This window comes from Schistocerca serialis, chromosome 7 (genome assembly GCF_023864345.2).
Source record: "Schistocerca serialis cubense isolate TAMUIC-IGC-003099 chromosome 7, iqSchSeri2.2, whole genome shotgun sequence".
Taxonomy (NCBI): Eukaryota; Metazoa; Arthropoda; class Insecta; order Orthoptera; family Acrididae; genus Schistocerca; species Schistocerca serialis.
This window is the reverse complement of record NC_064644.1, coordinates 335109734-335337665: the sequence shown is the minus strand read 5'-3', so window position 1 is coordinate 335337665 and position 227932 is coordinate 335109734. Positions and strand designations below refer to the sequence as shown.

Below are 227932 nucleotides of genomic sequence, written 5' to 3'. Positions count from 1 at the left end.
TATTATTGTAATATTTTTTGTAGTAATATTCTCTCTGTATTTAGGATGGTAATATTTCTATATTAAATATGTAATTGCGAAATGTGTCAATATCTGAGATAACAGAGATGTGAAATTCAGCCAGAGGGAAATAATGTCTTGAAATTACAAAGAAATGTTAATAGTCAGCAATACTATAAAAGCACAATGCACTATGTATTCTTTGGTCTTCCTCGTTTAGAGCTGAAAGCGGTAGGAAGCTGTGTCGATGTATTTGGTGAATGGGTAGACGTCATTTGTCTGTATCTAGATTTAGCCGCCATTGAAGGAGAAATTACGAACTAATGTGAGTTGAATTATTGCTTGATCTAAATATATCAGAATTTATAAAAAGTGTGTATTATTAATGTAAATTAGCTTGCCTATGTCATCTATAATATTTCTTTAAAGAGTTTTCAGCATTTTTTTTAGCGGTGTTGCTGGGCTGTGCCGCGACCGATCGATTTGCAGCGGCGGCACATTTAAAAAATTGTTCCGCTAAAGGAAAAATCAACCAAACCCGTAAATCGGGAACAGATAGATAAACATTAACAGTGAACTAAGAGAATGTTCTTCTTTTACAGCGATCCAGAGACTGACTGAGATTTAAAAAAAAAATAGTTACACATTTGTGCATTCTTAGACGGATAGTTAACATTGAAATTTAACAATTTTGGTTCTTTCAAATAACTTTAATGTATAGCGAAGTAGGTTTTATCAGTGATAATTAAATGTCGGCTTGGTAATAATTAACCATTTTCTGCTAATAGTGATAATCTTGTGTTCAAAAGCTAACGCCGGGAAAGAATTCAGTAAAAATATTTAACAAAAAATCCACTGCATTTAGAAAATGTGTGCCAAGGCCGAATGATGTAAAGAATTTAATTTTCAATCAAATATTCTTAATCAGTTAATATGAGTTCACGTAATTTTTAAATGTACGTAATTCTTTAGAAAGTGAAAATTTTTATTACCACACGTAAATAAGAGAGAGGTTCTACAACAAAGTTCGCACGCAAAGAAAGTAAGGTAAAGAAAATTAACTTAAAAGCAAATTTTATTCTTTAACGAAATTTACACAGCAATTTCGTTAAACCGCAATTCTTTGATCCTGGCTATTTAGCTGGAACAAGTTGCCCTTTTCAGTTCAATTGTTCTCTACCCGAAACGTTGGCTTTTTGATCGTATTTCCCTTGTATTTGCAGCTTTAATGGTTCCCTTCTTCTTTTTTCTGCTGTCAGTTTCTTCTTCCGTTGAACTCATTATGAAGAGTTCAACTTACTCATGAAGCTAATAATTCACGAAACAAACTAACAAAATACGCTACGCACTACTATAGGGTTATGTTTTAGTTCACAACGAACTCAGACTTCTCCAGAGCTACCTGGCCACACCAGCGCTGCCTGGGAAATACTGTTTGCAGCCGAAAGGGAACACGACTAGAACATTTCCCTTCCTGCAGAAAGCAGTTAATGGTGCCTGTTGCTAGAGGCGTTGTGTTGACTGCGGACAAATTATGTTGCCCACCCAATTGAACTCCTTTGATGCAACGAAATGAATTTAGAAAATTTTGGTCGTGTTTCCTTTCTGTACTTAGTGATTCTTTTACTTCACATTGACTAGCCAAAAATCTCGTCTGCAGGAAACAACACGTGTTCCAAAAACAACTGTCATATGAAACCCAGTTCGCTCTGTTCGTCCACGAGACGCTGAAGGTAGTACGAGGGCAGTTCAATAAGTAATGCAACACATTTTTTTTTTCTCGGCCAATTTTGGCTGAAAAAACCGGAAATTTCTTGTGGAATATTTTCAAACATTCCCGCTTCATCTCGTATAGTTTCATTGACTTCCGACAGGTGGCAGCGCTGTACGGAGCTGTTAAAATGGCGTCTGTAACGGATGTGCGTTGCAAACAACGGGCAGTGATCGAGTTTCTTTTGGCGGAAAACCAGGGCATCTCAGATATTCATAGGCGCTTGCAGAATGTTTACGGTGATCTGGCAGTGGACAAAAGCACGGCGAGTCGTTGGGCAAAGCGTGTGTCATCATCGCCGCAAGGTCAAGCAAGACTGTCTGATCTCCCGCGTGCGGGCCGGCCGTGCACAGCTGTGACTCCTGCAATGGCGGAGCGTGCGAACACACTCGTTCGAGATGATCGACGGATCACCATCAAACAACTCAGTGCTCAACTTGACATCTCTGTTGGTAGTGCTGTCACAATTGTTCACCAGTTGGGATATTCAAAGGTTTGTTCCCGCTAGGTCCCTCGTTGTCTAACCGAACACCATAAAGAGCAAAGGAGAACCATCTGTGCGGAATTGCTTGCTCGTCATGTGGCTGAGGGTGACAATTTCTTGTCAAAGATTGTTACAGGCGATGAAACATGGGTTAATCACTTCAAACCTGAAACAAAACGGCAATCAATGGAGTGGCGCCACACCCACTCCCCTACCAAGAAAAAGTTTAAAGCCATACCCTCAGCCGGTAAAGTCATGGTTACAGTCTTCTGGGATGCTGAAGCGGTTATTCTGTTCGATGTCCTTCCCCATGGTCAAACGATCAACTCTGAAGTGTATTGTGCTACTCTTCAGAAATTGAAGAAACGACTTCAGCGTGTTCATAGGCACAAAAATCTGAACGAACTTCTCCTTCTTCATGACAACGCAAGACCTCACACAAGTCTTCGCACCCGAGAGGAGCTCACAAAACTTCAGTGGACTGTTCTTCCTCATGCACCCTACAGCCCCGATCTCGCATCGTTGGATTTCCATATGTTTGGGCCGGCCGCGGTGGTCTAGCGGTTCTGGCGCTGCAGTCCGGAACCGCGGGACTGCTACGGTCGCAGGTTCGAATCCTGCCTCGGGCATGGGTGTGTGTGATGTCCTTAGGTTAGTTAGGTTTAAGTAGTTCTAAGTTCTAGGGGACTTATGACCTAAGATGTTGAGTCCCATAGTGCTCAGAGCCATTTTGAACCATATGTTTGGCCCAATGAAGGAGGCAATCCGTGGGAGGCACTACGCAGATGATGAAGAAGTTATTGATGCAGTACGACGTTGGCTCCGACATCGACCAGTGGAATGGTACCGTGCATACAGGCCCTCATTTCAAGGTGGCGTAAGGCCGTAGCATTGAATGGAGATTACGTTGAAAAATAGTGTTGTGTAGCTAAAAGATTGGGGAATAACCTGGTGTATTTCAATGCTGAATAAAACAACCCCTGTTTCAGAAATAAAATGTGTTGCATTACTTATTGAACTGCCCTCGTAGATGCGGGTGTCCAGGCAGATGCCGTGTTCCTTGGCTTCAGGAAGGCAGTCGATGCCGTTCCGCACTGCCGCCTAAAGCACAAAATACCAGGTCAACTGTACAAGATCTTTTCCAGATTGTTGTTAAACAGTGCTGAACCAGTCTTAGATCAGCACTTGGGCTAATATCAAGCTGGTTTCAGGACATCAAGATCCTGTGCAGAGCAGATCTATAACCTGAAATCTGTTATATCATACGCCAAATCAAGATCAAAAACGTTTGTTGTGGCCTTTGTCGACTTTCAAAAAGCGTATGATTCAATTGATCGGGAAACAATAAAGAATACCCTTGCCGAATTTGGTGTAGATAGGAAAATAATCAATCCGATAAGCGTCACTTTAAGTAACACAGTGTCGAAGGTACCAAGTTCAGAGGCGAACTATCAGAACCATTTGAAATCTGTACAGGAGTGAGACAATGTGACCTGCTCTCTCCATTGCTTTTCAACTGTGTCCTGGGAAAGATAGTCAGAGAGTGGAAAACAATCGTACCACCAGGTTATGAGATTCAAATTGGACACTAAAGAAATGGCCTCAGTGGAAACTATTTGGCTTTAGCTGATGATCTGGCACTCATTGCAAATAATATTGACGAACCTAAGGTTCAAGTGTCCAGGTTACAATCAATTGCTGCTAAGACTGGCCTAAAAATAGCATTTAACAAAACTGAATTCACCACAAACATCAAACACGCTCCTCCTCATATTGAAATACAAGAGAAAATCAAGCAGTCGAACGAATTTAAATATCTTGGAGAAATAATTACACCTGACGGTTCATAAAATGCAGCTGTAGAAAGTAGGTGTTCTAAACTAGAAGGTGCTTTTCATCTGTGCAAAGACATACAAAAGCAAAAGCCTGTCTTTAAACCTAAAACTTTGTCATTATAACACCGTAATTAGACCGTCAGCTTTGTATGCATCAGAATGCTTAAACAAGGCGAATAAAGGACCACTGCGAAAACTTGAAATAAAAGACCGGAAAATTTTGAGGAAAATCCTTGGCCCTGTCAAAGAAAACGGATAATTCCGCCAAAGACACAACTGTGAATTATACGAACATACAGAAGACATTGTTACCAGCATGAGGAAGCGAATAATGATGTTTTTTGGTCATCTGGAAAGAATGAACCCGCAAAGACTTACTCATCGCATACGTTCATCAATTTCAAAAACAAAATCGTATTCAAAATGGGAAAGCCAAGTTAAAAAGGATTTACAGGAAGCTGAAATTTCATTTGAGGACGTTCAGGATCGAGAAGTTTTCAGAGAAAAAGTCAAAATTACTAAAAACCTTATTTCGCTTACTACACCAGTTCCACGTCCTGCCTGCAAATGGTCAAAACAGAGAAAAGAAGCACAGTCAGCTAAAATGAAAATCTAGTGGCAAAAGAGGAAAACACAATCAGGGAAGAGATAAAAATCTTCGTGGTCCAAAGCAGGCCGAAACGATAGGGAAAAAAACAGGTCAACTGTATGACTGGACTGAAGAGCTTATAGATAACAGTCCGCAGCTCGTGGTGTAGTGGATGCCGGCACGGTAGCTCAGCGTGTTCGGTCAGAGGGTTTAGCTGCCCTCTGTAATAAAAACTGAGTGAACGGATCAACGAAGAACCTCAACGGGTGTCATCGGACGTCCGCCCTGAACAAAGTCAACGAACATTGTAGAACAAAATGAGATTTAAAAAAAAAAAGTGGCAAGCGTTGCTGCCTCTGGATCACGGGGTCCCAGGTTCGAATCCCGGCCGGGTTGGGAATTATCTGTGCCTGGGGACTGTGTGTTTGTATTGTCCTCAGCATTTCATCATCATCATTCGTGACAGTGGCTAGATTGAATTGGGTAAAAAATTGGACTGTGTAAAAATTGGGACTTTGTACGGGCGCTGATGAGCGCGTAATTGAGCGCCCCACAAACCAAACATCGTCATCATCCAACTAACAGAACACGGCATGCCATTCTGAACGGAGAGAAAAATACGTTCGGACGTGCCCCAGGGGAGAGTTATAGTTCATTATTTTTCTTGAGGCGTTTCGCAGACGATGCTTTTGAACGCAGAGAAGTCGCGGCGCTAGAAAATTGTAGCGAAGTGCAGGAAGACCTGAAGAGAATTGATACTTGGTGCAGGGGGTTGTATTTGACTCTCAGTATAAACAAATGTAACGTATTGCTAATAAACAGACAGGAAGACCCCTTATTATATGATTACATGATTATAGAACAGTCACTTCCATAAACTATATAGGAGTATGCATACGGAGCGATCTGCAGTGGAATGATCACATAAGTTAATTGCGGGTGAGGCAGATACCAGATTGAGATTCGTTGGCAGAATCCTCAGGAAATGAAGGACAACATGAAAGGAAGTAGCTTACAAAACACTCGTTCGGCCAGTACTTGAATATTGCTCTTCAGTGTGGGATCCGTACCAGATAGGGCTGACAGTGGAAATAGAGAAGATCCAAAGAAGAGCGGCGCGTTTCGTTACAGGTTCATTTAGTAGGCATTAAAGCGTTACAGAGATGGTCAACCAACTCCAGTGGCAGACGCTGCAAGAGAGGTGTACTTCTTCACGGCGTGGTTAACTGTTTAAGTTGCTAGAGTGTAAATTCCTGGAAGAGTCAGCCAATATCTTGCCTCCTTCAACGTATATCTCGGGAAAAGACCACGAAGATAAAATCAGAGAGATTCTAGGCCAGATGGAGGGGTACCAGTAATAGTACTTCCCATGAACCATTCGCGACTGGAACTGGTAAATGGGGAAGTGACTGGTACAGAAAGTGTCCTCCACCACACACCACTAGGTAGCTAGCGGAACATAGTAGAGATTCCTCTAGTTTCACACAGCAAAACACGTTAGGCAGTATGCTCAACCTATGTAAGAACACATGAACTGGCTTTTAAAAGAATTATTACCTGGTGCATTGATTTCACGTTTTACCTATTACTTTTGTTATTTTTGTTCACATTTGACTTGCTACCGTTTCCTTCTACCGACGGTCATCTTCAAAAACAGCAGCAAAGTGTTATCAGTTCTTTTTATACTGTCACTAATGTGCTTGACGTCCTAGTATGTAATATACAGGGTGGTCCATTGATCGTGACCGGGCCAAATATCTCACAAAATAAGCGTCAAACGAAAAAACTACAAAGAACGAAACTTGTCTAGCTTGAAGGGGGAAGCCAGATGGCGCTATCGTTGGCCGGCTAGATGGCGCTGCCATATGTCAAACGGATATCAACTGCGTTTTTTAAAATAGGAACCCTCATATTTTATTACATATTCGTGTAGTACGTAAAGAAATATGAATGTTTTAGTTGGACCACTTTTTTCGCTTTGTGACAGATGGAGCAGTAATACTCATAAACATATGGCTCACAATTTTAGACAAACAGTTGGTAACAGGTAGGTTTTTTAAATTAAAATACAGAACGTAGGTACGTTTGAACATTTTATTTCCGTTGTTCTAATGTTATACATGTACCTTTGTGAACTTATCATTTCTGAGAAAGCATGCTGTTACAGCGTGATTACCTGTAAACACCACATTAATGCAATAAATGCTCAAAACGATGTCCGTCAACCTCAATGCATTTGGCAATACGTGTAACGACATTCCTCTCAACAGCGAGTAGTTCGCCTTCAGTAATGTTCACACATGCATTGACAATGCGCTGACACATGTTGTCAGGCGTTGTCGGTGGATCACGATAGCAAATATCCTTCAATTTTCCCCATAGAAAGAAATCCGGGGACGTCAGATCCGTTGAACGTGCGGGCCATGGTGCTTCGACAACCAATCCACCTGTCATGAAATATGCTATTCAATACCGCTTCAACCGCACGCGAACTATGTGCCGAACATCCATCATGTTGGAAGTACATCGCCATTCTGTCATGCAATGAAACATCTTGTAGTAACATCGGTAGAACATTACGTAGGAAATCAGCATACATTGTACTATTTAGATTGCCATCGATAAAATGGGGGCCAATTATCCTTCCTCCCATAATGCCGCACCATACATTAACCCGCCAAGGTCGCTGATGTTCCACTTGTCGCAGCCTTCGTGGATTCTCCGTTGCCCAATAGTGCATATTATGCTGGTTTACGTTACCGCTGTTGGTGAATGACGCTTCGTCGCTAAATAGAACGCGTGCAAAAAAATCTGTCATCGTCCCGAATTTCTCTTGTTCCCAGTGGCAGAACTGTACAAGACGTTCAAAGTCGTCGCCATGCAATTCCTGATGCATAGAAATGTGGTACGGGTGCAGTCGATGTTGATGTAGCATTCTCAACACCGACGTTTTTGAGATTCCCGATCCTCGCGCAATTTGTCTGCTACTGATGTGCGGATTAGCCGCGACAGCAGCTAAAACACCTACCTAGGCATCATCATTTGTTGTAGATCGTGGTTGACGTTTCACATGTGGCTGAACACTTCCTGTTTCCTTAAATAACGTAACTATCCGGCGAACAGTCCGGACACTTGGATGATGTCGTCTAGGATACCGAGCAGCATCACAATAGCCATACATCAACACGATATCGACCTTTTCCGCAATTGGTAAACGGTCCATTTTAACACGGGTATCGTATCGTGAAGCAAATACCGTACGCACTGGCGGAATGTTACGTGATACCACGTATTTATACGTTTGTGATATTACAGCGTCATCTATCACAAAGCGAAAAAAGTGGTCCAACTAAAACATTCATATTTATTTACGTACTACACGAATATGTAATAATAACTGGGGGTTATTATTTAAAAAAAAAAAACGCAGCGCCATCTAGCGGGTCAACCATAGCGCAGTTTCGTTTCCCCCTTCAAGCTGGACGAGTTTCGTTCTTTGTAGTTTTTTCGTTTGATGCTTATTTCGTGTGATATTTGGCCCAGTCACTATCAATGGACCACCCTGTATACTTCGTCACAATAGTCACGTCCAATTTTGTATATCCGTGACTCATTAAATGAGCCTGTTCACTAGTGGCGTGTCTTATAATATCAATAACATTGTTTCCAAAACGGAACCCAATTCTGATATTTGAATCTTTGAGAGTTTTGGTTCTTTTACTAGAAATCATTCCATAATGGGGCAGAACTACGAATTTAATTTTTTGTTTGGCTTCCTCTTTTCTAGAATAATTTCATTTGCGTCCCAGTTTTTCTTAATCTTCAGTTTCTGTCTAAACATTTCTTTACTTATTTGTGTTTGAATTATCTACTTTGGCTAAATTTTATATTCACATCATTACATTACTATTCTTTGAGATCGTACACTGAAGCGCCAAAGAAACTAGTATAGGCATGCGTATTCAAATACGGAGAAATATAAACAGGTGTAATACGACGCTGCGGTCGGCAACGCCTATATACATTGATGCGCCAAAGAAACTGGTATAGGCATGAGTATTCAAGTACAGAGATATGTAAACACGCAGAATAAGGCGCTGCGGTCGGCAACGCCTATGTGAGACAGGAAGTGTCTGGCGTAGTTGCTACACCGTTACTGCTGCTACAATGGCAGGTTATCAAGATGGTTCAAATGGCTCTGAGCACTATGGGACCTAACATATATGGTCAGCAGTCCCCTAGAACTTAGAACTACTTAAACCTAACTAACCTAAGGACATCACACAACACCCAGTCATCCCGAGGCAGAGAAAATCCCTGATCCCGCCGGGAATCGAACCCGGAACCCGGGCGCGGGGAGCAAGAACGCTACCGCACGACCACGAGCTGCGGTCGGTTATCAAGATTTTAGTGAGTTTGAACGTGGTGTTATAGTCGGCGCACGAGCGATGAGACACAGCGTCTCCGAGGTAGCGATGAAGTGAGGATTTTCCAGTATGATCATTTCACAAGTTTACCTCGAATATCAGGAATCCGGTAAAACACCAAATCTCCGACATTGCTGCGGCCGGAAAAAGATCCCGCAAGAACGGGACCAACGACGACTGAAGAAAATCGTTCAACGTGCCGGAATTGCAACCCTTCCGCATACTGCTGCAGATTTCAGTGCTGGGCCATCAACAAATGTCAGCGTACGAACAATTCAACGATGCATAATCGATATGGGCTTTCGGAGCCGAAGGTGCGCTCGTGTACCCTTGATGACTGCACGACACGAAGCTTTACGCCTCGCTTGGGCCCGTCAACACAGACATTGGACTGCTGATGACTGCAAACATGTGCCTGGTCAGACAAGGCTCGTTTCAAATTGTATCGAGCGAATGGACGTGTACGGGTATGGAGACAACCTCATGAATCCATGGACCCTGCATGTCAGCAGGGGACTATTCAAACTGGTGGAGGTTCTGTAATAGTGTGGGGCGTGCGGAGTTGGTGTGATGTGGGACCCCTGATACGTCTAGACTCGAATCTGACAGGTGATACGCACTTAAGCATCCTTTCTGATCACCTGCGTTCATTCATGTCCATTGTGCATTCCGACGGACTTGGACAAATCCAGCAGGACAATGCGATGCTCACACATCCGAAATTGCTACGGAGTTGCTCCAAGGACACTCTTCTGAGTTTCAACACTTCCGCTGGTCACCAAACTACCCAGACATGAACAGTATTGAGCATATCTGGGATGCCTTTCAACGTGCTGTTCAGAAGAGATCTGCATCCCCTCGTACTCTTAGGCCCTATTCACACGAAGATACACTCCTGGAAATGGAAAAAAGAACACATTGACACCGTTGTGTCAGACCCACCATACTTGCTCCGGACACTGCGAGAGGGCTGTACAAGCAATGATCACACGCACGGCACAGCGGACACACCAAGAACCGCGGTGTTGGCCGTCGAATGGCGCTAGCTGCGCAGCATTTGTGCACCGCCGCCGTCAGTGTCAGCCAGTTTGCCGTGGCATACGGAGCTCCATCGCAGTCTTTAACACTGGTAGCATGCCGCGACAGCGTGGACGTGAACCGTATGTGCAGTTGACGGACTTTGAGCGAGGGCGTATAGTGGGCATGCGGGAGGCCGGGTGGACGTACCACCGAATTGCTCAACACGTGGGGCGTGAGGTCTCCACAGTACATCGATGTTGTCGCCAGTGGTCGGCGGAAGGTGCACGTGCCCGTCGACCTGGGACCGGACCGCAGCGACGCACGGATGCACGCCAAGACCGTAGGATCCTACGCAGTGCCGTAGGGGACCGCACCGCCACTTCCCAGCAAATTAGGGACACTGTTGCTCCTGGGGTATCGGCGAGGACCATTCGCAACCGTCTCCATGAAGCTGGGCTACGGTCCCGCACACCGTTAGGCCGTCTTCCGCTCACGCCCCAACATCGTGCAGCCCGCCTCCAGTGGTGTCGCGACAGGCGTCAATGGAGGGACGAATGGAGACGTGTCGTCTTCAGCGATGAGAGTCGCTTCTGCCTTGGTGCCAATGATGGTCGTATGCGTGTTTGGCGCCGTGCAGGTGAGCGCCACAATCAGGACTGCATACGACCGAGGCACACAGGGCCAACACCCGGCATCATGGTGTGGGGAGCGATCTCCTACACTGGCCGTACACCACTGGTGATCGTCGAGGGGACACTGAATAGTGCACAGCACATCCAAACCGTCATCGAACCCATCGTTCTACCATTCGTAGACCGGCAAGAGAACTTGCTGTTCCAACAGGACAATGCACGTCCGCATGTATCCCGTGCCACACAACGTGCTCTAGAAGGTGTAAGTCAACTACCCTGGCCAGCAAGATCTCCGGATCTGTCCCCCATTGAGCATGTTTGGGACTGGATGAAGCGTCGTCTCACGCGGTCTGCACGTCCAGCACGAACGCTGGTCCAACTGAGGCGCCAGGTGGAAATGGCATGGCAAGCCGTTCCACAGGACTACATCCAGCATCTCTACGATCGTCTCCATGGGAGAATAGCAGCCTGCATTGCTGCGAAAGGTGGATATACACTGTACTAGTGCCGACATTGTGCATGCTCTGTTGCCTGTGTCTATGTGCCTGTGGTTCTGTCAGTGTGATCATGTGATGTATCTAACCCCAGGAATGTGTCAATAAAGTTTCCCCTTCCTGGGACAATGAATTCACGGTGTTCTTATTTCATTTTCCAGGTGTGTATTTAAGTCTCCGAGTGACTGAGATACTCTGCAACCAAGAGACCCGGCATGTGTTATTAGGTGTGATCGTTCAGACGGGGATACTACAGTAGTGGCGTCCCAGAGTCGCCGCGACTTGGATACTATGTGTCCCAATGTGCTTGTCACCGAATCGAGTCTCCCAGTCTCTCAGTTGCATTCCAGCCATTGGGTTGCGCAAAGTGCTGGTAGGCGGCCGTAGCCGAGAGGAACTTGAGCCTAAGGTAGAACAAACAATGACAGTACTTCAGAGATGGTGCCAAGAAACAAAAATGAAAGTTGCACCACATAAATCAACATATTTATTAATGAAAGGTAGTCTAGTCAGGAATCCAACTGTCAGAATTGAGGGAACACCAGTTCTTCGGCGTCGAGAGGCCAGATACCTAGGAGTCATAATAGATGAAAAATGGAGCTACAATACCCTTATAGAAAACATAACACAACGTGCATTAGAAGTTCTAAATAATCTCATAAGTATAGGCCATAGAAAATTCCACCTACCTCCTAACTTAATAAAACTATATCATAACAGCATTTTAACGTCCCTAGTAGGATATGCGAGTGGGGTTTGGGCACGCAGGCTCACGAGGGTGGTGCCTGCAGTGACCGTGAGAAGGGTGCAGCGAAACATGCTGTTGCGCTCTGTTGGGGCATATCGAACAACACCTGGGGGGGGCCTTGCTAATAATAATAGGATTATGTCCTTTAGACATAAAAATAAGAGAGCAGGGAGCGTGGTACTGGGTCTCCAAAGGAAAAATAGATAAAACCAGGGAAACCATGGGGGTACAATTGGGGGATAAGTACGCAATAAAGAGAAGGGGCGAAGAGCTATGGCAACAGCAATGGGAAACTGAGGAAACGGGAAGGAGGGTTTTCCAGCTACTACCAAATGTCAAAGAAAGGCTACAAATGAGCTACTTTGAGCCGAGTAGAGGTCTGCTGCACTTTCTAACGGGTCACGGGCCATATCCGACATATTTATGTCGATTTGGAAAGCGGGCAACACCAGCGTGCGACTGTGGTGCTCCGGATGGAACACCCGAACACGTCGTCTATGACTGTATGTTGTATGACGACGTGGTGCTCGAACTTAGAAATCAACTACCAAACAGAGACACATACACATTACTGCGACGTCCTGAGACCTTCAATGTCCTCAACAATTTGGCAAATGAAATCTCTAAAAAGATTCTGAGGGACTTCATTAGAAATCAATACGACTAAAAAACAACCCGATAAAGACTTAGGTGCACCTGCAGTTGCCGCCGAGCGCGGTACTGGCCGGTTGTCATACAACTGGAATCCGCCGCGTTATCGGATCAGGGAAGCAGGAGCACCATTCCTGGACTTGACTTACGCACTAGATTTTATAGGAAGTAGATACACTAGAAAAATGTAGAATTAGAACACTAAAACAATTAACATAGGTAGGGACTGCAGCGAAATCAAAGTATTGGCCAGCCTAGTGCCAGGGGCACGCTCACTGGGGTTAGCTCAGTGAGCAGGCCTTACAGTAGGTTTATATATATCATCTGGCACACTTGTAACGCTGCAGAGTAGCTAGTAGTAGAATAACCAAAGTAGACACGTAGTTAGATTAACCCTGTCCGTAGCTAGTGCCATCAATCAATAACAGTAATAAATAAGCTGCATGTTTTTCAAGATATATAATATTGGACCCACTAATTATGTAAGGTGGTAGGTTAGTATGTATCACACAATGTTTCGATGTTTTATGAGTCATTTGTATCAAAACTTGTTCAACTGAGTTATAATGTTGTTGTTGTATCAATAAAGAGATTTTTTTTTAAAAAAAAAAAAGTGCGAACAAATCGTTAATTTGAAATTCCTGGGAGAAGTGGAGAAATATCAGGAACTATAAAATTGCAAATTGAAAGGAAGGAGGTGACAGAGCATGACACGAAGAAGCCAAGGAGATTAATCTATCAGGTAAGTTCATTATCAGTAATTAAAATTTTTAACATAAAATAAATACGCCCTACTCAATATGCTTTAAGATCCATTTTATTGAAAAACTAATCAACGATTTATAAATGTAACCTACAATTTATATTATTCTCAGTGTTAGGATGAACCAAGAACTTTCTCACAGTTCTCCTTCTGTACCGGAGGTAATAATAATACTGTATTATAATATCAGCACCACTAATAGTCACTAGACTTCGTACTCCGGGGGCCACAGCACACAAAAAAACGCGCTGTACGTCCTTTGCCCACAGACAATGAAACTGATTTAATTTTCCATTCACACCGCAAGTGATTTCGCATTACAGGAGACTCGTATCGTGCCTGTGTGAATGTGATCGGCTACTCGAGTCGTCCAGTCCCCCAGTCTCTTGGTTTTCAAGTACATGGAGACTTGATTTGAGTATCCCCGTGTGAATAGGGCCTGACAGATTTCAGGACAGCCCTGCAGGATTCATGATGTCACTTCCCTCCAGCACTACTTCAGACATTAGTCGAGTCCATGCCACATCGTGTTGCGACGCTTGTGCGTGCTCGCGGAGGCCCTACACGATATTAGGCAGGTGTACCAGTTTCTTTGACTCTTCAGTATATAATGTTCAAATGGTTCAAATGGCTCTGAGCACTATGGGACTTAACATCTTAGGTCACCAGTCCCCTAGAACTTAGAACTACTTAAACCTAACTAACCCAAGGACATCACACAACACCCAGCCATCACGAGGCAGAGAAAATCCCTGACCCCGCCGGGAATCGAACCCGGGAACCCGGGCGTGGGAAGCGAGAACGCTACCGCACGACCACGAGATGCGGGCAGTATATAATGTGTTCTGTTTATTACAGAACCATAAAATCACTTGAAAGTGGCATAGAAGGCTGAAATTAGTTGTGAACAAATGAAAGTAATATAGCAAAAGTGGAAAATGACACGTTACACTTTGACCTTCATCTAAAATGAAAGGGTACTTACAGAGATACTTTCTTTGTACGTGTCCTGGTGACTTTCCTCTTTTTTTCGGTCCACGTAACCAAAGGCTGAAAGTGGCACATGTACTACACTTGTGGGAATTTTATGTTTAATGACGGTGAGAATTTTTTTTTTCTTGTTTCAGTCGTAATTTGATCTGCGTACATTGCATAGCACAAACACGTTTGCTAATCGTTTAGCAATTGCAAATCCATATCTGTTACACACTTGCTATATGATTTCTACTCGAAAACGTAAGAAATGTACCGCAATGACGGGCAAATTTTGAAAACCTGCCTGCGCGTTGTAATGTATTTCACCCAATGAAACTATTATTAACACCCTTTTCTAAAGAAACTGTGGTGTCACCGCCAGACACCACACTTGCTAGGTGGTAGCTTAAATCGGCCGCGGTCCATTTAGTACATGTCGGACCCGCGTGTCGCCACTGTGTGATCGCAGACCTAGCGCCACCACAAGGCAGGTCTCGAGATACGGACGAGCACTCGCCCCAGTTGTACGGACGACATTGCTAGCGACAATACGGACAAAGCCTTCCTCTCATTTGCCGAGAGTCAGTTAGAATAGCCTTCCGCTAAGTCCATGGCTACGACCTAGCAAGGCGCCATTAGCCTTACCTAGTTTGAGAGTTATCGTATAAATGTCTCACGAAGAACGTTGTAAACAAACCAAGATTAAAAGTTAAGTATAAAGCAGCTACGTACTTTTCTTGCTACCATTCAATACTATCCTGTTCCAGAATTGACGCCAGTCGGCGTGTGTGTACGCGTGCCTTTCTTTCGGCTCTCTTCCCAGTGTGGCGTAGCAGGCTTGTTACACCACAACAGAAACAATTTTCTCCAACTGAGTTTTGCTCCCTTTCAGATTTATGGAAAACAAAAGGAATCCAAGCTGTGACCCGATGAGGAGAGGTGAGGAAATCGGTATGGAAACCGCAATGCTGTAAGTAGAAATTACTGTGCTGGAAATGAAATTATTACAACATGAAAGTATAAACATGATGCCCATTATTTAATCAACAATAACTTGCTTGTCCTTTTTTTTCCTTTATTGTTATTTTAATACCTAAACAACAGGTAGGCTGTCAGCGGCAAGCTACGCTGCTCTTCAGCCAAAGTGTTGACAATAACAGAACATAGAATGGAGAATCAGTATGAACAAAGTGACATGCAAAAAAAGAGTGGTCACAGATACACAAAAAACACGGAGCCGTTCACACTCGACGATAATGACACTGAAAACACGTTGACACGGCGCACAGAACACTGGTGAATCAGACGGCACAGGTGAATGTAGAAGCTCTACGGCGGACACTAAAAAACACAAAACGACGTCACACACAAGAGACAGGACACCGGAAGTTGGGGGTGGGGCAGGGTCAAAGTTGATAGGAGGGGTAGATGGAGGGGAGGAGCACATCATCAGGGAGGGGGAGCTGACGGAAGCCACCTGGGGAGAGGGAAAGGAGGGTGGAGAGATGAAGACCGGGTGGGACGTGCGAATACAGGCGCGGCAGCGGGCGGGGGTGGGAGAGGATCGGGGAGACTAACGGGTGAGGAGGATCGAGTTTACGGGAGGTGTACAGGATCCGTATCCTTTCAAGGAAAAGGAGGAGGTGGGGGAAGGGGATGAGATCGTAACTTGCTTGTCTTCTTGTGAGAGGGAAAAACGTTTTACGTGCAGAGATAAACGTAGAGAGCAAAAACTACATAGATACCGTAATGTAAGAACAATTAGGATTATTGTCTTCACTTGCATATACAGGGTGGTCCATTGATCGTGACCGGGCCAAATATCTCACGAAATAAGCGTCAAACCAAAAAACTACAAAGAACGAAACTTGTCTAGCTTGAAGGGGGAAACAGATGGCGCTATCGTTGGCCCGCTAGATGCGCCGCCATAGGTCAAACGGATACCAACTGCGTTTTTTTAAATAGGAACCCTCATATTTTATTACATATTCGTGTAGTACATAAAGAAAAATGAATGTTTTAGTTGGACCACTTTTTTTGCTTTGTGGTAGATGGCGCTGTAATACTCATAAACATATGGCTCACAATTTTAGACAAACAGTTGGTAACAGGTAGGTTTTTTAAATTAAAATACAGAACGTAGGTACGTTTGAACATTTTATTTCGGTTGTTCCAATGTGATACATGTACCTTTGTGAACTTATCATTTCTGAGAACGCATGCTGTTACAGCGTGATTACCTGTAAATACCACATTAATGCAATAAATACTCAAAATGATGTACGTCAACCTTAATGCATTTGGCAATACGTGTAACGACATTCCTCGCAGTAGTTCGCCTTCAGTAATGTTCGCACATCCATTGACAATGCGCTGACGCATGTTGTCAGGCGTTGTCGGTTATAATTCGCAAGCCACTTTCCAGCGTATTGTAGAGTGTATTTTGGCATCGCTACGATTCCTGTTTCAATCGAGAAAAGTGAGCTGGTAGAGCAACTGTCGATAAGTCTTTGGATAAGCTCGAATTTCTGTTTACATCTGGTTTCAACCAACTTTCTGTCCCTAGTACTATGTGGGCATTGTGACTGCTCTCATTAATAAACGGTCACAATGCCCACACAGTACCAGGGACAGAAAGTTGGCTGAAACCAGATGTAAACAGTAATGAAATTCTAAACTCAGATTGGAATGTATACCGCAGAGACAGGCTGGACAGTGAAGGGGAAGGCGTGTTTATAGCGATAAGAAGTGCAATAGTATCGAAGGAAATTGACGGAGATTCGAAATGTGAAATAATTTGGGTGAAGGTCACGGTTAAAGCAGGCTCAGGCATGGTAATTGGGTGTCTCTATAGGCCCCCTGGCTCAGCAGATGTTGTGGCTGAGCACCTGAAGGATAATTTGGAAAATATTCCGAGTAGATTTCCCCACCATGTCATAGTTCTGGGTGGAGATTTTAATTTGCCGGATATAGACTGGGAGACTCAGACGTTCATAACGGGTGGCAGGGACAAAGAATCCAGTGAAATTTTTTTTTAAGTGCTTTGTCTGAAAACTACCTTGAGCAGTTGAACAGAGAACCGACTCGTGGCGATAACATATTAGACCTTCTTGTGACAAGCAGACCCGAACTATTTGAAACAGTTAACGCAGAACAGGGAATCAGCGATCATAAAGCTGTTACAGCATCCATGATTTCAGCCGTAAATAGAAATATTAAAAAAGGTAGGAACATTTTTCTGTTTAGCAAAAGTGACAAAAAGCATATTTCAGAGTATCTGATGGCTCAACACAGAAGTTTTGTCTCAAGTACAGATAGTGTTGGGGATCGGTGGACAAAGTTCAAAACCATCGTACAATATGTGTTAGATGAGTATGTGCCAAGCAAGATCGTAAAAGATGGAAAAGAGCCACCGTGGTACAACAACCGAGTTAGAAAACTGCTGCGGAAGCAAAGGGAACTTTACAGCAAACATAAACATAGCCAAAGCCTTGCAGACAATCAAAAATTACGCGAAGTGAAATGTAGTGTGCGGAGGGCTATGCGAGAGGCGTTCAATGAATTCGAAAGTAAAGTTCTATGTACTGACTTGGTAGAAAATCCTAAGAAATTTTGGTCTTATGTCAAAGCAGTAAGCGGATCAAAACAAAATGTCCAGACACCCTATGACCAAAATGGTACTGAAACAGAGGATGACAGACTAAAGGTCGAAATACTAAATGTCTTTTTCCAAATCTGTTTTACAGAGGAAGACTGCTCTGTAGTTCCTTCTCTAGATTGTCGAACAGATGACAAAATGGTAGATATCGAAATAGACGACAGAAGGATAGAGAAACAATTAAAATCGCTCAAAAGAGGAAAGGCCGCTGGACCTGATGGGATACCAGTTCGATTTTACAGAGAGTTCGCGAAGGAACTTGCCCCCCTTCTTGCAGCGGTGTACCGTAGGTCTCTAGAAGAGCGTAGCGTTCCAAAGGATTGGAAAAGGGCACAGGTCATCCCCGTTTTCAAGAAGGGACGTCGAACAGATGTGCAGAACTATAGACCTATATCTCTAACGTCTATCAGTTGTAGAATACGTATTATGTTCGAGTATAATGACTTTTCTGGAAACTGGAAATCTACTCTGTAGGAATCAGCATGGGTTTCGAAAAAGACGATCGTGTGAAACCCAGCTCGCGCTATTCGTCCACGACACTCAGAGGGCCATAAACACGGGTTCCCAGGTAGATGCCGTGTTTCTTGACTTTCGCAAGGCGTTCGATACAGTTCCCCGCAGTCGTTTAATGAACAAAGTAAGAGCATATGGACTATCAGACCAATTGTGTGATTGGATTGAAGAGTTCCTGGATAACAGAACGCAGCATGTCATTCTCAATGGAGAGAAGTCTTCCGAAGTAAGAGTGATTTCAGGTCTGCCGCAGGGGAGTGTCGTAGGACCGTTGCTGTTCACAATATACATAAATGAACTTGTGGATGACATCGGAAGTTCACTGAGGCTTTTTGCAGATGATGCTGTGGTATATCGAGAGGTTGTAACAATGGAAAATTGTACTGAAATGCAGGAGGATCTGCAGCGAATTGACGCATGGTGCAGGGAATGGCAATTGAATCTCAATGTAGACAAGTGTAATGTGCTGCGAATACATAGAAAGAAAGATCCCTTATCATTTAGCTACAATATAGCAGGTCAGCAACTGGAAGCAGTTAATTCCATAAATTATCTGGGAGTACGCGTTAGGAGTGATTTAAAATGGAATGATCATATAAAGTTGATCGTCGGTAAAGCAGATGCCAGACTGAGATTCATTGGAAGAATCCTAAGGAAATGCAATCCGAAAACAAAGAAAGTAGGTTACAGTACGCTTGTTCGCCCACTGCTTGAATACTGCTCAGCAGTGTGGGATCCGTACCGTATAGGGTTGATAGAAGAGATAGAGAAGATCCAACGGAGAGCAGAGCGCTTCGTTACAGGATCATTTAGTAATCGCGAAAGCGTTACGGAGATGATAGATCAACTCCAGTGGAAGACTCTGCAGGAGAGACGCTCAGTAGCTCGGTACGGGCTTTTGTTGAAGTTTCGAGAACACACCTTCACCGAGGAGTCAAGTAGTATATTACTCCCTCCTACGCATATCTCGCGAAGAGACCATGAGGATAAAATCAGAGAGATTAGAGCCCACACAGAGGCATACCGACAATCCTTCTTTCCACGAACAATACGAGACTGGAATAGAAGGGAGAACCGATAGAGGTACTCAAGGTACCCTCCGGCACACACCGTCAGATGGCTTGCGGATTATGGATGTAGATTTAGATTTTCCTAGCTACCCCACAAACCGTTTAGGGGGTTAGGAAAATGAATGAATTCAGGTTCTTGCAACGCCTGTCGAGAGGAAAGGAGGCAGAATACGTCTCTTGTTCAATTTTTTTTAACGTTTCTACAAATCGACACGACTACAGAGTTCTACAGTCTTCGCCCATAAAAAGTATCGCCGGCCGCTGTGGCCGAGACGTTCTAGTCGCTTCAATCGGGAACCGCGCTGCTGCTACTGTCGCAGGTTCGAATCCTGCCTCGGGCATGGATGTGTGTGGTGTCCTTAGGTTAGTTAGGTTTAAGTAGTTCTAACAGTCTCGGGGACTGATGACCTCAGATGTTAAGTCCCATATTGCTTAGAGCCATTTGAACCATAAAAAGCATCCCCATGAAGACTAAAGTTAATTTAAAAATTCTGAAAATTACTCCTTGATTTCAGTTTCGTTCATAGACATAGCGGCTTCCCAACAATACAAAGATGAGAAGAGAATGCTGAAGGGGGAACGTGATATTTTTTAGTTGCTCTCACTCGACAAGACAAATTCAGACACCTGGCAGTAAATGTTTTCTTAGCCCAGTTTTCTGCACAACGTAATAGAGCTTCCTGTCAGGGAGATGGCCAAACATCAGCTAAGACTGGTGACGAGTTATTGCGAGGGATACACAGGTACAGCGGTAGTGTGGCAAGAACTGTGACCGCAACGAAACGAATTTGATCCTCAGCTCGTCGCGCTGTTTTTGTCTCGTACCGGTTTCAGCCCAGCCTGCAGCTGATCCGTCAGCGGTGCACCTAGTTGAAAAAAGAAAAAAGAGTGTACCAACCAACATTTCCTTGACTGGGTTGCCTTCTGAGAGGTCCTGTGACCTCGTCTTTAAAAGGAGTTAAGAAGACTAGTGACAGCGTATATGTTTCAAAGGAACTATAGTGTTATTCGCCTTACGCAGTTTTGGGAAGTCACGGGAAACCTCAATCTGGATACCCACACAGGCAATCTAATCTTACTCCTGCTGATTGAAAATCCATTTTCACGAGAGAAAACTGACGTATCTTCAACAATATGTGAATGGCTGACAGAACCTAATACGGTGAACTGTACATACAATATACGCCCGCTGGATTTCATGACCAGTGTCAGTTTAATTAAAATCTTTTTACGGTATTGGGTCGCGTCATTATGAAAAACTATACCAACTACACTCATGCTCATAAATTAAGGAAAATTGCAGAATGTGGTGCCACACGACGTGGCACTACACACAACTAGCGCTAATAGCTTTGGCACATAGGGAACACAGACGACACAGGTCTGTAAGTCCACAGTATTGGTGATAAATTGAGAAAACCCTCCCGAAACACATGTGCTACAAAACGCCACTGTTTCCTGCGCATGTACCCCGACATCAATATGGGATATGATCGCCATGCACACGTACAAGGCCGCACAACGGGTTGGCATACTCTGGATCAGTTGGTCGAGCAGCTAGCTGCGGGGGTATAGCTCACATTCTTGCACCAGTGCCTGTCGGAGCTCCTGAAGTGTCGTAGGGGTTTGAAGACAAGCAGTGATACGTCGACGGAGAGCATCCCAGACGTACTCGACGGGGTTTAGGTCTGGAGAACAGGCAGGCCACTCCATTAGCCTGATATCTTCTGTTTCAAGGTACTCCTCCACGATGGCAGCTCGGTGCGGCCGTGCGTTATCATCCATCAGGAGGAAGGTGGGACCCACTGCACCCCTGAAAAGGCGAACATACTAGTGCAAAATGACGTCCCGATACACCTAACCTGTTACAGTTTCTCTGCCAAAGACATGCAGGGGTGTACGTGCACCAATCATAATCCCACCCCACACCATCAAACAACGACCTCCGTACAGGTCCCTTCCAAGGTCATTAAGGGGTTGGTATCTGGTTCCTGGTTCATGCCAGATGAAAACCTAGCGGGAATCACTGTTCAGACTGCACCTGGACTCGTCCGTGAACATAAGCTAGGACCACTGTTCCAATGACCATCTACTGCGTTCTTGACACCAGGCTTTACTTACGGCCTCTCCTGTGACCAGTGGTCAGTGGAATGCACCTTGCAGGTCTCCCGGCAAATAAACCATGTCTGTTCAGTCGTCTGTAGATTGTGTGTCTGGAGACAACTGTTCCAGTGGCTGCGGTAAGATCCCGAGCAAGGCTACCTGTAGTACTGCGTGGCCGTCTGCGGGCACTGGATGTGAGATATCGGCCTTCTTGTGGTGTTGTACACTGTGGACGTCCCGTACCGTAGCGCCTGGACACGTTTCCTGACTGCTGGAATGGTTGCCATAATCGTGAGATCACACTTTGTGGCACACGGAGGGCCCGTGCTACGACGTGCTGTGTTCGACCAGCCTCAAGTCGCCGTAGTATTCTACTCCTCATAACGTCATCGATATGTGTTCTTTGAGCCATTTTCAACACACAGTCACCATTAGCATGTCTGAAAACGTCTGCACACTTACTCGCTGCACCGTACTCTGACATGCACCAACGCACCTCTACGTATGTGAACTGCTGCCAGTGCCACCGTGCGACGACAGCAGGTCAAATGCACCGCATGGTCACACCCCGAGGTGATTTAAAACCGGAAAACCGCCCACCAGAGCGTTGTTGCACCATGTATCAGCATTATCCTTAATTTATGAGCATGAGTGTATAATGTCGTCGTTTCGACCGTCGCAGTAGTGATTCTCTTCAGGACGAATAAACTGCTGGCTTCCGGGAATGTATACGATTTTGTTAGATGGCAACAGACGTCACGTGGTAACCGAAATAAGAGCTCAAAATTTTAGTCGTCCTGAAGAGAATCGCTACAAAGACGGCCGCAACCTCAGTGTAATAGTTGCTTTCATCATCACCACCATCATCATCGTCATCATCGTCATCATCATCTCCTTCCAAAGAATTAGGCGTCGTAATCGCATGTTCCGGTTTCTATCATCCATCATATTTTGCGAGGTCTCCCTAGTTCTCTCTTTCCATTCGGCCGATAGTTCATTATCTTTTTTGGTAGTTATTTTATGTCATTCTATCACCGACACATTTCCATTCACCGACACATTTCCATTTCATTCTATTCCCTTCTGTCTTGTCATTAACTGAAAAGATTTTTAAACATAACCTTATTCTTTCATTCCTTAATTTATCCATTTTATTGCAGCCTCTTTCATATCTCATGAAATTCATCTCTGCTGCTTGTACACGTGATTATTTTTTGTTTGTTACTGTTCAAGATTCGGAACCATTTCCAAGAGTAGGTACAGCTGTAACTTTATAGAATTTCGTTTGTGCTTCTCTTCTTGTTTTCTTGCCGAAGTTCTTCCAATTATTCTGCAGATAACCTGATATTTATTAACCTTCTTCTCTTTGTCCTAGTAAAACTAATATCATATTCAGACACTCTAAGTAGGATACTTGTTCTGGTATTTTCTCATTTTTTATTATTTTCGATCTGACTGGATTCCTTCCTTTGAAAGCCATTATCTTTGTCTTACTTGCACACATAGCTAAGTTATAATACAATGTGTTTTGGTTCAATTTCTATAATGCTTAATAGCTATTTTGGTGGGTATCAGATCGCATCATTACCAAACACTAAACACCAATAGTTCTTTTAGTGTTTCATAATGGTGCGGCCTGATACCCACAGGATTTTATTAAATAAATCCGAAAAGTGCGAGTAAGACTCGTGCACCGAGCATTCCATACAAACGTAATTATGTATATACACTGAAGCGCAAAAGAAACTGGTACAGGCATGCGTGTTCAAATATAGAGATATGAACAGGCAGAATATGGCGCTGCGGTGGGCAACGCCTATATAACAAAAGTGTCTGGTGTAGTCACTATAATCGATCGATCGATTGTTTAAATAGATTACTGCTGCTACAATGGCAGGTTATCAAGATTTAAGTGAATTTGAACATGGTGTTATAGTCGGCGCACTAGCGATGGGAGACAGAATCTCAGAGGGATCGGTGAAGTGGGGATTTTCCCATACGACCATTTCATGAGTGTACCGTGAATATCTGGAATCCGGTAAAACATCAAATCTCCGACATTGCTGCCGCCGGAAAAAGATCCTGCAAGGATGGGACCAACGACGACTGAAGAAAATCGTTCAACGTGACAGAAGTGCAACCTTTCCGCATATTGCTGCAGATTTCAATGCTGGTCCATCAACAAGTTTCCCACTACTGAGAACCAGGAACTTAACAAAATCACATGCTACAACTGCAATAAGTTCTTCATTGGTCAGACAGGGCGTGATTTCATCACCCCGCTCCCGTGAACCCGTAAGTCAATGAAAACAACAAATCAAGTTTCTATCTACATCTATAAAACGAAAATCACTCACCACAAAACATCTGAACCGCTCTAACAACATTACACAAAACATCAAAACGATTAGAAATGAATATTTAGCAAGAACTTGAGATATATATTCCACAAGAAATATCAGGACATTCTTAATGACCACACATACTTCAAACACACAAATTATTTAGATAACTTTATTGACTTAGTCGATAAAGTTTGAAAGTGAAAGAGCAGATCATGTGAGAGATGCCCAAAGACATCATCATCTCTGGCCAAAGTCTGTTCTTACCCGTGTTGAGCTCACTGGTTCTTACCTAATTATAAAGCATCTGTGGTGTCAACTGTCATAAATTACGCTGTCTTTAGGCTTGAAAAGGCTGCTAGCTTGGATAAAAATGCAGTAGATTTTGAAATCGAATTTGCGAACTTTATCAACTCTGAACCGCACGTACGTACTACATGCCAGTTCTTAACAAGCAATTACATGAACCAAGAGAGGTAGTCACTGTCTGGTGACAAATAATAAAGGACAGTCTTACATTTCTTTTATCATCTGTTTTCTGACCGGTTTGGTGCGCCTCGTCATGAATTCCTCTCCTCTGCCAACCTCTCCGGCTCAGAGTAGAACTTGCATCACACGTCCTCAGTTATTTTTCTGATATATTCTGTCCTCCCCTTCAGTTTTTCCCCTCTACAGATTTCGCCAAGTGGACTACCATGTGTCGTAACACACATGGTATCATGCTGTCCTTTCTTGTTGTCAACGTTTTCCACACTGTTGTCTCCTCGACGATTCGGTAGAGAACCTCATCTTTACTTATCAGTCCATCTAATTTTTAACGTCCTTCTCCTCTGCACATCTGAAACGCTTCGATTCTCGTATTTTCCTGTTTCTCTATAGTCGATGGTTACCTTCCATACAGTGTGCATCAAGCGTAGGTTCTCAGAAATTTCTTCCTCAAAATAAAGCCGATGTCTGATACTAATAGACATATTTTGGACAAAAATTCCGTCTTTGCCTGTGCTAGTCTGCTTTTTATAATCTCTTTGCGTCTAACGTCATGTGATATTTCGGTTCCATGGTAGCAGACTCCCTTCACTTACTCTACTTCGTGGCCCTCAATTTTGATGTTAAGTTTCTCGCTGTTACCATTTCTGCTGCTCCTCGTTACTTTCATCATTCTTCGGTTTGCTTTCAACCAATGGTACGTGCTCATAAGACTGTTAATTTCGTTTAAGAGATCTTGCTGTTCTGTAATTGAGGATAGTAGTGTCATCAGCGAATCTTATCGTTGCTATCCTTTCACTCCGAATTTTAATACTAATCCCGAGCTTTTCTGTTATCTCCGTCACTTCTTGTTCGATGTATGGAGAGAATAGTAGCGGCGAAAGACTGCATAGCTGCCTTATACATTTTCTAATCCTACCAGGTCGTTCTCGATCGTCCATTTTTATTCTTCCCTCTTGGTTCTTTTGCGTAGGCGTATTATATACAGTATTACCCATCTTTCCCTAAGTTTAGACATATTTTCCTGAGATTTTCGAACATCTTCCATCATTTTACATCGTGTGAGGCGTTTACCATGTCGACAAATCCTTGAGCGTGTTTTGATTTTTCTCAAGTCTCGGTTCTACTATCAAGTGCAACTTCAGAGTTGCTCTCGTGGTGCCTTTAAATTTCCTAAAGCCAAAATGATCGTTATCCTACAGGTCCTCGAAGTTCTTTTCCATTTTTCTGTACATTATTTTTGCGGCAGTTCGGATATTTGAGCTGTTAAGCTGATTGTGCGATATTTCTCACTTGCCTGCCCTTGCTATCTTCGGGATTGTGTGGATGATATTTTCTCCAAAGTTTGATGGTCTTTCTCCATACTCATAGCCTCTACAAACTAGTTTGGCTAGTCTTTCAGTTACCACTTCCTCCGATGATTATAGAAAATTACGATGGATTGTTATCTATTCTTTCTGCCTTATTTGATCGAATGTCTTCCGAAGTATAGACTTTGATCTGGATTCTGTATGTCTTCCATATCGTTTCAAAAAACTGACGACACTGAACTGCGTTAACTGGATTTTACTAGCACCATCGGTTTCAGTCGTAAGCTATCATCTGGTAAGAAAATCACTTGAAACATTTCATTTGTCATGAATATTGAAACACAAAACGTTGAACAGTTTAATCCACATGAAACACGCAATAAAAAACTCATTCATAACGTTTACAAGCGCAGCAATCATCTGTTCATATAAAGTGACAACAACATATTTCAGTATTCATGAAAATGAAATGTCTTACGTGATTTTCGTGCCAGATGATGGCCTACGTCCCAAACCGTTAGTACTAATAAAATCCAGTTAATGCAATTCAGTGTTATTAGTTAACTGAAACATGTATCGACTGCTGAAAATTGCCTGAAAAAAAAACTAGGAAAATTCTTCGATATTTACTCCCATTTCTTCTCTAATGTACTCCTGCCACGTGTCCGCTCTCTTCCCTACGTAACCGTCAGTATAAATCGCCAACTGCCTCAGGTGAAACCTGTCACAGAAAGTGCCCTTGAGATAAGATCGTTGCCTCGTCCAGAACAGGATGTGCTATCCTCTTGTTGTACTCCTTTATTTTCCTGCACATTTCTGCACTTCTTTCGTCGATCAGTTGAAATATTTCTTCTGTTACCCAAGGTTTCTTCGCAGTTACCCTCATTGTGCCAATATCCGTTCGTCCAAGTTAGTACACGCTAATGCAAGTGGCAGTTGTAAGATTGAGCGTCTTTCCTTTTACCAATCTGAAAATCCCCTCCCTTTTAAACGCAATAAAGTGCTAAAAGATAAACTACTGGTTTTATGGAAAGTGCGTAGAAGGCTTAGGTAACAAGATTACTCCTTTGGCGGTGGCTGACTGGCGTTTCTGCGTCAACTCTCAATGAACGCCTTGCTAACAACAATTTTCTTCAATTCCAGGCCTCCCTACCTCAGGAAAAAGAATCGAGAAGGTACCGGGAATCGAGTCCCTAAAAAGAATTCTCAGGATCATTATTTTGTGAAAGCACCTATCACAGTGCCAGGAACTGAATCAAAAATGACAAACAGTTGCGCAATGTTGTTATGGATTTTCCTTTGAAGCAGCAGTCTTCCGCTTGCTTCTCTTCCTGTAATAGGTACCGTCGTGGCCACCAGCATCAAACCAGTCATAAGCCTGTGCCCCCTGCCCCCCTCCCCCCCTACTGAATTAGTGAGGGCATGACCGTTTGACCTGCAACACCTATAACACCTATTTGTGAATTGACTTATTTTTAGGAAGGGAGAGACTCGGGGGGGGGGGGGAGGGGGGGAGGAAGCATAGGCTCTCCCCCCCCTCCCCCCGAGTCTCTCCCTTCCCAAAAATAAGTACTGCTAGGTACTACTGTACAAACTCCCATTGAATTCTGCTGTGGATTTATATGTATCGACTGTTGGAGGCCAATGAAAGTACTGTAAACTGACCTAGACCTACCTACATACTCTGCAAATGGCTTAAGTGCATAGCGGAGGGTACTTCCCATTGTAGCAGTTATTACCTTAGTGCTTATTACCGTTCAGTTTAAGTGTGGAGCGCGGGAAGAATGATTGCTTAAACACCTCTGCGAACGCTGTAATTAGTCTAACCTTGTTTTCGCATTCCTTATGGGGGCGATATCTAGGAAGTTGCGGTATATTCCTAATTACATACTTGTCGGTTCTTGATAGCAGGATTTCACGTGATAGTTTGAATCCGTCTTCAAGCGTTTGCAATATATTTGGGCTTTTTATTATAATTTTTTTTTAGCACTATAGGACTTAACATCGGAAGTCATCAGTCCCCTAGAACTTAGAACTACTTAAACCTAACTAACCGAAGGACATCACACACATCCATGCCCGAGGCAGGATTCGAACCTGCGACTGTAGCAGTCGCGCGGTTCCGGACTGAAGCGCCTAGAACCGCTCGGCCACCACGGCCGGCATAAATTTCCACAGTCGGGTAGTGTCTTGTGAATGGGCACGTCAACAAATGCAAACGTCCCGTACGTTCTTTACCGAGGTACCATTTTCCGATAAGTCTACATTCACAAACCATGGTAGCGTTAACCAGCATAACATGCATTACTGGAGTGTAGACAATCCCCACTTGTTACGGCAAGTTGACAATCCACGCCCTTGGACAGTTAACGTACGGTATGGCATCATGGGGAACAAACTCATTGGTCAGTATTTTGTCGACGGCACGTTGAATAGACGCAAATATCGAACATTTTTGGAACAGGAACTACTGGTACTAGTGCAGGATGTAGCTCTGGACGTTCGACAACGTGTGTGGTGTCAGCATGACAGTCACCCATAGCGTTGCGCAACTGATGCACATGATGTTTTAGAGCGTGTTTAGACTGGTCGGTGGATCGGCAGAGGTGCTCATATTAATTGAACCACTATGTCGCCGGGTTTCTTTCTGTTGGGATATGAAAAGATAAAGTGTACCAGCAAGTGCCAACAGCTTTAAAGACAAGGTCGTCCAGATCAGAAACGCCTACATTAAAGTTCCCATAGATATGCTTCTGTCCAGTGTAAGGTCATTTGAAAAGCGGATCACTAAGCGTATTGAAGTAGGTGATACTACGTTTGAACTCTTAACTCTAATTGGAAAACTAGAATAGCTTGCGCCCCGGGCCGCGGCCGCAGAAGCCCGTCGAGTAGTCATCTGTTCGACATGTCGGAGGAATAAAACGTTCCTAATGGGGTTTCCAATTATAAGTTATAAAATTCTGGCCTGTCCTACCCTCACAACATGGAGCTGGGATCCCACGTGCCATTCGATATTCATGTCGTACCCATTTCTGTTCCTCCGATTACAGCGCCATCTGTGGCGAAACGAAGAAAATGCTTAAGATAAAAAAGAAAGAAAAGGGGTTCCCATTGAAGATTTTAAAGTTTCCCTCCGCTACCCACGTACGGGGTGGAGTGTGGGGGAGGGGGGGGGGTCGAATGTGATATCATTGCATGTCCCCCTCCGAGACAAACAGGTGGGAATTATAACTTTTTTGATTCGATGTGTAGTTTTCGAAATATTCAATATTTTCAGTTAAAATGATCACCTTGTATTTGTAGACTGAAGCGACAAATGAAAATTTGTACCCGGGCTGCTCAGAAGGAAGGTGCACTAACCACTACGCCAACCTGGCGTCTCCTGTTCACCAAGCAGACGGCCCATCCACAACGCTACCCTGGCGAAGCGGCTTTGCACAGCTGCATAGACTACCCTAGCATGCCTGCCTCCTCAATCCAAATTTCCATTCACGCCTCAGCCCACTCCGTGGCACTGCAGTTAGCGCATCTGCCTAGTGAGAAGGAGGCCCAGGTTTGAATCCTGGCCTTGGTACAAATTTTCTTTCATCACTTCAGTCTGCGTATGTACATCATAGATGCTTGAGACTTGAAAAGGCCTCTAGAACCATATAGTTTCATTTTATTAAAGCTCTCTGATTTTCCTATTTCCAAGAAACACACAGATCATCACTTAGGACGGGGGACAGGCATGACACTAAATACTGCTGCCACCACAGCTCTGCCTCTGAATATAGGCAACCGGAACGGGCTCTCTCAGGCGCTAGTCACATGGGATGTGTGCCGAGTTCGCCATAGCTATACTATTCCTGTCATACATAAAATAATCTATCTTAGACAACCTCTCCCAGCCATCTCACTAAAATACACAAGACTAACAGTCGATGAAAACCTTATTTGGATTCCCCACTTACCAAACACGAAAGTACGCAATACACAGAAGCTATTAACCAGACGAACCTGGAGACTAAATTCCACAACCGTTATCCATGCATGCATCAACCGTCATCCGTCTCATACCTACTTTGCACGGATCTCCAATCATTTATTTTTTCTTCAAATCTTTTGCAGCATGCACTCCTCTTTACTTTACATTTTGGCTCCCTTCGCCCACGCCTCCCCTGTACCTCCTCAAACAGCAAGAACACAGGAACGCAAAAAACACATTTGCCCGTCCTTCATCTCCAAAAACGCGACTGTGTCCCCATCCTTGTGTCAGCACATTCCATCTTCCTCACATCTCCAAACTCTTCAGCTTTAACCGCCTTCCTCTCCCAGATTGTAAAGTCACCTCTGAAATCTACCCACCCCATCAGCTGTATACCAACCCATCTTCTTTCTGTTCACATAACCATTTTTGGACCTTCACATTCTGTATATTAGAAACCTCCCCAGGCGCCTTCCTCGTCCTTTTCTATATCTTCATTTTTCAATTATTCCCCTTCCAAACCCCTAACCTACAATTACTAGAAGACCTCACCATGCATATCATGAACGCCACAACAGGAACTTCTCTGTCTTATGGTAATTGTGGCCGTGATGGCCTTGTGGGTAGAGCATTACACTCTGTCCCTGGAGGTCCCTCATTCAATCCCGGATAGGGATTTTCATCCTTTCAATCCCTTCAGGACGGCCCCAGGTCAACTCAGCCTGCTATTAAATAAGCACTGGGGTCGTTCCCAGGGTAAAAGGTGCAAGATGGCAGCCCCTCTGGCCTCTTCATACACTTATTAAGACCCGTCAGACCAGCCTATCTTGCATTTCAATAATCTGAATTTGCATACACGCAAATTTCAAAAATGGTTCAAATGGCTCTGAGCACTGTGGGACTTAACATCTGAGGTCATCAGTCCCCTAGAACTTAGAACTACTTAAACCTAACTAACCTAAGGACATCACACACATCCATGCCCGAAGCAGGATTCGAACCTGCGACCGTAGTGGTCGCGCGGTTCCCGACTGCAGCGCCTAGAACCGCTTGGCCACACCGGCCGGCCACGCAAATTTAATGTCATTTGACTACCTTATTACACTGTCATGCAAAGTAGGTAATCGGCTGTATATACCAGCATGGACATGATCGGGTGTAGCATGCATCCATATCGTAATTCTGTTCATTTCATGTGGGAGACGAGCAGGAGCTTTTGGGCTGTGAGGAAGCAACCGCTCACAACAGCAGGAGGTGATTTGACGTCCGACCACTGTGAATTGCGGACGGTGTCCAGACCGATGGCTGGCGGGTTTCTCTTTTGATGTCGGGTCTCAGGCGCCAGAGCGACGGACGCTCGCTATTTTAACACTGGCTGGGGACAACTTCTCGTGAAAGCCTCATGTTTTGGGCTCTTGTCGTCTCGAGAGGCAGCATTTTGCGCTTCTCTACTCCTCCATTCAAACCACTGTTTTGTCGGCAGTAATTGCGGAGATTTAAATTAAAATATCAAGTTAAATAAATCTTTTCCGCCTTACTTCGTTTCATGGCAAGTTTCGCTAGATCCACATTGCCAGTGCTGTAATATAGGTTTAGTATTGCTGCCTTTCGAAAATGAAATCAAAGGAAAAGATAGCAAAAAAATTTTATTACTAAGAGAAACAGCAGAGAAGCAATTCCTACAAACAGAAGATTAGAAAAAAGTACTCTTAAAACGATTTCTAAATTTAATTGCAAAGTCAAAAGACAATGTAGCACAGATCTAAGAAACGTTATTGTGAAGGAAAGTCAAAGGTAACGGAGACATACAGAAAAAAACGAAAGTAAAGTATTATTTCACAAGTAATCGCCATAAGTGTTAATACATTTATCCCACAATCGGACAAGGTGGTCAGTGCCTTCATGAAAAAATGTGTGCGGTTGCCTACAGAACCATGGTTGTACACAGGCGTGCACCTCTTCGAAGCAAATCGACAGCCACGAATTTCTTCCTTCAGGGCTACAGAAATATGCAAATCGCATGGGGAGAGCCCTGGACTGTATGGAGGAAGTGTAAGAGCTTTCTAGCGAAACTTATGCAGCGCAGTCGAAACAACCTTGGCGACGTGTGGGCAGGGCCTGAAGAAAGGCCCCCTTGCCCGTCGACCTGCTTAGTACGAAGAAGTACACGCCAGAGTACAATCATTGTTCCGTAGGCAACAGCAAACATCTTCCATAAAGATAAATGTATTAACAATTACGGCGACTATTTTTCAAATAATAAACAGTTTATTTACTTTTTTTCGACTGCCTCTTTTAATTTGACGCCGGCCGCTGTGGCCGAGCGGTTCTAGGCGCTTCAGTCCGGAACCGCTGCTGCTACGGCTGCAGGTTCGGATCCTGCCTCGGGCGTGGATTTGTGTGATGTCCTTAGGTTAGTTAAGTTTAAGTAGTTCTAAGTCTAGGGGAGTGATGACCTCAGATGTTAAGTCCCATAGTACTTGAGCCATTTGAACCATTTTCTTGTTAGACTGTCCCTTATAGAACAGCTAAAGCATTTGCATTATCAACAGGTGATTCTTATAATAAAATCTAAGATGTGTGAGACTTCGTGAAGTCTATGTCAGAACAACAGGTACAAGGTCATGATCTAGAATTTCAATTCGAAAGTTGCGGAATTGTGAAACGATCGATTGTCAAACTGAGTGCTAAAGCAACACCTTACATTTTCTTGACCGTCACTTTCATATGTGCTAATCGCGATACGATCCGTTTCTTCCGCTTATTGTGAAGGCTTATAACTTTCGCGCAATTCGTAACGAATATTAGCCAAGGTATGCCTTTTGTATTGGTCAATCGAACACCGACCGCAATCCACATGCTTTAGCGCTGTTTACTTTCGTTACCGTTTAATCTGCTGCCACACTTCATGAAACAGGGTCACACAAAGAGAATGACATTAATTCCTATATTTCATAGGCGGAGGCATTGTTCATTTTTACACACAGTTTAACTGTCCGTCACACAAACGCTGCCACCACAAGCTGCATGTAGTTGATGCAAGAGTTAAACATCCACGTGTCATGAATTTTTTTTTTTATCATGTTACTGTTCTATGAAATCAATAAGAGTACACCTGTTGAGTTCAAAAACACAGTTGACATAATTTTCAGTGCAAATTACATTTGTTTCAATTTTTTTGATTTGTAATGGCTGTAATGGTGCGCTTATAGGCCAGTAAAATAAGATTTTTTTCCTTTGGTGAATTGTAATGATGCCAGGATATTGATTACTATTTAGAAACCTATGTTTCATACTTGCGGACAGATTAAAGAATTCCTCTCAATGCTCCGATATCGGGTGGTTTCTGTAATTCCATCTACAGTGCGTATCATAATTAATGGAGTAAATGTATATAGCTGAAAGTAGACGATACCACAAGCAAAAAAGTGTCGGTAGACATGTACTCTAAAACACATACCTTACGAGCTACGGACTCTTGCTCAGTAGAAGAGATGTGTTTCATAGAAGCGAAGACGGAGAAGTGCCCATAACTCTTTAAGTATGCGTTTTAGAGCCCATGTTTGCTGAGACTTTTTTGCCCCTAGTATCGTGTACTTTCAACTGTATGCGTTAATTGTGGTACACCCTGTATATCGGCAGTTCACCAGTGGAACTGATTATTTTCGTAGTAATTTCAATTAGCAGCCACACTAAGAGGAAGCAACAACAATACGAAGGTCTTTTGTACTGTCGCGCGGGATTAGCCGAACGGTCTAAGGCGCTGCAGTCATGGACTGTGCGGTTGGTCACGGCGGAGGTTCGAGTTCTCCCTAGGGCATGCGTGTGTGTGTTTGTCCTTAGGATAATTTAGGTGAAGTAGTGTGTAAGCTTCGGGACTGATGACCTTAGCAGTTAAGTCCCATAACATTTCACACACATGTGAACATTTTTGTCTTTTGTACTCACGCTGATTGTCATTACAATGATATTTTCTAGTTTCTTATTTATTTATTTACACGTCAGCTTCCGTAGGACCAAATTGAGGAGCAAATGTCCAAGGTCATGGAACATGTCAGTACATGAAATTACAACATAAAAGTAATAACGGATAAAATTAAAATGTTTATGAACACAAAAATGTCCATGCATAAGTTTAAGTAAACGCAATCAACAATAAAACAAGAATCAGCTTAATTTTAATAGTCTATCGGCCGTTGTTTGAGACGGGGCTCTACTCTGAGGAGAGAATTCCACACACCAACTCGGCGCTTCGGCGGTCTACGAGCTATCAAGTTACGGCGCTGCGAATGCGATACTTCATGGTTGGCGTGCACGGCTAGAAAATACCGTACCATAATGAGCTGCCTGTGTTGAAGAGCAGTGTATGAAGCCGATTTTTCCTTCCCTTTAGCTGCATTAACTATGCGATACGAGCCCATAATAGGCAGAAAGATATAAAAATCCACATACGACAATTGAAGGGTCATATGCATGGGCGCCAGCAGAAATTTATCGAGGAAAGGGGGCAAGATGCTACAATTTCCATTTCTGATATGAATGAGTTGGTCAATTTCACGACGTGTCAAGCTACAAGAGCTAAGTTTTATAGATGACACGAAAAACTTATCATACCCCAGAGAATAGATGGTTATCCACAGTGTATGAGAATTCTGCGGTGCATAATATAAACACTGCACTCCGCATTCCAGGAGGAGGGGGGGGGGGGGGGAGTTGGAAGCAAGTGTACCCTTTCTGCCCCTTCTCCCTCCCCACCCCCTCCCCATTTGCAGATGCCAATGCATCTTCAAGATTCAGTAAATGAGCCAACTCCTTGTTAATAAATAAATAAATGTGAATTATACTGAACCAAGTGTTGGCTCTCTGTATGCTATTACTGCGCCGTAGGACACTGATCGCTGCCCCGAAGACAACAAACGGTATTTCGTAATAAACAAACAACGTATCTGGTAATTTGAGTCTGACCTTGGATGCAACATATCCAACCTACATTTTTATTTCGTTTAACCCAATATCAAACGCTGTAACAGTGGTGTGAGATTCAGTGCCGAACTCTATCGACTATCTTAGAGAGACTGAGTGGCAGCATTTTGCTCTGCAGATTTGAACGTAAGTACATCGCTAGTAGTGGCAAACCGCGTTCAGAAGTAACGTGGATTTGGTGCACGTTTTTCATACGCATCTTAACCACTTGCTTTAGATATCAGAAATTAACTTGGCTTAAAGCTTTGAAGAAATAAATACTAGCGCACTTGCTTATTAGCTATAAGTCTCACAACTCGTATGTCCCATTTTTTTTGTTACCAGAAAAGAATGGATGACCATCGCTGTTTTTAGAGTTCTATGCCTCAATCGGCAAAAACGCAACCCTTACAGGGTCACTTTGTTGTCTCTCGGCCTGTCTGTCCAACTACTAAGACCCCTTTTTCTCAGGTACGGATAGGGCTATCAACTTGAGATTTATGTCACATACTAAGGTTTACGGTCCCTTCGCAATGTGAACATTTTAAGATTCTAAGTCAATGCAGTCAAAAGATACGGCCATTTATGTCACGTATTTCCATAATTCGCAAATTCACTATATAAGAGATGGGGCCCCTCCACGCCCGCACCAACGTGGTGACCAAACCAAAAGTTCTACTGTCACCTCTGTAAACCTGTTAGTTATCTAGTAAGTGGATCACAGGATGCTGGGCTGTGATGTTGTCCGTGCATCTGGGTAAGGCTACGCATTAACACGGTCCATCAGGTGATAGATAGTGGACGAAACGCGAGTGAGGGTAGCGATTTGAAGAGCAGAGAGAAAAAAGTGCCATGGCTCGTGCCGTGGGAAAAAAACCTCTGCGACAGTGGGATGGGTAGTAAGAGCAGTAGTGGCTTACTAGCTGCGATAGCTCATGCAAGGTTGGATTTGTTAGTATAGGTATCATGCATCATTACCGTGGCAAGCGATGGCGATGTGCCCCAGTTGCTGCAGCTGCTACATTCCTGAAACAATCAAGATAGTTATACAGTAGTGTGAGATCGGCCATAGATCATCTCACTGTGTGGGGGATGTGTGGAGCTTGTTTGCATGCAGTGTACGGTATGGCTTCCCTGTGTGGTGCCAGTTATTCGACAGCGTATTTCAGCTGGATATCCAGTAATGGCGTCTGATTAACAGGGGCTCGCCTGTGCCGTTATGTTTGCGTATGCTTGGCCATAGATGTTATGTCCTTACAAGTACGTCTTTTGGTCTTTTATGTTTCCATCTATGGTTGTGGTCGTAGTTCCCCAGATTCAGAATAAACGGGTTCTGCGAATGTCTGGAGTTTCTGTACAGTCTTGTGGTGAGTTTGTGGATTACCTCCGTGAGAGTCTCAAGTCGGTATTCCCGGTGAAGGTCCGCGATGCGTGTGTATCGTGGAGCATTGCTTATGATTTTGAGTACTTTGTTTTGTATGAGCTGCAGATGGCGCAGGCGTGTAGGCGCAGCGTACCCCCAGACAGGAGCTGCGTACGTCATCAGGGGTCGTATAAGTGTCATTTACATGGACCTCGACACCTTTCTGTTCAGTGTGCTACGCCTGTTGAGCATAGGATAGAGCTGTTTGAGCCTCGCGCTAGCTCGGTTGGTCATGTGTTGTATGTGGTCCCCCCAGAGTAATTTCCGGTCCAGCCAGACACCGAGGTATTTGACTTTCTCGCGGAAACGTATTGGACGTGCATATAGAGTTATTGGTCTGCAGTAGCGGTGATTGCGCAGTTGCTTCGGTCTTCTAGTGAACAGAACGGCTTCGCACTTTTCGACGTTTACTCTAACACGCCATTTCTCCAGCCAAGGCTCGGCCACTCTGAGTGCAGTCTATAGGCGTGACGTAATGTTTGATGGTTTCCAACCTTGCGCAAGAATGGCTGTGTCATCCGCGTAGATTGCCATCATTGTGTTGTGTGTGGTTGGGAGATCGTTTATGTAGAGGTTAAACAGTAGGGGCCCTAGGATGCTTCCCTGGGGTACTCCCGCGTGTATACCGTGTCGTGTTGATTGTTTTCCCTGCACGTCAGTGTTGAAACTCCTGTCTGTGAGGTGTGAGTGTATTAGACGCAGCAGCCCGTCGGGGAATCCCGCGTCGCTGAGTTTGCGGATGAGGCCGTTGTGCCTTCACTCATCAAAACCCATAGGGTACTTCTCGTTGATCTAGAATCATGAAATTTGACAAGGAGTAAGATTGCACAGTACAAGCAAAGAAAAAAATCCGAAAATTGTAAACCTGTTATTATATCACAAAAAAATTGCCATTTGTTGTCTGTCTGTGGCCGGCCGCTGTGGCCGAGCGTTTCTAGGCGCTACAGTCTGGAACCGCGCGACTGATACGGTCGCAGGTTCGAATCCTGCCTCGGGCATGGATGTGTGTGATGTCCTTAGGTTAGTTAGGTTTAAGTAGTCCTAAGTTCTAGGGGACTGATGACCTAAGAAGTTAAGTCCCATAGTGCTCAGAGCCATTTTTTTGTTATTCGGTTATTGCTTAGTGAAGATGTGAAACGTATTGAAATTCAACGACGAATGAAGGTTCAGAACGGTGATGCATGTATGTCACAGCAGCAGGTCTACGAATGGAGCAGGAGGTTCGCAAATGGTGTGACTTCAGTGGAAGTTGCTCCTCGTCCAGGTCAGGCACAACGAGTTGTGACTCCACAGAACACTGCAGGAGTTGAAGCCATAGTGAAGGAAAACTGCTGAGTGACACTGAAAGACATTGCAGCATGTTTACAGATTAGTCATGGGTCAGCACACCACACTGTGCATGATGTGCTCCAGTTTCACAAAGTGTCTACAAGATGGGTGCCACGGCAGCTGACTCCTGAAATGAGAGAACGGCGCGTTGATGCTTGTGAAGAACTTCTTCGGCGCTTTGAACGAGAAGTTGACGGCTTCCTTGCAACAATCATTACTGGGGACGAAACCTGGGTCCCATAGTGCTCACAGCCATTTGAACCATTTTGTCCGTCTGTCTGTGTGTCCGTCCGTCTGTAGACTACTTTTTCGCAGCAACGGGTACTGGTATTAAACTGAAATCTATTCCAGGTACTAAGCTCTACTGCCCTTTAAAACATTTAAGCTTCTAAATCAATGTAATGATACTTCCAAACTCACTAATGAAATGCTGTAGATGAACTACATATATGCATTCTTGTCGCTTGGTTGTTTAGCAATAAAGCGCATGCCAGGAGCAGGAGACGTCGTGGAATCTAATCTCGGTCGGACCTCGAATTTTTCAGCCCCCTTTTTAAGCTGTCTTTCAAATTTCAACGATGTGGGGAGTCGCCAGAAACAACACGTTATTCCATGTTGAAGTGTGAGTGCGCTTTCCCCGGTTGGACAACTGAGCTAGGACAGGGACACGCAAGTCGTCGAAGTGACATTTAATAGAAAGGATTGTATCAGGCCACTGAACAACACGAAATTATTATTGCCTATTTATAAGGGGCGATGAAATAGTTTCCGTTTGAGGCCGTTACTGAAGTGTATATACAAAGTAGCGCGACTCTGATGCAGGTTTATAAGCACCAACATGTAGACAATAGATGAGTGTGACATTCGTGTCTTTCCGACGTGCATGCGGTAAATGCGGAAACTTTATTACCAAATGCCTCCAAATGGGACCAACGTGCTGTTATCGTTTTCTTGGCTGCCGAAGGATAAACACCGGTGCACAATGATCGGAGAATGAAGTATGTGTATGGGGCAGAATATCTGTCGAAAACCACCATTATGGAATGATGCACCGAAAGGTACTGCTGCTTCGTGATAAAACACGGCTCCATATCGCAAAAGTCGTAACGCAGAAGTCTGCAGTGGGAGACACTCCCTATATTCATGATCTCCACCCATGTGAGTATCACGCCTTCGGTTCCTTAAAAAATGTCTTGAAGGATCGATGATTCCATACGGACAGGTACACACTTCTCTGAGCAGCAAAGCACGGAGTTTTACCAGACCAATATCTTCAGTTTGGTGCGTCGGTGGGGTGATTGCCTCGATGCTCACAGTGATTTTGTCTAATTGTCATACCGATTCTCGACGGAACGGATTCGAACTGGAACTTTTTGATCGCCCCTTATACATAGTCCAGTTTGTGCACAACTCTCAGCGTGCCATCCTCGCTCTTGTCCGGTTGTCTTTTAGATTATGTATTGTACTGGATCGTTATCAGGAGAAAGAAAACTGGCGTTCTACGGATCGGAGCGTCGAATGTCAGGTCCCTTAATCGGGCAGGGAGGTTAGAAAATTTAAAAAGGGAAATGGATAGGTTAAAGTTAGATATAGTGGGAATTAGTGAAGTTGGGTGGCAGGAGGAACAAGACTTCTGGTCAGGTGACTACAGGGTTATAAACACAAAATCAAATAGGGGTAATGCAGGAGTTGGTTTAATAATGAATAAAAAAATAAGAGTGCAGGTAAGCTACTACAAACAGCATAGTGAACGCATTATTGTGGCCAAGATAGCCACGAAGCCCACGCCTACTACAGTGGTATAAGTTTATATGCCAACTAGCTCTGCAGATGGCGAAGAAATTGAAGAAATGTATGATGAAATAAAAGAAATTATTCAGATAGTGAAGGGAGACGAAAATTTAGTAGTAATGGGTGACTGGAATTCGATAGTAGGAAAAGGGAGAGAAGGAAACATAGTAGGTGAATATGGACTGGGGGTAAGGAATGAAAGAGGAAGCCGCCTGGTAGAATTTTGCACAGAGCACAACTTAATCATAGCTAACACTTGGTTCAAGAATCATAAAAGAAGGTTGTATACATTGAAGAAGCCTGGAGATACTGACAGGTTTCAGATAGATTATATAATGGTAAGACAGAGATTTAGGAACCAGGTTTTTAATTGTAAGACATTTCCAGGTGCAGATGTGGACTCTGACCACAATCTATTGGTTATGAACTGTAGATTAAAGATGAAGAAACTGCAAAAAGATGGGAATTTAAGGTTGTAGAGAGTTTCAGGGAGAGCATAAGGGAACAATTGACAGGAATGGGGGAAAGAAATACCGTAGAAGAAGAATGGGTTGCTTTGAGAGATGAAGTAGTGAAGGCAGCAGAGGATCTAGTAGGTAAAAAGACAAAGGCTAGTAGAAATCATTGGGTAACAGAAGAAATATTGAATTTAATTGATGAAAGGAGAAAATATAAAAATGCAGTAAATGAAGCAGGCAAAAAGGAATACAAACGTCTCAAAAATGAGATGGACAGGAAGAGCAAAATGGCTAAGCAGGGATGGCTAGAGGACAAATGTAAGGATGTAGAGGCTTATCTCACTAGGGGCAAGATAAATACTGCCTACAAGAAAATTAAAGAGACCTTTGGAGAAAAGAGAACCACTTGTATGAATATCAAGAGCTCAGATGGGAACCCAGTTCTAAGCAAAGAAGGGAAAGCAGAAAGATGGAAGGAGTATACAGAGGGCCTATAGAAGGGCGATGTACTTGAGGACAATATTATGGAAATGGAAGAGGGTGTAGGTGAAGATGAAATGGGAGATACGATACTGCGTGAAGAGTTTGACAGAGCACTGAAAGACCTGAGTCGAAACAAGGCCCCGGGCGTAGACAACACTCCATTAGAACTACTGACGGCCTTGAGAGAGCCAGTCCTGACAAAACTACCATCTGGTGAGCAAAATGTATGAGACAAGAATATAATAATTCCAATCCCAAAGAAAGCAGGTGTTGACAGATGAGAAATTACCGAACAATCAGTTTCAGTCACAGCTGCAAAATACTAACACGAATTCTGTACAGATGAATGGAAAAACTGGTAGAAGCCGACATCGGGGAAGATCAGTTTGGATTCCGTAAAAAATATTGGAACACGTGAGGCAATACTGACCTTACGACTTATCTTAGAAGAAAAATTAAGGAAAGACAAACCTACGTTTTTAGCATTTGTAGACTTAGAGAAAGCTTTTGACAATGTTGACTGGAATACTCTCTTTCAAATTCTGAAGGCTGGAGGGGTAAAATACAGGGAGTGAAAGGCTATTTACAATTTGTACAGAAACCAGATGGCAATTATAAGAGTCGAGGGACATGAAAGGGAAGCAGTTTTTGGGAAGGGAGTGAGACAAGGTTGTAGCCTCTCCCCGATGTTATTCAATCTGTATATTGAGCAAGCAGTCAATGAAACAAAAGAAAAATTCGGAGTAGGTATTAAAATCCATGGACAAGAAATAAAAACTTTGAGGTTCGCCGATGCAATTGTAATTCTGTCAGAGACAGCAAAGGACTTGTTAGAGCAGTTGAATGGAATGGATAGAGACTTGAAAGGAGGATATAAGATGAACATCAACAAAAGCAAAACGAGGATAATGGAATGCAGCCGAATTAAGTCGGGTGATGCTGAGGGAATTAGATTAGGAAATGAGACACTTAGAGTAGTAAAGGAGTTTTGCTACTTGGGGAGCAAAATAACTGATGATGGCCAAAGCAGAGAGGATATAAAATGTAGACTGGCAATGGCAAGGAAATTGTTTCTGAAGAAGAGAAATTTGTTAACATCGAGTATAGATTTAAGTGTCAGGAAGTCGTTTCTGAAAGTATTTGAATGGAGTGTAGCCATGTATGGAAGTGAAACGTGGACGATAAATAGTTTGGACAAGAAGAGAATAGAAGCTTTCGAAATGTGGTGCTACAAAAGAATGCTGAAGATTAGATGGGTAGATCACGTAACTAATGAAGTATTGAATAGGGTTGGGGAGAAGAGAAGTTTGTGGCACAACTTGACTAGAAGAAGGAATCGGTTGGTAGGACATATTCTGAGGCAGCAAGGGATCACCACTTTGGCATTGGAGGGCAGCGTGGAGGGTAAAAATCTTAGAGGGAGACCAAGAGATCAATACAATAAGCAGATTCAGGAAGATGTAGGTTGCGGTAGGTACTGGGAGATAAAGAAGCTTGCACAGGATAGAGTAGCATGGAGAGCTGCGTCAAACCAGTCTCAGGACTGAAGACCACAACAACAACATTGTACTGGATCGCATTGCCGAGTCTGTGTTTGAATAAACTACGCTGCGGCGCCATGGGAAAATTGCTTCCTATTACACAAAAATGAAACTGTCGCCAATAATTTCTAATTCGGAAGAATGACAACACAGCAAACTATCGATTTGCACACAATAAAATATTTTAAGAACTAAATTCTGTTTACTTTCTGATGCCACAATTTATTCTTAGTTCATCCTTAGGTAAAATAAAATCTTAGTGACACATACTCATATCTCTGGTCATATACACTAATGCCACAGTCCCCTGTTGTGAGTGTAATGATAGGGATATGGGTATAATCCAGACTCAGAAACTCGAAGCGTTGTATATCAATTTTATCAGCAGTAACAATTCGTCGAAACGTGTATGCATTCAAAATACTGACTGTTGGAACACGACCATACTATTGAATTTATCTGCCTTTTGTTCATTACACATATGACCAGTACATTACTCTTGCTGATATTCTATGAGTGTGTGGGTTTTATTTCGTCAAGTTGCGCAATGGATTGATCCAACAAATACCCTTTGGCTCTTCCAAGAAACAATTTTCACCTCATACTACTACAGAAGCCAGACAGACGCTCCTAATTTACCAACAAGAACTGCTTGAAAAACATTCATTAGCAATCTTCTGGAGTCGTCTGCTGTAAGGAAAAGACACAAAAACATTCTATATTCTTACGTAACTAGTGGAATACTTGGGTACTGGGGTATTGCTAGTTAGTGTAAGAAAAACATTAAAGGAACGAAAAACGTTATTTATTGCAAAAAATTCAGAGAAATCAAGTGAAACTTTTTCTTATAAAATAATAAATTTCTGGGTTCTTTTCAGAACAGTAGATTGCCTCTTATGGATAGGAATGCTATTATTTTACAAATTATGGAAGGGTTCTCTTCTCCCTTTTCTTTAAGAATGTTATTTATTCCGCAGAATGGCTGAGAGCCGCACCTACACAACTTGAATAACTTTTCTAGGTACAGTCAAGGCTGTCGTATGAGAAATGTAATGGAGTGTACTGTTATGGAGGACAGATGGGGCTCACATACACTGTAGCACACAATACCATGAGCTGCGACGACTGCTGCCTGCGTTGCTCACTGCTGACAAATAACACAACTATCTCTTTCTATCTGGATTGACCTTCGCCTATGCCTTGATGAAGTCAAGGACTCCTATCCGCCCGTAGTCTAACTATTGGTGTGGTACACTGGTCAGATAACCAGTCCGCAGCGATGCCACTCAAGATTCGCTCACAGACGTTTAACTAGTACTCTGTCCATGTTCACACTGCACAATAAGTGTGGCGGCCAACACAGTGAACAACGCTTAATCGCGAGCGACTTGATATAGAGTATCACTCCGATTCACTAATGACAGAGGTGCTCTCCCAGTGAAGTACTGAGGAGTGACTTTGTTCCTCGCTCTTTGCATACACGTACGAGTGCACTCGCTCTCGTTACGTGTTCCCGCTCCAAGAGCGACAACGGAACTGCCCCTTTTTCTGGAAAAGTTGCAAGGGTATATCATTCACTATCTTCCCTCACTCCTCTGGCTCTTTGCATTAGAAATATTCCGCCAATCAGCGCTGCTCTTTTAAACAGGAGAATGACATTTCGTTTAAGTCGACCAATGCGGAAATATGTAGCATCTCTGTTAGGCGTATACTGTGCTCCTGTGAGAACTCCGTAACTAGGCAGTCGGTCCGTCAAAAAATGCGTCTTCTGGGTGCTCCCACACAATGTAGCATAATTTGCTTTTAAGTTGAACGTGGGGGTCATTACCCCTTCGCTCTGGCAAAAGCTGTCCTCTCTCTGGGCGGTCGCTCCGGCTGAAGTAGGTGTGCAGCTACCCCTCTGAAGGGACGGACTTCCCAGTGGGCTGGCTGCCTCCCTAGAACGAAAATTCCTGTGGCCGTCATGTTGTGTACTCCAGCCTCGACTTTTTCAACCTCGGTGCGCACTTGCGATTTACTTATTATATTTGCATATCAGTTACATGAATTCATACAAAATTGGCTCTACCTTATCGAGTTTGGGTTCGAATGAAGCGTCTTGATATGTAGAATACGATTGTGAGGACGGAGTATGTAAGAAATGAAGGTCAGGAGACCACACCACCTTACAATATTTCACAGTAAATTCGTTTAATTCAGTCCTAATAAATAATTTCCTTTACCATGTAGCCTCACTCTCTGCTTCAGGACTTAAAATGTTTTAAGCAGCTAGTTTCGTTGACGACAGAGATCTGAGAAAAGATCATATCTTGATTGATCGAATTCACAAGACACTGAAGACAGTTTCATATTTAACTTTCATTTATTTTATATTTTATCTTTTGCACTAATTCACTGGACTGCGACCCTCAACAACAATTTCTTCAGTTCATTTATATACTGTCCAGTCACAGCTATGCGACCACCTGTCAAAAGCCTGAATAACCGAATTTTGCGGGGCCGAACGCCGCGAGACTTGCAGGAAGAGAGTCTGCGAGGTTCTGGAAGGTACCGACAGTGATGTGGAGCCATGCCGACTCCAGTGCTGTGTCCAGCCGCACTGAATTTCTCGGTCGCGGATCCACAGCGCGAATAGCCCAATCGAAGTGGTCCCACACATTCTTGATTGGATTTAAATCCAGGGCGCTTGGTGACCAAGAGAGTACAGTAAACTCATCCTGGTGCTCTTCGAGCTCGAACCACGCACCTACACTGCGAACTGTGTGAAACGTTGTATTGCCTTGTTGGTAGATGCTAGTGTGCTGAGAAAAAATCAATTTAACAGCCAGTTTCGGTACACAGACCATCATCAGATTCATAAAAACATTTACAACATTATGTTAGGCGTTATCAAATCAGTGGTGTAATAGAATAGAATCTGTGAATTCGTCAATTTTGTCACATTACAATATAAATTACATCGACAATCAAAAAGCCGGCCATTGTGGCCGAGCGGTTCTAAGCGGTTCAGTCTGGAACCGCACTGCTGCTATGGTCGCAGGTTCTAATCCTGCCATTGGCATGGATGTGTGTGATGTCCTTAGGTTAGTTAGGTTTAAGTAGTTCTAAGTCTAGGGGACTGATGACCTCAAATGTTAAGTACCATAGTGCTCAGAGCCATTTGAACCATTTTGACAATCAAAAGCTGTGCCACACAGAGTCCTTATTCACACTATATCGACAATCAGCATTAACACTAGGAACAGAGACATTGTACATGCTCAGTACGTAGTGTGTAAAATGCCACCGTTCCCATCGCTAACGCAGATTGTTGATGTAGCATGAATAAGAACACTGTTCTACCCATCGCTAATGCAGATTGTTGATGTAGCATGAATAAGAACACTGTACTGCACAGTTTATGATTGTCGGTGTAATTTATATTGCTATGTGACAACAGTGATGAATTCACGGATACTATTGTATCACGCCACTGATCTGATAGCGCCTAACGTAATGTTGTAAATGCTTCTATGCACCTGATGATGGTCCGTGTCCTGAAACTGGTTGTTAAATAAAGAAATTTTATCAGCAGCACTTGGCGGTAATAATGACGTTCTTCAAATACATTTACAGCCTGCGAGGTAAGGCCTTCTGAAAATGTAATGAAAGCAGTCCACCTGGCTGCAGCTAATTCGCGTTTCCGCAATTTCCTTTCCTCCAGCGATGTAGTCCCTCAAGATTTCAGGAGAAATTCTGTGTTGTTTGTAAGGTAGGAGATGAGATACTGGTGGAAGTACAACTGTGATTCGTACTCGGATATTTCAGTCGGAAGAGCATTTGCCCGCAAAAGGCAAGGGTTGCAGATTCGAGTCCCAGTCCGCCACATAGTTTTGATTGCCAGAAGTTTAGAAAGGTTTTATTTGCGAATACAACATCGTAATGCAGGCGATGAATTTGGAACGTTGGCATGGGTAACTGCTTATTTCCGACAAATCCATTCATAACGTACTCCGACATAGCTGTTTTTAGGATTTCGTACCACAGTCGGTAAAAATGGAAGCCTTATAGGATCACTTTATTGTCCCTTTGGTAGTCCAGCTGTTAAGACTCCTGCTTCTAAGGAACGGATGGAGGTATTAAGTTGAAATGATTATCAGCTACTAAGATCTACGGTCCCTTGGCAATGTGAACATTTTAAGATTCTAAGTCAATGCAGTCAACAGACGGCCACTTATGCACATATTTCGATACTCACAAACTCATTTGCCAAAACCTAAAGCGAACTTCCCTTTATCATCAAATTTGGCAAGAAGCAAGGTGTCACAGTACAAGTACAGGAAAAAATCCGAATATTGTCTATTTCTTATTACATTACATAATTTTCTTTTCGCCGTTTCTTGTCCGTATCTCTGTCTGCTCGTGATTTTCGCAGGAACAGGTAAGGCTATCAAGCTGAAATTTATGTCAAATACTAAGATCTATTTATTGTCCCTTGACGACGTAATAATTCAAGCTTCTAAGCCAATGCAACCAAAGAAACGACTATATATGTCACATATTTTGATACTCACGTACTCACTCATCAAATCCTGTAGGTGAATTGTCTTCACACTGGTCGGGACTGGTGGTTTGGCGGTAAAGGTGAAGTCTGAAATCCGAAAGACCACCGGATCGAATCTCGGTTAGAACACGAATTTGCAGTCTTCTTTCCAACCTAGCCTTCAAATCCTGACGATTTGAAAAGTCGCCAGAAACAGCACGTCAGTTCCAAGTTAAACTCTAGGTCCTCTTTGCCCATTTGGATAACCGGAGTAGGGAGAGAGTCGCCGAAGTGGTATCCGATAGGAACACTTGCACCTGGACGTCGAGCCACACGAAATTATTGTTAATATTATTATTATTATTTTTATATATACATAATGAAGTTTGCGCGGAACCCTCAGAGCTTGAGTACTACTCACAGTTGTCCAGTTTTTTTTTTTTTAATATCCATATGAACACTGACTAAAAACGACATGGACATTGTGGGGACACATTTTCAATACAATTCTCTGTAAGTGTATGTTACGATCAAAAACTGGGTAAAATAGGTTATTTCGTCTCACTGATTTGTCTTGTGAAATCATGCATGTGTGAGTTGCTATTGTCATTAAAAGAAGTTTCTCTGACTAGAGTACAGCACTATATTTTCAACACTATGAGATCCATTACACATCTTATCTGCGAGATGACACATCAAAACTTTACACAACGATCAACCGCACTAGTCACATTTATCGGTCACCAACGTCGAGGGCTCCAGAATCGACAAAATTTTTATATTTGGGGAAGGATGGAAAGCGACGTGTTCTGCTGCTTGAAGGAGAGCCTCTCAACTTTCGCCGACTGTCTCTGACGGTGCTAAACGCGATAACAGCTCGCCTGTTGCCATTCGAGTCGGAAAATAATCTTATCGTCAGTAGAGTCCTTGACCATGGTTTAAATTCTCTCGATAAAAACTTGACAATTTCCACTAACAGCTGTTGAGATTACGAGCGCTTTTAGTATTCCTGCTAACCGGTTTTAACTGAAGGAGACTTCGAGACAGATGACAGACAGTTGTATCAGCCAATTCAGTTGATATGCGGATGTGGTGATTAAGAGCCCTTTGGAACGTCAGATAGTTGCTACGTTCGAAGTCTAAGAAGTCTCTGGGTAAGAGATCATAGTCCGTGCTGAGCAATAGGAATGCACCACCGGTCAGTAATGCACGCGATAACAGAATATGGCTTTTGTTTATGGTATTGGGAGCATCAAGGGGCCAAGCACAAATAAACCACAGACGCAGCTTAAGCGCCATCCTTTTCCCGGCATGTAGCGATGCATCTAAGAAGAAATATCACAGCAGAAGACACTCTATGAATGCAGGACCATTCTTACATTGATGCTGTTGTGGTCTTCAGTTCGAAGGATGGTTTGGTGCAGTTCTGCGCGCTAATCTATCTTGTGCGAGTCTTTTCATCTCTCCTTATTTGCTGGAACCTAAATGTTTCTGAATTTGCTTACTGTGTTCAAGCCTCGGTCTCCCTCTACAATTTTTATCATCCACTGCGGTGTCTTTAATAAATAATACGTATACTAATTATTTGAATAGAGCTGGACACCAATAAAAAAACCGGACAAGTAGGAAGTGGTCTCCTGCCCTGAGGTTGCGCACAAACATAGTTATGTGTATGGATATAGTTCATCACAACTGCCAAGATGAGAAACATTTAAGTCGATACCCTCGGAGTAACGAAGCAGCTTAAATCACTTAATAAAGGCAAGGCCTCCGGTCCAGATGGTATACCAGTCAGGTTCCTCTCAGAGTAAGCTGATAAAATAGCTCCATATTTAGCAATTATATACAACCACTCGCTCACAGAAAGATCCGTACCTAAAGACTGGAAAATTGCTCGAGTCACACCAATACCCAAAAAGGGAAGTAGGAGTTGTTGTTGTTGTTGTTGTGGTCTTCAGTCCTGAGACTGGTTTGATGCAGCTCTCCATGCTACTCTATCCTGTGCAAGCTTTTTCATCTCCCAGTACCTACTGCAACCTACATCCTTCTGAATCTGCTTAGTGTATTCATCTCTTGGTCTCCCTCTACGATTTTTACCCTCCACGCTGCCCTCCAATACTAAATTGGTGATCCCTTGATGCCTCAGAACATGTCCTACCAACCGATCCCTTCTTCTAGTCAAGTTGTGCCACAAACTTCTCTTCTCCCCAATCCTATTCAATACTTCCTCATTAGTTATGTGATCTACCCATCTAATCTTCAGCATTCTTCTGTAGCACCACATTTCGAAAGCTTCTATTCTCTTCTTGTCCAAACTACGAGGATTTATCGTCCATGTTTCACTTCCATACATGGCTACACTCCATACGAATACTTTCAGAAATGACTTCCTGACACTTAAATCAATACTGGATGTTAACAAATTTCTCTTCTTCAGAAACGCTTTCCTTGTCATTGCCAGCCTACATTTTATACCCTCTCTACTTCGACCATTATCAGTTATTTTGCTCCCCAAATAGCAAAACTCCTTTACTACTTTAAGTGCCTCATTTCCTAATCTAATTCCCTCAGCATCACCCGACTTAATTAGACTACATTCCATTATCCTTGTTTTGCTTTTGTTGATGTTCATCTTATATCCTCCTTTCAAGACACTGTCCATTCCATTCAACTGCTCTTCCAAGTCCTTTGCTGTCTCTGACAGAATTACAATGTCATCGGCGAACCTCAAAGTTTTTATTTCTTCTCCATGAATTTCAATACCTACTCCAAATTTTTCTTTTGTTTCCTTTACTGCTTGCTCAATATACAGATTGAACAACATCCGGGAGAGGCTACAACCCTGTCTTACTCCCTTCCCAACCACTGCTTCCCTTTCATGTCCCTCGACTCTTATAACTGCCATCTGGTTTCTGTACAAATTGTAAATAGCCTTTCGCTCCCTGTATTTTACCCCTGCCACCTTTAGAATTAGAAAGAGAGTATTCCAGTCAACATTGTCAAAAGCTTTCTCTAAGTCTACAAATGCTAGAAACGTAGGTTTGCCTTTCCTTAATCTTTCTTCTAAGATAAGTCGTAAGGTCAGTATTGCCTCACGTGTTCCAGTGTTTCTACGGAATCCAAACTGATCTTCCCCGAGGTTGGCTTCTACTAGTTTTTCCATTCGTCTGTAAAGAATTCGTGTTAGTATTTTGCAGCTGTGACTTATTAAGCTGATAGTTCGGTAATTTTCACATCTGTCAACACCTGCTTTCTTTGGGATTGGAATTATTATATTCTTCTTGAAGTCTGAGGGTATTTCGCCTGTTTCATACATCTTGCTCACAAGATGGTAGAGTTTTGTCAGGACTGGCTCTCCCATGGCCGTCAGTAGTTCCAATGGAATATTGTCTACTCCGGGGGCCTTGTTTCGACTCAGGTCTTTCAGTGCTCTGTCAAACTCTTCACGCAGTATCGTATCTCCCATTTCATCTTCATCTACATCCTCTTCCATTTCCATAATATTGTCCTCAAGGACATCGCCCTTGTATAGACCCTCTATATACTCCTTCCACCTTTCTGCTTTCCCTTCTTTGCTTAGAACTGGGTTTCCATCTGAGCTCTTGATATTCATACCAATCGTTCTCTTATCTCCAAAGGTCTCTTTAATTTTCCTGTAGGCGGTATCTATCTTACCCCTAGTGAGATAGGCCTCTACATCCTTACATTTGTCCTCTAGCCATCCCTGCTTAGCCATTTTGCACTTCCTGTCGATCTCATTTTTGAGACGTTTGTATTCCTTTTTGCCTGTTTCACTTACTGCATTTTTATATTTTCTCCTTTCATCAATTAAATTCAGTATTTCTTCTGTTACCCAAGGATTTCTACTAGCCCTCGTCTTTTTACCTACTTGATCCTCTGCTGCCTTCACTACTTCATCCCTCAAAGCTACCCATTCTTCTTCTACTGTATTTATTTCCCCCATTCCTGTCAATTGCTCCCTTATGCTCTCCCTGAATCTCTGTACAACCTCTGGTTCTTTTAGTTTATCCAGGTCCCATCTCCTTAAATTCCCACCTTTTTGCAGTTTCTTCAGTTTTAATCTACAGGTCATAACCAATAGATTGTGGTCAGAGTCCACATCTGCCCCTGGAAATGTCTTACAATTTAAAACCTGGTTCCTAAATCTCTGTCTTACCATTATATAATCTATCTGATACCTTCTAGTATCTCCAGGGTTCTTCCATGTATACAACCTTCTTTCATGATTCTTAAACCAAGTGTTAGCTATGATTATGTTGTGCTCTGTGCAAAATTCTACCAAGCGGCTTCCTCTTTCATTTCTGTCCCCCAATCCATATTCACCTACTATGTTTCCTTCTCTCCCTTTTCCTACACTCGAATTCCAGTCACCCATGACTATTAAATTTTCGTCTCCCTTCACAATCTGAATAATTTCTTTTATTTCATCATACATTTCTTCAATTTCTTCGTCATCTGCAGAGCTAGTTGGCATATAAACTTGTACTACTGTAGTAGGTGTGGGCTTCGTGTCTATCTTGGAAGTAGGAGTAATCCGCTGAATTACAAGCCTATATCACTAACGTCGATTTGCAGTAGGGTTTTGGAACATATGCTGTATTCGAACATTATGAAGTACCTCGAAGAAAACGATTTATTGACACATAGTCAACACGGTTTCAGAAAATATCGTTCTTGTAAAACACAACTAGCTCTTTATACTCATGAAGTAATAAGTGCTTTCGACACGGGATGTCAAATTGATTCCATATTTTTAGATTTCCAGAAGGCTTTCGACACCATTCCTCACAAGCGTCTTCTAACCAAACTGCTTGCCTACGGAGTATCGCCTCAGTTGTGCGAATGGATTTGTGATGTCCTGTCAGAAAGGTCACATCTACATCTACATCTATACTCCGCGAGCCACCTTACGGTGTGTGGCGGAGGGTACTTATTGTACCACTATCTGATCCCCCCTTCCCTGTTCCATTCACGAATTGTGCGTGGGAAGAACGACTGCTTGTAAGTCTCCGTATTTGCTCTAATTTCTCGGATCTTTTCGTTGTGATCATTACGCGAGATATATGTGGGCGGTAGTAATATGTTGCCCATCTCTTCCCGGAATGTGCTCTCTCGTAATTTCGATAATAAACCTCTCCGTATTGCGTAACGCCTTTCTTGAAGTGTCCGCCACTGGAGCTTGTTCAGCATCTCCGTAACGCTCTCGCGCTGACTAAATGTCCCCATGACGAATCGCGCTGCTTTTCGCTGGATCATGTCTATCTCTTCTATTAATCCAACCTGGTAAGGGTCCCATACTGATGAGCAATACTCAAGAATCGGACGAACAAGCGTTTTGTAAGCTACTTCTTTCGTCGATGAGTCACATTTTCTTAGAATTCTTCCTATGAATCTCAACCTGGCGCCTGCTTTTCCCACTATTTGTTTTATGTGATCATTCCACTTCAGATCGCTCCGGATAGTAACTCCTAAGTATTTTACGGTCGTTACCGCTTCCAATGATTTACCACCTATGGCATAATCGTACTGGAATGGATTTCTGCCCCTATGTATGCGCATTATATTACATTTATCTACGTTTAGGGAAAGCTGCCAGCTGTCGCACCATGCATTAATCCTCTGCAGGTCCTCCTGGAGTACGTACGAGTCTTCTGATGTTGCTACTTTCTTGTAGACAACCGTGTCATCTGCAAATAGCCTCACGGAGCTACCGATGTTGTCAACTAAGTCATTTATGTATATTGTAAACAATAAAGGTCCTATCACGCTTCCCTGCGGTACTCCCGAAATTACCTCTACATCTGCAGATTTTGAACCGTTAAGAATGACATGTTGTGTTCTTTCTTCAAGGAAATCCTGAATCCAATCACAAACCTGGTCCGATATTCCGTAAGCTCGTATTTTTTTCACTAAACGTAAGTGCGGAACCGTATCAAATGCCTTCCTGAAGTCCAGGAATACGGCATCAATCTTCTCGCCAGTGTCTACGGCACTGTGAATTTCTTGGGCAAATAGGGCGAGCTGAGTTTCACATGATCTCTGTTTGCGGAATCCATGTTGGTTATGATGAAGGAGATTTGTATTATCTAAGAACGTCATAATACGAGAACACAAAACATGTTCCATTATTCTACAACAGATTGACGTAAGCGAAATAGGCCTATAATTATTCGCATCTGATTTATGACCCTTCTTGAAAATGGGAACGACCTGCGCTTTCTTCCAGTCGCTAGGTACTTTACGTTCTTCCAGCGATCTACGATAAATTGCTGATAGAAAGGGGGCAAGTTCTTTAGCATAATCACTGTAGAATCTTAAGGGTATCTCGTCTGGTCCGGATGCTTTTCCGCTACTAAGTGATAGCAGTTGTTTTTCAATTCCGATATCGTTTATTTCAATATTTTCCATTTTGGCGTCCGTGCGACGGCTGAAGTCAGGGACCGTGTTACGATTTTCAGCAGTGAAACAGTTTCGGAACACTGAATTCAGTATTTCTGCCTTTCTTCGGTCGTCCTCTGTTTCGGTGCCATCGTGGTCAACGAGTGACTGAATAGGGGATTTAGATCCGCTTACCGATTTTACATATGACCAAAACTTTTTAGGGTTCTTGTTTAGATTGTTTGCCAATGTTTTATGTTCGAATTCGTTGAATGCTTCTCTCATTGCTCTCTTTACGCTCTTTTTCGCTTCGTTCAGCTTTTCCTTATCAGCTATGATTCGACTACTCTTAAACCTATGATGAAGCTTTCTTTGTTTCCGTAGTACCTTTCGTACATGATTGTTATACCACGGTGGATCTTTCCCCTCGCTTTGGACCTTAGTCGGTACGAACTTATCTAAGGCGTACTGGACGATGTTTCTGAATTTTTTTCCATTTTTGTTCCACATCCTCTTCCTCAGAAATGAACGTTTGATGGTGGTCACTCAGATATTCTGCGATTTGTGCCCTATCACTCTTGTTAAGCAAATATATTTTCCTTCCTTTCTTGGCATTTCTTATTACACTTGTAGTCATTGATGCAACCACTGACTTATGATCACTGATACCCTCTTCTACATTCACGGAGTCGAAAAGTTCCGGTCTATTTGTTGCTATGAGGTCTAAAACGTTAGCTTCACGAGTTGGTTCTCTAACTATCTGCTCGAAGTAATTCTCGGAGAAGGCAGTCAGGATAATGTCACAAGAGTCTCTGTCCCTGGCTCCAGTTCTGATTGTGTGACTATCCCATTCTATACCTGGTAGATTGAAGTCTCCCCCTATTACAATAGTATGATCACGAAACTTCTTCACGACGTTCTGCAGGTTCTCTCTGAGGCGCTCAACTACTACGGTTGCTGATGCAGGTGGTCTATAGAAGCATCCGACTATCATATCTGACCCACCTTTGATACTTAACTTAACCCAGATTATTTCACATTCGCATTCGCTAATAACTTCACTGGATATTATTGAATTCTTTACTGCTATAAATACTCCTCCACCATTGGCGTTTATCCTATCCTTGCGGTATATATTCCATTCTGTGTCTAGGATTTCGTTACTGTTCACTTCCGGTTTTAACCAACTTTCCGTTCCTAATACTATATGCGCACTATTTCCTTCAATAAAAGATACTAATTCAGGAACCTTGCCCTGGATACTCCTGCAGTTTACCAATATTACGTTAACTTTTCCTGTTTTTGGTCTCTGAGGACGGACGTTCTTTATCAACGATGATAATGTCCTCTCTGGTAAGCCGTCAGGTATTTTATCGTTTCGCCCAAGGGGGGGTCCCTCTAACCTAAAAAACCCCCGTGTGCACGCCACACGTACTCTGCTACCCTAGTAGCTGCTTCCGGTGTGTAGTGCACGCCTGACCTATCTAGGGGGGCCCTACAGTTCTCCACCCAATAACGGAGGTCGATGAATTTGCAACCATTAAAGTCGCAGAGTCGTCTGAGCCTCTGGTTTAGACCCTCCACACGGCTCCAAACCAGAGGACCGCGATCGACTCTGGGCACTATGCTGCAGATATTAAGCTCAGCTTGCACTCCGCGTGCGATGCTGGTTGTCTTCACCAAATCAGCCAGCCGCCGGAAGGAACCAAGGATGGCCTCAGAACCCAAGCGGCAGGCGTCATTCGTTCCGACATGTGCTACTATCTGCAGCCGGTCACACCCAGTGCGTTCAATAGCTGCCGGAAGGGCCTCCTCCACATTACGGACGAGACCCCCCGGCAAGCACACCGAGTGCACACTGGCATTCTTCCCCGACCTACCCGCTATTTTCCTGAGGGGCTCCATAACCCGCCTAACGTTGGAGCTCCCTATAACTAATAGGCCCGCCCTCTGTGACTGTCGGGACCTTGCCGGAGAATCGGCCACTGGCCCAACAGGCGAGGCATCCTGTGGTGGCTCGGAAACGATGTCATCACCACTAGGAAGCACCCCGTACCTGTTGGAAAGGGGTAAGGCAGCTGCCACGCGGCCAGATCCCACCTTCGCCTTTCGGCCAGGCACGCGCGAGCCCACCACTGTCCGCCATTCACCCTGGAGTGATGGCTGACCGGTAAGATGCTCACTGCCGGAAGACGCAGCGGCATCAGGGGTTCCACGTGATTCCAAGGCCACCGAAGTAGGCATAGGTCTCACCACAGTTGCCCCAACGCCACTACGAGCCGACGCCTGCGCCTCGAGCTCGATGAGCCTAACAGACAACGCCTCCACCTGCCCCCGAAGAGTGGCCAATTCTCCTTGCGTCCGCTCACAACAACCACAGTCCCTACACATGACTATGTTTACCCTACTCTATACGGTGACAAATTCCCAAGATAATCTTCTGATGAGCTACTCTGATAATCAAGAAACACTCACTGAAATACGAGACGCGAAAACTACGCTAGGTTTTCCCAGAAAAACTATTTAAAAGCTAAGCGCAGCAAATAAGTACAAAAACGCTTTATACAAACAGTACTCGCTGCTGCTGGTGCTCTCGCTCTGACTGTCACAAGACAACTGCTGATTCAAGTGACTAGTGGCTAACGGCCGCGAAACAAACAAAAGACGGTTTTAGGGCGCTTTCTGTTCTAAACGATCAAGAAAACACTAAGAAATCTAACACGAAAACTACGTAAAGTTTTATCAAGAACTGTTAGTTACTATGCAGAGCAGATAAACACAAATAGAATCCCTTCCTTAGTGGAAGGTCGTAAACAAAATACAGTTCGTAGTAATACACGGAAAGTCATCGAGTAAAACAGAAGTAATATCCGGCGTTCCCCAAGGAAGTGTTATAGGTCCTCTATTGTTCCTGATCTATATTAACGACATAGGAGACAATCTGAGTAGCCGTCTTAGATTGTTTGCAGATGATGCTGTCATTTACCGTCTTGTAAAGTCATCAGATGATCAAAACGACTTGCAAAATGATTTAGATAAGATATCTGTATGGTGCGAAAAGTGGCAATTGGCCCTGAATAAGGAAAAATGTGAAATTATTCACATGAGTACTAAAAGAAATCAGTTAAATTTCGATTACGCGATAAGTCACACAAATCTGAAGGCTGTAAATTCAATTAAGTACTTAGGGATTACAATTACAAATAACCTAATTTAGAACGATCACTTAGATAATATTGTGGGTAGAGCAAACCAAAGACTGCGATTCATTGGCAGAACACTTAGAAGGTGCAACAGGTCTACGAAAGAGACTGCTTACACCACGCTTGTCCGCCCTATTCTGGAGTATTGTTGTGCGGAGTTGGGATCCGCATCAGGTGGGACTGACGCATGCCATCGAAAAAGTACAAAGAAGGGGAGCTCGTTTTGTATTATCGCGAAATAGGAGAGATACAGACATGATACGTGAATTGGAGTGACAATCATTAAAACAAAGGCGTTCTTCGTTGCGACGGGATCTTCTCATGAAATTTCAATCACAAGTTTTCTCCTCCGATTGCGAAAAGATTCTGTTGGTACCCAACAAATATAGGGAGAAATGATCATCACGATTAAATAAGAGAAATCAGGGCTCGCACAGAAAAATTTAAGTGCTCGTTTTTCCCGTGTGCCGTTCGAGAGTGGAACAGTAGAGAGACAGTTCATTGAACCCTCTGCCAGGCACTTTATTGTGAATAGCAGAGTAATCACGTAGATGTAGCTGTAGATCTATAAGTGTTCATGAGTGAGTTTGTGAGTACCAAAATATGTGATGAAAGTGGCTGTATCTTTTGACTGCATTGACTTAGAATCTTACATTTTTTTACAGCTGAAACGTTTTATTATTTGATCGTTAGGCTAAGTATGAGATGCAAGTGTTGACCGCAGTTGTCAAGCTGGCACATCTACAGGCTTATATAAATGTTGTAACTTTCTTATTTCATTTATATGATCATTTTAAAACTCAATTTATTACACTGCTCTTTCTTCCGTCACCAATTTCATTTCAATTTTGTGGAGTACAAAAACATCTCTGTTCTGGATCGACTGTGACTAATCGGTACTTAAGGCTATGTTCTCATTCTAAATGGTCGAACATTCGATTTTTAATTGCCTTTTTTAAAAGGTTTATTTGTCTGGAATGTTGGCACGAAAAGATTTCTTAATCCGTGAGTTACAATGGTTTATACAGGCAATTGTTCGAAGCAATGACACAGCCGCCGTGGGATGCTCTGAACCGGAGACGTCTGCTGTAGGTAGAAAACCTGTCGTGGAGTGACGCACGTTCACAAAATGATTTATATTGCAGTATGTATGCAAACATATTCGCTGAAAAAGCTGCCGAACAACGTGTACAGGCTGCCGAATGCTGCATATCCATCTCAGCCAGACTGGCTTTTCTCGCTAAGAAGAGCGAGGTAATTGCTCTCCAGGAACGATTCGAGTTAGAGGAAAAATTGATATACGGTCATGAAGTGCAAACTAAACGTAATTAACGAAAACACTTCTTTTTGGTCAAATTTTGGTTAAAATTGGTCAAAACATCATTTCTGGTCCACCACATTGGATTGGCCATTTTGAATTTAACCTGGGAATTGTGTTCAGCAACATAAAAAATATATAATAACAGGTAGTTTTTATGCAAATTGAACTAACAATACACATAAAAGTTTTCGATAAACTTTAAACAGGTTCTCCTCCTATACGATTTTTCAAAACTGCGTGCAGCTCAAAATAAAAACTGAACAACCTATTAAGTTCTACCTTTGACCTCCGAAAAGTGAACACTTATCGTGGGAGCTTACACCTATAATTATTAAATTTGTTAACCCAAAAATCGAACTCAAAGTTCGAGTTAGCACCATATCGTTACATTTAAGGTTATTTCATTGTGATTAGGTACGCTCCCTTAAATTTAATGTAGTGTGGACTGATGTTACCCGTTTCTGGTTTCAGATCATTCCTGAGGGGCTACATTGCACGCAGTCTGCCCGTCTTTTCTCTAAAAAGTCATCAAATACTACGCCATACTGACGTTACACTACAGCAAAGCAATCAATGGTACTTTCAGCTATTTGCAGAGTTTTGTCTGTGCATGCGAAAAGACTTTAGTAAAAATGACTTCTTTCGCTGGAAACAGTCTGTTCGCCACTTGCAATCCACAACTCTTTAGAGTCCTGTTTTGGTGTATTTTAGGACGACCAAGAGACTGCTATCTTGCAGAATGTTCTTTTTGAATAAGTCCTGACGCCTTCCTGCTGCTTCGCCGAAATTCTTTGCAATAGACCTAAAGCTTTCAGGTGCACCTCTCTGAAACAGGACACAGGCCATAAAAAGAACAACTTCCCAGATGGACCCACCTTTTTTACTATGTTTTTCCGCCTTGGCGCGTATTGTTCCGTACTGATTGGCTCTGGGCCACATGCGCCATTGCGCAGGTGTTCGGCCCTCCGTTTTCCTACTGACAGCAGGCGCCGTCCCCCGCATTTTTACCTGAAAAGCCTTCGCCACTTCTCAGAACACTTTGTCCTCTATCCGTAGGGTCCTGCTCGCTTGTATTTCTTCATGATTGTCCAGTCCCCAGTTAGCAAGAGCTTGAAAGTTCTCCCAAAAATTCATTATAACAGATTGTATTAGGTTAATTGTACACTACTGGCCATTAAAATTGCTACACCAAGAAGACATGCAGATGATAAACGGGTATTCATTGGACAAATAAGAAGAAATGCAGATGATAAACGGGTATTCATTGGACAAATATATTATACTAGAACTGACATGTGATTACATTTTCACGCAGTTTGGGTGCATAGATCCTGAGAAATCAGTACCCCCAACAACCACCTCTGGCCGTAATAACGGCCTTGATACGCCTGGGCATGCAGCTTTAACACGATACCACAGTTCCTCAAGAGTAGTGACTGGCGTATTGTGACGAGCCAGTTGCTCGGCCACCATTGACCAGGCGTTTTCAATCGGTGAGAGGTCTGGAGAATGTGCTGGCCAGGGCAGCAGTCGAACATTTTCTGTATCCAGAAAGGCCCGTACAGAACCTACAACATTCGGCCGTGCATTATCCTGCTGAAATGTAGGATTTCACAGGGATCGAATGAAGGGTAGAGCCACGGGTCGTAATACATCTTAAATGTAACGTCCACTGTTCAAAGTGCCGTCAATGCGAACAAGAGGTGACCGAGACGTGTAACCAATGGCACACCATACCATCACGCCGGGTGATACGCCAGTATGGTGATGACGAATACACACTTCCAATGTACGTTCACCGCGATGTCGCCAAACACGGATGCGACCATCATGATGCTGTAAACAGAACCTGGATGCATCCGAAAAAAATGACGTTTTGCCATTCGTGCACCCAGGTTCGTCGTTGAGTACACCATCGCAGGCGCTCCCGTCTGTGATGCAGCGTCGAGGGTAACCGCAGTCATGGTGTCCGAGCTGATAGTCCATGCTGCTGCAAACGTCGTCGAACTGTTCGTGCAGATAGTTGTTGTCTTGCAAACGTCCCCATGTGTTGACTCGGGGATCGAGACGTGGCTGCCCGATTCGTTACAGCCATGCGGATAAGATGCCAGTCATCTCGACTGCTAGTGATACGAGGCCGTTGGGATCCAGCACGGCGTTCCGTATTATCCTCCTGAACCCACTGATTCCATATTCTGCTAACAGTCATTGGATCTCGACCAACGCGAGCAGCAATGTCGCGATACGGTAAACCGCAATCGCGATAGGCTACAATCCGACCTTTATCAAAGTCGGAAACGTGATGGTACGCATTTGTCCTCCTTATACGAGGCTTCACAACAACGTTTCACCAGGCAACGCCGGTCAACTGCTGTTTGTGTATGAAAAATCGATTGGAAACTTTCGTCATGTTAGCACGTTGTAGGCGTCGCCACCGGCGCCAACCTTGTGTGAATGCTCTGAAAAGCTAATCATTTGCATGTCACAGCATCTTCTTCCTATTGGTTAAATTACGCATCTGTAGCACGTCAGCTTCGTGGTGTAGCAATTTTAATGGCAAGTAGTGTAGTACAATAAAGAAAGAAAATCTTACAATCACTGTCACCGTTTTATGCAACATGAAAAAGGCGTTCGCACAATTTGCCTAAATTTACATCTATATCTACATCATACTCCGCAAGCCACCTAATGGTGTGTGGCGGAGGGTACTTTTGGTACGACTATCTGATCCCTCCAACCGTGTTCCACTCGCGAATAGTGCGTGGGGAGAACGATTGTCGGTAAGCCTCTGTATTGGCTCTAATTTCTCGAATTTCCTCCTCGTGGTCACTACGCGAGATGTGTGTGGGGGGGGGGAAGTAATATGTTGTCCGCCTCCTGAAAAGTGCTGTCCCGAAATTTCAATAGTAAATCTCTCTGTGATGCACAACGCCTCTCTTTTTAACGTCTGCCAGTGGAGTTTGTTTAGCAGCTCCGTAAAGCTCTCTCGCCAGCTAAACGATCCCGTGACGAAACGCGCCGCTCTTCGTCGGATCTTCTCTATCTCCTCTATGAGTCCAACCTGATAGTGATCCCAGGTACATGAATTATACTCACGAATCGGGCGAACAAGCGCCTTTTAAGCCACTTCTTTCGTTACATTTCCTTAAGATTCTTCCGATGAATCTGAGTTTGGTGTCTGTTTTTTCCACTATGTGTTTTACATGGTCATTCCATTTAAGGTCGCTCAGGGTAGTTACATCTAGATATTTTACGACATACTCTGTCTCCAGCGGCGCTGATAACCTCGTTGTTGTGCGCCCTAAAACACTAATCATCATCATCATCATCTTCGTCATCCATAGTGTAGCTGTACACTAGTGGATTTCTTTTCCTATGTATGCACACAAAATGTTACATTTATTTACGTTCAGGGTCAACTGCCAGAGCCAGCACCATTGATCAGTTCTCTGCAGGTCGTTCTGCAAATTCTTATTATCTTCTGGCGTTATTATTTTGGTATAGACAACTGCATCATCTGCCAATAGCGTTAAAGAGCATCCGACGGTTTGTTCTAGATCATTTATATATACTGTAAACATCAACGGTCCTATCACACTTCCCTGTGGTACTCCGGATATTACCTTTACATCTGTCGATTTAGTTCCGTTAAGAGCGACGTGTCGAGTTCTATCTGCAAGGAAGTCTTGAATCCAATTGCAAGTCTGCTCCGATACTCCGTAAGCTCGTATTTTTTTCAGGCAATGCGGGACGGTGTAAAAGGCCTTACTGAAATCGAGGAACACTGCATCAGCCTGAACACCGTTGTCCTATGCGCTGTGGATCTCATGGAGGAACAGAGCGAGCTTAGTTTCGCAGGATCTCTGTTTGCGGAATCCATGTTGATTTTTACAGACGAGATGTTCATTTTCCAAAAACGCCATAATTCTTGAGCCTAAAACATGTTCCATAATTCTACAATAGTTTGACGTCAACGATATAGGTCTATAATTGTGTGGATCTGTCTTACAGCCTTTCTTAAAAACGGGAATTACCTGCGCTTTTTTTCCAGTCATTAGGTACCCCCCGTTGCTCAAGCGATCTACAATAAATTACTGCTAGAAGGGGAGCAAGTTCTTTCGCATAGTCTTTATAGAATCTTATAGGTATCTCATCTGGTCCTGAAGTCTTTCCGCTACTAAGCGATTGTAGCTGCTTTTCAGTTCCGCGAGCGGTTATCTCAATATCTGCCATTTCAATGTTCGTACGACGATTGAAAGGATGGACAGTCTTACGATCTTCCGCGGTGAAACAACTTCGGAAGACCGAATTCAGTATTTCGGCCTTCTCTCTGTTACCTTCCGTTTCGGTGCCGGTGTGGTCGCTGAGAGGATGAATAGATGTTTTTGACCCACTTACTGATTTTACATACGAACAAAATCTCTTAGGGTTTTTACTCAGGTCTGTTGACAACGTCTTACTTTCAGAATCATTGAACGTTTCTCTCATTGCTCTTCTTACGCTTATTTTCGCTTCGTTCAGCTTTTGTTTGTCAACTAGGTTTTTACTTCTCTTGAATCTGAGATGAAGTGCTCTTTGTTTACGTAGCCCTTTTCTAACACGGTTATTAAACCATGGTGGATCTTTCCCATCCCTTAAAACCTTACTCGGAACATACTGGTCTAGGGCATATTGAACGATACCTTCAAATTTTTTCCATTTGTTCTCCACATCTTCGTCCTCATCACCGAATATTTGATGCTGACTGCTGAGATATTCTGAAATTTGTATCCTGTCACCGTTGCTGAGCAAATGTATCTTCCTACCTTTCTTAACATTCCTTGTAGTACCTGTCGGCATAGATGCTGTCATAGCCTTATGATCACTGATACCTTCCTCTAAGTTAACTGATTCAGGTCTGTTTGTTGTCAGGAGGTCTAAGACGTTACCCGCACGTGTTGGTTCTCTATCTGCTCAAGGTAAATTTCGGACGAGACATCCAGAATAATGCCACACGATTCCCTGTCCCTGGCACCAGTTTTGATGGCATAACAGTCCCAATCTATACCTGGCAAGTTGAAGTCACCCCCTATTACAACGGCATGATCAGGAAAATTACTAATGATATTCTGCAAGTTCTGTCTGAAGCGCTCTACAACTACAGATCCCAACACAGGTGGTCCATGAAAGAATCCGATCACCATTTTTGGCCGTTCTTTGATACTCAATTTCACCCAAATTAATTCACATTCGGAATTCGTGATAACCTTGCTAGATTTTATCGAATTTTTACTGCAATACATGCCACCACCATTGGCGACTAACCTATCCTTACGACAAACATTCCCATCTGAACTTAGGATTTCGTTGTCATTGACGTCTGGTTTCAACCAGCTTTCTGTTACCAATACTATCTGTGCATTAGCCTTCACTAAGCAATACTAATTCTGAGGTCTTTCCATGGATGCTCCTGCAGTTTCTAAAATCATATTAATCTTTTCCGTCTCTAATCTGCGAGGACCAAGATTCTCTGAGATCGCTGTGGCTGATTTAACAGATCCCCAAGGGAAGGGTTCTCTAACCTAAAAAAACCCCATGTGCACGCCACACGTACTCCGCTACACTAGTAGCCGCTTCTTGCCTGACCTATTAAGGGGAAGCCTACAATTCTGCACCCGATAGCGGAGGTCGAGAAATTCGCACCCAATACCATCGCAGAGTCGTCTGAGCCTCTGGTTTAGACCTTCCACTCTGCTCAGAATCAGAGGACCGCAATCAACCCCGAGTACGATGCTACAAATAGAGAGCTTAGCCTGCACCCGAGTTGCTAGTTGCTTTCACCAAATCAGTCAGCCGCCGGAAGGAGTCGAAGATGGCCTTAGAACCCAAGCGACAGGCGTCATTCGTGCCGACATGTGCCACTACATCCAGCCGGTTGAACCTAGTGCGCTCGATAGCCGCTGGCAAGGCCTCCTCCACATCACGGATGAGACCTCCCAGCAAACATACCGAATGCACAATGGAATTCTTTCCCGCCTTGTCTGCTGTATTTAATTACTTTATATCATATTTACCCATTAAACTGAACGAAAAGTGACCAGCCGAAATAGCTTGATGTTTTTCACCACCCTCTACAATGTCCATGATTTCTGTCCGACAGTACGTGAGATTTTCCTGGTCTTGCTTCAGCTGTGGTTGTTTCTTCACGTTTTCACTTCACAATCACATTACCAGCAGTCGACCTGGGCAGCTTTAGAAGGGTTGAAATGTCCCTGATGGACTTGTTACTCAGGTAACATCCGATGACCAGCACATATTCTAAGATAACGAGCTGTCCCGATTGACCCATTCCACTGTTAAAGCTTCTCTACCTACAACGAAATACTCCCCACTTCCTTTCCCACTTCTGACGTCATCTACTGGTCAATTCCTCACTACCTAGGGGTGTCCCGATACTTTTGATTAGACAGTGTATTTTACTGGGCAAGTTCTTTCAGTATCACATATTTAATTCGACTGCATTCCATTACCCTCGTTCTACGTTTGCTGCTGTCCGTCTTATAGCCTCATTTCCAGTTGCTATCCATTCGTTCAACTGCTCTTCCAAATCCTTTACAGTCTCTGACGCAATTACGGTGTTAAAATAAAATCTCTTAGTTTTTGTTTCTTTTCCACTACGAATCGCTTCAGATTTTCGTTATAGCTTGCACAATGTACAGAATGAATGATATCAGGGGTCAGCTACGAGCGTCTCTCAATAAGTAATGCCCCACATTTTTTTTAAGCCATTAATATACATAGACAAACGTCCTTGTTGGCTCTTCATATTTGATGTTTGTTCTGTGCGGCGGTGAAGTTTCGAACCGTTCTGGCAGATGGCAAAGCCGTAGTACAGCATCAAAATGGCGTCTACATATGACTCACGTTGCAAGCAGCATGCTGTTATTGAATTCTTGTGTGCAGGAAAAAAAACCGTGGCAAACATCCATAAACGTTTGTGTGCAGTGTATGGCGATGCTTCAGTTGATAGTAGTACGGTTCGGCGAAGGGTAAAGAAAGTTACAGCCTCAGGAGATGCAGAAAGAGAGCTCCGTCAACAGCCACGCTCGGCACATCCTGTCACAGCCACATGCTGAATCGTGCGGATGCCATTACTCGTGCCGACCGGCGCATCACAACTCGACAATTGGCTCTACAGTTGTCGGTCAGCATTGGAAGTGCGTCTGCAGTGATCAAGACTCTCAGATATTCAAAGAGGTGTTCACGATGGGTTCCACGAATGCTCACAGCGGACCACAAGATTCAAAGAAAGGCCATTTCATCTGAAATGTTGAATGTGTTTTGAGACGGACGGAGAGGCCTTACTATCACGGATGCTGTGAAATCATGCTACGCCAACAGGACAAGAGCTTTTACCAGTAGGGAACACATGCTCCTCCACAACGTTGGCGTATGACCATAGAACGTGATGGAGACTACGTAGAAAAATGGGACATGGACAAGACATGTTGATGTACATTGTCACCAAATTCTGACTCTTAACAATAAATACGTCCTGAGAAAAAAAGTGAGCATTACTTATTGAACGACCCTTGTACAACCCTGCCTCACTCCGTTCTCAACTACTCCTTCCCTTTCATGTTCTTTGACTCCTGCAACTGCAGTTTTGTTTCTATACAAGTTGTAGATAACCTTTCGCTCCCCGTACACCCCTCCCGCCTTCAGAATTACAGAGTTGCTACATTTCAAACGGATCTTTCCCGAAGTCGGCATCCGCGTGTTTCAATTCTTTCGTTAACAATTTGCGACTGTCTTTTCAGCCACGACGTACTGAACTGGTAATTCGGCAATATTCTGGCCTGTCAGCACCTACCTTTTCAGTATTGGAATTATTACATCACTTGAATATTGCTCTTCAGTCTGGGATCCGTACGGGATAGGATCGGTAGAGTAATGGAGAATGTTCAAAGAGGAGCAACATGTCTCGTTACAGGTTCCTCTGACAAGCACGAAAGCCTCACAGAGATGCACAGCCGACTCTAGCGACAGGCGCTGCAAGAGAGGCGTTTCGTGACACAGTGTGGTCTATTGTTGAAGTTCCATGAGCGTACGTTCTTAGAAGAGTCAACAAATATAGTGATTCCTCCCACGAATATCTCGCGAAAAGACCATGAAGATAAAATTAGAGGTATTCGAGCCTACGCGGAGGCTTACCAGCTTCTGTTTTTTGGAACAGAAAAATGGGAACGTGACAGTCGTACACAGAGTAGCCTCTGCCATATGATGTCAAATAAGAATGATCATTCAGCGAATATACAAAACATTGTTGTTGCTATGCGAATAGGATGCCAAACAGAAGACGAGGGCCTCGCCTACAACGAACAAACGAAGTAGACGCTCTGACAGATATTGCTCATAATCTACACGTTAGCTCCACAGAAACTACGAACGCCTCTGGAATAAGTCAGTTCAGTTCACATTTTGTACATAAACAGCTTCCACGCGTATCATGTGTTGCTTCATCAGTAGATTAACCGGCGGGATTCCAGAAAAATGTGGAGCAGACGTTGCAAAACATAATTTGGACTACAGAGGAAAAGCAGGATCTGGAACTCAACTTTAAATGAAATTAGTAACATTTTTAAAATAATAATAGTGATATTTTATATACTTTTTTCTTTTATTGTTCTCCAAGGGTCGCACAGCAACATTCGAATATGCTAGTCCAATTATTAAATAACATCATTCTTTTATCTTTTATAACTCCATACCTTCACAAAATTAATTTAATTAATCTTGGTAAATTTCAACAAGATCAGCTAAATTGTGCAGTCCAGAACAATGGCGTCTACAGATCATTGGCATGCGCTTCTCGCTTATTCTGGAATCGAACTCTCTAAAATGAAAACTACAAAGCTACGATCTTATTATCTTAGCAGCAAGAAAAATGCTGCGTCTTACGCGTAAGTTATCTTCGTAATTTTCTTGTTTCTATTCAGTTGGTCACAATAGCATTATAGAATATATCAAGGCTGCAGGCTCATATCTCTAAATTTTTAAACAATAAGGGGCAAAATAACTTCTAACATCTTTATATTGCAATTTTTTTTATCAAAGAAGCGCGAGAGTCTTGTAGTTGTTGATTAAGTCCTTATGGTATCCAGGGATACTGTAGTGTTGCGGAATAGTAAAGAGTTGGAAACGTGGAATATTGTCAAAGCTTCATTGCCTATGCCGAGAGCCAGAGGTAATAGCTTAGCCAAGAGGTAAGAGGATTGCACATGTATCGGAATGTGTCGTCATGCAGGAGCAATGGCCTGGCTACACACAAACAGGCGAGAGAGAATTGCTTAGCATGTGGGTTTGCGTTAGACAGAGACTTTCGTAGAGTGTAAGACAGAGGTATAGCGTCAGCTGTACTGCATTTCACAATTTCGCGTAAGTCTGCCATAACAACACTAACTCTGTCACAAGAACACCTAAGGGGCGAGTACGACAGGTGAATCAGCAGTATAAGTGGAACGAATGCGTTCATTACAAACGAGCATGACGTCAGGACGTCGCTCGTGGTTCCTTTAACTACGCCAGCTTTGATAGCAACAAGGCACTCGCAGTTAGACTTGCAGTTAGATGTGTACTGGGTCGCTGCTTAGCGCTCAGCTCGGTGATCGACATGTTAATCTGTATTAAGGAGATGTTGCAGTAAGTGCGGTCCATCCAGCAGCAGACGTGAGGGGACAGTACCAGCTCTGGTCCTCTCCGCTGCCGCTGTCAATCATCAACCCAGGATTAGCAGACATCGCAGCAGACTCGCTCGCCACCAATGCTGACGACATCATTGAGCCGTCGTCAAGATCGTGCGGGGCCTAGGCCCTGTGCATCCGCCATCACAACCGGGTAAGCCGACGACGCTGAGGGATTGCAGCCCGTTACGCCCTTGTTCTTGATTGGAATTCAGGAACATTTACTTCGTCTTCTTTGGTGAAGGAGTTCCAGAAAACCGTGTTTAATAACTCTGCTTTAGTGGCACTGTCATCAGTGACTTCACCGTTGTTATCGCTCAGTGAAGGTATTGATTGTGTCTTGCCACTGGTGTGCTTTATGTATGACCAGAATCCCTTTGGGTTTACTGCCAGATTTCGAGACAGAATTTCGTTGTGGAAATTATTAAAAGCATCTCTCATTGAAGTACGCGCCAAATTTCGAACTTCTGTAAAACTTTGCCAAGTCCTAAGCATTAAGAGGTAAAACTGTTTATGAAATAATTACAGTGTAACAGGGCTTTGATACGTTAAATCTTGAAGCTGATGCTGCCTCAGAAAACAAAAGGCGTAACCACAGCCGACAGCCACTACAGCAGAGACGAGTAAGGGCTGTACACGATCCCAGGGAATGAGAACGAAGTCCGACAGCTCTATGATCGCATCGCTCTGGAGCAGAATGAGTGCAGGAGGTGGTCGCAAGTGTATCCAAGAAGATGAAAAGGAATCAGCGAAACATAAATGATATACACACAATCATCCATAAGTTTGAAAACAACGTGTTGCCTGATGAAAACCTCTTGGGCTTCCGGCTTTTCCAGCTGGGTGGCAGTATTATAAAACAGTGACATTTCGACGAGTGACCCAGCCACACATGCCTGATATCTTTCTGTATGTGCGGCTGGGACACACGGAGAGATCAGTGAGGGCAGAACACAGCACCAAGGAAGACCATATACACTACTGGCCATTAAAATTGCTACACCAAGAAGAAATGCAGATGATAAACGGGTATTCATTGGACAAATATATTATACTAGAACTGAAATGTGATTACATTTTCACGCAGTTTGGGTGCATAGATCCTGAGAAATCAGTACAACAACAACCACCTCTGGCCGTAATAACGGCCCTGATACGCCTGTGCATTGAGTCAAACAGACCTTGGATGGCGTGTACAGTTACAGCTGCCCATGCAGCTTCAATACGTTACCACAGTTCATCAAGAGTAGTGACTGGCGTATTGTGACGAGCCAGTTGCTCGGCCACCATTGACCAGACGTTTTCAATTGGTGAGAGATCTGGACAATGTGCTGGCCAGGGCAGCAGTCGAACATTTTCTGTATCCAGAAAGGCCCGTACAGGACCTGCAACATGCGGTCGTGCATTATCCTGCTGAAATGTAGGGTTTCGCAGGGATCGAAGGAAGGGTGGAGCCACAGGTCGTAACACATCTGAAATGTAACGTCCACTGTTCAAAGTGCCGTCAATGCGAACAAGAGGTGACCGAGATGTGTTATCAATGGCACACCATACCATCATGCCGGGTGATACGCCTGTATGGTGATGACGAATACACGCTTCCAATGTGCGTTCACCGAGATGTCGCCAAACACGGATGCGACCATCATGATGCTGTAAACAGAACCTGGATTCATCGGAAAAAATGAAGTTTTGCCATTCGTGCACTCAGGTTCGTCGTTGAGTACACCATCGCAGGCGCTCCTGTCTTTGATGCAGCGTCAAGGATAACCGCTGCCATGGTCTCCGAGCCGATAGTCCATGCTGCTGCAAACGTCGTCGAACTGTTCGTAAAGATGGTTGTTGTCTTGCAAACGTCCCCATCTGTTGACTCAGGGATCGAGACGTGGTTGCACGATCCGTTACATCCATGCGAATAAGATGCCTGTCATCTCGACTGCTAGTGATACGAGGCCGCTGGGATCCAGCACGGCGTTCCATATTTCCCTCCTGAACCCACCGATTCCATATTCTGCTAATAGTCATTGGATCACGACCAACGCGAACAGCAATGTCGCGATACGATAAACCGCAATCTCGATAGGCTACAATCCGACCTTTATCAAAGTCGGAAACGTGATGGTACGCATTCGTCCTCCTTACACGAGGCATCACAACAACGTTTCACCAGGCAACGCCGGTCAACTGCTGTTTGTGTATAAGAAATCGGTTTGAAACTTTCCTCATGTCAGCACGCTATGCTCTGAAAAGCTAATCATTTGCATATCACAGCATCTTCTTCCTGTCGGTTAAATTTCGCGTCTGTAGCACGTTATCTTCGTGGTGTAGCAATTTTAATCGCCAGTAGTGTATTTGACTTCGAGAACACCAAGGTGCCCCGCCGAACAGCCGCCTATTGGGACAGAGAGTGCATCAAAATTCGGATACACGAGAATCTCGTAAACAGAGTGAGGCGTGGAAATCGGCGATAACGGCAATTCGTCGAGAGCGCGCCCACTACCGTCTTCCTCGCGAGACAGGGCAGGAACGCTCTGACAGAGATGCGAATGGTGCGCCCGCTATCCCCTTCACCGCGGCTTCACGTAGAGGGAGGCACACCGCAGATATAAGTAGGACAGCATCTGCAAAATCTCGACACCTCGACGGAAGATGATGAGTATGTCACTCGTCGAAGAGTCGCGGTTTTACAGGGTGTATCAAAAGAATCATCCGATTTGGCATGTCTATATTTCTGAAACTAATGAACATATGCAATGAATTTTGTTTTCTGATCAACGGGAAACTCAACAAGTTTTTTATACTTTTTCATAGGTGTTCAATCTGCCCCCTTGAGATGCACGGCATATGTCATGCGGTATTCAAATTGTTCCCACACTGCAGCGAGCATGTCTTGAGTTACAGCTGCTGTTATGCGATGTCTCAGTTCATTCATTGTTGTTCCTAACAGAGGCACATAAACGGAGTCTTTTATAAATCCCCACGAGAAATAATCACATACAGTCAGGTCCGGTGACCTTGGTGGTCAGTAATGTAAGGCTGAATCATTTGGTCCACCGTTCAGTAATCCTTTGATTTAAAAATTCCCGGACTTCCAGATGCCAGTGTGGTAAATGCAGTCGCTCGAATCAGTTTTCAACTGTGGGAAAAGAAAGTTCTCAAGCATATCGAGACATGTGCTTCCTGTAACAGTGTTCGTGGCGGAAGCGTTCGATGTCAGCATCGGGCACTTGGGGACAGCCCGGCGATTTGCCTTTACACAGCCCGCATCTCGTGGTCTTGCGGTAGCGCTCTCACTTCCCACGCCCGGGTTCCCGGGTTCGATTCCCGGCGGGGTCAGGGATTTTCTCTGCCTCGTGATGGCTGGGTGTTGTGTGCTGTCCCTAGGTTAGTTAGGTTTAAGTAGTTCTAAGTTCTAGGGGACTGATGACCATGGATGTTAAGTCCCATAGTGCTCAGAGCCATTTGAACCATTTTTTGCCTTTACACAAACAACCTGTTTCTCGGAATTGTTCATGCCATCGAATGCTCTGTGCTGCCCGAGGATCCACACTGCACCTAGTAAGAAAATCACGCTGAACAGGTATTGCTGATCTGCACTGCGCACAACGTAAAAGACAAAACGCTTCTGTTGTCCCGACACCATTTTTACTAGAACTGAAGTGGCGTCCACTGCTGCTACCTAGCGGAAACCATGTAAAACTCGAGAGTTTGCTCTTTCCAACAGTACATTGCCCACGTACTTACCTCCAATAACATTATAGTTAATTTTTTTTTTAAATCGGATGATTCATCAAATGCATACGCCACGAAAATCTACATTCACATACCTTGCTGCCTATTACAACGGAGCAAGATTGGAGTGTCTGTGAGAGTTATTAGTTAGACTACAGAATAGTATGCTCAAATAACGATTAACAATGACACTTACAGTACTGTACAGATAATATTGCACATATAGATACATATTGGTATTGCTCAGTTTTATGTAAACTGACTTTACCTGTCCAAGCAGATCTACTACAGACGTCAGTTGGTGCCTGTAAGGACACGACTTTGCACCTTGCTACCTGGATACTCCTCTTTTTTGCCACGCAATGTATTTCTGCGAATAAATAGACACAGATTGTTGCATTCCGGATAAAATAACTGAAGACATGACATCCATGGGAACCGTGACCAAGGTAACTATAATGAAGAAAGACTCCGTCTGGTTCGGTTGCCACGTTTTATTTGGATTACCGGTTTCGACACGCAATACATCTTCAAGAGCCGCACAATTGTAAAAGGGACGCGATAGTACATTACTATTTATTTTGTACTGTCACACCACTTTTTTTCTTTTATCGGTAATGCGTCCCTGAATATGAACTGTATAACACGCCGAAAGCAGGAATTCCAAAAAAATGTAGCAGTCGACCCTCACGGAGTTCATTTCTAATTGTCAAATAAAAATGCCATCTTTTTCCGGAAGATACTCACTTCATTTATGCTGTCATTTGGTAATAGAATAAATCCGATAAACGTCAACATAAGCAACTCTTTCGCTTTTTCGCTTTGTCTCTCACTCACCTCTCATCAAACTTAAACAAAAGGGACTGACCAGGGTCTGCAAACTGCTCCCTATCAATCGAGCAGTTAAACTGCGTGCTGCCTCCTAGCGTGGAAGACCGCAAACTAATCATCCTCGTAATGTTTTGCAGTTCAGACAGCCTAAATGCACTGCCGCAGTTGCGTTCGTACAAATAATGAACTTGTGAAGAATTAACGTTCCTTTGACCAAATGAGGTATACGATACACTGCATAATGACAACGTTGGGCAACGAAATAAAATCTAGTCATTACCGACGCGCAGGGAGCATGCTCAGTTTTAATTTTAACGTTACTTAGTTTTAACTAACAAACTGACATGTAGACAGATCCCCCATGCGGATCCTCTATGACCTCATTCCTTTCCCCCATCTGCTCCTATTCCTCGAACATATCCGCATACTCTACACCTCTCACCGCCTTGATCCCCCTCACCTCCTGGTTGCTCCTCTCCTCTCCCATCCCCGCCCCCTGCCACGTCTTCACTGTTGTGTCCCCCCTACCCTCCATCTCTACACCCTTCATCTCCTTTCCCAAGGTGGCTTCCATCAACTCCCCCTCCCGATTGATGCCCTCTCTCCCTCCATATATTCCTCCTATCAACTCTGATCCTCAGCCCCCCTCCTTTCCTCTGTCCTTTCCCTGGGCTCCCTCTTCCCCCTTTCCATCCTGTGTTTCTTCCCGCCTAACCTCTCCCTACTTCCCTTCTCCCCCCTGAGTCCTTTTGTCTTCCCATCCTCTGCCTTCCCCACTCCATGTCGCATCTGCCCAGCACCCCCCACCCCTCTTATGGGTCCTCATCCTCCATTGGCTCCATTCCCCCCTCCCCCCCTTCACTTTTCCTCACCTTCCCCCCTTTTTTATTTTCCCATCATCTGACCAGTTTCCCCCCACCTGCGTTCGGCTGTGGTATGTCATATTTTAGTGCAGTGTTCCAGTGACTGTTCAGTGTTGTTTCGTCTTTTCCCGTTTTGCGAACAGAAACCATGCTGTCGCTGGGTGTGAATTTTATGTCTTTTGCGAACAGAAACCAGACTGTCGCCGTGTTATTTAATTGTCTGTCTATTATTTTACCTGTCTGCTTCATATGTATTTTATTAGCATCATCATCCCTATCATCCCTTTGTTCTCTGTTTTAAGTTCCACGATTTTTTCGCCATGTTACCCTATGTCTCCGATTTTGTTCCCTGTTTTTTCTTATATATTATCATCTCCTTTTTTTAAAACAAAGCCTGTGGGCTGAAGAGCGGCGTACTAAGCTGCTGCCAGCCCGCCCCCTTCGGGGGGATTCGAAATTCAATAAAGCAAAAAAAAAAGAAAAAAAGTAGACAGAATCATTTGAAACGTTTTTCACGTTGCTCTGTGATAGGATGGGTCTCTTATGAAACCGGCATATCTGTTATACGCGACCATGGCTGCTGTTAATACGATGGCTCAATATCTACATCTACATCCATACTCCGCAAGCCACCTGATGGTGTGTGGCGGAGGGTACCTTGAGTACCTCTATCGGTTCTCCCTTCTATTCCAGCTGGGAGCAATATACTGCTTGACTCCTCGGTGAAGGTATGTTCTCGAAACTTCAACAAAAGCCCGTACCGAGCTACTGAGCGTCTCCCGTTTAATAATACGTAAGAGGGGCAGGAATGGAACTCGGGCAAATTTTCGCGCAGAGAGAGTACAAAGCTAATTGCATTTCAAGGATAAACTCACTTCAAACCAGAAGGCATCAACAGCAGGTTCAATACGTCGTGTTTCTACTCTTGATGAGGTAGATGAACTGAATTTTTATTTTTACTGCTAACTTCAGCATTAACCATCTTCCAATACGCCTTCGAGCACAGCAGCTGAGATTATTACAGATCCCGCTCAAATCGCAATGGGTCGCTTACATCACATGCATATTCTAAGTTGTGTTGCATGAAATTATTCTTCTCTACGCACCCTGTCGGTCATCAGTTCCTTAAAGGAAAACCCATTTTTTTACCTCTGGCTGTTTCAAACGAATGTTTCTTTATTTCGTCATTCACTTGTGCCATCGCCTAGTTACAAGTACTTCAAAAATCAAAGCTCCGCGTGCCGAAATCAGCTGCTAGTGCACCAGTTACTAACTAAATACATTCATTTTAAAGTTTCATACCGGTGAACGTCTCCGTGTCTGTGTTTTATCTCATGGAAGCACAGCAGGGTTCTGCCCGTCTGACTTCCAGCATGGCTTTAATGATTAATGAAAATGGCAATGTTTATGTATCAGAATGCCTGTGTTCATGTATGGTTGTTGTCTGTAATTTTTTTATAACCTAAACTACCTGTTGAGTGTGGAAATAGGTTTCTTATCTGAACCGTCGGGACAATGTGTACCAAGCTGATGAATGAGTTGGTGGGACGAAGTGGAAACCTTCTCATAGAGCTTTTCAGACTTCTTCTTTATGTATGTGGGGATGGATGGATCGCCTAATAGGTTCGTAATATGTGTGTTTGGTGAGTATCGGTCGGCAACTGCGATGGTGCAGAGTTTGCTTTGGAAAGGTGAGTACTCGCTGCCATGAACCATACTTCTGATGTGCATAGGACCGTGGGAAGGATGACACTTCTGTACAGCCTTAGCTTTGTGTGTGGAGGCAACCTCCGCCCCCAGGAGCGGACACACATGATAGAAAGCAGCGCAGTTAATCTGTTTTGCGAACGTCGGGGCCTATCGAACTGTAAACCCAGATACATCTCAGAATTGCTCCATTCCAATAGTCTGCCAGCAACAGAGATTTGTCTCTTTTGATCTGAGTGAGTTATCTTTCTGGTGAACGTAACTGCGGTGCTCTTTCTGGGTTTATCTTTTCTTTCCAGATGTTGCACCATTTGGTGATAGGGTCCAGATTTTGCTGTAGTTATCAGGATATAAAGTTTAGGTTACTGCTTCTTTTATAAACCTCTGTGTCGTTTGCGTCAGCTCATTGGTACAGAGCATGGTAAGTACTATGCTCAGAACCGACCCCTGCGGGACTCCGGCCACAAAATTCCTGCTCATAACTGACATGCTTACTGCACCTAACAGGCTAACAGGCTACTGCCTCTTCCTCCCCCCCCCCCCCCCCCTTGGAACGACTCAGTCATGCTTCATGCTGATAATTTGTAAATTTAGCCAACATGGCAGACTTTGATGAACACTTTCTCGATGTCGAAAAAGACCACTCATGTACTGTGTTTCCTATCCCACACCCTGCATATGTGTTCCACCATACGCAGAGATTGATGGATGGTGTTATGTTCTGGATGGAAGCTAAACAGGGAAATTATGTTGTTGACTTTCAGGAATTGGGTGACAACTTTGAGGATAAGACACTCCAGTACTTAACCTAGATAGCACAGGATTAAAACGTGTTTCTGGCTTTGGTAAAGAATGGGGTTCTTATTAGGTTTTGGTAGGGTTATAACCTGACGAGTCTCCCAGACGGTTGGGAAGTATGTTAGGGAGAGGCGCTGGTTGTAAATTGTGATGAGGTAGGTGACTTTGGAAGGAGATAGTTGTTTTAGGTTTTTAGAAAGGGTGGAACCCATCCAGGCCCACACCAGCATGATGGCCAACAGGAAACGTCTACTGCCATATTTGCGTATTGGTTAGTTTTCCTTAAGTGAGGTCTCGCAGGATGTGGGTACTGAGATGTTTGCGTACGTCTGGTTATGATTAACCATTCATATGCGCTCATCTGGAGATAGATTGGGTCGAAAGTTGAACGAAAAGTAGCAGTTTAAAGGGCAGAGGAAAACAGGTGCCAATACAAGAGCCAAGAGAAGAAAACCTCTGTGATAGTTGGGTTGTGTTGTAAGAGCAGTAGCGGTTTTCTCGCTGCCTGCGACAGATCATGGGTAACCTTTGTTAGTAGTGGGCATCACGCAGGCGGATACCTCAGACGCTGCGGAGCTGTGTTACTCGGCGGCTGCAGCTGGGTACCGGTGTTGGCATCTCGGCCAGCATCAGCATGCCTGTAATAGTTGAGATCATCATCGTTTAGTGTCCGATAGGTCATATATAGGATTCACAGTGTAGGGTAGTGTTCGCCGTTTTTTCGTGCGTTAGTGTGCGAGCTTGTTGGTTTCCCTGCTGTAGCTGGTTGATCATCTTTAATAACAGCTGGCATATCCAATCAATTATGCTGATTTGCAGGGGCTTGCAGATGTTGTCGCTTGTGAATGTGTTAGCTCGCTATAGGTGGTTATGCCCTACCTAGTAGTGTCTTTGGCCACTTATGCTTCCACCTACGGTTGTGATCATAGTTTCCCAGAGTACGGATGAAAGCATTGTTCGAGTGTCTCGAGTTCCCGTATAGTTGTGTGGCGAGATTTTTGAATACTTCCTTGAGGGTTTCACGGCGGAATTCATTGTGATGATCCACGGTGCGGGTAGAACGTTGCTAATGATGCGTAGCACTTTGCTCTGTATGATCTGCAGGCGGCGCAGGCGTGTAGGAGCTGCGTATCCCCAGACGGGAGCTGCGTACGTCATCTGAGATCTAATCAGTGTCATATATATGGACCTTGACACCCTCCTATTTAGTGTACTTTCCCTGTTGGGCATTGAGTAGAGTTGTTTGAGCCTCAGGTGTGCTCTGTTGGCAACGTGATCTGTGTGGTCCCCATGTAAGTTTCCAGTCCAGTCACACACCGAGGTATCTGAATTTCTCTCGGTACGTATTGGGCGTGCATGTAGAGTTACCTGTCTACAGAGTTGCAGTAGCTTCGGTGTGCGTGTGACCAGGACTGCTTCGCACTTACCGACGTTTACTTTAATATCTCATCGTTCCAACCAAGGCTTGGCAGTTCTGAATGCCATCTGTATTCGTGAATTTATGTTCGACGGTTTCTAGTCTTGTGCAAGGATGGCTGTGTCATCGGCTTAGACGGCTAACATCGTGTTTTGTGTTGCTGGAAAGTCATTAACGTAGAGGTTGAACAAGATGGGTCCCAGACTGCTCCTCTGGGATACTCCAGCTTGGTTACCGTGTTGTGTCGATTGTTTGACCTGCACGTCAGTGTTGAAACATTTGTTCGTGAGATATGAGTGTATGAGAAGTAGGAGTCCGTCGAGGAAACCAGCATCGCTTAGTTTGCATATAAGGACGTTGTGCCAGAGACGGTCAAAAGCTTTTTCGGTGTCCAGGAACACAGCCCCTGTGGCTTTGTTCGTATTGTAACTGTGTCTTATATATTCGATTACGTGAAGGAGTTGTTGTGTTGTTGAGTGGTGATCTCCAGAGCCGAATTACTCCTGTCTTACGGTGTCATTGGCGATGCAGTGCCTAGTGATGCATTTTAGTATTACCTTCTCAACAATCTTACTGAGCGAGCACAGTAGACTGATGGGTCAGTAATTTTGTGGGAGCAGGTGGTCTTTCCCTGGCCTCCTGAACATCACGAACTTGGCCCTTCCAAAAGTCAGGGAAGTGTTGGTATTTTAAGAGCGCATTCGTTAAGTGTGCAAGGTATTCTACAGCTCTATCCGTGAACTCCTGCGGGATAGACGACGAATCGCTGACAACAGTAGTGACCCTAAGGTGCTCTATCCTGCAACAACAGAAGGTTGGGTTCTTTGGAGGCGATGATCCCATCAGTTTCACAACTTGCAGTGCACTTGCCCCATTCTGGCTGCACAACCTAACACTATGGTTTCCACAGGTGGAAGGCAGCTTCCTCTTTGTGGGTATTATGGCAGACTCTTCTAAATCCACTTTGGTCGTTAGTCAGCTGAAGCACGGTTCCGCCACTGAAGTGGAAGATGCGACCAGCGCACCGCCTGGAGCCGACATGTATGACAAGCTAAAACTGGAATTCATACAACGGATTTCTTCGTCACAAGAGGAATGCCTCCAGCAAGTGTTAACTCAAGAGGGTATAAGGAACCAAAAACCTTCCCAATACATAACGGTGTTTGCACAGCAAGGGGACACTGAAACTGTGCCATACAACCTTCTGCACACTTTGAGGAACAGCCACTTGCTGCCACATGTGAAAGCCGTAATAGCATCACAGAGGGAGCTGCCTTTGGACGCACTGGCCGATTTGGCCAGCAGAATAGCGAACACCTATACTTCCTGCCCCAAATGGTGCATCGGCCACTGTGCGTAACAGTGTGCTGACAGCATCAAGTAATCCATTACCATCAATGATGTTCTTCGCACCGATTGTTACACCAGCTGCCTAGCCTAGCATCAATAACTGTCACACAGTGGTCACACTAATGGATTACGACAATCTGGCAGCTAATGCAGAAGCCTTCATCAAGCAAATCAACGAGCTGCTATCTCGGTACGACAGCACTGGTGACAGAAACTGGTACCGCAAGAGGTCTATACATCTGTCATCCACTATCTCGTGGACATCTCAACAAGAACAGCTCTAAGTCTGCTGGTATCACAGAAGATACAGGTACCAGACACACAAGTGCACGTCACCATGCATGTGCTCACATTCTGGCAGCAGTCAGACAGAGGTCTATCCCTGTTTGCCAAGTGTCATCCCAGTGCGTTTCTATCAGTGATCAGAAGTCGAGCTACGGATATCTAGTGAATACTGGGTCAGACTTGTGTATCTTTCCCTGGAGACAGCTACATTGTCCTACACCAGCGACCCTATTCCATCTGTCCATTTTGAACAACTTTTGAATATCAACTTATGACAACAAATGTATGGGTCTAGGCCTGGCGCTGCACTGAATGTTCATGAGGGATTTTACAATCGCAGATTTCGCTGAGCCCATCAGTGGTGCCAATCTGTTGGTGTCCTACCATCTGCTAATGGACACGGCAAATGTGGATGCTAGGGAGAATATGTGCCTACTATATTGGTTCCCAGGCTTGATGTGAACCCCAGGAGCACCGAAAGAGGTATGTCATGATACTGAACATCGCATCAGGACCCTTGAATTTCCTGCCAGTCATGATATCTGGTCCCAGATCAGTCGGCGATCACAAAGACAGAATTTAGTGCCTGGGAAAGGGACTTCTATGGCCATCCAGTAGTCCTAGGTCCTCTCCCTTACATCTGGTGCCAAATGATGACAGTACATGGTGTATGTGAGTGGCGATTACTGTGCCGTCAATGCACAAATGGTGCTGGATCGGTATCCCATTCCTCTACTACGGGATTACATCTACAGATTACATAGCACGACAATTTTTAGTATACTAGACCGTGCGAAAGCATGTACATAGATATCCATAGTGGAAGAAGTCTTCCAGAAACCATAATCATCACTCAGTTTGGATTCTTCGAGAGTCTGTGCATGACATTTGGCTTGTGAAACAAGTACAAACATGGTAGCAGTTTATCGATGTGGTACTATAAGAACTACCCTCCTGTTCTGATACTTGGTTGAGCCCCCAATCTTCTCATCAACTGCGAAACAGTAAGAGCAACACCTGATACAAGTTTTGCAATGATCAAATAAATATGGCATGGTACAGAACACAGCCAAGTGCCTTTTTGGACAGCCTCAGATCGAGTTTTTAGGGCACTGAGTTTCGTCCAAGGCGTCACCTCCTCTATCTGAAAAGGTGCAAATCATTTTGCAGATTGGGCAGCCATGCACTGTTCAAGAGTTGCGACGTTTTCTGGGAATGCTGAATTACATCTACTACACTCCGTGGTATCACAAGAAGCTTTTACGACAGAAGACACTGGCCTGAAAATGAAGGCGAGTTCACCAGTCCAGTGATTCATACCATGAGTTGGCCTTTGAAGCAGCAAAGCGTAGCATAGCGGATTCAGTGCTCTCCACTCATCCAGAATTAGAAGCACCGCTCACATTTGACAAGAGTCAAATAGTAATTGGGGCCAGTCTACAATAACTCCAAGGGGGCATTTGGTAATCTTTGGCCTTCTACTCTGATAAGACGCCATTATCTCATGAAGCAATAAAATACCCCCCTCACAACTAGGAGCAAGGGAGTTCACGATTTTTACAAGCCAAAAGCCACTGACATACGCATTTCGGTAGAACAACAACTCGTTTTCATAACACAACTCAGCGCAGACATCAAGCATGTATTGGGTATTGACAATATGGAGGCCGATTGCCTTTCTCATGTCCACGGCGTTTCAAACAGTTCAAGCCCTGTAGATTTCATCTGATTCGCCAAGGCACAGAAATCTGAGCAAGAACTTCAAAACTTCCTCAACGGTCCATCGGCAGTGCTGGAATTGCTGTTGGTCGATGTACCCAGCGCCGACACCAGAATATACTGTGACCTTCCGACTGGAAAACCAAGGCCATTCTTGCCAGTAGAGTTTTGCAAGCCTATCTTCGACAACACGCACTACTTAAATCATCCTGGCGTCAGCTCAAAGGTTCACAAAGTCTGCCACAACACTGTGTGGCTAAGAATACAAAACAATTGCCGTGAATGGACCCCATATGTGTCAGATGCCAATGGAGCAAGATCAATTACCGCATATGTGCACCAGTAGTGGAGAACTTTAAGATTACTAACGCGCCATTTACACACACCAATATCGACACTGTGGGTCAACTACCTTCTTCCAACTGACTACGAGATATTCTTACTATGATCGATCAACTTACAAATTGGCCTGAAGCAGCCCCGGTGGATAACATGGCTGCAGAAACATTGGCGTCCACTTTCACACCATGTTAAATTTGTCGCTTTGTTTGGCCGCTGCACATAACAACAGATCACAACCACCAGTTCTCAACTTACAAAGTTCTGTGGCACAGTGCACCTCAGGATCACCAGGTACCAATCAGCCAGTAATGGTATGATAGAGTGCTGGCATTGCTGGCTCAAACCGGCAATCATGAGCCATGGTTCAAATTGAATGACAACATTACCAAATGAAATTAACCGTCATCGCTGTTACCTGGTCTCGATCAAAGAAACTTTGTACTTCGATTGAGAGAACATGCCGTCTGACTTGACCCACACCAAGCTTCTGTGCATGGCACCCCTGCTATCTAAGTGCTTCAGGATCTACCAACACGCACCCACATCACGCTCTGCAAGGACAGCGACAGACCTTTGCTACAACCACTATACATGGCCACCATAGGATGTTCAAATGAGTAGAATGTACCTTTGAAAGGTTAGTAAACGGCGAGCCTACTACAGTCTCCCTTGATGGGGTGAAACGAGCATACATTTCACATGATGATCGACTACCCAACTGGCCACGATTACACCCAACAGCATTGGCATCAGCACCGGCATCAATACCGTCACTACCCATCGCAATATCATACACGCACAACGAGATCTGGAATGCGAGTACTTTCCAACACACCATGCGGGTGGTGCTCTGCTTCCCTTGAGGGTCTGACGTAGCGGCCAGGTTTCAGTTTCTTTCGCAGTGTAGTGTAGTGCAATGTCGAGCTGTGTTGTGTGCACGCGAATGCACAAGTTTCGTTACCGCGCAGCTGTCAATCGACTTTCCGTGTCAGCCGCCAGCAGCATTGACATCCATGGTGAACTATTCCGAGCCGTCAGAGATTTTTATAATTTTTGTGTGTGTTCTTGTGTTGATCTTATCTTGGCAACAAGACACAGTTTATAGTAAGATGTCCGCGGCTCGTGGTCTTGCGGTAGCGTTTTCGCTGCCCGCGCACGGGGTCCCAGAGGGGTCAGGGATTTTCTCCGCCTCGAGATGACTGGGTGTTGTGTGTCTTTCATCATCATTTCATCCTCATTCACTCGCAAGTCGCCGTAGTGATGTTGAAGAACTTCTGGAGCGGCGGGGGATCTCCTGGCCACCAATGCCATACGCTCATTATCATTATTATTATAGTTAAGATATATTTTTTTCTTCACGATTTCAACTCCTTAGGTGAATGCAATAAGAGGCAGTTTAAATATGCAATAATAAGTCATTTCATGCGTCTGCAGGCTTGACAATTAATCGGTCAACGACGAATCTAGCAGTACGATCACAAAACTGTTTCATTAATAGGTACCACCAGCAAGAGATCGCCAGTGTGAAAAAAGAAGAGTACGACAGAAAGCGCTGTCTGATTTAGAAGCTTTATTTCCGAAGAAAATTAAATCTGTTCAGTTAACCAGCACAAAGATAGTTCTTGACCTAGCCGCTACTGCTAAACAGACGGATTAAAAACTGGGATAAAACTGCCGAGGAAAGAAAACTACACTTTGAAAAGAAGTAGTAAGATCCTGAAAGTCAATGTTCGATGCATGTTGTGAAAGTAAATAGTGTTCTGCTTCTGTAATAAAATAATAAATTAGAGATAGTGGAAATAATATTTTGTATTAGTATTGCACATCTGGCGAGATTTTTATTTAGTAATAAAAGCAGAGAGAAGTGATACCCGAAAGATATTGCTAATCCTCTCATCAGACCTTTATCACCGAAAGTTACACTAAAAACAGATGGATGAATTCAGGGGGTGGCCCGGGGGGGGGGGGGGGGGGGGGAAGCCCCTCCCGGAAATTGGAAATTCCCCTCCGAGAAATTCATATCTATAGTTGTGGTGAAACATAAAAATTATCACCTGGTCTGTTAACTTGTACCGTTGTGACAAAATTTAAATACGCCAGCTGCTGTTGCTAACGAAGTTTGGAGTCAACTATGGAGAAGTCGTGATGACATACAGTTTTTACAAGCAAAATGAATGTGTAACACAATAGGTGGCGGCTGGGCCCTGTAGTTTGATTTCGTTACTTATCGGTTCGGTTTGGAACACTTAGCGTCGATTGTTCTGTTTTTATTATTATTATTATTTCTTTCCTTTCTCAGACGTTGCCGGCCGGTGTGGCCGTGCGGTTCTAGGCGCCTCAGTCTGGAACCGCGTGACCGCTACGGTCGCCGGTTTGAATCCTGCCTCGGGCATGGATGTGTGTGATGTCCTTAGGTTAGTTAGGTTTAAGTAGTTCTAAGTTCTATGGGACTGATGACCACAGATGTTAAGTCCCATAGTGCTCAGAGCCATTTGAACCATTTTTTTCTCAGACGTTATGTCTGGTTAAAAATGGAAAGTGACACGGACCTTGATCAAGCGTGACTGCCTTTTAACTGTATGGTAGATGTTACATTGCATTTAGGAACTTTCGGGTAGTTGAACATGTATCAATAATTACAGATTTCTGTAGTTGTATATATACGTTTGGATGTAGCTGAATTGCGTTGATGTAATGGTGGATATTGTGTGGTATGACTCCTGTAGTTGATAGTATAATTGGTACAATGTCAACTTTATCCGAATGCCACATGTCCTTGACTTCCTCAGCCAGTTGGATGTATTTTTAAATTTTTTCTTCTTTTTTCTTCTGTATATTTATTGTATTGGGTATGGATATTTCGATTAGTTGTGTTAATTTCTTCTTTTTATTGGTGAGTATGATGTCAGGTTTGTTATGTGGTGTTGTTTTATCTGTTATAATGGTTCTGTTCCAGTATAATTTGTATTCATCATTCTCCAGTACATTTTGTGGTGCATACTTGTATGTGGGGACGTGTTGCTTTATTAGTTTATGCTGTATGGCAAGTTGTTGATGTATTATTTTTGCTACATTGTCATGTCTTCTGGGGTATTCTGTATTTGCTAGTATTGTACATCTGCTTGTGATGTGATCTACTGTTTCTATTTGTTGTTTGCAAAGTCTGCATTTATCTGTTGTGGTATTGGCATCTTTAATAATATGCTTGCTGTAATATCTGGTGTTTATTGTTTGATCCTGTATTGCAATCATGAATCCTTCCGTCTCACTGTATATATTGCCTTTTCTTAGCCATGTGTTGGATGCGTCTTGATCGATGTGTGGCTGTGTTAGATGATACTGGTGCTTGCCATGTAGTGTTTTCTTTTTCCAATTTACTTTCTTCGAATCTGTTGATGTTATGTGATCTAAAGGGTTGAACTGGTTATGAAATTGCAATGGTGTAGCCGATGTATTTATATGAGTTATTGCTTTGTGTATTTTGCTAGTTTCTGCTCGTTCTATAAAGAATTTTCTTAAATTGTCTATCTGTCCATAATGTAGGTTTTTTATGTCGATAAATCCCCTTCCTCCTTCATTTCTGCTTAATGTGAATCTTTCTGTTGCTGAATGTATGTGATGTATTCTATATTTGTGGCATTGTGATCGCGTAAGTGTATTGAGTGCTTCTAGGTCTGTGTTACTCCATTTCACTACTCCAAATGAATAGGTCAATATTGGTATAGCGTAAGTATTTATAGCTTTTGTCTTGTTTCTTGCTGTCAGTTCTGTTCTCAGAATTTTTGTTAGTCTTTGTCTATATTTTTCTTTTAGTTCTTCTTTAATATTTGTATTATCTATTCCTATTTTTTGTCTGTATCCTAGATATTAATAGGCATCTGTTTTTTTCATCGCTTCTATGCAGTCGCTGTGGTTATCCAAAATGTAATCTCCTTGTTTAGTGTGTTTTCCCTTGATTATTTTGCTTACATTTGTCTGTTCCAAAAGCCATATTTATATCATTGCTGAATACTTCTGTTATCTTTAGTAATTAGTTGAGTTGCTGCTGCCAGTAGTTTTAGATCATCCATGTATAGCAAATGTGTGATTTTGTGTTGGTATGTTCCAGTAATATTATATCCATAATTTGTATTATTTTGCATGAGTCTTCTTGATATACTCCACGCTTAATCTGTATTGGCTGTGATGTGATAGTATTTGAATTTGTTTAGATATTAAGAGTGGTGTTCCAATTTTTCATTACTATGTTTAGGAACTGTATCAATCTAGGATCTACTTTGTATATTTCCAATATTTGTAGTAACCATGAGTGGGGTACACTATCAAAAGCTTTTTGGTAATCAATGTATGCATAGTGTAGCGACCTTTGTTTAGTTTTAGCTTGATATGTCACCTCTACATCTATTATCAGTTGCTCTTTACATCCTCGTGCTCCTTTGCAGCAGCATTTTTGTTCTTCATTTATAATTTTGTTATGTGTTGTATGTGTCATTGATTTCTGTGTAATTACTGAAGTTAATATTTTGTATATTGTTGGTAGGCATGTTATGGGCCGATACTTAGCTGGGTTTGCTGTGTCTGCTTGATCTTTAGGTTTCAGATAAGTTATTCCTTGTGTAAGTGTATCAGGGACTGTGTATGGGTCTGCACTGTAACTGTTAAATAATTTAGTTAGATGTGAATGTGTTGAGGTGAACTTCTTTAGCCAGAAATTTGCTATTTTATCTTTTCCAGGGGCTTTCCAATTGTGCGTAGAATTAATTGCCGGGTGACTTCATGTTGCAAAATTATCACTTCAGGCATTTGTGGTATCATCTTATATGTGTCTGTTTCTGCTTATATTCACCATGCATGTCTGTTATGTTGTACCAGGTTTGACCATATGTTGCTCCAGAAGTGTTCCATGTCTGTTATGTTTGGTGGATTGTCTATTTTAATGTGTGTGTTATCTATTGTCTGGTAAAATTTCTTTTGGTTTGTGTTGAATATTTGGTTTTGTTTCCTTCTATTTTCACTTTTTTTGTATCTTATAAGTCATTTGGCCAATGCTTGTAATTTCTGCTTCTTTTCATCTAATTGCTCTATCGCTTCTTGTTTTGAGATTTTACCTAACCTTTTTCGTTTTTTGTCTGATATTTCATTTCTTTTAAATTGTGTTAGCTGTCCGATGTCTTTTCTCAGTTTTTCTATTCTGATCTGTAGCCTGTGTTGCCATGCTGGTTTTGTAGGTTTCTTCTGTGTGTTGGTTAGTTCTGATCTCTGCCTAGTGTGTATATTTAGTGTAGTGAGTGCTCCTATATAAACCAGTAGTTGTAGCTCTGCCATAGTTGTATTTTCATTTATTTTGTTGTATATGATTGTGTTGATAGTTGTTATTGTTGTTTCGACTTGTAGGTTATTTGGTGGCCTATGCAAGAATGGTCTAATGTCTGTATTTGTGTCTTTGTATTCTATATATGTCAGCTGAAATTTTTCTTCTACATCTAACATGTGTGTCACTTCGTGTTCTATTTGTGCTTGTTCTGGTGGCTGTCTTAAGATTTCGTTTTCCTCTGATTGTTTAATTGGTGCGTGTTGTTCTTTGTTTGTTTGCTCTGGGATGTTTGAGTCCATTATTGTATTTTCTTCTTCTTCTGATTGCACATTATTTTGTTCCAGTATTTGTTGTACTTGTTGTTTGATGTTTTCTAATTCTGGCTGGGATATCCTGTTATTTTTTATTATTACATGTATCTGGTCAGCTAGTCGTTGTTCTGTTAAAAATTTTAATTCTGGGTGTCTAGTAATAAATGTTGTGTATACTTGTGATCTGTATCCAGTTGTGTTGGTTCCTAAGTTTGTTGCTTGGTAATAACAGAACATGAGGTGTCGGGTAACTTCATCTGACCATCTCATCCTCTGTCTTTGTTTTCCTTCTAGAGTGGTTGCAGGAAGCATATCCTGCAGAACACCTCTATTTGGTCTTAAATCATTTTCCGTGTGGCTAGCAGTGTCGTTACCATTGTGGACGCGCATAGGGTTCAAGTGTCGTCCCCGACCATGACAGCGCTTGGCCGAGGCTTCATTAGTTGTGTCCTGAACCAACTAATCACACTAAAAGGGGGCTTACCCCTATTAGTGGTTTGTTCTTTTCGTCGCCTTTTACGACTGGCAGAACATACCGGAGGCCTATTCTTTTCCCGGGCCTCCACGGGTTATTATTATTATTATTATTATTGTTATTATTATTAGTATTATTATTGCCAGCACCAACAAATTAGCAGTTGCTGTATAATAAGTGTGCGGTAAAGCTAAGCATTGCAAGGTGTGTTGGCAACGCCGATTGTGGAATAAGTCAGCCTTTCCTCCCTCATGTCTTCCCTCACCGCACCTCCAATCGGCCTAACGTGTAAGCTAATCCCTTAGCTACACAGCCCACCCTCGCTGCGAACTTTATTCTTATCCGCCACTCATATCTATATTTGCCCTTAGAATAAACCTGATGTCGCAAAACACGTCCCCAGGTATTGCTACGGAATTGGAAGTAGCATCTGACATTATAAAAGATCGTTTTAATATTTTTATTGCATTACTGGGAATATTTGCAAGATTTAATAGCCATATAGATTTTTCCTAATCGATGAGTCAAAAGCTCATACCAAATATTTCTGTACACTTGACAATGATTTTCGCAGTGTCAATGGGGATACACAACTTTTGCCTAAAGAAGCGGTACATTCCACCATGAGTGGGACGTTTGGCAATGCTGCTCTACGAGTATAATCTAAGCTTTCATTGTTATATAAAAACTCAAGGCATTGTTGAAACTGTTGTAAGGTTGTAACAGTCAGTCGACAGGTTGCTATGGAAGTCTGATGTGATTATGTAGTGTACTACGTGCAGTCTTCGTCAGTTTATAACATAAAAAGAAGTGTTAGTGCCGAAATACAATGTCGAAACAACAAACTTTAATTTCTTTCTTTTGTAATAAAAGACAGTGTATTGCAAAAGATAAAGACGAGTGTGAGTCTACTGAAAGAAGTGCTAGTGATTGTGACGATGAATTGCGTAGTTCTACCAAGTCTTCAGTTTCCCGTCCACAGTTTTCAAACGATAAATGTGTTATTTCTGGCCCATCCGTAAATTGCTATTCTAAACAAAGTATTGAACGCGAGATTAAGTATCAGCAAAAATGGGAGGGTAAGTACAATTGGTTGTACTTTGATCACAAGTGGGGTGGGGTTTTCTGCAAATTGTGTGAAATGCATTTAAAAAACGATATCGAAGCTCTACAGAAAACAGGAGGAGTGTTCATTTCTGTACCTTTCACTAAATTTAGAAAAGCTACCGGAAGCACGGGAAAACTAGAAAAGCACGCCAACTCAGGAAAACATGCAAGAGTCGTTGCACTTGAAAATTGTAGATTACAGGGATTAAATGCTCCAATTCATACACAGATATTTAAACAAAATGAAATGCTTTAAATCGCCAAGCATTGTCATCGTTACTTCGAAGTCTGTATTTCCTTAGTAAAGAAGAAATACCCCACACAACAAAATATGAACATCTAATTCGTAAGGTAGTACTGAAAAGCGACATTAATCTTGAAAAGTGGTTAAAATTTTAGAGGGAAAGGTCCACATATCTTAGTAAGTACACTGCGTCATAATTGTTGAATTGTTTGGGAGTGTCTTTAGACTTTCAAGATGAAACACTTCTCCATGACAAATATTTTTCATTAATGGCAGACGAATCTACAGATATTTCCAACCAAAGTGAACTGTCTTTAGTAGGTCGATATGTTGCACCGTCTCCATCGTTTGAAGTGAAGGAAAGGATTTTATGTCTCGTTGAGTTGAAAAGCACTTCAGCTGAATCCATATTTACAGCAACTGATACTAAACTAAAGAAAAGAAAATTTTCTTACGACGTATTATTATCTTGTTCTTTCGACGATGCTGCTAATTTTTGTGGTTCTATCTCAGGAGTCCGCGCTCGCTTGTGAGAGAGGAAGGGCCATAAGCTGCCATACATTCACTGTAGAGCACATGTTTTGTCAATTGCTGCCACCAACTCTAGGAATAAACACCCCATTATAAAACGCACATTACATGTTGTTAAAGACATTTACAAACTTTTTCATGGTTCTTCGAAACGAGAAAATGTTTTGCATGAAAGTCAGTGTGCTTTAGAGCAACCTGTTTTAAAAATACCCGAAGCTGTTGACATCCGATGGTTAAGTACCTATCGCACAGTTCATGCTATTTTCCTAACGTACAAGTCCATTATAATGGCATGTGAACATATACACAAGGACGGCGCGGATTTAACGAGTTTAGCTGGAGGAATCTTGTTAGAAATGATGAATTCCAATTTCATTGTAGGTTTAGTGATTTTAGACGATACGTTAAATGCAGTCTCAAACTTATGTAAAGTTTTGCAGAAACAGAAAATGAAACTCTTAATAAAATTAAAAAAACTGCAGGAGAACGCAACAGAAGTTAAAGGTGTGCTATTCACGACCGTAGAGGAGCAGATTCAAGCTATGAAAAGCGCAAGGAAATTTGTTAAAAGTATGATTGATGAAATTGAGCAACGGTTTTATGAGAAGGCAATAAAAGTGATAGAACTAAGAGCATATTTTGAAAGTTTTAAAAAATTTCTAGAGTTTAGTGATATTGATTGTAAAGAACTGTGCTTAATTTTAGCCGGCTGGGGTGGCAGCTACGGTCGCAGGTTCGAATCCTGCCTCGGGCGTGGATGTGTGTGATGTCTTTAAATTAGTTAGGTTTAAGTAGTTCTAAGTTCTAGGGGACTAATGACCTCAGAAGTTAAGTCCCGTGGTGCTCAGAGCCATTTGAACCATTTTTTTGTGCTTGATTTTGGGACTTACAAACGTCGACGCTGTTATTGCAGAATTGCATTCTTTTAGTTACGTTGTTAGTAATAAATTAGACGATACATCTTCTGATGTTGCTTCTTTCATTCTGAGAGCCGACATCGGCTACGAAGCACTACGGACACTCGCTGAATGTGTAATGTGCATTCCCATTTCGACTTGCGGTGTGGAAAGGTCATTTAGTACAATGAACAGGGTGATGACAAAATTAAGGAATAGGATGGGTCAGGAAACGCTCCAAGCTTGTGTGAAGATTTCAACTGAAGGGGACGACGAGTCAACAGAAAGTTTTATTGATGACATCATCAAGAGATATGCTGTAAAAAGCCTTGACGTATTAGTTTGATGTAAATGTGAGGTTTTTTTGCATGCGATAAAATTATTTTATTATTTAATATAATTAACTTAGTCTTAGCCTAACAGCTTAGTACTTAACCTGCATATTATTTAATTATATATTAGGTATTCATGGAAAATTTTAAATATTAATAGCGCTGCTACGTCTTGAGAACGGTATCACTTAAATTTTAAGCCTATAAAGCCAGCTTCCTCCGCATCTTATTATAAAAGTGTAACAATCAGCTTTATATTACAAATTGTTGGATAGCTAATTTTTTGTTGTTGTCGTCCTTGGTTTGACGCAGCTCTCCATGGCTACTCTATCCTGTGCAAGCTTCTTCATCTCCGAGTAACTACTGCAACCTACATCCTTCTGAATCTGCGTAGTGTATTCATCCCTTGGTCTCCCTCTGCAATTTTTACCCTCCACCCTGCTCTCCAATACAAAATAGGTGATCCCTTGATGCCTCAGAACGTGTCCTACCAACCGATCTCTTCTTCTAGTCAAGTTGTGCCACAAATTCCTCTTCTCCCCAATTCTATTCTGTACCTCCTCATTAGTTATGTGCTCTACCGACGTAATCTTCAGCATTCTTCTGTAGCACCACATTTCGGAAGCTTGTATTCTCTTCTTGTCTTAACTATTTATCGTCCATGTTTCACTTCCATACATGGCAGCTCACTATACAAATACGTTCACAAAAAGACTTCCTGACACTTAAATCTGTACTTGATGTTAACAAATTTGTTTTCTTCAGAAGCGCTTTTCTTGCCATAGCCAGTCTACATTTTACATCCTCTCTACTTCGACCATCATCAGTTATTTTGCTCCCCAAATAGCAAAACTCATTTACTACTTTACGCATCTCATTTCCTAATCTAATTAACTCAGCATCGCCTGATTTAATTCTATTATCCTCGTTTTGCTTTTGTTGATGTTCATCTTATATCCTTTCGTGACACTGTCCCTTCCGTTCAACTGCTCTTCCAGGTGCTTTGCCATCATGAACAGAATTACAATGTAATTGGCAAACCTCTAAGTTTTTAATTCTTCGCATGGATTTCAATTCCTACTCCGAATTTTTCTTTTGTTTCCTTTACTGCTTACTCAATATGCAGATTGAATAACATCGGGGATAAGCTACAACCCTGTCTCACTCCCTTCCCAACCACTGCTTCCCTTTCATGACCCTCGACTCTTATAACTGCCATCTGGTTTCTGTACAAATTGTAAATAGCCTTTCGCTCCCTGTATTTTACCCCCGCCACCTTTAGAATTTGAAAGAGAGTATTCCAGTCAACATTGTCAAAAGCTTTCTTAGTGTTTAGTAATAAATTATATATTTAATCCCAGTGAGTAATTTTTGTGTATTTCCGATGTTTCCTAAATTATTTTACGCTTAAATTATGGCGAACCTTAACAATAAATTTGAACTGCTGCATTTTGAGATGCAGTCCAACCACACATCCTGCCCCGGGCTCAGTCCTGGCTCTCAGCGGCCTTCGAATTTCAGACGATGCAAAGCACAGGAATCAGCAGGCAAACACCACTGTTTCTCTTTCATGCCCTTCGACTCTTATAACTGCCATCTGGTTGCTGTACACATTGTAAATAGTCTTCGCTCCCTGCATTTGACCCCAGTCACCTTCAGAATTTGAAAGAGAGTATTCCAGTCAACATTGTCAAAAGCTTTCTCTAACTCTACAAACGCTAGAAACGTAGGTTTGTCTTTCCGTGGTCTATCTTCTAATATAAGTCATAGGGTCAGTGGCCTCGCGTGTTCCAACATTTCTCCGGAATCCAAACTGATCTTCCCCGAGGTCGGCCTCCACTAGTTTCTCCATTCGTCTGTAAACAATTAGCGTTAGTATTTGACAGCCGTGACTTATTAAACTGATAGTTCGGTAATTTTCACACCTGTCAACACCTGCTTTCTTTGGGATTGGAATTATCATATTCTTCTTGAAATCTGAGGGTATTTCACCTGTCTCGTACATCTTGCTCACCAGATGGAGTTTTGTCATGACTGGCTCTTCCAAGGCTATCAGTAGCTCTAAAGGAATGTCTACTCCTGGGGCCTTGTTTCAACTTAGATCTTTCAGTGCTCTGTCAAATTCTGCAAGCAGTATCATATCTCCCATTTCATCTTCATCTACGTCCTCTACCATTTCCATGATATCCAAGTACATCGCCCTTGTATAGACACTCTATATACTCTTTCCACTCTTCTGCTCTGCCTTCTTTGCTTTTTTAATTTACAATTAATTTTTTCACATCACAATAGTTTTATATTGTTAATAACATTGTATATTGTTTGATTTGTCGCTTTTAACTGAAAAATCATATTTTCGTTACAAAAAGCAGTAATAAAATTCAAATTTAGTAGACTTGTTTTGATTCTTTCGAACTGTAGTTCTACCCACTGATATCGGTCTTTGACATGCACTCATATAAATGTAGTACCGGTAATTTAACATTCATTACCGATTTTAGCTTTTGCAAAAGAGCCAAACTTAATATATTGAGGATTTGCATAAGTAAACGATGAAATGTCCCATATTTACGATGGTATTTTTATCTGACAGTATTAACTTTGCTGCTTACGAAATCTAATTACAAAAAGAAGCAAAATTCTCTAATACGTAAACCAAAAGTGTCAACTATCTACCCAAAGCAATCCCGAAATGAAAAGCTATAAATTGAAAAAAGTAGATGTACATCAGCTGCAAGACTAATCTGGGTTATCAATTTGCAGTAACACATGGCCGAGACAGTTACGTTCCAGCGTACATTTCTGAAAGGATGATGATAGACGTATTATAGCGGAAAGTGTGGTATCAAACAATGCAACATTATTGAGATTCCAACAAACGGGGAAGAGTACGTGGTGTAATGTTAACATCAGGTTTATTCTTATTATACACACAAAGCGTCTGCTTCAAAAGTGAGTTAAATTGTCAAACTTTGTTGGTACGAGTACGGGTTTGTTTGACAAATCCGTGGCTAGCAAGAGCGAATTTGACAAACAAGTTGTCGTTTACGAGGGCCTTGAGAGCGCTCGGAACTCTTCTAATCTTCAAAGGTGATTTTTTCGATTTCTTTAGGGAATTGCGTCATGCCTAGTCTTATCATCCATCACATACAGATTTTTCTGGAAATGATGCGCTTCATATATGACTTTCGAAAAACTTAAACTCATTAATAATACAGGAAGAATCTGTAAGGTTAATCTACAGATCAGGTAACAAAAGTAACAGTTCGTATTTTAAAACAAAATAAAATGAAAATAGCACAAGAAAGCTAAATACAGCATTAAATGTACTTACAAGTCAGAAACTTCTTATGAAAACTATCCGTTTGTGAGTGTGTGGTGAAACTTCTTGCGGGAATGTCCATCAAAAATCAGCCAAAAGATTTGGTGACCATTTTACTGTACATCATCTTTCATGTCAGCGATGTCTTGGTGAAATCCCTCACCCTGTTCGTCACTCATATTTCCAAGATCAGATGGAAAGAAATCCATATGGGAATGAAGGAAATGTAATTTCAGGGACGTTCTGCACTCCATGGCCTTGTAACGCTCCAGCATGTGTTCTGTCAGTTCCCTGTTATTCTCAGACATCATATTTCCCAAAAAATTGCAGCATACATCTTCAAAAGCAAGCCAAGCTGATTTCTCAGTATCTGCCCACAACTGTTCAAACGTAATGTCTTTCATCGAGTCACGAATCTGAGACCCAATGAAAATTCCTTCTTTAATTTTTGCAGTACCAATCACAGGAAATTTAGATAGTTAAAATTGGAAACCCGGGCCTCCTTTGTCCACTGCTTTCACCAAATTCTTCATAAAGTGCCATTTCAGATGGAGTGGGGGTAATAGCACACTGCCTTTGTCAACGAGGGGTTCATGCGACATATTTTTTCTCCAGCACTGAAAATTTCTCTTTCAAAGGTCACTCTTTGACTACGCAATGGTCTGCCCTTGCCCTGCTATACCAGTGTTACAAGAGACAGCAGTATTTTATGTAACCAGTCTGCATTTCCAGAAAAAGTTCCAGAACTCTGAGATCGCCCCAGATTTTTCATTTGTGACTCAAATACCAGTACACTTCAGGATTAGACTCATGTTCTCATAGGTTTCCTTTAACTAAATGGAATGGGCAACTGGTATCAAAGATTTCTTGTTTCCATTATGTAAGAGAACATTATCGTGGCCAAGATCGACACAAAGCCCACACCTGCCACAGTAGTACAAGTTGATATGCCAACTAGCTCTACAGATGACGAAGAGATTGAAGAAATGTATGATGAGGTAAAAGAAATTATTCAGATAGTGAAGGGAGATGAAAATTTAATAGTCGTGGGGTACCGGAATTCGGTAGTAGAAAAAGGAAGAGAAAGAAGTGTAGTAGGTGAATATGGAATGTGAGTAAGGAATAAAAGAGGAAGTTGCCTGGTAGAATTTTGCACAGAGAATAACTTAATCATAGCTAACACTTGGTTTAAAAAACATGAAAGAAGGTTGTATACATGGAAGAGGTCTGGAGACACTGGAAGGTTTCAGATAGATTATATAATGGTTAGACAGAGATTTAGGAACCAGGTTTTAAATTGTAAGACTTTTCCAGTGGCAGATGTGGACTCTGACCACAATCTATTGATTATGAACTGTAGATTAAAACTGAAGAAACTGCAAAAAGGTGGTAATTTAAGGGGACGAGACCTGGATAAACTGAAAGAACTATAGGTTGTAGGGAGTTTCAGAGAGAGCATCAGGGAATGACTGACAAGAACGGGGGAAAGAAATACAGTGCAAGAAGAATTGGTAGCTTTGAGAGATGGAATATTGAAGGCAGCAGAGGATCAAGTAGGTAAAAAGATGAGGGCTAGTAGAAATCCTTGGGTAATCAGGCACAGGGTTTTATACTCATTGTTCATGATACCTTTACAGATGGTGTTCAAAGAGTATCCAGCAGAAAACATTTCTGCTGACACTTGTAACAGCTGCAGCTCAGCATGTATTAGAATTCTCTTCAGTGTTATCAATATGTGCGCCTCCAGATTGAAGATAGCCATATAATGCTTGAAATGGAGTAACCCAGGAAAAATTCCTAATTCCCACAGAGGGATATAGACCTTTTTAAATGCAATTCTGAATCATCTACAAAAAATATCATTCTTTGTAGAGACTGCTCATTATTCTTGCATTGTCATCAACCAAAATGCCATTGTATGTGGACAGAAGAGGACTATAAATACGGAAAGAGTACCAGAGCCACGCATCATCTACAGAGGGTTCCACAAAAGCAATGGACACCCTTTTGGTATCACACCCATGGCGTTGTGACTTAGGTGGGAGCAGCTGTTCAAACTGCCTGTTACTGTGGCTTGCAGCTTCCATTCATTAAGTGTGTTGACATCACTCTTTGAAGTCTTCAACATTGCTTTTACTTTTGGACTGGCCTTTGATTTTAAATGTGTGCTGGACTTTGTTTATTGATTGCATGGCAGCCAGACGTGATGCTTGCATCAGGTTCTTGGTGGTTTTCCCTTGAGACAGTCTTGTATTCTACCTTTGGCGAACTGTAGTGCAACAGAATAAATGTTAGACATGGCTGTATCACCTCATGCAGTATTCTGTGTTTTGGCTTCTGAGCTAGAATACTTAGAATGAGATGAACAGTACCTACAGAATGAAATGTTTATCATACACAGAAACCCACATATATTCGTGACAACAGATATGACAAAACTGGCAAAGGAGTCCTCTGAGAAACACACACACTGGATTTTTTGATGGATGTGGGGAAAGCAATGGGAAACAGGAGCTTGAGAAAAGCTTAGCAAAAAGCCTTAATATGGGGTATGTTGAAATGAACAAGATATTAGATTACCATTTAAAGACAATATATGTATCAGTTGTATCCAGTCACCTGAAAAAATAACTGAAATGGTTTTCTGTGTTCTGTGATATGATGTGTTGCTAGAGATTGTTTCACGGAGGAGTGAAATTTTTGGTATTTTGTGTCTTCTACATAAATATTACAAGTGGCTACCTACTCAGTCATTTAACTGGCTATTTCCTACTGAACATTAACTAAGCTAAAGCATGGCATGTATTGCCAAAATAAATTTAATCTGCTTCTAGACATATTTCCACTGTTTGTCAGACATTTAATTTTTCCACGGGCAGACAAAGATTTTTATGACTGTAAAAACAAAATGCTCTTAGGAGAAAACTCTGACATGCATTATTCATGTATAAAGAGAGTAGTGAAGGACGACCTTACAAAACATCTTGCAACATCTTTTGTACGTCCATCTTTAACTAACCAACTTCTGTAACCTCAGGTCCTAATTCACATTTTTGCAGTGGTGCCAGAGTCTGAGGCAATCAGAATCCTTATGGCTAAAGAAATTTTCATTGACCTGACAGCAGGGGAGTAGAGGAATTGATGTAAAGTTCTTAATTACCACACTTTCAATGTCTAGTGATGAATTCAAAAATCTGTATTCAGTCCTATTTATAGTGAGTAGTAATCTATCTTTTCCTAATATTGCTAAAACTCACTAAAGAGTTTCATAGTGTGAAGAGTTTACCCTTTCATTTGTAACAACATAAACTATCATCACAGTTGTCAACACTATGCAGATCACACCTGACACTTCACAACAATTTGGAGGATGGCAGTGGCACACAACCTACACCAGGACTGGTATTCAGGATTCCTGCATCCATCCCCAAAGTCAGTTTTCCTGTGTATGAGGTGCAATTGAAATATAACTAAGAATTTGGAATAAATGTAATTATTTACCTGTTCTCATAGTTCACTGAAACATTTTGTATATATTCATGAGCACGTAACTCCCTGAACTTTTTATTTCATTCTCTTTACTAAGAAAGTTTGCATTATGACAGACTTCTGGTTCCCAACTCTTGAAAATATTGACAGATGGAGCACTTCTTTTTCCATAAAGACATCCTTTCAATGAACATTGAGAACATAAATACTCGTCATAGAAAGCGTGTTCAGTGTGAATTTGCCAATTGGGACAAATCTGTCAAGTCATAGCTGTTCCCCCTATTAGCAACAGGAATTGCTTCAGGCTCTATTTACTCAAAAATATAATAAATAAATAAATAAATATGACATTATTACTGCCAATAATGATGTTGCAGTTGTATGATAATAAATTACACTTGAAATGGTTGTCACAAATAAAACACGAATATTGTAGATATGCTTTTTTTTAATTTGCTGTCTCTTTATTAAGATACAAACTGATAAAGCATACATATTATGAGAAATGAGCAGAGTATTTCTACTACACAGTCCCATGCATACACAGCTTTTCAATGATTATGTGCAAAAATCAACATAACTGCCTTTAAAGTACTTCTGTAAACAAAATCCATGCAAACAGATAACATTAAATGAATGGATAATTGTTCTTGTCATAAATCACAGTAAGCTAGATAATAATAGTTGGTAACACAGTCAGCTACAGTACGTAAAGGACACCAGTAGAAATTTTGATTTATGATTATATATAAGAATAAGAAAAGGAAGCAACAGAAATATCTAGTGGTAAAACAACATAAATGTTACCCCACCATTCTCGTCCCATGTACGATGACTAGCACATGAAAAACAATGCTGCTACATATTGGCTGCCACTTTCCTACAGGACGGACTTTACCTCTGAAACTCACTATTTTATACAGTTGGGTAAGCTGGCAGCTACTAAAGCATATCAGTAGTAGTAATCCTATAAACAAAATATCAACCTACATTCACACCAGAAACCACTAAGAGGACCCAGGTACTACAATATGGACAGGATGTCAGTTGCGGTCCATGAAGCTATCACTTTCCTAATTATGTAGTTGAGACACACTATTTAAACTACGCACTGGACATGCATTGATAGTAAACAACATTTGAAGAATTTGAGTAATGTGCTGACATGGTAAGCATATAAACTGTGGAACAGTCTCCCTGTGAAAACTTCATTTGTTATTGTTGAGGACAAAAAAATTGACATATCGCTTATTTTTGAAGAGGAATGACTCTCAGTTTGTATGTGGGAATATTTCTCAAATGGGACAGTTGAACTGTTTACACATTATTGTGGGTAAAGGATATGGTATGGGTAAACATCACCATCATTGGGAAATCAATTATGAAAACTGCATGGCAGTCTATATCTCAGACACAAGAGGTGAGTGTCAATTATAAAGGTATGGGATACCAGCTGGCACTCTGCAGTGGAGCTGCACAGAGTGAACTTGAATCTGGAGACTGACAGATTTTAAAAGTAACTGTTTAATGAACCCAGTAGTATGTGACACTCTCCAACCCAGCTAGCAATCTACAGTGGAGAAAAGGTTCCACTTGGCATGACAATATTTAACTAGATGGGAAAGAAAGAACGTGTTGCCTTTCCTGTTTCACTGAAGAGAGGGTTAGGTTATATCAGATAAGAAACAGAGGTAGAGAACAACTTATAACAATGTCAGAAGAATGGGAGGAGAAAACATTAGGCTAATGGTCCATGAACACTTTTCCTGGTTCAATCCTCCATGTGAATGAAAATTTTCACTCACATCTTTATAAAGATGTTCTTGTGAATCATGAACATCCAAACACCCTATTACATTGATTCACAAAGAACAAATGTAGATTATACCTTCTGTCAAGGGTCCCCTCTATAAGCAGTTACTGCAACAATCTACCAGCATATTTCAAAGTCACTGTCACTATAATTACAGTGAGTACTGAACACAGCTGTCATGTTCAATAATATATGACAGATGCAATAATTTCACTCAACAAAGTATAATGGTCATTGAGCTTTATTATCAAAATCGAAGAAATAATTAAGCTCAAAAAAGCCACTTAAAGCTTCATAACACTACAGCCTATTTGAAACGATGTATTATTTTTGTACTTTAAGTATAAAATAGCAGTAAAAATGTTCCACCAGTATTCTTTGACAGTTTCTTATCAGATGCAGTCCCCCCAGCCACTTCACCAAGTGCGCTGATATGGACAATTCACTGTGTATATTGTGCTGAAACATAATACAGGGCCTTCTCTTTAATATGAATAATTTCGCCACAATCAATTCCTGCACTGTGCAGTGATTTGCAGAATATATACTGTACTTAGATATAGATAATGCAACTGTTAATTTGGTTTAATATCAAACAACAGAATGTTACATGATTTGTTTCTCATGTTTGATGTTTCATTTCACACAATAACCTAATGTTTCAGACTAATAATTTACAGCAGAAATGTGGAATGACAGCCCTCTTTTCAACCAAAAGAATGAATTCATACGTTTCACAAATAATTTTTCAATTGAACAATTGTTTTCACAAATTACAAACCCACAGTTATACTGTACTATACAGTGCTTTGTAAACTGTGCATATATTCATTTACAATGAAGAATGAATTTTCTGAATTTATCACTACTGATGTTTGAAGAAATTGGCTGATATTTTGAATGCAGGATTTTTTTCACCCATCAAGCAGATAATATAAAATTATGGACATTATTCTAAACTGAATGTAGCTTTTAACACACTGTTTTGCATATGTAAATATTTTCACCAAAAAAGCAACACTGAGCATCAGTAAACTTTGCCATTTTCACTTATTAAAACTGTTTACCCATTGTCAATCATTGCTTTTCATTTTATGTTTACTTTTTCATACATTTAGTTCACAATGCGTGACAGTCTTCGAATATCACAGTTGAGAATTAAATACTTAATTAATAAATCATGCTTTACGTAGTCATCCTCAACAGGGTATTTCTTAATACAGCCTCACCATCAGAGACCGAATGTAGATGTACAATGAAATCTACACATTAGATCACTTAGAACCCTTAAGAAATGGCAGCGTTATTACAAAAATTCACCCTGTACATTACTCACACTTTATCAATATACAAGACAGTTCATTACAATATATTAATATATAAACTATAAAACCCATAATTGAGGATAACTATTACATAAAATATATTTCTGATGCAAAGAAATAATAATCACAAAATAATATTAATAGTAATTACAAATGTATTCTACAAATTGAATATGTATGAATGAACACAATTGGTTCTCTGTTTACTGTTTCATATTCTGTTTAATTATAGCCTACAATGAAAATCTCATTTAACAATGAATCACAAATTTCAGAACATTACACACTTCTTGCAAAAAGGAAACTCAGTATATTATTGATAGTCAATGAAGAGACCTTGGCACAGAGAACTTTCAATTCAAATATACAATCTCTCCAAGGATTTGTCAAATTTCTTAGGCATAACATCTCCGACAACTATCCATTTCAGAGCACAATTAACACCAACAAGAGCTATCACTACTTGCAGATGAATATGTGTGTGTTGATTCTCGTGTGATGGAGATAACATCTGCTCGGTGCAATGCTTCAGGAGACACATTGTTTTGTGCATTATTTGGTGGCATCATTGGCTTATGATTTTTTAGTTTATGTGCCAAAGTTAGAAATATGGCTTCAACATTATCACATTCACTTTCATCTCTGGCAGAAGTTTCGAAGAGCTGCAAATATAAAGCAAATATTAAAAACTCTAAAACTTGGGTTGTAAAAACTATTCACATCAATTTTTCTCAGTTTTACTGACAAAAATACAGCAAGATGGACCATGTCAAATGTTATCTTTGTAACATCCAACTACTAGGAGTATTCCTTTTTCATAAAAATTCTCTTTCCTTATCAAGAAAGACTTATGCTATCTTTTGTGCAACAGATTTGTGCAGTTAACACATTTAATATATATTTTAGGCTCTTCAGAGTTGGCAGCCAAGTTAATGTTGTCATATTTCATGATTATATTTCAATGAGATAGCTTCCCTGTTATCTTCAGATGTGCTGAACACAGACCCCAGTTGCTCACTGCCTAGACTGCAGCAAAACTGGTAAAGAAGAAAGTGCAAGGACATGATGTCAGGGATTACCTGTGTAAGAGAGAGAGGGTGGGGAGGGTACACTAAGAACAAGTCCCTGGACCATTATGGTAGCTGTGCACACCCTATAGGAACCCTGAAAAGTGACATCTAAAGGGATTCTGATGGACCCATGATACCAGCAGCTAGTGACCGGTGGATTAAAGCATGCTTTCAAAACAAAAATGAGCTTGAGATGTGAAACAGAAAGCTCACAGCAGCAATGTCAAGCTTTTGAGTTTGATTTACACCTGATTGTTAAACCAGCTACCAGAACCAAATACAGGTAGATTATCATAATGGGTACAGTGATTACTCTAAAGTTGACAAAACAAAATTGAAGAGATGGTCAGTGTCACGGACAGGAGAAAATCTCTGCTTCTGGAGATAAGTGAAAAAAGTGGAAGAAAATGGAAGAAATCTTAGATCAGACTCCACTGGTCTGGAAATGAAACAGAGTCTAAGCATGGAATTGGGACATCTACTACATAAAGACATAGATGCTTGCAATTATGTTCATTTTCTTAGTGAAAGGGTAATCAAAACTGTCCAATAAGTTGAGATATAAAACTGCGGCATATTCCAAGCCAACACATCACAAATAGGACATTCAAAAGAAGAAAATGCCAAACTCCTCATAACCTGGAATTCCACATGGACTGTGAAAATCTAATAAGCAGATGGTTTTACTGCACAGCGTGGCTCATAATGAACATGATATGAATACATATTGGGCTCTCATGGGCTAGGAAGTAGAAATGCAGAGGGAGACTATCTACTGAACCTGTGAATGAAAAACAAATTGTCACTGGGCAACACCTTCATCAAGGTAATGGATTCCTGTACGATAATGAGAAATAGTTAGGATGAGAAAATTGGTACAGTAATAGATTACATACTGACAAATCAAAGAGTATGGAAGAAGGTGAACTACATTAATGTCATTGCCAGTAAAGATCTACATACTTTAAAGTATCAGTAGTATATATTGTATGGAACAAGCCTCACAGATCCCAATAAATGAATCTCAAAAACAAAATCTCACCAACATACTGAACCACCTGTATAGGTAAAATACAAGCAAGGTGTTCACAGGATATTACCAAGAGAAGATCTACAATCAGTAAATGTAAATTGGAACACTCTGGTATTGGTTGTGGTAGGTCATGTAGAATTGGTTGTGGTAGGTACGGTACATGTAGAACATAGCTATCTGAGCTGCATATGAAAACCCAAAAGAGACAGCCTTGTAGTATGAGAATGTTGAAAAGGCCCACATAGATAAGAGACTGTCAGTTTTTAGGCTAGAAAAATTGACTTCAACAGTTGGTTGTAGCTACAAGTCAGAAATACCAGAAAAATCTTGCTAGCAGGATAACACAAAATGAGAATTAAAGATTGTTATACAGTAGGGGAGTACAGAATTTCTAGTATCACAGGCTGTGAATCCCTCACTGTGAGTACATAAGGGCCACAAATTTGAAAGTAATTTAGCATGAGACAGCTTATTATGCCAAACTGGCATCCCACTGTCCAAATGCTATCTAGACTGGGCATAAAAGAATTAAGTTATGGCCTAATCTCTCCTTTATGTGATGGAGTGAAAGAAGAGTAAAAAAAAAAAGTTTAAAAATTACACGAACCAATGGTGATGGTCGGGCATCATCAGATCAATGGTAGGTCTCAACTGACCCTTGAGCCACGGTCTGTGTGTCATTATGAAGCACCATAGAGACCAGAAGAACTCGAAATGAATCAGAAGAAATTCCTAGTGGTAAGGTAACAAATGAAAAACTGAAATACTGTAGAAGTTTTAAAGGTATTTTGATGCTTTGCTAAACTGTAATGGAGAGAGACTCCTATGGGCAACGACCTACACAATTCTGGTCGTGTAAAGGCGGGTAACTTGAAGTAGAGGGCACATGGTATCCAAAATGAGAAAGAACAGGTCTGCTGGATCCAGATGAATTCAGTGTAGAAATGATTGAAGCACCTGGGTAGATCAGGCAGCAGTGACTGTAGTGAGTTATGAACAGAATTTGAAAGAAAATGCAATACTCAATGGCTAGAAGAAAGGAGTCATTATTCCGTTATTTAAAAATGTTGACAGGAAGAAGTGCATCAATTACAGAGTTTTAAGTTTTATCCCAGAGTCTAAAAATCTGAGTCCATTCTTCAGGAAGCTGTTTAATCCACACTTGATGAACAACAATATGGGCTTCAACCTCAAAGATCGACTACTGGCCCCATCTTTACAACAAGAATGCTTATGGGATGAACTGGAAGAAAAATAAAATGCTTATAATTGCTTTTCTGAACATTAAGAAAGCCAATGACCATGTACCATCAGACACATACAGAGAAGCCTGATGCATAAGAAAGACCCTCATAAATCACCACCTGAATGAACTGGTTTTACAATGTGTTCAGGTTCAAAATGGAAAGTAAGTTTTTTTTCACCACCTCTTCATCTTCATAATGGATGAAGGTTTAAAAGCAGTCAAAAGGAAAGATAGAACAACTAATATCTTAGTTTTTGCCAGCAGCATAATGGTTTTGCTTGAGAGCTGAGTGAGGTTACAAACCAAACTAGGCTTCTGGCATTAAGAATACACAACAAACGGGTCTTGAAATCAGAAAAACCCAGAGGGTTGATACAGTGTTGACTAAGAACTATTCAATAGTTGTTCTAAGAATTGCAATTTCCAAGTGCTGCTGTAGATGGTAATTTTGTTACAGATACTGCAGAGGATGAGCAGGAAGCTACTGACAATGTTAGTTATTTTGCAAATGTTGTGGATAATGAAGTAGAACAGACACATTTATTTCAGAAGAATGCAGATTAGTCGACACCTTTAATGGTGACACCTTCTTGAGAGGAGTGAGGGAGGAAGAAAAGAAAGAGAAAAAGTTGTTGTGAGGCTAATGATCATGCTGACAAGACTGAATCCTTTCAGGAATATGTACCTGAAGCTCAAGGGATTCATAAAGTTGATGATACTTGCAATGTTAAAGGCAATGCGGATAAGGACTGATCTCTGGCAGCGCGTAGTCGAACTCTGGGAGATGCTGTGCCAGTCAAAGGGGACCACTTGAAATAATAGTCACAATGGTCTATTATCATGAAAGTAGAACCACCTAAGCAGCAAAAAGATAGTATGCAGACTACCTGGTGTCTTCCTCTCCCTGGGTGACTACCTTCTGTGTACATCCACCTCCCTTGTGAGTTGTGTTCGAATCTGGACTGGACCAGACCATGCTAACCTGTCGCTGCACTCTGGACCTTGTGGACCATCTTATCACTGATCACCACCTATGGCAGACACATGCCTTTGATGTCAGTCATGCTGGGGGCTACAGTTTGAGTACTGTCCTTCCATGTGCTGCATTCTGCAGCGGGCCAGCAACCTGGACTAGGCTGCCATTCATTGGCCATGGCAAATGGTTTCTGCCAGCTACTGCTATCCTGCTGACATGAGCAGTGGCACTGCCTAGGCATGCTGCTGCCTGTTGTTGGCAGTTCGCTGAGCTCTGCAGCCCACTATGTCATCTCGGGGTCAAGGTCCCCCCTCCCCCAGCAGCAACCACACCTCTGCACCTAGCACGAATAAAAGTCTAATTCAATCGGGGATGTCTTATTAGTGGTCCACTGCTTACTTCCAGGCACCACCACCACCACCACTCTCAACACAGGGTCAGAAAAAGAAAGCATGCCTCATCCTGACCTATGCACAGCCATTACCTCTGTGACTGTTGGGGTCACCATGCGGCCGCTTGTCAAATTTTGGGATATGGACATTTCACATAGCATATAGTACTTAAAACCATTTTATCTGCAGGACTGTGTTACACGTTTTCACTAAGAAATGAAAGTGATTTCATTTTATTTTTTATTTTTGGTTTATGTTCAACTCACTGTATACTAGTGATACAGCCAGTGGCATTGAGTAATAATACACGCAACATATTATGAAAGTAGCTTCAGTTTTATGGAATCTACTCTTACGTAAGTGAAACCAGTTGATGTAACCAATTCACCCACAGAGTGAACCTTCTGAAGATTGTGCTTTTGCAGTGCCCTATATGAAGTAATGCATTATACAATAGTGTGGACTTGTGGTCTTACTATGCATTCTGGAGAGAAAAGAAAGAAAAAAATCTATCAAATAAATTTAATTTATAACTTAATAGCTGAATTAGCAAATACCATATAATGAGACAATATTAAATATGTTTTATTATGAACTGTACTTATCACGTGTGGTGTCCTAATTTAGGCAAGTATAGGTACTTCAGTCTACTCCTCCTCACATGGTGCATGATAAGTAGCTGATCACACATTTCAGTCTATGATACTCTGGGAACACTTTCTTCTTGGTTTAGTTTAGTCAAGTTGATTGCATGCTAGCGTGTAGAAGTGAACAATACTTGTTGATTTTTGACTTTGTTCGGTAGTACTTCTTAATTTCTTTATTGTTTATTGAATTTTATAACTTCTAATATATCAAATCAGATCTTTCCAGTGTACAATAGCTCAGCCTCCTGTAGCTATACTCAATTACCTCAAAATGAAAATTCTCTTGAGATTACTGTAAAATTATGAGACACAATTGATGGCCCTTACTTGCCTTCAGTGAAAGTGTCAGTACTACCAATTTACATGCATAAAAATATACTACTATGATACCAGTGTCCAATATTCCATTTTAATACACTGGTGTTCAAAAGTAAAGCAACAAATGGAAATTTTGCAAGGCTGTGTTTATTTTGTCACAAAACAGTATAAACAGGTGATAGTACAGTAGAAACAACATAAATAATACAGAACAGAATCAACTACAACATGCATAATGTTAGACAAAAATGTTCCTTATTTTTTCACAACTTAAAAGATTTTCACACACGTTCTGACAACTGGTTAATGTGCACAGTATGGGGTTTGACCACCTCTGGCACCAATACAGGCCTGACAACAATGAGGCATGACGTGAATGTTGTCATCAACTGCATGTTGAGGCAATAATGCCCATTCTTCCTGCAGAACTGCTCACAAGTCTTGGAGAGTGGCTGGTGGATGCTGATGTGATGCAACCCATCTCGCTAGTGCATCCCAGACATGTTCTATGGGATTCAAATCGGGAGAGCGAGCAGGCCACATCATGCATGCAACATCTCCCATTTCCAAAAGAACGTCAACCACCTTTGCTCTATGATGTCGAGCATACCGTCCATCAATATGAAGTCTGGGCCCACAGACCCCACAACAGCTGCGCATGATATCCCAAGATCTCCTCATGGTACCTGACAGCAGTTAAATCTTGCTGATTTAACCATAAAATTTCATTAAGAGGTATTTGAGTGGTCAACATAATCTCTGCCCATATCATTAGGGATTCTCCTCAATATCAGTCTCTTTCAACAATGTTTGGGCCCCAAAATCATGTTCCACGTGCCCTCCAGATGTGAATCCATCGAGAATTACTCTCCAGACCAAACTGGGATTCATCTGTGAAAAGAACATCGCCCCACCGTTTAGCCGTCCAAGTGGCATGTTGACGGCTTCACTCTAGACATGCCCTTCCGTGAAGGACTCCAAAGGTAAACATACAGCAGGTATCCAACAAGCCTTCTATGCAATGTTTGCCTCAATACAATACGTCCATGGGATGCTGCAAAGTCAGATGCCAGTTGCAGTGCAGTAGTGAGGCGGTACCATTGTGTCCTTACAGCCAAACAACAGTCCACTCTTTCTGATGTCACACGTGGTCGGCCCAGTCCTGGTCTCCGGAATAAAGTTTCCATCTCTATAAACTGTTGCCTCAGCTGAGAAACAACAGAATGATTCACATTAAGCCATTGGGCCACATTAGTTTGCGACTCTCCTGCTTCCATTCTTCCTATGGCCCTCCACAGCAGTGAGTCTGTAGGCGTCTTCTCTGTGCCATAACGCTACCCCACTTGATAGGTGCCTTGATTGCATTGCTGGTGCGTTTGACCATTGATTGGAATGCCATTTTCCATGCAGAACACAATAGTAAAGACGACTGTTGACAGTTTGTATGATTATATCGTGAATTACACACAGAACAGGAAAATAGCAGTTTGTCGCTTTAATTTTGGACACCAGTGTATTTTAAAGCACTTTCTATATAACATAAAAATGTAAAATAAAATCAATTTTATGTTACACCATTCCTGTTTTACACAAATTTAGTTTTTACATGTGCCTTTTTAAAAGAACTTTTGGTTATTTCATAAATTTGTGTCATGTTTTTCATTCCACAGTCACTCTACTCCATAGCACATTATTATTACATTTATAGATTTTATTTATCTATTATAGTAAATGACTGTATGCAAAACAATAAAACCTTTAATGCTACATTTGACTGCACATCTGCACTAATGCCATCTAATGACCACAGCTTGTTTTACTTAAAGCAGCCAGATCACTAAACAGTAGCACTAGTTAACGGAATTTTTGTACACAGCAACATTTGATGTGATACTGTGTATCAATGTCCTCTTAATATAGTGCGTCTCAATTTTAGATATATGCATGTAACGTTTTGTGCTGTAAGATACGTACATCTTGCAATTGACTTCTTAACTGACTTCATAAATGAAACATGAGAAGTTATAAAGTTTATACAATAAAAAAGCAATCAAGACAGATAGTACATTGTCTAGTATAATTAGGACTGCTGATGCTTTTAATGATTTTATGTAATTTATTGACAAGGATTGAGGCTTGCATTTAATGTTAGTTTGAGGCATGACTGGTCATTAACCAAGGAATTTCATGTTTTGTGGTTGTGATAACACTACCTGTAATGCCTCTGATGACCGAGTGAAATAGTTAACAGAAGCCAAGACTTTCATTGTCATCATTTGTTTTTGGTGTCCTTAATTATGTCTGGCTATTGTTCTTGCCACCGCTAAGGCTGTCATATTTTAAGCAGACTTGTGTTTGAATCTCCACAGAACCATCTTTCTCTCTCTGTACGGCATCCGTCACTCAATCAGGGGATTCTTCCTGATGACTGGGATGAATGCTTCTACAGCATGATGGATCATTTTAGAGGCATGATCCACTAAGTCCAGAACACTTTCATTTAGTGCAAATGTAGAGAGTTGACCTTGCAGTACTCAGTTGGCTCTGCTTTGAAGCCATCATGGTGGCCTCCTTTCAGACATACTAATAAAAACAGGTAACTGGTCATTCAAATGGATGTCATCTGAAACTCACCACTGCTCTGCACTGTTTATGGAAGGTGAACAAAGTGATAAAGCAACAGCCGAGGCTTTTTTCTTTGCTGTACTTAAGTGTGCTGATTTCCCTATACTCAGCAGTAATGGACGGAGCATCATTTCTCATGATGTACATTAAATTATCAAAATAGGAGGAGAAAAGGCAAGGAGAGTTGATCAATGATGTCTCCTAGAGCAGCAACATCAAGTGGATTATGTGATAGAAGATGCAGCAACACACCTGTTATCTTAGATCCTTATCATCATTATCATCATCAAAAGCAACGATACAGAAGGAAATAAAAAGCTGCACACTGTAAAAGAACTATAAAGGAACACATCACAAAAAGCAAATTAAAAAAGAGAAGTCAGTCAGTCAGTCACTACAGAGGAGATATATACCGCAGATGGCAACCCATTGTTGCCAGTCTCTAGCATTGCCTTCCACCACTGTGGGACCCACTTGTTTAAGGATTGTTAGTACTCAATCCTTCCATTGCATCCTTGGATATCCCCTGGGACATTTCTCAGTAGGCTGGTAAGGGAGGACTCGGTATGGGAGTGAGTCATCAACTCAAAATATGTGGCCAAATCACTGTAGCCCCTTCTGCCCTAATATTTGAGCAATGTGTGACTTTCCAAATTGCTGGTACAGGTCGTCGTCTGTTTTTAATTCCCATTTACCTTCAATGGTATTATAGACAGGTCGATAGCTATTTCGAAGTACCTCTCTCTTGAAGGCACAAGTGGCTTCTTAAGTTGCTGCTGATGTCACCCAGGTTTTACAACCATATATAAGTACCGACTGTACAAGTGTCATGTGCAGCTGAATCTTGTTCTTCTGTGATATTAGATGTGATCGGAATAAACTGTTCAGGCTAACAACAAACTATTATTATTCGTTAATGCACTTCTTTCACCACTTCACTTTTATTATGCAGCATGGATCCCAGGTACTTTAATTCTTGAGCACATTCAAATGTATGCCCATCAACAACAATGGACGGAAGGAGAGCTTTACAGCATGATACAACAAGATGCAGGGTGAATCAAAAACAAAGAAAAGATTTCAGTTGTTTATTACAGACAAACTATATAAAGACAGAAACACATTGTACATGTCTCTGGATAGACGAAAGTTCAAAGTTTGACACAGCTACACTGTTGATATAGCCACATGGCGACTATAATAAAAGAGAAATCATTTTGTGTGTTAGAATTTACACAAAGTCAATCCATTGTTCAACTGCAACATGCATTCCACCACTGATTCCACAAGAAGCCACCTCCGCACAAGCAGATTTAAGAATGGCATATAACAATTTAATGGGAGTTGGTTACATATACAATGGGAAGAGCAGTGGTTGGCCATGCACATCTGATGAAGGGGTCAAGCAGATTCAAGATGCATTCACATGGAGCCCTCAGAAGTCCACAAGATGGTTAGGCCAGGAACTTTAACATCCTCAAACAATGGTGTGGCCTGTTCTGAAATGATGCCTGCATATGATGCCTTACAAGTTGCAGTTACTGCAGCAATCGCATTCTGGCGCCCATAACAGAAGGAGCGAATTTTGCATTTCAGTTCTCCATGATACGGCAGAGGACATTTTTTCCGAATGACTTCATCTTTTTGGACAAATCAACATTTCATCTGTCAGATAAAATAAACTGCCATAATGCAAAAAATTGGGGGGTCACAGAATTCTGGCACTGACATTGAACAACAAAGAGACTCACCACAACTGAATGTGTTTTTTACCATTTCCATTCACAAGTTTATGGACTTCTCTTTTTTGTGTAGGAAACTGTGACAGGAATGACATACCTGGACAGGCTGCACAATTATTTGTTACCTCAACTTCACAGACATTCCAATGATTTCATTTTTACGCATGACGGCACGAAGCCTCACTTTCACTTTGATGTGTGACATTATCCTAAAAACACCATCCCACAATGTTAGATTGGAAGAAGTGGACAAGATATTGTTCATTGATTTTGCACTCGCAGGTCACCCGACCTCAGACCTTCAATGACAAGAGCCTTTTTTCCACCTTTGGCAGCAACTCTTCAATATCTGAGAAATCTAATTGTTGAAGATGTCAATTTAATAAACAGGGACCTGTTGATTCCTTTGTGGAGTGAAATGGGCTAATGTTTCAACGTTTCTTGGGCAATGCATGTTGCTAATGTTGGGTGTATCTATCTTTCAAAGTTTGTCTGCATGAAATGTGTCCTTTATTTTTTAATCATTCTGTATTTTATTTTATCATCATACACCACCAGACCAATTTTCTTCACATTGTGAAGTAATCGGAAAGTATCAGCATATACACAATCTGATAATACTAGTAATGGTTTCATTGCTCCTTTCTTTGGTTGTGACTTGTTCTTTCACAGAGATTTTCTGATTTTGTTGGATGGATTTTGATTGAGAAAGAAGAGTGATTTTGCAGTGTAACTCAGATTGTGTGTTACCTAATTCTCACAGCTCTAGTTAGGAAGGAGTTTTATTTTATTGTTCTGGTTGTTGTTGAAAATGCTTTTGTAGGTACTATTGTTTCCGGAGCTGTCTAATAACTGTGTTTGCATGAGGATACAAACTTTTGTGGCTGCTTTTCATAAAGCTGATGGGCGAAAGCAAGAGGCTGTGCAGAACCTAATGGTCCTTTTCGGTTTCGGTACATGCTGCTCGCAATGTTTACTATTATTTCTTGATATTTTTCTGTTTTGTGTACACAGTACAATTCCAACTCCATGTAAGATATGCATTTGGCAAACTTAACCACATTTCTGGGGATGAACAGCATATTCTTGCTTTATCGACTTCTTTCCTATACTTTCTATAAGTTGTTTTCTCCTTGCATGCTACTGAAGTGCCATTTATGGTGTCACATTGGATTTAGTATAAAGTGTCTTATCTTTAGATGAACAAATCCAACACTGATGAATTCAGGAAGTAGTGATGAACTGAATGTTAAAACGAAAGCAGCAATTTTGTAGTTTTCTGCAGATTTTTTTCTCTCTATATTCTTTACCTATGTGACTTCTCCAACTATCCACTTCTCTTGCGATTTTGTTGTGTCCATATTCATTATATCTCTGCAACCACAATGCCCTTACAGAATTTCAAGACTGTTGTGCTTTTCTGCTACTATGGGATGTTGCACAGATTTTTGGACTGCAAAAATGTAGTCCCAGGCAGAATGTAGCAGTTTCTCAGAAGAAGATATCTACATTTACATCTACATGGATACTCTGCAAATCACATTGAAGTGCCTGGCAGAGGGTTCTTCGAACCACCTTCACAATTCTCTACTATTCCAATCTCGTATAGTGCGCGGAAAGAATGAACACCTGTATCTTTCCGTACGAGCTCTGATTTCCCTTATTTTATCTTGGTGATCGTTCCTCCCTATGTAGGTTGGTGTCAACAAAATATTTTGGCATTCCGAGGAGAAAGCTGGTGATTGGAATTTCGTGAGAAGATTCCGTTGCAATGAAAAACGCCTTTCTTTTAATGATGTCCAGCCCAAATCCTGTATCATTTCTGTGACAATCTCTCCCATATTTCGCGATAATACAAAACGTGCTGCCTTTCTTTGAACTTTTCGATGACTCCGTCAGTCCTATCTGGTAAGGATTCCACACTGCGCAGCAGTATTCGAAAAGAGGATGGACGAGCATAGTGTACGCAGTCTCCTTAGTAGGTCTGTTATATTTTCTAAGTGTCCTGCCAATAAAATGCAGTCTTTGGTTAGCCTTTCCCACAACATTTTGTATGTGTTCCTTCCAATTTAAGTTGTTCATATCATTGCATACCTTTTTTAAATTTATTTCTCCCCATGATAGTCCCTAATTGTTTATTGGTACAAAATCTATATGTACATTACTTGACTTCTCTGCAATTCACACTTAAGTGCCTGGCAGATGGCTCATCAAACCACCTTCAGACTATTTCTCTAACGCTCCACTCTCCGACAGCATGTGGAGAAAAATGAACACTTAAATTTCTCTGTACAAGCTCTGCTTTCTCTTATTTTATTTTGATAATAATTTATCTCTATGTGGTTGGCACTAATAAAATAACTTGGTTACCACATCCATGACACTCTCTCCCATATTTTGCAATAATACAAAACAAGCTGCACTTCTTTGGACTTTTTCAATGTCATCCATTAAATCTATCTGATAAAGATCCCATACAGCACAGCAATATTCTAGGAGAGGACAGACAAGCATAACATAGGTAGTCTCTTTAGTAGATCTATTGCATCTTCCAAGAATTTTGCCAATAAAACACAGTTTTTGGTTTGCCTTCCCTCAATGTTATCTATATGATCATTGCCATATTAGTTTTCTTAATTGTAACTACTAGGTATTTAGTTGAATTGACAGCATTTAGATTTGTGTGATTTATCATCTAACTGAACTTTAACTGATTTCTTGAATTATAAGCACTTGGCTGCTCTTGTAAATAATTTATTTAATGACCCACCAGTTCCATAGCTTAGAAGCCACATCACCAGGTTGGATCAGTTGAATTAAAAATGTATTTGCTAAAATTGTGCTCTACTGTAGTTCCAATTAATATTGAGAAACACAGGAAATTACATATGTGTTAAATCATGACATTAAACTTGCAACATGGATGGAACTGAACATTCCTTGTGTATGAATAAATGACAAAATTAGCGATTCCTCAGGTAAGCAGAAAGCACGGGTCCATGATTCCTCAAGAGTGCCTAAGAAATTTCTTTACAACATTAAGAATTGTCAAGAAATATCCGCCCAAACTAATGTGACATAAAACCAATAATGGTTTGGATCATCCCATCAGAAATTAAAAATACTTACCATGAATCTGGAAAGGATGATAGCAGGCCACACATAACCAATTAACCATCAGATTAGAAGACTAATTGCATCATTTATTCAGAGACAAGGAATGTTTGGTCCCATCCATGCTGCAAGTTTAATGTCATGATTTATCATGTAAGTAATTTGCTATATTTCTCCCTACTGATTGTAACTATAATAGACCACAACTGCAGCAAATACTTTTTCTAATTTAATTGATCTAACCCGATGATGTGACTTCTAAGCTATGGAACTGGTCATTAAATAAATTATTTACAAGAGCAGCTAAGCGGCTATTATTCTAGGTGTCTATTTATGGCTGCAATTGTCCCTCATACAAGATAGTGTTTAATGGGTTCCTTTTTGGTACTCGTGTGGATGACCTCACACTTTTCCTTATTAGAGTGAATTGTCACTTTTCACACCAAACAGATATTGTGTCCCAGTCATTTTGCAATTGGTTTTGATCTTCTGATGACTGTACTAGATGGTGAATGGCAGCAGCACCTGCAAACAATCTAAGACGGCTGCTCAAATGGTCTCCTAAATTGTTTATATAGATTAGGATCGGGGCCTCTACCACTTCTTTGGGGGATATCTGATATCTCTTCGTTTTATTCAATGACTCTGTCTCTATTACTACATACCGCGATCTTTCTGACAGGAAACCACAAATCCAGTCGCACAACTGAGAAAATTCCATAAGCACGCAATCGGATTAGAATTCTCGCGTGAGGAATGGAGTCTAAAGCTTCTGGAAACCTAGAAAAAAGGAATTAATTTGAGATACTCTGTCAATAGTACTTATTACTTCGTGTGAATAAAGAGCTAATTGTGTTTCACAAGAATGATAGTTTATGAATCTGTCCAACTATATGTCAATAGACTATTTTCTTCGAGTAATGCATGATGTTCAAACACTTATGTGTCCCAAAATCCTACTGCAAATTGACATCAGTGATATGGGCCTGTAATTCAGCACATTACTCCTATTTCCTTTCTTGATTATTGGTGTAACCTGGGCAGGTTTCCAGTCTTTACATATGGGTCTTTCATTTAGCAAGCTGTTGTATATGATTGTTAAGTATGGAGCTATTTTATAAGCATACTCTGAAAGGAACCTAACTGGCATACAATTTGTACCAAAAGACTTGGCTTCGCAATGTGACGGAAGCTGCTTCTCTCCACCGAGGTATCTACTTCTAAGTTATTCATATTGGTAGCTGTTTTTGATTTGAATTCTGGAATGTTTACTTCATCTTCTTTGGAGATGGGATTTTGGAAAACTGTGTCTAGAAACTCTCCGCTTTTGAGATATGATATTATTAGCACTGGTATCACATACTAAAGTTATAGATTGTGTCTTGCTGCTGGAGTACTTTACATATGACCAGACTCTCCTTCGATTTTCTACCACATTTCAAGACAGAGCTTTGTTGTGGAAGCTATCAAAAGCATCCTGCATTGAAGTCTGCCCCAAGTTTCAAAATTCAGTGAAACATCATCCATCTTGGAGTTCTTCATTCTTTAAAATTTGGCAAGTTTTTTTTTCATTGCTTCTTCAACAGTGTGCAAATCTGTTTTGTGTACCACAAATCAGTATCATCTTTTATTAATTTATATGGTATGAATATCACAATTGCCGCTGATACTATTTATACTATTTCTTTGAATTTAAGCCACGTCTCATCTACACTTACATAGTTCATTTGCAAGGAGTGAAGACTATTTCTGAGGAAGGCGCCAAGCACATTTTTCTCTGACCCCCCCCCCCCCCCTTTTTTTGTCAGATATATTTTGCATTTGTTTTTGATGGATCTGGATGTGATGGAGCTCAGTCTTGCTACAACCAGCTTGTGGTCGTTGATACTTGTACCAGTCACGAGCTTCATATTTGCTTTTGCTTATTTTCTGTTAAGAGGTCAAGTTTGTTTTTGTAACCATTTACACTTTGAGTAGGCTCCTGAACTAACTGTTCAAAATAATTTTCAGAGAAAACATTTAATACAATTTCGGATGATGTATACTTACCACTGGCTTTAAACATGTACTTTTGACAACATACCAAGGGCACATTGAAGTCATTGCCAACTGTATCTGTATGGGTGAGATACCTATTTGAAATGAGACTCAAGTTTTCTTCAAACTGTTTGGTAACTAAATCATATACGTTGGGGGGTCAGTAAAAGGAACCATTTATTAATTTATTCCGATTGTCAAGTATAATCTCTACCCATAGTAACACACAGGAACCACCTACTTCAATTTCGCTACAAGATAAACTACTTCTAACAGTGACTAGCATGTCACCACCAACAGTATTTAATCTATCCTTTCCGAACACCATTAAGACATTTGTAAAAATTTCAGCTGAACTTCTCTCCAGCTTTAGCCAGCTGTCAGTATCCATAACAATCTGAGCTTCAGTGCTTTCTATTAACCAATGGAGCTCTGGTTCTTTCCCAGCACAGCTACGACTATTTACAGCCACAGTACTGCTTGTTGCTAGGTCTATTCTCAACCTGTGTTTCCTCTGCACCCTTTGAAACAAACCCTTTCTGTACTTTCCTGAGACCCTCTAATATAAAAAACCACCCATCCACACAAAAATTTTTTTCAATGACCCTGTATTGACTACACATCGTTACATCATGGGTAGGGGATGTGGCCTTAGGGTTGTCTGCCAACAAACGTTTAATCTCAACAGCCATACATCAAACTGGTGCACAGTTTGCCTTAAGAAATACACATGATGTTGTTGTTGCTGTCATCATCATTGTCAATGTCAATGAAGAGGCCGACATTTTTGGGTTCTGTGAAGGTAGAGATAGGAATCGGTGACCATAAGGCTACTACAGCATCACTGATCACTGCTATCACTGCTGTCAAATGAAAAGTTAGAAGAGGTAGACAGACATTTCTGCTTAACAGTCATAACAAAAAAGGATCAGCAACTACCCAAGAAGCCAGCAGCAAACATTCAGCACTGGGGAGGAGGAGAACATCAGAAATCTCTTTGCACAAATTCATATTTATTGTAGGCTATATGCTTGATACACTTATGCCCTGGAGGGATATGAAGAGGCCACCATGATTAAATAAAATATCAGAAACTTACTACAAAACCAAATAGAGCTGTATGAGGAATTAAAATTAAACTAAATCCTTTATGAGAAATAAAAGATGAAGGAAGATAAAACAATGAATAAAACAATGAATGAGACAGTGTTGCATCTTCTTCCCGATTTTATTCAATCTGTACACAGAGCAAACACTAAGGAAAGCTAAGGAGATATGTGGAAAAAGATTTCTAGTTTGGAGAAAGGAAATACAAATTTTAAGATTTGCTGACGGTAATGCCATTGTGACAAGTGACAGCAAAGGCTTTAGAAGATTAGCTGAATGGAATGGATATTGTCTTGAATGGAGGTTACAAGATGTCCATGAACAAAAATAAAACAAGGGTAGTCAAACTCTTGATGTTGAGGAAATTAGATTAGCAAATGACACAGTATGGGCTGACTGTATAAAGCATTTAACCTTAGGTTAAGACAGAAAATGATCTTAGATCCCACTTAACCTGTAAATCTGCATTGCATAAACGTTAATCCTAGATCATATTGCCATGAAGTCAGATTATATTTAACTGGTGAAAAGTCAGGTTCATCTCTAATCGTCAATTTATAGTGTAGAGGCAGTATGATACATTATTTTTTAGCAGATACCAAGTGAAATAACAAAAAACTTGTTATTAACACAAATTGGAAAGCGAATATGTGACTACGCCATTTCCTCACAGCTGATGCTCAAAATACTTTTTCTTTTTTTCCCCCAATCTGGTCGGTTAGGTTAAAGAAATTATCAGATATCGTTTGTACTTAAAGATCAGTCTCATAACAGCTCTTGGGAGACGACTTGTAATTTATGTGATTAGTTCACAGACATTTTATAGATACATAGCAGTAAAGTAAGAAAGGAAAATTCAAAATATTTGCAGTGAACAGTTAAGTATGGGAATTTTGACAGTAGCCACTAACAATCCAACTTCACTTATATATGTTCTTTTTCAGCTCGAGTAGCAGTAACTATGCAATCCATATTAAATTTTTAACTACCGTTCTCTTGTATGACAATTCCACATGCATTGATAAAGAGAAGATAAGCAAGTATTTTGAAATACACTAACCACATAAATTGTTTCTTTTATTTTGGTGGCTCAGTGGTTGCATTTTGGACTGCAGTGCAGAGGATCAAATGTTTGAAACCAAGTTAGTTCTTGAATTTTTTCCATTGATTACTACTTTCTCTACATTGTTGGTCATAAAAATTACCACACCATTCCATACCATTGAAACCATACCATACTATCCATTTTCTGAGCATTCTGGACCACTGCTAGGCAAAATTCTGTGTGCAATAACCCTACGCAATGTGAATTGTATTGTTTACTTTCATTTACTTTACAAATATCTGAGCATTCAGATGTGTCCACAGAGGACAACAATGACAAGATCCAACAAGCTCCCCATGTTTCATGAAAATGTGAACCCACCCTTGAAGTTAAATAACAAGTCATTTAAGCTGGGGTTTTGTTTGGAGAAAAGTAATGTGGAGCAATTGGAACCCAAACTCAGAGATTATCTAATGAAACCAATGAAAAGACACCAACCGCCAACGGCAGTGTTCATGCTGCTATTAACCTTAAGATTTTACACCACAGGAACTTTTCAAATAGTGGTTGCTGGACTGTTTAAAGCAGATACAGCAAAAGCCTGAAGATCTATCCGTAAGGTATTGGCCTTACGACAGAATTATAAACAACAGTAACTTCTCTCCTTGCCTTTACCTTGTTGGCCACAGTGACATTTTTTTTATTATATAGGCCCAACACAATTTCCAGCAGCAAATCTTTCTTGTACTGAGAAAAATTTGACGATCACTTCTTTTTCTGTTTACTTGCTCTGGTTATAGCATGACACCTTTGATAATAAATACTGCTTATCTACGATTTACGACAAATATCTGCAGTCAAAGGCCAATAATTGTGTCGCTGGCTGATTTCAGCCATGTTGCCGAGCTTGTTATCTGCTACCTAAGATCAAAATGGAGCCTGCTTATACGGACCAAGTTTAGCGTTATACAACAGAGCTGAGTCCTGAACATGGTTCACTTGCTGATCTAATGTCAAATTTGATCTCCAGCATGTGATGTTTATACAATTGGCCCTACAAGTAGCAGACTAAGTGTTACTACTTGGGCAGCAAAATAACTGGTATCAGTAGAATGAGACAGGATACAAAATGTAGATGGGCAATAGCAAGAGAAGCTTTTCTCAAAAAGTAGTTCATGTTACCATACCGTCAAAAATAAATTTAAGTGTCAGGAAGTCTTTTCTGAGACAAGAAGGGCTTCAGTCACAAAGGGAGCAGGCTGGACACAGGAAGAACATAGATAAAGGAACCATTGGTATAACAGTTGTAAATTGTCATAGTTTTGTTGGGAAAGTACCAGAGCTCCAAGCATTAATAGAAAGCACTGATGCTCAAATCGTTATAGGCACTAAAAGCTGGCTAAAGTTGGACATAAGCTCAGCCGAAATTTTTGCGAAGAACCTAACGGTGTCCCAAAAGGATAGGCTAAACACAGTTGGCGGTGGCGTGTTTGTTGCTGTCAGAAGTAGTTTAACTTGTCGCGAAATTCAAGTAGATACTTCCTGTGAGTTAGTAGGGGCAGAGGTCATTATTAGTAACCGGAATAAAATAATAATTGGATCCTTTTACTGACCTCCAAATTCAGATGATACAGTTGCTGAAAGGTTCAAAGAAAACTTGATTTGATTTCAAAAACTTACCCGACTCATACGATAATAGTTGGTGGTGACTTTAATTTACACTCGATATGTTGGTGGAAATACATGTTTAATTCTGGAGGTACGCATAAAATATCATCCGAAATTGTGCTAAATGCATTCTCTGAAAATTATTTCGAGCAGTTAGTTCATTAGCCCACGCAAATAGTAAACGATTGTGAAAAAACACCCGACTTCTTAGCAAAAAATAATCCTGAGTTAATAACGAGCATCAAAACCGATTCAGGGTTGTTGTAGCAAAATTGATTATTGTAATCCCCAAATCCCCAAAAAATAATCGAAAAATATACCTATTCAAAAAAGCAGATAAAAATTCAATTGATGTCTTTCTGAGAGACAATCTCCACTCATTCCAAATTAATAATATAAGTGTAGACCAGATGATGTGACTTAAATTCAAAGAAATAGTATCGGCAGCAATTGAGAGATTTATACCAAATAAATTAACAAATGACAGAGCTGATCCTCCTTGGTACACAAAACGGGTTAGAACACTGTTGCAGAAACAACGAAATAAACATGCCAAATTTAAACAGACGCAAAATCCCCAAGATTGGCGATCTTTTACAGAAGCCGGAATTTAGCGCGGACTTCAATGCGAGATGCCTATAACAGTTTCCACAATGAAACGTTGTCTCGCACAACAACAGTGGTCATTAGCTCCCAGACTAAATTATGAATGCACTGCGAGGCACAATGTTAAAACAGCAACTAAAAAGGACACTATAAAAGTCACAGGTTTGTCAAGTGGATAAAATGAAGACCGCGAGCAGCTGCTCCTGGGTCATCCGCTAAAATTTCATCCAGAGTACATGGCAGGCCAAGATCAATGTGCAGTGTATTAAAATTTGGACAGGACGTTAAAATGTGGCGTACCGTCAGCAATTGCCCACATGGGCAGAACGGCGCAGCCGTCAGCAGATGGCGGTGGCTGAACCGGCAGTGTCCAATCTGTAACCGGGCCAAAACGACCTCCTCCTGCCGAGATGGGTGTGAAGAGGTTGTCCAAGCCTGGGGAGAGGTTTCAAGGCCCGAAGCTTGCTTTCAGTAAGTGCACACCAATCAGCATGCCACAATGATAAAATGCGCTGACAACTAAAATCAGATGAAGGCACACAACAAGAAGCTGTCCGAGGCTGGAGGACCGCAGCCTTGGCCGCGGCATCTGCAGCTTCATTCCCAGTGATACCGACATGGCCAGGAACCCACATAAAGGTAACCGGAGAACCGTCATCCACCAGCTGCTGAAGAGAGCGTTGGATCCGTGCACGAAAGGGGGAGCCGAATACGGATCACTGAGGCTCTGGCTGGTGCTCAGGGAATCAGAGCAGATGACAGAAGCAGAATGTCGGTGGCGGCGGATATAAAGAACAGCCTGGCAGAGGGTAAATAGCTCAGCTGTGAAGACCGAACAATGGCCATGGAGCCGGTATTTGAAACTGTGTGCCCCGACAATAAAAGAACACCCGACACCATCATTGGTCTTAGAGCCATCTGTATAAATGAAGATCGTATTAATGGACTTCAAACGAAGTTCGACAAACCGCGAGCAGTATACCGACGCTGGGGTAACTTCCTTTGGGAGCGAGCTGAGGCCAAGGTGAACGCGAACCTGAGCCTGGAACCAAGGTGGCGTTTGGCTCTCACCCTCCCTAAAGGTTCAGGGAGTGGAAAATCAAGTTGCTGAAGGAGGCGACGAAAGCGAACTCCAGGGGGTAGCAGGACAGATACATACAACCCATATTGACGGTCGAGAGAACCTTCAAAAAAGGAACGATAAGACGGGCGGTTGGGCATTGATAACAGCCGACAAGCATACCGACAAAGCAGTATATCACGCCGGTAGGTTAGTGGCAATTCACCGGCTTCAGCATGAAGACTCTCGATGGGACTAGTATAGAACGCTCCGATCGCAAGACATAATCCCCGATGTTGTATACAGTTGAGGTGGTGTAAGATGGACAGCCGTGCAGAGTATACAAAGCTCCCATAATCCAGCTTTGAGCGGATGATCGATCGATATAAGTGAAGTAGGATGGTTCGATCCGCTCCCTACGACGTACCGCTGACAACACGGAGGACATTTAGGGAACGGGTACAACGGTCAGCCAAATACGACACATGTGGAGAACAGCTAAATTTCCTGTCAAATGTAAGACCTAAAAATTTTGTTGTCTCCACGAATGGGAGAGCAAAAGGACTGAGATGTAAGGACGGCAACAGGACTGAGATGTAAGGACGGTGGGAGAAACTCTTTGTAGTGCCAGCGACACTCCAGGAGTAAAGACGGTCAAGACAACGCTGAAGACAGCACTCCAGGAAACCTGTACACGGCGCGCTGCAGTAGATGGTAAAATTGTCCACAAAAAGGGAGCCTGGTACATCAGCTGGGAGGCAATCCATTATTGGATTAATCGCTATGGTGAAGAGAGCGATGCTCAAAACTGAGCCCTGTGGCACCCCATTCTCCTGGCGAAAGGCATCGGACAGGAGAGAACTCACACATACCCTGAACTTGCGATCCATTAAAAATGCACGAATTAAAAGAGGGAGGCGACTGTGAAGGCCCCTTGTATGCATGGTGCAGAGAATGCCCGCCCTCCAACAGGTGTTGTACATCTTCTCCAAATCAAAGAACACAGCCACTGTCTGGCACTTCTGCAAGAAGTTATTCATAATGAAGGTCGACAAGGTAACCAGATGGTCAACAGCAGAGCGGCGCCTACGAAATCCACATTGTACATTGGTAAGTAGGCGTCGAGATTCGAGCAGCCAAACCAAATGAGAGTGAACCATTCGTTCCATCACCTTACAGAGACAGCTGATGGTAAATGGGTCGATAACTGGAAGGCAAGTGCTTGTCCTTCCCTGGCTTAGGAATCGGAACAACAATAGATTCGCACCAGCATGTGGGAACATGACCCTCAATCCAGATGTGATTACAAGTACGAAGAAGAAAACCTTTACCCGCAGGAGAAAGGTTCTTCAGCATGTGAATATGAATAGAATCAGGCCCCAGAGCAGAGGACCATGACCGGGCAAGTGCACTTTCGAGTTCCCACATGGTGAATGAGGCATTATAACTTTCATGATTCAAGGAGCGGAAGTTAGGTGGTCTTGCCTCCTCTTACCATTTTTGGGAGAGGAAGGCAGGTTGGTAATGAGCGGAGCTCGAAACCTCTGCGAAAAATTGGCTGAAGGCATTGGAGACACCCTCAGGGGCCACAAGGACATCATTCGCGACTGTCAAGCCAGGAACTGATAAGTGGACCTTAGTGCCAGATAGCCGGCGCAAGCTACTTCAGACAACAGAAAAAGGAGTAAAACTGTTGAAGGAGCTTGTGAAAGCAGCCCAGCTGGCTTTCTTGCTTTCTTTAATAACACGATGACACTGCGCATGTAATCGTTTATAATTAATACAATTTGCCATTGTAGGGTGGCATTTAAAGGTGCGTAAAACACGTCGATGAGCACGTATAGCATATCTACTTGCTGCAGACCACCAGGGGACCGGTACGCGATGTGGAGAAGTAGTATGAGGAATGGAATATTCAGCAGCAGTGAGAATGATTTCCGTGAGGTGTGCGACCTGACTATCGCAGCTTGCGAAGTTTTGATCCTGAAAGTCGCCCTGGAAGAGAAGAGCCCCCATTCTGCTTTGAAGATGTTCCAACTAGTTGAGCATGGAGATGGGGTATGATGCAGGAGATGAATAACACAAGGGAAGTGGTCACTCGAATACGTATCAGGAAGAGCGTACCACTCAAACCGACGTCCAAGTTGGGTAGTACATATAGAGAGGTCTAAATGGGAACAGGTGTGAGTTGTGTCCAAAAGAAAAGTAGGGGCGCCAGTATTGGGGCAGACAAAAGTGAGGTGGTTGAAAAGGTCCGCTAACAGGGAGCCTCTCGGGGCAGGATGCTGGAGAGCCCCTAAGGGGATGGTGGGCATTGAAGTCTCCAGTCAACAAAAATGGTGCAGGTAGCTGGGCAATAATTTGCATCATGTCTACCCTAGTAACGGCAGACGACGATGGAGTGTAAACAGTACAAATGGAAAATGTGAAAGTGGGGAGAGTAATTCGGACGGCAACTGTCTGCAGATTGGTGTGAAATGTGATGGGATCGTAGTAGATATCATCCAGAACCAGCAACATAACCTCTCCATGAGCCGGAATACCTGCCACAGGGGTAAGTCAAATCGCACAGAGGTAAGTCAATACGATCGCGTGGGCGTAGCTTCATTTCCTGGAGAGCTACTATGAGCGGACAGTGCAAGCGTAACAGCAACTTTAAGTCCTCTTGGTTGGAGCGAATATTCCAATGAAGAATTGCCATCGTGAGAAGGAAAAGAAAAAGGAGAAGCAAGAAGGGGTCACCTTGAAGGCCGCTGAAGGCCTGGCTTCGAGCGAGCACTGCTGCCGCTATCAATAGGCAGAAGGTCATCATCCATTTTTTCAAGAGGTTCGTCGGCCACCATGTTAAGATGGTCGGGAGGGGGAGCTTCCTCCGCCGGTGAACGGCCAGATGTTTGGCGACCAGCAGTGCGGCCAGGTGAAACGGATGACGGCCTGGGGCGGCAACCGCTGGGTGGTGCAGGAGAAGAAACGCGTGCCGTGGCGGAGAAGGTGAACTTTTCTTCCTATGAGCCTTCTTGGAACGTCGTTTAGTCGAAGTACTGGTCAATGGCTGGGAGTTCGGGGTACGTAAGAAGCCTTCACGGGACGGTTCCTTCTTGAAGGCCCGTGCATCTGACTTCTGGGTCTTAGTCTTGGCAGAAGTTGATGAAGGTGCTTATGTCTTAGGGGTGACGGGAGGAGACGTTGACCGGGCGATCTTAGCACTGGCTGAAAGGATGACCGTAGCGCTAAAGGTCAGACTGCATGTCTGCGTCGATACCTCCCTGGTAGGCCGAGGAGAGGCGAGGACGGTACTGTATTTCCTGCTGGGAGCAGCGTGGGCTTCCTACTAGCAAAAAGCTTGCGAGCAGCCGAGGTGGACACTTTCTCTTTGACCCGAATTTCCTGTATACAGCATTCATCCTTGTAGATGGGACAGTCGCGAGAGGACGCTGCATGCTCACCCTGACAGTTCACGCAACGAGGAGACAGAGGTGGACAGTCACCCTCATGGGCGTCCCTGCCACAAGTGACACATTCAGCCGCATTAGAACAAGACTGGCGGGTGTGGTTAAAACGCTGACACTGGTAGCAGCGTGTAGGTGTTGGGACATAGGGGCGAACAGAAATAACCTCATAGCCCGCTTTGATGCGCGACGGCAGCTGAACACTATCAAAGGTCAAGAAAAGTGTCCGGGTCAGTGCAAGGTCATTGTCGACCTTTTTCATGACCCTATGGACAGTCGTCACGCCCTACTCAGCGAGGAAAGGCTGAATCTCCTCGTCAGTCAATCTGTCGAGTGATCTAGTAGATACCACACCACGCGACGAATTCAAAGTGCGGTGAGCCTCCACCCAGACAGGGAACGTGTACAGGAGTGTGTCCCGAAGGAGTTTTTGCGCCTGAAAGGCACTCTCAGTTTCCAACATCAAGGTACGGTTACACATCCCGGTACAAGACTTGACAGGTCTGGTTATGGCATCTACACCCTTCTGAATAATGAAAAGGTTGACAGATGAAAAATCCTTTCCGTCCTCAGATCTAGAAACTGCGAGGAACTTTGGGGCAGGCGGTAGTACTTTTGTCACTGGTGGCTGGTCAAGTTTCCGTTTTTGGGCAGAAGTCAAGAGAGAAATCCATTGCGGATGACTCCCCCATGATTGCCAATGTCTTCGATGGCGCGCTCCTTCCTTGTGGGGACCCTCTCAGAGGGCGCTCCCGCCTTAGGTGAATGTTTACTCCTCAGGTCACACCTCCCGAGAAACGGACGGAGGGACCAATCGGCATGGTCGGAAGGTGTCAGCTCGGGCAATCACCCTTCCCCGGGCCTGGCCTTTACCAGGGGGTACACACGGGTCCTACTTGTCTACCCAGGGCGGGGAATTACGCTTTACCCCGTCACTGGCTACGCGTGAGAACGCGCGGGTCGGCCTTCAGGCACACACAGGGAGAAAAGAAGAATAGGAAAAAAAAGGGAGAGAGGGAGAGAAAGGACAGACTGTCTCAAACACCAAGGTGGAGATCATAGGATGGACAAGAAGGCAAGGAGAAGAAGGCAAGGTAAAAAGTAAGGAAGACAGTGAGAGAGGGAGGAGGACAAAGAAAGGAAGTAAACAAAGGAAGGAAGAAACCAGAATAAGCGAAAAACCAAAATGACCACAAATGTAAGTTGTTTAACCGTCCGTCTCCGGACGCAGGTGTAAACTACCCCCTTGAGGGGGAGGGACTCCTTTTAGTTGCCTCTTGCGACAGGCAGGAATACCTCGGGCCTATTCTTACCCCGGAGCCGCAGGAGGTAGAAACAATCAATGGCTTCTTTGCGCGATAGCAGTGGATATACTATCGAAGGCAGTGCTGCCAAAGCAGAGTTACTAAACAGTCTTCCGGAATGCCTTCACAAAAGAAGACGAAGTAAATATTCCAGAATTCGAATCAAGAACAGCTGCCAACATGAGTAACGTAAAAGTAAATATCCTCGGAGTAGTGAAGCAATTTAAATCACTTAATAAAAGCAAGTTTTCTGGTCCAGACTGTATAGCATTTAGGGTCCTTTCAGAGTAATCTGATGCGTTAGCTCCATCCTTAACAATCATATACAACCATTCGCTCGACGAAAGATCCATACCCAAAGACTGGAAAGTTGCACAGGTCACGCCAATATTCAAGAAAGGTAGTATGAGTAATCCACTAAATGACAGGCCCATATTGTTAATGTTAATATGCAGCAGGATTTTGAAACATATATTGTGTTTGAACATTATGAATTACCTCGAAGAAAACTGTCTATTGACACACAGTCAGCATGGGTTTAGAAAACATCGTTCTACATCTACATCTACATTTATACTCCGCAAGCCACCCAACGGTGTGCAGCGGATGGCACTTTACATGCCACTGTCACTACCTCCATTTCCTGTTCAGTCGGGCATGGTTCGCGGGAAGAACGACTGCTGGAAAGCCTCCATGTGCACTCGAATCTCTCTAATTTTACATTCGTGATCTCCTCAGGAGGTATAAGTAGGGGGAAGCAATATATTCGATACCTCGTCCAGAAACGCACCCCCTTGAAACCTGGACAGGAAGCTTCTCGAAACCTGGACAGCAAGCTACACCGCGATGCGGAGTGCCTCTCTTGCAGAGTCTGCCACTTGAGTTTGCTAAACATCTCCGTAACGCTATCACACTTACCAAATAATCCTGTGACAAAATGCGCCACTCTTCTTTGGATCTTCTGCATCTCCTCCATCAACCCGACTGGTACATCACACACCGATGAGCAATACTCAAGTATAGGTCGAACGAGTGTTTTGTAAGCCACCTCCTTTGTTGATGGACTATATTTTCTAAGGACTCTCCCAATGAATCTCAACCTGGCACCCGCCTTACCAACAATTAATTTTATATGATCATTCTACTTCAAATCATTCTGTTCGCATACTCCCAGATTTTGTTCCGCTATCATATAATCATACAATAAAGAATCCTTCTTTCTATGTATTCGCAATACATAATATTTGTGTATGTTAACGGTCAGTTGCCACTCCCTGCATCAAGTGCGTATCTGCTGCAGATCTTCCTGCATTTCGCTGCAATTTTCTAATGCTGCAACTTCTCTGTATACTACAGCATCATCCACGAAAAGCTGCATGGAACACAACTAGCTCTTTATTCACATGAAGTGTTGAGTGCTATTGACAAGGGATTTCAGATAGATTCCATATTTCTGGATTTCCGGAAGGCTTTTGACACTGTAACACACAAGCGGCTCGTATTGAAATTGCGCACTTATGGAATATCATCTCAGTTATGTGACTGGATTTGTGATTTCCTGTCAGAAAGGTCACAGTTCGTAGTAGCTGATGGAAAGTCATTGTGTGAAATAGAAGTGATTTCTGGCGTTCCCCATGGTAGTGTTATAGGCCCTTTGCTGTTCCCTATCTATATAAACGATTTGGGAGACAATCTGAGCAGCCATCTTTGGTTGTTTGCAGATGATGCTGTCGTTTATCGACTAATAAAGTCATCAGAAGATCAAAACAAACTGCAAAATGATTTAGAAAAAATATCTGAGTGGTGCGAAAAGTGGCAGTTGACCCTGAATAACGAAAAGTGTGAGGTCATCCACATGAGTGTGAAAAGGAACTCATTAAACTTCAGTTACACGATAAATCAGTCTAATCTAAAAGCCGTAAATTCGACTAAATACCTAGGTATTACAATTACGAACAACTTAAATTGGAAGGAACACATAGAAAATGTTATGGGGAAGGCTAACCACAGACTGCGTTTTATTTGCAGGACACTTAGAAAACATAGCAGACCTACTAAGGAGACTGCCTACACTACACTTGTCCGTCCTCTTCTAGAATACTGCTGCACGGTGTGGGATCCTTACCAGATAGGACTGACGGAGTATATCAAAAAAGTTCAAAGAAAGGCAGCACGTTTTGTATTATTGTGAAATATGGGAGAGAGTGTCACAGAAATGATACAGGATTTGGGCTGGAAATCGTTAAAAGAAAGGCGTTGTTCGTTACGACAGAATCTTCTCATGAAATTCCAATCACCAACTTTCTCCTCCGAATGCGAAAATATTTTGTTGACACCGACCTACATAGGGAGGAACGATCACCACGATAAAATAAGGGAAATAAGAGATCGTACGGAAAGATATAGGTGTTCATTCTTTCCGTGTGCTATACGAGATTGGAATAATAGAGAATTGTGAAGGTGGTTCAAGGTTCTGAAATATGGTGCTACAGAAGAATGTTGAAGATTAGCAGGTAGTTTCACTAATCTAATGAAGAGGTGCTGAACTGAGTTCTGGAGGAAGGAGCTTTATACCAAAAGTTACCACATGTCGACAAATATGAGCAGATGGGGTAGGTTGGTGAAACACATCCTGAAATATCAAAGAGTAGTTAATTTATTAATGCTGAGAATGGTGGTGAATCGAGAAGAAAAGAGCTGCGTATCACAAGTTGACAAATAGATGAGATAGATCCTCAACATTACAGACCAATATCCTTCACATCGGTTTGTTGCAGGATTCTCGAACATATTCTCAGTTCGAATATAATGAATTTCCTTGAGACAGAGAAGTTGGTGTCCACGCATCACCATGGCTTTAAAAAGCATCGCTCCTGCGAAACGCAACTCGCCCTTTTTTCACATGATATCTTGCGAGCCATGGATGAAGGGTATCGGAAGGATGCCATATTCCTTGACTTCCGGAAAGCGTCTGACTCGGTGCCCCACTGCAGACTCCTAACTAAGGTACGAGCATATGGGATTGGTTCCCAAATATGTGAATGGCTGGAAGATTTCTTAAGTAACAGAACCCAGTACGTTGTCCTCAATGGTGAGTGTTCATCGGAGGTGAGGGTATCATCTGGAGTGCCCCAGGGAAGCGTGTGTTGTTTTCTATCTTCATAAATGATCTTTTGGATAGGGTGGATAGCAATGTGCGGCTGTTTGCTCATGATGCTGTGGTGTACAGGAAGGTGTCGTCGTTGAGTGACTGTAGGAGGATACAAGATGACTTGGAGAGCATTTGTGATTGGTGAAAAGAATGGCAGCTAACTATAATATAGATAAATGTAAATTAATGCACATGAATAGGAAAAAGAATCCTGTAATGTTTGAATACTCCATTAGTAGTGTAGCACTTGACACAGTCACATCGATTAAATATTTGGGCGTAACATTGCAGAGCGATATGAAGTGGGACAAGCATGTAATGACAGTTGTGGGGAAGGCAGATAGTTGTCTTCGTTCATTGGTAGAATTTTGGGAAGATGTGGTTCATCTGTAAAGGAGACCACTTATAAAACACTAATACAACCTATTCTTGAGTACTGCTTGAGTGTTTGGGATCCCTATCAGGTCAGATTGAAGGAGGACACAGAAGCAATTCAGAGGCGGGCTGCTAGATTTGTTACTGGTAGGTTTGATCATCACGCGAGTGTTACGGAAATGTATCAGGAACTCGGGTGGGAGTCTCTAGAGGAAAGGAGGCGTTCTTTTCGTAAATCGCTACTGAGGAAATTTAGAGAATCAGCATTTGAGGCTGACTGCAGTACAATTTTACTGCCGCCAACTTACACTTCGCGGAAAGACCACAAAGATAAGGTAAGAGAGATAGGGCTCATACAGAGGCATATAGGCAGTCATTTTTCCCTTGTTCTGTTTGAGAATGGAACAGGGAGAGAAGATGCTAGTTGTGGTACGAGGTACCCTCCGCCACACACCGTATGGTGGATTGCGGAGTATGTATGTAGATGTAGATGTAGATTGATAGAATACATTCTGAGGCATCAAGTAAAAATTAATTTAGTAATGGTGAGAATTCTGGGGTCACATGGCATGGATGTAGGCTGCAAGGCATTATACAGAGATGAATAGCCATGCAAAGGATAGACTATCATGGAAAGCAAAATCAATAAAATCCCTGGATAAAGACCATAACAAATCTTTTATCTTTCCAGATGATTCTTTGAGCAACTTACATATACTTGTGTACCAGAACATTCCACTCCTGATCATGCACTGCTAACTCTCATTTTCCAGGCATTGCTTATCCCTTGCACCTTAATATGGTATGGCCATACTCCTGACATTTGAAGCAGCATCAAGTGCAAAAAATCCACCCTCAATAAACTTCAACAGGTTAGTTGAAATGAATGCAATGACAATAAGCTGCGAGAAACACCAGTATTTATCCACTATTTTTCATAATTTTTCACTTCACCGACCCCTTCACTTCACTGTCCCTTTTTTAGTTTTTATGTTTCCATGTGTGTAAGGTAATTGCATGATATCAAACCTTATTATGAATTTCATTAGCCAGAGATATTTCCAAAGATTATGCTTTGAACAGTTGCTGCCTGGCAAAAAGTAATGTTCCCCTAGAAGTATCTCAAAATACGTTTAGCAATGTACTCGATAATCTTTGTGACATACAAAGGGACAGCATTTCAAATATTTCTTGGGTCTCTTAATTACAAGAAAAACGTTTTCTCACATTATATATGATCTGTTACAAAATTTCTCATCTAAATTTGATTAAAGGTGATCAAAAAAATGAGTTATGTGAGCACCTGGGCACTGAAGCTTATCAGTGGTCCATTAGAACCCCTGGGAATGCTATTGGGGGAATTTGTGCATTCTACTTTCCCTCACGAGTGAACCTCATACATCTGACATGCAGCAGATGCCTTATCTGTGAGGCAGGTGCCTCAGAGCTTGTACGCTAATGTCTGTTTCAGTTCAATAGGCATCCACCTCATCAATTTGCAATTTACTTTGAGGTTGAGGTTTTTACTATGGAATAGTGTGCCAACATAATGATCTGTCTAGTTGAGCCAAGATCCTCACTCTCTAACACTCACAACATACCACTGTTACACACAACAATGGCCACTTACGGATGTCCAGAATTTAGAGCACTTGAGGACTGGTAATGTCGGAGACCCCCAGCAAAGTATTGGTGGGTTTGTCATGCCCATATCAAGGATTTATTTGCATAGTCCCTTTGAGGGATGGTGTGGAGAGTTTAGCATATGCTTCCTATAAAGGTACAGCAACACTATGGTAGTTGCATAAACCGACATATTCAGATAGAAGTAATCAACACAATCATAAAAAATATTTGTTTTAGTCACTAGCTGCATTTTTTATTTTGTCTACTGACTAATGGTTTCAATATCAAGTGATATTCTTGGTGAAAGTTTAAGCACATATCAATAAGATAAGGTAATGGGAATTAGAGGTAGTGTATGTGTCACAGTACAAAAGAAACTCAGATCCAACAAAATAGAAATGGAGGCTGCATGTGAGAGTTCTGGCAAGTCTCAGTATCTGGGGTGGGCACAACATTATTATTGGATCCTTCTATCGACCACCAGACTCACTTCCTGAAGTAACTGAAAACTTTATACTAAAAATCAGCTCACTATTAAGCTTGTTCCCCAGTCATGCTGCAATCATCAGAGGAGACCTTAATCATCCACTAGTCAATTTAGATAATTATACACTCCTGGAAATGGAAAAAAGAACACATTGACACCGGTGTGTCAGACCCACTATACTTGCTCCGGACACTGCGAGAGGGCTGTATAAGCAATGATCACACGCACGGCACAGCGGACACACCAGGAACCGCGGTGTTGGCCGTCGAATGACGCTAGCTGCGCAGCATTTGTGCACCGCCGCCAGCCAGTTTGCCGTGGCATACGGAGCTCCATCGCAGTCTTTAACACTGGTAGCATGCCGCGACAGCGTGGACGTGAACCGTATGTGCAGTTGACGGACTTTGAGCGAGGGCGTATAGTGGGCATGCGGGAGGCCGGGTGGACGTACCGCCGAATTGCTCAACACGTGGGGCGTGAGGTCTCCACAGTACATCGATGTTGTCGCCAGTGGTCGGCGGAAGGTGCACGTGCCCGTCGACCTGGGACCGGACCGCAGCGACGCACGGATGCACGCCAAGACCGTAGGATCCTACGCAGTGCCGTAGGGGACCGCACCGCCACTTCCCAGCAAATTAGGGACACTGTAGCTCCTGGGGTATCGGCGAGGACCATTCGCAACCGTCTCCATGAAGCTGGGCTACGGTCCCGCACACCGTTAGGCAGTCTTCCGCTCACGCCCCAACATCGTGCAGCCCGCCTCCAGTGGTGTCGCGACAGGCGTGAATGGAGAGACGAATGGAGATGTGTCGTCTTCAGCGATGAGAGTCGCTTCTGCCTTGGTGCCAATGATGGTCGTATGCGTGTTTGGCGCCGTGCAGGTGAGCGCCACAATCAGGACTGCATACGACCGAGGCACACAGGGCCAACACCCAGCATCATGGTGTGGGGAGCGATCTCCTACACTGGCCGTACACCACTGGTGATGGTCAAGGGGACACTGAATAGTGCACGGTACATCCAAACCGTCATCGAACCCATCGTTCTACCATTCCTAGACCGGCAAGGGAACTTGCTGTTCCAACAGGACAATGCACGTCCGCATGTATCACGTGCCACCCAACGTGCTCTAGAAGGTGTAAGTCAACTACCCTGGCCAGCAAGATCTCCGGATCTGTCCCCCATTGAGCATGTTTGGGACTGGATGAAGCGTCGTCTCACGCGGTCTGCACGTCCAGCACGAACGCTGGTCCAACTGAGGCGCCAGGTGGAAATGGCATGGCAAGCCGTTCCACAGGACTACATCCAGCATCTCTACGATCGTCTCCATGGGAGAATAGCAGCCTGCATTGCTGCGAAAGGTGGATATACACTGTACTAGTGCCGACATTGTGCATGCTCTGTTGCCTGTGTCTATGTGCCTGTGGTTCTGTCAGTGTGATCATGTGATGTATCTGACCCCAGGAATGTCTCAATAAAGTTTCCCCTTCCTGGGACAATGAATTCACGGTGTTCTTATTTCAATTTCCAGGAGTGTAGTTTTGTTAGTGGTGGTTGTTACACGACATCCTATGAAACGTTACTAAATGCCTTCTCTGAAGTCTACCAAGAACAGAGGATTTAGAACCCCACTCATTATGGGAATATATTAGGTATGATGACAAGAAATAGATCTGATCTCTTTCGGATGTCCACATCAAAAATGGTTACCAAAAAATGATTGCCAAAGTAGAAATGACAATTAAAACAACCAGAAAGATTTACATGCCCAGTAAATTAGATAAAGAACCAGTAGTGTTGTAATCAAAACCCTGGCAGAGAATGTGATTCAGTTGCTCCAGTCTTGGGTGGTACTGAGTCATGAGGGGAATGCTCCTCTGTGACCGGACAGTCGGACTTTGGGAGGGGGTGATTGACTGGAGAGATAAGATGGAGAAGATCTATTTATGTACAAGGTTGGGAGGGTAATTGTGAAGATCTGTGAGGCACTCAGTTTATTTCAAAAGGGACCGATCATCACTGCAGATGAAATGGCCAGGTTGTTAGGTTGTAAGGAAGGGACTTCTTGGTGTGGAGTGGTTTGTAGGTTTCATATGGATGAAGCTATTGATGTAGGAAGAGGTCAACATCAAGGAAGGTGGCTTATTGGGTTTTGTAGCACCAAGTGAAGCGAATGGGTGAGCTGTGTGTGTGGTTGGGGGCGGGGTTCCCGGAGGAATGTGGATAGGGTGTCCTCACCTTCGATCCAGTGATCAAAGATGTCATCAATGAATCTGAACCAGGTGAGGGATTTGGGATTGTGGGTGTTTAGTATGGATTCCTCTTGATGGCCCATGAACAGCCTGGCATAAGATGGTGCCATGCGGGTGCCATAGCTGTACCCCAGATTTGTTTGTAAGTACTGTCCTCAAAGGAGAAGTAATTGTGGGTGAGGATACAGTTGATCATGTCAGCTAGGAAGGAGATTGTAGGTTTGGTATCTGAAAAGTAGGTAGTGTTTAATAGCAGTAAGATCTTGGACATTAGGGATGTTAGTCTAAAGGAAGGCGCATCAATAGTGATGAGCAGGGCACTATGGTGTAAAGGAACAGGAACTGTGGAGAGTTGGTGGAGGAAATGCTTGGTATCTTTTATAGAGGAGGGTAGGTTGCAGGTAAAAGGCTGAAGGCGTTGGTTGATGAGTGCAGAGATTCTCTCAGTGGAGGCATAGTAACCGGACACAACGGGATGTCCTGGATGGTTGGGTTTATGAACTTTAGGAAGCATGTAGAAGGTAGGGGTGTGAGGAGTGGGAGATGTGAGGAAAGAGATGGACTTCATGGAGAGGTTCTGGGATGGACCTAAGGAATTGAGTAGTGACTGGAGATCCCGCTAGATTTCTAGAATGGGGTCACTGTGGCAAGGTTTCTAGGTGTAGGTTTCTGATAGCTGGTAGTCCTTCTGCCAGGTAATCCTTGCGGTTCAAAACAGCAGCAGTTGAGCCATTGTCAGCAGGTAGAATTGTAAGGTCGGGATCAGTTTTTAGGTGGTTGATTCCAGTTCTTTCTGCAGCTGTAAGGTTAGTCTGCTAGATGAGGGATTTGTGGAATGATGGTGAGGCAAGGTTCGAAGTTACGAACTTCTGGAAAGTTAACTGAGGTTCATTTGGGAGCGATGGGGTGTGGATCACATTTGGATGGAGGAGTGAACTGAGTCAGGCAGGGTTCAATGGTCTTTGGTTAAGTCTGATTAGCAGGTTTGGTGGTGAAAAAGTGTTTCCACTGTAGGGACCAGGAGAAGGAAAAAGGTCCTTTTTATAAGTCCTGCATGAATGAATTTGGGAGTGGGGCAAAAGGTGAGTTGTTATCAACAGTATGATCATATGGGGGTATCAAGTGAAATTTGTGACTGGATTGAGGAATTTTTTGCGAGAGACACACATCAAGTTTTTGTGGATGACGAGTCTTTCACAGAAACAGAAGTAAATTCCGGCATGCCCCAGGGACCTGTGCTATTCACATTATACAGGGTGTTACAAAAAGGTATGGCCAAACTTTCAGGAAACATTCCTCACACACAAATACAGAAAAGATGTTATGTGGACATGTGTCCGGAAATGCTTAATTTCCATGTTAGAGCTCATTTTAGTTTCTTCCACCTACGCTCAATGGAGCACATTATCATGATTTCATACGTGATACTCTACCTGTGCTGCTAGAACATGTGCCTTTACAAGTACGACACAACATGTGGTTCATGCACGATGGAGCTCCTGCACATTTCAGTCGAAGTGTTCGTACGCTTTTCAACAACAGATTCGGTGACTGATGGATTGGTAGAGGCGGACCAATTCCATGGCCTCCACACTCTCATGACCTCAACCCTCTTGACTTTCATTTATGGGGGCATTTGAAAGCTCTTGTCTACGCAACCCCTGTACCAAATGTAGAGACTCTTCGTGCTCGTATTGTGGACGGCTGTGATACAATACGCCATTCTCCAGGGCTGCATCAGCGCATCAGGGATTCCATGCGACGGAGGGTGGATGCATGTATACTCGCTAACGGAGAACATTTTGAACATTTCCTGTAACAAAGTGTTTGAAGTCACGCTGGTGCGTTCTGTTGCTGTGTGTTTCCATTCCATGATTAATGTGATTTGAAGAGAAGTAATAAAATGAGCTCTAACATGGAAAGTAAGCGTTTCCAGACACATGTCCGCATAACATATTTTCTTTCTTTGTGTGTGAGGAATGTTTCCTGAAAGTTTGGCCGTACCTTTTTGTAACACCCTGTATATTAATGACCTTATGGACAACAGTAATAGCTACCTCAGAATTTTTACACATAACACAGTTAACTATAATGGAGTACTGTCTGAAAGAAGCTGGGTAACTATTCATACGGAACTGAATTATCACATAGTCTCATTCATAGTTAAGCAAGTGGAAGACTGTAATTCGTTGGTAGAATACTAGGGAAATGCATTCATTCTGCAATGGAGACTGTATGCAAAACACCTGTGCAATCTGTCCTAGAATACTGCCCAAATATGTGGAACCTGTACCAAAGAGAACAATAGAAGATACTGCATGGATACAAAGAATGGTAGCAGAAATGGTCGCAGCACAGGTTTGATCAATCCATGGGAGAGCGTCACAAAGATGGTGAAAGGACTGGCAAACACTTGAACACAGACACGAACTATCCAATGAAAACCAACTCAGAATAGAGATTGCGAAAACAAGATTAGACTAATTACAGCACACAAAGAGGCATTGAAGCAATCACTCTTCCTATGCTCCATACGCAAGTGGAATGAACGAAAGCCCCAATAACTGGTACAATGGGACATTTCCTCTGGCAGGGATTTCACAGCAGTTTCAGAGTATGGATATAGATGTAGTTGCAGAAGTAGATGTACCCGTATCAGGCCATTTTACGATCAAAACATGACAGTAGAAAATAATTAAAATATTTTTTAAGAAACATTTACAAAATGTCTTTTTTTCTATGATAGCAAAAGTATGGTATAATGTAAAACCTTAAAATGTAAGCAAACCTTTACTGATTGTGTGCAGTTGTCAAGCTCACTAACAGCAAGTAGGTGTGTCAATAATAACAACTTCATGTGGCTCAAATGGCTTGGTGCAAGTCTTTTTATTAACTGCACTTCTACAACTTGCATATCCCTTAGTTACCCCAGTTGTCTGACTGGAGAATGGGAATCTAAAGCTTAATGTAGAATCCAAACAACATGTTGTTTCTGCTGACTCCTCAATCATTGAGAGGTGAAAGCTAGGTTAAAGCAAAGACTAAAAAATTCATAATCCAACCATGATTCAATCCTTTGACCTCACAGTTTCTTGACACATGTTGTACCGCTAGACTGCCAGGCTCGATAGTTCATCTATAGGTTCTGATGAATGAGTTTGCAAGTATCGAAATATGTAACATATAAGGCCTTATCTTTTGACTGCACTGACTTAGAAGCTTAAATAATTTACGCCAACATGGGGCATAAACCTTAGTATTTGGCATAAATTTCAACTTGATACCTCTCCCCATTCATGAGAAAAATGGGCTTAACAACTGGACAGAGAGACTGACAGACAGACAAGTTAAGTGATTCCTACAAGGGCTCCGTTATTACTTACAGATACGGAACCCTAAAAATGGCATACAATTTTGAATGTAAGATAAGTAATCAAACAAAGAATAAAACCTTAAAGGCAGAATGACACATCTAGGTTTCTGTGTTTCTATACAATGTTTGTACACTGTCGACTTGATCACGAATATACTAAACAAGTATGTGTTGTTTGTAATAATGGCATTATATGCTGAGAAACAAAATTATTTATGTTGAAAAAGATAGTCAGCATCCTGAGGGAACAGTGGTGCCACCAAAATGTCCATCATACAGGGATACTGCTTGGGTAAACAGGAAACTGGAAATGCATTCAAAGATCGTCAACTTGCCAGCTGCAGAATAATATAGTCACATTATGCCACTATTCCTTCTGAATGCCAGACACCTTTTCAATGTAAATAATTTTAATTTTCAGCAGTAATGTCACTATTATCAATAACACTTACTTGAATAAAGGATTCACCATATGACTGATATTTTATCGTGGTTTAAGTAAAGGAAAATCCAGGATGGAATGTAACAATATAATGAGTTGCCACTCACCATGCAGCAGAAATTCTGAGTCGCAGAAAGACACACAAAAAGCCTGTTGGCCAGTTAGCTTTCTACCAACGTGGCCTTTGTCAAAAGTAAACAACACACACACACACGCACGCACAAGCCGCCCCCCCCCCCCCCCCCCCGCCCCACACACACACAAAAACCTCAGTCTAGTTGGGCGGTGTGCTCAGCAATGGGGGTCCAGTTGTTTCTTGGCCACATCACTTGTAGGTCACATGACTGGTTTCACAGGTAGCGCTGGCTTTGGCGGCTAGGTGATGTTTGTGACCAGACTGGAGTGATGGAGATGGGAGGATGTATGTGACAGGTCTTGCATCTAAGTCTATTACAAGGATATGAGCCGTGAGGCCAGGGGTTGGGATCAGAGGTTGTGTAGGGATAGACATGGATATTGTGTAGGTTCAGTGGTTGGTGGATTACCACTATGGGAAGGATGGGAAGATGGTGGGTAGGACACTTCTACTTCATGGCTTGGCAAAAGGTAGTTGAAACCCTGGCTGAGAATGTAATTCAGTTGCTCCAGTCCTGGATGGTACTGAGTCACAAGGGGAATGCTCCTCTGTGGCAAGACAATGGGACTTTAAGAGGTGTCAGGTGACTGGAAAGATTAGGCATGGGAGATTTGTTTTGTACATGGTTAGGAGGGTAATTGTAATCTGTAAAGGTATCAGTGAGAGCCTCGGTATATTTCGAGAGGGACTGCTTGTCACTACAGATGCAATGGCCACAGGTGGTTAGGGTGTATGGAAGGAACTTCTTGGTATGGAATGGGTGGCAGCTGTCGAAGAGGAGATATTGCTGGTGGTTGGTAGGTTTGATATGGATAGAGGTATTGATACATCCATCTTTGAGGTGGAGATCAACATTGAGGAAGGTGGCTTAATGCGTTGAGTAGGACCGTGTGACGTGAATGGGGGAGGTGTTGAGGTTCTGGAGGAATGTGGATAACATGTCCTCACCCTCAATCCACATAGCAAAGATGTCATCAATGAATCTAAACCAGAGAGGGGTTTGGGATTCTGGGTGCTTAGGAGGGATTCCTCTAGATGGCCCATGAACAGCCTGGCTTAGAATAGTGCCATGTGGGTGCCATAGCTGTACTCCAAATTTGTTTGTAGCCTTCAAAGGAGAAGTAATTGTGGGTGAGGATAGAGTTGGTAATGTAGACAAGGAAGGAGATTGTTGGTCAGGAATCTGTTGGTGATTGGGAAAGATAATGTTCTAGAGTGTAAGGCCATGGGCATTAGGGATGTTAGTGTACAGGGAGGTGGCATCAACAGTGACAAGCAGGGCACCATGTGGTAAACAGGAACTGTGGAGTGTCAGTGGAGGAAATGGTTGGCATCTTTTGTATATGAGGGTAGGTTGCATGTAATAGGTTGAAGATGTTGGTCTGCATGAGCAGAGATTCTCTCAGTGGGGGCACAGTAACTGGTCACAATGGGGCATCCTGGATGGTTGGGTTTGTGGACTTTAGGAAGCAGGGAATGGTAGGGCGAGGAGAGAGATGGACATGGGGGAGAGGTTCTGTCATGGGCCTAAAGATTTGAGAAGAGACTGGAGATCCTGCTGCATTTCTGGAATGGGGCCACTGTGGCAGGGTTTGTAAGTGGAAGTATCTGGCAGCTGGCAGACTGCTTCTGCAAGGTAATCCTTGCAGTTCAAAACAACAGTCGTGGAGCCTTTGTCAGCAGGTAGGATTATAAGGTCAGGATTAGTTTTTAGATGGTGGACTGCGGTTCTTTCTGCGGATGTAAGGTTAGTTTGCATGTTGAGGGATTTGGGGAAAGATGATGAGGCAAGGTTCGAGGTTAAGAAATTCTGGAAAGTTAACAGGGGGTGATTTTGGGGCAGTGGGGATGGATCATGGTTGGATGGAGGAGTGAACTGAGTTAGGCAAGGTTCTATATTGGTCTTTGGTTGAGTCTGATTGGTACAGTCAGTGGCAAAAAAGTGTTTCCAATGTAGGGACCAGTAGAAGGAGAGAAGGTCTATAACAAGTCCTGCATAACTGAATTTGGAAGTGGGGCAAAAGGTGAGGCCTTTGTAAAAGAATGATACTTCTGTGGGGCTGAGGCTTTTGGAGGAAAGGTTCATGAGTGTGTTTTGGGTCTGTCTAGCTTCTGGATTCTGTATGGTGGTGGAAGGCAGTTTTGGAGGGTGGGGTAAATGTATTAGGTCTGCGAGACAGGGTTTGTCAGCTGTGAGGGGACGTGGGGGAGGTTTGGAGGTTGTTGTGAGGTGGTGGACAGTGGTAGCCTGAGGCGGATTGTAGGAAGTGAGCAGGTTGGAGAGTTTTCTGAGGTGGCGTTGTGCATGTTGCTCTAGTTCCTGTTGGGCAAGTATTTCAATGTGTGTTATGGGATCCAGGAATTTGGGACCGCACAGCAGGAGTAATTTACGGATGGAGAGAAGGTACTGCAAGGAGGTTTGGGCCTGATCAATATGGTTTGGCATGACTATGTTGGTAACGGCTAAGGATTGGTGAAATCTAAACAGGAGGAGGTCACTGTGGAAGGAAGGGTAATTTGATAGTAAGGCCACTTGGTGGGATTCCATGAGCCAAGCAACAATGTAGGAACAGAATGTGGGACTGGGTTCAAGCTAGGGATAAGGAAACTTTTCTGTATTGGCGCAGATGGAAGGTGCAAGGATCCATGGTTGTCAAAAAAAATGCATAAAAATACATAAATAGTGGTTTATATAAATCTTATACAAACAGTGAGTATAAACATAATGACCTAGTTTTTTTATTAGAGTTTTATTAGAGTAGGGACTGTTTCATCCTTTGTTTTATTATTTCTTCCCTCACATTCCACATTTTATGCTATTTTTATTTTCTTCAATATATTTTACTTTGTAATACTTTTTAAGAGAGGGAGAGAAAAAAAGGGAACTTCTATATAGGGGGCACTCTTAACACTTCTTGCCATAGTTTGTGTCAATTTAAAGCATAGCTCTGACCTTTACTTTTAGTATATGACACATTTACTTGGGTAAACCAGATTGATAACTTCATGAATGGGGTTGCAATTTATAGCATACATTTGCTATCAGAGAGGAAAAATATTTGTAAATGTCTTTAAAAAAATTTTAAATATGTAATGTCATTTTTTTTTATCACAGAATGGCCTGATGATGGTACTTGGTACAAAATCCAGTAGTTAGTAGACAAAATAAGAGTGTGACAATTGACTGAAGCGAATAATTTGTTTCTGACTATGGTGGTTACTTGGGCCATAACTTGATTGACATAATTTTTTTTCCTCAACTGCAACTGTCTCTCGCATTGAATTAAAGGATGGAGAGCATTTGCAACGTGATGTCTCATCAAGCTATAAGAAATCTGGTAATGACCAAATGCTGTCTCGTGTGACAGACATATTAGGAATCCATCTACCAGAAGCAAGAGAGTCTGTCTTGAGCATTATCAATGCAGCAACTTTAAGTTCTTGGCTCTCTTTTCGAATGCCAGAAGTGGTAGTTTTCAGTTGGCATTGGTATCAATTTCAGCCAGTTGAATCACCAACGAAACTCTCTGATGGACAAACTTCGCGCAGGCTCAGGATCTGAATCCAAATGACCACTGTCTGCAAAGAATTCTCTTACCATATGTACTACCCAAACATGTCTCACAGGACCAGTCTGCTAACACCAGTCTCCTACCTTCTAAAGTCCTCAGAAGTCCAGTTGTGTATTTTGTTAGACTAACACAACTGGCAAGAAGGATAGAGCAGAGAAACAATTTACTCAAAGCTTGGCTGCTGTTTCCATAATGAATCTGTCAATATGTGTCTGAACAGCTTATATGTGTGTTCAGGCACATCAGTGGTGACAGCACATAAATGATTGGCACTCATGTAACTCTAAACAACAAACGTTTATTTACAGATATATGTTGAAGATAATCAAGATCTTGAGACTAATAAATTGCAGTAAAATAATGCTATGCATGATGTGTCTCTATTAAACAAAGAAGTTCTCACAGTCTACTCCCCAAGGAGTGTCACTAAATAAAACAACCACTGAAGTTGAATCAAGAACGCCTCTGGCTGCTGGCCTGTGAACTCACTGTCAGCTACAAAACAGAGTAGGCAACTATCTTACTGGCTCCTCAGCCGCTAGGAAGAAGGAGAGCACCATCCAAATCTCTTGCCACAAAATGAAATCATTGTCTGGCAAGTGTTATCTGGTCACGTTGCGTGTCTGTTTTGGATGGTAGTGCGTGTGTTTGAGACTGAGGCTGGTTTTGACGTGTAGGCAGCATTTCTGGAAATAAGTATGCTGTTTTCAGCCTGCTTACCACTTAGTACAATATCCAGTGTTTGTTCTCCTTTTTTGATCACCTGTATGGATTTTGCAGAGATCATTTGACATCATCTGTACACAATATAATATATATGCCCGTTAGCGGGTCATGATGCATGTGCTCTTCTGTGAATGAAGCCTTGATGTGCGTGAATGCATGCAATGTAGTTCCTCAGGTGGCAAATGAAACCTGATAGGTCATGGCTCAGTAGCTGTCCTGATCTTGGACTCCTGAATTCACCGGGCAGTCAAAATGTTCTGCCACAAACAAGCCCAGCTGACAATGGGTCTTAGTTCATTTCATACATGACGCAAAGGCTAAGTAAGACCGTAGTTAATATAGCAGTCCTGCTGGTGTGTGATACATTAATGCAGCCTTTACAGAACTGTGGCATCTTTCAATCATGCCATTGCTCACCAGGTGGTAATTGGTTATCGGAGAGCGTCAGAGAATTTGATAAATTGGTTGAATACCTCCATCTTGAACTGTTGGCCATGGTCCATAGTAATGTGCAGTGAGCAAGTGGGAAACCCAATTTGAAATGAAGGTTAGAGTTATTGATTCCACCAATGAGTTATCGAATGGTAAAGCTTCTGGTCAATGGATAAAATGATCTGTGGCAGTCAGTAAATAACACTGACCATGAAACGGAGGAAATGGACCCACAGCATTAATGTGTAATGCACAAAATGCAATGTCATCCAGAAATTCTCCAATGGGCACATACACATGGTGGGCTATTTTACTGCACTGACTCTGAAGGCACGCATGAGCCCACTCATGACAATTCTACTGCAAATCAATCCAGATAAAATGTTCTGACACCTGGTGGGTGGATGCTCTAGTCACAATGTAGTTTGACATCAGAACCAGGCACATCACCAAGTTGTAATTGAGGGCTCAACGATACATTGTGCAGTAACTTTCAGAGGTCCTCACCAGATTCTTTTATCTTTCTGAGCTGAACAAAATCAATAGAATCTGTCGCATTGTTAACCTGTAACAGACAGTTGGTGGCCATGTTGTTTATATCAGAAATGTCACTGTTGAATTGAGCAATAAATTCCAGTTGGTTGTACTACTGTGGTGAACATTTGTTGTTATTTCTGAAGGCATAGGTAAGTGGCTTATCATTGCTAAATATCGTGAATTCTATGACCTCCAACCATGGCTGAAAGTATCTGACTGCCTTGTACACAGACAGAAGCTCACAATCATAAGCATTCTATTGTTGTCGATAAATGGATTGCTTATGCGAGAAGAGGGCAAATGGTTGCCAACTGACACCAACTTGCAGCTGCGGAACACTGCACCAATAGTTGTCTGAGAGGCATGAAGCTTACTTAAAGTGCTGCATCCAATGCAAGGTGTGCCAGGAGTGCAAGATTTGCTAGGCTCTGCTTCACTACTTCAAAAGCAGAGCTCATCTCTTCTGTTCAATGGATGGCTGAATTCCCCTTAGCCTTGAGTCCAGGAGTGCTGCAATTAGTGGTTCTTTCACTTTGGCTGAGTGAGGAAGATGTCGCCAGCAAAAATTCAGCATCCTGAAGAAATGGTGTAGCCCTTTGAGGGTTTATAGCCATGGGATCTCTACAATAGCTTCCACATTCTCTGATAGCGGCAATGACCCTGCAGGTGAAATCAGATGGCCCAAAAAGTTGATCAGAGGGTTAGGTTTAACAACACACTGTGCTGTTCTAGGCATTTAAAAATCTCCGCCAGATGTTGCTGATGCTGATGCATTTCTGCTGAAAAGACGAGGGTATTATCCAAGCATGCAAAGCAAAATGACAGTCTCTAAAGCATGGAATCATATGAGTCTCTGCCATGACTGAGTGGCACTGCACAAATCATATGTCATACCAAGACTGTCGAATATGTTGAATGGAATGATTAAAATAGTCTTTGGCATGTCTTTGTTCACCACAGGAGTTTGTGTAAAAGCCTTTGCACAGCCCAGCGCAATGAAAACAGCTGCACAATTGAGCGCATTATTTTAGTCCCTTAACAGAGGCACTGGATATCTGTCCAGATTTTTTCTCGTATTCAAAGCTCAGCAATCATTACACAGGCTCCAGGCACCATTCTTTTTAGGTAGAAGATGGAGGGGTAAAGACCAAGGACCAAGGACTGCAAGAAGGGTGAATAAAATCTTCTCTGAGCACTGAGGTGAATGCCACCTTTGCAACTGAGAGAGACAACTTAGAGTTAAACATCAAGGATAGCCTGAAACTGGTGGCCATTGGTAGTTTTGATAAAATGCCAGTGGAAGTGGCTACTGCTGAGCTGTTGATGGTAAAAAGTCAGAATGAAGTTGGTGGCCAACAATTATAGAGATAAGACTGTGTGAAAATGCAAAGAACTGAACCTGTGTCCGAAATGAATCTCCATCTGATTTTCCAGTCATTAATATAGCCACATTGACTGACTGACTGACTGGCAATTGGATGCACATACGTCTAATTGTTGCTGTCATTTGAGTAGGTGTAAGGTGAAAAAGACATGGGACAGATGGTGGTAGTCTTGCATACACAAGGTATAAAAGGGCAGTGTAATGGCAGAGCTGTCACTTGCATTCAGCTGATTCATGCAACAAAGGTTCCTACATGATGATGGTCACTTGACAGGGATTAACAGACTTTGAATGCTGAATGGTAGTTGGAGCTAGGGGCATGGGAAATTCTACTTCGGAAATTATTAAGGAATTCAATATTCTGAAATCTGCAGGGTCAAGAGAGTGCCAAGAATGCCAAATTTCAAGCGTTACTTCTCATCACAGACAAGGCAGTAGCCGATGGCCTTCACTTAACAACCGAGAGCAGCGGCATATGCTTAGAGTTGTCAGCACTAACAGACAAGCAAACTTAGAGAAATAACCATAGAAATCAATCTGAGACATATGACAAATTTATCCATTAGGACAGTGCAGCACAATGTGGTGTTAGTGGGCTCTGACAGAGACAACCAATGTGAGTGTCTTTGCTAGCAGCTCCTCTCCAGGGCTCATGAGCATATCAGTTGAACCCAAGGCAGCTGGGAAACTATGGCCTGGCCAGACAAGTCCCGATGTCGGTTGGTAAGATGTGATGGTAGGGTTCAAGTGTGGTGCAGACTCCCGAAGACATGGACAAGGCACAGTACAAGCTGATGATGGCTCAACAATGATGTAGGCTGTGTTTACATGGAACAGACTGGGTCACTGATTGGCAATGGTTATGTTCAGCTACCTGGAGACCATTTGCAGCCCTTCATGGACTTTATGTTCCAAACAATCATGGAATTTTTGTGGACAACAAAGTGTCATATTGGACCACAATTGTTCATGACTGGTATGAAAAACATTCTGGACAATTCGAACAAATAATTTGGCCACAAAGATTGCACAACGTCAATCCCGTCAAACATTTGTGGGACATAATTGAGAGGACAGTTCACACGCAAAATCCTTCACCAGCAACACTTTCGCAATTATGGATGGCTATAAAGGCAGCATTGCTCAATATTTCTGCAGGGGACTTTCAACAGCTTGGTGACTCCATGCCACGTTGAGATGCTGCACTATGCCGGGCAAATGGATGTCCAACATGAAATTAGGAGATATCCCATCACTTTTGTCACATCAGTCTAGGTGACTGTTTTGTGCCACTTAAAACCGAAAAGTTCAATTTGGATTAATTGCATGATGTTCTGCACTAATGACCTCTACCTTTGTTATAGTCTCGCCTAACTCATCATTTATTTTTTTATTTTTTTTTTCAATTTGGAATACCTATATCTCACAATTGTAAAATTCATCATCGTTTTTTACAAATGGTGCATATTTTATTGTTTCTAATTATACACTGCACGCGAAATTCCTGTTTTCATTTCAAATATAAATTCTTAATTGTCAATATTTTATGAAATATTGTTAATAAAGGTCACTTCAATTAAGAAAACATAACAATTTAACTTTTTAGGGTCAAAATAAAAAACCCAATACTGTTTATTTGAACTATGTCCATTGTTTTATATTACAGATGTAGTCTCACACAAACCAGAGTGATAAATGTTGTAGAAACATGAAAAACAATCAGTTTCACAATACTGAGCACATCATACAAATTCCGCATTTTTACATGTGCCACTGTACCATTTCAATATGAACTCAACAGAAATGATCTGGAGCCAAGTTAATGGATTTGGTCCAAGACATAACAGGACTGTTAAGCTGTCTGACATATTGGAACTAACAAACACAGCTTTATTGCATGTCATTGCTGAACACTGGCAGGATATAGAATGGCATGTCATAAAGAAGAGGAGAAAATGCAGCACCTGGATAGCTTCATGGATTCTGTTGTTGATTGACTCGTTATCAACGCAGCTGAGCCGTGGCTGGCTCATGTTATGCTTTGCATTAAACCTTGGTTGCTATTCTGTGTTTAGTCTACTGCAGTTATAGCGATTATGCTGTTATCCTCTCTCTCCGTGAGTGGCAGCAGCAGCGTGTATCGATATTCGCACCCTTGTACTATCTTTGGCATTGCGCTTATAGTTTCCGGCTGTGCACATGGGCAGTTGGTCAGTTGGCGTGGAGCAGTGAAGAAGTCTCCGTGGCGCGTGTCTGGCCAGGGCCACTGGCGGTGTCCACGCGCGGTCGGAGTGTGAGGGGCTGTTCCGATTGCTACGAGGTCCGTGCCTCACCGAACTGACACAAAAGTTGAGTCTTTACTTAATCTACCAGCCAGCCCCAACTGTTCACATTGTGTCATTTGAATTTTGTTATAGGCTGTTGGGACATTCCTGCGAGCAACAATGTGTGTTTTCAAGTTGGCGATATTCTAGCCGCCCTCCTGTGCAGTTTAACTTATCTTGATTATTTTTTAATTGAAGTGCACCAGCAGAATCTTCTACCGTATGGCCTTTAATGTTCCGGTTACCTGCTCTGGCCACTGACGTAAATTCAGGCAGTGTATTTTCCTCATCGTGTTGTGGCTGTCCAGTACAGTATGTAGTTTGACAGCCAAATGTGTAATTCATTGTGGGCGCCAATACCTTCTGCGTTGTTCCATTGAACTCCCTGTTGTGTGCTGGTTGGGTGGAGCGGAAGTTATCCTGTCACTTGGTCACTGTCTGTCGGTTGGGTTGCTGTCGGATTGAGAATTGTTGCGCCGACTGCCTGTCTCATCTAAGGGAGCATTAGTGTTTGAATTTCAGGCCAACCCTTGGAAACTTCTGAGTGCCGTTTGATGTGCTGCCTTTTCTTATTTGTCCTTCTTGCTTGTTTGTGAGTGGCTTCTAGCCGATTTTAATTTAAAGTTGTTTTACCCTTAAGGTGTGAGATTGTTTGGGCCTTGAGCATAATTTAGAGAAATGTTTTAAGTAAGGCTTTCTGCCTTTTAAATTCAAATTCCTGTTTTTGAGTCTTAAGTTATTGGCCTTCAGCCCATTTTAAATTAAAGTTGTTTTGCCCTTAAGGTGTGAGATTGTTTGGGCCTTCAGACTAATTTAGACAAATGTTTTAAGATGAGACCTTCTGCCTTTTAAAATTCAAATTCTTGTTTTTGAGTCTTAAGTGATTGGCCATCTGCTGGCTTAAAATTAAAGTTGTTTTGCCCTTTGTCCTTGAGGCGTCAGATTGAATGGCGCATTTAGCAGGGAACTAAGTTCTAAAATTAATGTTTGGCTTGCTCTGTTTTTAATGTTTTCTTTACTATTGTAATGTTTGTCAAATGAATAAAGTAGTATGTTCAAGTGCAACTGACAGCCACTCATTTTGGCCCCTTTCCACAAATTAAACTATTGACCCCTCTCCTGCGGGTATAGCAGGAGATCTCAGTAGCAGATGACGGTCCTAGAACTGAAACGTATTTCTTGAATTCGGAAATGGAAGGAGCTAAGAGATTACCAGATGACTGACTGTAATTAATACCTTCAGGGGCTTCAGTATTCAACAGTATGGTGAAACTCCTGCAGTATGCTTCTACATCACACATGGCTCGTTCAGCAAAATTATCACTCTTGTTTGTAATTAGAACACTATGTTAGGTGAGAATGAGAGTATTTTATGCTTTCCGTCTGGTCACCTACGAAGAGTGCGGGAGTGCTGGAGTTTTACCGAATATAATTTCATTCTCTTTAAAAATTAAATGGCATTCAAAGCTGTTTTGTTTCTTTGCTTGTCTCCCTTTACATCTGAATTGCAACTGCTCACATCATTGTAGGTTGGTTGGACCAGCTGGCTGGCCAGTGCTGTCCACGTTTAATGCACTGATAAAGCTGTTGTCCCGCATTTTCACTTATTTATGTGCATCTAACGCAGCATAAGATGTATGCTTACAATCGTACTTGACTGTACTAGACACAGCTTGGCTTCCACTCCACGTGAAATGAAATCCAATGAGATTCAAGCAAACGCCGGAGAATACATGGCGTAATGTTTAGACCAGGTTTATTGTTATGATGAAGAGATTGTAGTAAGTGGATTAAGGACAGAAAAGACCCACCATGGTTTAATAATGAGATTCCGAAACTGCTGAGAAAGCAGAGGCTGTTGCGCCGTCGGTTCAGAAGAGAATGTACAAATGATGACAAGCAAAGGTTTGTACATATTCATGCATCTGTGAAAAGATCAATGCATGGAGCATACAACTACTACCACTGTCATACTTCAGCAAAAGATATGGCAGTGAACCTGAGAAAATTCTGGTCCTTTGTAAAGTCGAGTATTTCTACGGCTTCCATCCAGTCACTTGTTGATCATTCTGGTGTGCCAGGCAAAACAAAAGCTGAAGTTTTTAAATTCACATTCCAGAAATCATTAATGCAGGAGAATCATACAAACATAACATTGTTTAACAGTCAAAGAGACTCCTGTATGAACGGCGTAGTAAGAAGAATTGCTGGCGTACAGAAGCCACTGAGGGAATTGAAAACAAACAAGTGACCAGGTCCAGATGGAATCCCAATTTGGTTTTTCTAAAAGTACTCTACAGCACTGATGCCTTACTTAGCTTTCATTTATCACAAATCTCTCATTCAGCACAAAGCCCCCAGGCGCAGATGACTCTTGTGTATAAGAAAGGCAAAAGAATGGACCTGCAAAATTACAGACCAATATCCCTAACACTGGTTTGCTGCAGAATCCTTAAATATTTTCTCAGTTTGAAGATAGTAAATTTTCTTGATATCAAGAAGCTAATGTCCACATATCAGCATGGTTTTAGAAAGCATTACTCATGTACAACTCAGCTTGCCCTTTTCTTACATGATATACTGCAAACTATGGATGAAATACAACAGTTTCCATATTTCTATATTTCTGGAAAGCGTTTGACACAGTTCTCCATTGCAGGCTGTTAAAGAAGGTATGAGCACATGGAATAGTTTCACAGATATGAGAGTGGCTCAAAGAGTTCTTAAGTTATAGAACTCAGTATGTTGTCCCCGATGGCAAATGCTCATCAGAGACAAGAGTATTGGCAGGAGTGCCCCAGAGAAGTGTGATAGGACTGCTACTATTCTCTACATATGTAAATGATTTGGCAGACAGGATCGGCAGCAATCTGCAGTTGTTTGCTGATGATGCTGTGGTGTACAGTAAGGTGGTTTTGTTGAGTGACTGTAGGACGATACAAGATGACTTAGAGACAAAATTTCTAGTTGGTGTGATGGACGGCAGCTAGCTCTAAATGTGGAGACTTATAAGTTAATGCAGATGAATACAAAAAACAAATCCATAATGTTTGGATACAGCATTAGTAGCATCCTGTGTGACACAGTCACATCGTTTAAATATCTGGACAGAACATTTCAGACTGATACGAAATGAAACAAGCAAGCAAGGAAAGTAGTAGGAAAGGTGAATGATAGACTTTGGTTTATAGTGAAAATTCTAGGAAGGTGTAGTTCATCGGTAAAGGATATCAAATACAGAACAGTAGTACAATCTATTCTTGAGTACTGCTCAAATGTTTGGGATCCATAACAGTGAGGAAGACATCAAAGCATTCCCGAGGTGGGCTGTTAGGTTTGTTACTGGTAGGTTCGAACAATACGCAAGTGTTGCAGAGATGCTTCGAGAAGTCAAATGGGAATACCTGGAGGGAAGGCAACTTTCTTTTCAAGGAACACCACTGAGAAAATTTAGAGAACCGGAATTTGAAGCCGATTGCAGAACGATTCTGTTGCCTCCAACATACACTGCACGGAAGGACAACGAAGATAAGATACGAGAAATTAGGGCTTATATGGAGGCATCCAAATAGTTCTTCTATTGGCAAAAGTGGAACAGGAAAGGAAATAACTAGCAGTGGTACAGGGTACACCCTGCCATGTGCCCTAAGGTGGATCGCGCAGCATTGATATAGATGTAGATCTAGAAGTGCAAACGAAGTTATGTATCGGGTGCAGATCCCCCATCGCCCTAACTACACAAATGCCTCAGATGTTGAGACGGCTTTCTGTGTCTGATGTTTTCTTTCATTAACAGCTTATGCGCACGATCCTCTTGTGATGCAGACACTTAGCGAATCAACTGTGTCTTCAGTTTACTGTATAAATCTTGTGCAAGGGGTATCGTGATTACACCTCCAACTTCAGTTACAAAAAGGTCGTCGAGCTGACTGTGGTTACTCCCATGTAATGAAAACAAGCTTCCAGCTGAGCAAACCAGAGGGGCCAGATTATGAGGCCAGAATCACAGTAATCCTACAGTAAGTCATGATACTGTTGAACTTTGGGCGCCCACAAAGTTTTGCAGTTTAGTACTTTGAAAATTATATGGCCAATCACAACAATGTGTACACCTTCTTCTTTTTCTTCTTCTTCTTCTTCTTCTTCTAGTAACTGAAGGCTGGTCATGCTGGGGTCATCAATCTCAGAGTGGCTATGGGAATATACATTAGGTAAATGTGCCTCTATTAAGCAAAGAATTTCTCACTGTCTAGTCCCCATGGAGCACTGATAAATAGAACAATCATCTATGCCAAATCAAGAGTGCCCTTGGTGGATGGCCCACGAACTTAGTGACAGTTAAAGGACACAGTACGTGACTGACTCATTCGTTCCAAATCTTTCACTCTACTGCAGAATGTACATTGTTACGAAACTTACTGACAGATTAAAACTGTCTTGTGCATCAATAACTTCAAGTTTGCCTGGACACATTCTTCATTACAACAGCCATACGATACGTTCTTCCTCTCCGGATTGTCACCCTAACAATTTTACATTTAGTGGAACAGTTAAGTGATGTCAATTCTACATTTCCATAGTTTCTGTGAGTGAAATGTAAATGTTATATGAATAATACACTGCCGGTTTCCAGTAACAAATATTTATTTGCACAACTAGTTTTGAGAACTCCCATCCTCATTGGTGTGCTCATTATTCTTTCAGATAAAATAGATTTATTCACAGTTCATCACGACATGACAATCACGTAGTCAGTAGTGTGGCATTAAGTCACAAGTATGTGACACTCAGGATATGACCTTTTCAATTCTTCTCTCTTTTTTTACTTTTTTACTCTCTTTTTTCCTTTCTGTTGATATCAAAAACACACAAGTAGTAATAAAAGACACTAACTGCAATGTACAATTAAGGTACCAAATAAAAACCGATAGTAACTACTGGGCTTTCAGAATTGTAGGTTCTTTGCATTAACTAACTGGAAATGAAGAAGCATAATTATTTAATAATTCCATATTGAAAGTGGCACTCAAAACATAGAATAATGTTAAAATAAAAGAATGTATTCCTTTCTACAGCTAAAACCTCTCAAGAATCAAAAGGCTAGCTGTTTTATTGTTTTTGTTATGATTTTTTCCACCTCTTTTCTAATACCAATTACTTTTTGTTTCTAAAGTTCATGTTGAACACTGTCTTTTCTATGATCTACAAATTTAATTACACCCCTTTCAAAGATTAAAATAATATTTTTCTTTTTTTCCTCATAATTGCAGTTTGCTAAAGTAAACATAAAAGAAACCCTCCTCTTCACTTAGTAAAATTACTGTTACCACATGCTGCCATCTCTGACTTATAATCTACATCAGTTGATCCCTTACTCTCTCTTCCATTGATTCAAGATGACTCAATAACTTAAGTGCACGTGCACACGCACGCACACACACACGCACGCGCGCGCTCACGCGCACACACACACACACACACACACACACACACACACACACACACACACACACACAGGGAGAGAGAGGGGGGGGGGAGGGAGGGAGGGAGGGAGGGATGGAGGGAGGGAGGGAGAGAGAGAGAGAGAATTATAATACTATTAAAAACTGAAAGTAATACCGGCATGTTGTGATGATCTGCAAACTTCTGTGCAGTGTTTGTTTTTACCACTTGTTCTTCTTTACAGTCACACTTATTTCCCACTAAAATGCGAGGAATGTCACTGGTGAGATTATGTCGATTGCATTCTTCAATCCAGTGTGGTAATGACTGGAAAAGAGATAGAGACTCAATTACTTTTTAAAAGAACGTAAACAAATAATGGTGTAACAGTGAATACAGACGCTATGAAGTATTGATGCACAGTAAATTGATAGGGTGAATCAATGTTTAGTAAAAAATATTATAAACAACTTTTCGTTTGCAGAAAAAAAAATCATTTCTCAACATAATCTCTATCAATCACAGTTATTCTGATACAGTGAGAACCAAGCTGTTGCTCCCATTGTCTCAGAAAAGAAATTGTAGGTTCAACTATTTTCAGTGTATATGATAACCCCTTTTCCTCCTGCAAACCATTTTTTGTGCTTAGGAAACACGAGGAAGCCAATTGTGACTACTCTGAGGGGAGAAGAATGTTTATTCTTGAGTTGCAGCAGAAGTGGTTGCTCCTTTGTGTAGCTTGTCCAAAGGCATGGGCATCATGCAAAACAGTTATGCATCATTTTTATTATGGATGAAATTTACTTTCTTCGTGTGAGATGATTGGTTCCAGAATGAACAGGCATATTCAGCTGTCAAAAAATGCAAGCCACATTGGCTGTTCTCTTGAGAACAGCAGGATCTGTATGCCATTTGTTGCACACCAATTTTCTAAGAATATTGTTGGGTTTAGAAAAGGAAGAAGCACGATCAACCTGATATTTTCTATCCGTCAATTGAAGGAAAAAAGTAGGGAGTATAACAAAAGGGTGATAATGGTTCTTATAGACATAGAAAAGGCATATGACTCACTTAACAGGGAAAGACTCTGGGAAGAAATGAAGAAGATATATATAGAAGATGGATACATTAATGTAATAAAGACAATGTACAGAGGACACAATTGTAGAATTAGAACACCATTGGGGAACTCTGAATACTTCAAAATAAGACAAGGACTTAAGCAAGGAAGTATTCTAACTCCTGCACTTTTTAGTGTTGTGATGGAGGGACTGAATAGGGCACTTAAAGATATAGCAAAAGAAAAAGACAAAAAGATAATTTTTGCAGATGATATGGTAGTATGGCGTGACAAAGAGGTAGATGTACAGTTACAACTTGATGCGTGGAAGGAAATAATGAAAAGGTATGGATTAAAAATAAATAAAGATAAGAGTGAAGTAATGGTATTTGGAAGAGAGAAAGGGATCAACGGAAATATTACCTTGAATGGAGAACCCCTCAAAGTGTTAGAAAGTTTCACTTATTTAGGGAGTGAAATATCTAGGGATGGAAGAATAACTAACAAAATTAATAGGAGGTTACAGAAGAGAGGCAATTTCTACCAAACAATAAAACACCTGATCTGGAATAAGGAAGTTTCAGAAAAAGCAAAACTCGTATAAGAATTACTACTTCCCTATTGTCATCTATGGTGGAGAAACATGGACAATGACAGAAAGGGACTGGAGCAGACTGCAAGCAGGGGAACTGAAATTTCTCGGAGCAGTTAAGGGAAAAACAAGAATGGACAGAGTAAGGAATGTAGAGATTAGAAAGGACCTTAAACAAGAAAGTATGAGAGAAGAAATTGAAAAAAAAGAGATTAAGATGGTATGGGCATGTTAAGAGGATGCATGGGCAGAGACTCCCTAAAATTATGGAAGAACTAAAGATGGATGGGAAAAGACCTAGAGGGCACCCAAGAACACGGTGGAAAATAGGAGTGAGAATATCTGTGGAAAGGAAAGATGTGACCTGGCAGCAAGTGGAGGAAGAAAAGTGGTGGGAGGACCGAGCCAAATGGAGAGGACTCGTCAGCACCCAGACCCGGCAGTAGCTGGAGCGGGATCCAGATATAGATGGAATGTTTGTTTTTGTTGCCTTCCTGAAATTAAAGCTTTGTCTGAGGTAGAATACACATTATTTCCAGAGACAAAAATATTCTCTGATAAATGGGTCGGCACTGACCTGGGAATGGGATTTCCAATAAATCTGAGGCAACATTTCTCTATGATGGAGCATGCAAAACATAGATTGGTTGGTTTAAAAGAGGGGGGGGGGGGGGAGGCACCAAACTGCTAGGTTATCGGTCCCTTGTTCCGATTAAAATAACTGCACAAGAGTGGAAGTAAAATAATCAAGACATACAAAACACAGCTGGAAGAAAGGAGAAAACCACAAGAATGACAGAAGGGCAACAAACACTAAAATGGATAAATTTGGACAAGAAAACCATAGAGAGATGCAAGAAGCATGTAGAAGAGATCAAAACCAGAGAGAAGATTAACATGGCTGGCTGACCATGAGAATAAAAAGGAGAAGCCAGCCACACTGCAACACATTAAAACCTCCACCCTAAAAGCACTAGGGTGGATGACACAGAGGGACAAAGTACATGTGCTAAAACTTAGATCAAATGATAAAGCCCACCCTCACAAATAAAAGATAAAACTAAAGCTGCTGCTGAAGCATTGTCACCCAACACCGAAGGTAGGGTGCTGGGAGAGTTAAAAGTCCGCCGCAGAGCAGCTAAAAGTGGGCAGTCTAGCAAGAGGTGAACGACCGTCATTTGTGAGCCACATTTGTGAGCCACAGCGACATTGCGGTGGGTCCTCGCGACGGAGGGGGTAACACTGTGTTAGCCACGTATGGCCAATGCGGAGCTGGTAGAGGACAACTGATTCCCTGTGAGAGGACTGCATGGAAGACTTCTACACAGTCGTAGTATCCTTAATGACACACAGTTTGTTGTGCGTACTGTTATGCCATCCCATCTCCTAAAGCTGAAAAACCCTGGGGCTTAAGACAGAACGCAGGTCAGTTTCAGAGATACCCATCTCCAGAAGCAGTTTCCGCGTAGCCTGTTTGGCCAGCCTGTCAGCAAGTTCTTTGCCTAGGATGCTGACGTGTCCTGGGGTCCACACAAACACCATGGAACAACAGGACTGTTCCAGGGCATAGACGGACTCCTGAATGGATGCTACCAAAGGATAGCGAGGGTAGCACTGGTCGATAGCTTGTAGGCCGCTCAAGTAGTCAGTACACAGGAGAAATGACTCACCAAAGCATGAGCGGATGTGCTCAAGAGCACGAGATATGGCCACCAGCTCTGCAGTGAAAACACTGCAGCCATATGGCAAGGTGTGCTGTTGAATATGTCCTTCATGAACATACGCAAAGCCTACATGACCATAACCCATTGAGGCGTCAGTGTAAACCACTTCATGGTACCAGTACATGTTGAGATTCGAGAGGAAGTGATAGTGGAGAGCCGCAGGGTTAACAGAGTCCTTAGAGCCATGCAAAAGGTCCAGAACAATATGTGGCCTGGGTGTACACCATGGAGGTGTATGTGAATGGACCTCGAGGAGAGGTGGTAACAGGAAGGAATCCTGTTCAGATAGAAGGGACTGGATGTGAACCGCAATCATAAACCCTGACCTGGGCCGTTAATGTGGGAGATGAACCGCCTTGGTTGGGAAAAGGAGATGGTAATCTGGATGTGCAGAAGAACTACAAACATGTGCATCATAACTGATGAGCAGCTGTGCACACCTAACCTTCAATGGAGGCACTCCGGCCTCCAGAAGGAGACGGGGCACTGGACTCGTTCTAAAAGCCCCAATCGCTAGGCAAACGCCACAGTATTGCACTGGGTCAAGTAAACGCAACGCTGAGGGCGCCACCGAACAGTAAACCAGACTCTCGTTAGTCAAGGTGGGATTGAACAACAGCTCTGTAGAGCTGCAGCAGTGTAGAGTGATCTGCACCCCAGTTGGTGTTGCTCGGGCAGCGGGGGTCATTGAGGTGCTGCCAGCAGTTCCGCTTAAGCTAATGAAGGTGAGGTAGCCAAGTCAATCGGGCTTCGAAAACCAGTCCTAAGAATCAATATGTCTCCACTACAGCAAATGGATCACCATTCTGGTTCTGGATGAATGGTGCGATGCCGACAGAAATGCATGACACACGGCTTTGCAGCTGAAAACTGGTAGCCATGGGCAAGAGCTCATGACTGCGCCTTGTGAATGGCTCCCTGTAGGTGCCACTCAGCAACACCAGTACTGGAGGAGCAGTATGAAATGTAGAAGTCATCCACATACAGAGAAGGTGAGGCCGACGGCCCTAGACTGTTAATAGCCACTAAAAATAGAGAGACACTCAATACAGAGCCCTGTGGAATGCCATTCTCTTGAAGACGGGGGGAACTATGGGAGGCACCGATTTCAACACCTTAGGTACATAGGGACAGTAAGTTTTGGATAAAAATAGGAAGCGGGCCCCAGAGACCCCACCCATATAATATGGCAAGGGTATGATGTCGCCAGGTCGTGTCGTTTGCTTTACACAAGTCAAAAAGATGGCAACCAGATGTTGGCGTCTGGAAAAGGCTGTTCAGATGGCAGACTCGAGGCACACAAGATTATCAGTGGTAGAGCGAACCTGGCGGAAGCCACCCTGACATGGAGCCAGTAGGCCACGTGACTCCAGGACCCAACCCAACCGCCGACACACCAAACGTACCAGCAGCTTAGAAAGAAAACTTGATGAGTCTGATGGGCCAGTAGCTATTCACATCAAGCGGGTTTTGACTGGGTTTGAGCACCAGAATGATGGTGCTCTCCCACCATTGTGATGGAAAGATGCCATCGCACCAGATCCGGTTGAAGATGGCAAAGAGATTTCGGTTATAGTCAGATGAGAGATGTTTAGTCATGGGTCATTCCATGCCAAGTGGTCTAGAGGCTCCCACATGACCCTCATGGATTTTGATGAAATTTTGTATGAACATTCACACATGTTCTCAAGGAACACTGGTAAAGTTTCAGTTTCAGAAATTCAATACTTTCGGGGATACAGTCACTTGTTTAAGACCATAGCACAGCTTTCTATAATGTGTCCTTGAATTTCCAGCAACTTTGAGATGAGATATCTCTGTAAGTATTTACATGAAAGAAACAAAACTTGGTCATCTTATACAACTTTTAGAGCTCTTTAAAGTAAAATATTAAGAAAAGGATTTCTAGCAATTTTCATATAGATACTTTGAAGCAAAGTTGGGCGAAAAAATAGCTGTTAAAAAAAAGGCGAACTTTAGTTTTTTATATCTCCAAAAGTAATTGTGGGATGTACATGAAACTTTGCACACCATTACTCACCAACACATGGTCTTAGAATATAAAATTACATTCTTCTATTGCTTTTCATTATTTCACAAATCTTGGGTGAAGTTGACGATTTTTCAAAAAGTGCTAAAAATGGGTATTTTTAGTCAAATTTTTCAGAAAAGTGTTTTCTCCAAACTCTTCTAAACTATGGTCATTAGAAAGAGCATATTCTAAACTATCTAGAAAAGTGGATTTGGTTTTGCAATGCAAGCATATAAGGCCCTAAAAAGTAGCATCATCAAAGAGGTGCACTGGAAGTTTTAACACATTTTTCTGGCTCACAAATTATACCTGAAATCTTTTATATTTTGCCTTATACATGTTTATTAATGTCTGGGATAAGTGAAATAAGAAGTCCTGATGAATAGGACCTAGCTTAAGTCCGAATAGCAAAAGAATAAAAATAGAAACAATATTATTTCTTAATTGTCACCTCCCCCCCCCCCCCCCCCACTCTCTCTCTCTCTCTCTCTCTCTCTCTCTCTCTCTCTTTCACACACACACACACACACACACACACACACACACACACACACACACACACACCTGATGGAAAAGAAGTGTATAAATGAGTTGCTATGGTCCATGGTGGCTTAACCACTGCTAGTTTCATTTCACCTGAGAAAACCAGCATTCCCATTGCCATAGAGGCCACGCCCGATAGCTTAGCAACAGCAACCACCAATGGGTTTCCTTACACAGGTTCCCAAGCCTGATAAGGGTTTCTTTACACAGGTTCCCAAGCCTGATGGTAAAATTATTTAAGTGCCCTGTGTAAAATTAAAAGGCACTCTTGGGTTCCTTAGATTGTTTCCTCTAACCTATTTCAATTTTTGATACGCTACATTAATTTTCTGATGAATATCAAGAGGAATGGTGTATTGCCGGCCAGACGAATTTACTGATGGAGCTGGAATAACTGCAATAATGTGGTGTTCCGGAACCCAGCACTTGTCACTTCTTGGTGGCCAATAAAATGAATTTGCTGGACCATGTGGGTGCATAAAGTTTATTAATGCATCCCTTTGCTCTGTGGAGGTCTCACAGATATTCCCACTCCACCACACGTTTTCATAGATGCATGCAACATATTGTCCTGGTTGGAAAGCAGTCATTAATATGCCTCTTTCATTACTGTGACCCATTTTAGCTAGAAAAGATGAACAATCATTTGAAACTCTGCTGACCTGAATTGTTGTTTCATCAATAGGTAAAAAGTGATGATTTTCTCTAGTGCCTGCTACAGTTTGTCCAAGTTTAAACCTCTTTTCTTGTGACACAATATTTTTTTCAATTTCACCTTCACTGACAAAAACAAATTTAATTCCATTAATGTTCTCAGAGCAAAAGTGAAACAGATCTAGGGGAGTAAGAATTTGTCCATTAAGTGGTCGTTGCAAGTTTGCTCTTGCTGCTAACCGCTTTGTTGTACCTCCAATCCCATCACACGGTGATTTCCCGTGACTAGTAGCAAAAAAATTCCATTCGGCTGTCATTCCAAAATCACTCTTATGATAGCACAAATTTAGGAAATTCTTGAAGTTTTTATATTGACCACTGGAGCCATCACTGAAATAATGAATGTGGGATATCTGTGCGAACAGTGCTTTTATATATTTGATGAGCTCCTTGATAAAAACGTGAACTGTAATAGTGTCACGCAGCAAACAATCACTGATAATGCAAAAACTTAAAAGATTCTACTTTCTCATTTTGACGAAAGTAGATAACAAATGGATGAATTGTTGCTTGACTATTGTCCCAGTGGAAGCCTTGCACAGCATCCTGAATGATAAAAGAATAATTTTCTGCAAAATCCATTAGGACAACAAGTTCTTTGTCTTTCAGATGACATTTAAGGCCTTTAAGATGCAAGCTTTGATGCTTGGCAATGTAATGTTGGCATGACAGACACCATATTTTATTTTTTACATCTTCAATAAATTCATCCACTAGCATTTGCTTTGTGTCCAGTGCGGCCCGATCGGTATGTATCCATTGCTTAAACACAATAACTTCCTGTGGCTCATGATCTAGGAAATAGCTGGCAATTTCAGATGCTATAACTTCGGGCCCAGGACACATTTCACAGCGATGTAGCATGCACTGTTTAGAGTTCAAACTGCAAACTGACTTGCTGAGAATCTCCTTATAATTTTTATGTATACCAGCTCCGCTACGCATAAGCTTAACATTTTGGTGAATTGCACAGATGCAAACTGCATGCATTCCAACTGATCCTACTGTTACACACCATTTGGGTCTAAGTTCACAAAACTTTGAGAACCCTATTTCTGGACCATTTATATTCTTATAGATAACATACATTTTCCGTAAAATGGCAAAGTAACAGTCTTTTCTGCATGTACGTCTTTCTATCTAAAAGTCTAACTGAAATAATATCTTTTATTCCAGGGCACACCCTACTATACTCATCATCTTCAAAAAAATTTCGCAGTCTACTAGCAACTTCTGCTGGTAATTTCCTGCTTTGCCTATTTTCGGGAAGTGCCAGAATGCCCGTCTCTGCCTTAACCTTCCGAGTATTCTTCACCATTCTTTCGGACACGCCGAACTGATCTGCTGTTTGTCTGACTGTCCAACTTACAGGTGCCAAAGTTAAAATTTGCATCTGTTCTTTACGAATTGCATTCTGCATCTTGGCTTTCAGTTCAGTCAGCAAATGTGCATAGTCGGCACAGTTTCCACATTCCTTAATTTCACTAGCATCTTCAATTTGTTGGTTTACTCCCATTGCATTTACAATTCTGTTTTTAATCACATTTTGAGCCTTTTGAATTTTCTTCTTCACATATTGGGGCTTATCTCTGTAGCTTACTGTTCTCTTCAGGGGTGAAATACTGACAGACAATAAACTACTGTTTAATTGTTCTTTTGGTGTAAAGTCCTCATCAGAATGTGATGATGAGGCTGATAAAGCTTCGTCCAAGTGTTTATTTAAGGTAGTCCTGCAAGCCGGACAAATTTTCTGACCTGGCTTTATGTTATTAACAAGCTGCTTCTTCAACATATCAGAAGCCTTATTAGCTGTTTCAGTATCAAGAGTGCGAATTCCTGCCTTAACATTATGATTCACCTTCCCAAAGGGATTGAAGCATATTTTTTTTTTTTTTTTTTTTTTTTTTTTTTTTTTTTTTTTTTTTTTTAAACCCTCTCATATTGTGTCAATAACAGGGCTTCGTGGTGTAGGCAAACTTGAGAGGTATTGTCCAGCTTTGCTTCAGAACTTCCGACCAACAACTCTCTTTCCTCATCACTAAAATACGCAAACCATTTTAAAGCAGCTTTTTTGGCAAAGAAAGTGACATCACACTTTGTTTCATGCTGTTCCCTTCTGCATCCATCTCTAATCAGTAACTAAATAATGTATTTGGCCTCTAAGAGCAAATTATAATCTGCTTAAATTTCAGACAAATTGCTACTGAATGAAATTATACACAATGTATAATACCAATGAAAAAATATAATAAGAGATATATGCTATAAAAGACACAATCAAAACAATTTTTTGTAAATTAGATTACAAACTCTGATGGTCTTACGAATCACTTAACAAGCCACACTCAGTCAAGAAACCCACTCACTACGCTGCAAACACATCACTGAAATACTGATTGTTCAAACAAGGCTCACAACAATGAAACAACCTGATTGTTAAAGCAATTGTTGCCATTATATTTTCTATAAACAGTGAATCTTGTGCATTTTCTCTGTGAAACTAGTGGTTACGTATTTAACAAGGTAGTAGGCTACATGTAAGTGTGATTAAATACAAAATCAAAACTCTTAGATGTTTAACCAACCAATTTCACATGTTTCCCTAATAACTTTAAGACGAAAATTCACAGGTTATGACACCTAGGTATTAAAATCTCTCCAATATTGATTGGAAAATTCACATCACTTGATGCATGATTCAAGCAAACCAATTCTTTTTTTGGAAAAATGTTTTATACAATTGAATCCAAAAATTAGGCCTTTATTTTACACTTGTAAATATTTACAATTTTGAGAAGTACAAAAAATATGAAGCTATTATTCATTGAATTCTTTATTATCTCTCTCTCTCTCTCTTTCTCTTTTTTTTGTGTACAAATGAGAAGAGTTTTATGCAGATGAACACTTACGATAAAAGCAGAAGGTCTAGTTCTCATAGTTTTCAAGTTTTTCTGAAAGTCTCATTGCCTATTTACTAGATCTTTTTATTTCAATTATTCAAGGCACTAATAAACATTTATTAGGCATAATAAAAGATATCAGGTATAATTTGAGTGCCAGAAAAATGTGTTAAAACTTCCAGTGTGCCTCTTTGATGATGCTACTTTTTAGGGCCTTATATGCTTGCATTGAAAAACCAAATCCACTTTTCTAGATAGTTTAGAATATGCTCTTTCTAATGACCATAGTTTAGAAGAGTTTGCAGAAAACACTTTTTTGAAAAATTTGACTAAAAATACCCATTTTTAGCACTTTTTGAAAAATCGTCAACTTCACCCTAGATTTGTGAAATAATGGAAAGCAATAGGAGAACGAAATTTTATGTTCTAAGACCTTGGGTTGGTGAGTTATGGTGTGCAAAGTTTCATGTACATCCCACAATTACTTTTGGAGATATAAAAACTAAAGTTCGCATTTTTTTTAAACAGCTGTTTTTTCGCCCAGCTTTGCTTCAAATTATCTATATGAAAATTGCTCAGAAATCCTTTTACTAATATTTTACTTTAAAGAGCTCTAAAAGTTGTACAAGATGGCCAAGTTTTGTTTCTTTCATGCAAATACTTACAGAGATATCTCATCTCAAAGTTGCTGAAAATTCAAGGATGCACTATTGGAAGCTGTGCTATGGTTTCAAACAAGTGACTATATCTCTGCAAGTATTGAATTTCTGAAACTGAAGTTTTACCAGTGTTCATTGAGAACATGTGTGAATGTTCATACAAAATTTCATCAAAATCCATGATGGTCATGTGGGAACATTTCTTGATATTAGACCACTTGGCACAGAATGGCCCTCATCTGGCTGTGGATCCAATCCGGCTGTGTCGGGGCAATATGCAAGGGTGCTGAGGAACTCCCACTCTGTAAATGGGGCATTATAGGGTTCACTGTGGCATGTAGTGAACGAGAGGACTTTCCTTTCCATCCACTGTTTGAGGGTGCGAAAGGCTGGGGGGTAGTTCTCTGTCGCAGAGGCTCGAGCATAGTGCTCAGCGATCATGTTTGTGTCAGTAGGTAACATGCCATTGATGTTAATGCCAGGGACACCTGTTGGGATCTAGTACCCAAAAAGACGTCTGATCTTTGTCCAGACTTGTGAAGGCGACGTATGGCGCCCAATGGTCGACACGTGCCTCTCCCAACACTCCTGTTTCCGTCATTTTATAAGCTGCCGAATGCAGTCATGGAGCCGCTTATAGGCTATTAGGTGCTCTTGGGAAGGGTGCTGCTTATGTCCCTGCAGAGAATGCCGATGCTTTTTAATTGCCTCAGTGACTTCCGGCGACCACCAAGGGACTGTCTTTCGCCGGTGGCACCCTAAAGAATGAGGGATCACGTTTTCTGCCGCAGAAATTGTCATTGTAGTGACCTGCTCAACGACAACACTGATGGCAAAATGTGAGGGAGATTCAGTGGTTACAGCAGAGGTGAAGGCTTCCCAGTCTTCCTCGTGGGTAGGTGTCTGTGGGCATGACGCCACGGCAGTGACAGGAAGATGGGGAAGTGGTCAAGAGGGGTTTGAAGGGGCACAGATTCACTACATATGGAGTTCACGACATAGAAGCAAACTCCATCTGACACTCTAGTATAGTCGCTACGATTCCTGTAATATCCCTTATACCCATGGATGCCAGGGGTCTGCATTGCTGGGAATCAGGTTTCCTGGAGGGCGATGCAGAAAGCAGCCAGGTGGTGGAAAAAACCGCCGCAATTCCACTGAAGGATTACATGATCGTGAGACTGGGGAGGCAGTCTATGCCTCAGGATCACCTGCTGCGACCAGACGAGTACCTGTGCGATCATCATCTATCGTGTCTAAGGGCCCAGTGAGATATAGGTCCTCGCGGATGCCAGGATCTCCACCTCATTCTCAGACACAGAGCTTGTAGGTAGTGGTGGTGTGGGTGCCACTGCAGTGCCTTGGTTCTTGGGGGTGGTTTCCTTTTTAGAGGACCGTGAAGCCCTATGACCACCTACCTATGGTTGCTTCAAGCCACTGGCGGGTGTCAGCTTTGCCACTGGTAGGAGCCTGGGGAGGGAGTGATCAAAGGGATCCCTCCTGGCGCGAGGAGCCGAAGAAGACTTATGCTTCTTGGGCTGAGAAGTGGGGACTGACATCCCCAATGGTTGGGGGGGGGGGGGTTGCTCCTGAAGTAGGTTGTGCAGGAGCAACAAGGAGGGAAGTGCCCCCCCCCCCCCCTCCACCAAGGGGGCAGGTGGAGGCTGACGACTCTGAGAGCCAACTGTACACGGCAGAACATAAAATAGAATAGAATAGAATAGAATCTTTATTGTCACAATGACATGTTATATACAATCATTTGATTGAAACATTGGTGACTCGTCAATGAATAATTCTATGCCTACCTAAGTATACCTAAAACAAGATACATTAAAATAATGCATATGGATGCTCCCGGAAGCACATAAAAAGATATTACATGTTAGATTTCTTCCTTTTTCTTAAAACTTTCCACAGTGGTTTGAAATCCTTCTTTTAAAGTATTTTTCATGTTTGTTTCTGTAGTTCATAAATATGGACATACTTCAAAGACCCCATACTTTAATAAAAGTAATATATATATTTACATCTAGATATTTAGATACATAGTTCACTTGATACATAGTTAAGTATGGACACATATAAAAAGAACATATACCTCCATTAAAAGAGAACATAAGCATACACATAGAACGTTATGTAGAAAAAAACAGGAAAACAAAACAGATGTAATATCTCCTACTTGTCTTCCTCATTTATAACATCATCCACACTATAGCAGCATTTGCTTTTTAAATATTTTTCAATGTTTGCACAGATGGATTCTAGCTTGCAGTCCTTCAACTTTGAATGGATTTTATTGCTAAGCTTCAAAGCCATGTAATATGGAGTATTTTCAAATAATGTTAGTCTGTGGCAAGGTAACATGTAATCTTGTTTGTACCTTGTTTCATAAGTATGTGTAAATGAACTTCCCTCAAAAAGATGTGGGTTTTTTAACACAAAGAAAAGTGTTTCATATATAAACATGGAAGGAATCGTTAGTAAATCAAGGCTTGCAAATAAAGGTTTTCATGATTGCCTATTGTTTGTTCCAGTCATAGCTCTGATAATTTTTTTTCTGTAGCTTGAACACTCTGAGGAGGCTTCCTTTTTCAACTTCTCAAAAAATTATGCCATATCTCACAATTGATATAAAATATACATGATACACAATTTTCCTAACAGCTAAGTCAGTTACTTTATTCAGAACTCTCATAGCGTAAGCAAAACTATTTAACTGCTTCAATAAGCAATTCACATGATCAGTCCATGACAAGTTTTTGTTTATGGTGACTCCCAGAAATTTGACAGATTCAGCAGTTAGCAGTTCTCTGCCTTCATAACTTAACTGTGTTACATATTCAACAGTTTGTTTGGTCCTGAAGTGTACAATTTGTATTTTTGTTAAGTTTAGTTTCACAGCATTATTATTTATCCAATTTTCTAGTTCTTGAAGAGTCTGTTTTGTTTTCTGTGCTAATTTTTCAGTGTTTTTACAGCAGACTACTGTTGTTGAGTTATCTGCATACAGAGTCGTATCTGAAGTTACCTTACCTGGCATGTCATTTTTATTATTATTATTATTATTATTATTATTTATTTATTTATTTTATGGCCTTCATTGGACCACTCTAGTCAAAAATACAAAGTTCTAAACAAGTTGTTACACAGGGATACAATTTGGTTCAACAATAACTTAATATGATATTTAGGTAATATAATTATTAGAGTCTATTCTTATATGAAAGGTGTTTTGCTCTTCTGTCTGCCCAATATTTCTTCATTCTTTCAGATATTTTCTTTCTTTCTTCATCTGAGACCACTCTTCCTGTACTCCTTTTATCGATTTTCATTTGTAGTCTGATTTGCGGGTCTTGCAGTATTCTGGATTTCTCTGTCTTGTTTTTTAGGTCATCTACTGTAATTTGAAGTTCTTTTATATCTTCCTTAATTTCTGTGATCCATTTAATGTCGCTCTTGCTATTCCACAATTTTTGTATTATTTTTTTCCTAATTCTGTTTTCTGGAGTTCTCATCAGAAGTCCAAAGAATGAGGTGTGTTTCTTCCTGATTGTGCTCATGACTGGTTCTATTTTCTTATATACTGTTTCATTTGATGCTATTCTCCAATGTCCATTTATTTTATACTGTTTATTTATACATGTCCTAATTATTCTTCTTTCTATTTTTAGCATTCTGTCAATTTCTGCTGTATTAGTTGTTTTGAAGATTGTTTCAGCTGCATACGTTATTTCTGGTCGTGTAACTGTTTTGTTGTTGTTGTTGTTGTTGTTGTTGTTGCAGTCTTCAGTCCTGAGACTGGTTTGATGCAGCTCTCCATGCTACTCTATCCTGTGCAAGCTTCTTCATCTCCCAGTACCTACTGCAACCTACATCCTTCTGAATCTGCTTGGTGTATTCATCTCTTGGTCTCCCTCTACGATTTTTACCCTCCATGCTGCCCTCCAATACTAAATTTGTGATCCCTTGATGCCCCAGAACATGTCCTACCAACCGATCCCTTCTTCTAGTCAAGTTGTGCCACAAACTTCTCTTCTCCCCAATCCTATTCAACACCTCCTCATTAGTTATGTGATCTAACCATCTAATCTTCAGCATTCTTCTGTAGCACCACTTTTTGAAAGCTTCTATTCTCTTCTTATCTAAACTATTTATCGTCCGTGTTTCACTTCCATACATGGCTACACTCCATACAAATACTTTCAGAAACGACTTCCTGACACTTTAATCTATACTCGATGTTAACAAATTTCTCTTCTTCAGAAACTCTTTCCTTCCCATTGCCAGTCTACATTTTATATCCTCTCTACTTTGACCAGCATCAGTTATTTTGCTCCCCAAATAGCAAAACTCCTTTACAACTTTAAGTGTCTCATTTCCTAATCTAATACCCTCAACATCACCCGACTTAATTCGACTACATTCCATTATCTTCATTTTGCTTTTGTTGATTTTCATCTTATATCCTCCCTTCAAGACACTATCCATTCCGTTCAACTGCTCTTCCAAGTCCTTTGCTGTCTCTGACAGAATTACAATGTCATCGGCGAACCTCAAAGTTTTTATTTCTTCTCCATGGATTTTAATACCTAATCCGAATTTTTCTTTTGTTTCCTTCACTGCTTGCTCAATATACAGATTGAAAAACATCGGGGAGAGGCTACAACCCTGTCTCACTCCCTTCCCAACCACTGCTTCCCTTTCATGCCCATCAACTCTTATAACTGCCATTTGGTTTCTATACAAATTGTAAATAGCCTTTCGCTCCCTATATTTTACCCCTGCCACCTTCAGAATTTGAAAGAGAGTATTCCAGTCAACATTGTCAAAAGCTTTCTCTAAGTATACAAATGCTAGAAATGTAGGTTTGCCTTTCCTTAATCTAGCTTCCAAGATAAGCCGTAGGGTCAGTGTTGCCTCACGTGTTCCTATATTTCTGCAGAATCCAAACTGATCTTCCCCAAGGTCGGCTTCTACTAGTTTTTCCATTCGTCTGTAAAGAATTCGCGTTAGTATTTTGCAGCCGTGACTTATTAAACTGATAGTTCAGTAATTTTCACATCTGTCAACACCTGCTTTCTTTGGGATTGTAATTATTATATTCTTCTTGAAGTCTGAGGGTATTTCGCCTGTCTCATACATCTTGCCCACCAGACGGTAGAGTTTTGTCAGGACTGGCTCTCCCAAGGCCGTCAGTAGTTCTAATGGAATGTTGTCTACTCCCGGGGTCTTGTTTCGACTCAGGTCTTTCAGTGCTCTGTCAAACTCTTCACGCAGTATCGTATCTCCCATTTCATCTTCATCTACATCCTCTTCCATTTCCATAATAATGTCCTCAAGTACATCACTCTTGTATAGACCCTCTATATACTCCTTCCACCTTTCTGCTTTCCCTTCTTTGCTTAGAACTGGTTTTCCATTTGAGCTCTTGATATTCATACAAGTGGTTCTCTTTTCTCCAAAGGTCTCTTTAATTTTCCTGTAGACAGTATCTATCTTACCCCTAGTGAGATAAGCCTCTACATCCTTACATTTATCCTCTAGCCATCCCTGCTTAGCCGTTTTGCATTTCCTGTTGATCTCATTTTTGAGACATTTGTATTCCTTTTCACCTGCTTCATTTACTGCATTTTTATATTTTCTCCTTCCATCAATTAACTTCAATATTTCTTCTGTTACCCAAGGATTTCTACTAGCCCTCGTCTTTTTACCTACTTGATCCTCTGCTGCCTTCACTACTTCATCCCTCAAAGCTACCCATTCTTCTTCTACTGTATTTATTTCCCTCATTCCTGTCAATTGTTCCCTTACGCTCTCCCTGAAACTCTGTACAACCTCTGCATTAGTCAGTTTATCCAGGTCCCATCTCCTTAAATTCCCACCTTTTTGCAGCTTCTTCAGTTTTAATCTACAGTTCATAACCAATAGATTGTGGTCAGAGTCCACATCTGCCCCTGGAAATGTCTTACAATTTAAAACCTGGTTCCTAAATCTCTGTCTTACCATTATATAATCTTTCTGATATCTTTCAGTATCTCCAGGCTTCTTCCATGTATACAACCTTCTTTTATGATTCTTGAACAAAGTGTTAGCTGTGATTAAGTTGTGCTCTGTGCAAAATTCTACCAGGTGGCTTCCTCTTTCATTTCTTATCCCCAATCCATATTCACCAACTACGTTTCCTTCTCTCCCTTTTCCTACTACCGAATTCTAGTCGCCCATGACTATTAAATTTTCGTCTCCCTTCACTACCTGAATAATTTCTTTTTATTTCATCATACATTTCTTCAATTTCTTCGTCATCTGCAGAGCTAGTTGGCATATAAACTTGTACTACTGTAGTAGGCATGGGCTTCACTCTATCTTGGCCACAATAATGCGTTCACCATGCTGTTTGTAGTAGCTTACCCGCATTCTTATTTTTTTATTCATTATTAAACCTACTCCTGCATTACCCCTATTTGACTTTGTATTTATAACCCTGTATTTGCCTGACCAAAAGTCTTGTTCCTCCTGCCACCGAACTTCACTAATTCCCACTATATCTAACTTTAACCTATCCATTTCCCTTTTTAAACTTTCTAACCTACCTGCCTGATTAAGGGATCTGACACTCCACGCTCCGATCCGTAGAACGCCAGTTTTCTTTCTCCTAATAATGACGTCTTCTTGAGTAGTCCCCACCCGGAGATCCGGCTGGGGGACTATTTTACCTCTGGAATATTTTACCCAAGAGGATGTTATCATCATTAACCATACAGTAAAGCTGCATGCCCTCGGGAAAAATTACGGCTGTAGTTTCCCCTTGCTTTCAACCGTTCACAGTACCAGCACAGCAAGGCCGTTTTGGTTAGTGTTACAAGGCCAAATCAATCAATCAATCATCCAGACTGTTGCTCCTGCAACTACTGAAAAGGCTGCTGCCCCTCTTCAGGAACCACACGTTTGTCTGGCCTCTCAACAGATACCCCTCCGTTGTGGTTGCACCTACGGTACGGCTATCTGTATTACTGAGGCACGCAAGCCTCCCCACCAATGGCAAGGTCCATGGTTCATGGGGGGGTAACTGTTTTATAGTGTTTTAATTTTGCATCTATATAGGCTTTTTTTTGTATGTAGTTTTGGTAATGTAATTTGCGTAGTTCAGTTTGTTTTTTTTTTTTTTTATTGTATTCTGCCATGATGGCTTTTCATTTAGATTGTATGTTATTATTTCGCCTAAATATTTGAATTTATCAACAATTTTGATTTCCTGTTCTCCTATTGTAATTTTTTTTGCAAGTGGTGGATCAGTTAGCATAATCTCCGTTTTTTCAAATGATATTCTAAGGCCTACTTTCTCTGCTATTTCTTGTAGTGATTCCACTTGTTGCCTGGCTTCTTGAACGGTGTTGGCTAGGAGAGCAAGATCATCAGCGAATCCCAAGCAGTTTAAGCTAATATCATCTTGTGCACTTCCAATTCTTATCCTCTTTGGATTGTCCTTGTACCATTCTCTCATTATGTATTCCATTGCACAGTTGAACAGTAATGGTGATAGGCAGTCACCTTGTCTTAAGCCTGTTTTTATGGGAATGGTTCCAAAATTTCTCCTCTAAACTTCACTTTTGAATTGGTGTTGGTTAGAGTGAGTTGTATTATTTTAATTAGTTTTGGGTGGAGTCCTAGATTTCTTAAAATTTTTAATACTGAAGGTCTGTGGAGACAGTCATATGCCTTCTTAAAATCTACAAATGTTATTGCCAGAGGTTTGTTCCGTTTCTTTTAGTATGCCATAATCAATTTTAAACTAATTATCTGCTCTGCACAGCTTCTCCATGGTCTGAAACCTCCCTGATATTCCCCTAACTCCTGTTCTAATTGCTCCTTGATTCTTTCATATAGGATCTTGGATAGAATTTTGTATGTGCAATCTAGGAGAGAGACTACTCTGTAGTTGTCTGGGTTGCTCTTATCTCCCTTTTTGTGTAGTGGGTCATTTATATAATATAGAAATAGCAATGGGCCTAGTATGGACCCCTGGGGTACACCTGCTTGTATTTCCTTCCAACTAGAGCAATCTTTCTCGGCCTTATGTTGTATAACTACCCTCTGTTTCCTATTTTTGAGATACAACTTGAACCAATTTAAGGATTTTTCATGGAAGCCACAAGAAGCTAATTTGAGGAGCAGCTGTTTATGGTTTACCATATCAAATGCCTTACTGAGGTCACAGAAGATACCGGATACACTCTCCATGTTATCGAGGCATTTGCTTATTTTAGTGATTAGTTCACGAATAGCATCCACAGTGCTTCGGCCCTTCCGAAATCCATACTGATTATTAAGAATAATGTTATGTTTTTTGTTATATTTTTCTAGTAGGTTACACGCTATGCACTCAAATATTTTAGAACTAATTGGTAGTATTGATATCGGGCGAAAATTGCCTATCTCCTCTAGTCTTTCTAATTTATGATTAAAACTTTTTATTTTTATGCACCTATTTCGCTCCTGACAATTTAGCATATAGCTTTTGATTTATTTGTGGCATCTGATGTGTATTTACTGTTTGCAATTTGTTTTGCCTGTTTAACTACTCTACCACACATTCTTTTGTATTTGTTTACATAGCTTTCTTTGATTGCATGTGCAGTTTGCTCTTTCTAATACTAGAGATCCTGATGCCTTCAGTTACCCATGAGTTCTTTTTACAGTTTTTGTCATGCGCTGTTATGAAGGGGAAGCATTCATTGAAAACACTCATGAATTCTGATACGAAAGCGTTGTAGTTTGTGTTTACTGAGTACCGCTTGCTGAAAGACCAGGATGTTTCATTTAGTCTTGAGACAAATGTATTCACATTGTGTTGGCTGAAGTTCCTGACTCGTTTCACTGTTACAGTTTTATCTAAATTTGGCAATGAGATAAAAAGGACTGAATGGTCAGATATACCTAATTCTAGGATGAACTTTTCTGTAGCGCCATAGCTGATGCTATTCATTATATTATCTATACATGTTGCAGAAGATGCTGTTTTTCTAGTGTACTCACTGAAGTTTAATGTTAAGCCATTTGTAGATAACATGTCCTTCAGAGAAACGGCAAACCTATCATCAGCTCTTACATTTATGTTGAAGTCAGCACAAATTATGACCTTTTTACATAACTTTTCTACCTGCAATCTATACAACAAGGTTTCAGGTTTGTCTAAAAATGCACATGTAGCAGAATAGTCAGGGATATGATATATACTAATAATTAATATGCCGTATTCCAGAAGTTCAATGCAGCTGCTTTCAAATAATAGTTCCTCGTTCAAACAATTAAAAGTCCGCCCGACTTCAAAGCTTAGTGAGTCTTCTACTATAATGCACGATCCTCCAAAACAATTTTTTCTACAAATACTTGCTGCTAAATTGTAACCTGAAAGTGAGTTTATCAAGTTTTTATCTTCACTTTTAAGCCAGTGCTCGTTTAAGCATATAACTTCTACAAAACTTGTGTTCTCTAGAAATACTTCTAGTTCATACAATTTGTTCATCTTTCCTACTGACAGACCACCTATATTAAGATGCATTATGAAATTATTACGTTTTAAATCAATTGGTCATCGAATGTGGCACATGAGTGGGTCTTTAATTCTAAATTGCATTCCGTTATTTTGTTTCTTGTGGACCAAATTCCATGGGAATTGGTCCACTCTGTTAGTTTCCCTGTGAAGGATCGCCCAGCACAATAACAGACTTATTTTTACTTTCGTTGATGAGAGAGATCTCTTCAAGAGTATTTCTTATGTTAGAAGCTAGCATCCTTTTACCGTATTTGTTGAGATGCATTCCATGGTATGTGAAACAGTTTCTCTCATAGTTACTAATGTCTATCACCTTAACATTCACAAACTTGGCACAGAAGTTTTTCAGCTTTAAATTAGTAAGTCTAATTTCTTTGTTTACGCACAACCAGTCTGGTAAGTCATACCTTAGTGGCAATGTTGTTATGATGACATTGGTGAAACACAGGAACCGCAGAACTTTAAACAGCTTCTTGATAAAGGCACTAACTTCGTTCCTGGGGACGTTATTATCGCACTCTATGAGCACAGCACAATCAGTCCTTGGGAAATCAGAAAATTCTTCATCAAAATTTACTCCCAGTTCTACAATGCCAGAAACTTGAACACTGTCATTCACATTGTTCGGCAATAATTCCGGAATGTTTCGTGCATGACAATCACCAAATAGTTTCACTTTCTTCTTCTGTAGCTGTTTTTCCACTGCTGAGCCGTTGTTTGACGAACACTTAGCATATTCCTTTGAAAAACCATTACTACACAATGCTCAGATGTCTTTCTCAGTTTCCTGGTGTAGGTGGGTGTCTTCTTTTGATGAAGTACAATTTGTACGGTGAATCCACATATCCGCTTTGTTTAAATCAGATTCTTTATTGTGATCTTGTAGTGATGCAAAGAAACGTATTTTCTTTTCCAAAAGTGCACTTTTATTCTTCAGAGCATTATACTTTTTGTTTAGAGCAAACATACCAATTTGAAGTGCTCTGATTATTTCATCCTTTTTCTGATTACATCTTTAAATTTGTGTTCACAAGCATCACCAATGCACCTACGACAAGACCATGTAAAATCACCAGTTACAAATTTTATGCTTACTTTGCAACATTTCTCATGAAACGAATGGCGGTAGTTACTACACTGGATACCCTTTAATACTTGCTTGTCACAAATCTTGCAGTTGTTTGCACTTTTAAGATCGTTTTTATTGGTGCTGCTTTCACTTACGACTTTACCGCACAGCGCCATCTCACCTACTGGACAATGTACACGGTGAACATAATGTACAATCTGGCAACCATTCTGCATCTATACGCTGCCTATAATTAATACTAATGTAACCGTAGAACCATTGTCGTAGTGGCGCCTTAGGTTGACTTCATATGCACAGGATGTAGCCTTTCATATTTTCTCTTAGCCTAAGTGTAGGTCAGTCATCCCAGGGTCTTTTATTCCATTATTTTTCTTTCTTTCTGGAGAATCCTGCAGTCTGGTGAGTAAGGTGAATGGTACTCTCGAAAGTTGACACAGATTGGAGGCGGGGCACAGGGAGTATTGGGATGTGAAGGACGTCCACAATCCTGACAGGGGAAGAGGTATGGCCCAACTTCCAGCACTTAAAGCACAGCATCGGGGGAGGGATATGTGGCTTTACGCCACAGCAGTAGACCTTCACCTTGACCTTGTTGGATAATGTGTCACCCTCAAGGGTCAAGATGACGGCACCGGTGGCATCCTGATTACCCCTCAGACCCCAGTGGACGCATGGCTCATCGTCAGACTGCAAAAGAAGGTCCCTATGAAATATGATACCCTGCAGAGGATGTCATTTTTATCAAGACTGACCCTGACCGCATTTTGGACAAGCCCTCAACCTCCAAAAACTTGTCCTCTAAATGCTCCACAAAAAACTGACACTTCATGGACATGAAAGAGTCCCCATCAACTCTCGTACATACGAGGTACTGAGGTAAATAAACTTTGCTGCCATCCTTAGACTCGCGTTCCTCCCAAGGTGTGGCCAGGGAGGGGAATGATTTGCAATCATATTTCTTAGCACTGAAGGTACACCTCGACCGCTTAAGAGACTGCTGGTGATGGACCACCAGCAAGAGATGACGTACTATACTTCACTGCATGTCATCTGCCCTGATGCCGCCCACACCAACAAGGGGCCCTGCCCATGAGTGCCACCCAGCTTCAGCAAAGGTCACCTGGCAGGATGGCCATTGCTGGGAGTCTCGATGCCCCAGGGGGATGGGCATCTACTCCTTGGCATACATAAGGAGTTAATGGTGCAGGCATCAGCAAAGCGATCCCTATGTGGCCAGGGGGCTACAATCAACAGGGTACATGGCGCCCCACCACAACGGACTGGCTACCATACTGGATATCAGGCGCAAACAAGCTAAGAAGTCTGTTATCATCAAATGTGCAGAAAATTATACTGCACAGAGGATGGAGGAAAATGCACCCAGGAGGGTGACCTCACCCAACAGCTGGAGAATGAGCGGAAGTGCAGATCCACGTCAACCATGTAGGGCGCCCTTCCCCAATTGGCTCGCTCTTCAGGAAAATTTTGAAAAATGGAGGTCAAACCTTCTCAAAGACACACACACACACACACACACACACACACACACACACACACACACACACAAAAAAACTGTATTCTTCTTTTAACTGAATATGGAAATGTCACATAATGAATTAGGGCACGGAATTTTGAAAGTGTGCTTCATAACTCCTGGGAGTGTGGAGGTCTTACAGCAGGAGTGTTGCTATGGTTTCATAAGAATAATTTTTTGTTCTTTTTTCTTTTTCTCCTTTCTGAGTAAAGGAACGACATGTGCACTAGAAGTGATATCTAGTGGTCCGGCAAGTAAATGTTACTATGGCAGCATCTTACATGGCAGTTGATCATACTATGTGACACTCTTGTATTTATTCAATTACAATTACTTATGTGCATGCCTGAAAGAACACACACAGTTGATGATCCACAGCTATATTATATAAATTAAAATTAATCCTCTCCATTTAAATTCCTTGACATTAGCTGTATTAGGAACAGATTTACTACCCACATAGTGGTATGTGTTGCTATAAAGCACAGCAACATGTCTCACTTTCCTTTCACTAGACCAATGAAAGACGTGCACATGAGAAACATGACTTTAATTGATACTAGTGTAAAGAGCATCCACTGTGCCTGGGTTTGTTGGAATTTATGTGCAGACATGAGAAAGAAGAATGTGGGCACAGTGCAAAGCGACAATGGATGTTTAATTTGGACTGGCCAGTGAGGGGTCACTTGCACTTTGCAGTCATGCTTTTGGGATGCTGTGGACTCCAAAGAAGAAAGGGGTCTGATGACAATGGTCAGGCACTAAGGAAAAGTGGATGTTGATGTATAGAGTCTATGCCATGGTATCTTGATTAAGTACAAACTGATGGTTGTGATCAAGTACTGAAGCATCATGTATAAACATGTTGTCTGAAAAGCTTTTTTAATTTCAGTTGTTGTGAATTGGGAACTTACTGGAATACAGAAGAATTATGGAAACCATGTTTTGTAATTTCACAGTGAGTTGTTTAAATGTAGAAGCTCTCTTATAGCTCTCACCCCTATGCAATCAGAAAAGAAGCCAGCAGTCAAATATGTTGCACCTGCATAGCAGGACCACAACATCAAGGCAAAGGACCACAACATCAAGGCAAAACAAGACGGTGACTGAGAAATTCAGAAAAGAAGGTATCTGTTATTACAGGGAACAAGTAAAGACTTGGCATCTCACAATATATCGATCGCTTAAAATCAACCCACAACAGGAAAAACATCTGCACCAATAGTGACACATGAAAATTATTGCTGGATAGGAGCTCGAAATCCGATTTCACACCTATCACGAGTGGTCGCCTTAACCACTGTGGCTATCCATGCACACTCCCCAGAGCGACACAAACTTCTGTATGACACACTGTCTACATCATGTAAGTATTACAAGCCTCAGCAGGCACACAATGACAACAACATTGGTCTTGATTCCTCGTTGTCTCATTCTTGCTGCTGCAGGAATCCAAGTAATGTTGTGAGTACTAGGTGATGAATTACGTGGGCTATGATATAATGATATACACAGTGTGACATATGAAAGTTTGAGTCAGTCCAGGGTACTGCATGGACAGCCAAAGCAGTTATGGCGATCACTCACAATAAGCAGGAAATCCAGGTGTAAGTCCCTATCCAGTAGTAATTTTCATACGTCACTGCAGGGTAGCAGATATATGCCTAATACAGCTAATGTCAAGGAATTTGCATTCAGCAAATTAATTTCAAATTACAGTTACATTAGTTTGAAAGTTGGTTTGTCAAATTCAGATTGTTTGTAATTGTTGTTTGTCTTCCTGGTTTGTGTTTCTCTGTCAACATAGACAAATTTTTAAATGTGAGTACAGAATGTGATATTTCAAATACATTATGCAGACCTAAGGATATGAATAAATAAAAATGAAGGAAGTATGACAACAGTTACTTGAGTCTCAGTTTTGTGTGTACTGCTGCGGCAAAGGTCATTTGTTTCAAAGTCCTAGCTACTGAAAGCTTGCCTCCTAATAAAATGAAACAACATATGAAGTTAAATCATGGAAGTTTGTAGTTTGGTAAACAAACAATGAGAAAACTTTTCCCACAAAGAAAGGACAGAACAGAAGCTGCAGCTAAAGACCTTATTTTACCAGCTGCTATGGGCACTGTATCTATTATAAGTGAGCCAGCTGTTAAAAAACTGGCAAGTGTTCCCTGTCAGACAACATTATTAGTCACTGGATACTTGATATGGCTTAACAGTTCGCTGGCAGAAAAACTCCATCATTATTCAGTTGGATGAAGCTAGAGACAACCACAATAATTAATTTTCGTGAGTGCTTGTTATACAAGAATACATTTCATAAAGATCTTCTTTTCTGCAGGAAGATAACTCTTGGAACAAAAGTGACAGATCTCTTTGGAATACTTCACTCTTTTGTGGAAGAAAACAACATTAACTGGGAAAATTGTATGAGCATGTGCACAGATGGAGGTCAATGTAGGGCTGCCATTTTTGGCAGACTGCAAGATTTGATCAGTAGTGAGGCTTCCCATGCCCTTTGGACATACTGTTTTATTTACCAAGAAGTACTGGCATCAAAAAGCAAGGCCCTGCCCTTCACATGGTTCTTCAATCTGTGATCAAAGTGGTAAATTTCATTAAAAGTCAGCTAGTTAAGACAACAAATGTGTGTTGACTTGAGGGCTGAGCACATTTCCCTACTTTATCAAAGTAACTCTCACTAGTTTTCATGCAGAAATGTCTTGAAAAGGGTATATGAATTCAGGAATGAACTTTACATTTACCTTATTAAGGGAAACATTGGAGTTCTGACAAGTTCGCAGGCAGTGACATTGTTTTGAAGCAGGCATATTTTAATGACATTTTTGAAAAACTCAATTCACTGCATGTATTCCTTCAAGATAGTATCTGGTACAGTCAGACAAAATTTCAGCCTTGAGAAAGAAACTACTATTGAGGAAGAATAATATGCAATAAGTAACGTGCATGAAGCCCAAGAAGAGGTCTCAGAAAATTTCAGTGATATTAGATCTATTTTTTCACATGTTTTAAGTTGTTCCTATGCCCCCAGCCCCAACCCCTTTCCTGCTGTCCATTTATTATCACAACTCTTATTACTCTAGGAAATTCCCTTCTCTATCAGCAAAACTATTTTTGTTTTCAATTCCCTTTTTATTGTTGCTCAATTTTTTAGATTACATTTATACTTTACATTGTTATTAATACCAAACTAATAATAGTTGTCAGCTGGTTTTCCCCACACTCTCCTTCCCTCTCCCCCTCCCCCTTTTCCCTTTTGTTTTTGCTTTATTCTCTTGGCTATTATTCTTTCATGTCAATGTTAGTAATGTTGTTTATAACTGTCTTTTACAAATATTATTATGCACCGTGAATCATCACATTTGTATGCACTCCATCAGTACCACTAATTTATATTTATATTTTCCTAATGCTGTTTTATTATGGTGTTTATGAACATTATTTTTCCACCAAGCGTTATTACATTTGTATTCACATGACTTTAACAATGTCAATTTATTGTCAATTTAGTGCTATCAATATTTTTGTACTATAAGTTTCTTCATTATATGACTATAGATTAATTTTTATCATCTTTTATATTTCCACACTTATTTCAGTTTTAATTTTTAGTTTGTGATAGCTTGGATTCGTCAGCTGTCATAGTCCTTCGTTTCCTTCTCATGCCACATGATAGCTCTTCTATCTCGGCACTCGTACGAGATGCTAGTTTACCTTTTACAGCACACTGTCCACTTCCACCACTCTGTGCCACACTGTCATGTCCGCCTGTTCCACAGTGCAGTCTGGTGTCCACGGCATGTGCGCACCTCACAGCTAATTGAGTGAGTTCCTCTTTCTATTGTTTGATTTTAGTGGTTTCAACTTCGGCTCGGTTTTTCACTCAACAGTTCCAAGGCCCCATACATTTCACGTTTTCGGGGTTCCCTCTTTTCTAAACTGGCTAACGCAATTGCACTGTCTCGGTTATGCTTGTAAGTGAATTACCATTGGTAGCTACTTTTTTACAGTTCCACGTATGCACGGTCTTACACTATGTTTCCTCCCTTGCTTCAGTAAATTTGTACACATGAAGATGAGTGTATAATTTTCCCAAAACTGGTCATGTTTATAACAAAATAAAGTCACAAATGCAGCTGATATTTTCAATTTCACCATTATTAAACTGATAGATAATACTCACACCTGTCAGCATCTCCTTTCTTTGAAACTGCAATTACTACATTCTTCTTGAAGTCTAGAGGTATTTCACTTGTCTCATACATCTTGCTCACCAGATGGAGTAGTTTCATCATGGCTCACTCTCCCAAGGCTCTCAGTAGTTCTGACAGCTCTGTCAAATTCTTCTTGCAATATCATATCTCCCATCTCATCTCATCTTCATCTACATCCTCTTCCCTTCCAACAACATTGCCTTCAAGTTTATCTCTATTGTATAGCCCCTCTACATATCCTCCCACCTTTCTGCTTTCCCTTCTTCGCTTTGTACTGTTTTTTCATCTGGACTCTTGATGTCAAACAGCTGCTTCTCTTTTCTCTAAAGGTCACTGACTCGTTCCACATAATTATGGTTTATCATGAAAAATGACGCATGGAGCATGAAACAAACAAACAACCAAAGTCTTTAATTTTCCTGCAGGTGATAGCTGTCTTTCCCTTGGTGGAATATGTTTCTAAATCCTTACATTTGTTCTCTAGGCATCCCTGTTTAGTCATTTCGTACTTCCTGACAATCTCATTTTTTAGATTTTCTATTCACTTTCGCTTTCTCCACTTGCTGCTTTTTATATTTTCTCCTTTCACCAATTAAATTCAGTATCTCCTGTGCTATCCAATAATTTCTACTAGGCCTAGTCATTTTATCTATTTGATCCTCTGCTGCCTTCACAATTTCATCTCTCAAAGCTAACGATCTGTCTTCTACTGTATTCCTTTCTCCTGTCATCAATCATTGCCTAATGCTCCCTCTGAAACTCTTAACAACCTTTGGTTGGTTCAGAACTTGTAAGGGGCGTCCCACGAGTATATGTCTAACATACGATGACAAGAAGATAGAAGAAGTGGACAGTGTTAAATTCTTGGGATTATAGCTTGATAATAAATTCAACTGGGAGGGGCACACCACAAAACTGCTGAAGTGTCTTAACAAATCTCTGTTTGCAATGCAAATTTTGTCAGGCATAGGGGATATAAAAATGAAAAAGCTGGCATACTATGCTTACTTTCATTCCATAATGTCATATGGGATTATTTTTTGGGGTAATTCATCAACCCAAGCTAAAGTTTTCCGGGCACAAAAACGGGCAGTAAGAGTTATATGTGGTGTGAACTCAAGAACATCCTGCAGAAGCCTGTTTAGGGAACTAGGGATACTAACTATTGCTTCCCAATATATTTATTCCTTAATGAAATTTGTCATTAAAAATATATCACTTTTTCAAACCAACAGCTCAATTCATGGAATCAATACTAGAAATAAGAATAATCTTCACAAGGATTTAAAGTCACTTAGTCTTGTACAAAAAGGTGTGCATTATTCAGGAACACACATTTTCAGTAACTTGCCAGCAGCCATAAAAAGAGTATAAGAGTCTTTATTAGCCGTTCAGTATTTTCTTATACAATGGGCTTCGTCAATGAGTTCTCTAACAACCAATGAAATTCAGTTTAAAAGAAGCCTAAAGTTGGTGGCCAACTCCTTCTACTCCATTGATGAATTTCTCAGTAAAACCAACAGACACAAGCAGACTGTCTGTGTATGTGCGGATGGATATGTGTGTGTGTGCGCGAGTGTATACCTGTCCTTTTTTCCCCCTAAGGTAAGTCTTTCCGCTCCCGGGATTGGAATGACTCCTTACCCTCTCCCTTAAAACCCACATCCTTTCATCTTTCCCTCTCCTTCCCTCTTTCCTGATGAAGCAACCGTTTGTTGCGAAAGCTTGAATTTTGTGTGTATGTTTGTGTTTGTTTGTGTGTCTATCGATCTGCCAGCACTTTCGTTTGGTAAGTCACATCATCTTTGTTTTTAGATATATTTTTCCCATGTGGAATGTTTCCCTCAAGTACAATCTAACTTCTGCACCATTTCAGTGCAGTAATGTGTTCATTGTAAATAAGAATTATAGTGGTTGTATTACATGTTTACTACCTTATAAATAAACAAAAAACTTTTTTATTTTAAATTCAGTGCATTAGTATTTGTAAAATGATTCTTTCATATGGTGTTCATTAAAAAATGATGATCATTCCACTTGGGACCTGTGGAATGGTACATTAGCTTATTTGTTTTAGTTGTAAATATTTGTCATGCATTGTTGTTTTTCTGACATGTTCCACATCCTGGAGGACCTCCTCACTAGGGATCAATTGGAATGAAAGTAAATCTAATCTAATCTAATCAACTTATCCATGTCCCATCACCTTAAGTTCCTATCTCTTCGTAATTTCTTCAGTTTTAATCTACAGTTCATAACCTGGAAATGTCTTACAATTTAAAATCTGGTTTCAAAATCTCTGTCCTACCATTATATAATCAACCTGAAACCTTCTGGTGTCTCCAGATCTCTACCACATACACAACCATCTTTCATAATTCTTAAACCAGGTGTTAGCCATAATTAAATTATGCTCTGTGCAGAATTCTACCAGGCAAAATATAGATAGTGAACAAATGTGGAGAAAGAGATGTTAGTCACAATTTCCACTCTTGTGCCGAGCTTTGAAGAACTTAAGATGAAATAGCAAGCTCGTCCTTCCCATTGATTTTGTTGCAGGAATAAGATGTAACAACATTAAAAGTTGATTAAAAAGTGTTATGTCAAAGTTAAGAAAGAAATTATTATTATTATTTATTTTTCTTTCGACACTTCAGCTTATTTATCCCCCCCTCCCACTTCAAGTGAGATGTCATGTGTGGATGGGGCTATGCACGTTTATGTTGAAGTCAAGGTAGCTACAGATACAAAAACTTTGACACCCACTTGATTAGGCTAATGATTCCCACTGCCAATCTCCATCCCCACAATGTTCTGCTTATTAAAATTGCAAACTAAAAACTGAACTTTATGTGAACTGAAATTCTTCAGAGGGTAGAATGGAAATTCTTCTGCCACTGGTTTGTATGTGGATGTCACAAATCTTCACTTGTACCATAATTATACCAATAATAACTTCTTAGGTAGCAGAAAGAGACCAAATTTTTGTTCCTTTTCTTCTTATAAATCAGCTATCTTCAGAGTGAGCCGGGCGACTGACACTCCAGCACTTGCTCCAGCCTTTTAAACCTGTGGACTGGGCCACTGGCCATGCAGCCACAGATACATAAGGTGCCAGAGACATTGGTTGATGGCAAAGAGGTACAACACATGCATGAAATTAAATCTGTGGCCGTACAGTCGATGCACATGGTGAGACCAAAGTATCACTGCAAGCTGTATCGTTACAAAGTCTTTGTGAGCTTATTACAGAAAGTGCCAGATTCCAAGATTTCTCCAAGCTGAAGCCGTTAGTTGCTAACTGACTACTGAGTCCCAGAAAGATGAAGTTGAGGCTAAAATTTCGATGTTAACTTGCACCATAGAGTGCCCAGTCTAAATATAGTGCTCTGCCACCACTGATTTTTAAGGTTGTAAGAACCAATTGTATCTGCAATGTACTGTGTGTCTCTCAAGGACTGTACACGTTGTCTGTCCGATGTATGAACAGCTACACTCACAGGGGATCTTGTAACCCCAGGCCTCCGAAGCATCAAATCATGTTTAATGGAAGCCAGGAGAGCTGCTGTCTTCGATGGAGGGCAAGAGGATGCATCCTATTTTTGACGATAGGCTTCTTGTGTATGGCAGAAAAGCCATGGATTTTAAACTTTCCGAGTCTTCTTCTGCATTTCTTATGTCCACTGTTGGTTTCATTCCTAATGCCTTACGTATCAGCTGTGGAGAATACCCGTTAGCTTCAAAAGCTTTTCTCAAGTGTAGAGACTCATCCTCCAGACTGCTCTCATTGGCAATGATACTGACTGATTTTAGTTTGCCAGTGAAGTCTACAGAGTTATGTTTGTGATGAGTGCACTTTCCCACAGGAGGCTTTAATAATTTCACTAAGTATTTGGTACAGTCGCAGGTTGGAGAGCCTGTGTTACTCACTATCAGATGCAGAAGAAAAACTTTCTTGCAGATCTTTGGCAGTCCATAAAGCCGTGGAGGAACCACACCATGTAGTATTACTCTTCACACAATTTCTGGTGGAAAGGGGTAGGTGTCCAGGAGCAAAGCGGTCTTCCTTACCACCTGTCTGATGGGGTCTTTACTGATCTTCTGGTATGTGCTATCACTCAGTAAACTATCCATTTTATTATGATAGTTGTCACAAAATATTAAAACACTGCCATTGCCTTTATCAGCTGGAAGAACTACCGTCACGATACCCTGGCGAAATTTAAATAGTGCAGCCCTCTCTGACATAGAAATATTACTCCTTTCTGGGTGAGCCTTCATAACTGCTCAATGAGTTTTGTCTTATTTCTTCTGCCGAATCCATAGCAAGAGGTCAAACAGCTTTTTCAATGGCACTGATGAACATAGATTTTGGTAAAACCTTTGGCGTTGTTGCGAAGTTCAGTCCTTTATTTAAAACCACCATGTAACATCATCCAAATCTTTATCCATCACATTAATGACAGAGCATCAAATAACAGTTTCTTGCTGTGAAGACGTCTCAAGCTGGCTAAACTTTGCTATCTGTCTCGAAATGCTCACTTTACCAACCTAGTCTGACTTCGCTCTCGTTATACCATCTGTCCAGTTCCATGAATTGTAGGGTAACTCCATAGATATCTTCAGATGTAGGCAATAAAATTGTTCAGAATCCAGTTCCAACTTTTGATGTGTAAAGCGAATCTTCTTAACAGCAGCAGCACCAACATTCCTTAAAATCTTATTCATGGCAGTTGATTTTATGAAAAGTACTAACCTGGCAAACTTCGGAACTATGTTGTGACCAACAACACCTTAATAAAAAACTTAAAGAGCTCAGTTAGCTCACTCTCAAGTTTTGTAACTCATCCACTCATCGAACTCGGTAACCTCGCTCTCAAGTCTCGTAACTCATTCAATTGCCAAACACTTAAAACGGTCTCCTCTGCAAAGAGGTAATCAATGCGCATCTTCATATTTTTACTGTGCAATGACTGTTCCATAAAATTTCGGTCGTGTAGTAAAGTAAAAGACTGATCTTTGCACTCATTCCAAGGCATTTGCCAATACCTGCATTCATCAGTGACACAGAAGAAGCTGTTCGACCTCTTTCCATGGATTCAGCAGAAGAAATAAGACACAAAACATGTGGAGCAGTTACGAAGGCTTACCCGGAAAGGAGTAAAACACCTATGGCAGAGAGGGATGCACTATTTAAATTTCGCCAGGATACCGAGATGGTGGTTCTACCAGCTGATAAAGGTAATATCACTGTTTTAATGCCTCATGACAACTATCACAATAAAATGAATAGTTTACTGAGTGATAGCGTATACCAGAAGATCAGTAAACACCCCATCAAACAGTTGGTAAGGAAGACCACTTTGCTTCTGAATGCCTACCCCTTTCCACCAGAAATTACCTGAAGATTGGAACCAAGTGGGGTGGTTCCTCCTAGGCATTATGGACCTCCAAAAATCTGTAAGAAACATGTTCCTTAGCATCTGATAGTGAGTAACATTGGCTCTCCAACCTGTGACTGTAGCAAACACTTAGCATCGTTATTAGGGTCTCCTTTGGGAAAATGCGCTCATCACATACATAACTCTGCAGAATTCACTGGCAAACTAAAATCACTCAAACTGAACAGTTCTGATACATTAGTCAGTTCTGACGTAGTGTCATCGTTCACAAAGGTTTCTCTTTCAGAATCATTATTTCTCATTGCCAAAGCATTTGATGAAGAGATTTCAGCTTTGTTTAAACATGTCTTGACTTCGTATATTTTTTATTCAATAAGAAATTTTATGAGCAGATTGATGATGTCTCATGGGTAGTCCCTTGTCACCCTTGGCAGCCAATTTCTTTATGGAGGACTTTGAGGAAAAGGCGCTGGAATCTGCTAGCTTGAAGCCCACACTATTTTGGAGGTACGTTGATACAGGTTTGTAGTGTGGTCTCACAATGAAGATAAGGTGAAACAATTCTTAAATCATCTAAATTCCATCCATAGACAAATTCAGTTCATGATGGAAATCGAGAAAGATGGATTCCTGCCATTTCTGGATGTTTTGATATGATGCATAAATTTTGGCACTTTGGTACATGCAGTATACTGGAAACCGACCCAAACAGATTTATAGATAAATGCAAATAGCTGCCACCATCCTTCAGACAATGAGTGTTCGCAGAACTCCGGTACACAACGCATATGTCATTTCCAATGAGAGCAGTATGGAGGATGATATTCTACACTAGAGAAAAGTTTTTGAAGCCAACGGGGACTCTCCACAGCAGATACATAAGGCACTATGAATGAAACCAACAGTGGGAATAAGATATGCAGAAGAAGACATGGAAAGTTTTAAATCCATGGCTTTTCTGCCATACACGGGAAGCCTATCATCAAAAATAGGATGGGTCCTCAGCAAACACATAGTGACAGTGATTTTTCGCCTTCCACCCAGAGACAGTACTACTCCTGGGTTCCAGCAAATGCTTCGAAAGCATGGGGTTACTGGATCCCCTGTGAGTGTGGCCATTCGTACATCAGATAGAGGGCATGTATAGTTCCTGACAGATGCACAGAGCACCACAGGTAGACCGGCTCTTACAGTGGTGGCAGAGCACTGTTATTGAAACTGGGCACTCTATGGTGTGTGATAAGATACAAATTTTAGCCACAACTTCATCTCTTAGGGGATCAGCAGTGAAAGATGCAACTGAAATTCAGTTGGCAAGGAATTTAATTAATAGAGATAGTGGCTTCAGCTTGGACAAATCATGGAATATGGCACTATCTGTAACAAACTCACAAAGACGTCGCAACGGTATCTCACACTGATACTGCGACATCACCATGTGGATCGATTGTGTAGCCATAGATCTAATTTCATGCATATTTTTTACCTCTTTGCCACCAAACAACATCTCTGGCAGCTTGTGTATCTGTGGTTGTTTCATTTGTGGGAGGAGACCAAACAGCGAGGTCATCAATCCCATTGGACTAGGGAGGGATGGGAAGGAAATTGTCCTTGCCCTTTCAAAGGAACCACCTTGACATTTGCCTGAAGTGATTTAGGTATATCACAGAAGACCTAATCAGGACGGCTGGAAGTGGGTTTGAGCCGTCGTCTTCTCAAATGCGAGTCTTGTGTGCTAACCACTGCGCCACCCCACTTGGTTTGTGTATCTGCAGCCACATGCACAATGACATGGTGCATAGGTTTAAAAGGATTGAGCAAGTATTGGAGTATCAGTCACCGGACTCACTCTGAAGAAGGCTGGACAACACACAGCCGAAATATTGAAAGACAAAGTGAAATTTGCGCAGCTGCACACCCAAAATTTTATGAGACAATCATTGTGCCATGAAAAGATGAAGACTCACAGATCAAATTTTGATTCCAGTTTTTACAAAAACTGCACAACCATACTGTGTATACAATATATCATTTATCAAGCCTATGCCTTTTGTCTTTGTGTGTGTGTCTCAGGCATAAAGAATTGTTCCTGTTGTGGAGCACAGATAGGATGAACTGCTTCATCTTCATCATACCTTCTATTTTTCAATACTCTTAAAATGGTTTCGAGACGAACCATTTCTCACTCATCATCTCTGATTCTTGCAGTGATGAAAGGATTAGTCACCAACTATCACTCCTTCCAGAACTGACACTCAGGGTACAGCCATACACCATTGGCACATTTTTGTGGAGGGCTCTCTCTTGTGGTTAACTGGCTTAAGCTGTGTTACCCCAGACAAAAATTCCACAAGTAAACGGAGAGTATAATGATATAAATGAAGATACAATTTCCTTTTGCAATGAAAGATGCTTCTAAGTGTTAAACATGCTTAAATAAGCTTCTTGCTCAGTTTATCAAGCTGACTCTTGTCCTATCCAGACCCTGCAAAATTTTCAACAAGTTGTTTCATTATCTGCCATTCCATATCTGCATCTACATTCTGCAAGTATAGTGACCCAAAAATCTACAAGGGTACTAATAACTTTCCCTTGTTAGCAACTATAATAAAGTTAGTTTTCGGGCTATCCTGATCTTTTGTCAGTGTAATTATATCATATGAATCTGATGGTTGTTTTATAATTTTTTCTTTGATGTGCTGGTGTACGAATGAGTGGTGGAAAACAGGTGGAAAACCCAATAGGGAATCATTTCAGCTGTGTAGCTATTCTCAGGTTGAGGGAGAAACGCTATTTAGTATGAGTATACCACCAATGTGATGTAACTGATCTCTGCACCAACTGTTGATCACATTGTCAGATGCTGGAGCTTACACAGAAGTGGTCACCTTAGACTATGATACCGAGTGTTAATGTATTCAGAGATTTTATTACACATTTGGCATAAATTGTGCAGGATTTATAAGTATGTTTAACTTAGGATATTAATATTTCTTAATGAGAAATTCTGAATAAAAACAGTGTTACAAAGTTATACTCATAATCAGCATGTTGCGGAATTCTTCTAAAGATTTAAATTGATAAGAAACTGTACAGCTTTTTCTTAAATAATTTGAGAGGCATACTCTGGTTGATAGGCCAGACAAACATGTGGTTCCTGAGTAGAACAGCAGCCTTTTCAATAGTTCCAGAGGCAACAGTCTGCATGATTGACTGATCTTGGCCTTGTAACATGAACCAAAACGGCCTTGCTGTGCTGGTATTGCGAATGGCTGAAAGCAAGGGAAAAGTACAGCTCTACTGTATGACTAAATGATTATGACATCCGCTGGGGTAAAATACTCCAGGGGTGAAATAGTTCCCTATTTGGATCCCCGGGTGGGGACTACTCAGCAGGATACAGACATCAGGAGCAACAAAACTGGCTTCTGTGGATTGTAGAATGGAATGTTAGATCCCTTAATCAGGTAGGTTGATCAGATAATTTAAAAAGGGAAATGGATAGCTTGAAGTTAGGTATAGTGGGAATCAGTGAAGTTCGGTGGCACCAGGAAAAGGACTTCTGGTCATGTGAATACAGTGTTATACACACATAATCAAATAGGGGTAATGCAGGAGTAGGTTTAATAATTAATAAGAAAACAAGAATGTGGATAAGCTACTATGAACAGCGCAGTGAACGCATTATCGTAGCCAAGATAGACACAAAACCCACTCCCGCCACAGAAGTACAAATTTATATGCCAACTAGCTCTGGAGATGGTAAAGAGACTGAAGAAATGTATGATCAAATAAAAGAAATTATTCACATAGTTAAGCGAGATGAAAATTTAATAGTCATGGGGGACTGGAATTCAATAGTAGGAAAAGGAACAGAAGTAAAAATAGTAGATGGATACTAAGCGTGAGTGGGGGAGGGGGGGGGTGGGGGGTGGGGAGGGGGGGGGGGGGTGGAGAAATGAAAGAGGAAGCCACCTGGTAGAATTTTGTACAGAGCATAATTTAGTTATCGCTAACACTTGGTTTAAGATTAATAAAAGAAGGCTGTATACTTGAAAGAGACCTGGAGACACCAGAAGGTTTCAGATTCATTATTCAATGGTAAGACAGAGATTTCTGAACCAGATTTTAAATTGTAGACATCTATATGGGCTGATGTGGACTCTGACCACAATTTATTTGTTACGACCTACTGATTAAAACTAAAGAAAGCGCAAAAAGGTAGGAAATTGAGGAGATGGGACCTGGATAATTTGAAAGAACCAGAGGTTGTTTAGAGTCTCAGAGGAAGCATTAGGGATGATTGACTACAACAGGGGATAGGAATGCAGTGGAAGATAAATGGGTACCTTTGCGAGATGAAATAGTGAAAGCTGAGAATCAAATAGGTAAAATGACAAGGCCTAGTAGAAATCCTTGGGCGACACAGGAGATACTGAAATTAACTGATGAAAGAGAAAATATAAAAATGCAGCAAATGAGGCAGGCAAAAGGGAATACAAATGTCTAAAACATGAGACTGACATGAAGTGCAAATGGCTAGAGGACTAATGTAATGATTTAGAAGCATATATCATTAGCAGAAAGAGAAATATCACCTACAGGAAAATTAAAGAGGCCTTTGGAGAAAAGAGAACAAGCTTTATGAACATCAAGAGCTTTGTTGGAATATCAGACCTAAACAAAAATGGGAAAGCTGAACAATGAAAGGATTATATAGATGGTCTCTGCAAGAGAGAAGAATTTGCAAACACTATTATAGAAACAGAAGAGAACATAGATGAAAATGAGAAGGGAGACATGATACTGCGAGAAGAATTTGACAGGGCACTCAAAGACCTAAGCTGAAACATGGGCCCAAGAGTAGACAACACCCCGTCAGACCTATTGATAGTTTTGGGAGAGCCAGCCATGCCAAAACTCTTACATCTTGTATGCAAGACATATAAGACAGGCGAAATACCCTCAGACTTTGAAAAGAATATAAGCATTCCAATTCCAAAGAATGCTGGTGCCGACAGATGTGAATATTACTAAACCATCAGTTTTAATGCACTTAGAAGATAGGTTACCGAAAGGCAAACCCATGTTTATAGCCATTGGAGATTAGAGAAAGCTTTTGACAATGTTGACTGGAATACTCTCTTTCAAGTTCTGAAGGTAGCAGGTGTAAAATCCGTGGACCAAAATGCACTATTTACAGCTTGTACAGAAACCAGACAGCAGTAATAAAAGTTGAGGGGCATGGAAAGGAAGCAATGATTGGGAAGGGAGTGAGACAGGGTTGTAGCCTATCCCCAATTTTATTCAATCTGTACATTGAACAAACAGTAAAGGAAATCAAAGAAAAATTTCAGAAGTAAATTAAAGTTCAGGAAGAAAAAATAAAAACTGACACTGTAATTCTGTCAGAGACAGCAAAATATTTGGAAGAACAGTTGAACAGAATGGCTAGTGTCTTGAAAGTTGGATATAAGATGAACATCAACGAATTCAAAGATAATGGAATGTAGTTGAATTAAAGCAGCTGAAGCTAAGGGAATTACATTAGGAAACTAGACATGTAAAATAGTAGATTGGTTTTGTTATATGGACAGTAAAAGAATGGATGATGGGCAAAGTAGATAGGATATAAAATGCAGACTGGCAATGGCACGAAAAGCATTTCTGAAGAAGAGAAATTGGTTAACATCAAATATAGGTCAAGTTTTAGGAAGTCTTTTCTGATGGTATTTGTCCCTGTAGTGTAGCCATAAATTGAAGTGAAACATCGATGATAAACAGTTTAGACAAGAAGAGAAAAGAAGCTTTTAAAGTGTGGTGCTACAGAAGAATGCTTAATATTGGATGAGTAGAGCATGTAACTAATGAGGAGGAATCGAAGAGAAACGTAATTTGTGGCATAACCTGACTTCTAGCCGAAGGGATCAGTTGATAGGACATATTCGGAGACATCAAGGGCTCACCAACTTAGTATTGGAAGAAAGTGTGGGGGGTAAAAATTGTAGGTGGAGATCAAGAGATAAACACACTAACAGATTCAGAAGAATGTAAATTGCAGTAGTCAATCAGAAATGAAGAGGCTTGCACACAATAGAGTAGCACAGAAAGCTGCATCAAACCTTTCTTTGGACAGAAGACCACAACAGTAACAACAGCTCTGGGTACTTTTAGAAAATTTGTTGTACACTTTAATTGCTGCATAAACATGAATAATGTTAATTTCTGTGGTAAGACTAGAGAGGTACAGGTTCTAGTATTATGCTTATGTTTTCAATTTGTTACAGGTATGTTTAGCAACTATATAATTAACACTGTAAAAATATATCTAAAAACACAGATGATGTGACTTACCGAACGAAAGTGCTGGCAGGTCGATAGACACACAACACAAACACAAACATACACACGAAATTCAAGCTTTCGCAACAAACTGTTGCCTCATCAGGAAAGAGGGAAGGAGAAGGAAAGACGAAAGGATGTGGGTTTTAAGGGAGAGGGTAAGGAGTCATTCCAATCCCGGGAGCGGAAAGACTTACCTTAGGGGGAAAAAAGGACAGGTATACACTCGCACACACACACATATCCATCTGCACACACACAGACACAAGCAGACATTTGTAAAGGCCTTTACAAATGTCTGCTTGTGTCTGTGTATGTGCGGATGGATATGTGTGTGTGTGCGAGTGTATACCTGTCCTTTTTTCCCCCTAAGGTAAGTCTTTCCGCTCCCGGGATTGGGATGACTCCTTACCCTCTCCCTTAAAACCCACATCCTTTCGTCTTTCCCTCTCCTTCCCTCTTTCCTGATGAGGCAACAGTTTGTTGCGAAAGCTTGAATTTCGTGTGTATGTTTGTGTTTGTGTTGTGTGTCTATCGATCTGCCAGCACTTTCGTTCGGTAAGTCACATCATCTGTGTTTATAGATATATTTTTCCCATGTGGAATGTTTCCCTCTATTATATTCTAACACTGTAAAAATATATATAAATTAATTACTGTCAAGATCTTATATTTAATGAAAAAAAAAGCTTACTATCTACCCTTGCCACTACTCTGATTCCTTCTTCTGAATTACAAAAATACCATTTACATTTTTGTAGTTTCCCCAAAGCACTAATTCGAACCCAAAACAGACTGAAAAATACAAAATATGCTATTCTTACATGTTCTTAAGTTACAAGTGCCATCAGTCTCCTCAGAATATACATCACTCTGGAAGCTGCAAACTGCTTTCCCTTATAAAATGGATTCAGTTACTTATAATAATAATTACTTATAATAATAATTCCATAGTGTTACAGTTTAGAGAGCCACACTGAGTAATCAATAGCTGAAGGTCTCGCTTAGATCACGGAAATCATCCATGTGTGAGAATGGTCTTTGACTGCTGATAAAATGTTTCTAATGAAGAGTTCTACAGTAGACACTCCTATAACCAAACTGTGAGGTGCTTAACCTCTTACTCAGATCTAGGTACCAATATATCTGTTGAAACATGTTTTCAAAAAATTTGACTAGTACTGGGATTAGTAAAATCTGTCCTCAGTTAACAGGCTCAGATTTTTTGCCTTTCTTAAACACCGGAGCCACGTTGAATGTTTTTAAGGATAACATAAGATCCTCCCACATGACATAAATTTACAGAATATGTTAATGGTGCTATGATACAATGTATTGCTTCTTTCAGTAGGTTATTCAACATATTGTAAATATCTCTTACTATTTGCACTTTTCATTCCTAGGCTTACCTCCACAAAATTACTAAATGATGATCTGGCCAGATTAAGAGTGAGGTCAGTGTTAGTTGAGACCAAGATATACACTGATGAGCCAAAAAATTATGACCAGCTGCTTAATAGCTTGTTTGTCCGTCTTCAGAAATAAATACATCACTGATTCTGCATATCAGGGAAACAACACTTCGTTGGTATGTTTGTGGAGGTTACATCAGGCAAATCTGGTCACCGAGACATCAAAGTGAGTGCACTGTAGAGCTCCTCGAACCACTGCAGTATGGTTCTGTCTCCGAGATATGGACAATTATACCGCTAAATGATGGCATTGCCATCAGGGAAGACATCATGCGTGAAGGGATGAAGATGGTTCACAGCTGTCAGCGTGTCTTTGATTACTACCACAGGTCCCAAGCAAGTGCAAGGGAATGTCTCCCATAGCATAATACTGCCCCCACCAGCCTGCATTCATGGCATGCTGTACTTTTCGAGCCACCATTCTCCTTGGTGACAGCATTTGTGGAGACGATTATCAACCTAGTGCAGCAAAAATGTGATTCACCCGAAGAGCCAATATATTTCACTGATCGATGTTCAAATCCCGATGCTTCCATGCCCACTACAGTAGTAATTAACGATGTTGGGTCAACATGCATGCAACGCCGCCAGGTGGCATCCTACGCTGCAGTGGGCAGTGCTCATAATGTTTTTGCTGATCAGTATATTTCTCAGTTTGACATACAATTAAAATACTGCTGACATTACTTCAAAACTTGTGATTCATTTAAACCAAAACCAGACAGTTAATAACCTGTTGGCCTTTACATTGCTTGTGTTTATATGACAGCAAGTGAGAAGGAAAAAGGAGAGTAAGTTTAGCTATAATATAGGCGAGTGGATGCAGGCAACAACAGTTAGGTAAATCAACACATTCACATCTCTCTCTTTCAAATTGAAGGAACATTCACTTACCTGAAAAGATGCTAATTTTGTCACATCATACACCAGAACAACAGCATGAACATTTCGATAATAATGTTGAACCATAGATTTACGAAAGCGCTCTTGTCCAGCTGTGTCCCACAGCTGCAACTGCAAACATCAAGCAATGTGTTAATAGTTTACTTTTATAAAGATATATAGTAATAAGAATGTTTTAATTTAGATCTTGTAGGTTGAATTAAATATGTGCTGCTGTTTGCTTATGAAAAGAAAACAGGAGGAAAGGGCAGATATTTGGATTCCATGGGTATATTGGACAAGTAATGGAGAGAGTAATGCACAGATACTGAATTGAGATGTGGGAAAAAACAAATCCATGGCACCATTTAACTAAAAGAAGGTATCAGTTGATAGGACACATCCAGAGACATCAAGGAATCATTAGTTTGGTAATCAAGGGAAGTCTGGGGGTAAAAACTGTAAAGGGAGACCAAAGCTTGACTACAGTAAGCAGTTTCAGACTGTTGTATATTGCAGTAGTTATGCAGAAATGAAGAGACTTGCACATGGCAGATTAACATGGAGAGTTCAGATTGAAGATCACAACAAACTGAAACAATTTGTGCATGTTTTTTTTTTTTTTGCCACATATATTGATGCACAAGACATTTCAGTCATTTCTGCTAGTGTCTGTCTTTAAAGTTGTGACCTTAGTAATTGTAAGAGTACACTACAGCTGATCAGGGAGAAGTTCAGTCCCACTATGACCAACATCTCTGAACTTGTCTTTTCATCTACATTTTTTTTTTCTTTCTGGGATGAAAACTTCTTCAGATATATTTATGACACATTTGTGGTGTGACCACACATCAGTGAATGGTTTCAGTAGTTCCTCCAACATCTGAACACTCAGCATCCCAGCACCAAATTAACCATGTGATTGCAAGCAGCACCAAATTAACCATGTGATTGCAAGAGAACAGCAAACGCTCATTTTTGGACATCCTAGTCAAGGACAAAGCAGATGGCCCTATGGGACACTGTGTGTACAGGAAAGCCATCCACACTGATTTTCACCTGCATGCCTCCAGATGCCCTCATCCTTCAGAGCATTAGAGTGTGTTACGCACCCCTGTACACAGATCCTGTGCAATATTGAATGAGGAAAGCCTACCAAGGTAGGTCATCCACCTTGACAGACTCGAGAAGAGTGAATACGGCAAGAGACAAATTGGAGTGCTTTCTGGCAGAATGTATATGCCCAGCAAATTGAACACAACAAGGACAACACAATTGTGTGTATGGCATTTGCTGGGAAAGTATCAAACAAAATCAGCACAATCCTAGCTCAGTGTAACATTACATGTGGTTTTCATCCACCTACAAAAACAGGTGCACTATCAGGTATGGTATAAGATGACCTGTGGCTCCATAAACTGGGTGTCTGGGGGATATTCACTGGGCTTTCGTGGACCTACGGTAGTAATCGAAAGCAAAATGATAGCTGTGGACTATGTGAACATTATTGCAGACCACTGCACCCATTCGTAACTGATGTCTTTCCTGACAGTGATGGAATCTCCCAGCAAGATAACTCTCACCATCTCTTTTCAAAAGTGTGGTATACAGGAATGGCACAGGTTACTAAAAATGGTGCTATGTAATGGAAATAAGAAGAACAGAGTGGAAGTAGACTGCCTAGCACTTGCAGACAATATAACTGTGATGATGGAATTTCAAACTGTAATAGAGCACATTTATATTCTGAAGGAAGTAGCTGAATAAACATGATTATAAAAAATCCTCTGAAAAGGCAGAAAAAATGTCAAAAATATCAAAGACAACACACACCAAATGAATGCAAAGTATGGAGCACTCATGGTCTAGACCAGTAGTTCTCAAACTTTTTTGGCAACAGAGCCCTTCTGAAATACTAAATATTATACAGAGCCTGAAAATAAGCAAGACCTGGTTTTATGATCATTCTTTAATTATAATTGTTTAATGAAAATCATACAAAAATAGAGACATTATACGCTAATTACTTCTACAACAACATACAAAGCAACACACAATAATACAATACACAAAATAACACTGTATTCATTCTATCGTAAACTGATAAAATTGTTTCCATTTACAACTGTTTAATGTCAGACTTGACAGAAGAGAATTGAACACACGTCAGGTCAGTGTCCAGTCTACTGCAGTATCTTGTCAATGCAGCCAAGAATCCTGTTTCACACAAATATGTTGCTAGGAATATGAGAAGAACAGTCAGAGCCTGTGTGGCCAGTTGTGGATATTCATCACAAGCCTCGCACCAAAAATCAAGTTACACTGTTTTGAAAAATGATTAAATGCTTGAATTTTATATCATTTCTAAAAAGACTTCATAGGTTTCATTCAACATATTTTCTGGCTTCTGCAAATGGGATACAAAAGGATTCTCAGCCCATGAATTCATATTCAGTTTTGTATTCTGCTCTTCAGAAAAATATGTCTCAACAGATGCACGGATACCACGGAGACACTGGACCAATTCTTCACTTCTTCATCTAACATCTACATCTACATGATTACTCTGCAATTCACATTTAAGTGCTTGGCAGAGGGTTCATCGAACCACAATCATACTATCTCCCTACCATTCCACTCCCAAACAGCGTGCAGGAAAAACAAACACCTAAACCTCTCAGTTCAAGCTCTGATTTCTCTTATTTTATTTTGATGATCATTCCTACCAATGTAGGTTGGGCTCAACAAAATATTTTCGCATTCAGAAGAGAAAGTTGGTGACTGAAATTTCGTAAATAGATCTCGCCGCGATGAAAAACGTCTTTGCTTTAATGACTTCCATCCCAACTCGCGTATCACATCTGTTACACTCTCTCCCCTATTACGTGATAATACAAAACGAGCTGCCCTTTTTTGCACTCTTTCTATGTCCTCCGTCAATCCCACCTGGTAAGGATCCCACCCACGCAGCAATGTTCTAACAGGGACGAACGGGTGTAGTGTAAGCTGTCTCTTTAGTGGATTTGTTGCATCTTCTAAGTGTCCTACCAATGAAACGCAACCTTTGGCTCGCCTTCCCCACAATATTATCTATGTGGTCTTTCCAACTGAAGTTGTTCGTAATTTTTACACCCAGGTACTTAGTTGAATTGACAGCCTTGAGTATTGTTCTATTTATCGAGTAATCGAATTCCAACGGATTTCTTTTGGAACTCGTGTGGATCACCTCACACTTTTCGTTATTTAGGTCAACTGCCACCTGCCACACCATACAGCAATCTTTTCTAAATCACTTTGCAACTGATACTGGTTTTCGGATGACCTTACTAGATGGTAAATTACAGCATCATCTGCAAACAACCTAAGAGAACTGCTCAGGTCATTTATATAGATCAGGAACAGCAGAGGTCCCAGGACGCTTCCCTGAGGAACACCTGATATTACTTCAGTTTTACTTGATGATTTTCCGTCTACGACTATGAACTGCGACCTTCCTGACAGGAAATCACGAATCCAGTCACACAACTGAGACAATACCCCATAGGTCCGCAGCTTGATTAGAAGTCGCTTGTGAGGAACGGTGTCAAAAGTCTTCCGGAAATCCAGAAACACGGAATCAACCTGAGATCCCCTGTCGATAGCGGCCATTACTTCGTGCGAATAAAGAGCTAGCTGCGTTGCACAAGAACGATGTTTTCTGAACCCATGCTGATTACGTATCAATAGATCGTTCTCTTCGAGGTGATTCATAATGTTTGAGTACAGTATATGCTCCAAAACCCTACTGCAAACCGACGTCAATGATATAGGTCTGTAGTTCGATGGATTACTCCTACTACCCTTCTTAAACACTGGTGCGACCTGCGCAATTTTCCAATCTGTAGGTACACATCTATCGGTGAGCGAGCGGTTGTATATGATTGCTAAGTAGGGAGCTATTGTATCAGCGTAATCTGAAAGAAACCTAATCAGTATGCAATCTGGACCTGAAGACTTGCCCGTATCAAGCAATTTGAGTTGCTTCGCAATCCCTAAGGTATCTACTTCTAAGAAACTCATGTTAGCAGCTGTTCGTGTTTCAAATTCTGGAATATTCCATTCGTCTTCCCTGGTGAAGGAATTTCGGAAAACTGTGTTCAATAACTCCGCTTTAGTGGCACAGTCGTCGGTAACAGTACCATTGGCACTGCGCAGCAAAGGTATTGACTGCGTCTCGCCGCTTGTGTACTTTACATACAACCAGAATTTCTTCGGATTTTCTACCAAATTTCGAGACAATGTTTCGTTGTGGAACCTATTAAAGGCATCTCACATTGAAGTCCATGCCAAATTTTGCGCGTCTGTAAATTTTAGCAAATCCTCGGGATTTCGCGTTCTTCTGAACTTCGCATGCTTTTTCCGTTACCTCTGCAACAGCGTTCGGACCTGTTTTGTGTACCATTGGGGATCAGTTCCATCTATTACCAATTTATGAGGTATGAATCTCTCAATTGCTGTTGCTACTATATCTTTGAATTTGAGCCACATCTCGTCTACATTTGTATAGTCAGTTCGGAAGGAATGGAGATTGTCTCTTAGGAATGCTTCTAGTGACACTTTATCCGCTTTTTAAATAAAATTATTTTGCGTTTGTTTCTGGTGGATTTGGAAGAAATGGTATTGAGCCTAGCTACAACGACCTTGTGATCACTAATCCCTGTATCAGTCATGATGCTCTCTATTAGCTCTGGATTGTTTGTGGCTAAGAGGTCAAGTGTGTTTTCGCAACCATTTACAATTTGCGTGGGTTCATGGACTAACTGCTCGAAATAATTTTCGGAGAAAGCATTTAGGACAATCTCGGAAGATGTTTTCTGCCTACCACCAGTTTTGAACAAGTATTTTTGCCAACATATCGAGGGAAGGTTGAAGTCCCCACCAACTATAACCGTATGAGCGGAGTATTTATTTGTTACGAGACTCAAATTTTCTCTGAACTGTTCAGCAACTATATCATCGGAGTCTGGGGGTCGGTAGAAGGAGCCAATTATTAACTTAGTTCGGCTGTTAAGTATAACCTCCACCCATACCAATTCGCACGATTACTCTGCTTTTCACAATAAAGTGCCTGGCTGAGGGTTCAATGAACCACCTTCAAGCTGTCTCTCTACTGTTCCACTCTCGAACGGCGCGCGGGAAAAACGAGCACTTAAATTTTTCTGTGCGAGCCCTGATTTTCTTATTTTATCGTGATGATCATTTCTTCATATGTAGGTGGGTGCCAACAGAATGTTTTTGCAATTGGAGGAGAAAACTGGTGATTGAAATTTCATGAGAAGATCCCGTCACAACAAAAAACGCATTTGTTTTATTGATTGCCACTCCTATTCATGTATCATTTCTCCCCTATTTTGTGATAATACAAAACAAGCCACCCTTCTTTGTACTTTTTCGATGTCATCTGTCAGTCCCACCTGATGCAGATCCCACACTGCACAGCAATACTCCAGAATAGGGCGGACAAGCATGGTGATGCTGTAAGCAGTCTCTTTAGTAGACCTGTTGGACCTTCTAAGTGTTCTTTGGTTTACTCTACCCACAACATTATCTATGTGATTGTTCCAATTTAGGTTATTTGTAATTGTAATCCCTATGTATTTAGTTGAGTTTGCAGCCTTCAGATATGTGTGACTTACCACGTAATCGAAATTTAGTGGATTTCTTTTAGTATCCGTGTGAATGACTTCACACTTTTCTTTATTCAGGGTCAATTGCCACTTTTCACACCATACAGATATCTTATCAAAATTCAAATACACTTTGTGATCAAAAGTATCTGGACACCCCCCAAAACATACAATTTTCATATTAGGTGCATTGTGCTGCCAACTACTGCCACGTACTCCAATTAACAATATCAGTAGTCATTAGACATCATGAGAGAGCAGAATGGGGTGCTCCGCGTAACTCACAGACTTCGAACGTGGTCCGGTGATAGGGTGTCACTTGTGTCATATGTCTGTAAGTGAGATTTCCGCACTCCTAAACATCCCTAGATTCACTGTTTCCGATGTGATAGTGAAGTGGAAACGTGAAGGGTCATGTACAGCACAAAAGCGTACGGGCCGACCGCGTCTGTTGACTGACAAGACTGCCGGCCAGGGTGGCTGAGCGGTTCTAGGCGCTACAGTCTGGAACCGTGCGACAGCTACGGTCGCAGGTTTGAATCCTGCCTTGGGCATAAATGTGTGTGATGTCCTTAGGTTAGTTAGGTTTAAGTAGTTCTAAGTTCTAGGGGACTGATGACCTCAGCAGCTAAGTCCCATAGTGCTCAGAGCCATTTGAACCATTTTGAACTGACAAGACCACTGACAGTTGAAGAGGGTCATAATGTTTAATAGGCAGACATCTATCCAGACCATCACATAGGAATTCCAAAATGCATCAGGATTCACTGCAAGTACTACGACAGTAAAGTGGGAGGTGAGAAACTTGGATTTCGTGGTCAAGCAGCTGTTCATAAGCCACACATCATGCCAGTAAATGCCAAATGACGGCTTGCTTGGTGTAAGGAGCATAAACATTGGATGATTGAACAGCAGAAAAATGTAGTGTGGAGTGACGAATCATGGTGCACAATTGGGCAATCCAATGGCAGGGTGTGGGTATGGCGAATGCCCAGTGAACATCATCTTCCAGTGTGTGTAGTGCCAAAACAGTGAAATTCGGAGGTGTTATGGTGTGGTCATGTTTTTCATGGAGGGTACTTGCACCCCTTGTTGTTTTGCATTGCACTATCACAGCACAGACCTACACTGATGTTTTAAGCACCTTCGTGCTTCCCACTGTCAAAGAGCAATTTGGGGAATACAATTGCATCTTTCAACATGATCGAGCGCCTGTTCATAATGCAAAGTCTGTGGTGGAGTGGTTACACAACAATAACATTTCTGTAAGGGACTGGCCCGCACAGAGTCCTGACCAGAAACCTACAGAACACCTCTGGGATGTTTTGGAATGGCAACTTTATGCCAGGCCTCACCAACCAACATCGATTACTCTTCTCAGTGCAGCACTCAGTGAAGAATGGGCTGCCATTCCCCAAGAGACCTTCCTGCACCTGATTGAACATATGTCTGCGAGAGTGGAAGCCGTCATCAAGGCTAAGGGTGCCTCCAAATACGGCAATTTATTATGTTCTCTTCTGAGAGCGATACCCAGTTCTAGATTTCACTATTTCTCATTATCAGAAACTTACTTGTCCAAGAATTATAATGATAGCAAATCTGTCAGTTTAATACAAGAAAAACGTAAGTCACATGCACAAATATATCAACAGGCAAACTTATTTAACCCTGAGCTGCCATGGCAGGTGGTCAGCCATGACCTTGTTGAAGGAATCATCCCAGCATTTGCCTGAAGTGATTCAGGAAAACCAAGAAAAATGAAAACAGAATGGCCTGACAGTGCTGAGCCTCCACCATCCTCTAAAATCTGTGGCCAGTTTCTGAACAAATGTGTTATCTCAGCCAGACATATGTAACATACAGTTCTCCTATGTTATCACTTCTTGGAGCAAGTTAGCTTAATAACATAAAAATAAGTACACATCGTTCCTTTTGTCTATTCACTGCGCACAACCCCACACACTTAAAATGAGTTCCATAACTTACCAGCATGCCTCTTGAATTGCTTCAATGTCTTTCTTTAATCTGACCTGGTTAGGATCCCAAACACTCGAGCAGCAGAATGGGTTGCAGCAGTGTTCTATGCATGGTCTCCTGAAATTCTCCCAATAAATCAACGTAGACTATTCACCTTCCCTACTACGAAACTGCACTCATTTCATTTCATGTCACTAACAGCCTCACCACAATGGTAACACCAGTTCCCATCAGATCACCGAAGTTAAGCACTGTGGAGCTTCGCTAGCACTTGGATAGATGACTGTCTCGGCCTGCTGAGTGCTGTTGGCAAATGGGGTGCAGTCAGCCCTTGTGAGGCCAACTGAGGAGCTAGTCGATTGACAAGTAGTGGCTCCAGCCTTGAAAACTGATAAACAAGAGTAGTGTGCTGACCACATCCTCCTCCACACCCGCATCTAGTGATGCCCATTAGCAGAGTATGACATGGAGTTTGGTCGATACCATTGGGCCTTTGGAGGCCTGTTCGGACAGGAGTGATTTTCATTTCATATCACACTGCAACATTATGCCTGGATATTCAACCAATGTAACTATGTCTAGCACCACATCACAAATGCTGTATTCAAATACTACTGATTGTTTTTCTTACTCATCTGCACTAACCTTCATATGTCTACATTTAGAGCAAGCTGAAAGCTGCTGTTCATCACACCAAATAGAAATTCTGTCTAAGGCATACTGCATCATCCTACACTCGCTCAACGATGTCTCTCACACACTACAATGTCATTAGAAAACAGTCAAAAATGAAAAATACTCAATTTATTGGGAAAAACAACAATTTGTTACATACATGAAGTACTGCTCACTTCTTTAGGACTACATAATTATCTATGTTTAAACATTTGTTGTATCTGGCCATGTGCTTCAGAATTCTCATGTTATACTGTGTAATGACTGAAAAAAAATGTGAGAAAACAGCGTGAAGTGTTCAACAATGGGTGAATAAATGTGCACAATGAAACTCGTCCTGGATGCCCATCAATCATCACAGAAGGTATTAAGATGGCAGTGAACAACAGAATCTTACAACAAAGGTGATTAACTCTCAATGAAATCCACATTATATTTCCAGAAATGTCTCTCTCTTTGCTTGGTGTAACTGTATTGCAAAGTGCCACTTACAACAAAACTTGTGCATTGTGTGTTCAGTGGTAACTGAGTGGCCAACACAAAACTCAGAGAATAGACTCAGTATTGATATTATTGACACAAGATCACACAAATGGAGATCCTTTTTCGATTGGACTGCAACTGGTGAAGAGACCAGGTTATCTCACATCACCCTAGACAGCAAGTGCCAGTTATATGAGTTTCATCAAATCTTATTACCCAAACAACTCAGAAAATTAAAAAAGACTCTCTCATCACAAAAGACAACTGACTTTTGGAATCATAAACATGTTCTTTTCATGCATTCCATGCTGAAAAGCACTATGATCAGTGTAAATTGTTTTTTTTAAGACTGTAAGAAAACTACGGTAAGCCATCCAAAACAGGAGGCAAGGTATGTTTTCTGGAGGAATTGTGTTTCTTCATGATAATGCCTGTCCTCATTCTACTGTTACAACTCAGGAATTTCTTGATCAGTTTGGATGGGAAATTTTTGGTCATCCACCCTATAGTCCAGACCTCACTCCTAGCAAATTCCAATTTTTTCCCAAGCTGAAAGAGTTTCTGGGTGGTAAAAGTTTTAGAAGTAATGGTGAGTTGGAGAACGCAACCATCAACTGGCTTAATGAACTGGTGGCATGAGCTAAGTGATTCTGAAGCTCGTGACAAGGTATGACAAATCTTTTAAATGCAGAAGGTGATTATGTAGAGAAGTGAAGAAAGCTTAACATGTGTAAGAGAACAGTTTTTTTCCAACAAATATTTAGTTTTTCTCGTTCTGTATAAGTAAATGGTCTTTATTTTCTCCATGACCCTCGCAATCAGAGAAAAAACGTGATCCTACCACACTTCCCTGAGTCACTAATGACAATAACCTTGTCTCTATGAACATTCACCATTCAGAACAACATGGTGGGATCTATTACTTAAGAAGTCTTCAATTCACAGTCATATCTGATAACCTGTTTCATAGGCTTGGACCAGAGTTAGCAGTATGTAGTGGGGCACTGTGTCATATGCTTTTCAGAAATCTAGGAATACTGAATATGTCTGTTGCCTTACAGCCATGGTTCACACGATGTAATGTGAGAAAAGGAGCAAGCTAAGTTTTGCATGAGTTATGCTTTTTAAATCCATACTGATTTGTGGACAGAAACTTTTCTGTTTTAAGGAAATGTATTTGAACAAACAATATGCTCAAGAATTCTGTGGTAAATAAACATTAATGATAATAGTCTGTAATTTAACAGGTCCATCCTTACAATTAGGCCTATATCCTTTTCATGTAACATAATCACCTGTGCATTTTCCCAATCACTTGGGACTTTGCATTTGGAAGGATATTTGCAATAAATGCAAGCTAAGTAAGGAGCCAGTGTCAAAGAATACTCTTTGTAAAACCAAACTGGAATGCAAACCAGACCTGATGCTTATTTGTTTTCAACATCAGAGATGACTATTTCTATGTTGACCGCATGGGAGTCCAGGCAACAGTCAAACTATGGTATGTTTGTATGAGCATCCTGCATAAATGATGTTTTAAATGTGAATTTTAAAACTTCAGCTTCCTTTTGTTGTCTTTTGGTGTCACACCAGACTGGTCCACAAGTGACTGGATAAAAGCCTTTAACCTACTTAGAGTTGTTATGTAGGGCCAGAATATTCTCAGGCCGTCAAAAAGATATTTTACCAACACACGATGGTGGAAGTTGTTGTAAACGTTGGGCATCAATCTTCTTATAGACACATGAATTTGCCTGTAGATGTTCCTGCATTCTTCTTTGAACTGAGAGTGCAACACTCTCTACATCCTCAGCACTTTCTGAGTTTTATAATTAAACCACAGTGGGTCTTTTGTGTTCTTAATACATTTATTTGGCATGTACTCATCCAGAGCATGAACTACACAATCAGTTTAAACTTTGCCCTTTTTCCTCTATGTTCACCATACTGGAACTAAATTATGTCTGTTCACTAAGTACGATGCTAACAACTGCTTATCTGCTCATTTCAGCATAAAACTCTCCTATATTTACATTGGTACTGCCCATATCTTCCCTTCTGCCCGCCTGAAAAACCGATTAAGCATCCACTGATGACGAATAAGATGTTTAACTCAGAAAAATGATGAGATATTGGTATTATGCAGTAGCAGTCACCTTTCTTTATTAATACCACCTGCTCTGAGTTCTGTGTATGCAATATCTATGAGGTATGTTTTTACTGCCTGTTTAAATAAATGTGTTTCAGTTATTTCTTACATCTCGGGAAAGTTATTACACAATTTTAATTCCCAACACAAAATGCTGTTTAGAACCCGCAAATCTAACAAAAGACAACACTTTTAAAGAAAATAAATTGTGAGAAAAATCAAACTCAGAACTAAATGCTGCTTTGTTTGTTTGTTTTTCTCCTTGGAGGTCCAAACTGGCACTTGTCACAAAACTTAAATAGAGCTATTTTCAACTTTTTTCTGTTCACAAAATTTGTATTTTTCAGTGACAGCCTTCAGTTTTTACTTTTTGTCCCATAACTGTGACCATTATTCTACAGTCATATGGTGATACTGGTTTGTTGTAGTCCAGGAAAACTGTAACATCAAGCATTTTCTAATGGTTTATCATTACTCAGTGACCTCAAAGTTGACAAACATAAAATCTACCAGTACCGTCCATTCATGACTCCTTCAGTACAGACAAATTAATAATTAGTACATGACAGAGAAATAGATTGAGAACAGAAGTCAATTTACTACACTTGAGAATCCTGATATATCACATACATTCGTCTATGAACCATGCATGCATGCATGAATCATGTTTGTTACATGAAACTGATAAGCTCTATCTCAACACTTCATGTTATGCAGATCAGCAATGAAAAACATACTTACCCTTTAGGTAATCACAGAACTTCTGTTTTTCTTCAACTATTATAAGAATATAAGCTGTGCAGTAGGTATCATTTTATAACTTTAAATCATGCTATTGTGTTGGACACAAACAAAACATATTTTTTACTTCTTCCCCCACAAATTTCTGAGACTCCTTCCTGAAGGACCTATGCAATATGATTTATGTAAAGAATTAAAGCTCTTAGAAATCACTCAAAAATAAAAATATACTTCAAACTAAGCATAGAATGTATGCCATTACACCATATATAAAACACAGTACCACAGTAGCTTCTGCTTCCTTTGCTAGATATAGATTTTATCTTTTATTTAGATATTTCATTCATTTGCTTGTCCACGGAGCATGTTAATGACAGTATTAGACATATCAAGAAAAGCATTTCAAAAATATAACTGCATATAAAAACAAATATAATTAAAGATAGTTAGTTTCACATTCCATGGAACATTTGCACAATAAGTTGTAACAATGTAGATTGAGTAATTTTACATTCACTTTTAAGTATGGCTACATGTTACACATTTACACAGTTTCTTTTTTAATTTCTTTTTCAAAACTGTCTAAGATGCAGTAGAGAGATGAATAAAGATAGACAGATGTACATAAATATGATAAAGCACATGCTACAAGGCTGTGGCAATGAAGTTGTTTCAAAGAAACTATCTGGCGTTTGCCCCAGTGATCAGGTAAAAACCGGAAAAAAATAAATAAAACAATCAAGAGGTTGTACAGGGATCTCAATCCTACTCATTTACAGGTCTACGGGATTTTTCTGATGAATATTACACAAAAAGGGTCATGGAAAGCATCCAATTCAACCTGCTCACTTTGCCCCATCACGTAAGGGTGTTGTGTGACATGGTGTTTTTTTAGTTGGTTTGTGTTTGTAGATGTCATGTTGTAGTAATGTTGTAGTATTTGGTGGTGCACTCTTGTGGTGGATGCCATGGTCTGAAGTTGTTTGTTACATGTGGCATTCGGTCATTTGGTTCTCAGTAACCATTGGGTGAAGGTATTGTTGGAAGAGTTTGCTTTGCCGCTATCGAGTTACTCTGATTTACTGTTACGGTCGTTTATACATTCCTGTTTCTGTTAGGCTTGATTAGTGACATGTTTTTATGGATTAAAATGTAATAGTGTTCTTTTGTATTTTGTTAGTGATGGGTACAATGGAGAAATTCAACAGTTATTCATTGCGTGTTGTGATGGTTGATGACGACTATTATGTTCTTGCAGCAGTTTGATTTGATTGCTGACTATGTGAAGCATCAGGTTTGTAAAGAGAGTATGAAGTTGACTAGACTCCCAACCTCTTATTCCTGGGACTTATACAAGCGGAGGTGTCGACACGATGACCTTTGGTGCTACATCTGGCATGGTGTGTGGTTCTAGAGATAAAGGTTGACCATCAGGAGACTTTTACTTGCGCAAGAGTTTTGTTATCAGTCCTCTTCACATTTCTGAGCATGAGAGATAGGAGTGAGAGCGTAGAGTGTGTTAAATTGGTTTTCTTTTAGTTGGGAGTGTGTAGTATGTTAAGTATAGGGGGAAGTGGAGGGAGGGGGGACAATCCATATGGTTTGCTTGACCATTTTTAAATATTTTAATTTTTTTATGTGATTGCCCTATATTTGAGAAGTTCAAAACAGTGTTTTTAAAATAATTTACCTTGCACCTTTACTGGATGGCGGCCATTTTTATTTGTAGGTGTGTGACAATTTTTCAGTCTGGAGACATTAGCGAAAATTACAATATCTCTACACTGGGTTAAGTTACAGCATTGCAATTGATATGATTGTTTCTAGAAAAACGTCCTCTACAATATTGTCTATTACTCAAAATACTCTAAATTCAAAAATAAAGTGACCTCCAAGGTTCGGTATCCAAATTTTTAAAATCCACTTTTTAGGCCCAGAAATAACCAAAGAGCGATTTATGAGAGTCTATTTTTTTCCTATAGTTAGATATCATACATTACTAGACTCATATAGAGCAAGAACACATACAAATGTTTCCTTAATTTTTTATGAATTTTTGAAATTTGAAAATTTTCACTTTTTTGTGAAGTTTGGGGTTAGTTATCTCAGGTGGGACTGAATATAAAAATATGAGTTTTGCACAGTTTGTACACCTATACGATAGAAACGCACAATAAAAATTTCAACATTGATATCTGACTGTGAACAAAGATATGAATTTTTAAAAATGAGGAAATATTTAAATGGTTTACTGTTTCATTGTAATTAAATTTAATTGTGACATATATTTAGTTAACACTATCACCCAATATTTACACTATTGGCCATTAAAATTGCTACACCACAAAGATGACAAGCTACAGAGGCAAAATTTAACCAACAGGTAGAAGATGCTGTGATATGCAAATGATTAGATTTTCAGAGCATTCACACAAGGTTGGTGCCGGTGGCAACACCTACAACGTGCTGCCATGAGGAAAGTTTCCAACCAATTTCTCACAAACAAACAGCAGTTGACCAGCATTGCCTGGTGAAACATTGTTGCGATGCCTTGTGTAAGGAGGAGAAATGCATACTATCACATTTCCGACTTTGATAAAGGTTGGATTGTAGCCTATCGCGATTGCGGTTTATTGTATCGTGACATGGCTGCTTGCGTTGGTCAAGATCCAATGACTGCTAGCAGAATATCGAATCGGTTGGTTCAGGCAGGTAATACAGAACGCCATGCTGGATCCCAACGGCCTCGTATCACTAGCAGTCAAGATGACAGGCATCTTATCCGCATGGCTGTAACGGATCGTGCAGCCACGTCTCGATTGCCGAGTCAACAGATGGGGACGTTTGCAAGACAACAATTATCTGCACAAACAGTTCGACGACATTTGCAGCAGCATGGACTATCAGCTCGGAGACCATTGCTGTGGTTACCCTTGATGCTGCATCACAGACAGGAGCACCTGCAATGGTGTACTCAAAGACAAACCTGGGTGCACGAATGGCAAGACGTCATTTTTTCGGATGAATCCAGGTTCTGTTTACAGCATCATGATGGTCATATCCGTGTTTGGCGATATCGCGGTGAACGCACATTGGAAGCGTGTATTCATCATCGCCATACTGGCGTATCACCCGGCGTGATGGTATGGAGTGCCACTGGTTACACATCTCAGTCACCTCTTGTTTGCACTGACGGTACTTTGAACATTGGACGTTACATTTCAGATGTGTTACGGCCCGTGGTTCTACCCTTCATTCGATCCCTGCAAAACCCTACATTTCGGAAGGATAATGCATGACCGCATGTTGCAGGTCCTGTACAAGCCTTTCTGGATACAGAACATGTTCGACTGCTGCCTTGGCCAGCACATTCTCCAGATCTCTCACCAACTGAAAACGTCTGGTCAATGGTGACCGAGCAACTGGCTCGTCACAATAAGCCAGTCACTATTCTTGATGAACTGTGGTACCATGTTGAAGCTGCATGGGCAGCTGTACCTGTACACACCATCCAAGCTCTGTTTGACTCAATGCCCAGGCGTATCAAGGCCGTCATTACGGCCAGAGGTGGTTGTTCTGGGTATTGATTTCTCAGGATCTATGCACCCAAACTGCTGAAAATGTAATCACATGTCAGTTCTAGTACAATATATTTGTCCAATGAATACCCGTTTATCATCTGCATTTCTTCTTGGTGCAGCAATTTTAATGGCCAGTAGTGTATTTTGTTTATTTGTTTTCAATAATGCAATATTAAACAATAGGAGCTTTCGCTTTTGATCTATGGTAATAAAAATGCCCATTTACTCATAGAATGAAGGCTTTCACGGCAGGTGTTGTTATCACTTAACATTTCCGGGCTGAGATGCCGTGGTCCATACATAAGACTCTCCCCTGACGTTTTGCCTTCCGCACTCAAAGGTGAAACGTTAGGGAAGAGTCTTATGTATGGACCACGGCATCTCAGCCCGGAAATGTTAAGTGATGATGCTTATTTACGTTTAGGTTTACTGTCAATAAAGAAGTACATTATTGCTGGTTGTGCCATTGTTGTAGTCAGTCTGTTCTGAACCTCTGTTACAGTAGTAGATGTACATACTTCATTGAGAGCGTAGAATGTGTTATGTGCATTGTTCTGTGTGTAATTTGTAATTAACTTTGAGAGATTAACTGGAATGCAATAACATGGATGAACAGTGCTCTGTTGGACAGACAGCAAGTGAAGTGTGTCCCAAAACAATGTACGGTTCAGTTTCAAAAAACTTGAAAAATGTCAATGACTTTGATGAAGTTAGGCAAACTTTGTTTAAATTTTGAGTAAGTTCTTCTGTAACATCAGTGTGTGAGTATCGTGAGAAGAAATATATTCTGAAGTACAACCACATTTTTGGAAGAAAGTGCTGTGATCCACTTAAAGTTGATAAAAAGCCTATTACTAAATGTTTGATGGAAATAAAACTTGAACGTGAACTTTTCTCCTTGTTATGTGGGAGTGAAACAGCTTCCCAAGTGAAACATAATGTGATTCCTGGAAATCCCCTGTAACCAAATTGTTACTCAGAAATATTTGTTGTGAATCCAGAACCAGAATAATGTAACCTTGTTAATGACAAAATTTCAGACAAAATTAGAAAAGACTTGGAATCATGGTTTAGTAATACAGATACTAACATTATTTCTAAAGAAGAAGAAAACCTATCACCAGCATCATCTGACACAATATTTTAGCGTAACAGAGAAATTAAAAATTAAATGTTCAGTGACATCTAAAGAGGAAAAAGTTAAAATTTTAAGTTTTTTCCCTGATTCATGGTCAAGAGAAGAAATAGTTCATGAATTCAACATTTCTCATCATTTGGTTAAACTAACCCGAAAATTAGTGAAAGAGCAAGGCATTCTTCCAGTTTTAGGAAAGAAGAATGGAGTAGGTATTAGTGAACAAACAATTAAAAAGATCCAGCAGTTTTTTGAAGACGATGAAAACAGTAGAATGTGCCTAGGTTGCAAAGATAGCAAAATAGTTGTTATAAGTGGAGCTAAAGTAACAAAGCAGAACTGACTAGTGCTGTCAAATTTAAATGAAATTTGTGTAGCTTTCAAAAATTCTCACCCTGAATGCAAAACTGGAAGGTCAAAATTTTGTGACCTCCACCCTAAGAGATGTATTTTGGCTGGATCCTCAGGGACATACTCCGTTATGTGTTTGTTTATATCATCAAAATGTCAAAACTGATGATTGCGAGTGCAAAACTCAGTGATCTTAAATAGAAAGAGTTACTAGATTTAATGGTCTGTGACACTGTGTAATAAATGCCCTGGTATGGAAACCATTATTGAATTGTTTCACGAATATGATGGGGAAATGCCAAACACTATTACCTTCAAACAATGGGCCACAATTGACAGGGCAGAAATGATAACAGTGGTTAAATCTCACGAAGAGTACTTGGAATATTTAATTGATAACTTACAAAAACTCAAAAGTCACCACTATGTTTCTAAAATCAAAAATAAGTTTTTGAAGGACAAAAGAAGCACAACTTGATGAAACTGGAAGCATAGTGCTAGCTGATTTTGCAGAAAATTTTACATTTGTGATTCAGGATGCAATACAAGGGTACCACTGGGTCAATGACCAGGCAACAGTGCATCCATTTATTCTCCACTTTAAAAATGAGAAAGATGAAGTTTGCAGTTCTTCAATTTGCATTCTGAGTGACTACTTGATGCACAACACTCTGGCTGTACGTGTGTTTCAAAAGTATGTAATAAATTACATAAAAGAAAATTTTCCCAGGGTTGAGAAGCTGATATACTTTTCAGATGGAAGTGTTAGTCAGTATAAGAACAAACTGAATTTTTCCAATCTGTGCAACCACAAAGTATACTTTGGGTTGGAGGCTGAATGTCACTGTTTTGCATCTTGCCATGGTAAAAATGCATGTGATGGAGTAGGAGGTACAACAAAACGTGAAGTAAAGCCACCTACAAAGACCAACCACAGACCAAATTCTCACAGTACAGGGCATGTATGTCTTTAACAAGGATAATATTAAAGGCATTACCTATTTTCTGATCAAGAAAGAAGAAGTGGTTCTGTATATGAAAACATCACTTCGTACCAGATTTGAAAACTAGGAAATACGGAAGAGCCCGATCCTGCCTGTCTGCTTTGACCCATGACGTCACAGATATGGCGGAAACGACCATAAACCACAATTCTAATATGGCGCATATAAAGTCGTTACGTACACATTATGAGGACGAAAATACATCGAAAAACAAACAAACACATACATTCCACAAAAAGCCTAATGACACTAACGGGACAAGCGCGGGGAATAGGGGTTTTTTGGGTGGGGGCAAACTAAATATACATAAATTTCGACACCCACCACCATACAAAACCACGCAAAACGACGAAAAAAAACCAACATCACAATATCATCTGGAATCGGACACTTCCCTTGACCTATATAGCTCAACAGCAGCTCCCGATCTCATAAATCAGGATCGAACACTTCCCTTGATCTGTTATCCTTACGACATCTCCACATACAGCCGTCCCTGGTCCGAGATGCCGGAACTGTAAGTAAGCCTCATATCTTCACGACATACTGAACACTTCATGACTTCATCCAAAAATCCGAATAGTTGAAGAAATTTTATTAGAGACAATGCACTGTCCCCCATCATAGCCGACAACCAAAAACTGTTGACACTGTCAGTCATATCGATACTTACCAAAAACATAAAAAAAACAATTTACCAAAATTCACACACGACGCCACACTCGCAAACTAAACCAAAAACATCACCTAACACACCACCAGAGAGCACCGCCAATCACATCAAAACGACACCTACAAACACGCCACTCTCACAAACTAAGTTCCGCGCCGTCGTGACGTCACACACCACAACAGCCTTACGTCATGGTCAAAGCCGACGGGTGGGATCGGACGCTTTGGTCGACCCGAAAATGGTATAGCAATAAAAGGAACAAGGCATTTCCACAAATTCCTTGGCATTGTAGAAAACTTACTTCAATGCTATGTAACATCAGAAACTGAAATTTATGAGGACCATTGTGTCTGTGCAATTAGGCCTACATCACTGACTTTAACGTTGAATAACATAGTGGCATGTATGTATGATGGACAGTGGTGGCTTGCAGAGGTTGAAAGAATAAGTTTGGAAAACAATGATGTTTTTGTGCATTTTTACCACCCTGCTGGCCCAAGAACATCATTCAAGAAATCTACTTGTGACAAAGTTTGGATACCAATGAAAAATGTTTTAAGGAAACTTTCAGTGCTTGAACTTAGAGCAGCAACTGCAAGGTCTTATTCTATATCACAGAAGCTGTCTGAAGAAATAAGTGTTCTTAACATTCACCACCAGGTTTAGAAACTGTCACATCTCGAAGGATGTTAATTGAATATATTTATTTTAAGTATGTCAAAATAATATAAATGTTAATTTCAGTGATGTTTCCACTTTTTTTTAATATAATTCAGCACCAATAATAACTGATTATATCCCGCCAATATCACACATGAATAGGCAACAGTCGTAAGATCATTTGTAGAGTAATGTGAATTATTTCCTCATATTCAAATATCCATATCTTTGTTCACAGTCAGATAACAGTGTTGAAATTTTTACAGTACGTTGCTATCATGTAAGTGCAAAAATTGTGCAAAAATCATATTTTTATATTCAGTTGCAGATGAGATAACTAACCCCGAACATTACAAAAAATGAAAATTTTCGAATTTCAAACATTCATAAAAAATTAAGGAAACATTTGCAAGTGTTCTTGCTCTATATGAGGCTAGTAGTGTATGATACATAACTATAGGGGGGAAAAAAAAGACTCTCATAAATCACTCCTTGATTGTTATTTTTGGACCTAAAAAGTGGATTTTTGAAAATTTTGATACCAAACTTTGGATGTAATTTTGACTGGTTATTTTTGAATTTAGGGTATTTTGCGTAATAGACAATGTTGTAGAGGACACTTTTTATTTAGGGTATTTTGCGTAACAGACATGTTGTAGAGGACACTTTTCTAAAAACAATCATGTCAAATGCAATGCTGTAACTTAACTCAGTGCAGAGATATTGATATTTTTGCTAATGTCTCTAAACTGAAACATTGTTGCGCGCTTACAAACAAAAATGGCCGCCATTCAGCAATGGTGAAGGGTAATTTTTTTTAAAAAAAACTGTTCTGAACTTATCAATTATAGGGTAATCACATATAAAAAAATTAAAACACTTAAAAATGGTCAAGCAACCAACTTAATTTTTATTGGACCACTTCATTTGGATTGGCCCAGGGTGGGGTGGGTTGGTAGCAAAAAGAGTCTGAATTAGGGAGAATGGCAGGAGTGGTTCTCAGGTTGGTTTGTGGGTGTGGGAGGACTGCTTTTTTTTTTTTTTTTTTTTTTAAGGGTGGGGTGGGGTGGGGGGGGTAGTAGGTGTGAGGGCAGCATTCAGATTGTGTTTTTCTTTTAGGTGTTCCATAGTCAGACTAAGAGGGAACTTGGGGCTTTGATTGAAGAATATATTGAGGAGCATAGTACCGTCATGTCTGAAGCATTTTCATCTTATACAGAGTTGAAGAAAAGGGGATTTGAGCATTTGGTAGTATATCATAGTACTGGATTTAAGAACTATAACACAGAGCCTTGTACTAACACAATAGAGAGATTTTAGGACGCTATTAAATCTGTGAAAGGGAGGGGGAAGAGAGTCTCTTCCAATTTGCAATCTCATGTAGACAATCTACACCTACATCATACTCTGCAAGGCAACATATAGTCTGTGGCGGAGGGTACTTTCGGTACCACTATCTGATACCTCCAACCCTGTTTCACTCACAAATAGTGCATGGGAAGAATGATTGTCAGTAAGCCTCTGTACTGCCTCTAATTTTTCGAATTTTCTCCTCGTGGTCAATATGTGAGAAGTATGTGGGGGGGAGGGGGAGGGGGGAGTAATAAGTGGTCTGACTCCGCCTGAAAAGTGCTGTCCCGAAATTTTGATAGTAAATCTCTCTATAATGCACAACGCCCCTCCTGTAACATCTGCCAGTGGAGTTTGTTTAGCATTTCCGTAAAGTTCTATCACTACCTAAACAATCCCGTGACAAAATGCACTGTTCTTCGTTGGATCTTCTCTATCAGTCCTACCAGATACGGATCCCAGATAGATGAACAATACTCAAGAATCAGGCGAACAAGTGCCTTATAAGCCACTTCTTTTGTGGATGAGTTACATTTTCTTAAGATTCTTCTGATGAATCTGAGTCTGTTTCCGCTTTTTTCGCGCTATCTGTTTTGTATGGTCACTCCACCTAAGGTTGGTCTGGATAGTTACACCCAGATATTTTACAGCAGATGCTGCCTCCAGCTGTTTGTCATCAATAGTGTAACTGTACAGAAGTGGATTTATTTTCCTATGTATGTGCAATATGTTACATTTACTTACGTTCAGGGTCAACTGCCAGAGTCTGCACCATTCATCAATTCCGGGAAGGTCATTCTGCAAATTCTTACTATCTCCTGATGTTGCTACTTTGGTATAAACAACTGCATCAACTGTGAATAGCCTTAAAGAGCATTCGATACTTTCCACTAGATCATTTACATATATTGTAAACAGCAATGGTCCTATCATACTTCCCTGTGGTACTCTGGATATTACTTTTACATTTGTCAATTTAGTTCCGTTACGAGCGATGTGTTGAGTTCTATCTGCAAGAAAGTCTTGAATCCAATCACAGGTTTGCTCCAATACTCCGCAAGCTCGTATTTTTTTTTCATTAAATGGCAATGCGGGATGGTGTCAGATTTTTTATTCTTTTTTTCAGGGTGAAGGATGTGGAGGGGGAGGGTTTGGGAGTCTGAGTTTTTTTGGAGGATTATGTTCTGTTGTTGGTTTCGCACGCACGCCTGTGTGTGTGTGTGTGTGTGTGTGTGTGTGTGTGTGGAGAGGGAAGGGGGGGGGGGGGGGGCAACCCACTAGAAGCTAGGTGTATTTGTTAGTGGGTTTAGCTGGTAAGTAATTTGCATAGTGTTTTATTTGGCTGTTAGTGCACTACTGATTGTTTGTTTGTTTTGGAGTACAGTTTTTTGTTTCTATTTTAACCAGTGAATTTGGGGGTTTTCGATTTGAGTGTGTGGTTTTCATATCGGTGTCTACATTTGAGCTACGTATTTCGTTTCTGTTAAATTTCCAATATGGGTATTTCTGATAAGTGTTCAGCTTTTAGGAATCATTGGCTTTGTTTGAGCTACACAGATCACGTCAAATTTACGATACTTGTATGTATGACACGTGTTGAGGTTCTAGGTATCGATGGCTTTGTTTGAGTTATATAGGTCACATGAAATTTGGAGTTGCGTGTATTGATCGTTCAGTACTGAGGGCTTCTTGTGAGCTATTTAGGTGTAGTGAAATGTACAATTCCTATGGTTTTCGTATTTGTAGTGTTATGTCATATTTTGTGAATTTTTGGTGTTTGATTTTGTGGATATCAGTTTTTGGATGGTGATGTTTTTCATACTTTCATATTTTTAGCTTGTCCCTGGCGTAAACCCCCCCTACTTCTTGCAGTTGTCCTGTTAGTTCATTGTGTTCTTGGAGTGGCACACTGTCATAACATTTTTATTTTTGGTCATACATCTATGTAGCAATGTTATGATCACCATATTGGATATGCTGGAAGAAGGGGGTGTCTACCATGTTGATGACCTCATGAGTCAAAGCAGATGTGTAGAACTGGACACTTGCATAAAGATCACAAAAAATTTGTAACTTACTGTTACAAGTAATGTCAATACAATTTATTTATTTATCATCCTGTGTGATTACTTATTGTATGGATGTTAATGACATCAAAGGCTTCAACTAACCACAAAAAAGGCACAAACACAAGGTATACAAATATTTTAAATACACAAACCATTTCTTATGTTACGTTACATGTTCATATAGGCCTAGTTTACGTCGCAATTCCACTGACCAGTGACTCGTAATCAAAAAGAGTTGGATGACTTAACAATTATATGTATGTATAAAAATACAGAACCCATTTTGATCCCACAGCCACTATGAATCAAGAAACAAAGGATTTAGCTAATGAAAATTATCTGCCAGTGAGCACTGATTTAAATCAATGGAGGAAGTTAAAAATTTGCACCAGTTTGGGATTCAAACCTGGTTCTCCTACTTACTAAGCAGACCGGGCACATGCAAAGCAACATACACCACATATATATAATTAAGATGAGGACGACCAATGATCACTTCATTGCAGATGCACATTACGAATGAACTCTTACGGGAATCGGCAAAATGCCATGACTGATGTGGGGCTGACAAGAGGCATGCTAGCTTAGTCTTTGCAGTTGTGATGTGTCAGGATGGTTCGGTGGTCAGCCCATCTGCCTAGTAAGCTGGAGTCCCGAGTTCGGATCTTAGTCCAGCACAAATTTTCAAGTTTCCCCATTGATTTAACACAATGTCCAATGGCACCTAATGTCAGTAATTCCTTCGTGCCTTGACTTAATAATTCCCAAATCCTTTTACAGAATATCTAATAGTGCTACAACTCTTAATTAATAACAGGTGTTTGCAGCTTTCCTGAAAGTACTGCATTCATTTCTGTCTTTGATCAATTGTGAGAGCCTCTGCATAATTGTCTTTAATTACTTAGAAGGCTACATTCTTTTTTCTCCTACTGAGATGTAAACACTAGCGTGTACTGCATTGTTGTTAGGGTAATGCCCAACGTTTTTCTCTACATTTAGATTATCTTTTTGGAGTTGTAAGCGTAACCAAAGTTTTCAACAAGCCAGTATAGTAAATTCCACTGCAACTTTATTATGACTAGTTTAATTTTTTGTAACTTTAAGATAAACAGGGTATCCTGTAAATTCGTTCCCGTAAGGTTATGTAATAACTAGACCCTTGTTATGGAATGTACATGTGCCAACAACAGGTTAATTGCTCTAACACGGGATCTGCTAGATATGGAAGCCTATGTTCAGAGTAACTTTACACAGCATGCTGTTGAGATTACATTGTGCTCAGGGAACTTTTTCAACACCATAGGATTTTTGTGTTTGATACATAGAACATAAGCTCAACCTTAATTTTTATATTGATTTTTGTGATCTTTCGGTTAATGTGGAAACTAATACTCTTAGTTTCTTTTAATTGTATAATTAGTTTATTGTTGGATGAACATGATTTAAACTAATGAAAATTATTGAAAAATATAACTTGGAACAAGTTTTCAATAATGAGATGTTATCGAGTATTTGGTTCTTGTTAGCAATGCGAGTGTTCTGTATCTCCGAATTACCTATTTCACTTAATTCGTATACCATAATATCCAAGGATCTTGAAACGAACGACACGCCTTATGAAAGCAATGCTGCAACAAAATGTATATAATAAATAGTGCTTGTCGAACTACACATCGTATTAAAAAAGAACACTTACTTTAATCTCCTCTCCGTTGACGTCCACTGTCCTTTCTCTAAAATCAACGCCTATTGTCGCCTCCGACTTGCACAGAAATTTCCCTTCGCAGAATCTATACGTTAAGCATGTTTTACCGACGTTTGTGTCTCCAACTACGATAATTTTAAATGTTCTTTTCTGCGCGCCATGCCCAGTTCTAGATTTCACTATTTCTTTCGAAGTAATGTCTCTAATAGCTGTATCAGTCTCAGCCATAACGCAAAACTAGCACAATTCACTTGTATCCCAGTAGGTTTCGATACGTCTTCGGTTATCACATTCCGTGTTGCGTATTTGTTATGCCACACATACACTTCATCAACACGGCAAACAACATATCAGCTGATCCCACAACAAAGTGACAAAAATAAAGTGGCAATCAAAGATGTAGGTACACAGATACTACAACATACACATAAAGGCTTTGCAAATATTTTCGCGGGCACCTTGCTAGAGATTACCACAGTCTAACCACAGTCTAACATAACAGTCGCGTCACTTCGCCTCGATTTTGTTGCCTTCAGCGCAAGCAGCGCTCCAAGCGCCCGGTAGGTTGAACTGTGAGTTCGGCGCGATCGTGAAAGCGAATAGTGATTGTGTATTTTGATTTATACAATGGTTTTTACCATCGGGAGCGTTTGTAGCGCAATAAATTGCAGCAGCAATAGACAGAAGACACTACAGCCGTCTTTTTTAGGTTTCCTAAGGATCCTGAGAGGTATATACCATCATGTTACTAAACTGTATCGTCAGGATTCACTTGCAAATGTATGTGTATAAATGATGAATGTTTCGTTTTAGGAGCAAAAAAATGGCTAGTTAATAGCAGACGAGAAGACCTTATGAAGAAAGACCTGGTTTACCTGTATAATAATATTAGGTTTTGTTCGCTACATTTCGAACAAAACCAGTTCATGAACGCAGACAATAACAAACTCGCGTGGAATGCAGTACCCACACTGTTTGACATTCCAAATAAGCCACCTCAACTGACGATGAAGAGGAAACTGCCACAAAGATTCGAGAGTCAATCTAAAGCTGTAAAACAGTCCTATGACACAGAAGCAGCCAGTTCAACTCTCCATGCATTAGTGCCAGATTCGTGAGAATTGTCAACACAGACCTACTTTGACGATGAACTGGGTAGATTAACTGCAGCTGTTCGTGTCTTACAAAAGCGTGTAAAGTGTCTGAATGCGCAGATCGCTAGACTTCGAGCGAAACTATTATGGGACAAGGAAAGTGCCTACAGACAGATTGTTTGAAAATTATTCAAATATTTGGTTTTTCGTGAAATGTAATCAGCTCATTATAATGTTTTCAGCATATTTCTCCCACTATTTGTCAGTTGCTTGTCCCACTTAGAGTAATATAAAGATGAAGGTCGTACTTGTGACAACAGGCGACAATGACAAACACAGTAGGCCTACAGAACGATAAACGAGCTGTCCATCACTTTTGTATGTAGAGGTACATGTCTGTGCTTCTTACATGTGAATCTGTGTGTTTATATTCTTTTGATATCAACGTAGTAAGCTGCAATTCTGTCCAATGTCACAAGTGTTTCTTCACGAATGTATTGTAGCTTGCCACTCTATTCATGGTTTTTGTCCACACTTGCGCTTATTTTAGAATCATTTTTAGAAACATATATGCCTTTTGATACTACACAAACTCTTGGAGGCAAGAAACTAACTCGAATAATTCGGAAATTACGTAGGAAATGGATGAAAACAAACATTATGCTTACGACGCGTCTGACGTTCACCTTACCTGCCGCTTGCAGCGCCAGTGTCGCTCCATCTGTCAAACGGCAACAACTTTTACAGCAGTGAGTGTCGCGACTGTTATGTTAGACTGTGAGATTACTGTGTTTACAAGATAATTCATTCGTTTCTTTGGGTGTGCTGGGGCATATCCTTTGTCACATTCCTGCAAAAGTATTCATGTATAGTTCTTTGCGAAATACTTAATGGAAAAGTCGGCACAACATCCCTAAGTAAATGAAAAATATAATGTCATATTACTCCCGTATTTAGGGCTCCTGACACGACTAGACAAAAACAAGAAGGGTCTGTGCCGCCTCCCCCCTTCCCACCAGACATGAAATACAGATATTTGTTTAAGTTTGTCTAATATATGGGCATGTTTTTTTGCCTGTGTAATTCTTATTTATGAGTCGCAAACCTAAAATCGTGCTTTCATAAAAACTACGAATAGAAAAACTTAAAAAAAAGAGTCAAACAATAAATATAAATGGAAGCTCTATAATTGCTCTTTTACTAAAATTAAATAGAAAGGATTCGAACAACTTACGTTACATTTAGAAAGGTACCATGAGGCAGAACTTGGGGAATTTAAATAACAAGGGATTTTTTTCCTTGCCCTGTCATTTGCAAACAAGCTCATGATTTCTTCCAACGACCTAAATACCTCCTTGATTTCTTCATAGTCCAGAATCCAGATTCACTCTCAAGTCTGATTCAATAGCAAGGAGGCCAAGATAACTAAGACTATCCTGTTTTCGTTATGCCCTTAAATAATTATTTATGCATCTCACAGCAGAAAATAAACTTACTGTTCAGCAAAATTGGAAGTAAGAGTACTCGAATGTATTTGAAGAGCTACATTCTCTAAGATGCTACCTTTTAGCATGCTGCAGAACACACCTCTGTATGTGTGACAGCTAATATTCCCCACTGAGGGAGAGATTTAAATTTTAGAAATGGGTGCATATCGTTAGATAACTAATCAGTGCAGCTAATGTACATCAATTAATAGTTTCCTGTGACTGGGAGACTTAAATTTTAGGTACTTTTTTGATGCTCATCGTTTTTATACATTTTTCCATAAGTATTACTGCCCCATAAAACCTGCCGCCCTGGACAACCTTATGGTCATAGTACAATAATACATTTGTTACATTGTGGTTATAGAACATTTCTAAAACTGTTGTATTAAGAAATTAAACGGCACAAGCAGGTTAAGGGCACCTAAACCCTTGATTACAAATGAGATTAGAATCTCATGCAACAACAAAGAGAAGACTATATTTGGCACCAAGGGACATGGATGATGATAGGACTTAATAACACTGCAAACGGTACTGCAAAATTCAAATCAAATCCATCATAACATCAGAATGTATGTACTTCCAAGAAAGAATAAGACACTTCAGCAACAAGACAAAAAACATCTACATCTACATCCATACTCCGCAAGCCACCTGACGGTGTGTGGCGGAGGTTACCTTGAGTACCTCTATCGGTTCTCCCTTCTATTCCCGTCTCGTATTGTTTGAGGAAAGAAGGATTGTCGGTATGCCTCTGTGTGGGCTCTAATCTCTCTGATTTTATCCTCATGGTCTCTTCGCGAGATATACGTAGGAGGGAGCAATATACTGCTTGACTCTTCAGTGAAGGTATGTTCTCGAAACTTTGACAAAAGCCCGTACCGAGCTACTGAGCGTCTCTCCTGCAGAATCTTCCACTGGAGTTTATCTATCATCTCTGTAACGCTTTCGCGATTACTAAATGATCCTGTAACGAAGCACGCTGCTCTCCGTTGGATCTTCTCTATATCTTCTATCAACCCTATCTGGTACGGATCCCACACTGCTGAGCAGTATTCAAGCAGTGGGCGAACAAACGTACTGTAACCTACTTCCTTTGTTTTCGGATTGCATTACCTTAGGATTCTTCCAATGAATCTCAGTCTGGCATCTGCTTTACCGACGATCAACATTATATGATCATTCCATTTTAAATCACTCCTAATGCGTACTCCCAGATAATTTATGGTATTAACTGCTTCCAGTTGCTGACCTGTTATTTTGTAGCTAAATGATAAAGGATCTATCTTTCTGTGTATTCGCAGCACATTACACAACTATGTGGAACATAGTAAAAAATGAGACAGGGAAAACTAACCAAGAAATATGAGGAAATTTCTTTAAAGGTAGATAATGAACTGATCGATGATAGGCCTACTGTTGCAGAAACTTTTAATATCATTTTTGTGTGTCAATAGCAGATAATTTTGATTTGAACACTTGCTTGGTAGATTATCTACAGTTCCTAAGAAAATCTTTAAAAAACGAGTTTGACGAAATTCTAAAATATCTAACAGCTCCAAAAAATTTCACTGTGATCAACACTCTTAAAAATCAATATTAAAATCATTGTAGTAAATTAGTAATAAATTAATGAAATGTTCATAGCCATTATCTCTGTTAAAGTTATTATCGCTAAGTCTAATTTCGACTACTTCACGGATCACAGAGTCCCAGTAATTCGATGTGTGGGCTATTACTCTCGTTTCTTCAAATAAAATCTTATGCTTGTTAAGCAGGCTATGCTCAGCCACCGCTGATTTTTCCAAATACCTGTATTTCAGGTGGCGCTGGTGCTCGATGCAACAGTCGGCAACAGTTCTTACAGACTGGCCCATGTAATTCTTGCCGCATTCGCAAGGAATACTATAAATTCCCGACACCCTTAAGCCGAGACTATTTTTGACTGGTCTCAACATTTCCTTAATTTTCCTAGGTGGTCGGAAAACTGGTTTTATTCCTAGCCCCTTTAGGACTCTACCTATCGTGCTTGTTGTATCACCTAGGAAAATTAAGGAAATGTTGAGACCAGTCAAAGATAGTCTCGGCTGAAGGGTGCCGGGAATTTATAGTATTCCTTGCGAATGCGGCAAGAATTACATGGGCCAGTCTGTAAGAACGGTTGCCAACTGTTCCATCGAGCACCAGCGCCACCTGAAATACAGGTATTTGGAAAAATCAGCGGTGGCTGAGCATAGCCTGCTTAACAAGCGGAAGATTTTATTTGAAGAAGCGAGAATAATAGCCCACACATCGAATTACTGGGACTCTGTGATCCGGAAAGCAGTCGAAATTAGACTTAGCAATAGTAACTTTAACAGAGACAATGGCTATGCAGTTAGCAACACCTGGAAGAGTGCACTGGATGAGGAAAAATCGCAGAGGAAAGCTTCCCGCACTTTACCTCCTGATTCAAGGGATGGCGCTGCAAGCAACACGGGATAGAAACTACATCTATGGAAGTAGAGGGCACCACTTCACTATGCGCCATATCGCTGTTGCTATGACGTATTCCAGCCAATCAGAAGCCGTCCTCTGTATATAAAAGTGGGAGTCTCACTAGTTTACAACTCGTCTGTCTCGTTGCTTCCTTCCTCTCCCATCGTCCCTCCTATGTGACTATCCACAATTCCGACTCCTGTACTATCTATCCCTCTGCTGACGTGCCCCAAGGCTCCATCCTTTCCCCTCTCCTCTATCTCCTGTACACTGCTGACATGCCCAAACCTCCCCAACCTGTTCATCTTCTCCAGTTTGCTGATGACACCGCCTTCCTAGCCCTTTATCCTACCCTACAACGGTCCCAACGTACCCTCCACACCCACCTTGACCACTTCACCGCCTGGTGCAACCAGTGGTTCCTCCATACCAAACCCTCCAAGACCAAGGCGATCATCATAGGCCGCACCACCCACTCCTTCCGTCTCCAAGATTCCTACCTCACCATGTATGGCCGTCCTATCCACCTCACTCCTACTCTCAAATACCTTGGCCTCACCCTCGACAACCACTTCACCTGGACTCCCCATCTCCTTACCATCCAAAACAAAGCTCACAACAGACTTCGCCTCCTGAAACTCCTGTCCGTCTGGACATGGGGTCCGCATCCTTCCACCATCCTTCACACCTACAAATCCTTGATCCGCCCCTTCCTCTGTTATGCCAGCATAGCTTGGATTTCCGCCCCTCCCCGGTTCTATAAAGCCCTCCAAATCCTAGAACGCCATGCACTCCGCCTCACTTTCCGCATCCGCCTTCGGTCCCCCACATGCATCCTCTACGACCTCATCCCCTTCCCCCACCTTCTCCTTTTCCTTGAACACATCCGCACACTATATATTGTCTGCCGCCTTGATCCGCCTCACCCCCTGGTGTCTCCCTTCCTCTCCACCCCCAACTCGTTCCCGCGCCTTTACCGCTGTGTTCCACCCTCTCTCCATCTCCACACCCTCCGCTTCCTTTCCAAACACAACTTCCACCATCTACCCCTCTCGGATGATGAGCTTCGCCCTGACATCTACCCCTCCTACCAACTCTAACCCCATCTTCCTGCCTCCTCTTCAGGGCTCCCTCTCCTCCCCCTCCCTTCTCCTGAGCGATTTCCCCTCCTACTCCCTCCCCCCTCTTGTGCTCCCTTTCAGCGTCTTTGTACTCCCTCCTGCCTTGTCTTCCCCTTTCATCTCCTGCCCCACCAGTCTCCTGCCTCTTCGTGTACCTGCTGACGCCCCTCTACTCTTCATCCCGCTGCCTCCCCTGCTGCCCCTTGCTGTTCCCTCCTTTTCCATCCTCTCTGACCTGTCCCTCGGCAGGTCCCGCCTGGCAGTTTTATACTTCATCGCTGGCCAGAGTGGCCGTGCGGTTCTAGGCACAATGGTCTGGAGCCGAGCTACCGCTCCGGTTGCAGGTTCGAATCCTGCCTCGGGTATGGATGTGTGTGATGTCCTTAGGTTAGTTAGGTTTCATTAGTTCTAAGTTCTAGGCGACCGATGACCTCAGAAGCTAAGTCGCATAGTGCTCAGAGCCATTTGAACCATATAATTCATTGTGTGTGCTCCAAGTGGGTTTTAAGTGTGTTGTTCTGGAGTGTTTTTAATACTGTGGCCAACTTTTAACTTGTCCATGTGCATTCAGTGTCTTCTTTGTGTTTTAAGAATCGCCAACTGTGTTTTTAACTTTATGGTGATTTTTTAAACTGTCCCCCCATGAACGTCTCACTGTCAGTGTATTTTTACCGCCATTATCTCCCCTTACTCTGTTTTATGTTCCCCTTTTTTATCGCCTTATATATGTAACAATTTATTCTGGTTTTAGTTGTCATGTAACTCGGCTGAAGAGCGGCGGATTGTGCCATTGACAGCCCTCCCCTGCCCATATGGGGCAGGGGAATGAAATCACAATAAAGAAAAAAACTAGTTTACGACAGTCAGTTTTAGCCCTGACGACGACCATGGAGGTGGTGGTCGAAAACTTGGAGTTTTACCCTGAATTGACGCGGCACGTACACCAAGACATTTTTATTCAAGAAATACGTCGTGAAAGACTTTGTAGCCATTAATATATTCTAACTTCGAATATAATAAATTGCCTTGAGAAAGAAAAGCTTGTGTACACAAATATTTAGAAAGCATCACTAGTGCAAAATTAAACCTTCTGTTTTCTCGCATGATATTCTGCAAACAATGGATGAAGTGCACTAAGCAGATTCCATATTCCTAGATTATCGGAAAGCATTTGACACGGCATCCCATGTTGACTGAATAAATGTCTGAGCATATGAAATAAGTTCCCAGGTACGTGACTTGCAGGAAGAGTTGGTTCAAATGGCTCTGAGCACTATGGGACTTAACATCTGAGGTCATCAGTCTCCTAGAACTTAGAACTACTTAAACCTAACTAACCTAAGGACATCACACACATCCATGCCCGAGGCAGGATTCGAACCTGCGACCGTAGCGGTCGCGCGGTTCCGGATTGAAGCGCCTAGAACCGCTCGGCCACAGCGGCCGGCTGCAGAGTTCTTAAGTAATATAACCCAGCACATTCTTCTCGGTGGTGTGTGTTCATCAGACACAAGGTCATTGTCACGAGTGCCCAGAGAAATGTGACAGGACTGCTCTTGTTCTCTGTACACATAAATGATAAAACAGATAGGGTGAGCGACAATATGCGACTGTTTGCATAGTGACATTGTGTTATGTGGGGAAGAATTGTCGTTGAGTGGCTGTAGGAGGATACGGGATGAATTAGAATAGTATCTTGCTCTAAATATAGAAAAATGTGGTGTCAACGTTAGACATCACGCTAGAGGTTGCGATAATCGATCACGGTGTAGCACTTGCAACCTATATGGACTCGCTGACGCTTGCAGCACCGCCTTATGACATGGACAGAGACTTGCAGATCGCACCGGCAGAGTTAGCTACAGGTCGTGAGCGAAGTCAGATTAGAATAGCCTTCAGCTCGCCAGGTTCGCAGCCTCTAGTTCGTGCATGTATTACACACGTAATACCAGAATTGTGTTATCTTGCTTGTTATATAGTCCAGTTAATGTTTGTTAATGAGTCATTTGTAGTCAAGAAAGATAGTTGTTATTAGTTATGTTCCTGGAGTGCAGTAGCAGGACAACGTTAAGTAAAAGTTATTTATTAAAGTATTCCAGTACTAATTATTATAGAATGTTCCAGATTCCTACAATCACCCCACTCGTGCTAGCCTCTATCATCCCACTGCAAATCCCAGGGGTACCGATCGAAAAACATCCTGCATTTGTGTGAGGTCATGACATGCAGCCATCGACCTTCACATAAAAATATTTAAATTAATGCAGATGAGTAGCAAACACGATCCTGTAATGTTCGAATACAATATTAATTATGTGCTGTTTGGTAAAGTTATGTTGATTAAATATCTGGGTGTAACATTGCAAAGCGATATGAAATGGAGTGGACACATAAGGATGAAAGCAGGGTAAGTAAATGGTCGAATTTGATTTGTTGGGAGAGTTTTGGGGAAATGAGATCGCCTACAAACGAAAGCATGTACAGAACACTTCTGTGACCCATTCTTGAGTACCACTCGAGTGTTTGGGATACTCACCAGGTCAGATTCAAGATAGCCACTGGAGCAATTTAGAAGCGTATCGCTAGGTTTGTTACCGGTAGATTCGATAGACACACAAGTGTTATAGAGATGCTTCGTGAGCTCAGTGCAAAACCCTGAAGGTTTTGCAGCTGACTGCGAAACAGTTCTACTGCCTCCAAAATATACTTCGATTAAGGATCGTGATGACAAGACAAGAGAAAGTAGGACTCGTATGGAGATATACAGACAGTTCTTTTTTCCTCCCTCGATTTGCGAGAGGAATGAGAAAGGAAATGAATAGTACCATATGGTAGCTTGTGGAGTATGTTTCTAGATGTAGGCGTAGCCTACTTTTACACTATTAATTCTATTTGCAACACATATGCTGATAGTATTAACACATACCACTGAATCAACTTGCAAAATTGTATCATTGTACAACACATAGTTCCAGAGATATGACGTCATACACACTGGGACGCGTGAAAGACAGAGACGGCCAAGAATTCAGCATGAGAGCATTCTTCTTACTCGCATGCCATAGCCTTTCAGCTGGCAGCACACTTCCCCCTCTTGCTAGATCACGCCTTCTGAATGTAAGTAGAGGGGTAACTGTAAAAATCTTGCATATAAACTGCAATGCAGTTGCACTGCATACAACTTAAGTTATTATTTTATTTTTCTCAACGACATAGATCACAAACAAAACTAATTTTCAGTATTATACACATATCGCAATGAGTTTTGCATCACCTCGGTTCTGAGAGTTCCGTAACCTGCACAGAAAATTGGAACAGAGATCAACATAAACCTCATTTCCGCACTTTTTATTTCTCATGAAGACCACACATCGCACGTTGTACTACTATCCAGCGAGACCTTCATACATGGTGGTCCAGATTTCTGTACACACCGGTACCTCTAATATCCAGTAGCACGTCCTCTCGCATTGATGCAAGCCTGTATTCGCCGTGGCATACTGTCCACAATTTCACCAAGGCACTGTTGGTCCAGATTGTCCCACTGATCAATGGCGATTCAGCGAAGATCCCTCAGAGTGGCTGGGGGCCACGTCGTCCGTAAACAGCACTTTTCAATCTATCCCAGGCACGTTCGATAGGGTTCATGACTGGAGAACAAGCTGGCCACTGTAGTCGAGCGATTTCGTTAGCCTGAAGGAAGTCATTTACAAGATGTGCACGTTGGGTGCGCGAATTGTCGTCCATGAAGAAGAATGCCCCGCCGATATGCTGCCAATATGGTTGCATTATCGGTCGGAGGAAGGCACTCGCCTATCGTACAGCCATTACGGCGCCTTCCATGACCACCAGCAGTGTACGTCGTCCCCAGCCAAAAACATAAGGGATCCTCCACCTTGCTGCATTCGCTGGACAAAGTGTCTAAGGTGTTCAGCTTGACTGTGTTGCCTCAAGACACATCTCCAACGATTGTCTGGTGGAAGGCATATGCAACACTCATTGGTGAAGGGGAACGTGATGCCAATCCTGAGCGGTCCATTCGCCATGTTGTTGGGCCCATCTGGACCGCACTGCATGGTGTTGTGGTTGCAAAGGTGGACCTCCTATGAACGTCGGGAGTGAAGTTGCGCATCATGCAGGCTATTGCGCACCGTTTGCGTCGTAACATGACGTCCTGTGGCAGAAAGAAAAGTATTATTCAACATGGTGGCGTTACTGTCAGGGTTCCTCCGAGCCATAATCCGTAAGTAGCGGTCATCCACTGCAGTAGTAGCCCTTTGGCGGCCTGAGCGATGCACGTCATCGACAGTTCCTGTCTCTCTGTATCTTCCCCATGTCCGAACAACAACTCCGAGACACCTGGACACTTCCCTTGTTGAGAGCCCTTCCTGGCACAAAGTAACAATGCGGACGCGATCGAACAGCGGTACTGACCATCTTGGCATGGTTGAATTACAGGCAACACGAGCCTTCCTGGTGGAATGACTGGAACCGATCGGCTGTCGGACCTCCTCCGTCTTATAGGCGCTGCTCATGCGGTTGTTTACAGCTTTGGGCGGGTTTAGTGGCATCTCTGAACAGTCAAAGGGACTGTGTCTGTGATACAATATCTACAGTCAACGTCTATCTTCAGGAGCTCTGGGAACCAGGGTGATGCAAAACTATTTTATGTGTGTCTAATTATCTTTATTGCACTGAAGACATAATATAATTTTTATCTGATACGAACCGTCAGCATACAGTCAAGCGCAGCCAGTTTCACACATTTTCACTCTCATGTTGCCACATAATCGTGATTTATTTAGTTTCATAATCGAAATAGCCTTACACACATGTTTGTTGACTGAAATACACAGATGCAAAAAGTCGCAGCACCAAAAAATTATTGATGTAGAGTAATGAAATTTTGCGAATACATTTGTCTAGGAAACATATGTAAGTGGTTAACATTATAAGATCATAGCTTAATGTAAGCTTGAAAGAAGCCACTTCAAATGTGAAATTCTGGTACATTAATAACTGGTGAAACAGCCAGAATATTGAATGCAATCATGCAAACATGGATACATTGTGTTGTACATGTATGGATTCAGTTTGTGGGATGGAGTTCCAAGCCTGTTGCACTTGGTCGGCTAATACAGGGGTGCTTAATACTGGTTCTGGATGATGCTGGAGTTTTTGTCATATGATGTTTCTTATGTGCTCGACTGGACACAGATCTGGTGATCAAGGAGGTCAAGGTAAATATTGCATGGGGGCTTAATTATTTATAATGCAAATATTTTTAGTAGCTGTATGGCCGGCTACCAAGTCTCGTAAACGGTTGGCCCTGACTAGTATTACTACGCAATCTGAATGCATAGAATAACAACAAAGAATGAAAGGAAATTTCCGTTAACACAATTAATTAATTAAGTCCCCAGCAACTATAAAAGCTATGAAACAACAAAGCACAAGTGTAACTGTTCTGTGTATGGAAGTGTGATTCAACGTACACATCTGGCACGGTTCTTCCTCAATACGACAAGATGCTTTAAACGCCATTTACAATGAAATAATTAAAAAAACCAGAAATACTATGATTGCACATAGAAACCAGAATTACACTCTAATACGTGAACACAAGCCAGATGCTTTGTTGACTGAACCTGCGACCAAGAGGCATTGTTATTTAGGAAATTTGAAATACAAAATTTTTTTTACCACCTCATATATATTGACGAAAAATACACTCTGATCATTACAACATCCCCAATCGAACAGCATCGGCTGTCTAGCCCATCAGAACAACTGCACATGACATGCTTACAACTAGTACTGCTATCGACATCCTCTCAAGAAGCCCTGACCACAGAAACCTCAGAACTACTACTGCCCACAGCAACTTATGAACA

At 41.4% G+C, this 227932-nt stretch overlaps 1 protein-coding gene across 1 annotated transcript; it reads right to left on the bottom strand.

Moving 5' to 3' along the window:
* Positions 1–96487: 96487 nt before the first annotated feature.
* LOC126412538 (putative Ras-related protein Rab-33) lies at positions 96488–216245 on the bottom strand. The gene is made up of 4 exons (XM_050082182.1): positions 215847–216245; positions 191649–191768; positions 151071–151220; positions 96488–99857 (listed from the first exon to the last, which is right to left on the bottom strand). Exons 1-4 carry the CDS (start codon positions 216081–216083, stop codon positions 99633–99635), a joined length of 732 nt encoding a protein of 243 aa, XP_049938139.1. The 5' UTR covers positions 216084–216245; the 3' UTR covers positions 96488–99632.
* Positions 216246–227932: the final 11687 nt, after the last annotated feature.

Bases quoted from the DNA above. Each gene is read 5' to 3' on its own strand.
- LOC126412538 (XM_050082182.1), bottom strand. From the start codon at position 216,083: ATGGCTGAGACTGATACAGCTATTAGAGACATTACTTCGAAAGAAATA. The intron at 191,769-215,846 runs GTAAGTGTTCTT...TGATGTTTGCAG, and splicing joins TCAACGGAGAGGAGATTAAA to TTGCAGCTGTGGGACACAGC. The intron at 151,221-191,648 runs GTAAGTGAATGT...TCTCTTTTCCAG, and splicing joins CAAAATTAGCATCTTTTCAG to TCATTACCACACTGGATTGA.